We start from the raw sequence: 246,785 nt of genomic DNA, 5'->3' as shown, positions 1-246,785 counted from the left end.
GCTAAGACGTTAGAACTAGCCCACCCAGGAGGAAAGGATAAAATTACTCACGCTCTAAGTGTCCATATGTAACTGAGGAGGCTCTGACTTGCCATGGCCACCCACACCACAGTGGTGATGCCTGAGTGAAAATTTGGCAGATAATGACAACCACAGTGATGATGCCTGAGGCCCAGGGGTCTGACAGGACAATTTGCCTCCTTTAATTTAGCAGTGGGAAACTTGGATGCATATAGCTTCTTAAAGTATTCTTCACAAACAGTCTCTCATGCTAAGAACTGGTTCATGAAGACACTCATAGATAGCTCTGATGGGCTTAGAGGAGCCTGTAAGAAGCAAGCCTTTCCCTGCCTCATGACTCTGCCTTTAAGCATGAGTGTAAAGTAGACAAGAATCTCAAGGAATGAGGACATTAGTTGAGGCACAGAATCCTGTTTTTTTTTGTTTTTTTTGTTGGTTTTTTTTTTTTGTCCCTTGAGGGTCTTCTCTATACATCAGGGCTTAAAATAATGGAGAACAAAACCTGAGAATTCAGGAGGCATAATAGAAGATGCAGTTTAAAGTTTTACTCCTCCTAATTCTGCAACAATGAATTTGTCCCCAAACTCTAGCTATAAAAGCCCACTCCCAGAGTTCCCTTGTTGTCTGTCCAGTGGTTAGAACTCAGCACTTTCACTGCCATGGCCCAGGTTTGATTTCTGATTGGGGAACTAAGATCCCACAAGCTGCATGTGGTGTAGCCAAAAATAAGTAAATAACTAAATTATTTATTTTATTTATTTATTTTTTTAAAAGCCCACCCCAGTTCTATGGTACTAAACATAAAGCATATCACACAGTTTACTGATCTAAAATTTGATGGTATTCTTCCAGAAGGCATATTTTTAAAAATAAGTAAATAAACATAGCCTGAAGGTCAAATTTAGAGAGATCTGGTAATGCTCTTGGGTGGGAAAGATGCTCATTATGCAGTGTAGGGATCTTACATCTCATTAAGGCTGGAAGAGAGAGGTAGATTGTCTATAAATGTCTATAAATGTTCTTTCCTGGAGAGGGAGCTCATAATAATTGATTCTCACTGAAGATCCCAACACTAGTGAAAAATTTGCTGAGAATTTTATAGAAACTTCTGACCACAAGAATAAAGCATATAGCTTACTTCCTGTGGAATAAGAGTGCCCCCTTTAGGAAAATGACACCAGGAGACATGAATACTCATGAGTCAGCATCCTGCCCACCTAAGAGGCAACATGAAGTTTCCTCTCCAGCGCTGAGTCTCTTATCCTGAAGCATGTCATGAAGGCATGTCCTAGAAAGCTCTGAAGGGTTGAGAGACATGGGAGCATTGTCTCTCAGCTTCCGTTTCACCCTTCACTACTTTGTTTTGTGTTATTAGGGCTGGGACTATGCAAACTCCACTGCTACTTGGCCAGTAAACTCTGCCAATAGCCAGTGCCAAAGGGAGAGTGGAAGATCATCATAAGAAGGGACTGGTTCTATCCCATTTGCACCCTGTGTACTTGAGGTTCCTGTGAGCATCATTGCAGCAATCTGGGAGGAGCAGGGAGGACGGGGAGAAAGAAAGAAATGAGGGGAAAGAAGGGAGGAAAAAGAGAACTTACAGAGAAAAACTCAGACATTATGTTTGTTCATCTAAGTACCATGTATATTTTCTAAAAGCAAGAATTATTTCTTTCACAAGGATTCAATTCTCAAAATCAAGAAATTAACAATGATAAATTCTAATCTATATACTTCATTCAAATATTGCTAATTATCTTCTTAATGTCCTTCATGGCAAGTTGCTTTATTTTGTTTTGATTCCCCAGGATCCAATCCAAGATTCCAAAGCATTTAGTAATCATGTTTCTAGTCTTCTCTAATCTAGAAGATTTTCTCAGTCTTTGTCTTTTATTACCTTGACATTTTTGAAGCATGTAAGCCTTATTTTGCAGAAGATCCCTCAATTTGGGTTTATTCACTGTTTCCTCGAGGATTAAAATTGCTATAATCCCATGGACCTAGGAGCCTGGTAGGCTGCAGTCCATGACATCGCTAAGAGTCAGACATGACTGAGTGACTTCACTTTCGCTTTTCACTTTCATGCATTGGAGAAGGAAATGACAACCCACTCCAGTGTGCTTGCCTGGAGAATCCCAGGGATGGGGAGGGTTGCACAGATCTATGGGGTTGCACAGAGTCGGACACAACTGAAGCGACTTAGCAGCAGCAGCAGCATCATGTGTCTGGCAGAGATTTCTTGGAAGGGATGTTGTGATCTTTTCAGTTCATCGTGTTAAGGAGGCACATGAGACCTATTTGTCCTGTTCTCAGTGCTGTAATCACTTGGTTAGAGTTATCTACCAACTTTCATCACTATAAAGTTATTATTTTTGTCTTTGTAATTAAAGAGGGACCTTGTGGTGAAACAGTTTGAGGTTCTTTAAATGTCCTCTTCCTCATCAAACTTTTACTCATTACTTTCAGCATCCATTGATGATTCACGTCTAAAAATATTGCTACGATGTTGACTAAATGACTGTTTGCCAAGTGATAGGTGATTCCTTTTACAGTTATTAACTGGCATCCTACTATAGAAGGGAGCTTTCCCTTCTCCCCTATTTATTCCATTTTATTTATTTGTTTATTCATGATGGCATGGACTCATGGGATTCTAATTTTATTCTGTATATTATATTCTATTACTACAATTATTCATTTTTGTGCTGAAACTTTCCCAGATTTTGCTAGTGGGAGTTCTTTCAAGTTGGCTCCTTTGACTTTCTAAGTATCTCCATCATTCTTTGAATACTTCTTTATTCTCAATTAAGAGTAGAAAGGAGTATTGGGGAGATAAGTATAAGACATGAAGCAAAGCATTCCATGACTGTTCTTTGGCCTGCACTCAGTGCTAACATTCTTGGCCATGATAGAGGTGACTGAAAACAGGAATAGGATAAAAGAGTTAGCATAAAGAGTCCCAGTTGATTCTCCTATAGCAAATTTGTTCACCAAAGTATACATGTGAAAACCAGTCTCAGGCTGTTTAATAACATAAGACATAGGATATACCCATGACTGCCCTACAGTTTAGATGAGGTCCTGCCAAAAGGCATGACTGGAAAGATCTTGATCTTGGTGATTAGACTCAACAACTTCTGGGGATGGTCCTGGGAGGAGTGAGAGTCAGTGTTCTATTGATGAATTTTTAATCAAACCAAGACTGGAGGAAAAGTGAAGTGAGATGTATTCTAAAGGACTTTCATTGGAGAATGAAAGTCCAGTGCTAGTTTCCAATTGTAGCTCCCATGCACAATTACAAAGACTGAGGATTTTGCAGGGACAATCACAGAATCGCTCCTCTACTGAGAGGTGAAGGTAGAGGGGAAATGTCCATACTAAAAGGACACTAGCAATGCTGGGGACATGTCACTCAAATATTTGTTAAAGGAAATGAAACAATATCAGGATTCCTCTTCACGTTTTGGTCTCTCAGACTAGACTCTGAACTAAGAAAAAACCATATCATGTACTTAGAACTGGGCTTTCCTGGTAGCTCAGTGGTAAAGAAACTACCTGCAATGCAGGAGACACAGGAGACCTGGCTTCGAACCCTGGGTTGAGAAGATCCCCTGGAGGAGGGCATAGCAACCCACTCCAATATTCTTACCTGCAGAAGCCCTGGACAGCAAGCCTGGTGGGCTATAGTCCATAGGGTCGCCAAGAGTCAGAAACGACTGAAGCAACTTAGCATGCATGCATGTACTTAGAATTGTTAGTTTCAATCCTCTTCATTTTTTCATCCTCTATTTTATACATGAATGTGTCTGACTTGAAAACAGGGTGCCAAATGGAGGAAAATATGAGGACTGAGGATATTGCTTCATTCAGTTTTGTGGTATACTAGCTAAAGTTCAGAGAAGGCAATGGCACCCCACTCCAGTACTCTTGCCTGGAAAATCCCATGGACGGAGGAGCCTGGTAGGCTGCAGTCCATGGGGTCGCTAAGAGTCAGACACAGCTGAGTGACTTCACTTTCACTTTTCACTTTCCTGCATTGGAGAAGGAAATGGCAACCCACTCCAATGTTCTTGCCTGGAGAATCCCAGGAACGGGGGAGCCTGGTGGGCTGCCGTCTATGGGGTCACACAGAGTCGGACACAACTGAAGCGACTTAGCAGCAGCAGCTAAAGTTTAGACTAAAGAAACCTGGAAATCCCAGGAGATGTTAGTAGCCAAAGTATAAAGCTCCTTTTTCTTTATCTCATACCTTTTTCTTTATCTCATACCGTATAAATAAGATTCTAAAACCCTATTTATAGAGCCTTCCCCACATTGATCTGAGAAACTGAGGCTCAGAGACTAAATTTAGTACCTGTTACAAGCTTTGGTTCAAGAGATAAAAAGGATTGTCATTATCACCTATACGAGACCAGGACTTTGATTTCGTCTGATTTAGGTCACAGAAGCCACTGTAAGGCCTAAGTGTTCTTTCTGGGCTTGATATCTCATACTGAGGTTTGGTACACGAAATAAACCTACTCTTGTTCTGTAATATCTGCATTTACCAGTCTCTATATAATGTCAGACCCAGGACATTTTCCAGAGGAAAATTAGGACATTGCATGATCCAAAGCACTTTGCTCTTCCTCCTTGATATCCTCATGCTGCTGTGTGTTGTCGTTCAGTCACTCAGTTGTGTCCGACTCTTCATGGCACCATGGACTGCAGCACGCCAGGCTCCACTGCCCTCCACTGTCTCCTAGAGATTGCTCAAATTTATGTCCGATGCTATTGTGTTTTAGAGCCAAAATAGAAATGATGGGGAAAATGGAGGAAATATTAGAGACTCCGTCACCTCTGATTCACTGTAGGTTCTTTAATCCTACTAATTTTCTTAAAATCAGGTAGTCAATAGTCACTCCATGTATCAAAAAAAAAAAAAACTTCTCTCAATTATGAAAAAAGATCTTCTCTCAAAAATTCAATTAGTAGGAATTATAAATTCCTACTAATTTTCTTAAAATCAGATAGTCAATAGACATTCCATGTATCAAAAAAAGAAAAAGAAATCTGAAGAATTACAGAGGAAAGTGCGTGAAGCACAATATGCAACTTCTCCTTTTGCATTTGTGTGTAAAAATTGTTCCTGGCTACAGAGGCTGGGAATCTAGGGACATAATCACAAAGCAATGTGACCTACTCCTCCTGTCTGAGTGTCCAGTTATAGAGTGACTAAAGATAAAAAAAAGAAGGCTTGGAAGCTGAGATGTTTGGAGATAGAAAGAATGGACATTTTTTCTCAGTGTTTATTTGCTCCTGATGCAATGACTTGTAAAGCCTCCCCTAGGGCAATGGAGTAGCCTGAAAGTAGAGGTTAAGTTCCATACTCAAGGCATTCTTATGTATCAGACCTTTCAGGAGATAAGAGGATAATCTAGTAAAAGAACAGTCTTGAATTCTACCACTGATACTCTGCTCTCATATTGAAGGCAAAACACCCCAAACTCTGGATAAGTCCCTGGCCCAGTTTCCCTTACTATAATATAAAATCTAAATCTGCCTGGGGTTGGCATGATGTAAGTGACCCCTAAGGAGACCTCTGTGGTGTAAAATTCATTGACTCTCTGCATTGCCCAGAAGCACAGCTATAATAACTCTATAGGGAATTGTGGCTACATGGTGTTAAGCTTTCTAAGAGGAGCTTTCTTTTGAAAGGGATGCTAAAGAAGTAAGGTCCACAGAGTTTATAGTTCTATTGAAAAGCAGAGGCATGAAGTCCTTCCCCCAGGCTGGATTTCTCATACTGACTCCGAGCTAGGAAGGCCTCTGCCAGACATTCTAAATAAATCAAGGGAAAGTAGTGAAACAAAATTTCCTCTCTTCTTGTGCCCTTCAGGAAACTCTCTTTTATGAAGACAAACAGTGAGATTAATGGGAATTTGGGGCATGAAAAAATTACACAAGTCAAAATGTCTGTATTTTCTACTGCTGCCCTACTCTAATGTGGAGACCGTGACGCATGAAAAGCCAGACAGATGATAGGGGTGTAGCATGCTGCTGCACTGCGTTTCTGTAGCTCACTCTCAGTTTACCCAACTGAAAAGGGATGTGAGAGATTGGAGAAGGAACCTAAAAATAACTATTTGTTGCATAACCAAATTATCCTGACCTCTGATTTGCCTGGGTGAGTGAATGAGCCCCAACCTACTCACCCTGAAAGGTCACATTCCTGCCAAAAGCTCTCAAAGAGATTATTATATGAGCTCAAGAATTGGTGCCGCAGCCTCTGGTCTTTGCTTCTCAGGACCAGGTCTTCATCAGAGCCCATGAAGATGGAGACCCTGCTGCTTCCAGATGTCCTGCACACATGGTCTGTTAGGCTTCTTTACCACCCTGCACAGGTCTCTTCTCCTCCACACACAGTGGTTGCCCAAAGATGCCCTGGATCCTTGTCAGGCAGAAATATTTAGCACCTTTCAAGGTAAGGAAAATTCACTCTCACCTCTACCTTTTAGGGAAGGAAAAAGCTCTTTCCTTTTATGCAAAGATTTTTTAGTGAGTTGAGAACAATTCTCTCTGCTTTTCACAAAAGTGTTGTTCAGGCAGGAATACTTGGGCCCCAGTGTGTGAGTGTGAGTAGGAGGGATCTTTCAGTTTCCACACAGAGCACATCACATCTGTGATAGGTCAAGACTGGTTCAAGCACCTGTGCCACATTCTACCTGGAAACATTGCTGTCATCCATTCTTCTTTTTCATTCTTTATTTCAGTTACTTATCTCTCTGCCATAAATAGAGTTGTAAAATGGGAGGATATTGTGAGAGACAAAGACATTGCATGAAGCGAGAACCGCCATATTTAACTCTGGGTGTGTTGTGAGTCAGTGGATGAGGCTAATAAATTATCTGGCAACACCAAGAAATGTTAGGAAGAAAGATATGAAATTCCATTTTTCCAAGTTCAGTTTCAGACCATTGCACCCTTATCCTGTGTGAGGTTTCTCCCATGAACAAGAGATTAATATTCATTCCATCTGTTGATTCAGGTGATACAAGGGTTGGCTATTAAGACAGACAAAAAAACTAACCACTAGCTTAGTTTATTCAAGGTCATAAAGATCACTCCTGTGCATAAAATGAGCATCTCAACGGATGCTTCTGTTGACAGCATAATAAAAACTACTCTTTTCCTTTAATTTGTATATTCCCTATAAATATTTAGCTTCTCAAATGCTCTTTGGGCAAGTTTTAGCATATTACAGGATCTCTGATTTAATAAATAATAAACACATAAAATCACTGATGTGTACATTTTGCATTTGCCTAAGGATCTTGATTTTACCATTATCAAAATTATACTTCAGTAAGAGATAAGAGTTTACAGATTTATTTTAGGGCTTGATTGAGATTTTGTTAATATCTGAGTAATATTTCAGAAAGAGAAATAGATGCTGAGAAAAGAGAAGGAATTTGGACTTAGGGCAAAAGAAAAGAGGTTTTAGTAGAGTTAAATAGAGAAAAGCTGTTTTCTTGAACTTTAACTCCCTCTCTGGGTTTGGTCCTGCCTTAGTTTTACCATCTCCATTCAGAATCAAACCCATTTGGTTCCCAAAAGGAAAGATCCTTCAGCTTGTAGCAGGTGCTAGAGCCAGGGACACATTAAAGAAGAGTACTACGTGGGCAGGGGGGCGGGGGTGCAGGGAGCAGGTGTAAGTGATCTCAATGATTTCCTGCAAAATCTCATCCTTGGTGTGGGGAGGAAAAATCCCATGAAACTCAGATTTCTTCACTGTGCATTTCTCTAGCATGGAAGTGTTAGCAAGCTTCAAGTTTCCAATTTCACACTTCAGATCAGCTATAAGAAACAAATCAAAAAGTAATAAGATGTAAACACAAGGTGTAAATATTTAAAGAAAGTTGGCTCATAAATATGTGAGAGAGCGTGAATGCTGTAAGTTTCACTTTTACAGACTTTTTCTCCTTTTGGTCCCTCCGCCCCCTGCCCTGTCAGTGGAAAATAAATACTTGCCCATTTAAGGGGGATAAGGAATAGTACGGGGGTCATGAGGTGGGAAGCATTAGAGAAATTGTCCAAGAATTTGGGGGCTGGGAGGAAAAGATTGGGGCTTTAATAAGAAAGGTTCAGATGTGGAGGAGGAGATAATATAATAGAACAACTGGGACTTGTAGAGATCTTTCCATCTGTCAGGCACGGGCTAAGGTTTTTACAAACATAATTCATATGACCTTCAGTCAGTAATTCAGTAGGTTCAGTCACTCAGTCACGTCTGACTCTGCAACCCAATGGACTGCAGCACGCCAGGCTTCCCTGTCCATTGCCAATTCCTGGAGCTTAGTCAAACTCATGTCCATTGAGCCAGTAATGCTATCCAACCATTTCATCCTCTTTCATCCCCCTCTCCACCTGCCCTCAATCTTTCCCAGCATCAGGGTCTTTTCCAATGAGTCTATTCTTCCCATCAGGTGGCCCAAATATTGGAGCTTCAGCTTCAGCATCAATCCTTCCAATGAATATTCAGGACTGAGTTCCTTTAGGATTGACTGGTTGGATCTCCTTGCAGTCCAAGGGACTCTCAAGAGTCTTCTCCAACACCACAGTTCAAAAGCATCAATTGGCAGTCAGCTTTCTTTATGGTCCAACTCTTACATCCATACATGACTACTGGAAAAACCATAGCTTTGACTAGATGGACCTTTGTCGGGAAAGTAAGGTCTCTGCTTTTTAATGTGCTATCTGGGTTGGTCATAGTTTTTCTTCCAAGGAGCAAGCATCTTTTAATTTCATGGCTGCAGTCACCACCTGTGGTGATTTTGGAGCTGAAGAAAATATTTGAAATAGCTCAACTGGAATCCCATCACCTTCACTAGCTTTGTTCATACTGATGCTTCCTAAGGACCACTTGACTTTGCATTCCAGGATGTCTGGCTCTAGATGAGTGATCACATCATCATGGTTATCTGGGTCTTTAAGATCTTTTTTGTATAGTTCTTCAGTGTATTCTTGCCACCTCTTCTTAATATCTTCTGCTCCTGTTAGATCCATACCATTTCTGTCCTTTATTGTGCCCATCTTTTCATGAAATGTTCCCTTGGTATCTTTAATTTTCTTGAAGAGATCTCTACTTTTTCCTATTCTGTTGTTTTCTTCTATTTCTTTGCATTCAGTAAGCAAGGGCAGTTTTCACCCTGGCCTTGTATATGAGGCAATGGATCTAAGAGAAGATATGATTTCCAGGTCTCATGATTAGAAGGTATCAGGAAGGAGTCAGCTGTTGTGGAAGAGAATGTAGTTTGGGAGGCTCAGAGTAGAGGAAGGCCATTTCTTATTGGCAATCTGCTTCTCAAGGCTTGAGGATTATCTGAGTTAGAATCGTTGTTTCATCCAGGCGTCATCTATCCCATTCCAGCTAGACTGCTTCCACTACAGTTGCCTAAGCTCAGTGATGATTTACCCAACATACCACCTGGTCGTTAATGCCTAATTCTCAAGGACATCAAGCCTGAGGATGGAGGGAGGAGGAAGCCCTGGCAGTCGGGCAACCAGAACCCCTTCAGGTTTCCCCACACTTTTTCAGAGCCAGAGCCTTGAGGCCTTTCCTCACCACAGGAGGTAAAAACCAAACCTCTTCCAATTCTTCGAAATGCGGACTTTGTTGTCTACTTAGATGCTATTCTTGATATTCACCTCTTCTTCAGCCTCAGCTTCCAGAGCATCTGCAAGTCTTTGCAATGCCACCTCTAAAATGTACTTGTTTGATATGGTCCAATTTTCTCCATATCCACTGTGCTGTGCTTGTGCTTGTGCTGTTCTCAGTTGCTCAGTTGTGTCTGACTCTTTGCGACCCCATGGACTGTAGCCCTCCAGGCTCCTCTACCTGTGGGGATTCTCCAGGCAAGAATACTGGAGTGGGTCGCCATGTCCTCCTTCAGGGCATCTTCCAAACCCAGGGGTTGAACCCAGGTCTCCCGCATTGCAGGCAGATTCTTTACTGTCTGAGCCACCAGGAAAGCCCATGAATACTGGAGTGCGTAGCCTATTTCTTCTCCAGGGGATCTTCCAGACCCAGAAACTGAACCAAGGTTTCCTACATTACAGGTAGATTCTTTACCAGCTGAGCTACCAGGGAAACCCATATCCACTACCACCACCCTAATCTAACTGCTCTCATGTTCAGCCTAGATGACCACAGCATCATAACTACATCCTAACTACACTGTTGCCCAGAAAAATGTCACTTCCCACAGTGCTTCAAACCAAATTTAAAGTCTTCAATGATTCTTCCTTGCATTTAAGAAAAACTCCAATTGCCTGACAGGGGGTTACATGATGCTGCATACTTTGGTTCCTGTCTGCCTTTCCAACTTCCCCTCATGGCACATTCCTTCAAGGTCACCATATCCATCTATGCATATGTGTGAATGCTCAGTCATATCTGACTCTTTGCAACCCCATGGACTGCAGACCACCAGGCTCCTCTGTCCATGGGATTTCCTCAGCAAGAATACTATAGTAGGTTGTCATTTCCTTCTCCAAGGGATCTTCCCGGCCCAGGGATTGAACCTGTGTCTTCTGGGTCACCTGCATTGGCAGACAGATTCTTTACCACTGAGCCACCTGGGAAGCCCATCCAACTATGGTGACCATCAAACATATTTCTCCTCTGTGCTTTTCCTCTCCAAAGAGCTCATCTTTCCATTGGAAACTCTCTTTTCTTAGCTTTTACTGGGCTGGTATAATCCATACTTCATTTCCAAGTTTAAATGTCATCCCATAGTGAGTTATTCCCACTCTCTACTTCTCCATCCTTATCTTCCCCCAAGTTGTTCATTGCTTCATAGCACTTGTGAAATTTCGCTGTTTGTTTAGTGGTTGGTTTTCTTATTCTTTGGCTGCACCACCTATCAGACTCTTAAGTTCTACAGGACAGGAACTAAGACTGTTTTGTTCACAGTGGGGTACAGGTGCTTATTGTACTACTTGGCTAAAGTCCTCTCAGCGCAGTAAGTAATGACATTTTGAGTTCCTAAGCACTGTAGAAATTCTGACAATTATGGTGCCTCCCATAGTAAAAATTAGAGAAAAATTAAAATAAAACTGTACATATACTGAAATGAAACTTGTAAATTTTTTTTTAAATTTTTATTGGGGTACTATGCTAGGTACTCACATAGAACAAAAACTGAGTAACACGCTGTGTTCTTTCACACCTCAGGACCAGCATGCACTTCCTTTTGTCTGAAGCCACCTGCCTCCACCATACTCCACAATTCCTCCAGGAACGTCTTTTCAAGGCTCTCAAACACGTTTATGTTTGGTTATGTTCTCCCTTTATATGCCATCAGAGTTTCTTGTAGTTCTCTTGTTTTAGCCCTCAATATCATTTATTTTTTTAAAAATTTGTAGTCTTTTTTTCTTTTTGGAGCAGAGAAAGGCTTATTACAAGGCCATGCAAGGAGAGAGGTGGCTTAAGCCCTGAAAAGCCTTGATCTCCCTGAAGGGTTTTGGCAAAGCATTTTTAATATGTTGGTTGGGGGCAGGGGTTTCAGGGTACTTGATCACCTTATGCACATTCTTTGAATGACACTACACTTCATGACAAATAGATGGGGAAACAATGGAAACAGTGACAGACTTTATTTTCTTGGGTTCCAAAATCACTGCAAATGGTGACTGCAGCCATGACATTAAAAGATGCTTGCTTCTTAGAAGAAAAGCTATGACCAACCTATACAGCATATTTAAAAGCAGAGACATTACTTTGCCAACAAAGGTCCATCTAGTCAAAGCTATGGCTTTTCCATATAGTCATGTATGGATGTGAGAGTTGGACCATAAAGAAAGCTGAGCGCTGAAAAATTGATGCTTTTGAACTGTGGTGCTGGAGAAGACTCTTGAGAGCCCCTTGGAGAGTAAGGAGATCCAACCAGTCAATCCTAAAGGAAATCAATCCTGAATATTCATTGGAAGGACTGATGCTGAAGCTGAAACTCCAATAACTTTGGCCACCTGATGGGAAGAACTGACTTATTGGAAAAGACCCAGATGCTAGGAAAGATTGAAGGAGGGAGGAAAAGGGGACGACAGAGGGTGAGATGGTTGGATAGCATCACTGACTTGATGGACACGAGTTTGGGTAAGCTCCAGGTATTGGTGATGGACAGGGAAGCCTGGCGTGCTGCAGTCCATGGGGTCGCAAAGAGTCAGACATGACTGAGAGACTGAATTGAACTGAACTGAACCCTGAGGCAGCAGAGTGGCGTCACAGGGGGTTAACGTTATCAGTCCTTAGTCTCCAAGAGGCCTGGGGCTACGTGCTCATGGTCATCAATTAGTTCTTTCATTTGTGTGTGGTTGTGGGGAGGATTCACATCTGCTAAACAACTCCTATGGCCATACTCCTATGGCCAACCACCTTATGGGTGAGTCTACACTGCAGGTGGGTGGCCATAGGAAATTTGCATCCAATACTGTTGTTATTGTCATTGTTCAGTCGTTTGGTCCTGTCCAACTCTTCATGACCCCATGGACTGCAGCATGCCAGGTATCCCTGTCCTTCACCATCTCATGGAATTGGCTCACACTCATGTCCATTGAGTCAGTGATGCCATCCAACCATCTCATCCTCTGTTGTCCCCTTCTCCTCCTTCTTTTAATCTTTCCCAGCATCAGTCTTCAGAGCGGAGCTAAAGCAGAGAATATAAAGTTCTTTGAAAAGCGTGCATAGCTGTGTCCTTGGTACCTAGTACATCATTAATGTATCAATAAATGAATGAATGAGCAGTATTTCTGACCTCAAAATGCTTACAATCAAATAGAAAAGACTAAGAAATATTTATGGTTCAACAGTATTACCTCCCTGTGCACGCTTGCTCAGTTGTGTCGGACTCTGTGACCCTTTGGACTATAGCCTACCAGGCTTCTCTGTCCATGGGATTTTTTCAGTTAAGAAGACTGGAGTGGGTTGCCCTGCCCTCCTTCTGGGGATCTTCCTGACCCAGGGATCAAACTCCTGTCTCCAGTGTTTCCTGCATTGCAGATGGATTCTTTACCCAACATCATTAGCATATTAATAAAGATGTGACAAGGGACTGCAGGAATCTCATTTCTAATGCTAATCTCATGCTAATCCTGGTATCAGTGAAGAGTCCCTGAAGGAGGTGATGGATAAATCTTGAAGGCTGAAGAATTAGGGCAGAGAAGGGACTTACAGAGGATATAGGGTGAGCAAAGGCAGAGTGTAGAGTCATCCACAAGGTGATTGGCCATAGGAGTGAGGAGTTCATGGAGAGTGCTTCTGATATACTTGCTTGCTGGTGGTATTGATAAAGGACATGCAGTGAGATCAGAATGATACCTTAATGACCTCAAGAAGATCCTGGATGCTTCCATTTAATGTTCTCTGTAAACACACAATATGCTAAGAATCTCCTACAGAATAGACAAGGAATAAACAGCAGTCACATCTATGATCCCTAGCTTGTTGCCCCTTCTGCCGGGGCAGGGGGAGGGGGTGGAATCAGGACATTGGCCTATCTCTGAGATAAACATCTCCAGAATGCCTCATAGTCTGCTGGCAGTTGATCTGCAGTTATAACGGCAAGTTCTTAGAATAGCCTGGAGTGATCTGAGTGTTCTGTAAACACCTAGAAAAATGTGCTGTGTATAACCATAGTTATTAAAAATTATATTAATAATAATATTAGATAACATTACTTATTTATTACATGCCAAATACATGTTGGCTCTTGGCACACATGAACTTTGATTTTCAAATGAAACTGAGGCACAGGGAAATTAAGCAAATTGCCCAAGGTCACTCAGAAAAGAATATAGTGAAGTGTGGACTCGGTCCAGGTAGTCTGTCTCCTGAGCTCAAACTTTGCAACTTCCTCCCATAATGATGTGGTTTCTCTTGAAAATTTAATGCTGCTTTTGGAGCCAAGACCCACACACACCATCTACTTTTTCAGACATTCACACCATCTTTTTTCCAGACATAGAATTCAGAGTCAAACTTAGAGAGGTCTAAGGAGAGGTAGACAGTCTGGTCACCTTTAGTACTTCTGGAAAAGATGCTCTTAGAACAAAACAAGTGTTTCCCAAAGACCGCCAGCAATATGCTAGATGACTCTGAATTTGCGTGGACCAACATTTCCATTTTAATAGATATATACTTTAAAAATATGCATTAGATACACATTATGCTGATATGCAGGTATACTAAAAGGATAATTACTGTAATTACTTTTTAATTTTTAGAAATATCAAAAATATTTAACTGGACAAATAATGTTATAATAACTTATTTATCCATAATTCAATGCAGAATTTTGATAGTTCATTTATTTACTTGCTTGTTCATTCAACAAATATTTATTGAGCATATAATATGGGTCAGGTGCTGTTCACAAATAAACTAACAAATATCACTGCAATTTCATAGCTAGCATTCTAGTGGGGAGAAACAGATGAAAATTTTAAAACCCAAACAAATAACATAGTATATTAAAAGATGATAGATACCATGGGAAAATAGAACACAGTAACAGAGGAAATGCCAATAGAGAGAAGGAATGAAATTTAAAATTTTTTTGTTTTAACTAAAAATTCTTACAAATGAAGCTGAAATCTCTGTTTTAAAAAAATATTGTTTTACATTACATGCCTTTCTCTGGGAACATTCTCTTTACTATGCCTAATTTTATTAATGTTCTGCTGAAGCCAGAGACAAATTTTCTTTTAAAGTAAATAAATAACAAATAATTAAAGTTAACAAAAATAAATATCACATAATTAAACATCTAAAGAAAACTATTATTAAATAATGGTAGCAGTACAGCATGGATATGGCAAAAAAAAAGGGAAGAATACTATTTGAGTGGGCTTCCCTGGTGGCTCAGTGGAAAAGAATCCATTTGCCAGTGCAGTACATGTGTGTTCCATCTCTGGTTTGGGAAGATCCCCTGGAAAATGAAATGGCAACTCACTCCAGTATTCTGGCCTGGGAAAAGTATTCTGGCCTGGGAAATCCATGGACAGAGGAGCCTGGCAGGCTACAGTCCAAGGGGTCTCAAAAGAGTTGGACACAGCTAAACAAAAACTGCTTGAGTCGTTAAATTATGGACTTATTTAAATAGGGAACACCAAATGCGTTTCCCCTCCAATTGACTATATGTTGATAGGAAGAGAGAAAACTAGAGTTACTCACCACACCCAAGTCAGCTCTTGATACTCAAGATGAAATGCTTCCTCACAAGGCCTATGGGGAAGATTTCATCACCTAAACACATCTGAGCTTCTACAGTCTGCAGCTGTTTTCTCTGCTTACTTACATGACCATTTCTGTGGAGGCAGCAGATAAAATACAGAGAAGAATAAAAAAGCTAGACTATAACAACCCATTATTTTATGCTATACAACTATACGTACGTGATGCTGATGTCCAAGTGTGTGTAGACTGTGCGACTGTCGAGGCTCTGATGGGAGCAGGATGCCAGCGTTCCCTCGAGGGGAAGGCAATGCCAAGTGTTGAGGATGAGTTGCAAGCCTTTCCTCAACCACCTAATTACCGTCAAGTCAGCTTTGTTAGAATAAGGCCCTGATATTAAGTGTGAACCCAAGCAGGAAAAAGTCCTCTCCTATTTTAACATTAAGTACTTAAGAATGAGCAACAAATCATCATAGCTAACATTTATTGAACATTTACTATGTGCTAGATATGTGCTAATGTTCCACATGCATCACCCTATTGGATTCCCATGATGAGGTTCTATGATGATTTCCATCTCACAGGTGAAGAAACATAGGTTCAGGGAAGTTAATTAACATGTTCCAAATTATATCAAAAGTCAGTCAAGCCCAGATTGTCTGACTGAAATCTGTGCTAATCCTATGTGAATCTGTAAATAACCCTACAGGTTAAGAACAAAGGGTATCTCCAGGGTTTCCCTGGTAGCTCAGTGGTAAAGAACCGTTTGCCAGTGCAGGAGACATGGGTTCGATCCCTGATCCGGGAAGATGCCACATGCCATGGAGCAATTAAGCCTGTGTACCACAACTATTGAATCTGTGCTCTAGAGCCTGGGAGCTGCAACCACTGAACGAAGCCTGTGTACTCTAGAGCCCGTGCTCCACAACAAGAGAAGGCACAGCAGTGAGAAGCCTGTGCTTCCCAACTAGAGAGTAGCCCCCACTCACCACAACTAGAGGAAAGCCTACGCAGCAACGTAGATCCAGTACGGCCAAAAAATAAAAACAATTTTTAAATTTTAAAAAAGAGTATCTCTATTCCATGGAGGAGTGGCAGAAAATGTAATGGTTGAGAGAGCGAATGCTAGTGATAGACGTGTCAGAGTTTTAATTCTGGCTCTGCTGTGCATTAGCCATGTGGATTTGGGAAATTTATTTAACTCTTTTAAGACTTACAACATCCTAACTTGTCACGTTTTAGAGAACTTTTAATGTCTCAGAGCCTTACTGTTTTTGCCACCGTCGTCACCATAACCATCATCATCAACATCACAGCTATCACACATTATTTTCTCGCCTTAATTTTCTCCCATTCTGAGATTGCCATGCTATTCCTTCAATCTCTAGGATCAAGGAGTGGCTACAATGTTCTACCACCACTACTAATAATAGTAATAAGAGTAAACATTTATTGTACGCTTACTACATGCCCAGTGCTTTTAGTGCATTATCTCATTCGATCTTTACAACTACTGCCTGAGATAAATACTAGTGTCATTTATAATTTATAGTTAGAATTCATCTAGAACACAGCACTGCTGCTTTCACGTCCTTTCTACCAACCGACCACCCAGACCACCAGCTGGCGTGGGACCTCCAAAAGGGCATACTTGAAATAGCATGGAATTTCCTGCAGGAAATTGCACACTTCAGGAGTCTGACACTAAAAGGGTTTGGAACTATCCACTGACTGACAGCAGTGGTTGCTCAAGGAATTTCTGTTTCCTCTGTTCTAACTTCCTTTGCCACAGGGGCATGCCAAACACCTCCAGTTCCTCTTAAGAGAGGGAGCTGGAAAAATAGTAAGACCAGTGACTCACTAGAGAAGACCAAGCAGAGAGCAGTGACAAGGAATCAGACTCTTAAACATTGCAAATTCCAGTCACTCGTTTTCCTTGTTAACAACCTTGAGTACCTTTGAGTAAAAGATGCTATAAAAGACAAACGTATTTGGAGTGATAATAATCTCCTATTACATAATATAACTTTCTCCATATTTGCTATTATTTATTCAATGGCAAATTTAATAACATTTATTGGAAAACCATAGAAAATGAAAAAAACAGTTAAGCTGTCTTGTATGATTCAGTCTACATTTCGATTAAATTTAAATTATTCTCTTCCCATGGCTATACACCCTTGCCCCATTTTTAAAAACCTGAAGTCCTGGGTAGGAGAGACCAAAAGCATCCCAGAGGGCAGCAGCACGAATTCACTCCCCTCCAGCCCCCGCAACTCCTTTCGCCCATCTCCCCTCCCCCTTAGCCTGGTCGCTTGCCATTGGTGGTTGCCATGACAACCGGCAGCTGCCAGGGCAGGCAGCCTCTACCGCAGCAGGGGTGGGGTTTCGGAGGAGGGGGCAGGAGAGGAGGAGCCAGAGGAGGTGTCTGCTGCAAGTTCCTGGCTGCTTCTGAGCTCACCCCATCCTCCGAGAGGGAGGAGGCCAAGTGGTGATGCTGCTGCTTCTGCCGCTTCGACTGCTGATACTCCAGTGAGGGCTGGAAGGGTGGTTCCTATTAGCACCGTCGCCAACCAGAGAGGGAGGGGAAGAAATCCCGGCAGCCGCTGCTGATGTTGGGTTCGGAGGCTGCATCCGACTCGGTCACAAGGAAAATGGATTCAGTTTGCATCTCTCCTTCCTTTCAACAGCTTCTCCGGATCTCAGCATGGTAAGTAGCAGGGAGCAAGGTTCGCTTCTTGATTTAGATGGCTATTAAATAACCTGTGTATACATTTGTGGCCTTCATTGAACAATGACTCCCTCAGAGATGGGGAGGAAGATGTGGAGACAGTGATGGGGCTGGGAGAGAGGAAGGTTGCCAGGGAGAGAGAAGTAAGGAGGCATCTGCTTGTGTTTAAAAAAAATGTATATATGGTATTCTGATTTTATCTTGAACTGGCTCAGAATGCAGACTGAGCCACTTGGTTCCTTTCCTTCCAAGCTTAGCAACAGAATCAGGGGGTGGAAAAAGAGCTCCCAAGAAATAGATGTTATTGAAAGGAATCATTTCATTTGCAGCTCTCGCATATAGGGTCGGGCCTTCCTTCAAAAACACATTTGGTGCCTCCTAAGCCTGCAGGCCCAATTATAAGGTGATTTTGTTTATTTCCTTCATTGCTAAGAAAAGGTAGCCCCAGAATTTAGCCTTTTATTTCATATTCTGGTGTGCTCTTGCTGAGAAACAATTTGCCAGATAGAATTTCATTTTTAATGTACAGATTTGATTGTGATCACACAAATGGATACCCTGTGGATATGCATATCATCTATACACATGTTACTTAGCATTTATGAAACATATTTATATGCAGAGTGTGCTTTGCAATGATTTTTATGGGTTTTAAATGCCCTTGCATGCTTGGAGATAATTGCATATTTTTGAGACTATGCTTCTGGTTTGTATTATTATTCATTGACTTCATTTGGATTAATGCAAGATTTATTCTTGTTATTGTCCCTTAGTTTCATTGTGACCACTTAGGACAATCTGTATTATAGGCTGCCTTTTTCCTTTATTTTTAATTGGGGTTTGTGGGGGGTGATTTGAGAGCCCCGAATTTACACTGATGGGAAAGGGAGGTGGCTTGTGGTATTATTTTGTGTCCAGCATCTTGCCAAGTGAATGTTGAAAGACATCAGTTTTCTTGAAATTCTATCCCAACCCTTTCATGTTTATGTGTTGTGTCCCAGGAAGCACAGATGAGCTGGAAGGTGAAATGCATTCATTTTATTTACTAGTGCTGCTATTTGCTGTTCATTCCTTCAGTATCCAGGCACCATTTTACAGTTCCCTCAAGTGTTGTATTATGGATCTACTTCTTTGGGTGGTCAAGTAAGAAAGTGGGATGGTTTTGAACATCTAGGTGTTCCCAAGTAACCTAGCCATTTCCAAATTAGCCTGCTTGTACAACGAAATGAAACAAGCAAATGAGCAAAGCTCAGCTTGAGAGTGTGTGGCAAAATGGGGGGCTATTGTAGTTTACAAATGCTTAGTGGGATCTGCTTGATATTTTACTGTATCACAGCTTTAAGGCAGCTCAGGATACTAAAGATGCCTGAGATGAGTAAAGTACAAAGCTCCATTACCACCCAGGATAATGGATTTTGTTGAATTAAAGCCAGAAAAATCCTTGCAGGTAAAACTGCATTAGTAACATTACATTTAGCATGTGGCCTATTTTTTATCCACCTCCCTCTTCTCTAACAATATCATTGTCAGTGCAAACCTTTTTTACAATGTCAAAAAACACTTGTTTTAACCCTGCATTTTATTTTACACACTGCTCGACTTCATTTACAATTTTTACATGCATTTGAATCAGGTTTATAGTTTAATTTCTCTGAGAATAAATGTCCTGTTTGGTTTATATAGTGGAAGGCTCTTCAGCAACTTAATGGGAAGAATAGATTTAATATGCTCATGGCATGTGATATATAGATTCACACCTCCATCAAGTCATGCTACCGTGGGCCTTATCACAACTACATAAAGTAGAGCAGGGAAAGAGGTGCTGGACTTGTATGTCATAACAAAAATTGTATAACACGCTGCATCCTGAATCTTTAGTGATAACTTTTGACTTGTAAGAAAATTTCAGCAAGCTTTAAAAAAAATTAAGACATGTTGTAGTTGACCCTGTTTCATGCAATGAAAACAGTTATCTTGGGCATTGTTTTATTTCCTTTGTTTTGAATTTTCATTGGGATGTGGTTTTATAGGTGAAGTTGGCACAGTCTGAGCAGAAGCAGATCACTGTAAGTCATGGACACGGAGCTCTCAGCAGTGTTTGAGCTGTGTGATCAGACCTCATGGGAACACATGTGTAGATTTGATCCTACAACCTTGGATGATTATATGACCTTTGCTGAGGGCCACAGAAAAGTGAACTATTTTTAGTTTAGTGGGGTCTAGATACAAAATAATTCAAGAATCAATTTGATGTCAGAAAATACAAAATATATGGAACATATATACATGTTATTATTTAAATGTGCTGTTTATTTAGCAAGCAAAGTTAATTACCTTTTTTTCAAATACTGTCTTGAAAATGCCATTCTTGTAATGTTAAATATCTTGACTGGCATTTAAACTTTCATAAAGCTTGCTTTATTTGGGATAAACACATATTATCTAATTTCTCACTTTGGGATAGGATATTCCTTGTTTCTTCAAGTGACCTCGGAACATATTTCAGTTTTACATGCATGCTTCAAGTTCCATCGGGGTACTTAGAAAATATCTGGAGAGTCAAAACTGTTTTCTACATTTCTCATGCATTCATAGAAAAGTTATTACAATGTTTTTCATAGTGTTGGTACCTAAAATAAAACAAAATTTATCTTGGAAGTTTTAACATGAATCACTCAGTTGGTTGTTACTGGAATAAGTAAACTAGATGTATACTTGGGTGTACTCTGAGAGGTCAGTTATAATTCCCTGTGTTTGCACATCCCAACTAATATCTTACCACGTGAAAATGTTTTTTCAAACATGATGAATTAATCAATTGAAAAACAACTGTTTGTAGAGCTCTTATATGACTAGCACAATTTTCATATTCTAGCAATATAGAATTTCCTTAGTGGGTATATAAGCTGTGCTGCTGCTAAGTCGCTTCAGTCGTGTCCGACTCTGTGCGACCCCATAGACGGCAGCCCACCAGGCTCTGCCGTCCCTGGGATTCTCCAGGCAAGAACACTGGAGTGGGTTGCCATTTCCTTCTCCAATGCATGAAAGTGAAAAGTGAAAGTGAAGTCTCTCAGTTGTGTCCGACTCCCAGCGACCCCATGGACTGCAGCCTACCAGGCTCCCCTGTCCATGGGATTTTCCAGGCAAGAGGACTGGAGTGGGGTGCCATTGCCTTCTCCCATATAAGCTGTACACACATGAAATTAGTTAATGATGAAAACAATAGAGTTATAATTAACACCATCATTACACCTGTTCTTAATATACTCTTTTATAATTCTTAAAGACATTTTACATTCTTTATCTGTCATCTTATATCCCCCCAAATTCTATCATGTGAGTAAAGGTAGTGTATTAATAATTATTTTACATAAGAGGAAAGAGGCTTGGAAAATTAGGCTTGTTCAATTTTGGGTTTGGTAAACAGTCTAATTGGGCCCAAATTTTATTTGAATATTTTGGGGGCCATGATATGTTCTTTGGTCACATTGAATTTCCAGATAGACTAAGTGTATTCTTTAGACCTCAGCAAAAAAAAAAAAAAAAGGGTCGACACAGAAATTATTTTGGAGAAAACCTGGGATTCACAATATTTCATAAAACATAGAAACATTTGTCTGGGAAAAAATTAGAACTTTGTTGGACTGATGTGGACTTATTTTATGGCTGAGTATTGTTTTTATTTTTAATGACATGCAGTTGAGGGGAGTAACAAGTTCATGCTGTGCTGTGTGTGTGCTTAGTCGCTCAGTCATGTCTGACTCTTTGTGACCCCATGGACTGTGGCCCACCAGGTTCCTCTGTCTACAGGATTTTTCAGGCAAGGATACTGGAGTGTGTTGCCATCTTCCTCCTCCAGGGGATCTTCCTGACCCAGTGATTGAACCTATGTCTCCTGTGTCTCTTGCAGTGCAAGTGGAATGCGATGGCTTTCCCCACTGAGCCATCAAGGAAGTCTTTTTCTGTGCTTAGGACCAAATTAATTTCCTATAGAAACTAATCTGAAGAAACTTAGCCGCACCTCCTACCTATATGTCCACGTATCTATGTTAAGCATCTCTCAACCTCCATGTTCTTAAAAATTAAAATGATATTAAATCATAAATAAGTGTACATAAGTTTAACAACCTTATGATGTTTTCTGGACATTCATGTTTATGCTTTTCTGAGCTATCAAAAATTAAATACTTTTCTCCAGAATATTCTAATTATTTGCTATCTCCCTTTCTTTGCTACCATTGTAGGGGCATACTTTGTCTGACTGTTTAGTAATTCAGTGCTGGCCAAATAACAAAATATGCCATCTGAACTGTCATTCTACAATTGCGAAACATCCTTTATAATTAATTAGCTTGCAGTACAAGTGAGATCTATCATATTAAAGGCATTCTGCTTTAAATCAGTATTCACCAATACAGTTAAATGTCCTTTTAAAGACTTTTTTCCTTACATTTTAAACATAATATCCTCATTGTTAGAATAAAAAAAGATAAGGCAGAAATATGTAAGAAAATCACCCATAATCTACCATCAAAAAGTAATTACTGTTAGTACTTTGAAATACTTCCTTCTAGATTTTTTTTCTATATGCCATTTCAGGTGACATATAGATTTTTTTCTATAAACACACTCAGGTATATAATTTCATAAATGGGGCCATACTCTGAGCACTGTTTTATAATTTTTTTTTATTTTAAGTGGCCATCTTTCCATGTTAATGAAATATACCTCTAGTAAATTTTTAATCTCTGTGTGCATTTATCTTGATGACTCAAGTTATTTTCCTCCACTTTGGGGTCTTCATTCTTTGCTTTTAATACAGGCAGCTCCTACTTCATTTACAGCAGCTGTGCTTCAAGCATTGTTTTTCACGAAATATGAGATCTGTTATTCTGACTTGCCATTGCATCTCACAATGGATATTAAATTGACCTTGGTCTTCTTTTGTCTGCTGCTAAAGAATAAGTTTTGGGCCCAAGTCAGAGAAATCCCGGTTTAAATTGCTAAGAATTTCACCAGGTGCATGCATTAGCAATAACTACAGAAACAAATATCTCTTCCAGATTTGTGTTACTTTTCCTCAGTATGGTAGGCGCACCCTATAGTCCTAACCTCTGTGACCAACTTAAATCCTTCATAAAAATCATTTAAACAGCATACATATACAGATATGATACAGATACATATACATATACAGATATATAGCTATCACATGACTTAGACTAAACTCAGATATATTTTTGGCACCTGTATTTTTCTTAAACCTATATATAGTTTTTAAATGAAAGCCCAGTCTTCTGGCTCTTCTCCTTTTAAAATATGAATGGTGGTTGGATTATTCTTATACTTTAAGTTTGAGCTTTAAATGTAACTTTTGGGGACTTCCCTGGTGGTCCAATGGTTACGACTTAGCTTTCAAATTCAGGGTGAGGGTTCAGTCTCTGGTCAGGGAGCTAAGATCTCACATGCCTCACAGCCAAAAAACCAACATAAAACAAAAGCAGTATTGAAACAAATTTGATAAAGACTTAAAAAAATGGTCCACATTAAAACTTTTTCTTAAAAAAAGATTAAAAAAATGTAATTCCTTGGAGAGGTTTCCTTTAGTATATCTTAAATCTCTGCTATTACTCTTGTACCCTCTCTGTTTCCTTTATAGCATTTATCAAAGTTGTAAAGGTAGAGCTACAGTGAAACCTAAGTATGAGGGAAAAGTCTTTGTTCCCTTTCTTTGTTTGGCATCGAAATTAAGATCATTGACTTCAGTGCTTTAATTCTGGAGTCAACTGCAATTAAAACAGAGATGGAACACCAAATGTGACTAGGTTTATTTGACAGTGTCTGTTTAGAAAACTATTCACTTGTATTATTTTCAAGAAGGAAATTTTGCTGAGATCATTATGACTCTGAAAAAGCCTTGTGAGCTTGTGCTTCAGGAAAGAGGGTGATATTGTCATCATGCCTTCTGATCCAAACTGGAAATGTTCCCTTGGAAAATGCTACCCAGCATAACCACAGTGAAAATGTAAACCAAGCAAGTGTTTCTCACCCACATCCCTTATCTGGCTCTTCCTTGTGCAGCATTTCATGGAGAGAGATACCTTCTAAAAATAAACATTTCATGGAGAGGTACTTTCCATGAAAGTACTGACCCATATATTTAAGGCCTGTAAACTATTCACAGGTCAGATATACCTAACTTTAGCATATTTTCCAAAACAAAAACTGTTGTTTTTTTTTTAATGCAATAATACTAATGAAAACAGCTAGATGGAATATTTTAAACGAGTCCCACTCTGTAAAATCTAGAGTATTGTGTCATTCTACCAATAAAAGAATAGCAAGACAATAATTTTATATAAAAGACAATTGTTGTTCAGTCACTCAGTCTGTTGTTAAGTCGCTCAGTCGTGTTCAACTCTTTGCGACCCTATGGACTGCAGCATACCAGCTTTCCCTGTCCTTCATCATCTCCTGGAGCTTGCTCAAACTCATGTCCATTGAGCTGGTAATTTTATATAAAACAGTACCGATCTGGAGAGTTTATATTAAAAACCAACACTCTGAATTCACATGAGAATCCACATGATGGTAATTCTGCTAGAGGAGAAGGAGAGAGGAACTTAGGTGTTTTGAAGATGTTATAGATCCCAGACTTGTTTTCTTATGAATTTCTTAGATAATTCAGTTTGTAAAAATGGGAACTCTGGAATTACTGGAGTTTCTTCTCCATCATCTGCTCCCTCGGGTTACCTAGACCTGGAGGAAGAAATTCCTCCTATTCCACTGGTTAGTCTTTGTCTTCTACATCTCTTAAGTAGGAATTTGAGTGGTTGTTAACTAACAACAAAGTGAGGACAAAATCTTAATTTCAGAGAGCGTATGATTTTTTTGTTGTATTAATGAAGACATTTGAATTATGACTAAGTTTTATTTTAAAAACGCTTCGTTTAATAAAAGTATCTATAAAGTTTAGAATTTACAGTATTTTGAGCCAGATGCCAGAGACATAATTAGCAGTCATTAAAAATAAACCATAGCTTAAAAAAAAATGAAGTAAAAAGGACTCCTTATTTGAACTGTGGTGTTGGAGAAGACTCTTGAGAGTCCCTTGAACTGCAAGGAGATCCAGCCAGTCCATTCTGAAGGAGATCAGCCCTGGGATTTCTTTGGAAGGAATGATGCTGAAGCTGAAACTCCAGTACTTTGGCCACCTCATGTGAAGAGTTGACTCATTGGAAAAGACTCTGATGCTGGGAGGGATTGGGGGCAGGAGGAGAAGGGGACGACAGAGGATGAGATGGCTGGATGGCATCACTGACTCGATGGACGTGAGTCTGAGTGAACTCCGGGAGTTGGTGATGGACAGGGAGGCCTGGTGTGCTGTGATTCATGGGGTTGCAAAGAGTCGGATACGACTGAGTGACTGAACTGAACTGAACTGACCCCTAGTTAATTTTGCATGGAAGGAGCATTTGAGCCAAGGCAATGGCACCCCACTCCAGTACTCTTGCCTGGAAAATCCCATGGATGGAGGAGCCTAGTAGGCTGCAGTCCATGGGGTGGCTAAGAGTCAGACACAACTGAGCGACTTCACTTTCACTTTTCACTTTCATGCATCGAAGAAGGAAATGGCAACCCACTCCAGTGTTCTTGCCTGGAGAATCCCACGGACGGGGGAGCCTGGTGGGCTGCTGTCTATGGGGTCGCACGGAGTCAGACATGACTGAAGTGACTTAGCAGCAGCAGCTCTCTTCTTAGCTAGACTGTCCACATTTGAGGCTCCTCAGGGTGCAGTGCCACACTCTGAAACAAGAGAGGAAAATAGCCTGCTACAAGGGAAATTGATTCTTCCACCACTGTGCAACCTTCAGGTTTTTTTACTCTATGGATTGAAAAGAGCCCAATCTCAAAAAGCATGCTTAAACATGCCTGATTCACATGAATGCTCTTATCTGGAAGGGTGTAGCTACACACATTGTCCAATCTTCTTTTTTTTAAATTTTATTTATTTTTGGTGTGCAGGGTCTTTGCCAGGGGGACATTTTTTCCTAGTTATGAAGAATAGGGGCTACTCTCTAGTTGCAGTGAGCAGGTTTCTCACTGTGGTGGCTTCTCTTGTGGAAGACAGGATCTAGGGATCGTTGCTTAAGTAGTTGTGGCATGTGGGCTCAGTAGCACAGGCTCAACAGTTGTGGTGCACTGGCTTAGCTGTTCCATCGCGCATGGGATCTTACCTGACCAGGGATGGAACTTGTGTCTCCTACATTGACAGGCAGGTTCTTTACCACTGAGCCACCAGAGAAGCCAGTGTCCAATCTTTTTTAAGTATGGTGTATGATTTTATATTTTAACATTTTTCACTCTGTTTACATTTTTTGAAATCAAACCTAAATGACTTAGCCAAGACCACCTGATGGTAGTAAAGAGACAAGATGAATAGTTCTAGCTCAGTTCAGTTCAGTCACTCAGTCATGTCTGACTTTTTGTGACCCCATGGACTGCAGCACACCAGGCTTACCTGTTCATCACCAACTCCTGGAGCTTGCTCAAACTCATGTCCGTGGAGGTGGTGATACCATCCAACCATCTCATTCTCTGTCATCCCTTTCTCCTCCTGCCTTCTATCATTCCCAGCATCAGGGTATTTTCCAATTAGTTGGCTCTTCTCATCAGGTAGCCAAAGTATTGGAGTTTCAGCTTCAGCATCAGTCCTTCCAGTGAATATTCAGGATTGATTTCCTTTAGAACTGACTGGTTTGATCTTCTTGCAGTCCAAGGGCCTCTCAAGAGTCTTCTCCAACATCACAGTTCAAAAGCATCAGTTCTTCAGCACTTAGCTTTCTTTGTGGTTCAACTCTCACATCCATACTAGACTACTGGAAAAACCAAAACTTTGACTATACAGACCTTTGTCAGCAAAGTAATGTCTCTACTTTTTAATATGCTGTCTAGGTTGGTCATAGCTTTTCTTCCAAGGAGCAAGCATCTTTTAATTTCATGGCTGCAGTCACCATCTGCAGTGATTTTGGAGCCCCCCCAAAATAAAGTCTGTCATTGTTTCCATTGTTTCCCCATCTATTTGCCATGAAATGATGGGACCAGATACATTAATCTTCGTTTTATGAATGTTGAGTTTTAACCTGACTTTTTCACTCTCGTCTTTCACTTTCATCAAGAGGCTCTTTACTTCTTTGCATTCTGCCATAAAGGTGGTGTCATCTTCATATCTGAGGTTATTGATATTTCTCCCAGCAATCTTGATTCCAGCTTGTGCTTCATCCAGCCTGGCATTTCGCATAATGCATTCTGCATATAAGTTAAAGAAGCAAGGTGACAATATACAGCCTTGACACACTCCTTTCCCAATTTGGAACCAGTCTGTTGTTACATGTCCAATTCTAACTGTTGCTTTTTGACCCTCATATACATGTCTCAGTAGGCAGGTAGGGTGGCCTGCTAGTCACTAGCCATTTGCTTACTGTACTTCCACGGACATTTGTATGGTTTGAAATCATTAACTGTCCAAATTTATTTTATATCATCCACTTGCTTTGAAACATTGATCTTTGACTGTATAGTCAACTGTAATGTAAGTGGCATTGATCCTTTCTTGGTTCACATAGTGCCATCACTACCCACATTCTTGATGTCCTCAAATGTTGTTTTCCTAACAAGAGGATCTTTATGACAGAGAATAGCTGATGAAATAGTAGAAAAGCATTTTGTTTAGGAGATAGTCATTTTGCAAAAGAGCACTTTCCCTTTGGTCAATCTGAATTTTTTTTCAGACTTGATGTTGACTCAGTTCTGTTCTTTAGAGGAATTGAGGACATCCGTCATTATCGAGTTTCCTTTATAATTCAAGTAAACCAGTTTATTCCAACAACAAATGCAGTAGTCTTGACCTCCTTAAAACAAAAATATCTAAAATGGTCAGGATATAACAAGTATAAAAAGAAAACTTACTTTTACAACTTACTTTTCAAAATTATCCAGAAAAGAACTAAATTCTTTGAGTACCTATTATGTATTTATTATGGACTTCCCTGGTAGCTCAGATGGTAAAGAATCCGCCTGCAATGCAGGAGCCCTGGTTAAATTCCTGAGATTGGAAGATCCCCTGGAGAAGGGATAGGCTACCCACTCCAGTATTTTTGGGCTTTCCTGGTGGCTCAGATGGCAACGAATCTATCTGCAATGCGGGAGACCTGGGCTTGATACCTGGGTTGGGAAGATCCCCTGGAGGAGGGCATGGCAACCCACTCCAGTATTCTGACCTGGAGAATCCCCATGGACAGAGGAGCCTGGCGAGTTATAGCTCCTTTGTACAGGAGATGATGAGGACATTCTATGTTCTTTTTGTTTCAGTTCAGTTCAGTCGCTCAGTCGTGTCTGACTCTTTGGGACCCCATGAACCGCAGCACACCAGGCCTCCCTGTCCATCACCAACTCCTGGAGTTCACCCAAACACATGTCCATAGAGTCGGTGATGCCATCCAACCATCTCATTCTCTGTCGTCCCCTTCTCCTCCTGCCCTCAGTCTTTCCCAGCATCAGGGTCTTTTCCAGTGAGTCAGCTCTTCGCATCAGGTGGCCAAAGTATTGCAATTTCAGCTTCAACATCAGTCCTTCCAATGAACACCCAGGACTGATCTCCTTTAGGATGGACTGGTTGGATCTCCTTGCAGTCCAAGGGACTCTCAAGAGTCTTCTCCAACACCACAATTCAAAAGCATCAATTCTTCTGTGCTCAGCTTTCTTTATAGTCCAACTCTCACATCCATACATGACCACAGGAAAAACCATAGCCTTGACTAGACAGACCTTTGTTGGCAAAGTAATGACTCTGCTTTTTAATATGCTGTCTAGGTTGGTCATAGCTTTCCTTCCAAGGAGTAAGTGTCTTTTTATTTCATGGCTGCAGTCACCATCTGCAGTGATTTTGGAGCCCAGAAAAATAAAGTCTGACACTGTTTCCACTGTTTCCCCATCTATTTCCCATGAAGTGATGGGACCAGATGCCACCATGATCTTAGTTTTCTGAATGTTGGGTTTTAAGCCAACTTTTTCACTCTCCTCTTTCACTTTCATCAAGAAGCTCTTTAGTTCTTCTTCACTTTCTGTAATAAGGGTGGTGTCATCTGCATATCTGAGGTTATTGATATTTCTCCCAGCAATCTTGATTCCAGCTTGTGCTTCCTCCAGCCCAGCGTTTCTCATGATGTACTCTGCATAGAAGTTAAATAAGCAGGGTGACAATATACACCCTTGACGTACTCCTTTTCCTGTTTGAAACCAGTCTGTTGTTCCATGTCCAGTTCTAACTGTTGCTTCCTGACCTGCATACAGGTTTCTCAAGAGGCAGGTCAGGTGGTCTGGTATTCCCATCTCTTTCAGAATTTTCCACAGTTTATTGTGATCCACACAGTCAAAGGGTTTGGCATAGTCAGTAAAGCAGAAATAAATGTTTTTCTGGAACTCTGTTCCTTTTTCCATGATCCAGGGGATGTTGGCAATTTGATCTCTGATTCCTCTGCCTTTTCTACAACCAGCTTGAACATCTGGAAGTTCACAGTTCACGTGTTGCTGAAGCCAGGCTTGGAGAATTTTAAGCATCACTTTACTAGCATGTGAGATGAGTGCAATTGTGCAGTAGTTTGAGCATTCTTTGTCATTGCCTTTCTTTTGGATTGGAATGAAAACTGACCTTTTCCAGTCCTATGGCCACTGCTGAGTTTTCCAAATTTGCTGGTATATTAAGTGCAACACTTTCATAGCATCATCTTTTAGGATTTGAAATAGCTCAACTGGAATTCCATCACCTCCACTAGCTTTGTTCATAGTGATGCTTCCTAAGGCCCACTTGACTTCACATTCCAGGATGTCTGGTTCTATGTGAGAGATCATGGTGAGAGATAATCTAGCTCACCTAGATAATCACCATCATGATTGTATGGGTCATGAAGCTCTTTTTTGTACAGTTCTTCTGTGTATTCTTGCCACTTCTTCTTAATATCTTCTGCTTCTGTTAGGTCCATACCATTTCTGTCCTTTATTGTTCCCATCTTTACATGAAATGTTCCCTTGGTATCTCTATTTTCTTGAAGAGATCTCTAGTCTTTCCCAATTTATTGTTTTCCTCTATTTCTTTGCACTGATCACTGAGGAAGGCTTTCTTATCTCTCCTTGCTATTCTTTGGAACTCTGCATTCAGATGCTTATATCTTTCCTTTTCTCCTTTGCTTTTCACTTCTCTTCTTTTCACAGCTATTTGTAAAGCCTCCTCAGACAGCCATTTTGCTTTTTTGCATATCTTTTTCTTGGGGATCGTCTTGATTCCTGTCTCCTGTACAATGTCACAAACTTCCATCCATAGTTCATCAGGCACTCTATCAGATCGAGTCCCTTAAGTCTATTTCTCACTTCCACTGTATACTTATAAGATATTTGATTTGGTTCATACCTGAATGGTCTAGTGGTTTTCTCCACTTTCTTCAATTTCAGCCTGAATTTGGTAATAAGGAGTTCATGATCCGAGCCACAGTCAGCTCCTTGTCTTGTTTTTGCTGACTGTATAGAGCTTCTCCATCTTTGGCTGCAAAGAATATAATCAATCTGATTTCGGTGTTGACCATCTGGTGATGTCCATGTGTAGAGTCTTCTCTTGTGTTGTTGGAAGAGGGTGTTTACTATGACCAGTGCGTTTTCTTGGCAGAACTCTATTATCCTTTGCCCTGCTTCATTTTGTACTCCAAGGCCAAATTTGCCTCTTACTCCAGATGTTTTTTGACTACTTTTGCATTCCAGTCCACAGTAATGAAAAGGACATCTTTTTTGGGTGTTAGTTCTAGAAGGTCTTGTAGGTCTTCATAGAACTGTTCAACTTCAGCTTCTTCAGTGTTAGTGGTCAGGGCATAGACTTGGATTACCGTGATATTGAATGGTTTGCCTTGGAAACGAACAGAGATCATTCTGTTGTTTTTGAGATTGCATCCACATACTGCATTTGGACTCTTTTGTTGACTGTGATGGCTACTCCATTTCTTCTGAGGGATTCCTGCCCACAGTAGTAGATATAATGGTCATCTGAGTTAAAGGCACCCATTCCAGTCCATCTTAGTTCACTGATTCCTAGAATGTCGATGTTCACTCTTGTCATCTCCTGTTTGACCACTTCCAATTTGTCTTGATCTGTCTTGTAAAATTTGCAATATTACTATGCAATATTGCATAGTAACCTAGAATGTTAGGTCCATGAATCAAGCACAATTACACTCATCTCACACGCTAGTAAAGTAATGCTCAAAATTCTCCAAGCCAGGCTTCAGCAATATGTGAACCGTGAGCTTCCTGATGTTCAAGCTGGTTTTAGAAAAGGCAGAGGAACCAAAGATCAAATTGCCAACATCCGCTGGATCATGGAAAAAGAAAGAGAGTTCCAGAAAAACATCTATTTCTGCTTTATTGACTATGCCAAAGCCTTTGACTGTGTGGATCACAATAAACTGTGGAAAATTCTGAAAGAGATGGGAATACCAGACCACCTGACCTGCCTCTTAAGAAACCTGTATGCAGGTCAGGAAGCAACAGTTAGAACTGGACATGGAACAACAGACTGGTTCCAAATAGGAAAAGGAGTACGTCAAGGCTGTATGTTGTCACCCTGTTTATTTAACTTATATGCAGAATACATCATGAGAAACGCTGGACTGGAAGAAACACAAGCTGGAATCAAGATTGCTGGGAGAAATATCAATAACCTCAGATATGCAGATGACACCACCCTTATGGCAGAAAGTGAAGAGGAACTAAAAAGCCTCTTGATGAAAGTGAAAGTAGAGGGTGAAAAAGTTGGCTTAAAGCTCAACATTCAGAAAACGAAGATCATGGCATCCGGTCCCAACACTTCATGGGAAATAGATGGGGAAACAGTGGAAACAGCGTCAGACTTTATTTTTCTGGGCTCCAAAATCACTGCAGATGTTGACTGCAGCCATGAAATTAAAAGACGCTTACTCCTTGGAAGGAAAGTTATGACCAACCTAGATAGCATACTCAAAAGCAGAGACATTACTTTGCCAACAAAGGTTCGTCTAGTCAAGGCTATGGTTTTTCCTGTGGTCATGTATGGATGTGAGAGTTGGACTGTGAAGAAGGCTGAGCACCGAAGAATTGATGCTTTTGAACTGTGGTGTTGGAGAAGACTCTTGAGAGTCCCTTGGACTACAAGGAGATCCAACCAGTCCATTCTGAAGGAGATCAGCCCTGGGATTTCTTTGGAAGGAATGATGCTGAAGCTGAAACTCCAGTACTTTGGCCACCTCATGCGAAGAGTTGACTCATTGGAAAAGACTCTGATGCTGGGAGGGATTGGGGGCAGGAGGAGAAGGGGACGACAGAGGATGAGATGGCTGGATGGCATCGCTGACTCGATGGACGTGAGTCTGAGTGAGCTCCAGGAGTTGGTGATGGACAGGGAGGCCTGGCGTGCTGTGATTCATGGGGCCGCAAAGAGTTGGACACGACTGAGCGACTGATCTGATCTGATCTGATGTAATATTGCTCTTTCATTCCACTACATGTAGTTGTTTCCCAGTTAAGTTTTGTTTTTGTTCTTTAGAGAAACATTCAGTTTTCATTAATATGGAAGCTGAAATGAGTTTAACCCAGTAGGTGAGCATTTGATAAAAATGAACTATCTATATGAAATCTAATGCTGTTGATCTGGTTTGGGGGCAGTCACAGTGACATTTCAACCAGACAATTTGTAGCTTCAAGTGTTTCCTCCCTGCTCCATCAATTATTTGTTTTATCACTTACATAATTAGTAAGCAAAGGCATTTTTCACAATAACTAATATGTATTTAATACTTTATTTTACAAGTTACAAAGGACTTTTCATACTTTAAATTTTCACAAGCATGTAAGATAGTAAGAGAAGATAGTGCATATTATGTTACATTATTTTATGTTATATCATTTGTAATCATTCTCAGGATAAAGTTCAGATTGTCTGATTTCAGATGTGTCCAGCCTAACCTCACCACTGAGTGAAGCTATGAGATGCAAATCCAGATTTCCTTACTTCAGAATTCTTTTGTTCTATGAGATGTGGCCCCACACAACCAAAGGATATATCAGTAATGTGAATCAGAGCCCAAGAACTATGACATGATCTGACCTGCACTCTAAGTCCTAACTCAGGTGCTAAGGAAATTTAGGCCACTTGGTTATCCTCACTGAGTCCTTCCTTTCATATATAATCAGTGGGTGTGTATCTGTATATGGAAAGAACTTTGGGCAGGGGTTTTAGAGGGATGGGGGATGAAAAGTTTCCACATGTGTATCATTATCATCATCACCAATGCCACAAAAGCCTAATTTAAGGTCCCCAAAATAGAAAGCATTCATAGACTTCCAATTGTTATCCCTGGTCCCTGTCCAAAAGTAAAACTTCTGTTTTTTATAAGGAAAAGGGGCCAAATTTAATAGAATATTCGCACATGTAACACTTGGGTGGAATTCATAAATAGCACTGCTGTTTTCAGCAGAAGTCTTTGTTTTTGTGAAGTAACCACAGTGGCTTCTAGCTAATTGGCCTGAATTGTTAACACACATGTTGATGAGGATGGTTTTGAATCCTCATAGTATTCAATCCTATCTTTCTTCTCTGAAGATAAGTGTTTCATTTGCTAAGCCAAATATAGTGTTTAGCTTAATAAATAGAGGTTATGAGGCACATTAATTTACTTTATGAACAAAATTCAGGTTAAAAAAAAACCACTAAGAAATTTCTTTCCAAACACAGTTGACTTTAATGTTAGTTGTTGTTGCATTGCTGGTTTGTGTTTGTTTTACTGCGCTTCCTAGATGCCAAGCATTGCCCAAAAGTTGTTGCATGCATACAACAACACGCTTTGGAGAAGGTAATAGAATCCCTATTTTATTCATCCCTCAACTAAGGTTTATTGAGGTAAAGTAATTTAATACTTAAGATTAACTAATAACAGATGGAGCTAGATTCTGAACTCAAGTCTTCCTGACTCCAATGTCATATTACCTAATGAGCTAAACCTCTTCCTTCTTGCAGTGGAAACTTGATTGTGCTTCTGAAAACTAAATAAAGAAAGGCCAAATATATTTTAATGTTATTATTATTGTTAAATATTAATCGAGACCCAATTCTTGCAAAGTAAGGATAGTAACACTCTGTTAAAATTGACACTCGAGAACAAAGTCCACATAACCATAGTTTCTTCAGTGAGGAATGAAAACAAAGGGTTGAATGAACTCCAGTCCTAAAACCATTTGGAGTTTTTGTTTTAATAACTCTTAGGAGATAATTTGTGAGTTACGTGTATTTGACAACATAATCTGGGATTCTCTCTTTAAAACAAATACCTAAATAGGTATTAAATATATTTTAATAAAAGAATATTCTCTAGTTTTCCTTTCTACTTTTTTGAAGCAATAAAAACCCCAGAAAACCTTGTATGCTGTGTTTTTCACAATTCTGTAAACTGTGAAATTTTGTTTTTCTCTAAAGGATTCAGAGAGTAGTTTTACAAGAATTTCATTTCTGGAAAAAATCCTCAATTGTAAAAAGGACTGAGCGGTACAAATCCCAGAATTTAATACTATGAAGAGCATATTTCTGTGCTCTTATAGTTTCCATGGTTCTAAATTCATGCAACTTAAAACTTCTTTTGTTTCAGTTTTTAGCTTGTACTGAATAGCTAGAGTTTTGACAAAAAAGTTTGGATGAAAAAAGGTTGAAACCTTGATTTGCCTGTCCCTGTATATAGGTGAGATATATTTGATAAATTATTTGTGGCCTATGCCAACCGTTGAATGTAATGAAACTCTCTAAGCAGTATGTTGTAGGAAAAGGTTCAGTGACAGGAAAACATGTAAGATACCTCTTTTAAATTAGAAGAATAAAAGAGTTCAAAAATCAAAAGATGGAATTTAATATCAGTTTTGTGAAAAGAGAAAAAATTACATAAACATATATATATTTTGTAAGTTCAAATCAAAATAGTAACAGGAATTAGATCTGGGTAGTAACTTTGGGGCTTCCCAGGAGGCACTAGTGGTAAAGAATCTGCCTGTGAATGCAAGAGACATAAAGAGGTGTGGGTTAGATCCCTGGGTTGGGAAGATCCCCTGGAGGTGGGCATGGCAACCCACTCCAGTATTCTTGCCTAGGAAATCTTCTGTGGACAGAGGAGCTTGGCAGGGTACAGCGCATAGGGTTGCAAAAAGTCTGACTACCCAGCTGAATCAACTTAGCACACTAGTAACTGCAGATGGTGATTGCAGCCATGAAATTAAAAGACACTCGCTCCTTGGAAGAAAAGTTATAACCAACTTAGACAGCATATTAAAAAGCAGAGACATTACTTTGTGAACAAAGGTCCGTCTAGTCAAAGCTATGGTCTTTCCAGTAGTCATGTATGGATGTGAGAGTTGGACTATAAAGAAAGCTGAGCGCCGAAGAATTGATGCTTTTGAACTGTGATGTTGAAGACTCTTGAGAGTCCCTTAGAGTGCAAGGAGATCCAACCAGTCAATCCTAAAGGAAATCAGTCCTGAATATTCATTGGAAGGACTGATGGTGAAGCTGAAACACCAATACTTTGGCCACCTGATGTGAAGAACTGACTCATTTGAAAAGACCCTGATGCTGGGAAAGATTGAGGGCAGGAGGAGAAGGGGACAACAGAGAATGAGATGGTTGGATGGCATTACCAACTCGATGGGTATGAGTTTTAGTAAGCTCTGGCAGTTAGTGATGGACAGGGAGGCCTGGTGTGCTGCAGTCCATGTGGTTGCAAAGAGTCAGACACAACTGAGCGACTGAACTGAACTTTATGAGAAATTTCTTTGTTGGTTTTTTTTTTTTTATGATTTCCAAACTTACTAAAATAAAATTTACTTATTTATCTAGTAAAATGTGGTGAATATTTTTAAAAGAAAAATTTGGTCATCCAAACTTCTGAATCATCCACAAATCCAAATAATTAACTGTCCAGAGTGCCTTTGCAGGGCTTCTGAAAGATAGAAGTTCTGCTGTCTCTAGATCAGAGGCTCCAAATTGGCTTTTATGGACAACCACAATGTCTCTGGTGAGCCAGAGACATAAAGGAAAGGCTGGGAGGATGGGGTCGTCCTGGCTTTCTAAGCACACATTCATACACACACAAACACAGATACCCACTGAATGTCATCCTAAAGTTTTGAGAAAAAGATCCTTTCACAAAATTGTTTGAGAACCCAATGATCTAATTAATATTATGTGTGCCCAAATATCTAATTTCTTTAAAAATTAATTTTTTTAAATTTTCACTTGGATATTCATCATCTTACTTTCATCAGCCTCTAGTGGTTTTAGTTCACAGTGTTTATTTGAATTAGACAAAACTCCAAGCTTAACACCATGTGATTCATTTTCACTGAAGAGCTCAAATAAGGTTTATATGATGAGAGAGCATGCTGCTGCTGCTGCTAAGTCACTTCAGTCATGTCCGACTCTATGCGACCCCATAGATGGCAGCCCACCAGGCTCCCCCGTCCCTGGGATTCTCCAGGCAAGAACACTGGAGTGGGTTGCCGTTTCCTTCTCCAATGCATGAAAGTGGAAAGTGAAGTCGCTCAGTCGTGTCTGACTCTTTGAGTTGTGAAGGGGAGCAGTACTGAATGAGCACCTGTTGTGTGCCCTGTGAGGTTCTGAACACTTTGCAAATATAACACCTCAGCTGTGGGTACTATTGTACCCCTTTCCTACTCCTGTAGTTGAGGAAACTAAGACAGAAAAATGTTCAACCAGCTAACAAATGATTTTCTGAATGGTTCCTAAGTATTTGTCTTTATACTAGGTATATGGGATAAAGATCGGGTTCTTATTCTCAAAAGGCTTATAAAGTACTTAAGGAGATAGATCTATAACAAGAGTTATCAGTAAAATAAGAGTTAACAGTTGTAATGGGATGGCTTTCCTCTTCAGCCACCAGAGGACATAGCCTCCAAAAAAAAGAAAGGAATACCTTAACCTTTGTCATCAAGATACAGAGTCTTATTTTAGCTAAACTGTATTTGATCTTTACTAAAGAAATAAAAACGGAATGTGAAAGACTTTTTAGTGACTATTTCCTGTTGCTTTGTGTTACACATAGTAATACTTACCTTTGATCATATATTTTAACACTACCTGACCAAACCCATCTAATTGATACCTTAAGCTAACTTAAGATCTTATTTCTTATGTGAGTTACTAACCAGAGTTAAAGTTTTCTTTTCATGAAATCATCTGGTCAATTTGTGTAAATAGCAAGTAGGGATGTATTAGAACATTTTGAATGAAAACAGAACTTTAATATACTCTTCAAACCAAATGCAAATGAGTATTCTTTGAATTTGCAGCCATAATTTTAATACAAAGGAAAATCATGTTTAAAAATAAATCTGACACCTATGATGTATTCTTCTAATGTATATGTGTGGAGGAGTGAAGAGTGGGGAACATACAAAGATGAGTAAGACTCAATCCCAAAGGTATGCAGTAAGCATTTAGGCACTAAAATTATGCTGAGACACTCAGAGCCTTTATCAGAACATAAGAACATTTGAAACTGGGTATCAAACATGTGAAAATCTATACAAGGAAACTGAGAAACATCCGTCAAGGAACATAAATGAAGGAAATGAGTAAATTCATGATGATTAAAGATTGAACTTATTCATCTGAAAGTGGAGGAGAGGCATTGTAACCTGCCTTTTCAAAAGGAATGTCATAGTGACATGGAATATCACTATATATATGGTGACCCCTTTACATGGAATATCTATTATATAGTGACTCCTTTCCAAAGAATAATGCAGACTATGAATTTTTAAAATAAAGCAAAATAAAATCACATAAACAATCACTTTGCAGCATGAATAATTTGCTGTGTTTTGAATTTTAATATACTAACTTTATCCCTTGTGATGTATTAGAAAACAGTGTAAGACTGAGGTAAGAAAGACTGTTAAATCCTGAAGAGAAAATTATGAATGGCTTCCTACAGTTTTTTTCCCCTTTGAAACTTTCCTGGCGTGTGAATATAATGAGGCCACATACATGCACAGTAAGTATTGGAAAACATGTTAGATACATTGATTTCAGCTACAGTCAAGGAACTCTTTCCTGATTATTCTTTCTGTATTTAATACAGAAAAACATCACTGAGAAAGTGAGGGAAAACATAAATCCAGAGGGGAAAGGTAACTGAGTATTTAATGAGAGTATTGATCCTGATCCACCTGCCTTTGGTGTTTTTCCTTCTTTGAGCTGTGATTATCAGTACTCCAACCTCTATATTAAATAATCTGTGAACTCTCTCTCTCTCTCTCTATGTAGTCAAATGCCACTGAAGCAGAGACCTATAAGAGCCTAGCAAATCTCTTAAACTTTATTTCTTTTTAAGTATAAGGAAAGTCTTGTGCTAGTTTATCTATAAGAGCGACCCTTCCAGTTGTAATATGTTTATGACCCTCTGAGTGTCCATCACATTAGCCATCCATCCTGTGTCATAATAAATGCTTCCCAAGGTAATAAAACAATATTGGCTTTTTGTTGTTTTTCTATTTCACTGTGTATGTGTGTGTATGTGATGTTGCCGTTCATTTTAGCAAAAAGGTCATTAAATACAAGTCATACAAATAAAAAGGCATACAGCATAGTATATGCAGGGCTAATTAGATAGTCCAATGAATAAAAGTATTGACTTTACTTTTTCTTGGCTTCAGCCCAGAGTCTGTATCCTCCATAAGTGCTGATGTTCAAGCACAAGGTGAATAATTGACTGACAGAGGTATTATTAAGAGGTTTCCTAGGTTTTATAAGGGGCTGTATTAGATTATATTCAAGGATTCTTCCCACTCAACATTTTGAACCTATCGAAGTAGACCCTCAGGGCAGGAGCATTCTCTTTCCTACAGAATATTTACTCTTGTGCCTTCAGGAAGTCACTTTCTAGAGTTCCCCTTGGGGAAGCCAGCTTGCCATATGTGTGATGTTTTAATCAAAGTATGAATGTAGCTGGGACTTCCCAGATGGCGCTAGTGGTAAAGAACATGCCTGCCAATGCAGGAGACATAAGAGACATGGGTTTGATCCCTGGGGCGAGAAGATCCCCTAGAAGAGGACATGGCAGCCCACTCCAGTATTTTCACCTGGAGTATCCCATGGACAGAGAAGCCTGGCGGACTGCAGTCCATTGGGTAGAGAAGAGTCAGACACAACGGAAGCAACTGTCACACATGCACACATGAACATAGCTCTGCTTGATCGAAAAACATTAAATGAATGGATGCAGGATTGTCCTTTTCATTCCCTCCCATTTCTCAGGACAGATTTTACTGTTGTATATCAGGTCAGTAGAATTCCTCACAAAATCAGAGAATTGTTTCACTTGAAAAGTACTCTCTTCTTACATTCTTTGTCTTAATACAAAGTTCACATATCCCAGCTATAATTTTTTTTTTTTTTTTTAGGGTAGGGCTGTGTGCCACAGTGTGAAAACACAAAACTGGGATTCAGAAATCCTGGGTTTAATCTTTGTTCAGCTGTATGACATGAGCAGGCATCCTGTCCATTCTTGATTTTTGTTTTTTCAACTGTGAAAAGAGAAAAAAATATTGCCTCTTATTTTCTTGTTGCTCCTCTTGAAAGGAAAATAACTAAGTGTTCAGAAGGGTCTTTGCCTTCAGATGTGTAGGCATATTTGCAAACTGATGAAGAAATTCTCTTTTGAAATCCAGAGTCCTTTTATTTGCCTGTGGTAGTGATTACAGTTATTTATGGACCTGGCTTTTTTTCTCCCTGTAGCCTCCAAGGAGACAAAGGAAGACAAGGGAAGTGAAGTAAGAAGGGGAGAAAAAGAGGGAGAAATAAAATCTAAGAAAAGGAATAGAATTGCAGATGGCTCCAAAATGCATATTAACATAATATTTAAATTTATAACATACAGCTATAAAAAGTAAAGCTGCATAAAATTGCCTTGACTGGTTGGAATATAAAGAAAATACAGGGAAAGAACATTGCAGAAGGCCTGTGCTATAAACATTTTCAACAACATTACAGATAAAAAATTTTAATGATGTGGAAAGATATTTAGAATGTATTTAGTGAAAATCTAGATTTAAAAACACTATGTTGAAAATATATTCACATATGCATAGGAAAAGAGACATGAAGGAAATCTAAAAATGCAAAAAGTATTTAGGTGGTAGAAGTGTAAATGAATTTTATTTTTTATTTTTGAATTTTTGTTGTTAAGGTTTCCTGGGTTTTTTCCAATGAACACGTATTGCTTGGCTAATAAGACAAGAAGCAAACAAAAATAACTTTTTTGTTTTTGTTTTGTGTTCTTTGGTTTTATTTGTTTTGCTTTTCCTAGTTTCCTAATGTGAAAGCTCCAGTGACAGACTCAGGACCTTTCTCTTTTATTGAGATATGGTTGATTTATAATGTTGTGTTAGTTTCAGGTATACAGCCAAGTGATTCAGTTACGTATGTATGTGTGTGTGTGTGTGTGTGTGTGCATGCTCAGTCGCTCAGGGCCTAGCTGTAGTAATGTGTGTGTGCGTGTCAAGTCGCTTCACTCGTCTCCGACTCTTTGAGACCCCGTGGACTGTAACCCGCCAGGCTCCTCTGTCCACGGGATTCTCCAGGCAAGAATACTGGAGTGGGTTGCCATTTCTTATTCCAGGGATCTTCCCCCTCAGGGATCGAATCTGTATCTCTTACATCTCCTGCATTGGCAAGTGATGTTGAGCATCTTTTCATGTGCCTGTCAGTCATCTGTGTCTTCTTTGGAAAAATGTCTATTAAATCTTCTGCATTGGGTTGTTTGTTTTCTGATATTGTGCTGTATGAGTTGCACCCCTTGAGTTGCATCATTTCCAAATATTTATCCCATTACATAGGCTGCTTTTTCATTTTATTTATGATTTCCTTTGCTGTGCAAAAGCTTTTAATTTTAGTTAGGTCTCGTTTGTTTATTTTTGTTCTTATTTCTTTTGCCTTGGTGGACTGTTTTAGGAAAATTTGGCCACCTGATGTGAAGAGCTGACTCATTTGAAAAGACCCTGATGCTGGGAAAGATTGAGGGCAGGAGGAGAAGGGAACGACAGAGGATGAGATGGTTGGATGGCATCACCAACTCAATGGACATGGGTTTGGGTAGACTCTGGGAGTTGGTGATGGACAGGGAGGCCTGGCATGCTGCGGTTCATGGGGTCGCAAACAGTCAGACACGACTGAGTGAGTGAACTGAACTGATGTCAGAGAATGTTTTGCCTGTGTTCTCTTCTAGGAGTTTTAGGGTGTCATGTCTTATATTTAGGTCTTTAAGCCATTTTGAGTTTATTTTTGTATATGATGTGAGAGAGTGTTCTAACTTCATTGATTTACATATAACTATCTAGCTAGATGAAGAAACTGTCTTTTCTTCATTATATATTTATAGATTAATTGACCATAGATGTGTGGATTTATTTCTGGGCTCTCTATTCTGTTCCATTGATCTATATGTCTCTTTTAATGCCAGTCTCACACTGTTTCAATTATTGTAGCTTTATAGTACAATCTGAAGTCTGTAAGGGTTATGCCTGTTGTGCCTCCAGCTATGTCTTCCAGAAAGGACTTTTTAAGTTGCCTCTACCTGAACATTTTAGAAAGTTTCTGATGGGTATTATGGAAGGAAAAACAGATCTCATATTCTTTACCACTAAAATAAATAATTTCATTGTTTTCTTTCTTTAAAAAAATGAATTAAAATAATTATCAGTCATAAGTATAGGTAGGAAATGAAAGCCGTAGAATTTAGACAAGCCAAATGAAGACCAGCAATGCTCTCCTGCCAGTTGTTAGCTGTTGCAATACTGAAGGGAAAGTCGTAAGATCAGGTTAAGCAAACCAGAGTGATTATAATACCATCACCTAATAGTTGTGCAAATTAATAATGGGGGTCATTTCTTTTTTGGAAAATAGGACCAATTGGTTTTTATTCATGGATCTTTTTCTTAATTTGCAAAATGAATTATAACAAACCAGTATTATTAACTATTAGTATTTATTCAGTAGATACTCATTGTATAATCCTTCTTAGTCATTCTAGCTATATTTTAATGTATCTATTATGAGAATGAATTGCTTTTTACATAAACTGTAGGTCAAGTGAAGGGTTTTATTTGTCACTTTTGCTTAAAAGTGAAAGTGTTAGTCTCTTGGTTGTGTCTGACTCTTTGCGGCCTCATGGACTGTAGCCTGCCAGGCTCCTTTGTTCATGGAATTCTCCAGGCAAGAATACTGGAGGGGTTAGCCATTCCATTCTCCAGGGGATCTTCCCAACCCAGGGATCGAACCCAGGTCTCCCACATTGCAAGCAGATTTTTTACTCTCTGAGCCACCAGAGAAGCCCACTTTTGCTTAATTTTATTCTGTGCCCCTACCATTTTATTGTGTCTGCTCGAGCATCCCCTACCCCATCCACCCGCTTTCAACATCTTCTTTCCTCAGTTAGCTTCTCTGTTACTTATCCCAGATACCTAGTATGTAAGACCCAGCAATTTGACGAATCTTTCACTGGCAGAGTAGTCTGGTGTTCTCAGTTCTCCCTTTGTCTGAATTTCTATCAGACTTGTGATTACTACCACACTGTTTAGTGCATAACTGTTCTCTTTGTTTAAATGTTCTCATTTTGTCTCCATATCTATATTGAAAAGCTCTTGAAGAATTTATAGTCCTCCTCCATTTTCTGGAAGTGGAAGGAAGCCTCTGTTTTATGAGTGCATTCTCTATGCTGTGTACTATGCTGAGTATTTTGCTTGTCATCTCACTTAAGGCTGTTAACTCTTCTGTTAACTTGGTATTAATATCCTCATAAGTCCTGGAAGGAGACTAAACTCCTAGAGGTTGCATACTTACCTGAGACCACACAGCTGGTTAGTGTCCCAGCTGTCTTAATCTGGGTCTCTAAAGGTTTTCCATTCCACTTTATTGTCTTACTAGTGGATAATATGTCGCTTTCGCATGATAGCTCATTGATCATGTTATCTAATTTTCTACTTTTCCATATTCCTGCTGTGTGTTTAACTTAATTGAGGTAAAATGTCATGGTAGAAACACTAAATAATATCAACTCTTGGTGATTTGCTTTTAAATGCGCTCCCCCTATTCATGCCAAGTCTTTCTTCCTCTCTTGATGTCTTCCCCATTATGTTGTTTCCACTCACCAAAACTACATTAAAAACTTCAAGGTGCCTGATTCATTGAACTGCTCCTCTAGTCCACAAACAATATTAGAGACATGAATACATGGATTGGCTCTGTTCCCTGCAGGAAGGAAGCCACCTTCTCTCTATTTCAGTTTGAGATCCCTCTCCCCTGTAAATTATTCTCCCAATACTAGAGTCAGCACACTTGAGACAAAAGGCAATGAAGAGGAAGTAGTGATTCTGAACTTAATTCCCTGCAGTGTCTGTAGGATATTCAAAAGCCTGCAGTAACCTGACCTCTGCAGGAGACAGCAGAAGGGAATATTTACAGAGACAGTGCTGAGTAGGAAAAGGCTCCTTTCAAGTGTGTTAACTTACAGCAAGCTAGGAAAGACAGGCTCAGAGCCTTCCCCAAAGTAACCAGTATGCGCCTGCAGTCTTTTTGTCCCACCATTTTTCTGTTTGTCAGAGAGGCCTAGGTTTTATCTTCTCAATGCAACGTGTAGAACTAAAAAGAGTAATTTAAAATAGAGCCAACAGAGATGCTATAGGAAACTCTTTGAATGCATCAACCCAGGCTCTTCTGACTCTTTGTCTTTCTCATGACGTTCTCTCCAGATTTCAGATGGGACTGAAACTGTTGTGATCTGGGGCCACACATCCCATATCATAGACAGTCAAGAGAATATTACACATGTATATTGTTCTTTAAAATGGCTGTGCTTTCATTCTCATTGTCTACTGCCAGAAGTTCAAAAGAAAAGAAGTTGTTTCCAGAAAACAGCTTGGCAGTTCATACCAAAAGCCTTAAAATGACAGACTGTTTGACCTAGCAATTATGCTATTAGGATTATATCCTAGGGGAAGAATGATTGAATAAAAATCACTGTATCATTTGTCATCAATATGATTTGTACTACTAAAAAATTGGAAACAACCTGCGATGGTCTGCATTGTTTCCCCCACAAATTCATATGTTGAAACCCTAATCCCCATTGTGACTATATTTGGAGATAGGGCCTTTAAGGAGGTAATTGAGGTTAAATGAGGTCATAAGAGTGTGTCCCCTAATTCGGTATGACTGGTGTCCTTAGAAGAAGAAGAAAAAGGTTATTCCAGGAATGTGCTGGGTCTTACATACTTGTCTGTAAAGCCTATTTTTTCCAATTAACATAGAAGAGAAAAGGCCTTCTAAGGACAAAATGAGAAGGCAGTTATCTGTAAGCCATGAGGAAAGGTCTCACTGGAAACCAACTTTGCTAGCACCTTGATCTTGGACTGCCAGCCATCAGAACTATGAGAAAATAAAGTTGTGTTGTTTAAGTCACTCAGCCTCTGGTGTTTTGTTATGACACCCCTATCAAAATAATACATAACCTAATCATCCAGTAATAGAAGAAGACTACACATATTAGAGTACAATCCCAACAATAGAATATGACACAATCATAAAAATAATAAATACCTGCGTATTAGGTGGTGCAGTGGTAAAGAATTTGCCTGTCAAGCAGGAGACACAAGAGACATGGGTTTGATCTCTAGGTTGGGAAGATCCCCTGAAGAAGGGAATGACAACCCATTCCAGTATTCTTGCCTGGAAAGTCACATGGACAGAGGAACCTGGTGGGCTATATATAGTCCATGGAGTCACAAAGAGTCAGACACAACTGAGCAACTGAGTATACAGGCATATTGATAAAGACTGTTCTCCCAGTATGGTTTTAGTTAGAAAAAGAGGTAACAGGAAAAAAACCAAAAGACAAAAACATAGTATGATACCATTTATATAAAAATGTATTTATCTGTATATGTGTGTGTCTAGAATTACATGCAACAAACCCTCATATCCTTTCCAGATATGGTTTTCTTCCTCCTTCCCTCTCACCCTCTTTTCCCTCCCTTTTTTCCTCTTTTGCTTGTCTGTAAAGCCTATTTTTTCCAATTAACATGAATAATTTTTAACAATACATATTCCTATATACATTTCTATATATGTAACTTAGATATATGTTTTTTATCCCTGTCCATACCAAGTGTTAAAAATGGCTTTTATATGGAATAAATTGTGTCCAAGTTGTACAGTTCTTGAGCTCAGCAACTGTCTTATAAATCAAGGCATATAATATCATTAAATAATTATCTTCATCATTCAATCTGTTCCATTATCTTGATTAAAAAATTTCCTTTCTATACCGCTTATCATATTTACTCAGCATTTTTGAGTGTTAAGACATGTAAACTTTCTACCTTTTCTGTTTCTAAAACCTATATAGTGTTAAGTGCTGAGAAAGAAAGATCCAGGTACAGCCACTTAAACAATATAATCCTGAGAAAGTTATCTAACTTTCAAAGTCTCACCTTTCTTCTCTGTTCAGTATATAATAATATACTTCTCTTAAAATTTGTTAAGATGAAGTGAGATAGCATTCAAAACACAGCAGAGAGGTTCAGGGCAAGGATTCTGGTATCAGAGTGCTGGAGTTTGAATCTCAGCTCCCCGACTTTTTAGCTCTATGATTCTGGACAAGAATCTCTTTGTACTGCAGACTCCTCCTATGGGAAAAATGATGCTACCTATGTAATAAATATTGAGTATTAGTTGTGTTGATATTTATAAAGTTCTTAAAACAGTATGACACATAGTAAAACTACATGGGCATTTATTAACTCTATGAAGAATTAATATAGGGTTATATATAGTATTTACCATCAAAAGCACTGCATTGTCAAAAATAATAGTCCAGGTGTTTTTAATGTATCAAAATAACTGTATATTTGTCAACTCTTTTCTTGCTGTGTAACTTTGTGAGAACACCTTGAGTAAGGAGCCTTTTTGAGGATTTGTTACTTTTAAAAATTTCTGTTTATTATGAAAACAGATATTAAAGGATATAAGAAGAGGAAAATCCACTTAGTATCCTCATTTAACTCTTCAAACACTCCTATTTCCTTCTAACCTGGCTAATATGTATATGAGGTTGTAGTTATAATTAGAGTGTTTATTTTTGCCCATGGGTCTCATGCATTTCTCAGTGGAAGAGACTCCCTAAACCTGTCAAGGTAAACGAGGAGCGTGTTAGTTCTGGATCTTATCCCCTCTCACCTGGACACCTGGATATTTTCTCCTGCAGTCATACTCTTTCCTGAATCATCCACTTTTCCCTCTCAGTTCTATTTCTTGCATCTTCAGTTCAGTTCAGTTCAGTTGCTCAGTTGTGTCTGACTCTTTGCGACCCCATGAACTCAGAAAACCAAGATCATGGCATCTGGTCCCATCACTTCATGGGAAATAGGTGGGGAAATAGTGGAAACAGTGTCAGACTTTATTTTTTTGGGCTCCAAAATCACTGCAGATGGTGATTGCAGCCATGAAATTAAATGATGCTTACTCCTTGGAAGGAGAGTTATGACCAACCTAGATAGCATATTCAAAAGCAGAGACATTACTTTGCCAGCAAAGGTCCATCTAATCAAGGCTACGGTGTTTCCAGTAGTCATGTATGGATGTGAGAGTTGGACTGTGAAGAAAGCTGAGCGCCGAAGAATTGATGCTTTTGAACTGTGGTGTTGGAGAAGATTCTTGAGAGTCCCTTGGACTGTAAGGAGATCCAACCAGTCCATTCTAAAGGAGATCAGTCCTGGGTGTTCTTTGGAAGGAATGATGCTAAAACTGAAACTCCGGTACTTTGGCCACCTGATGTGAAGAGTTGACTCATTGGAAAAGACTCTGATGCTGGGAGGGATTGGGGGCAGGAGGAGAAGGGGACGACAGAGGATGAGATGGCTGGATGGCATCACTGACTTGATGGACGTGAGTCTGAGTGAACTCCGGGAGTTGGTGATGGACAGGGAGGCCTGGCGTGCTGCGATTCATGGGGTCGCAAAGAGTCGGACACAACTGAGCGACTGAACTGAACTGAACTGAAGAGAGAGTAAGGGCTTCCCAGGTAGCTCAGCTGGTAAAGAATCCACCTGCAATTCAGGAGACCCTGGTTCAATCCATAGGGAAGTTCCCCATGGAGAAGGAATAGGCTACCCACTCCAGTATTTTTGGGCTTCCCCGGTGGCTCAGACAGTAAAGAATTGGCCTGCAATGTGGGATACCTGGGTTTGATCCCTGGGTTGAGAAGATCCCCTGAAGGAGGGCATGACAACCCACTCCAGAATTCTTGCCTAGAGAATCCCCATATACAGAGGAATCTGTATATGGGGCTACAGTCCATGGGGTTGAAATGAGTTGGACACGACTGAGCAACTAAACACACACACACATACAGAGTAAAAAAATGTCTCCCTAATGCCCCATCACAGTCTCTGATCTGTTAACAAAGTAAAACCTCAGGCAGAGACTTCATTTGTGAGGAGTTCTGTGCTAGAGAGAAGATGGTGGATAATTTGTATCCTTTGTCCCAATGGCGACCTCCATCCCTTGTTCTTGGATTCTTCATTTTTGGTAGTAGTGTTATGTGTGAATGGAATGGGTCATACCTGGTGTAATCACTAAGCAGAGCATACAAGCTGACCTTGACCGAGCTCTGCACCAGGCCTTTCCTTCATGCTTCTGCACTGTAATACATAAATTGGCTTGCTTCATGACCAGTAGTTTTAATGCACAGGGATTCTTTTGTTTCCTTTAATCAGATAGCATAAATTATGTGAAAGGCAAGAAGCTAAATATTTATTGAGTGCTTACTGGAAATGTGACAGCATCTAACAGTTTCTTAAACACAAAAAGCACCTGGAATTGTTCATTTTTCTTGACTTCCTTCTTTTATCTCCTACCCCCTGGACTTCTGGTGTTTTGTTTGCTGTTGCTCACCTTGTGTTAACAGATGGCAAACTCTAGAAACAGCAGCTACCAGCTGGGAAGGGTAAAGCACTAACTGTTTAGCTAGACAAGGCCAGTCGGAGGACAAATGTGTGCAACCCTGAACTTGTTTGGTGACTTTAGATGACAGAGGGTGCCTGTCTGCCCTCCTTTTCTCTCAGCCTCTCTTCTCCCCTTACCTGTCCCCAGTCTCCATTGAATGGGGAAGAGTTCCCACAAACAGCTGTCTTAAAGAGATTTATTAGGTCTTATTTGTAAAGCTTTTTCAATTCCTCAAACAAAAAGAAATGTAATACAGCACATCACAGAAGAAAAGGGTTTTTTTTTTTGCTTAGTGTTTTATAACCATGAGAACTTTTCATGAACAAAGCCTTTCTGAATAGCTGGGAAGGTGGAGTATGTAGTAATTCTAAGGCTAAATAGTTAGACTGTTCTAACCTCTGCACGTACCAGGGTAAGGAGAGAGGGCAAGAGACTCCCTGTTGGATTCTGTTGACCTTCTCTCCTATAGAGACAAAATGAATGCAAATTGTCTTTGATAGAATGCTTTGTTCTAATGCTTTCGCCCCTACCTAGAAATATAAGGTGCTTTGAAAAGTAATTCTTTCAAAGCATTGTACTTTCTTTTAGTCCATTACAATTGGAACATTAGTAATCACAGTAACTCTTCCTTCTTAAAAAACATTTAAATATTTATGTTGGACCTTTCTTTTTGCACTGATCTGTTTATGATACTTTTATATGAGTTACATGAATGTAAGTAAGTTGTGTTCCTTTTTATTAAGACCCTATAGGATATACACACCTATGTAGATTAAAGTAAAGTATCTCAATTATCTTTATGGATCCCCAACTGTAATATGTCCAGTTCTCTGATAGCCTGGTACTAGTGAATACTCTGACCCACTAACCATTAAATACTTATATCTGTAAAAAAGAAAGAGAAGTTACTGAACCTTGGTTAATTTTAAACAACTAACTAAAATTGCAGAGGGACTGGAAAGATTTGTGCTTAGTGTCAGGTTAAACCTTGTTGTTAACATTCTTGTGTAACTGTTACTGGTGTTGCTGTTGTGTCTCGGGTCTTCATTTCCTCTCATTTCCACACTTTGCCTGGGTGTAGATGATACCCCCCTTTTTTGTGGTTCCTAAATCTATGTTTTCAAGACAAATTTCCATATTCCCAGTTATTTCTTAGCGTTATCAATTTGAACATCCCTAGACCTTTCTGTTATGCTCTACCTTTCACATCAACACCTACTCAATTATTCAAGCAGAATCCCTAGCATCACCAGTGATACCTCTCCTCATCCCTTCCATAAATTCATTCTGAAATCATGTTGATGTTTCCCTCCACAACATCATTTTACATCCTTATCTTTTCTGTCCTTACCACCAGTCCCTGAGCTTGGACCATCATTGTCTTTTGTCTGCATTATTTCAATAATCTGTTAGCAGGTTTTCTAGCGTTTGATTTCTCCAGAGGTGCTTCAAAGCCCCTGAATTTATCTAATGAGCTCATTCTTGGTCATGAATTTTACAATCATCCAAAGAATCCTTGATGTCTATGAAGTAAAGCTTCAACTCTGCAGGCTTAAAATATGGATCCTGTTTACAAGTCTTACATCAGAATATTCACAGTTGATCCCTACCTGTACCGTCTATTGCAGCACACATCAATGCAAGTTACCTTTATTCATAAGAGACTAATCTCTAATCCTCAAACCAAAGTAGTATATATCTACATCCTTCTTATCCTACCTGGTGATACAGTGTTTAATAGCCCAAGCTTTGGAATAAAATACATATTTTGCTAATGACCAGCTATAAAACCCTGGATAAATTACTTAACCTTTGTGGGCCTCTATTTCTTAATCTGGAAGATGGTCATTTTTAGATATGTTAGTTCACTGGATTGTTATGAAGAATGGAGTATAAGTGCTAAATACAGTATCTTACTCATAGTACGTTTCTTATTCATAGATAATTGCTTGTGTTACTCAGAATGCACCTCATCTTACACCTGAATTCTGAAGCTCCAGCCATCCTTAAAGTTAGAGCTAAGTTGTAACCTTTCCTGTAGAGCATTCCTTGACCTAAACTTCTCCCAGCCCTGCCCACATGAAATCACTATTAATCATCCTTTTATCTAAGTTCCCAGAGCCTTTTGTAATCCTTCTATTACAGCATGGATCTCAATCTATTATTATTTATTGATCTGTTTCCCCCACTGGAACTGGAGTGCAGGACAATGGCTTATTCATTTTGTATCCTGGGACCTAGCACAGATCCTGGGATATAATAGAACTCAGTAATTTTTTACCAAATTCAATTTATTAAATACTTTCAGCATCGTACTTCCCTCCTTATTACACTTTTTAGTGGTAGTTGTTGCTTAAAATGGAAAAGATATGCCAGTGATAGCATTTCTAATCTTTTTTATGAAATTAATTTAAGTTGAAACCACCAATATAATATCCAGTCTCTAAAAAACAGATTTAATAACAAGAAATGAATATTTTTTTAAAAAGGAAGAATTTGAAATCTTTAAATATCTTACAATCCTAAAACTGTAGGAATTGTTGGCACAGTAAGGTCAGCATGTTGCATCATCACATTAGAAGGACTACACGAATTCATTAGCCACTCAGACAGTATGATGGGGAGGTTTCACTCTAGGCATCAGGCAGATGTTCAGACCTCAGAGAATGGTTACAGTGTTCTAGACACAAAAGGCAAGTGCCTAGCGAAACCCTTAGCCATTGTAAGAAGCATCTTTAACAAAAAGTACGTTTGACTGAACACACAGGGACAGTGTGTTATACCAGATTCACCAGTAACATTTACTAAGGATTAGCTTTTCTCCCCACTAGAAAGGCAGTTAGTACACAGAGAAAAGTATGAGAGGTGCCTGCCAGAATTGGAATCTCTACTGATTGCTCTAGGACAATGTCTTTTTTTTTAATTGAGAGTTTTCACATTTATTTAAAAATGGATTTTTAGCTTCGATTGAAAAATCAGACCTGGTAATATTGCTTTTTCATAGCAAGAGCTTCAGTAGCAGCCAAGAAGAAACTGCCCACTTAAGGAAGGCAGTTATCTTACAGTACTTTTGACTGCTACATCCCATTAGTTGATACCTGCCTCCTCTTTACCCATTTCTATCTGACTCAGGTCTGTAGGGCAGGCAGTTGTGCTTTTGATCCCTTGCTCTAAACCTCAGTCTCCAAATCTGTACAATTGGTATAGCAGCAACTAGCTTGCAGGATTTTTCTAAGGACTAAATAATGTAATTTATGTACAATGCCTCACTGAGTTCCTAATGTCATAATAAGTTCACTGTGAATGGTTACTGTTTCTTCAGGTCCCTTTCAAACCTTTATTTATGGAGCTTTTTCTCCATATCAGTGCTGAGCTGGCCGTGGAGATATAATGGGGTGCAGTGCAGGCATGGCCCCCCTGCCTTCAGCATGTTTATGGTTTAGTGTCCAGGGGAGTGTCAAGTACCATTCTACTGGCCACATGGGTTTTGTTGTGTTATGCACCAAAGAGGGAAAAGAAGTCATTGGGTTGCTTTGGGAATCACTGCACTGTGACCAAAAAAAAAAAAAAAAAAAAAAAAGAGAGGCTTTAGAAAAAGGCATTTCAAATTGAACATTTCTAACAGCTCTTCTTTCTTACTGTTTCCACAAAGCTGCTCCTCTTTAAGAATTCCCTGTCTCAGTACAGAACTTTGTTATCTACTCGGTTGCTCAAGGCAAAATGCTAGAAATAGTTTGATTCCTCTTTACCTCTCCTCTCCCCCACCATATTGAAAAACTTCAAGATATTGTGCCAGCTCTTCTTGCAAAGCATGCCCTAGTTCACCTGCTGGCATCTGTACTGCTATCAAGCACTCTAGTCCAAGTCACCCTCACCTTTCCATTGGATGACTGCAGAGACTCATAACTAACCCCGCCCCCGCCGCCCCCACCCACCACTTCCCTTCCAGCAAACTCTTGCTACAAAGGGCCAGTTAGTCAGTATTTTAGGTCTTGTGGGCCATATAGTCTGTCACAAGTGCTCAGTTCTGCCCTTGTAGCACAAAAGGAGCCATAGACAATAAGAAGCTTCCCAGGTGGCTCAGAGGTAAAGAATCCACCTGCCAATGCAGGAGACACAGGAGACATGAGTTCGATCACAGGGTCAGGAAGATCCCCTGGAGGAGGACATGGCAACCCATTCCAGTATTCCTTTGAGAATAATCCAGTGGACAGAGGAGCCTGGCGGGCTACAATCCATGGGGTTGCCAAGTTGGACATGACTAAAGTGACTGAGCACACACCTATGCAGAGACAATAATTACATGACTGGGCTTGACTGTGCCCCAATCAAACTTTATTTACAAAACAGGGTGTAGGCTGGTTTGGCCTGTAGATCACTGCTTGTAGTTAGATTCACTTAGCTTAAATCCCTAACAGTTGGTCAAAGCTCGAAGAATCCCCAGCTCTCCTAATCATGTTCCACGTGGCCCTCTTGGCTTTAGTCTCCCTCTTTGGCCCAGTCATGCCATCCTTAATTCTGATTTTCAGACACCATAAGCTGGTTCCTGCCACAGGGCCTTTACACTAATTGCCCTGATATCTGTCCCCCGCATGTTAGTGTGGTCTGACCATAGTTCAGACTCTATCCAAATTATAATGTAAAGTTATCCATTACTCTCTTTTATGATCTTTTCTGTACTTACTTACTATGATCAGAAAATATTTTCTTTATTAATATGGTTAATTGCATATAGTGGTCTATACTTAACTACTCTTTTGAAGCTGAAGGCAGACACTCAGGCTGTTGCTTCTCTGCTCTAACCACAGAGCCTCAAAAGTGTTAGCTGCTCAGTCGTGTCCGACTCTTTGCAACCCCATGGACTGTAGCCCATCAGGCCCCTCTGTCCATGGAATTCCCCAGGCAACAGAGCAGATCTCAAAAAATACTTTTGGAAGAAAAGTAAGAAAATGACCAGCCTTAATCAGTTTAAACAACAGTACCACTAAGCCTACAGAGCCTTATCAATCAGTGCTGGCCAAGGTTTTATTCTGCCCTCTTGACCAACAATCCATCAAGCATGGCTGGCCAAAAAAAAAGGAATTTTAGCATCCCTTTCAACCAGAAAGAATTTAAATTTCAGAAGGACAACGAGTTAAGTCCATGTAACAAAGAACCCATATCATTGCTTAGTTTATGCTGTTACTGCGGTGTGGCTGATCTTTGTCTTCCCATGGGCCTTTGCCCATGCTTGATGTTGGCAGGGAGGTACTTAGAGTAGACATCCCTAATAAAAAGATACTTTATAAAACAAGTGTTATGTGGGAGGATGTTAATATTTTTTTCTTTTTGTCTGAAGTATGAAAACCAGGAGATCCAAACTCCATTTCCCAATGGACTCCTTGACTTTACATTTTTGGACTCCAAAGTCCTTTATCCAATAAGCCATCCTGATTCTTTGTTGGAAAAATATAATTGGATTGTTATGGAAAGGCAGGAAATAATTTAATACAAATATTAGTCAGTGTATTAGTCAGTTCCAGCTGTCCTATTGGAATACCACCGACTAAGAGGCTTAATAGAATGGGAGAGACTAGAGATCTCTTCAAGAAAATCAGAGATACCAAGGGAACATTTCATGCAAAGATGGGCTCAATAAAGGACAGAAATGGTATGGTCCTAACAGAAGCAGAAGCTATTAATAAGAGGTGGCAAGAATACACAGAAGAATAATACAAAAACGATCTTCATGATGGAGATAACCCCAATGGTGTGATGACCCACCTAGAGCAAGACATCCTGAAAGAAAATATGAAGTCAAGTGGGCCTTAGGAAGCATCACTACGAACAAAGCTAGTGGAGGTGATGGAATTCCAGCTTAGCTATTTCAAATCCAAAAAAGATGATACTGTGAACTGCTGCACTCAATATGCCAGCAAATTTGGAAAACTCAGCTGTGGCCACAGGACTGAAAAAGGTCAGTTTTCATTCCAATCCCAAAGAAAGGCAATGCCAAAGAATGTTTAAACTACCACATAATTGCAGTCATCTCACATGCTAGCAAAGTAATTGCTCAAAATTCTCCAAGCCAGGCTTCAACAGTACGTGAACCATGAACTTCCAGATGTTCAAGCTGGATTTAGAAAAGGCAGAGGAACCAGACATCAAATTGCCAACATCCAATGGATCATCAAAAAAGCAAGAGAGTTCCAGAAAAAACATCTACTTCTGCTGTATTGACTGTGCCAAAGCCTTTGATCATGTGAATCACACAAACTGTGGAAAATTCTTCAAGAGATGGGAATTCCAGACCACCTGACCTGCCTCTTGAGAAATCTGTATGCAGGCCAAAAAGCAACAGTTAGAACTGGACGTGGAACAAAGACTGGTTCCATATCAGGAAAGGAGTATTGTCAAGGCTGCATATTGTCACCCTTTTTACTTTACTTATATGCAGAGTACATCATGCGAAATGCCGGGCTGGATGAAGCACAAGCTGGAATCAAGATTGCCAGGAGAAATATCAATAACCTCAGATATGCAGTGAAGAGGAACTAAGGAGCCTCTTGATAAAAGTGAAAGAGGAAAGTGAAGAAGTTGGCTTAAAGCTCAACATTCAGAAAACAAATATCAAAGCATCTGGTCCCATCACTTCATGGGAAATAGGTAGGGAAACAGTGGAAACAGTGAAAGACTTTACATTTTGAACTCCAAAATCACTGCAGATAGTGACTGCAGTCATGAAATTAAAAGATGCTTGCTCCTTGAAAGAAAAGCTATGACCAACCTAAACAGCATATTAAAAAGCAGAGACATTCCTTTGTCGACAAACGTCCATCTAGTCAAAGCTATGTTTTTTTCAGTAGTCATGTATGGATGTGAGAGTTGGATTATAAAGAAAGCTGAGCGCCAAAGAATTGTTGCTTTTGAACTGTGGTGTGGTGTGGACTCTAGAGAGTCCCTTGGACTGCAAGGAGATCTAGCCATTCAATCCTAGAGGAAATCAGTCCTGAATATTCATTGGAAGGACTGATGCTGAAGCTGAAGCTCCAATACTTTGGCTACCTGACTCATTAGAAAAGACCCTGATGCTGGGAAAGATTGAAGGCAGGAGGAGAAGGGAGTGACAGAGGATGAGACAGTTGGATGGTGTCACTGACTCGATGGACATGAGTTTGAGTAAGCTCCAGGAGTTGCTGAATGGACAGGTAATCCTGGTGTGCTGCAGTCCATGGGATTGCAAAGAGTCGGGCATGGCTGAGTGACTGAATTGAACTGAACTGAAGAGGCTTAAATAACAGAAAAATCACTTTCTCATGGTTCTGGAGGCTGGTAGTCCAAAATCAAGGTGCTGGCAGAGTTGAGAACTTTCTTTCTGGCCTGTAAAAGCGTACCTTCTCACTTTGGTCTCCCATCGTCTTTCCTCTGTGTGTGTGCATCTGATGTGTCCTCTCCAGATAAGGCCATGAGTCCTATCAGACTAAGGCTCCATTTTTACAATCTAACTTATAATTAGCTGCTCAGTTGGTAAAGAATCCACCTGCAATGCAGGAGACCCCGATTCAATTGCTGGGTGGGGAAAATCCACTGGAGAAGGGATAGGCTACCCACTCCAGTATTCTTGGGCTTCCCTTGTGGCTCAGCTGGTAAAGAATCAGCCTGCAATGCAGGAGACCTGGGTTCGATCCCTAGATAGTTAAGATCCCCTGAAGAAGGGAAAGACTGCCCACTCCAGTATTCTGGCCTGGAGAATTCCATGGACTGTATAGTCCATGGGGTCACAAAGAGTCACACTCGATGAGTGGCTTTCACAACTCCTTACAAGCTCTATCTCCAATATAGTCACGCTGGGCTTAGAGCTTCAACATATGAATTGAAGAGCACATAATTCAGTCTGTAACAGTCAGGAACCTTCAAGTGCTGCAATTTCATGGATGTAGATTTCTTTTTTGATTAATTGTGAAATATATATATAAAACAGTATTTGGTGGAAATCTGAGTAATATATTCCTTGGGACATTTATGTGCTCACTCTATTTTATCAACTGTAATATTTTACACCCAGTCTTAATTTTGCAACTCTTAATATATTAGGCATCCGAGTTTCCTAATAAATGAGTTCTACATGTGAAATTCACTCTCTCAGTGAGACAGGAGAACAAAGGAAAACTTCTCTGTAGGGCGTTTATCACACGTAACAGCACAAAGGCACCAGTGGGGATTGTGTCCCTTGGGTTAAGAATGGAGCCGTTTACCACAAAATGGTCCCCTTTCCTGCTAGTTCTCACATTCTTGGCCCTTTCAGGGCAGTTCTCCCTAGAGAGTTATTTATTTTTTGTTCATTCATCTTTGCTCAAATTTATTTCACAATAGTTGGGGTCTTTCTGCAGGAAGATTGTAGATCTGGACAAAAGCAGTTGCTTGAATGATCAAGGAACTATTCTTTAATTTTTTTGACTTTTAAAAATATGGTAAGTTTTTATTTACGAAGCAAACTTTGCTGAGTGCTTACCATGTCTGAGTCACAATGCTAAGCAGCTTTATGAATATTTATATTGAATCCTATAAAAAAAAACTCTAAGAGGCAGTATTATTCTTGTCTTTTATTTGTATCTGAAGAAACTGAGATTTAGAATGGATAAATAAAATTAACAAAAATGTCAGTAAGCTTGGGTCTTGATTCCAGATCAGTCCAATTTCCAGGATGAGCCTCTTAACTAATGTGAAAGTTATTTCTTATTCATTAGCCATTCTTAGAAGAACTGGACTCAAGCCCTTTGTCGTTATAACTCAGTGTCAGTGTATATGCAAAACATTTTCTGTGCAACATTTGATTGTTCATGATCCAGCTTCCAATATGAAATTCAATTCAGTCCAAGATTTATTAGGCATCTACTACTTGGAAGACACTGGTAGGTAAGCAATATGAATGGGACAGAGTTCTGCTTTTCCAGTGATTGACAGGTTGGCAATGATGTCTGACAGAAGCACAGCTAACAAAGTGCCCAGTGATATAGAACTAGCTTTTGTTAAGAGAGCTGGAGGAACAGAAGAATAAGAGAATAAATTTAGCTAAAAGTAAGGCAAGATACCACCATTTCAGATATGAATCTGGGTTTGAGTCTTAGTTCTGTCACTTATAAGTGGTGTGACTGAGTAAGTTTCTCTAAAGTAGTTTCCTCCTGTATAAAATGAGATAACGGTGGTCCTCAGTTATTACATCTGCTGTGCGGATTAATAAGATAATGCATGGTTGGTGTTCAGTACCATGCCTGGCACAGAGTAAGTATTCAACAAATATTAGCATATATGGTTGTTGTTGTTATTATTTACCCTCAGGAAAATCACTAAATTGGAAACAAAGACCACTAGTCTACCCTTATTACAGAAAATGAAATTATAGCTTTTAGTTCAGTTCAGTTCAGTTGCTCAGTCATGTCCGACTCTTTGCGACCCCATGAATCGCAGCACGCCAGGCCTCCCTGTCCATCACCAACTCCCGGAGTTCACTCAGACTCACGTCCATCAAGTCAGTGATGCCATCCAGCCATCTCATCCTCTGTCGTCCCCTTCTCCTCCTGCCCCCAATCCTTCCCAGCATCAGAGTCTTTTCCAATGAGTCAACTCTTCGCATCAGGTGGCCAAAGTACTGGAGTTTCAGCTTTAGCATCAGTCCTTCCAAAGAAATCCCAGGGCTGGTCTCCTTCAGAATGGACTGGTTGGATCTCCTTGCAGTCCTAGGGACTCTCAAGAGTCTTCTCCAACACCACAGTTCAAAAGCATCAATTCTTTGGCGCTCAGCCTTCTTCACAGTCCAACTCTCACATCCATACATGACTAGACGGACCTTTGTTGGCAAAGTAATGTCTCTGCTTTTCAATATGCTATCTAGGTTAGAGTTGATAGATTTATGTGTTTGTTCTAGATCTGGCACATATTTGCCCCATAACTTTGGACGTGTTTTCAACTTTTCTAAGTCTCAGTTTCATCTCTTAAATGGGAATAATGAGGACATAAACCTTGTAGCATATAGGGAAGTATAATAGTAGCAGCAGCTGATACATTTATTGTAATTACAATGTGCCAGGAATTGTTCTAAGGGTTTTATATATATTATTTCACATAATCCCCACAATAACTCTGTTAGGTCTTAGCTGTATTATAACTGTGCCCATTTTACATATGATGGTACTGAACACACAGAAGGTAAATATGCTGCTGCTGCGAAGTCGCTTTAGTCGTGTCCGACTCTGTGTGACCCTATAGACAGCAGCCCACCAGGCTCCTCTGTCCCTGGGATTCTCCAGGCAAGAATACTGGAGTGGGTTCCCATTTCCTTCTCCAACGCATGCATACATGCTAAGTCACTTCAGTCATGTCAAACTCTGTGTGACCCCATGGACTGCAGCCCACCAAGGCTCCTCTGTCCATAGGATTCTCCAGGCAAGAATACTGGAGTGGGTTGCCATGCCCTCCTCCAGGGGATCTGCCCAACTCAGGGATCAAACCCAGGTCTCCCACATTGCAGGCAGATTCTTTACTTTCTGAGCCACCAGGGAAGCCCATGAATACTGGAGTGGGTAGCCTATCCCTTCTCCAGAGGATCTTCCTGACCCAGGAATCAAGCTGGGGTCTCTTGCATTGCAGGCAGATTCTTTACCAGCTGAGCTACCAGGGAATCCCTATACTTGTTCCTATTGTTGTTATTCAGTTGCTCAGTTGTGTCTGACTCTTTGCAACCCCATGGAATGCAGTACACCAGGCTTCTCTGTTCTTCACCATCTCCCAGAGCTTGTTCAAATTTATGTCCATCAAGTTGGTGATGCCATTCAGCCATCTCATCCTCTGTCGTCCCCTTCTCCTCCTGTCTTCAGTCTTTTCCAGCATCAGAGTCTTTTCTAATGAGTCAGCTCTTTGCATCAGGTGGCCAAAGTATTGGAGTTTCAGCTTCAGCATCAGTCCCCCCATGAATATTCAGGATTGACTTCCTTTAGGATTGACTGGCTTGATCTCCTTGCAGTCCAAGGGATTCTCAAGAGTCTTCTCTGGCACCACAGTTCAGAAGCATCAATCTTTTGGTATTCAGCCATCTTTGTGGTCCACATTTCATATCCATACATGACTACTGAAAAAACCATAGCTTTGACTAGATGGACCTTTTTTGACAAAGTAATGTCTCTGCTTTTTAATATGTTGTCTAGGTTGGTCATAGCTTTTCTTCCAAGGAGCAAGCATCTTTTAATTTCATGGCTGCAGTCACCATCTGCAGTGATTTTGGAGCCTAAAAAAAATAAAGTTTTTCACTGTTTCCATGTTTCCCTATCTATTTGCCATGAAGTGATGGATGCCATGATCTTTGTTTTTTGAATGTTGGGTTTTAAGCCAGCTTTTTCACTCTCCTCTTTCATTTTCATCAAGAGGCTCTTTACTTCTTCTTCACTTTCTGCCATAAGGGTGGTGTCATCTGCATATCTGAGATCATTGATATTTCTCCTGGAAATCATGTTCTAAGATCTTGCTAAAACAAACCAATGGACTACCAGGTTACCAATTACTAAGTTAAATATGTGAATAGCAGTAGTGCTTAAAATGTATGTGACTGAGAATTTCTGAATAAGCATCATTTTTAGTAAACCCCAAAGTGTATATTTTTAACTAATGGATGGACAAATCAAGATGTATGTACAAAAATAGAGAAAAATACAGAGTTATATAATTGACTGGTTTTCTGGCAGGTATTTAATGCTGCAGTAATGGAATTAGGTAATTCTTGAGTACTTTACATGTTTTGGACTTCATGATAATACTTTGCATATATATATTAAAATTATATACAGTATAAATTTATAAATGATATGTTTATTTAATACATTTATCATATATGTTTCCTATATTTATTTGACTTATACATATTTAAATATTTATTAATAGTTTATAAGGTATAAGCACACCTAAACTCTTAGGAGAGCAATGGACTCCAGAAAATTGTTCTGACAGATTAGAGGTCTATCTTGTGTTAATTCTACTACTATTTATTTTATCCATGGATACAACTTAGGTCTTCAGGCTTTTTCTAGGGAGAATTAGATGAAGAAATACCTCTATGAAGGACTTGTGAATGGCAGGCTATTAAGCAGTGCTTGGAGCTTGGTGAAACCCTGCATGACTTGGACACTCCAGAGAATCCTGAGAAGGTTATCTCTTCCCTATGGCCGAGTGTGATGCATGCAAAAGTCCATGTCTTTCTAACCCTGTATTTACTTTGGATTTTCTCAGCTTGGACTCTATATTCTCTGAATTTAAAAATTTTATTTTATCTCCCCAGCATTCATCTTTCTATAACCCTCATCTGTCTTTGACACAATAATCAGAAACAATGACTATAAATGCTTGTCTATATTATTATAAGCACATAACATTTTTTATTACACTATAATTTTATGGATGATGAATCTGTGGCTTAGAAAGTCTCCAAACAAGCAAAAGAAGAAAAATAAATTCACAAAAGTTCAGGTACTAAAGTTTATGACTTGTATCTTGCATTCATAATAACATCACCCCAAGGCTGTTTGTGTTTTTATTTTGGTTTTAAACACAGACCACAGAGTTGGTTCTTTAAGCTCTTTGGAAAACAAAAAATATAGGTCAGAGGAGAGTTTATTGTTTGCAGGCTCAGTAGCAGATGACGAATATAATTATTAACAATAAAAAGGCCACAAAAATCAGACCTAAGAGACAAAACCTTGGTCTGGAGTGATGAGGCAAAAGTGTGTATTCTTGTCCTCCTGGGTGGATGCTAAGAGAATAACATGGCCACAGCAAAGACAGTCACTAATCATTGCAGTGATAATGCAAAGACTACAAGCCAAGACTTTGTTAATCTTGGGAGTCTCTGTTAAATAAAGCAAGGGGTGGTTGATCAAGCAGAATCTAACAAAATCCAAAACTTTGGGATTCTAAGAAAGTAGGTCTTGGATTGTCCAAATCACTGCAAAACAGTTTTAGTCTTCATTTTCCGGCAGTAGTAAATATATCGCTGATGAGCAGCCCTCAGGTCACTGGCCAGTTTGTTAGTGTGCATCTATGTTTAACCCTCCAGGTTTGTCTGCCTGTGCTTTCCCATAGGCTAGGTTGTTCAAGAGCACTCAGTGGGTCTATAGTAGGGGCTAAGGGTAGAGCTCATTTCCAAAGGAGCCTCACATTTAAACTTTGATTCTGTGTCCTCTTGAGAATCTGTGTGCACAGAGCTACATTGACAGGTTTCAAAAGTGGCCCATCATAAAATCTAAAATTTTTGTCCAATTGCAAGACCTTACAGCCTTTAGTGAGCTATAATTTATTTTATATAATAAATGCTATGATTATTTTTGTGAGGAACACAGTTATAATACTTTGTATATTTTGCTTTAAAACAGTATTGATAGGTTTAATATATGCAACAACTTTTGAAGAATTGTTTTGGACTTTTTTTTCTTTTAATACAACTGGCCTTTGAGAGTCTTTGGTAATTTATTTGTAATCATAGAATGTTTCTCTAGTACACTTTTTTAAAGAATTTTGAAAGTGAAAGTGTTAGTTGCCCAGATGTGTCTGGCTCTTTGTGACCCCGTGAACTATAGCCTATCAGGCTCCTCTGTCCCTGGAGTTCTCCAGGCATGATACTGGAATGGGTAGTCATTCCCTTCTCCAGGGGTCTTCCTGACCCAGGGGTTGAACCCAGGTCTCTTGCATTGCAGGAAGATTCTTTACTATCTGAGCCACCTTAGGTTCTTAATAATGTCATAGAAAAGGTCAAGTTGGAATCTGATGGCTCCTATTGTAGACATAATGTCATCACAAAATATGACTTGACAAACAAGAGAAGACTTGTTTTCCTTTTCTAAGAGTAATTGGGAAAATTTTCATTAACCATTCTAGGTCCTTGATATCTCCAGCTATCTTTTGGAGACGGGCCAACTGCCTGTATTGGCTTATTTATTTGTCTTGTTTTTTTTTCTTCTAAAAACAAAAGAGGCAACTTGAAGAGAGAAAGAAAGGAAGAAAGGTGAAAGCAAGGAAGGAAAGAAAGGAAGGAAGAAATAAAACAGGAAGGAAGGAAGCAAGGGAAAAGGGCTAGGCAGTAGAGGGAAGGGATATTGAAGTCAGTCTTTGATTAATCTTTGAAAAAGAAGAGTATACACGTTTGTTCTCTTTTGCAAAGCCGAGTCTTTTGGGGAAAAACATCACTGTGAGGTTAAAGACTTCAAGGGCCTTCTGCTAACTCTGGAGAATTCACAAGGAAATTGGAGCCAACTTAGAGGTTGGCTAGACCAAAAACAGGAGAAGGAAAGCACATCCTATAAACAGCCTCTCTACATTCAGTACGATAATAGGTGCTATAGAACATTCTCAGATAAACACTGAGAGTAGCTTTGGACTGTCCAACGAGGTAGCTCATCCAAGAATTATTTTCTCAGATCATGGAACAACATTAAGGATAATCTACTAATTCTGGTTTGTTTTGCCCAGCTTCATCTCATAAGTGAATAGAAGAGACTTTTAAATTATCTGGGATGTAAGTTTCCTTTGAGATAAAGTCTGATGCCTACATTTTATTGTGAGGAATACACAGATTCCAGTTAGAAAGCTTTCCTCCTCCACATACATACCCACTCAAGTAGTAATATTTGATAAGTGATTTTTGTACTTTGATTAACCAACCTTCTACATGAAAGCTATTTTAAAATTAAGTGGATAATATAAGTACATCATGCGAAATGCTGGACTGGATGAAGCACAGGCTAGAATCAAAATTGCCAGGAGAAATATCAATAACCTCAGATATGCAGAAGACACTACCCTTATGACAGAAAGCAGAGAGGAACTAAAGAGCTTCTTGGTGGATATGAAAGAGAGTGAAGAAGCTGACTTAAAAGTCAACACAAAAAAATGAAGATCATGGCATCCAGTCCCATCACCTCCTGGCATATAGATGGGGAAACAATGGAAACAGTGACAGACTATTTTCTTGGGCTCCAAAACCACTGCAGATGGTGACTGCAACAATGAAATTAAAAGACACTCAATGAAAGAAAAACTATGACAAACCTAGACAGCATATTAAACAGTAGAGACATTACTTTGTCGACAAAGGTCCATCTAGTCAAAGCTGTGGTTTTTCCTATAGTCATGTATGGATGTGAGAGCTGAACCATAAAGAAAGCGGAGTACCAAAGAATTGATGCTTTTGAACTGTGGTGTTGGAGAAGACTCTTGAGAGTCCCTTGGACTGCAAGGAGATTAAACCAGGCATTCCTAAATGAAATCAGTTCTGAGTATTCATTGGGGGGACTGATGCTGAAGATGAATCTCCAATATTTTGGTCACCTGATATGAAGAACTGACTCGTTAGAAAAAACCCTGATGCTGGGCAAGATTGAAGGCAGAAGGAGAAGGGGACAACAGGATGAGATGGTTGGATGGCATCACCGACTCAGTGGACATGAGTTTGAGCAAGCTCTCACAGTTGGTGATGGACAGGGAATATTGGTGTACTGCAGTCCATGGGGTTGCAAAGAGTCAAACACAACCGAGCAACTGAACTGAGCTATATTATCTATGTGCATGAGAGTAATGACAAACACTGATCAGCTCAAATCAGATAACCTTGGCTCCAAGCATGTCCTGCCTCCTATAAGCTGTGTGATGCACAGCAGTCATGTAACCTCTCTGAGCATGCTTCCTTTCATTGCAGGAAGGCTTAATGAGTACTTTCCTTTTAGTGTGGGTATAAAGATTTACAAAATGATCATCCAGTCAGTTAACACAGCAACACATTTATTTGTCACAGCAAGCACTCAATAAAGTGGATTATGATTTTGGTTATAAATTGAAAGTTTTCTCACAAAGGGAAAACCAAACACTGAGGACCAGGGTAATGTGTGGAACTCTAAGAGGCTCAAAACTAGTTCTGTTTAAGGTTTTCAGTGCTGTAAGTCAACAAGCTTTGTAATACACCAACTCTGTGCCAAGTATTGTGCTAAACATTTTTCTAAGCCATTAATATCCGTTGTTGTTGTTCAGTTGCTAAGTCTTGGTGACCCCGTGGACTGCAGCACACCAGCCTCCCCTGTGCTTCACTGTCTCCTGGAGTTTGCTCAGGTTCATGTTCATAGAGTCGATGATGCTATCTAACCATCTCATCCTCTGCCACCCCCTTCTCCTTCTGCCTTCAGTCTTTCTCAGCATCAGAATCTTATCCAAGGAGTCAGCTACTTGCATCAGGTTGGCCAAAGTATTGGAGCTTCAGCTTCAGCGTCAGTCCTTCCAGTGAATATTCAGTGTTGGTTTCCTTTAGGATTGACTGGTTGGATCTCCTTGCAGTCTAAGGGACTCTCAAGAGTCTTCTCCAGCACCACAGTTCAAAAGTATCAATTCTTCTGCGCTCAGTTTTCTTTATGGTCCAACTCTGACATCTATACATGACTACTGGAAAAACCATAGCTTTGACTCAAGGGACCTTTGTCTACAAAGTAATGTCTCTGCTTTTTAATATGCTCTCTAGGTTGGTCATAGCTTTTCTTCCAAGGAGCAAGATTCTTTTAATTTCATGGCTGCAGTCACCATCTGCAGTGATTTTGGAGTCCAAGAAAATAAAGTCTGTCACTGTTTCCAATATTTGCCCATCTACTTGCCATGAAATAATGGGTTCGAATGCCATGATCTTAGTTTTCTGAATGTTGAGTTTTAAGCCAACTCTTTCATTCTCCTCCTTCACTTTCATCAAGAGGCTCTTTAGTTCTTCTTCGCTTTCTGCCATAAGGGTGGTGTCTTCTGCGTATCTGAGGTTGTTGGTATTTCTGGCAATCTTGATTCCAGCTTGTGCTTCATCCAGCCCAGCATTTTGCATGATGTACTATGAATATAAGTTAAATAAGCAGGGTGACAGTATACAGCCTTGATGTACTCCTTTCCTGATTTGGAACCAGTCTGTTGTTCCATGTCCAGTTCTAACTGTTTCTTCTTGACCTGCATATAGTTTTCTCAAGAGACAGGTAAGGTTGTCTGGTATTCCCATCTCTAAAAATTTTCCACAGTTTGTTGTGATTCATACAGTCTAAGGCTTTAGCATAGTTAAAAGCAGAAGTAGATGTTTTTCTGAAATTCCCTTGCTTTCTCTATGATCCAACAAATGTCAGCTGATCTTTGGTCTTTTTGCCTTTTCAAAACCCTCCTTGTACATTTGGAAGTACTCAGTTCAAGTAGTGCTGAAGCCTACCTTAAAGAATTTTGAGCATTAGCTTGCTAGTATGTGAAATGAGTGCAATTGTATGGTAGTTTGAACATTCTTTGGCATTGCCCTTCTTTGGGATTGGAATGAAAACTGACATTTTTCCAGTCCTGTGGCCACTGCTGAGTTTTCCAAATTTGCTGACATACTGAGTTCAACACTTTAACAATATCATCTTTTAGGATTTGAAATAGCTCAGTTGGAATTCTGTCACTTCCACTAGCTTTGTTTGTAGTAATGCTTCCTAAGGCCCACTTGACTTCACACTCCAGGATATCTGACTCTAGGTGAGTGACCACACTATCATGGTTACCCAGGCTGTATTTTAATAATTAATTTGCTCCTAACACAAAAATAGGGTAGGGATGATTATCAACTCAATAAATTAAAAAGGAAATGCATGGGGTATGGATGGGTAACAGAGTTAAGTACAGGCCATTATTTCTTGATGACCAGCTAACTGAGCAAATGCAGGGTTGTGCATAGCTGTGTTCCTCACCCGCTGAAAAAGCATTTCCTGAGTGCCACCAATGCACTTTCTTGATAATGCTACGTGAGCAAACCCCATCTCTCCCTCACTTACCCTGCTTTATTTTGTCTTCTTAGTGTTTATCATCACCTGCCATACTGCATACTTGTTTTTGTTTGGTTATTGTCTGTCTTCTGTTTTAAGACTGTAAGTTCCATAAAAGTCAAACTTCAGTGGTTGTTTCCCCTATCCCTGGCACATAGTAAGTTCTCAATCAGTATTTCTTGAATAAATGAAGGAACAAATGAATGAAAACAAACTTGCTGCTCGACACAGAGTAGCTCAAGAATGAGCTGACTTATGAAGACAGCAAGATCTCAAAGGGCATAATCGCAGGAGGCTGGGGTTCACAGGGGGCTTCTTATTGTGTTTGCCAAAAAGTTTGTTCAGGAGAAAAACCTAAATGAAATTTTTGTCGAACTCAATACATACTGCTGAGCTAGTAGTTCAGCACTTACTAGCCGTGCTTTTGAGACAGCTTAGGATGTTTCTAATTACCTTAAGGAACATGTTGCAATCCTACCAGAGTCTTGCAAAAAATCCACTAATATACAATAGTGTAAAAATACGCATGATACACTTGGCTTGTGGGGAACCAAGAAAGACAGTTACAGATAAGGCAATATTAAAGTCACAGGCTACAGTTTGACATTGCAGTTTGATAGTGGAAGAGCTGTAGTCTTTTAATATTCTGTGCCTGTGTATGTGTGCATTCAAATGAAACCTTAATCTGGGCCTTATAATTTGATCATCATTCATGGAATTGTCACCTTGATTGTTATGGTTAGGTGACCTGGAACCACAGCAGAAGTTCATCTTGAGTGTTGTTTCTTTTCAACAGTTCTGCTGATGCCTGTACTCATGTTTCATTCAGGCTCAGGTGTTGATTGTACTGACCATTGATTCTACACCAGTAACGTTAATTCAATACTTAATTACAGCTCACAGGCTTTCCCTGAAGGTAGGAAGAAAACACTTTCATGTGCATTGCTGAAATTATTTTCCTACAGTTAAAATCTAGAGTGAGTACTGCCCATCTCTATCAGTTTTCCATATAAGTATTTTCTTTCATGGAGTAACATGTATTATCAAACTCTACAGATGATTGTCGAGTAAAACAAAGATTTCTTAATCTTCTGGTGAAAGAAGTGAGCAAAAGTCCTTGCTTCTAGAAAAAAGGTATATACGTATATTTATAACTTTTACTTTCTTATGTATTAAATTATATGTGTTCATTTTAGAAAATTTATAAAACTAAATAATAAAATTCAGAGGACTAGACACATAATAAGTGCCACTCGCAGTTATATTTCCTAAGAAATAGCATTTTGGCAGTCACATGCTGAAGCTGGAAAATGTGTATATACATATATATATATATATATATATTTAATTTTGGCTGCACTGGGTCTTCATTGCTTTCTCCAGCTGTGAGTGTGGCTACACTTCCTTGCAGTGCGCGGGCTACTCACTCAATCAATTTACGATTTTATTCCAGTGCTTCTCTTATGAGAAGGAGTCACAGCTCATTCTGGAGACAGTGTTCCTCTTCACCAGCCTTATATGTGACATTTGGTCTTCAGGATGGATTGCAGTCATGCTAACAAGCACTTTCTTTTCCACCTGTCATTTATCAAGCACATCCTGAGTTTCATTCACTGAGCTAAGCTCTGGTTGTGGAGACAAAGCCTACTATCACAGCTTTGACTCTAGCCTGTTCATTATGCCATGTGATTCCTGGAAGATGAGAGAAGACTCTGCAAGACAAGATTTCAAGATTATTGTTACCACCCCATACTGCTTCTGAATTGTCCAAAAGTTTTTGGAAATGCAGTGTGTTGAGCATTGGTGGGGAAAGAGTTGGCATTGAAGGGAGGGGTCATTGGAACAAACCCTGGGTTCTTGCCTGGGAAAGGCTTTCAGTCAACTGAGAGTGGCTTATCCTTTAGGAACAAGACTATGACAAGACCTATTTGTCCCAGCTGCCACGATTAGCTCTGTTAACCCCCAGCAAGGTGCAGTCTGGCTTCAGAGTGCTCTGACTATATGTTTACATATGTCATGGTGATCAGTCTTTAATTTCCTCTCTATATCTGAGTGATTAATATGTGTCTTCCATTCTGATTCTATAATTAGGCATTGGATCTTAGCGATAACTTACATTTTATTTGCCCTTATGTGATCTTGTGTAGGAGTATGTGTAAGAACACCTTCTGCATGGCGGCCTTTGGCCAAAGCCAGTATAGCCAGTTAAGAGTGTGACTAAAGAGAAAGTACCATGTGATTGCATGGATAAGGGTCTAGTGTTCAGGAAATAAGGTTTTCCAGTTGTTTAAAAGAGAGAGAGAGCTATTTATACCCTTGATCAGTTGTACTTTGAACAAGCATGGCTCATGGAACACATTCAAAACACTATATTCTTATTTTCCATTGCGCCCTTTAAAACTTACATTCTAGGCTCTTTCTGTGACTGTGAGTGGAAAATGGGCAGGGCTGTGATTTTTCTGCTCACTGTTATGTAACAGAAAGTCCTGTGATCTCTTTAAATCACACAGTCTTATTTTAGAAATTAGACTGTCTAGTCCCAGAGGGTGATCACAACTCTGAACTTGATATGATGGTAGATTTTCTCTGACCAATATTGGAAGCAAGCGTCTTGCAGTGTGTGTGTGTGTGTGTGTGTGTGTGTGTGTGAGAGAGAGAGAGAGAGAGATGTGTGTTGGGGTATCTGTGTGGTGGGCTGGGTGTGTGTGTATGTGGTGGGGTGTGTGTGGTGGGATTTAGGTGTATGTGGTGGGGTGAACGTGTGTGTGTGTGGTGGGCTGTGTGTATATGTGGTGGGCTGTGTGTGGTGCGGTTTAGGTGTATGTGGTGGGGTGAATGTGTGTGTGTGTGTGGTGGGGTTGTGTGTGCCTGTGTGTGTGGTGGTGTTGGGGGTATGTGTGGAGGGGGGTGTCCTTGTCTTTTTCTCGCTCTCCAGGGTGTTTGGAACATTGAGGAAAGGAAGGGCAAGGGAGCATGTGAAAGCTTCTTAAGTTAGTACTGTTTCAAGATGTTTCTCTTTCGCTGTGGACTTTCTTTTTTCTTTTTCCTCCACAAGAGAAGAGTTCAAAGCTGATTCTTGTAGACATTTTAAAGCGTTCTTCAGAGGCTATTCTGTGGTCCCTGGAGCTGTTACTGTCATGAACCAGGCAGTGTTGCCCCCCTGGCTGGCTACCCGTTCATTGCACTGCCAGTTCTCTGGAGGGACACTCCAAATGGACTCTCATGGATAAAATCCCATTGCCCCTTCCAGGTGGCACTCGTGGGCATAATGAAACACTCCAAGGCCAGCTTCTTCTCTAATGTGGCTTAAATTTGAAGGTAAACTTATATATTCTTTTATCTACTATTAGAAGGAATACAGTTGCAGGAGGAACTCTTTTTTTCTGTTCCAGTAAAGCAACTTACCAGCCTCTCTGCTGCCTTCCAGATTTCCTTGGTGGGCATCAAACTTGACTCCATTGCCTTTGAGAGTCCGGGAGAGCCATATCAGGCCTTCTAGTGGGCACATGAAAGCCCCTCACTAGGTTTCAGTGGTGAGGATGGGTACTCACATCCCTTCCCCTTCGGGAAGGTTAAGGAGCAGATGTGACATACCATCCTCTGAAGCCTCTTTTCCAAAATCAGTAAGCAAAGCCCTCCACTTTCCTACCCGCCAACATTTTATGTCCTACATTTTGTTTTAAGATACTTGGGTGAAGACCCAAGGACCATGGAACTGGTTCTCAGGACATGACACTGAAAGTGTGCTGTATTTTGAACTGTAGCTTTCTTTGGCTCGCAACACCTATTATATCTTCAGCCTTTGTCAACATGTTAACGTTAATGTTCTTCTCCTTATGGTCATCTCGTGATGTTATTAAATCCCAGTAACAGTCATGTGAGGTGGCTGGTATTCTTTTTCTTTTTTTCCATTTTAAAGATTAAAACTTATTAATAGAAAAGTACCTGGCTCAAGGTCACACACCTGGTAAGTGGCAGAACCAGTAATTGATCCGAAGTTTTTCTCACTACAAAGCCAAGCTGTTAATCATCAACTTCATGTTGATTAACACACTTATTATAAATCTAATGGCTCTGTAAAGGAAGTGCTAAAATAGTGTTTTCAGTGCTAAATAATCACCTGACCTATACATTGATTTTCCATACAATGAATTTTCTTATAAAACACTCAGCCTAAAATTCTCATCTTCAAGGCATTGCTATTTAAGCCCATGATATTAACATTTTAAAAATTGAGTATGTGTGTGTATATATGTATATACATTCCATCACTTGTGTTAACTGAGACATTTAAGTCACTCAGCTTAATCAAGGAGAATCTTGACTGCCTTTAATGAGAATGTTATTTTCCAGTGGAAGAATGAGCATATTTCATGAGTGGAATCTTAAAACCAAGCAGCAGCTGTTGGAATCAATTCCTGTATAATCTTTAGAAAGCTAAAATTGGAGATCTATCACAGCTTAAATATATTCTTGGTCAGAATGTTTTCCCTAAAGATGACTTACTTCACTTTTGTAAAAGTAGGAGAATTGTGGAAAGAGCTTGTTCAGAGTGACATTTCCCACCTCCGATGGCTTCACTTCTAAATTTGTATCATTACCATCTCTGTTAAGGGAAATTAAAATCTCAGTGCTGTTTATTATTAATAGTAAGTACTTTCTTCTTTATTTCTCCCTATCTCCAGAAAAGAATACTTGAATGTCTTGATCTAAAAATGAAAAGATAAAATGTTACAACCTTCTTTATTTATAGTCCTGATTTATAACACCAGAAGAGCAAACAGCACAAGGAAAAGACTTGGTGATAATCATATGCCTTCTGCTCTATTATTAATTTTATTAGGAGATGTTTTGACATTAAAGTGGGAAGTATTTTCATTTTGCAAAATCAGACAATACTTAAATCTAAGAAATTAAAGTTAAACACAGCATTCCAAATGTCTGTTATTATAATATGTATTTCTGGAAATATTCTGGCTTTTCCCCTAAATCTGTGTTCTTTAGCAGAGATTACTGGGCCTGCCTTCAGGTAATTGGCAAATCTTACCTAAAAGGGCAAATGCTCATCCCAGTAGTAAGAAAGGCAAATTAACACTTATAAGGTCTTAGAAATCATGTATCTTGTCAATGGGGGAAAAATGCACAACCTGAAAGTTGAAATTATGTTTTATTTAGTACAGCAGACAAAAGTGCGGATTTAAGGCCAGGGCACAGCATCTCAGATAACTCTGAGGAGCTGCTCCAAAGAGACAAGGGAGGAGCCAGGATATACAGGAGTTTTTATAACAAAGGCAAAGTGGTCAAAACATCAAAATATTATTGTTTACTGAAGAAAGCCAGACACCTCAGTTAAGGCATTTAGCGCTTTTCTGTCTATCGGAAGACCCAGGAGTCTGGGCTCACTGAAGTCACTTCTTTGATATGCACCTCAGCTGTCTGGGGCCAGTATACTGTGCTTCTCATCCAGAGTCTCCTCAGGGGGCTTCATTGAGGGGTGACTGCAGAGGCTGATGACAAGGGCAGGCAGCCTTTTTCTATCCTACGTTCCCTCAGGGCTCACTGTTGGGGCAGCCATAATGTGATGGCTTGATGGCTGCAACATCCTTTTTTTACTGATATGGCATGATAGGATGTGATATTTCATTCACAATCTCATGTGATAATAGTAACTATGGACGCCTCAAATCTCCCTCGGGCTCAGTGTCTCTTGTAGTCAACTTCTTTCTTCCCTTGGAACTCAGCTGAGGAATAGTAATTCTCAGCAGATGTATGTGAAGACTTGACCTTGAATTTTTTAAATTGTTGACAGTTACCAGAATCTCTTCAAAATTTTAACACCGAAACAATAGAGGGCTTACATGGATCTCTGTAAAAGATCCATATAAAGACTCAATATCAAAAACCTTTAAAATCTAGGGTTTTGATGAAATGAACTTTAAGATACGCCTTAATAGCTAAATGCTCTTTAAATCAAATGGATTAATCTTCCTAGAATGTTCTTGGTGATAACTGAAACAAAATTTTAATTTTAATTAATCAGGAAATTAAATGAACTAGAAGATCGCATCTGTTAAAAATGGTAGATGAGAAGCAGTTTAATATGTTTCTTTCTTAAATCAAGATAAGGAATAGGAGGTGGAAAAAAGCGTTAATTTATAGGAACTGCCTCATTTAATCTGCCCTGAGGCTCAGAGAGAATGACTTGACCAGAGCAGTAATACGCTGGACTGCAAACTGAGACCAGAACCATCAGACTCTTTACTTCTTAACCAGCGCTCATTCTAGTTCACTGTTGTGACTTTATTTCACACAAGTGGCACCCGAGTTACCAACAACAGTGTTTCCTGAAAAGTATGATAGCTAGAAACATTTAGTACCATGCTTAACAAATGGAATTTTGAGATAGCCAGTTATTATCCAGTGCTTATCATGAACAAATATAAGAATTCAATTTGTGAAAATACTTGGGAGATGATTCCTGTAATAATAACAAGCAACACTTGAAGTGGGCTTTACTGTTTCAAAATTACTCTCATATTCTGTAATCATATGGTATGATTTGAGTTTCTTATTATCCATTTTTTTCAGACAATGGAACTAAGACACTCTTGGTAATTTGACCGTGGTGACATTGTTGGCAGAGCTAGCCTTCAAACTGAGGTCTGGCAGGTGAAAAACACATCGAAATAGATACACCTGAATAGCAAGGATCTCCTGAGAGCCGACACCAGCATATGCAGATCCACGAGAGTCCATTTTCAGAGGACTTTTCAGTGACCCTCTGCACTGAACCTTGAAAAACTTGTAGGAAGTCTGCCTGGGAGAAGGCTGTTTTCTGTTTCTTGTAATAGAGCATTGCCTTCTTGTGCAGACGTCTGCAAGGGCCCTCAGGGTACCCCCCAACACCTCCTCCTCTTACACAGAGGATAAATCAGACTCTGTTCACGCTCATTAGAAACAGAAAGCAGTTTATTAGCAGTTTGTTATGATCTGCATGTAGTTTGTAAATCTTAACCCCAAATCAATTTCTGTTGTTCTTCTTGGAAAGCAATCTGTTTTGTCAATAACCTTACTTACAAAGATGCTGATACAGCAACAGCAAATGGAAGGATGGAAAGCATATCAAGAATAAATAGGAAAACAAAAGGGCATGGAGATCAAAATGGAAAATACCAACACAAAAGGATAGTAATTAGAAAAGGCAAGAATAAGGTTGTACGGTAACAGCATAAACACAGAGACAGACTTTCTCCTTTGTTTCTTCCTCCCCTTGTCAGATGGAGTCCAGCATGGACTGCAACAGGAATTTTAGTTTTTCTATACAGAGATGCTCTTACAGTCACAGTGAGTGATATTATCGTGAGTAAGGTTTTTTCTTTTTAATTCACATTTATTCAATAACCATTACCTGGTAACAACTACCTGTCAAATACTGTGCTCCTCAGTGGGGATGAAATGATTGATAGCATCTCTCCCCTTAAGAACCTCAGAGTTTAATGGATTAAAAAAAATTCTCGCCTCAACCATGGTTTAATTATGAGTAATCTCTTATCAATTTTAAATTCTGTAATCATCATAAAGATTTTAATTTTAGATATTTCCTTGAAGGTGCTGGGAAGACAGAAGAATTCAAATATAATATTGTAAGATCAAATGACAGGATGGTGTTAGGTGTGTCAGAAGTTCATATTATAAAAGCAATATCCTAGCGTGAGATAAAGAGCAAATTCAAAGCTCAGGCAGATCTGAGTTTAAATCCCCAGCTCATGAAAAAGAACCAGCTGTGTGACACTGGCAAGCTACTTAACCTATCTAAGCCTTAGTTTCCTTACTCAATAGGACTAGACTGGTGAACACAGTGGGGGAAGGAGAGGGGGCCAATTGAGGGAGCAGCACTGAAACATGTATTACCATATGTAAAATAGATAGCTAGTGGAAAGTTGTTGTATAACACTGGGAGCTCAACTCTGTACTCTGTGACAACCTAGAGTGGTGGGATGGAGGCGGTAGGAGAGAGGTGCAAGAGAGAGGGGATATAGGTGTACTTACGGCTGATTCATGTTGATGTACAGCAGAAACCAAGACAACATTGTAAAGCAATTATCCTTCAATTAAAAAAAAAACACACAAGACTGATAGTGTTTACCTCTTCAGCTTTTTGTGAGGATCACTGACACGATGCAAGTAAGATCGTTGGCAGCTAGTATATGTTCAATACACAGTTGCAGTAGCAGTAACAGCAGTATCACTCATTATTTTTGAAAGATAACATTAAACCCTATGTTTTCTCCTATATCCACCATGGAGGCAGATAGGGAGAAGCAGCCATATTTAAATTCTAACACACTCTACTCTTTATAAGAAATGGAGCCATCTCTTTTTTCTGTGATGATAATAGCAGCTTAGAATAGAACTCTGGAAGCCCCACAAACACGTGGTAAAAGAAAAGGATGTTAAGAAATACACCAGCAAGATAGGGAAGGACATAAAAATGGCAATGATTCCAAATGAAGCCACTAATCTTTTTTATAGGTCTGTTGGGTGTTATGGGAACTACATGGAGTCACATGACCTATTCTCTTAGCTGCATTTAATCAAGCTTTATACAGAGTCAATTAAATGTGCTGAAAATAACATACTAAATATGGACTAGAAAGCTAAGGTGATTGGAATTTGGAGATGCAAATCAAGAGTCTATGTTAATCACCTTTCTTAGAACAGCTCAGGGACAAGGAAGGAGGTTGTCCATGCAGAATATCATCTAACTTGCAGCTGCGCAGCAGCATTCAGTTTTTAAAACTCACATATTCCAACATGTTCCAAGATTTTCTGTAGTGATGCTTTGTCTGCACGACACACTGATCCTAATTGAAATGCTGAGTAGTTTGTTTCTCCGAGGTTCAAATTCTTGATACATCTTCTGAATATCAAATACCCAGAATGATGCTGCAACACTGGCAGATGTGCAGACAAATGTGTCATGTCAGGTTTCAGCCATGATACCAAGAACGGCTCATTTCAAAACCATCCCAGATGGCTCGAAACAAAGTAGTTTTAAAATTTAGGTGACCTATTTTTCAAAACTATTGTTGTGATGATCTTGAAGCAAAATAATCTAGATAAAAGGATGAGGGAAGCACTGCTGTGTTCTCTGAGGCTTTAACTAGTTAGTTAGTTAACTAGTTAGTTAATTCTAACTCAGAGGCTCTTTTTCCTGGGTAAGCATGAGCATAAATTTAAGAGATGATGCAAAACCTCTAACATACAGCATGCTATTCAAGGATCTGCTGTTTTCACAACTCCTGTGAAAACCTCACCCAGAATCCTTCTAAATAAGCCCCCAGTAATGTCAGGCCTCAGAAGTGTGTCAGGCCTTCAGAAGGGGAAAGCGTGTATAATTCCTTGTCCAGACCTGGATGCTTTTAGAGTGCTGTTAATAGTTATACCAGAGAGCAGCTATGAAGCAGGTCTGTCTCAGGCAAACTGGAATATTATCATTGCTTCACTCAGAAGTTAAAATTATCTCACATACCCAAAGGACTTCTTTTATCTTTAATGATTTCTTTCCCCCTAAAAATTTCAAGCAATACCCTTTGCTGCCAAACTAGATCTTTGTGGCTTTATTGACATCTCTCCCCCAGACCATCAGAATGAAACTGATACAGTTCTTGTTTCTGCATCACATTGCCCTGTGCATCTGGTCTGAAACCTTTACCTTCCTTCCCTGTTCATTCACTTTGTTCCAGTCTAACAAACGCGCCTCTGTTCTTCCCAGCGTCTCTCTCTGCTTGCATTTTCTATTAACTTAAAATGGCCTGAAATCACTCAGGCTTGGCCCACAGTTAGGAAAACAAACACAAGCGTATTGGTAGGAAATCACCCAAGCTACCACTCTGCAGAGACCATTTATTGAGTGTTTTCTATGTGCCAGGCTCACTGCCAAACACAATGCCATATGTTATACATACATTACTTGTATTAATTTTTGCAACCATATTTTCAGGCAGCTGTTATTATGTTATTATGGCTATTTAATTAATTTATTTTAATATTTATTTATGTGTTTGTATGAGGTCTTAGTTGTGGCATGCAGGATGTTTCCTTGTGGCATGTGAGAACTAGTTCCCTGACCAGGGATCAAACCTGGGCCCCCTGCATTGGGAGAACGGAGTCTTAGCCAGTGGTCTACCAGGGAAGCCCTAAAATGGCTATTTTATAGACAAGAAAGTGAGGCTTAGGGAAGGTAAACAACTTTGACAGTCTTGTAGATGATAAAATGGCCAAACCCATTTCAAACCACATATGTGCATGTGTGTTCAGTCAGTAAATCATGTCCAACTCTTTTGTGACCCCATGGACTGTAGCCTACCAGGTTCCTCTGTTCATGGGATTCTCCAGGCAACAATACTGGAGTGGATTGCCGTTTCCTCCTTCAGAAGATCTTCTCTACCCCGGGACCAAACCCGTGTCTCCATTGTCAGGTGGATTCTTTACCACTAAGCCACCTGGGAAGCCCCCAGCCATGTACAGCTGACCCAAATTCCCCTTCCCTAACCCTTGAAATTGCTGCTTCCTCACTAAGGAGCAATTCTTGTGTTTCTGTCTCTGCTGGGAAGGTTTTTCAGGGAATAAACATTCCACAGAACAAAGCTTTTTATTTAACAGCATCCAGCCCTGCCTTAGCCTTTTGAAATTATAACACTTTAGAGGGGTAAACCTTGCTGATTTGGGTGGGGGGTTATTGATGATACTTGAGCATATCCTTTTGGTTTCCAAAGTGCTGTCTCAAAACATTCTCTCACTTTATCTTCCTGAAAGTGAGGAGGTAAGCTAGGCAGGATGCAATTAAGACATTATAGATGAGCAAGCAAATGTAGACCTGCTAAATACCTTGTCAAGGTCATGGATCTGTGAGTAAAACTTTTGTTGACCAACTCTTAATTCAGGGATACCCTTTGTTATCACATAGGAGTGCAATTATCTATCTAGACAGTGATTTAAAAAGAAAAACTGCTGATCCAGCTCTTTTACAAATCAGTTTAAAATGCTTCAGCTTGTGAAAACATCATGAAGATAGAGTGGGCACCAGAAAATCTTCCTTCTTTATCACTATTTCATGTAGCAGAGCTGAGTTTGAGTTTGAGCTGGGCTTATTACCTGGTTAACTCAAGGGATTTAGGAAATCACCCTGAATCTAATTTCTTCTCATTAAATTCAAATGATGAACCTAATAAGAGTTCTTCAGATGGATTTAAAGCAATGATGCCTATACAGCATATACGCAATGCCAGGCACACAGTAAGGACACAGTACATTAGATGATTTTCTTTTTATTGTTGTTATTGTCACTGAAAAGCAAGAAGGACATTAAAAATACTTGTCTGTAACACCTTGTCTCATTATCTTAAGCAGCAGGTGTGGTAACAAATAAGAGGAAGACAACAAAAATAACATTGCTAGAAAATACATATCTGACATGTTTACAGGGGGCCTTCATTTATGAGCATATGGTACATTAGATGGTAAAAGGAAACTGCCTTACACTGTAAGTATTCTAGAATTTGTAAAAAATGCAAATTAAGGTCAAGTGTCTTGTATTCTCAGGACTTAGCTCAATGCTTGACAAATAGTGTTTTTTAAAAATGTAGAATTATGAATAAAGGGATAGTTTGTTTAATTAACTTCTCATTTGTTTTTTAACCCTATTATCTTCCAACAAGCCTGCTACAAAATCAGGTTTTAATTATCGTAAAATGGATTGTTCTTTATAATAAATAACATCTTCTATTATTATATGTCAGATCAAATTTGATTGAAGCCCCTTTGGAAAAATGAAAATACCTTCCCACAGGTAGTGGGAAATTATATGATCATTTTAACACAGCATCTCCCAGATATGTTATGCATCTTCTTTGGGGTTTAGACCATTCATCACATGTTTTAAAGAGTTAATGTGAGACAGCCATAGTTCGTGGATAAGATAGAATGAGTACTTTTTAAGCCATGTGCTCTTCTTTTCTGTAATGTCTAATGATGGTTTATACAGACTGCATAATGAATGAGACACAGGCAGAGCTGTAATTGCTAAAAATAACTACAGCAAAGGGTGTAGAAGAGTAATAGAGAATCATCTTGTGAATATTAAGGAGTATCAACTTTTTACTATATTTGGATTAATAATTACCTATTTTATGAAAATTCTCTATGATTGAATACCGAACATTGAGAGAAAACAAATTTTATTTTGAAAGCAGTGGCCAAACTTCATCCTATGACACTGCCCAAAATTAATATTAATAATCCAAAGGGGTAGTTTGTAAGAGACCATACCACCTAGAATATATAAAGTCATTGTGTTAAATTCTTCCCCTATTTGGTTGAATAATTTTTTTAAAAAAATTACACCCATGTTTCCTACTTTTGGAAGAGCTATTTTACATGGTCTCTATATTCCAGTTAGCATATGTGAGAGTCTGCTAATTTGTTCACTTTAATTGTATTTTATTCCCTAAAATGAGATCTTCTGTCACAAATTAAGTACAGATATGGAACTGTTTTATTTCTTCAAGATTTATGTAAGCTAGAAAGTGGGTATTAAAATCACAGTATTATATGCTGGCTTATAGAATGTTTAGTTAGGATACTCAGTGTCATATAATTCAGTGTATAAAATACACATATTTCTGTATGTGATTATGTAATATGTATATTTTTCTCTATGTATAATATTAAAGTGGCAGTAACATAATGCTGGAGAGGGTTTGGAGAAAAGGGAACCCTTCTACATTGGTGGGAATGTAAATTGGTGCAGCCACTGTGGAAAACAATATGGACATTCTTTAAAAAACTAAAAATAGAGTTGCCATATGATCGAGCAGTCCATTTCTGGGCATGTATCTGGATAAAACTAATTCAAAAAGATACATGTACCCCAGTGTTCATAGCAGCAATACTTAATAATAGCCAAGATGTGGAAGCAACCTAAATGTCCATCAATAGATGAATGGATAAAGAAGTTGTGGTATATACATATATAATGGGATACTACTCAACCATGAAGAACAATGAAATAATGCCATTTGCAGTCACATGGATGGTCCTAGAGATTCCTATACTAAGTGAAATAAGTCAAAACAGAGAAAGGTACTACATGATATCACTTATATGGAGAATCTAAAATATAATACAAATGAACTGATTTACAAAACAGAAACAGACTGATAGACATAGAAAACAAACTTAGGGATACCAAGGGGGAAGGGAGGTCAGGGAGGGACAAATTAGGAGTTTGGGATTAGCAGATACAAACATCTGTATATAAAAATAAACAGGGTCCACTTTATAGCACAGGGAACTATAGTCAGTACTTTGTAATAAACCATAATGGAAAAGAATATATATATGTATTAAATACATCTGAGACACTTTGCTATACAACAGAAACTAACACAACATTATAAATCAACTACTTCAGTCAACCAAAAACAAAACAAAACAAAAAACAAAATGGAAGTAACAAGGCATAAAACCTGAGTAGCTTAGAAAAGTCAACCCTATTGAATTATAAAATTTGTAGAGTGTAAATTCCCACTATTTTCTGTAGATTCAATACTATGCTAGTGATGCATGATTAAATTTTTAAAAATTCAAAATTAGTCACATAATATTCATATTTTTCCTCTCCCAGAAATGCTTTGCTGATGCTGTGTAACTAAGTATACTAGCACTGTAAAAGTAATGCATTCTCTCCTACAATAACAACATGAAATGAGATTGCAGGGGAAAGAAAAGAAGAGTACAAATGGAAATGAACCATAGTTTCTACTTTTAATTTTTCAAAGTAGATAATTCTTTGAGAAAATTAGCTATTGTGGCATTAAAGAACCATAAGTTATAGCTAGATTTGTTTTATCAGACAAAATGACAAACTTGGTATCTTCAGCATCAGATGATTTTGTTTCTTATTTATTTCACTTCTAATCTAGCCTAAATATTGTCACCATTCTCCTATTACTAAGATGTTACCCTTTCATTAGCTATATTTTGCTGGGGCTGGTAACATACTTAAAAACCTCAGGTCAAATTCTCTTTATTCTATGAGATAAAAAAGAAATAAGAAATTTCCTTCTATGATATTCTGGAGCTTACTGGTGTAAATCCTCAAGGATTTAGAAATTTGGGAAATCATAAAAAGGAATGTTCCAGGAGCAGCCTCTCCTTACTCAAAGAACCTGCCATATGCAAAGCACATAATCAAAAACAAAGAAAAAAATAAATGAGGGAGAGGTAGGAGGTAAAGGAAGAGAGAAGAGAAGAAAGAGAAAGAAAAAGGTGAGAGAGACAACTAAAGAGAGCAAGGAGGCAACCCTGAAATATGTGACAGCAAGTTATAACAGCATCCTTGAAAGATTGCACAGATATATTCAGTTCAGTGTGATAACGTCAACAAACAGCAAAATACTAAGATTAGTCATTTGCAGCAAAGTTGGATAGAGAGTAAAAGTAGCAGTTAGCAATAAAATGTTAAGCAATGGAGGACCCTTTAGAAGTCATTTAGTTCATTGGCTTTAAACTATTGCACCTTTACATGATGTTGATTGGGTGGCGCTAGTGATAGGAGAAGGCAGTGGCACCCCACTCCAGTACTCTTGCCTGGAAAAATCCCATGGACAGAGGAGCCTGGTAGGCTGCAGTCCACGGGGTCACTTTCATGCATTGGAGAAGGAAATGGCAACCCACTCCAGTGTTCTTGCCTGGAGAATCCCAGGGACGGGGGAGCCTGGTGGGCTGCCATCTCTGGGGTCGCACAGAGTCAGACACGACTGAAGCGACTTAGCAGTGATAAAGAACTCCCTGCCAATGCAGGAGACGTAAGAGACCTGGATTCTATCCCTGGGTCCGCAAGATCCCCTGGAGGAGGGCATGGTAACCCACTGCAGTATTCTTGCTTGGAGAATCCCATGGACAGAGGAGCCTGGCGGGCTACAGTTCATAGGGTCACAATGAGTCAGACACCACAGAAGTGACTTAGCACAGCACATTCTTCAATTTTAAAAAAGAAAGATCTAAAAAAAGGTAGCTTTGAGAGACTTGGCAATCTATGATCATTCTAAATCTGATTTTGTTGATTTGCATATTCAAATAAATGCAGATACTTTCAACGTTTTTTTTTAAAATGATGCACTCATATATTTTGGTATTGTAAACTATTTATGAATACCTAGGATAAATAGGACCCATTGAAAGTATGGTAAAACATGATGTTACATAATGACAAATACCTATCATTTGTCATAATGCCTCTAGGGGAGGTATTAATCATTTGACAAATACCTCTAGGGGAAATCCTTCCTAGAGGTATGAGCCATGGGGAAAAATAAGCAAAGTGACATCCATTTCCTCCCACACTTTAGTATGGAAGAAATAGGATTTTAAAATTGTATCACTATTATTTTTGCCTTGAAGGGGCTATCTTTTACTTGGAGAGGAATATTTTAAAAAGGGAAAAAAAGACTCCCAAGTGTGATTTGGTATTTTCCATTTCTCTTTATACTTTAGTCAAATTTTGCTTTGTGCTTTTTTGAGGCTATGTAGATACATACACACAAATGTAGGGTTGTTAAATCTTCCTGGTGAATTTGAATTTTATCATTAAAAATGTACCCTACTCATCTCTAGTAAAATGTATTTTTCTAGTGTGAATATAGCCACCACAACTTTTTCTATTTTGTTTTTATCTTACATAAAATAAATTCACATAAATATACAATTTTTAAAGACTATTTTACTTTCTTATAGATAGGAATCTTTAAATTCACATATGATTTTGGATTTTTTTGTTTGTTTGTTTTTCCCAGTGTGCTAATTTTATATTTTAATTGACATATTTTATTCATCCAAATTTAATGTTTACTGATATTTGGATTTATATCTCTTCCTTCATTAAATCTTTTGTGTTTGCCCTAGGAATTCTATATTATTTTTTTCCTTCTCTATTTTTAACTTCTTTTGTATTGATAGGAAGTTTTGTGATCATTGAATTTCTTCTTATTAATTTAGAAGTTACAGATTGTTTATTCTGTTCTTTTAGTTCTAATCCTAGTAATTATAACATATTTGTGACTTACCAAAGTCTAATTTTAATCTGTATATCTTATCCTCCTTCTCATCCTTAAAACTGTACTTACTGTTCTTGAATTATAGAATTATATGCTTTTTTGTGAATTATAATTATATAGATTTATCATAAACATATTCATATTTTAAAGTAATCAGTGTTCATTTAGAATTTGCTTAGGCTTTTATCACTTTTTCTGTTCCTTATTCCTTCTTGTGTCATTTTCATTTTGCCTGTAGAATACTCTTTGAAATTTTCTTTGGTGGTGGTAGTGGTATAGTTGCTAAGTGGTGTCCAACTTTTTTTTGCCACTTTATTTTTTTAATTGAAGGATACTTGCTTTACAGAATTTTGTGGTTTTCTCTCATACATCAACAAGAATTAGCTGTAGGTACACCCATGTCCACTCCCTCTCGAACCTCCCTCCCATCTCCTTCCCCATCCCACCCTTCTAGATGATCACAGAGTCCCTGTTTGAGTTCCCTGACTCATACAACAAATTCCCGTTGGCTATCTATTTTATATATGGTATTATAAATTTCTATGTTACTTTCTCCATCCATCTCACCCTCTCCCTTCTCCTCTTTCCCTGTGTCCTTAGATCTGCTCTCTATGCCTGTTTCTCCGTTGCTGCCCTGAAAATAAATTCATCATTACCATTTTTCTAGATTCCTCACATATGCATCAGTAGATATTTTGGCATCTGGTCCCATCACTTCACAGCAAATAGATGGGGAAACAGTGACAGACTTTATATTTTTGGGCTCCAGAATCACTGCAGATGGTGACTGCAGCCATGAAATTAAAAGACGCTTGCTCCTTGGAAGAAAAGTTATGACCAACCTAGACAGCATATTAAAAAGCAGAGACATTACCTTGCCTACAAAGGTCCATGTAGTCAAAGCTATGGTTTTTCCAGTAATCATGTGTGGATGTACGAGTTGGACTATAAAGAAAGCTGAGCACCAAAGAATTGATGCTTTTGAACTGTGGTTTTGGAGAAGACTCTTGAGAGTCCCTTGGACTGCAAGGAGATCCAACCAATCCATCCTAAAGTCCTGAATATTCATTGAAAGGACTGATGCTGAAGCTGAAACTCCAATACTTTGGCCACCTGATGCGAAGAGCTGACTCATTTGAAAAGACCCTGATGTTGGGAAAAATTGAAGGCAGGAGGAGAAAGGGATGACAGAGGATGAGATGGCTGGATGGCATCACTGACTCAATGGACATGAGTTTGAGTAAACTCCTGGAGTTGGGGTGATAGACATGGAGGCCTGGTATGCTGTAGTTCATGGGATCACAAAGAGTCGGACATGACTGAGCGACTGAACTGAACTGATATGATATTTATATTTCTCTTTCTGACTTGCTTCACTCTGTATAATAGGCTTTAGGTTCATTCATGTCCAACTCTTTGCGACCCCATGGCCTGCAGCCCTCCAGGCTTCTCCGTCCATGGGATTTCCCAGGCAAGAATACTGGAGTGGGTTGCCATTTCTTTTTCCAGGAGATCTTCTGGACCTGGGCATCGAACCCATGTCTCCTACATTGCAGGCAGATTCTTTACCATTGAGCCTCCATGGAAGTCTTGAAATTTTCTTTAGTATGCACCAAAAATGTCTTTATTTTACCTTTATTCTTAAAGGATATTTTCAGTGGATACAGTGTTCTCATTTGGCACTTTGCTTCACCTTATTGAAAATATCATTCTATTGTCTTCTGCTTTCCATGCTACTGTTGAGAAGTTAGCTGTCTGGACCACTGTTCTTCCATTTCTCTTTTTCTCCAACAGCTTTTAAGATTTCCTCTTTATCTTTGATTTTTGTTGGTAATTATTGAGTCTGTGGATTGGAATGTTTTAACAGTTCTGGAAAAAACTTAGCCATCATCTCTTTTAATGTTACCTCTGTCCCATTCTGTCTTTTGGATCTTTCCATGACTCTGTTGAATGTGCCAGACTTTTGCTCAAAATCCTGTGTCTTCTTTTATCTCTTGAGTCATTTTCCATCTTTCGATCTCTCAGTGCTTTTGACCTACCTTTCATTTACTCATTCTTTCTTCTGTTGTACCTAAAATGTTAATGGGCTTATCCACTGGTTTCTTAATTTTGATTGTTTTTTTCAGTTTTAATGCTTTCTAGTTTATTCTTCCCCAGATCTCCTATATCACTTTTTATAAGTTCAGGTTGCCTTTCAAAAATTTTTAAATCGATTTTTATCTCCTTGAATTAAGTATGCATAGTTGTTTTACAGTGCCTTTCTAATAATATCACCATATTTGAAGTCTTCATGTGTTTCTGTTGTCTCTTACATATGCTATTTTGTCTCCTAATATGTTTGGTTACCTATGATCTTATGTTGAGCATGGCATTTCAATAATTGTTAATAGAATTTATTTGAGCTTTTGAAGTCAGTTTCCCTTTGCCTTTCCCAAATTCCTGAGGATAATGGCAATTTGGGTTTACCGAAATCTGTATTTGGGGTTTGAGATTTTCTAGATCATCCAGATGACTCACAGCCAGCCTGGAGTCTTTGTGAGTATTCAATTGCTTGTATTTCATCTTTTCTTTTAGTGTGCAGCACTCTGAGGTCTCAACCCAAAGCACAGACAGTTTACCTGGACTCCACATTTTTCCCTCTAGACTTGTTAGTATATCAAAAACTCAGTTCAGCCTCTTAACCATTCTCTCCTGAATCAGCAAATATAGTCAGACCAAAAGCCCCAGGGTACTGTATGTTCTTTTCTCTGAGTGCTATTTCTCCCCAGATTTCAGACCACTAATTCTTTTAACTCTTACTTGTTTTTTAATGCTTTTTAAAAATTGGGATTTTTCCCCAGCCTTTTAAATTGTGTTTATTGGTTGAGAGTTGGTCAGAATTATCCAGTCTGTCATTAATTAAGTAGAATCTTTAATGTACTTATAAATTTACCATTTTTCCTATGATTAATTTCCTCAGACACTTCCCATTCTCCCTCTTAAGTCAAAGCTTAAGCAGTAACTCCTTTGAGAAAACAAAGGATTGAAATAGTCTTTGTTATGCTGAGTTCATAAATCCAAGTAATTCTAGTTAGGCAGGACTCCTTTAAGGAATGTGGCTAACAATTTAGGTATGTGTACAAGGAGGGGAGAATAGTGAGAGGAAAGGAAACTGTCAAAACTGGCAATCAAAATACAAAAGGAGTTCCCTGCTCCTTTAAAGTGTTTTAAGTGAACTGATGCATGTAATGCCCCCAGAATAATATATGGTACTCAGTGAACATTCAGTAAAATTTAGCTTATATTGTTTTCCCTAACATTATTGCTGTTTGTTAATGAAAACCTGATATTAAGGAAGGCTCACATTTGCAAAAAGACAGAGTCAACTGTCAAAAAATTAAATGAATGTTAAGCAGTTTTTATTAGTATAATAAAGACATACTAATTCTACAATCTACAGTCCTTGAAGTGAAAACAAATCTGAAATATATAGCCAGGGATATAAAATGCAATAAATTAAATTTATACAGTGGATTATTAATCTTTAGGATGTGGTTTATCTTTGGAGATTGCCAGTTTTGACAGTTTCCGTTACTCTAACTCTTCTCCCCTTCTTGTTCACATATCTAAATTGTTATCCACATTCCTGGAAGGAGCCCTGCCTAACTAGAATTACTTGGACTTATGAACTCATCATAGTAAAGACTATTTATTTCAACCCTTCACTTTCTCAAAGGAGTTACTGCTTAAGCTTTGACTTAAGAAGGAGAATGAAAAGTGTCTGTGTTTGAAGCTGAAATGTGTGCCCTTCCATTTTTGCTCTTAAACATTCATAGGCATGGCCACTATTGCCATCAGAGGGGAAGCAGTGGGTGCTAGGTGCTGTGTGGTCATGATGTCTAAATTAAGATGGATGAGGGAGCAACTGAGTGAAACATCCAGTTCCTAGCTTTAGAAAGTCCCATCACCCCCTCCACTAACTGATATTGGCAGAGCAATTTTATAATGTGAGAAAGCCACACAAGAGAGGACGAAAAAGCCCTGTGTAAGCATTATTAGTAGAAAGACACTCCAAAATTTTCCTCCCTGGCTTGTGTGTTCCTACTGTTTCAGTAGATTTCATAGGATTTTACAAAGGACTCTATGCAAAATATGATCATTTTCACAACAAAATTAAAAAAAAAAGAAACAGGAATTTATAAAATGATGGATACAAAGGCATTTTCTAGTCAAATCTTGTCATTTAACAACATGTACAAAATGAGACCTAGGGAGCATAATTTTCTTTATTACAAATAAAATTGGCTAAATACCTTTGTCAGGATGCGGCAAACCAGGTGGGACTCTTGATCTGATGAGTAGGTGGAAAACATGGCTTCTGTAGCTGAGTGTGGATTATGGCCAAGAAGGAAAGCCCAGAATAGGAGGAGCAGTTTCAAACATAGGTCTCAAGGTAGGTGTGACGTTAGAGACCTAAAACAAAGCCAAAGGTCAGAACTCAGAAAATTGGATCAGAAAACTGAGTTGCAAGTGCAACATGGCATACATTTTAGAGATCTGAATTTTAGATAAAACAAGCTTCTTTGTAGGTTCTAACATGGCATAAATAAAGAATGTTCATCTGGTCTACCATGTAGTAAGAATTTACTGTGTATTACACACTATGATTTATCTCCATCGTTCCAATTAATCTTCTAAAATATTCATGACATCAGTGATAGCACTATTCCATTTTTATCCATGAGGATACTGAGACTTACTAAAAACTAATGTTGTTGTTCAGTTGCTAAGTCATGTCTGACTCTGTGACCCCACTGACTTTAGCACACCAGGCTTCCCTGTCCTTCACTATCTCCAGGAGTTTGCTCAAATTCCTGTCTATTGAGTCAGTGATGCCATCCAACCACCTCCTCCTTTGTAGCCCCCTTCTCCTCCTGCCCTCAATCTTTCCAAGCATTAGAGTCTTTTCTGATAAGTTGGCTCTTCACATCAGGTGGCCCAAATACTGCAGTTTCAGCTTCATCATCAGTTCTTCCAATGAATATTTGAGGTTAATTTCCTTTAGATTGACTGGTTGACCGCCATAAGTATCTCTCTCTTTAAGCTGTCTGCCTTCTCACCAACATGCTGCCCTGGTCCATGTTCTTTAAACATTTGTTTACTCTGCCTGATTGAAAAGTCTGGGAAGGAAAGAAACCTATCCTTTTTTATTTACTACTGAGTCTCTACGTCTAAGCTCAGTACTCAGAGCAAAATAAATACTTGTTGAGTGAACTAATAAGTGAGTAAATGATAGAACATATACCATTTTATCATCACTCTAGGAACTACATCAGACTAGGAACTACCTCATTATGATTCTAGGAAACTGCAGCTCTGGGTTTGATGTATGCTTCTCCTTATAATAGGCACAGACATCTGTTTCTTAGCAGTAATAGTCATATTCTCTTTTGCCATGAAGCCCGTGTTCTCAAAGTCTCTCTGTAAATAAAAGTAAAAAAATGATATTTTTAAAGGTAGATCCATATATGTCTCTACTGTCACAGCATGCCATTTAATATGTTGTCTTTTCAACATTAGGGACTAATTTTCAGAAAGACTTAAGAACATGATTAAGAGTTTTTAAGAAAGAGTATAAAGATTTCTATTCCTCTCTGTTCAGATACATTAATTTGTTACTTAGACATTTACTACTTGGAATGTATCCCTCTAACTGATTCAGAAATCTGCATCAAGATGTAAGATAATAATATTACCTTACATTTGCATAATGTAATTAAGCTTTCAGAGCTGCTTCCCATCACATCTATCATTTTATTTTATGTTTCTCTTTAGCAGAGCCTTGGTGCATTTTTGAATTATTGTACCATAATAATATATAGCTGAATACCATTAAAACATTGGTATTGAGGGATGAAACAACAGCGTTAGTTTGTACAGCACTTTATAAACTGCTATCACTTATGTTATCTTAATGGACCTCACAACAACCCTAAGAATGAGATAATGTTGGCATCATAATCTTTATTTTACTAGGAAATGGAGCCTCAGAAGTCAATTGACTTGTTTCTGAACGTCACCCAACTAGTAAATGACAAAACCCAGAGTAGATTCTAGGATTTTTTACTTTTAAATGAAATAAACTATTCACAAAATAACACAAATTGTATTTTCTACTTTCCCTTGACACTTCACTGTATGTATAACGCATACCTATTAGTTTTAGATATTTTCTTTCAATTTTCTTTTGTTGATAGCTAATATATTTAATTGCCGACAAAGGTCTGTCTAGTCAAAGCTATGGTTTTTCCAGTAGTCATGTATGGATGTGAGAGTTGGACTATAAAGAAAGTTGAATGCCAAAGAATTGATTCTTTTGAACTGTGGTGTTGGAGAAGACTCTTGAGAGTCCCTTGGACTGCAAGGAGATCAAACCAGTCAATCCTAAATGAAATCAGTCCTGAATATTCATTGAAAGGACTGATGCTGAAGCTAAAACTCCAATACTTTGGCCACCTGATTGTGAAGAACTGACTCATTTGAAAAGACCCTGATGCTGGGAAAGATTGAAGGCAGAAGGAGAAGGAGATGACAGAGGATGAGATGGTTGGATAGCATCACCGACTCGATGGACATGAGTTTGAGCAAGTTCTGGGAGTTGCTGATGGACAGGGAGGCCTGGTGTGCTGCAGTCAATGGGGTTGCAAAGAGTCAGACATGACTGAGTGACTGAACTGATTTGAAATGAATATATATAATGGAACAAATGATAGTGTGTCACAGCAGAATCTATATATCTCCATAGTGTTTTGGAACACTATTTTTAAAGTAAAGATAAATATTTATTTATATTTTTGAAAACTATAAATATGCCAAACAAAAAATCTCTAAGATCCCTTGGAGGCTAACTAAGCCAATTCTGTAACTTAAGGGTGAATAAACTGGATTCCAAGGAAATTAAATGACTTGCTCAAGATTAAGGAGGTAATTAATAAAAGAGCTCAGAATGGCGCTCGTGTTTCCTGACTCATCTATTCATTTAGTACTTCTTCTGATTTTATTAAGCCTCTGTTATATGCAGTTCACTCTGTTAGCTCCTGGAGTATTCAAAGATTCATAGAATTTAGATTATTTGCAGTCCAGTGGAGAGCTGAGGCAGGCATGTTGATCAAGTGCAAAGCAGAGTATGATTTGTTCTTAAGAAAAAAATGCAAACAGGAGAATAAGAAATGAAAGACTAGAATAATATTTTCACCTCATATTTACTTTTATTGATTTCAGAGTAAGTCATTAATATGTGACTTGCTCATTTAAGATAGACTACAAAAAATATTTAATTGCATTTTTAAAATATCTTATAATGCATACTATATACATCAGTATAGAGAACATATTTATGTAGAGACACTTATATAGATCCATGTGCATATGTATAGAAATATTTATATATGTGTAATTGGGCTTCTCTGGTGGCTCATATGGTAAAGAATCTGCCTGCAATGCAGGAGACCTGGGTTCATTCCCTGGGTTGGGAAGACCCCCTGGGGGAGGAGGGCATGGCAACCCTCTCTAGTATTCTTTCCTCGAGAATCCCTGTGAAATCCCTGTGAACAGAGGAGCCTGGCGGGCTACAGTCCATGGAGTCACAAAGAGTCGGACACGACTGAGCGACTAAGCACAGCACAATTGCAGGCGTGTTAGTATATATAATCAAAGCTGGGTACATAAACATTTGAGGGGTTGTTTACATGTACATTTTCTTCTGTGTACAATTTAAATTTTCCTGTCTTATAGAGATAGAACTGACATGTAACATTGTATAAGTTTAAGGTGAACAACGTGATTTGATATGTGCATGTATTGCAAAATAATTATCACATTAACTTTAGTCAGATTCCATCACCTCACAGAGTTACAAGTTTTTTCCTTGTGATGAGAACTTTTACAATCTATCCTCTTGGCAGCATCCAAATATGCATTACAGTCTTGTTAACTATAGTCAACATGCTGTATATTGTATTTTATATCTGAAAGTCTGTTCCTTTTGGCCACCGTCACCTGTTCTGTCCACCCTCCATCCTCCACGCCCCTCACCACACGCCCCTCATTGTGATCTCTGTTTCTGTGAGTTTGGGTTTTGTAGAGTTCCCAAAAGTAAGGTCATAACAGTATTTGTCTTTCTTTTGTCTCTTGTGTTTTCAGAGACAAATGTATTTTCATACACAAATATATGCATGCAAGTACATATAACAGTTTCATTATGTACGTCCTTAACATTCTCAGTGAAAAGCTAAAATCATCTCAACACTCCTAAGATAATTAAATTTTCATAACACAGTCTTAAAATGTCATTTAAACATTGAACAACTCCATGAGTCTAAACTATTTATATCATTCAGTTGGTAGATCTTATTTGCTGCCACAGTTAAGCTCCTCAATTTTTTCAAAATACCTCTTTTTAGATTCAAATATTATTCTTGGACCTTTCTGCACCCATCACCAATACCAACCATTGGCAGTATTTGGAGGCTGATTTTCATAAGGAAGCAAAATGGGCTATTTTTGGAGTGCTGATGGGCTTCATCGCTTTAGAAGAAGCACTGCGTTGCTAAAGAACGCAGTTGGGATCTTAGGCAGTTGCCTGGGTCACCAATCACCAGTCACCTCGGCTACACTCTGCTTTCAAGATACTCACAGTTCAAATCCAGGAATCCACAACACCGCGGATGGCCTCTGGTGTGGACCTTTGAGGTCACTGCAAATGTTTAATCAGATGTTTCATCGAATGTCCTTTGATTAAGATACAGTTCACTGTATTATGTGACATTGATCTTTTTATGAAAAAAATGTCAGTTGTAAGAAGTATCTTAGTTTCAGCAACATAGTAATGTAAGGGTAGGGGGAGTTCATATTAGAATGGAAGGAACAGGAGTTAAAAGTTTGAATGAAAATAAGTTTTAAGAGCAATTTATTCTGCAGATTGGTTACTAAACTGATGATAATTAATCTGTGTGTTGGTAATCATAATTCTGGCTTGTCCCACCTTGCACGTAACTAGCTCTCGGTTAAGTCAGAGTTTTGGAATGAACTGCATATCTGAACCACCTGAGAACTCACTGAAGGTAAGACTCCCCGATCTCACCAGAGAGCTCCTACTTCAGAATTTATAGTGGTGGAACCTAGCTTCTGAATGTTCAGCCACGCCCCAGAAGACACTAATTCTTTTCAAGTTTTGAGAATCAGTGTCTAAAACCAAGTGTTGAGAGAAATGTGACTCTTTCTTTGGTCCACATTCCTTATTTTATTTTATTTATTTATTTTTGTTTCTTTGTTTTATTGTTTTCAAATTGACAGCATCCTTCCATTGTCACTTGAACCCTCGTTTGTTGCTGGGCTCCACTTGCTATTATAGATACACATTTCACCATGTGTACTTAAATGTGTAAAATATTTTCATATTTTTGACTCAATTTTTGACACTCCCAAAAATGTCTCCTAAAGGAAATATTTCTTGATATGTGTATAATAATATATGGGCTTCCCAGGTGGCGCTAGGTAAAGAACGTGCCTGCCAATGCGGGAGATATAAGAGATGCAGGTTGGATCTCTGTGTCAGGGAGATCTCCTGGAGGAGGTCATGGTAACCCACTCCAGTATTCTTGCTTGGAAAATCCCATGGACAGAGGAGCCTGTTGGGCTACAGTCCATAGGATCACAAAGAGTTCAACACAACTGATGAGACTTAGCACACATTCATAAAATATATATTTAAATCTCCTTCTCTCTGACTTAGTGTCTTAGGAAACCTTACTCAGAAATCATCAATAAAAAGCTTAAGCTTTTTTCTGACTTTCCTCAGACCAGTCAATGTAGCCTACATCAGAACAGTCGAAGTTCTGTTCTGTGGAAGCATTTGGTGCAGATAACAGCTCCTTGCCAGCAACATCTTGATCCAATTCCATTCTTCTAAAGAAGACTCTTACTATTTCTGACCTGATTTTCATATCAAACATTGACTCACCACAAATTCAGTATCACAAACCCACTGTTAAATATCACATCAACAGGCTGAGTTGAACATTTAAAGGAGAGTGCATGATGGAGCATGTAAATGTCTATCTATTTTGGAGTGGAATATGTCACCAGGGAATATGCACCATTGCTAGCCAAACCCTAGTAGCTACATATTGCATTTCTGTGAGCAACAGCATCATAAAATTGAGTGAGAGAATTTCATGGAGCAAAGGAGGGACCCTGTCACTCTGCCTTAATCTAGCATTAATCCAGTCATTCCCAAAGTGTATGGTTAGATGAGACATGCATTGAATTTTTTTTTAAGCAATGTATTTACTGTTGTTATTGCTGTTTAGTTGCTAAGTTGTGTTCCATTCTTTTGTGACCCCATGGACTGTAGGCCGCCAGGCATCTCTGTCCATGGGATTTTCCCTGAAAAAGTACGGGAGTGGGTTGCCATTTCCTTTTCCAAGGGATCTTCCTGACTCAGAGATCAAACACATATCTCCTGCGTTGGTAGGTGGATTCTTTACTACTGAGCCACCTGAGAAAGCCTGTAGTTATTGTTCAGTTCAGCTCAGTTCAGTTGCTCAGTCATGTTGAACTCTTTGCAACCCCATGGACTGCAGCATACCAGGCCTCCATGTCCATCAGCAACTCCCAGAGTTTACCCAAACTCATGTCCATTGAATTGGTGATACCATCCAACCATCTCATCCTCTGTCATCCCCTTCTCCTCCTGCCCTCAATCTTTCCCAGCATCAGGGTCTTTTCAAATGAGTCAGCTCTTCGCATCAGGTGGCCAAAGTATTGGAGTTGCAGCTTCAACATCAGTCCTTCCAATGAACACTCAGGATTGATCTCCTTTAGGATGGACTGATTGGATCTCCTTGCAGTCCAAGGGACTCTCAAGAGTCTTCTCCAACACCACAGTTCAAAAGCATCAATTCTTCGGCGCTCAGTTTTCTTCACAGTCCAACTCTCACATCCATACATGACTACTGGAAAAACCATAGCCTTGACTAGATGGAACATTGTTAACAAAGTAATGTCTTTGCTCTTTAATATGCTGTTTAGGTTGGTCATAACTTTTCTTATAAGGAGTAAGTGTCTTTTATCTCATGGCTGCAATCACCATCTGCAGTGATTTTGGAGCCCAGAAAAATAAAGTCAGCCACTGTTTCTTCATCTATTTGCCATTAAGTGATGGGACCAGATGCCATGATCTTAGTTTTCTGAATGTTGAGCTTTAAGCCAACTTTTTCACTCTCCTCTATCACTTTCATCAATAGGCTCTTTAGTTCTTCTTCACTTTCTGCCATAAGGGTGGTGTCATCTGCACATCTGAGATTATTGATATTTCTCCTGGCAATCTTGATTCCAGCTTGTGCTTCATCCAGTGCAGCGTTTCTTATGATGTACTCTGCATACAAGTTAAATAAGCCCAGTGACAATATACAGCCTTGATGTACTCCTTTTCCTATTTGGAACCAGTCTGTTGCTCCATGTCCAGTTCTAACTATTGCTTCCTGACCTGCATACAGGTTTCTCAAGAGGCAGGTCAGGTGGTCTGGTATTCCCATCTCTTTCAGAATTTTCCACAGTTTATTGTGATCCACACAGTCAAAGGCTTTGGCATAGTCGGTAAAGCAGAAATAGATGTTTTTCTGGAACTCTCTTGCTTTTTTGATGATCCAGGGGATGTTGGCAATTTGATGTCTGGTTCCTCTGCCTTTTCTAAAACCAGCTTGAACATCTAGAAGTTAAGGGTTCACATATTGCTGAAGCCTGGCTTGGAGAATTTTGAGCATTACTTTACCAGCATGTGAGATGAGTGCAATTACGCGGTAGTTTGAGCATTCTTTGGCGTTGCCTTTCTTTGGGATTGGAATGAAAACTGACCTTTTCCAGTCCTGTGGCCACTTGCTGAGTTTTCCAAATTTGCTGGCATATTGAGTGCAGCACTTTCACAGAATCATCTTTCAGGATTTGGAATAGCTCAACTGGAATTCCATCACCTCCAGTAGCTTTGTTCGTAGTGATGCTTTCTAAGGCCCACTTGACTTCACATTCCAGGATGTCTGGCTCTAGATGAGTGATCACACCATCGTGATTATCTGGGTCATGAAGATCTTTTTTGTATAGCTCTTCTGTGTATTCTTGCCACCTCTTCGTTTTCCTCTATTTCTTTGCATTGATTGCTGAGGAAGGCTTTCTTATCTCTCCTTGCTATTCTTTGGAACTCTGCATTCAAATGGGTATATCTTTCCTTTTCTCCTTTGCTTTTCGCTTCTCTTCTTTTCACAGCTATTTGTAAAACCTCCTCAGACAGCCATTTTGCCCTTTTGCATTTCTTTTTCTTGGGGATGGCCTTGATCCCTGTCTCCTGTACAATATCATGAACCTCCATCCATAGTTCATCAGGCAGTCTGTCTATCAGATCTAGTCCCTTAAATCTATTTCTTACTTCCACTGTATAATCATAAGGGATTTGATTTAGATCATACCTGAATGGTCTAGTGGTTTTCCCCACTTTCTTCAGTTTCAGTCTGAATTTGGCAATAAGGAGTTCATGATCTGAGCCACAGTCAGCTCCCGGTCTTGGTTTCGCTGACTGTATATTGTAGCATACACTAAAAAATATTACCGGCATACTACAACTTTGGTTTTACTTGGATTGAGGCTAAAACTGTTAGAATTTAAGCGAAAAAATGAATTTATTTAAAGAAAAAATAATGAAATAATATCATAGTATGTGTGTAGATATAGTGAAGATCATGAGAGAAGAAAATACCTGACATTGGGGAAGTACTGCATTTTTCAATATTAATTGCTTATCTATCAAGGTCAGCCAGCATCATTTAGAGAATGTGTCCCTTTCTGTCGTAAGACTCCACAGCTGGACTGCACTTCCCTGGGACTTAGCACTGTGCATGGGACAGAGGATTAATATAAATTAATCAGAATGCTTTGTATAAGGTCTTCCTAGGTGGCGCTAGTGGTAAAGAACCCGCCTGCCAACGCAGGAGACATAAGAGATGCTGGTTCAATCTCTGGATCAGGAAGATCCCCCAGAGAAGAGCATGGCTACCCAATCCCTCCAGTATTCTTGCCTGGAGAATCTCATGGACGGAGGAGCCAGGCAGGCCACAGTTCATAGGATCACAAAGAGCTGGACATGACTGAAGCAACTTAGCACTCACACAAGCATGCATGCTTTGTATAAACTGTTTCACTTCTTGTATGAAAAACATGCACAGGCCCTCAAAGAAGGCCTAGGGGTACAACATATAGGTGAACACGTACATGTAAGTATTCACAGCAGAACAGATGAAGCACTAATTTCAACCCCTCACTAACTGTCATTCTCTGAGTAAATTATTTAAGTAATTGGAGGCTGACTTTTCTCATATGATAAATGAAGAAAACATTTAGGTAGATTACAGTTGTGTTTTTTTTTTTAGATTACAGTTTTTTGGATAAAAGGCAGGATCTATATAAGTTTCCAGTCATACTGCATGGCACATGGTAGGTACTCAATATTATAATTGTTATTATGTTTTTAAAGAGATTTTATTAAAAGTTTTATAAATTTTTATCATTTATCAGGTGACTAGAATGTGTTAGGAAAAAGTTTGCAGGATAGAAAATATTAACACAGAGACAACACTGGTAGGGGAACAACTGTAAGAAGAGGGGTAAGGTAGGGGGTGACATCATGAATGGATACCTCAGTTAGAGTCCTCAGATTCCATCCTTGACAATGCTGACCAAAGAGTTTATTGCTCATTTCTTCGTTGAAATGTATTAATGCTTGCTGGCCTTAGAATGATTCCTGATACTCAGATTTTAAGGAAAAATTTAAAAGCTAGCATCAATTTTGATCTTTTCTTAAATCAGCCAGCTAAGGTCATTCACTTCTGCAAGTCTTTGCTTATTAACATATTTTAAGATTTTTCTTCCAGAGTTACCTTTTATTTGTAAAAGTTGCATGATATTTCACTGTAGATTTTTTCTCATAGATTCTGGTATTTAGGTTGTTTCTAGCGTTTTGCTTCTACAAACAAAGCTATAATGATTACCTTCATACAAACATAATTTCACATATGTAAGTACATGTATAGCATAAATTCCTAGAAATAGAATGTCTAAATCAAATGGTGTGTATATTTTCAGTTATTAATTATGTTGCCCTATTGCTCTTTAGAAGGTGCTGGTTTACACCCCTAATACAAACTAGGAGTATTTCCCCACATCTGTGCCCAAACAGTACATTTTAAAAATGTCATCTTCTGACAGGTAAAAAGTGGAATTGTCTTTTTAAATTGCAAGTCCTTAATCTTGCGTAAGGTTGAGCTTGTGCTCTCTTCCAATGTATTATATCTATCTAACCTAATGACCAACCTCCCAACCACACACTATCCGGAGGTTAGAGTCACATCATTTCTGCTCTGGAATTGACCATAGGTTTCACTTAGTCCAGCTCCCTCATTCTGCATACCTGAGAGTTGAGGCCCAAAGTGAATAGGAATCTGCCAAGTGTCACACAGTACCTCAAACATGTTCTTACTTACCAAGCGACTACTCATTGTCTCTGAGTCCAATCCTCTCTGAATTCCCTTCTAGATCCAACAATCCATGTTGCAGAAAAGATGTCACATATAGCGAACTCATATAAAACTTGGAGGTTTAAACACAGCTTGAGTAAGACAACCTGAATATTCATTGGAAGGACTAATGTTGAAGCTGAAGCTCCAATACTTTGGCCACCTGATGCGAAGAACTGACTCATTTGAAAAGACCCTGATGCTGGGAAAGATTGAGGGCAGGAGGAGAAGGGGATGACAGAGGATGAGATGGTTGGATGGCATCACCGACTCAATGGACATGAGTTTGAGTAAACTCTGGGAATTGGTGATGGGCAGGGAGGTCTGGCTTGCTGCAGTCCATGGGGTCGCAAAAAGTTGGACATGACTGAGCGACTGAACTGAACTGAACTGAGCAAGATATGTTTTTCTATACATTCACAATGGACTTAGACAGACATTCCAAAGAATCAAGAAATCAGAGGACAATTATCTTTCAGAGCAAAGCATATTTTCTCTTGCAGCACCAATGAGCGGATTTTAAAGAGATTTCACTCTTGCATCTTGGGCATAGCAGATGATGAGATAAAATTATCCCAGCTGAATTTTGTGTATGCAGATGTTTGGTGTTTGCCTGTACCTTGCTTTTCACACTCTGTTATGTTGTTAGTGCTATTTTCTCTCTCTGGTTCTGTCCAATAAATGCTGTGTCTTTTGGAGAAGTGAACAAACACAGTTCCGGTGGGCCTCTGACTGCCTGCACACACTATACAGTGAGATGATGATGTTTCTTCAGGGAAGCTTCCTAACTCCACCCCAGAACCTTTCAAAGTCAGGGTCATCAGCAATATCAAGCACAAATGATTATTGATAGCCAAAGATGTTTAGAAGTTAAGGAAGCTAAACCTCTACCAGGCTTCTTTATTGAGAAATGACCTTGTTAGTTATCATGGAGAATCCAGTTGATTTTCCATGAAGAAGCTAACAGATTATTAACAGATAATTTAGTCCCCAGGGAAGAGTGACTCCTTCCTCCCTGCTTGCCTTTCCTCTTACTTTGTTCCACCGCTGATGTTGGAGACTCTTCCTCTTGTCCTCTCTAGCACCAAAAGCTTGAGTAGGGGGAGACAAGAAGAGAGGGGGAAAGTACAACCCCATCTCTTCTTATCTGTTTATGGATTTTGGGTCCTCAGTGCTGTCCTCGGGGTTTCTCTAGTTGCAGTGATGGGGGGCACCACCCTTCGTTGCAGTGTTGGGGCTTCTCATTGTGGTGGCTTCTCTTGTGGAGCATGGACTCTATAATGAGGGCTTCAGTAGCGGTGGCACACGGGCCCAGTTGACCCCTGGCATGTGGGATCCTCCCAGACAGGGATCAAATCAGTGTTTCTCATTGCTGTGGCTTCTTCTGTGGAGCACAGGCTCTAAGGCACCCAGGCTTAGTTGTCCCACAGTATGTGGGATCTTCCATGACCAGGGATCAAACCATGTCCCCAGCATTGGCAGGTGGATTCTTAACCACTGGACCACCAGGGAAGCCCCCATCTCTTCTTAAAAGAAGACAATATGGGAGACATGGATTTTAGTGGTAGATATACCATGAACTGACTACAGAACTTAGAGCAAGGCAAAACATTTTCCTGGGTATCTTCTTTATCTCTGAGGTTCTATACTAGTTTGAGATTCTAAGATTGGCTTTTTTCATGCCTTGTAAAGCTCCTATTTTATTGCAAATAAGTTCCATCCATTTCAGATTTCGCCAAGTGCGTTTGTCAGGAGTTATGCTTTGACAAGCGCCAGAAACACAGCTCAGACTGATGTAAGCAGTAAAGGTGATTCATTATGTCGTGCAAATGGAGAGTCTGGAGAGAGTTCTACACAGGCATGTTGTCGGTGCTGTTTTCTCTGTGTTCTGTCTTGCTGATTCCCAGTATTCTTCCTCTTAGGTTCTACTGCACTCTGTTAACTCTTGTGTTGGCAAGGTAGCCACTACCTGACCCAGACCAATATTCCATCAATTCAAGCAAAATAATTCCATCAAAAGTCCTGGAACTGAGTTTTTGTGTTTATCCTAGAATCAGTTGCGGTAGTCAGTTCTGGATCATGTACCAATATTTTGCCAGGCAAGTAGAACAGTAGAAGGGAAAAGCAATTGACTCTACTGAAATCACATTAACTGAGGGTGAAAGAGGGATGTTTCCTTCAAGGAGATTCCTGTTATCAGAAGACTGTAGAGATGATGAACAAGCAAAATGAGTGGGAGTAGGTTTTAGAATCACTAAAGTCTAACTTTTGCTAACAAGAGGATTCTCTCACTTTTCCAGTAGACTGCTTTTCATCTTACTTGCACTAATCATGAGGCTAACAATAAGGAACTGGTATTCTCTTGATCTTTAAAATACTCTGCCTTTATTATTCAACAAGAAAACAGTGTCTGATGGCAAAGTGAATTAACTTGTTCCTCTGTCTTTGGATCCAAGCTTTCTTCTTCAATATAATCCCAGGATATACTCTCCTTACACCCAGGATCATATTCCTTCTCTGTTTTGGCTCTATTCTTAGAATTGTTTTCATTCATGATGTTGGTCCTTAACATATTTTGTCCCTATGGTTCTTGTAAAACTGCAGCCTTACTATAGCCTACAAGGTTCTACATATTTTCACTCCCAGCACCAACTTCTTTCTCTATTTCTTTAGCTACAGTGGGTCCTTCATAATGCCCTAACCAGCTGAATATGTGTAAATGTGCAAGAAGCCTCCATAATTCTGCCTTCCTGCTGGAATGAAGTAGTTCATGACAGGTTCATACTCCCACTGAAAATAACTGGGAAAGCTGGATATGTTACAGAAGTCACATTTTAAAGGCTCTAGAGAGCTGCATAAACAAGGAAGACTAGAGGAACTAAAATTCCACAGAGGTGATCTGAAGATCTGCAGCTGCTTTTTTCCCTTAGAAAGTTGCTAATTCTTGTTTTTGGCTATAGGCTAAGAATCTCGGTTTGGTCCTGATTAGAGCTTTTAGTAGTGACTGTGTGGATCACAATAAACTGTGGGAAATTCTGAAAGAGATGGGAATACCAGACCACCTGACTTGCCTCTTGAGAAATCTGTATGCAGGTCAGGAAGCAACAGTTAGAACTGGACATGGAACAACAGACTGGTTCCAAATAGGAAAAGGAGTTCGTCAAGGCTGTATATTGTCACCCTGTTTATTTAACTTATATGCAGAGTACATCATGAGAAACGCTGGACTGGAAGAAACACAAGCTGGAATCAAGATTGCCGGGAGAAATATCAATAACCTCAGATATGCAGATGACACCACCCTTATGGCAGAAAGTGAAGAAGAACTAAAAAGCCTCTTGATGAAAGTGAAAGAGGAGAGTGAAAAAGTTGGCTTAAAGCTCAACATTCAGAAAATGAAGATCATGGCATCGAGTCCCACCACTTCATGGGAAACAGATGGGGAAACAGTGGAAACAGTGTCAGACTTTATTTTTCTGGGCTCCAAAATCACTACAGATGGTGACTGCAGCCATGAAATTAAAAGACGCTTACTCCTTGGAAGGAAAGTTATGACCAACCGAGGTAGCATATTCAAAAGCAGAGACATTACTTTGCCAACAAAGGTCCGTCTAGTCAAGGCTATGGTTTTTCCTGTGTTCAGGTATGGATGTGAGAGTTGGACCGTGAAGAAGGCTGAGCACCGAAGAATTGATGCTTTTGAACTGTGGTTTGGAGAAGACTCTTGAGAGTCCCTTGGACTTCAAGGAGATTCAACCAGTCCATTCTGAAGGAGATCAGCCCTGGGATTTCTTTGGAAGAAATGATGCTAAAGCTGAAACTCCAGTACTTTGGCCACCTCATGCGAAGGGTCGACTCTGATGCTGGGAGGGATTGGGGGCAGGAGGAGAAGGGGACGACAGAGGATGAGATGGCTGGATGGCATCACTGACTCGATGGACGTGAGTCTGAGTGCACTCCGGGAGTTGGTGATGGACAGGGAGGCCTGGCGTGCTGCGATTCATGGGGTCGCAAAGAGTCGGACACGACTGAGCGACTGATCTGATCTGATCTGATCTGAATGAGGAAACACAAGCACACAGCTGAATTCCCTTCACTAGACTCTTGCTAAATTCTCAAACTACCATTGTTTCTTCAAATATTACTTCTCCCCAGATTTGTCTATTTTTTCCTCCTGGAGATATCATGTCTCAAACGGTAAAGCATCTGACTACAATGTGGGGGACCCAGATTCAATCTCTGGGTTGGGAAGATCTCCTGGAGAAGGAAATGGCAACCCACTCTAGTATTCTTGCCTAGAAAATCCCATGGATGGAGAAACCTGGTAGGTTGCAGTCTATGGTGTTGCAAAGAGTCAGACATGACTGAGCGACTTCACTTTGCTTTGGAGATATCATGTAATATATATTAGACTTCCTTACTATAGTTTCCATTTATCTTAACCTCACTTTTTGTTCATACTACTGAAAACTTTCTTCAGTTCTACCTTTCAATTTGCTAAATGTTTCTTCATTTGTATTTAACCTGATATTCACCACCAACTTGGTTTTCAGCTATATTCTTTTCTATGGAAAGGTTTGAGTTATTTTTATTTATAAAAGTTCAATTTTGGAACTTCCCTGGTGGTCCAATGGTTAGGAACCAACCTGCCACTGCAGAGGACATGGGTTTGATCGCTGATCTGGTAAGTTTCCACATGCTACTGGGCAGCGAAGCCCCTGTGCCATAGCTACTGAGCCCACACTCTAGAGCTGCTAGCCACAACTACGGAGCCTATGTGCTACAAGTATTGAAGCCTGTGCACCCTGGAGTCCAACAATGGGAAGCTTGTGAACTGCAACTAGAGAGTATCTCCCACTTACTGCAACTAGAGAAACCCTGTGCACAGCAACAAAGACCCAGCACAGCCAATAAAATATTTTTTTAAAATCATTTTTTTAAGTTAAATTTTGGTTATTTTATAAATCTTATTTATATGGTTATTTTCATTATTTTATAAAAATTTTGTGTTTTTATAACTAGCACTTAGTATTCTTAATCCCTTACCTTATTTTTAAGTATTTTTAACATACATAATTTATGTAATATGCCTGAGAATTTCATCACTTGAATTTTTGTTCTTCTGATTTTGTTGTCTGTGCCTTCTCAGTAAACTTGGAACTTTATTTGGGGTAATTCTTTGAAGTTTATGTTAAAGGTATGTTTCTCCAAAGTGGTTTTGAGTTTGCTTCTCTCTGCTCACTTCTGGTTTTTCACTCAACATGTTTTTATCTAACACAGGTAGTTAAACAGAGATAGTATACATTCAGGCCACACATCCCCATGGAGGATGACATCTGATTCCATCTCAGGTAATTGTTAAGTTTGAAACAGGTGTGTTTGCCTTTGTGTTCTTCTGATAGAGCAGGTTGATTTTTAGTTTTCTTTGGAAATTTTACACAGGCACCTTCATAAAGAGTAAGACCTGACTCGTGGCAAACACTAGGGTTTATTTCTGGTCCCCAATGCCCAACGGTCACCACATTTTGGCAGATGTTCCTAGGATAAAGCCATCTGTGGTATTTATTTACATTTCTGGCATCGCATTTTTATTCTGTTGTTGGCTGCTGCTATGGTTGATCTGTAAATTTTAGGTAATTTTTATGTGGGTAAAACTTCCAAGAAAACTAGCTCACTTGTATGGATGGAAAAGAAATTCTCCTGAATTTCTGTCTATTACCCAAGCCCCTCAGCCCTATTCCCGCCTCATTGTCTTTCTACCTACTCTCTTTAATCATAGGTTTATTCTTAAAAGACTCTTTCTCTAATTGTCTTTTTACCAATGTAGACATCTTTCTAGAATGTGTCTGTCAATTACCTTTCCTTACCCTGGAAATCTCACTACATCTATTGTTCTCCATATCCAGTGTAACTAGATCCTGATTGTGTCTTATTTAACAATTATAATAATTTTCTTAGCAAACCCATTTGTCTTACTAATATACAACTCTGCTCATATCATGCACCTAATCAAACCATTAGCAAATCCTACTAAATAAGGCCTTTGGCTTAAATTACCTTTCCAGCTCTATTCTCTTTTAATTTCTTTTACCAATACCCAAACTTGATGTGCCTTAGTGTTTTTCCTACCATATGTCTTAGTTGGGTACGTATGTATTATCCGCTGTATTAGATGGGCATCACACCACCATGAGCAAAGACAAGAGGGGCAGGCTAGTTATAGCAAAAGATGAGATGAGTAGCAAATAGGTCTTTTACAGCCACATGTTAGATTACACAGATGGTTATAAATGAGGTTTGGGCCAGTTTGCAAAGAGCTTTTAATGCTGAAATGTAGTCATTATTTTGTGGACCACAATGCACCAATGAAAGACCACACTGCATACATTTTTGTATCACCACTTTGCACAGCGCTGTGCAGATGTCACTGGATGTCACACACCAGTGACATCCCCTGAAGCTATGCAGCATGTCAATCTCAATAAACCTCATTTCATGTAGAAACAAGTCTTAAGTATGGCTGGCATTCATTAGCTGCTTACTAAGTTTTGTCCAACTTCCACAGGGATTTGTCTTAACATTGTTTTTGTGATTACCTAACCTTTATTGAGACAAGAATAGTTAAGACAGGTAACAGTCTGTATATTGGGAAGATCGCCATACAATAGTGTTTCACTTTTGTCTCTCCTTTAAAATGGAAGCAAATTAACATAATATTATATTCAGATTTTAGATACTGGATCCATTGTGGCTTTAAACTGTACAGTATAATTATGTATTATTCAGCATAACTTTTCCAGAAAAATACTTTTGCTTTTATATAATTTATGTCTCAAAGTCTAGTAAGTCCTCAATTCCTATAAATCAGTGTGCATTATATGAGTATAAATGAAGAAAAAAATCCCCTGCACTTTCTCTCTCTTTCTTTCCCCTCCCTCTCCCTCTACCCCTACAAAAATAGACCTTCCACTTCTATAACATAGGGGAAGAGAGAAACAAGCCCTGCTTTGCAGGTCAGAAGCTAGGGAGGAGCATACATACCTGGACCCAGGCCACAGGCGAGGGCTGCTGCAGTTGGTAGGTGCTGTTTCCATTAGATAATGCCATAGGAGGGGTTCCAGTGCCTCTAGTACTCTAGTCTGGAGAGGAAATACAGGAACTGCTGTAGCCAAACTGCAGACTATAAGAAACCATCGTAAATTTCACCTACCTTGAATCTAAGGGAAAAAGCCTGCATCCTTGAGAGTCTTCTTCCTTGTGGAGTCTTATCAAGTGGGCATCCTGCTGCTCGCTGCTTACAAAATCAATTATTAATACATACTCAAAATGTCAATAGAAAGGAAAGGCACTTTAATCAGAATGTCGGCAATCTGGAGAGATGGTGGATTCAGCGTACCCTAAAAACGCTGAAGATTCTGCTCAGCCACGAAACTTTTAAAGGGGAACAGGGAAATAGTCTCAGTTAACCATTGAGATAGGGTGTCACAGTCATCAGCACCCCTCCATTGCCTGCAGGCTTGTCGACATCTTGTGATATTCCCCTAGATGTTCTCTTGCTCACACAGGTTGCTCACACAATTTGTTCCGGAGATCACTGAAAGGGAAGCTAAGAAAGACATCTGGTCATCTGTTAATTACTTATTCTTCATACCTACTTCTTTGATCTATGGAAAGAACTGACAAGTCAGGCAGATATTGTGTGATTAAAAGATTTGAAAAGTGTGCTTGGCTGGAGATGAGTAGAGCATGGGAGTGCCTGGTTAAAAGTTAGTTACAATATAGCTTTGCTAAAGTGACAAGCAAAGGAGCTTGTTGCTTAAGGTAGTTTCCTGCAAAGTGCTGTGTAGAAATCCCCACTTGTCAGAACATCAATCCATTTCCATGGAATTAGGGGCAAGGTCTATCATCTGTAATTTCTTTATGCTGACATAGGGCTCTTTATTTTTGGCTGCGCTGGATCTTCAATGCTGTATGCGGGCTTTCTGTAGTTGCAATGAGTGGCAGCTACTTTCAAGTTGAGGTGTTCAGGCCACTAATTGTGATAGCTGCTCTTGTTGCCGGAGAAGGCAATGGCACCCACTCCAGGACTCTTGCCTGGAAAATCCCATGGACAGAGGAGCCTGGTGGGCTGCAGTCCATGGGGTCGCTAAGAGTCGGACACAACTGAGCGACTTCATTCACTTTTCATTTTCATGCATTGGAGAAGGAAATGGCAACCCACTCCAGTGTTCTTGCCTGGAGAATCCCAGGGACGGGGGAGCCTGGTGGGCTGCTGTCTATGGGGTCGCACAGAGTCAGACAGACTGAAGCAACTTAGCAGCAGCAGCAGCAGCTCTTGTTGAGGAGCATGAGTTCTAGGGCCTGCAGACTTCAGTAGTTGCAGCATGCAGGCTTAGTTGCCCTGTGGCATGTGGAGTCTTCCTGGACTGCGGATCGAACTTGTTATCTACATTGACAGGTGGATTCTTAACCACTGGATCACCAGGGAAGTTCAGAGTGGAAGGTGCTGACATGGGTCTGTGACATCTCTTTACTGACCTTTAGTTGCCCACTTACATTATGGGCGGAGCAAGCTGCAATTATTTTGATACCCACAAAGATATAGATTATTGTGAGCAGTGATCTTAATCCTACTCTCTTGAGGCCAGTTCTTAGAATTGTACTAAGGCAATGGCACCCCACTCCAGTACTTTTGCCTGGAAAATCCCATGGGCGGAGGAGACTGGTAGGCTATAGTCCATGGGGCCGCTAAGAGTCAGACACGACTGAGCAACTTCACTTTCATGCATTGGAGAAGAAAATGGCAACCCACTCCAGTGTTCTTGCCTGGAGAATCCCGGGGACGGGGGAGCTTGGTGGGCTGCCGTCTATGGGGTCGCACAGAGTCGGACACAACTGCCGCGACTTAGCAGCAGCAGCAGCAGCAGCCATAGAATCAGTACTGCATAAGATGGAGCAGCTTATGTCATGGCAGCATCTGGTCATCACGCACATAGCTTTTTGTCTGGTAGTAATTATAGTATTTGTAAAACAACTCAAGAGTGTGCACCAGACGCTGAGTGTCTGTCTCTCTTGTCCTAATCATTAACTGCTTGGTGGGGGCCCTACAGTGTTCTGCTCATTCCATAAATATTGAGAAAACTTGGCAATTGGTGCCATTTTGCTTTTCTTTATTATTCTCTAAAGCAATTGTATAGGCTTTTCTTTCTTTGAAAGTGAAAGTGAAGTTGCTCAGTCATGTCCGACTCTTTGCAACCCCATGGACTATAGCCCACCAGGCTCCTCCGTCCATGGGATTCTCCAGGCAAGAATACTGGAGTGGGTTGCCATTTCCTTCTGCACGGGATCTTCCCAACCCAGGGATCGAACCCAGGTCTCCCACATTGCAGGCAGACGCTTTAACCTCTGAGCCACCAGGGAAGCTTTCTTTGTTTAAGCTTGTGTTAGCATTTGATTTAATTGCATTAGTAGCTGTCTATAAACTGGCAAATTTAGTATAAAAATTATTATATGTGAGTCCAGAGTGCTGATGTGGAGAAAAGAGAACCCTCGTACACTGTTGATGGGAATGCAAATTGGTACAGCCACAATGGAGAACAGTATGGAAGTTCATCAGAAAAACTAAATGTAAAGTTACCATATGATCCTGCAATCTTACTCCTGGGCATATACCCAGACAAAACTATAATTTGAAAAAATACATGCACCTCAGTGTTCATAGCAGCATTATTTTTTTAATTTATTTATTTTTAATTGAAGGATAATTGCTTTGCAGTATTGTATTGGTTTCTACCAAACATCAACATGAATCAGCCATAGGTTTGTCCATGTCCCCTCCCACTTGATCATCCCTCCCACCTCCCTCCTTTTTCCCACCCCTCTAGGTTGTCACCGAGCCCCGGTTTGAGTTCCCTGAGTCATACAGCAAATTCCCATTGGCTAACTATTTTACATGTCGTAATGTATGTTTCCATGTTACTCTCTCCATACATCCCACCCTCTCCTTCTTCCCTGCCAAGGCATGTCCATAAGTCTCTTCTCTATGTTTGAGTCTCCATTGCTGCTCTGCAAATAGGTTCATCAGTACTATCTTTCTAGATTCCACATACATGTGTTCGATTCAGTTCAGTTTAGTCAGGCCTGTCCAACTCTTTGTGACCCCATGGACCTCAGCATGCCAGGCCTCCCTGTCCATCACCAACTCCCAGAGTTTACCCAAACTCATGTCTATTGAGTTGGTGATGCCATCCAGCCATCTCATCCTCTGTTGTCTCCTTATGCTCCTGCCCTCAATCTTTCCCAGCATCAGGGTCTTTTCCAGTGAGTCAGCTCTTTGCATCAGGTGGCCAAAGTATTGGAGTTTCAGCTTCAACATCAGTCCTTCCAATGAACACTCAGGACTGATCTCCTTTAGGATGGACTGGTTGGATCTCCTTGCAGTCCAAGGGACTCTCAAGAGTCTTCTCCAACACCACAGTTCAAAAGCATCAATTCTTCAGTGCTCAGCTTTCTCTATAGTCTAACTTTCACATCCATACATGACTACTGGAAAAACCAAGCCTTGACAAGACGGACCTTTGTGGACAAAGTAATGTCTCTGCTTTTTAATATGCTGTCTAGGTTGGTCATAACATAGCATATTTTAATTTCATGGCTGCAGTCACCATCTGCAGTGATTTTGCATCCCCAAAAAACAAAGTCAGCCACTATTTCCACATCTATTTGCCATGAAGTGATGGGACCAGATGCCACCTTCTTAGTTTTCTGAATGTTGAGCTTTAAGCCAACTTTTTCACTCTCCTCTTTCACTTTCATCAAGAGGCTCTTTAGTTCTTCTTCACTTTCTGCCATAAGGGTGGTGTAATCTGCATATCTGAGATTATTGATATTTCTCCTGGCAATCTTGATTCCAGTTTGTGCTTCATCTAGCGCAGCGTATCTCATGATGTACTCTGCATGTAAGTTTACATAAGCAGGGTGACAATATACAGCCTTGGAAGTACTCCTTTTCCTATTTGAAACCAGTCTGTTGTTCCATGTCCAGTTCTAACTGTTGCTTCCTGACCTGCATACAGGTTTCTCAAGAGGCAGGTCAGGTGGTCTGGTATTCCCATCTCTTTCAGAATTTTCCACAATTTATTGTGATCCACGCAGTCAAAGGCTTTGGCATAGTCAATAAAGCAGAAATAGATGTTTTTCTGGAACTCTCTTGCTTTTTCGATGATCCAGGGGATGTTGGCAATTTGATGTCTGGTTCCTCTACCTTTTCTAAAACCAGCTTGAACATCTGGAAGTTCACGGTTCACGTATTGCTGAAGCCTGGCTTGGAGAATTTTGAGTTAGTATACAAATATTTTATTCAAGTTAGCCTCTGTTGTAGAACCTTAAAAAACACAATATTTGTCATAATTCAATAAGCTCTGAATATATACTTTTTCTCCTCTGACTTATTTCACTCTGTATAATAGGCTCTAGGTTCATTTACCTCATTAGCGCTGACTCAAATGCATTCCTTTTTATGGCTGAGTAATATTCCATTGTCTCCTGCATTGTATATATGTACCTCAGCTTCTTTATCCATTCATCTGTCAATGGACATTTAGGTTGCTTTCATGTCCTAGCTATTGTAAATAGAGCTCATGACAGCATTTTTTACAATAGTCAAGATGTGGAAATAATCTATTAACAGATTAATGAATAAAGATGTGATATATATATATGTATATACTGATATATATGTTTCACATATATATATTATATATATATTATACATATATATATATACATACATATATATATATACAGACATGCACACATAATGGAATACTGCTCAACCATAAAATATTAAATAATGCCATTTGCAGTAACATGAGTGGACCTAGAGATTATCATACTAAGTGAAGTAAACCATATACAGACAAATATCATATGATATTACTTACATGTGGAATCTAAAATATAATAGAAATGAATTTATTTATAAAACGGAAACATACTTACAGATAAAGACTAGTGGTTACCAGTGGAGAGAGGGAAGGGGGGCAGCAAGATAGGGTAGGGGATTAAGACATATAAACTACTATGTATAAAATAAATAATATATTGTACAGTACAGGGAAATATAGTCATTATTTTGCAATAACTTGGAGTCTAATCTATAAAAATACTGAATCACTATGTTGTACACCTGAAACTAATATTATTTTGTAATGCAACTATAATTTTAAAGAAGAGTTCTGAGTGTTAATACTGAACATCAGCTTGGTATGATTCTAAACTTGATCATGAATACTCGTCTTTAGTCTGACTTTGAGAATGAGGGGAGAAAATCCTTCTGGTCCTGTATCTAAGAATGGTCACCTACTGAAACAAATTGGCTTGCTTGCATATACTTCTGTTTTATTCTGTTAGGCCTTCAAGTTAGCCTCTGTGGTAGAACCTTAAACAAACACAAGCTTTGTCATAATTGAATAAGCTCTGAGTCACATATTTATGTATTATTCTGGTCAGAAGGCCAAAAGGACATAAAACTTGACTTCTATGCCTGTCAAAAGAGTTTAGTTCTCTATATTTTATTTTCTTTCATGTATCAGTTGTTTCCATCTTTACTATATTTTTTCAAAGTTGAACTCTGACTCTCAGCAACAAAGAAGGATGAATCTGAACAATTTCTAAGATATAAGAAAGGCTTGAGAAAGATGCAGTCTCAAAAGGAGGTGTAACATGAAGGCACATTCAGGGAGGCAGGAGAGACTAAATTACACGTCAGACTGCAAAAGCTGCAGACGGAAGTCGTCAGCCACAAAGAGGGAGGGGGGAGGATGGCAAACAGTGGCTTTGACAAGCGTGGCCTATCCGTTTTCCAGGCAGTGGTGGGATCTGTAGGAATCTTGTTGAGGTGGCTCCTTTTCCTGTGTGGTCTCTCCTTCCCTCAGGAACTTCTGGCCTGAGGTAATGACTACCTGTGATGTAGGCAGCCCACCAAGGAGTCGTTTCTATTTCAGTTGCCCATAATCTGAATGTGATCCCCAAATTAACCACAAAGTCAAGATAGGAAGCACCCTAAAAGAAAGCAAGCTGCTGGCATCCCTCTCAAATGAACTTAATCTTCTCTAGCCAAAATAGAACTTTAAAGGAATTTTTTAAAGCTCAGTATTTTTCCAGTATAGTTTTAGCAACTGCCAGCAGACAACTCAACATTAAATCTGAGATCAAATGAGAGTGATCCTAATTTGACACCAGGAGAAAAGCTAAGTTCTAATGTGGCTATTCTGATTATCAGTTTAAATATATTAATTAATTGGCCATAAAAGTCTTTAATAAACTAGTTATTGAAAATGTTGTTAGAAGTCAGTATTTCTTTGAGAAGGAATGAACACCACAGATATGCTTGGTGGACTTGATTTTCTACTGAAATCTGATTTGTGTGAAATTAATTATAATTCTGAGTCTTTAAACCATTTAAATCATTCTGCTAACCTGAGTTTTTAACAGTCCTTTGAAATTTTGATTTGACAGGCTAAGACTAAAGTGCAAAAATTTGAACTTAAAAATTACTGTCAAAATAAATTTAAATTAATGTCTTTAAAAGAATGTAAATAGGGCATATTAATTTTAGTTCCATTTCTTTGACATTTTATGTCCCCAACCCCCTCGCCAAAATAAAAAGATTAATTAAGCTTTCAGTGCTTCTTATTACAAAGAAATGTGTTTGCAAAATCTCTATGCCATCCCTAACCCCATGCATCATTCACCAGTCTATTTTATTCATTGCTTTTTAATTCTGGAAGATGAACAAGGAAAATGATTTGTAATTTGTAGCTATGACATAAATAGATGAGATTATTTCAGTGACTGCTTTCCATGGTCTCATCAACTGTCAGATGTCTAATAGTAATAATAATGCTAAAATGTATTGAGTTTTACTATGTGCCAATTACTATTTTATGTTTTTGCATATATTAGCTTATTTCATCTATGCAACAGCCCTTTGAGACAGAAATTAAAAGCTGGGAAGTGGAAGAGTTATGTAATGTGTCCTAGGTCACCCACTAAGTGGTTAGAGCTGGTTATCAAGCTTGGAATCTAACTGCAGAGTTCTTGCCCTGAACCATTATGCAGCATCATTTTCCTGTACTATTTAAGAATATGAGTATGTGATGATGTTTATAAATAGCTAACACTAAGGATAGGAAAAAAATATATATGACTTCTATTTTCATTAAACAAAAATCATCTACCATTTTGAATTGTATACAAAGTTGATGGTACAAATAATTGTTATTGTACTGTTTCATAAGACAGTGAAAGAAAAGCATCCACTCTCTCTAACTTAAAAGAAATCATTTGTTTTCATTTTTTCACAGTTTTACTGTATTTATCATCAGTGTTGGTGTTGACAGTTTTTCCTGTTATCGTGAACTATTTTGTCAGTCTTATCAGTTCCCACAGACTTTTAAAAAGACAAATGTTGTGAAGCTAACTTGACAAAAGCAAGAAATCAGACCAAGATTGCGAGAGAGAGCAAAATAAGAGAAAGTTAGAGAGAGCTTCATTTTGTTTTCAGATGGATGCTTTTTCCGTAGTCCCAGGCCAAAAAACTGCAAGTGCCATTCTGTCTTCTAGTCGACCCTCGATCCATTCAGTCTTTCATTTAAAAACTATTCATTGTACACTGTGCTGTTTTTATGCTAGTCACTACTGGCTTTTTTTTTTTTTTTCCTCACTAGTGATCAAAACCCAACACTATCCATTTTCATAGGGCTTCCATTTTAGTGAGGTATAAATATTGATCAACAAACAAACAAATATATAACCACAGGCTGTGATACGATTCTATTTAGAAGAAAATAGCTGATGCTGTGAAAACCTGCACTGGATAAGCCTGGCCTATTCCAGAAAAGCCAAGACTGCTTCTGTTGTAATTTCCTAAGGCAGCCGTGATGACCACAAACTTGGTGGCAAAGATGACAGACATGTGTCCCCCTACAGTTCTAGAGGCCAGCAATCGGAAATCAAGTTATTAGTAGAGCTGGTTCTTTCTGGAGGCTCTGTCTCTTCTAGCTTCGGGAGGGTTGCTGCCAATACTTGGTCTTCCTTAGCTTGTAGAGGACTCACACCAGTCTCAGCTTCCATTGTCCAGGCCTTCTCTCCTTTGCGTGCATGTGTGTGTTTGTGGGTAAATTTTTCTTTTCTTGAAAAGGACATTAGTCCTTGAATTGGGCTCACCCTAATCCAGCATGACCTCATTGATTACATCTACAGTGATGCTATTTCATAAGAAAGGTCACAGTCATAGGTACTGGACATTTGGACTTGACCATATCTTTCTTAGGGAGCACAGTTCAACCTACAGCAGCATCCTTGAGTCAGTTACATTTGACTTGATATCATTAGACTCTAAAGAAGAGAGGACCTTAACAGAGGGAATGGCGGTGTAAAGGCCCTGAGGCAGCAAGGGGCATTCTATTTGGGGAAAAAGAATTCTACTTGAGAGAAGGACACAGAAACAGATACATGTACAGGGGGTTTGAGGGTGACCAGAGCCTCCTTCTGGCCTCTTTTCTCTCCCTCCTTTGTCACCATCTTCCAGGCCACCCGCGGGCCACAGCAATATACTCGGATCCATATCTCACACCATAAACAAAAATTAACTCTAGAGGAGTCATAGGCCTAAATGTCAATCCTCACATTATAAAACTTCGAAAAACAGGAGAAACCTTTTGTGACCTTGACTTAGGCAATAAAAGCTCAGTCCATAAAACAACAAATTGATAAAATGGACTTTACCAAAGTTAAAAATTTCTGCTGCTTAAAAGACAATGTTAGGAAAATGAAAACACAAAGCACAAGCTAGGAGAAAAAAAAAAAAAGAGGCACATGCACACAGGCTCCCACGCGGAGTCCCCTCCCGCAGGTGTGAACAGTACAAGCAGTTCCAGGGCTCCTTCCCCTGCTCCCTCTTGTTCAATCAGTGCTTCTAGTATCCTTGAGCAGAAAGAGGGAAAACACTCCCCTCTTCTGGGAGAGGCTGTAGGAAAGAAAGTCTAGGCTTGGGTTGTGATACATGAAGACAGAGTTTAGAAGAGGACAACTTAGGTTACATCCCAGCTCTGTAGCACCAACTTCATGCTTCCTAGCCTCAGTGTTGTCATCTGTAAAGTGGGGAGCGTAGTATCTATCTCAGAGTCTCATTGTGAAGTTAAATGAAATAAAGCATGTTCAAGCACTTTGTAAGCTTATACACTTGTTTAAAAAATGAAGAAGAAGAAGAAGAGACAGAGAGAGAAAGAATGCTTGGCAGTGCCAGGAACAAGGACGATTAAAAATCCTTGGCCTTTTAAGCCTAGCACAGTTCATGCAAATATCTTCCCAGTGACAGAATGAGCAGGGCTGGAAAAGGGGGGTTTATTAATAGAATTTCCTAATCTGTATACCTTGGAGGAGGTGAGAAGGTTAATAATAACAGTAACATTTAATCTGTGTACAGTGGAGAAAGTGGAGTTTTTTTTTTTTAATTGAAGGATAATTGCTTTACAGAATTTTGTTGTTTTCTGTCAAACCTCAACATGAATCAACCATAGGTATACATATATCCCCTCCCTTGTGAACCTCCTTTCCATCTCCCTCCCCATCCCACCCGTCTAGGTTGATACAGAGCCTCATTTGAGTTTCCTGAGCCATACAGCAAATTCTCATTGGCTATTTTACATATGGTAATACAAGTTTCCATGTTACTCTTTCCATACATCTCACCCTCTCCCCATGTCCATAAGTCTGTTCTCTATGTCTGTTTCTCCATTGCTGCCCTGTCAATAAGTTCTTCAGTACCATTCTTCTCGATTCCATGTATATGTGTTAGAATACGATATTTATCTTTCTCTTTCTGACTCACTTCACTCTGTATTATAGGTCCTAGGTTCGTCCATCTCATCAGAACAGACTCAAGTGCGTTCCTTTTTATGCCTGAGTAATGTTCCATTGTGTGTATGTACCACAACTTCTTTATCTATTCATCTGTCAATGGACATCTAGGTTGCTTCCATGTTCCAGCTACTGTAAATAATGCTGCAATGAATAATGGGATACATGTGTCTTTTTCAGTTTTGGTTTCCTCAGGGTATATACCTAGGAGGGGGATTGCTGGGTCATGCTGCTGCTGCTAAGTCGTTTCAGTCGTGTCTGACTCTGTGCAACCCTATAGACAGCAGCCCACCAGGCTCTGGTGGTTTTATTCCTAGTTTTTTAAGGAATCTCCATACCATCTTCCATAGTGGCTGTATTGATTTGCATTCCCACCAACAGTGCAAGAATGTTCCCTTTTCCCCACATCCTCTCCAGCATTTATTGTTTGTAGACTTCTTGATGATGGCCATTCTGACCAGTGTGAGGTGATATCTCATTATAGTTTTGACTTGCATTTCTCTAATAATGAGCAATATTGAGCATCTTTTCATGTGTTCATTAGCCATCTGTATGTCTTCTTTGGAGAAATGTCTGTTTAGCTCTTTTTCCCACTTTCTGATTGGGTTGTTTGTTTTCCTGGCATTGAGTTGTATGAGCTGCTTGTATCTTTTGGAAATTAATCCTTTGTCAGTTGTTTCATTTGCTATTATTTTCTCCTATTCTGAGGGTTGGCATTTCACCTTGCTTATAGTTTCCTTTGCTGTGCAAAAGCTTTTAAGTTTAATCAGGTCCCACTTGTTTACTTTTGTTTTTATTTCCATTACTCTAGGAGGTGGGTCATAGAGGATCTTACTTTGATTTAAGTCATCGAGTGTTCTGCCTATGTTTTCCTCTAAGAGTTTTATAGTTTCTGGTCTTATATTTAGGTCTTTAATCCATTTTGAATTTATCTTTGTGTATGGTGTTAGGGAGTGTTCTAATTTCATTCTTTTACATGTATCTGTCCAGTTTTCCCAGTACCATTTATTGAAGAGGCTGTCTTTGCCCCTTTGTATATTCTTGCCTCCTTTTTCAAAAATAAAGTACCCATAGGTGCATGGGTTTATTTTTGGGCTTTCTATCTTGTTCTACTGGTCTATATTTCTGTTTTTGTGCCAGTGCCATACTGTCTTGATGACTGTAGCTTTGTAGTATAATCTGAAATCAGGAAGGTTGATTCCTCCAGCTCTTTTCTTCTTTCTCAAGACTACTTTGGCTGTCGGGGTCTTTTGTGTTTCCATATGAATTGTGAAAACTTTTGTTCTAGTACTGTGAAAAATGCCATTGGTGATTTGATAGGGATCACATAGAATCTGCAGATTATGTTTAGTAGTATAGTCATTTTCACAATATTGATTCTTTCTACCCAGGAACACAGAATATCTCTCCATGAGTTTATGTCATCTTTTATTTCTTTCATTACTGTCTTGTAATTTTCTATGTATGGTTCTTTTGTCTCCTTAGGTAGGTTTATTCCTAGATATTTAATTCTTTTTGTTGCAATGGTGAATGGGATTGATTCTTTAATTTCTCTTTCTGATTTTTCATTGTTATTGTATAGAAATGCAAGTGATTTCTGTGTATTGATTTTGTATCCTGCAACTTTGCTAAATTCACTGATTAGTTCTAGTAATTTTCTGATACTATCTTTAGAGTTTTCTATGTACAGTATCATGTCATTTGCAAACAGTCAGAGCTTTACTTCTTTTTTTCCATCTGGATTCCTTTTATTTCTTTTTCTTCTCTGAATGCTGTAGGTAGGACTTCCAGAACTATGTTGACTAATAGTGGTGAAAGTGGACACCCTGTCTTGTTTCTGATCTTAAGGGGGATGCTTTCAGTTTTTCATTATTGAGAATAATGTTTGCTGTAGGCTTATCATATATGGCCTTTACTATGTTGAGGTAGGTTCCTTCTATGCCCGTTTTTTTGAAGAGTTTTAATCATAAATGGCTGCTGAATTTTGTCAAAGGCTTTTTCTGCATCTATTGAGATTATCATATGGTTTTTATCTTTCATTTTGTTAATATGGTGTATCACATTGATTGATTGGCATATATTGAAGAATCCTTGCATCCCTGGAATAAACCCAACTTGATCATGGTGTATGAGCTTTTTTATGTGTTGCTGAATTTTGTTTGCTAAAATTTTGTTGAGGATTTTTGCATCCAGGTTCATCAGTGATATTGGCCTGTAGTTTTCTTTTTGTGTGTTGTCTTTGTCTGGTTTTCGTATCAGGGTGAGGGTAGCTTTATAGAATGAGTTTGGAAATGTTCCTTCCTCTGCAGTTTTTTTAAAGAGTTTTAGAATGATAGTCATTAGCTTTTTTCTAGATGTTTGATAGAATTCTCCTGTGATGCTATTTGGTCCTGGGCTTTTGTTTTTTGGGAGATTCTTGATCACAGCTTCAATTTCAGTACTTGTAATTGGGTTGTTCATAATTTCTATTTCTTCTTGGTTCAGTCTTGAAAGATTAAACTTTTCTAAGAATCTGTCCATTTCTTCCAGGTTATCCATTTTATTGCCATATAGTAGTTCATAATAGTCTCTTATAATCCTTTGTATTTTTGCATTGTCTGTTGTAACATTTTGTTGATTTGATTCTTCTCTCTTTTTTCCTTGATAAGTCTAGGTAAAGGTTTGTCAATTCTGTTTATCTTCTCGAAGAACCAGCTTTTAGTTTTATTAATTTCTACTATTGTTTCTTTCATCTCTTTTTCATTTATTTCATTATGATTTATTTCCTTCTACTAATTTTGGGGGGTTGTTCTTTTTCCAGTTGTTTTAGTTGTAAAGTTAGGTTGTCTATTTGATGCTTTTCTTGTTTCTTGAGGTAGGATTGTATTGCTATAAATTTCCCTCTTAGAACTGCTTTTGCTGCATCCCACAGGTTTCAAGTTGTCATGTTTTCATTGTCATTTGTTTCTAGAAAAGTTTTGATTTCCCTTTTGATTTCTTTAGTAACCTGTTGGTTATTTATAAATGTGTTGTTTAATCTCCATGTGTTTGTGTTTCTTACAGTTTTTTCTTGTAATTGATATCTGGTATCATGGTGTTGTGGTTGAAGAAGATGCTTGATACGATTTCAATTTTCTTAAATTTACTGAGGTTTGATTTGTGGCACAAGACGTGGTCTATCCTGGAGAATGTTCCATGTGCACTTGAGAAGAATGTACCTTCTTCTGCATTTGGATGCAATGTCCTGAAGATATCAATGAGATCCATCTCATCTAGTGTATCATTTAAGACTTGTGTTTCCTTATTAATTTTCTGTTTTGATGATCTGTCCATTGGTGTGAGTGGGGTGTTAAAGTGTCCTACTATTATTGTGTTACTGTCAATTTCTCCTTTTATGTCTGTTAGTGTTTATCTTATGTATTGAGGTGCTCCTCTGTTGGGTGCATAGATATTTACAATTATTATGTCTTCCTCTTGGATTGATCCCTTGGTCATTATATAGTGTCCTTCCTTATCGCTTATGATCTTCTTTATTTAGGATCTATTTTGTCTGATATGAGGATTGCTACTCCAGCTTTCTTTTGCTTCCCATTTGCATGGAATATATTTTTCCGTTCTCTCACTTTTAGCCTATATGTGTTGAGGTCTGAGGTGGGTTTCTTGTAGACAGCATATGTATGGTCTTGTTTTTGTATCTATTCAGCCAGTCTGTGTCTTTTGGTTGGAGCATTTAATCCATTTAAATTTAAAGTAATTATTGATATATATGTTACTATTGCCCTTTTCTTAATTATTTGGGGTTGATTTTGTAGCTCTTTTTCCTTCTCTTGTATTTCTTGACTATATAAGTCCCTTTAACATTTGCTGTAAAGCTGGTTTGGTGGTACTCACTTCTCTTAACTTTTGCTTTTCTGAAAAGCTTTTGATTTCGCCATCAATTTTGAATGAGATGCTTGCCAGGTATAATGATCTTGGTTGTAGATTTTCCCCTTACAGTACTTTAAATATATCCTGCCATTCCCTTCTGGCCTGCAGAGTTTCTGCTGAACGATCAGCTCTTATGCATATGGGGTTTCCCTTGTATGTTACTTGTTGCTTTTCCCTTGCTGCTTTTAATGTTCTTTCTTTGTGTTTAGTCTTTGTTAGTTTGATTAGTATGTGTCTTGGTGTGTTTCTCCTTGGGTATATCCTGTATGTGACTCTTTGTGCCTCTTGGACTTGATTGACTCTTTCCTTTTCCATGTTGGGGAAATTTTCAACTATTATCTCTTCAAAAATTTTTTCATACCCTTTCTTTTTCTCTTCTTCTTTTTCTTCTTCTGCTGCTGCTGCTAAATCGCTTCAGTCGTATCCGACTCTGTGTGACCCCATAGATGGCAGCCCACCAGGCTCCCACGTCCCTGGGATTCTCCAGGCAAGAACAGTGGAGTGGGTTGCCATTTCCTTCCCCAATGCATGAAAGTGAAAAGTGAAAGTGAAGTTGCTCCGTCGTGTCCTTCTCTTAGCGACCCCATGGACTGGGATCCCTATAATTTGAATGTTAGTGCATTTGATATTGTCTCAGAAGTCTCTGAGACTATCCTCAGTTCTTTTCATTCTTTTTACTGTATTCTGCTCTTCAGAATGCCACCATTTTATCTTCCAGCTCACTAATTCGTTCTTCTGCTTCAGATATTCTGCTATTGATTCCTTCTAGAGTATTTTTAATTTCAGGAATCGTGTTGTCTCTTTATGTTTATTCTTTAATTCTTCTAGGTCTTTGTTAATTGATTCTTGCATTTTCTCCATTCTGTTTTCAAGGTTTTTTTTTTTATCATCTTTACTATCATTATTCTGAATTCTTTTTCAGGTAGTTTGCCTATTTCCTCTTCATTTATTTGTACTTCTGTGTTTCTAGTTTGTTCCTTCATTTGTGTAGTATTTCTCTGCCTTTTCATTATTTTTTTTTCACTTATTGTGTTTGAGGTCTCTTTCTCTCAGGCTTCAAGGTTGAATTCTTTCTTTCTTTTGGTTTCTGCCCTCCTAAGGTTGGTCCAGTGGTTTGTGTAAGCATCATATAGGGTGAGATTTGTGCTGAGTTTTTGTTTGTTTTTCCTCTGATGGGCAAGGCTGAATGAGGTGGTAATCCTGTCTGCTGATGATTGAGTTTGTATTTTTGTTTTGTTTGTTATTTATATGAGGCATCCTGCACAGGGTGCTACTGTTGGTTGGGTGATATGGGGTCTTCTATTGAAGTGGTTTCCTTTGTGTGAGTTCTCACTATTTGATACTCCCTAGGGTTAGTTCTCTGGCAGTCTAGGGTCTTGGAGTCAGTGCTCCCACTCCAAAGGTTCAAGGCTTGATCTCTAGTCAGGAATAAAGATTCAACAAGTAGTTTGTTATGGTGTTAAGTGAGATTAAAACAAATATCCAAAAATGAGAAACAAAAGATGAACCCCAAACAAATGGCAGTTACATCAGGCAAATAATAATAAAAATAATAGAATGTACACATATACATATACACCCATAAGCAAAATCAGAACAGTCCAACAAAAATAAAGTATAGTAGATTGACCTGGTGAACAAAGGAAACCAAAAATTATATCTATCAGAACAAAACTAACTAAAGCACAAACTGGAAAACAAAACTAAAGCAAGGTGCCAATTGGGGAATAAAGCAATGAAAATAAAACTAACAAATATGTTAAGGGGAAAGGAAAGAAAGAATAGATATGCAAAGTTAAATAAAGATAGATAAAGACTTATATACATTAAAGATTAACTGCAAGGGGAAAAGAACAGTAGGAAAAGCAAACAAAAGAATAAACAAGAGTTAATATTAATCATTTTGATAACTGAGTTTATGTACAGTGGTTTATGGGTAACACTAGTTTTTTCCTATAAAATCTCCCTCAATGCTTACATTTCCTAAACCCCTTTTCATTATTTTTTAACTTTTTATTTCATATTGGAGTATAGTCTATTAACAATCCTGTGATAAGCTCAGGTGTTCAGCAGAAGGACTCAGCCGTACATATACGTGTATCCATTCTCCCCCAAACTTCCCTCCCATCCAGGTTGCCACATAACATTGAGCAGAGTTCCCTATGCTGTATAGTAGGACCTTGTTGGTTATCCATTTTAAATATAGCAGAGCATCACATTCTTAAAAGTGTGCAAAGAGAGGTGAATGAAGAGTTCAACGTAGGGTCCACAGATCATAAGAAATAATCTGCATGGACATCTGTCTGCCCAGAAACATCCCTTACTTATTCTGGGGATTATTGTTTACACTCTTTAAACGGCTTCCTGAGGGAGCCACCAAGTTCCCCTTTCAAAATAAAACTCATGTATCAGGGGCATGGGAGCATCTGAAAACACAAACTATCTGCTAGCATGTTGGCAGGAGTGGTTTATCATGTTTACGCTTCTTTGGAAGGCTGAGTGGAGTGAAGCACTGGGCCAGAAGATGGTGACAAAGGAGTGTGAGAAAAGAGGCCAGAAGGAGGCGTCAGTCACCCTCAGCCCCCCAGGAAAATCCTAGGAGACAGGAAAGAAGCAGAAGAGATTTTTTTTTCACTCAGGATTGACCTGTCCACTCTGCGGGTCTCAGCTTTCCCAGAGACAGATTAAAGCATGTCACTGTTGGAGCTGTCGTCAGGGTGGGGCTTATCACACAGAGGATGACACAGTGTTTCTTGCAGTGGCCAGGCTGCCACACAGCTCTGGAGAATGGCCTGCAGGCTAACCCACATTTGAGAAGGGAGGGGTTGAGTGATCTTCCCCAGAGGGTTTGGAGTAAATGATAGGAAACATGTAGGACACCTTTTTGTTTTTGTTTGTTGTTTTTGTGGGGGTTGGCCAGACCATGTGGCTTGTGGGATTTTAGTTCCCCAACCAGGGATTAAGCCCAGGCTCTCAGCAGTGAGAGCACACAGTCCTAAACATTGGATTGCCAAGGAATTCCGTAGGAAGCCCTTTTGATTCCTGAACAAGGTGGAACCCTTCACCCATATCTTTCCAAAACGTATTGTGATTTCATATACATACATGTCCACATAAAGTATATGTGTGTGTTTATTAAAAATTACACTTTGTGTTTCATTCATCTTGCTTTTTTGACTCAATGATACATCTTGAAGTGCAACTAGTCTAATTGGTCATTATATCTAGGTATGTGTGTTATAACTATTGCATACAAACTTATAGACTGGATACGTTGTTGTTGTTTAGTCGCTGAGTCATGTCTGTCTCTTGTGACCCCATAGACTGCAGCACGCCAGTCTCCTCTGTCCTTCACTATCTCCCAGAATTTGCTCAAATTCATATCCATTGAGTTGGTGATGCTGTCTAACCATCTCATACTCTGCTGCCTTCCTCTCCTTTTGCCTGCAATCTTTCCCAGCATCAGGGTCTTTTCCAATAAGTCAGCTCTTCCCATCAGGTGGCCAAAGTATTGGAGCTTCAATTTAAGCATTAGTCCTTCCAGTGAACATTCAGGGTTGATTTTCTTTAGGATTGACTGGTTTGATCTACTTGCAGTCCAAGGACTCTCAAGAGTCTTTTCCAGCACCACAATTTGAAAGCATTAATTCTTCGGCACTCAGCCTTCTTTGTGATCCAATCCTTACATCTGTACCTGACTACTGGAAGAACCATAGCTTTGACTATATGGACCTTTGTCAGCCAGGTGATATCTCTGCTTTTTATTATGCTATCTAGGTTTGTCATAACTTCCTTTCCAAAGAGCAAGCATCTTTTAATTTCATGGCTGCAGTCACTGTCCACAGTGATTTTGGAGCTCAAGAAAATAAAATCTGTCCCTGCTTCCACTTTATAGCTGTGGTGTACTGTCCTCTTAGATTTAAGCTTTCCAAGTGGTGGGGATAGCTGCAGTGCCTAACACAGTGCCTTTCTTAGGATGTTTACTCAGTCACTTTAGATTCCTTGCAACCCCATGGACTATAGCTCACCAGGCTCCTCTGTCCATGGCATTTTCCAGGCAAGAATACTGGAGTGAGTTACCATTTCCTTCTCCAGGAGAGCTTCCCAGTCCAGTGGGAGCTTAATAAATTTCACAGACAAATAGTATAGTGCACTCTTTTATACATGAGTCAACCCTGTGTGACTTTGCGTCTCAGCTTAGCAACTGATTGCTTGTAATTTTGACCAAACACCAATTTAGAAAGGATTAACAGCAGTTTATATCTGGTCCCTCTTACTAACTCTACAGCTCCCACCCTGACCTAAATCACCACCATCTTTAAGCTGGATTTTTGCAGAGGCTTCCGAGGCAGTCTCCTTACTATCCACTCTTATGCAAATTCTTCTACTCTAACCACTGGAGTCAGTGAGATGCTAAAACTGAAGCCAGATGAGGGCACCTCTCCTGTCAAATCCTACAGTGGGACCTCACTCTGAGTAAAAGCCCAAGTCGATGTAAAACAGCCTAAAAAGTACAGTGTGGTTTGCACACACTGCCCTCCCATTAATGCCTGCCCTCAGCTTGGCTGCTGTCCTAATTTGCTTATTCCCTCCTGCCTGGCTGGCCTCCTGCAGTTCCTGGAACTTGGATGTCTGTACCCACTGCAGAGCTCCTGTACTTGCCCTGCACTCCTGGAACACTTCTGCCCAGGCGTCTGAGTGGCTCACCCCATCCAGTCTTCAGCCAGATAGCACATGCTTGTCTAGGCTTTCTGTTATCTAAAATCTGAACCCACCTGAACACTTCCCATCACCTTCCGTGCTTTTATTGTTTCCCATAAAACTTTGTCATAATCTAGCAGAGTACTTACTTATTATGCTTATTGTGTGCCTCTCCCAACTAATACATTATCTCCATGAGCTGGAGACATATGTCTGTTTTCATTTATTTACTCAGTGCCAAGACCAGTGTTCAGCAGCTATTACGTGTTCAATAGACATTTGCTGAATAAACCAACGTTTAAAAAAAGCTCTTACTTGATGCATACATTGCTAAACACTTCACCTGCATTATTCTGTGGAATTTTCACTACCACCCTCCAAGGAAGGCCTGAATGACAGAATGAAGACATGGGCTCTACAGTCAAACATCTTGGAATAAATCTTCCCCCGTCAGTACTTGCCAGCTCAGAGCCGAATGAAGGTCAGTCATTCATCTTCACTAAGTCACTGATAGTCCATCTGAATGAATACAAGGGAAATATTACTGATTACTTACCATTGGTTGTATTTTGTCAGACTGTCTGAAGCAATCAGATCAACATTATAAGAAGTTTTTCAACCACAGCCCCAGATTCAGGCTTCCAATACCATCTTATTTAATTATCTATCTCATGTGATCATTTAAGACTTAATAGCTATTTTGTGTGCACTGTTTTGCAGGAGTAAAGCACTCCCTTGTCTTACCCTATTTCACACAGGAAGAACGTTAACTGCTAGGTTATAAGCACCCTGAAAAATGGGATTTATCTGTGAAATGCCCTAAGTGACTACTTCAGTCAGGGCTCAGTGCATTGCTACAATAATGATACACAACCTTGTGTTAAATCTTTTAAATGCTCTGGATAAGAAATGTGTTTGCAACCTTATGCTTTGATTTCTATAGAGCAGGACTTGTTTTTGATTCATCTGAGAATTTTAAAGCTAATAATAGTTATAGAACAGGAAAAAAAAAAAAGATATTCCCTTTCTGATTCTAAAGGAAAGACAAGTGCTGTGTATTAGTTAAAATGAATGTTGCTGAATCAGGCTGACCTGATTTTAAATTCTGTCAGACACATTGTAGGTTCTAGAGAAACAACTGAGTCAATGAATGGCATAGACATACAAACTTTGTACAGTTGTGCAAACTTTCGGTTTTTAATTTCTTCTCTTGTGCAATGGGAAAATTATATCAACATCATGAGTGTGTTTTAGAGAAAGACTATAAGTGCAGTGGTTCATACTGTGCTTGACCTGTAGAAAAATTTCAATAGAATTATTGTTAAACAGGTTTTCAGTCTATAGCTTAGCATGTGGAACCCTTCTCCCCAAAATTTAGTGTTTTAATGAGGTGTAAGAATAGAGACAAGCTCAGTAAAGATACAAAAATGAGCCCTTTCAAAATTCTCTCTTTCTCCTCCATCCTCCCCCTAACTCCAGTTAAGCAATATTCTTGGCATATCTGTAATTCTTACTAAATCTTCTCATATGACATTTATTCAGCTCTTCCTCATTTCTTCAACCACATGACAAATCCTCTGTCATCTTTCCAGGCTCTGCTCAGCCATCCCTTCTGTTAGCCGTGCTGGGCCTCCCCAGGGAATTAGATCTCCTTCTCTGTGCTCTGGTCGTGCGTGGCTTGCTTTCTTCCTACAGCATTCATTACATTTTCAAGCCTGCAGTTCATTATCCACATGGCAGTCCCTCCCAGTGGGGAGAGATGTAAAGAGGATTCATAAGTCACAGATTTGAGGCTGGGCTAGATGACTTGTACACCCACCTCAGAGCATTAAAAATAAAATGCATGTAAATAGCCTAGCACAGTGGCCAGCCTAGTTAAACGGTCAGCAATAATGAGGAGAAAGATGGTTAGTAGTCTTAGTAGTACTCATCTGTCACAGTATGAGGTGAGTAGGTGGATGAACTATAATAATTATCTGTACAAAATCTATGATGACCTAGAATATTATAGGCCAGCACTCCAAGGATTTAAAATATCACAGATTGCTTACCATACAGAGAGGAATACTGTATCTCAGAACCTTCCTTGTGGGTCTGTGTACAGAAAAACAATTTGCACATTTGAGTTTGCTTTTCCTAACAAAGTTGTATATTGAAATACTTTGAAATGTTAAGTGAGAAATTGTAGCTCCTTTCTGTGCCATGGGGTAGGTAGTAAGCCAGAGAAAATACTGGGAAAAAGTGTGTTTCTCAGAAGCAAATTGCTTACACGTGAAATTATCTTGCTTAAATTTCTAAGTACTTAGATACTGTTAATATGTTGCAGAGTTTAATATGGGGTAAAAATAACATTGTTATTAAGTCAATGATAAATTACACTTCCTCCTATAGTAGTTCATATTTTGGAAGAATAACATTAAGACTTTGTGAGTTTAAAGAGTTCTTCACAAGAAGGGGCCCTACATACAGTTTGTTCCCCTTCTATTTGATTACCATTGTCAGGATTTGCGGAGTGGAAAATTGTGCTGTGACTCTCAGTGCCCAATGGCTGGTTCTCTCTTCAGTGGAGAGGAGAGGCGTTTGAGTCTGAAGCATTTCAGATTTAGAAATGAGATCTCTATGCTTGAATTAATTCCAGCTTTTCGTGAAGTGTGTTGAAAGCATGACAATGTATTCCAGCTTCACCCCTAGCTTCAGCTGGTTATTTACCCTTGATTTCTCTTTGCTCCACTTTCCTCACTGAATTATTATTTTTTTTCCTCAGGAATATTATTTCATTTGGATTATATTAAGTATGCAATATTATATTGTGTAATTTAACATACAACTGATTGTATATTAAAGCAATTAATAATAATAAGAAGAAAAGCCATACTTAAGTTTAAATTAAGACCTCTTACCATGTACCACACAAAGAAAACTATTGCTATTTGAACATCAGTCTCTATGTATGTGTACATCATTACTATTTACTTAAACTATTGCCTTTTGACCACCTAGCTTTATGTATGCCTATGCAAGTGGCTCAGATAGTAAAGAATCCGCCTGCAATGCAGGAGACCCTGTTCAATCTCTGGGTCAGGAAGATCCCTTGGAGAAGGGAATGGCCACCCACTCCAGTCTTCTTGCCTAGAGAATCCCATGGACAGAGGAGTCTGGCAGGCTACAGTCCATGGGATCGCAAGAAGTCCGATACCACTAAGTGACTAACACTTTCACACAAGTACTATTCACTTAATTTTAAATGTCTTAAATCTTATTTTGTTGAAGTCTATTATTTCTATAAAGTGCTTAGAAATTGTTTTCAGTGAAGTTGTGTAGTAAATTTTAAAGATAGATAAACCAATCAGTAATGAAAAGACGGTACTGCTGTCCCTCAAGTGTGATTTCTCTAAAAACAAACTGGAGTGTTTCTGCTGCAGAATCATTACTGGATTTATAGACTCTGGGATATGACTGTCTGTGTTATGTCCTAACTTGCTTTTTTACCACCTATATAATATTATACAATTCATAGTTCTTGTCTGAGACTCTTTTTCCTTTTCTGTAATATTTATAATGTTGTGGATTAAACAAGAAAATGAGTATCATTAAGCATAATGCCTGGGTTACACCAAGGACCTGAAAATATTAGCTCTTGTTACATTTAAGCACAGGGCTTCCCAGGTGGCACTAGTGGTAAAGAGCCCACCTGTCAGTGCAGGAAGCTTTAGAGATGCGGGTTCAATCCTTGAGTCAGGAAGATCCCCTGGAAGAGGGCATGGCAATCCACTCCAGTATTCTTGCCTGGAGGATCCCATGGATAGAAGAGATTAGCGGGCTACTGTCCATGGAACTGCGAAGAGTTGGACACAACTGCCACGACATAGCACAGCACACCCGTGTGTCTGGGTGCACATATGATTCCTTTCATTCCAATGAGTTTGTTGATATTGACATTTTTCCAACATCCCATCATGCACAAGGACTGGGTGTCATCTTCAGCCTTCCCTTCTCTCTCTCACTGCTTCTCAACAATCAGCACTTGTGGGGACTCTTCAAACATCACAGATCAGCTGGAGAGAAGTGTAGTGGTTTCAGTCCATAAGAAACTTCAGTCTCAAATACATCTTGACCATGTCACCTACCTAGCTCTGTGACTTTGAGTGAGAAGCTTGACCTCCTATCACCTCAATTCTCTCATCTATAAACAAGGAATAATAAACACGTATATCTCATAGTCTTAAGTCTGAAATGGAAGGATGCATGTAAAATGCTGCATTGTAAAGCACTTTAAAAAGTGAAAGTGTTAGTCACTCGGTTGTGTCTAACTCTTTGCAACCCTATGGACTGTAGCCCTCCAGGCTCCTCTGTCCATGGGATTCTCCAGGCAAGAATATTGGAGTGGGTTGCTGTTCTCTTCTCCAGGGTGTCTACCTGACCCAGGGATTGAACTTGGGTGATGATGATGAAAATGATGATGGGAAAGAATTTTTCCCATCTTTCCTTTCTTTGACTAGGAGAGAAAAAGGCACTTCTATTCTTCCATCCTAATCCAAACTTCTTCTCTTTGTATCTGAACATTGATAATGGATCCATATCTGGACCTCTAACCTCTAGTTTCTTTACTTCATTCTGCCTTACATATAATGACAAGATTAATCTTTTTTTAAAAAAAAATTGCATCATGCCTCTTCTCTTAAAAATATTTCTCAGATTCTCAGTAAGTTTTTAACAAAATGTAAAATCAGTATCTAGGCAGTCAAGACATCATAATTTACCATCCCTTTGCATTCATTTGTTCCCCAGGATAAGCCTTCCTCACCAGATATTGTAGTCAGCAATTTATTCCTTTGCTTATCCTACCTTTCTGCCTTTTCTTAATCCCTCCTAGTCATCCTTCATGTTCCAGCCTTATCATAAAGCCTTTTCTTCTGGTGAAGTCATTTATTTAATTAGAAATATTTATTAAGAGTCTATTTTGTGCCTGGCCCCACTGTACTAGGCACTGAGATTCAACAAGGAGCCAGACAGACATAGTCCTTGCCCTTGTGCTACCATCTCTTTGATTCTCCTGCACGTGTGTGTGTGTGTTTCCTCCTTTGGCACATGGCATATGCAGCCTTGTTTGACAGATACATGTTGTACTATCTTCAATATTAACACACACAAAAAAAATTTTTTTTTTTTTTCCTGCACCACAGAGCATGTGGGATCTTAGTCCCTTGGCCAGGGTTTGAACTCACGCCACCCCCTGTATTGGAAGTGCAGTCTTAACCACTGGACCACCAGGGAAATCCCTTCAATGTTAACACAATAGCTTGCACATGATTATGGTTCAAGAAGTAGTTGCTGATCTGTGTTTAACAGTGATTTACCTATAGCATATGGCTACACATTGGGGCTCGGAGAAGGCGATGGCACCCCACTCCAGTACTCTTGCCTGGAAAACCCCATGGACAGAGGAGCCTGTTGGGCTGCAGTCCATGGGGTCGCGAAGAGTCGGACACGACTGAGCGACTTCACTTTCACTTTTCACTTTCATGCATTGGAGAAGGAAATGGCAAACCACTCCAGTGTTCTTGCCTGGAGAATCCCAGGGACAGGGGAGCCTGGTAGGCTGCCGTTTATGGGGTCGCACAGAGTTGGACATGACTGAAGTGACTTAGCAGCAGCAGCAGCACACATTGGGGCTAGATTGACTAATTTCCATTAGCCAGCCTCACTGTCTTGCTTCCAAGATCTTATCAATTTTAAAAATATAGTTATATATTGACCTCAGGAACAGAACTTAAAATAGGAATCTAAATGATTAAAAAATAATAATAATTTCTATATTCTGTAATTTATTATATGATTGATACATGATACCATATTATAACATAGAGAAGATATTATAATAGAACTGTACTGTATATCCAATCGGAGAAGGCAATGGCATCCCACTCCAGTACTCTTGCCAGGAAAATCCCATGGACGGAGGAGCCTGGAAGGCTGCAGTCCATGGGGTCGCTGAGGGTCGGACACGACTGAGCGACTTCACTTTCACTTTTCATTTTCATGCATTGGAGAAGGAAATGGCAACCCACTCCAGTGTTCTTGCCTGGAGAATCCCAGGGACAGGGGAGCCTGGTGGGCTGCTGTCTATGGGGTCACACAGAGTCGGATACGACTGAAGTGACTTAGCAGCAGCAGCAGTATATCCAATATTTATTATATTCAAACTTTACATGCTTTTACTCAAGTAATATTAGTCTGTATAAATCTTTATACAGAAATTGTCCTCTTTTTAAATAGCAGGTTATTCATTTCTTATCCTATATACAGAAATTTCTGCTCATGTTTGACACTTTGCACAGGTGCTTTTATGATAGTTTTTTAAAAATTCGTGGCCTTTGAGAGCAGTCACCAAGGAAAGGATAGCATAAGGTATATGTGTTTCACATATGCCTAAAATAGAAAGGCTTGCTCTCAGTTATAAATACACTTTCTCTGAAGCTTACTCCCTCTAGTGATCTGGGTATTTTTCTTTAATTTTACATACCAGTTTTTTTTTTTTTTTTTAATACTGTACAGATGAAGCAAATGCCTACGTTAGGCAGAGGTTTCTCTGTCTGACCTTGAAAACTCAGTGATTTCCTGCTGGTTTGATATTTCTCCCCCATGTCCAATGACATTGGTACTCCTCATTCTACAGTAGCTGTAAAATACTTTCAATCCAGAAAGAAAGAACACTGCATTTAAGACTGTATAGCACTGAGTAACTTACTTTGCTGAACTCATCCTTCAAAGTCCTCTAAATCCAGTCATAGTAGTATAATGCAACATAACTTACTCAGTGCTGAATGAAATTAAACTCGATTTTATTTGAATATGATGAATAGCAGCAAGGATCATGAAATCTCAGAACACAGCTTAAATGAAAACTTACTTAACTTTATTGTTTACTTAACTGTTACACCAAACTTTTACTTTTGCCTGAAATCAAAACAGTCATTCAGGTGCTTTCACAAAGCAAAAGAAATTTTCCATAAGAACTCTTACTATAAATCATCTTTGTTGAAATTGTGAAATATGTTCCTCATTCTCAGGTTTTCCTTGGATCTGGGCCAGTGTTAATGAAACTGAACTTCGTGGTGGCCCTTGTGACAGGTACTGCAAGTGCAAAGATGAATGAGACAGTTTTACCCTCACGTGGGCTCAGTCACCTGAAGAATAACTATGCTATAAATGAATCATGGCCATCGCCTGCTGAATGTTCTTGCACTGTCTGTGTTTACCCCTGTAGTCCGTTTCATTCTCAATTGCCAAAGGACTGTTTGTTGCTCAATCGCTCAGTCGTATCTGACTCTTCGCAACCCCCTGGACTGCAAGCAGGCCAGACTTCCGTGTCCTTCACTATCTCTCAGAGTTTTCTCAAACTCATGTCCACTGAGTCGATGATGCCATCCAACCATCTCATCCTCTGTCGCTAAAACCAAAATGTGATAAGTCACTCCCTTGTATGAAACTCTGGTGACTACACATTACTGTGGGGATGAAGTCCAAACCCTTTAACATAATCTATACTGTTTTCTACCAACTGTTCCCTGTCTATCTCTCTAAGTTCATCTTTGAAGTTTTCCCGTATTTTTCACCAAGATCTTGTCTATGTTTTTCTCCAGAGCATCATTTATATTCTTTTTTACCCCTGGACCTTCCTATTCAGTACTCCCTCTACCTAGAACATGGCTTTTTTTTGTACTCTCTTAGCTAGCTGATTCTTTCACATCTTACAGATCTTTGTTACAGATCACTTTTCCTAAGTCTTTCCTGATTCCCATCTCTTATTATGTGTGCAGTTATCAGACTGCATGAAATTGCTGATTCCTCCTCTGGGAAGAACAGGGACCCTGTCTCTGCATCCTCCCTCCAGATGTTTCATAAATACTTGTGAATTGATGAATCATTAAATTAAGGGAAGAGTGATGAATGCTATAAGAAGTGTCTTTAAAGTGCAAATAGAAACCCAAGAGAGGGAGTAATTTATTCCACCCAGGGAATGGTGCAGAGGTGTGAGGGAAAGTGATATGTGATGATCCTGGATCTGACCCCTAAAAGATGGGTAGGATGGAGTTCACCAGAGAGTTGAGGAGGAGAAAGGAAGCCAAACAAGGAACTGTATTAGCGGAGTTTGCAGAGTAGTTTAGTTCTGGAAGGATCCTCCTACCTGCTTTGCCTTAATTTTAGGCGTCACTTCTACCAAGCCTTCCTGACAACCCCTCTGAAAGAGGTTAGGCATCTATTGTATGTGTGCTGAGAATGATTTTACTGCGTTTCAGGGGGTATATTTCTAATATGAAGATTTAAACCTGAGATATAAAAAACAAATGCATCAGGAACAATGGGTTTTTGGTTGTATTCAGTTCCGTCCAGTCACTTAGTTGTGTCCGACTCTTTGCTGCCCCATGAACTGCAGCACTGCAGGCCTCCCTGTCCATCACCAGCTGCCGGAGTCCACCCAAACCATGTCCATTGAGTCGGTGATGCCATCCAACCATCTCATCCTCTGTTGTCCCCTTCTCCTCCTGCCCTCAATCTTTCCCAGCATCAGGGTCTTTTCAAATGAGTCAGCTCTTTGCATCAGGTGGCCAAAGTATTGGTTGTATTACATTCTTTCATATGAAAAATTTATGTGTTAACTAAATAATTTGTAGTAATAAAATAATTGCTATTATTATATGTGATAAAGAGGGTAATTGGTGGAAGAACAGGAGAGAGAAAAAATAACACAAAGAACCATACAAGCCTGACACCTTGCAGTCCTAAAGATGCTTAACTGATACTATGTTGAATGTTAGCATTTTAGATTCATTTTCTTCTAACAGATGTATAAAGGGTTAAAATCTTTTGACCCAATAGCCACACCACCACATTCCCTTTATATAGGAAACTAGAACTCCAGGTTTGGACTAACTTAAATAGCAGTCCCCCTTCTTTTAAAAAAACTGTTTATTTTATATTGGACATAGCCAATAAACAATGTTGTGATAGTTTTCAGGTGGAGAGCAAAGGGACTCAGCCATTCATATACCTCCTCCCATCCAGGCTGCCACATAACAACATTGAGCAGAGTTACCTGTGCGGTACAGTCGGTCCTTGTTGATTACCCATTTTAACTATAGCAGTTCCCCTCCTTTATATTAAATTTCTGTGTTAGGTTCATGAGTGCACAGTTCACAAATGTATTTTCCTACATAAAGAAGGGCTTGGAGAAGGCAGTGGCACCCCACTCCAGTACTCTTGCCTGGAAAATCCCATGGGTGGAGGAACCTGGTAGGCTGCAGTCCATGGGGTCGCTAAGAGTTGGACACGACTGAGTGACTTCACTTTCACTTTTCACTTTCATGCATTGGAGAAGGAAATGGCAACCCACTCCAGTGTTCCTGCCTGGAGAATCCCAAGGACGGGGGAGCCTGGTGGGCTGCAGTCTCTGGGGTCGCACAGAGTCGGACACGACTGAAGCGACTTAGCAGCAGCAGCAGCAACATGTCTCTGCAGGTCACTGGGAATAGAATATGTAAGTTTAATTCATCCGTTTTAAACACTAATAACATCTAATTCTAAAACATCATCTTTGGAAAAGAAGTGGGGGAAGGGCTTAGCCAAACCAGCAAGGCTTTGGTGCAGTGGATGTATCGAAGTGTTAATTATGGAGAAGTGTTGCATACACATGAGCTCTAGTTAATTTTATATTGCAGTTGCTTTTCAAATCATAACTCAGAGGCAACAGCGTTATTGGAAACTCTTAAGATTAATAACAACCTTATTCAGTTTATAGCTTAGGGCAGAACCATCTGCAAAGCCGAGACTCCTGGGAATACTGACCTTGCCAGTGCAGATCTTATTTTGCCAAAAGCATAAGCAAGAATTGCTTTAGTCTTTACAGGGATCTCTGTGCCTTTCCTGGTCTGTCTCTTTTAGCACAAAGGAATGATAAATTGTTTCTTCTTCCCTTGAAATCTAAGCTGGCTTTTCTTAGATAGTTCAGTCCTGGAAAAAATGGTAACGATAATAATTTCTAATCATTTTACACACTTTAGTTCATTTATCCTTGCAAGAGCTCAGTGAGGTAGATATATTTGTTTCCTCATTTTACAGTAACAGAAGTTTAGAGAGTTTAATTTCTCAAGAATAGACATCCAGGAAGTGTGACTCAAAACCAGTTTGTGTGATTTCAGATCCCAAGCTCCTAACCACTACATCCCACAATTCTATTTTGTAAGTGCCCACTGATATGTTCATGCCTTTGCCATCTCTTGAGCCTACTCACGACCAGAGTGGAAGAATCCAGCCCTTTCTTCAAGTATGTATTATAATAGCTAAGAGGCTTTGGAGACTGACAGATGTGTGTTTGACTTGCAGCTTTGCCATTTCATTAGGTGTGTTAATTTTTCTCAAGTTAATTAACTTCTCTGAGCCTCAGTTTTCTTACCTAAAAAACGTAATAAGAATAAATATCTGAAGGGGTTGACTGGGATAAATTCCTGTACCTAAGATGAGTGTACCTTAGCCCAGTGCCTGGCCCAGAGGCAGAACTCAGGAAATTAGGTAGCACATTCAGCATCAGCATCATTCAGGCTCCGCTCACCTCTTCTGTTGTCTTCATGCTTTTGCAGTCTGCTCTAAGCTGCTCCCATAGCATTTGCCAACTGTATCATTCACTGCTTTCTAGAATTTGTTCCTCTTGACAGATGTTTGCCTCCCCTTACCATCCAGAAGCCACTGGCAGGTGGGAATGAATGATGCTTGCAATTGTTTGCATCTATGAAAAACCAAGAACAGTACTCCATAAATAGTGGCCATGCTTTCTTGACCACATTTCTGATAAAGAATTATGTGGTATTTTAGGATGTGAGAGAAAATAGAAAATGTAGTTGGACATCATATTGGGATTTCTAGGATATTTTTACTTTCCTGGACAGACTGTGTAACCAGAATTATAACCAAAGAGCAATAGCACAGATTCAATATATTTAAATATCGATGAACTGATTTAATATCAAGAAATGTTTCCAATTTCTTGATTTTAATCTTGTAATGTGTGTTTTTAAAGTCAATGATGCTCCAAATAGAAATTTTTAAAAATCCATTTTTATTGAAATATAGTTGATTTACAATGTTGTGTTAATTTCTGTTCTACAGCAGAGGGATTCAGTTATACATTATTATTTTCCATTATGGTTTATCACAGGATATTGAATATATTTCTCTGTGCTATAAAGTGGGACCTTGTCATTTATGCATTTTATATACATGCTCAGTTGCTCAGTCATGTCCGACTCTTTGAGACCCCATGGACTGTAGCCCACCAGGCTCCTCTGTCCATGGAATTTTCCAGGCCAGAATACTGGAGTGGGTTGCCATTTCCTCCTCCATCCATTTTATATATAATAGCTTGCATATGCTAATTCAAAACTCTCAATCCATCTCTCCCTACCCCTCCCCTTGGCAATTACAAATCTGTTCTCTATGTCTGTGAGTCTGTTTTTGTCATATTTTAGATCTGATATACAAGTGATATCATAATGGTATTTGCCTTTCTCTTTCTGACTTACTTTACTTGTGATAATCTCTAGGTCCATCCATGTTGCTGTAATGGCATTATTTCATTCTTTTTATGGCTGAGTAGTATTCCATTGTTTATATGTACTACATCTTCCCTATTCAGCTGAATGGACATTTTTAAATCTGGACATCTTGTTATAAAAAATAGATATTGAGGTTCCCTAGTGGAGAGTGCAGTCCATGGGGTCATGAAGAGTCAGACTCGACTGAATGACTTCCACTTTTCACTTTCATGCACTGGAGAAGGAAATGGCAACCCACTCCAGTGTTCTTGCCTGGAGAATCCCACGGACAGGGGAGCCTGGTGGGCTGCCGTCTTTGGGGTCGCACAGAGTCGGACACGACTGAAGCGACTTAGCAGCAGCAGCAGCAGTGGAGAGTGAAAAAGTTGGCTTAAAGCTCAACATTCAGAAAACAAAGATCATGGCATCCGGTCCCACCACTTCATGGGAAATAGATGGGGAAACAGTGGAAACAGTGTCAGACTTTATTTTTTTAGGCTCCAAAATCACTGCAGATGGTGACTGCAGCCATGAAATTAAAAGTCGCTTCCTCCTTGGAAGGAAAGTTATGACCAACCTAGATAGCATAATCAAAAACAGAGACATTACTTTGCCAACAAAGGTCTGTCTAGTCAAGGCTATGGTTTTTCCTGTGGTCATGTATGGATGTGAGAGTTGGACTGTGAAGAAGGCTGAGCACCGAAGAATTGATGCTTTTGAACTGTGGTGTTGGAGAAGACTCTTGAGAGTCCCTTGGACTGCAAGGAGATCCAACCAGTCCATTCTGAAGGAGATCAGCCCTGGGATTTCTTTGGAAGGAATGATGCTAAAGCTGAAACTCCAGTACTTTGGCCACCTCATGCAAAGAGTTGACTCATTGGAAAAAACTCTGATGCTGGGAGGGATTGGGGGCAGGAGGAGAAGGGGACGACAGAGGATGAGATGGCTGGATGGCATCACCCACTCGATGAACGTGAGTTTGAGTGAACTCTGGGAGTTGGTGATGAACAGGGAGGCCTGGTGTGCTGCAATTCATGGGGTCGCAAAGAGTGGGAAAAGACTGAGCGACTAAACTGAACTGAACTGAACTGAAACTCTAAAAGACATAAAAAGGCTAAAGCTGGGAGCAGATGATCCCAAGATTATTTCAAATGCAGCATCCCACTTTTACTCTCCAGAAGTGGTACCTGAGGAAAAGCCATGGTGAGGGAAGAAAAAGTGTCATCTACTCATGTTAATGTCACTCTCCCCCTCTCTGTGGTTTCTGTCTCAGGGGTTTTGTACCAATGCCTAAATAAGTCTGTAGAGGATCAAGAATAAGAATGGCTTTTTAATATTTGAGGCCTTCCGTAAGTGTGGCACTTGAATTATCATTATTTGTAATATCCCCTGTCATTTTAATTCAAATTAAGCATCTTGAGAAAAGCACCTATTGGCTATTTTGTTTCCACCACCTTAGCCAATAGTTGAAATTGAAAACACTCAATAAATGTTACCTCTCCTGCATCATGAGCTGTGTGAGAGCGTCTTTTACATTATTTCATGTAATTGTCAAACAATGCAATGCCATAGTTCTGCATATTCCTGCACCTCTCGCCCCCATTTTGGAGATAAGGGGTATTGAGAACCCGAGAACTAGTGATTTATCCAAGATCCACATCTACTAAACACACAGGTGAAATTTAAAATTAAGTCTGACTCCATAGTCCTTACTCTTACCCAGGAGTTCTCAAAGATGCCTGTGCATCAGAATCCCCCAGCAACTACTCTATCAGAATTTCCAGAGTGGAGCTCCAATCACTAAAGCTCTCTTACAGATTTTAATAAAACCAGACCAAAAATTTGGGAAGCTTTACTCTCAAACACTACACTGTATTTCCTCCTCAATAAATGTCTATGGAGTGAATGAAAGAATGATGGCCAAAACTCTTCCATTGATAATATATTCCTTTCTTAAGATTTGCTCTCAAGCAGTGATCCATATTTTAAAATGCAACTGCTCATAAGAGCCTGTCTCTAAATTTTCTGATATCTTTATCTGAAACTTGGTTGCAGGGAAACTCAGCCTTGGTGGCTGTGGGAGGTACCTGATTAATGACAGGGTAGGACCAGAGGATAAGCTCAAGTTCTCACCTTGTTCATACCTCACAATGATTCCTGGGGCCAGCACTACCATCAGCAGCTGAAAGCTGGAAACCTAGGGCTCATTTAAAATGCCTTCACGTGGTTTGAAGTGAAGAAGCCATCACGCCCTCCTTCCTGATAGATTGGCCCATCGTTGAAAGATAATTCTGTCCCTCCTCCAGATCTTCTGTTGCATCAGGTGTTATCAATGACAGAGGCTCTGAGGGTGGTCCAGAAACATTCCATGCATCTGCAGTGATGTCTTAAAGCTCTCCCTTATGCTCTGGAGCACACTCCTTTGAGGGGCCGTGTCTCTCTGCATGTGGCATCTTCTCCGGAAGGTTGACCTCAAACTGCTTAAGCAAAGGCAGCACAAGTGCCCATCAACTTACAGGGGAATAAATAAAATCTAGTTTTAGTTATGCAATGGAATATTAGTCAGCAATAAGAAGAAATAAAATATTGATACAGGCTCTATTATGGATGACTCTTTTAAAGTAGAAGAAGCCAGTTACTAAAAATAAATCCACATATTTTATGATTCTGCTTACACAAATATCCAGAATAGACAAATCTATAGAGACAAAAAGTAGGTTAATGATCGCCTGGGCTGAGAGAGTTTGGTGGGAATGGGAAATGACTGCTAATAAGTATGGGCTTTCTCTTTGGTATGATGAAAAGTTCTAAAATCAGTTGTAGTATTGGTTGTGCAGCCTTGTGAATATGCTAAAAAACAGATGAATTTTGTGATATGTGAATCATATCTCAATAAAACTGTCCAAAAGGGGGAAGGGGGAGCACAAAGCAACAGAAACATTTTAGTGAAATTACATATGAGAATCACAAGATTTCTAGGCACCCATCACAACTGGAAAAGACTTTGGAAAATTGCCCTTCAGTAGAGGAGTCTGTTGGGCTGCCGTCTATGGGGTCGCCCAGAGTCGGACACGACTGACGCAACTTAGCAGCAGCAGCAGCAGAGGGTTATATGGGCTTCCCTGGTAGCTCAAACGGTAAAGCATCTACCTACAATGCAGGAGACCTGGGTTCGATCCCTGGATCAGGAAGATCCCCTGGAGAAGGAAATGGCAACCCACTCCAGTATTCATGCCTGGAAAAGCCTATGGACCGAGGAGCCTGATGGGCTACAGTCCATGGGGTTGCAAAGAGTCGAACACGACTGAGCAACTTCACTTCACTTCAGAGGGTTATATAGGGCCATACTTATATGAACAGCTGTTTACATTAAGGTAGGTGTCTATAAGTTGATCCCATCCTCAACTTCCTATGATATTTTTTTCTCTCCTGAACATGTCTAATTTATTAATCCTATTCTTTTATCTGGCTGTTATGGGACTTAAGTTCACAATAATTTCCAGACTAAAAATGTGTTAAGTCAGGCACATATGTTATATTTTGGGGAAAGGATTGTAAATTAAAATGTAAAATATGGCTGTTGCTTCTCACATTTTTGCTGCAAGCAGTGACAGAGAGCTGGTCCTCGTTATTTACAACAGGAGAGAAGAATGTAATGTTTAAAGGTAGGATGTGATTCCATCAACATCTCCAGCATCAGAGTTGCCGCTTCCTTTTTCATCCCCATGGCTGGCCCCATTTAGAACTGCATTATCTGTCGCCTGGACCACTGAAGCAGACTCACTGATTTCCTGCTTCCAGTCTCTCCCTCCTTAGTGACTCATCCTCCATCACACTGCCAGAGTTACCTTTCTAAAATGCAAACATGAGGCAGAGTAGCCCAGGGTAGACACCTTGAGTCTCAGTTTCAAACTGCCTGGATTTGAATCTCAGCCCCACTGGCTATCCACTCAGTCATCCTAGGCAAGTTACTTAATCTTTCTGTGAATAGTTTTATTCCCCACTGCATCTTTAGTGCACATTAGATTTGAGCAGTATTTTAAGTGCTGAATTCAATGATGGGCTTATAGCGATTGGTCAGTGTAACTTATTATTATTATTACACTTACATTCACATACTGCCATGTTTCTCTGTTTCTGCATAATGAAATCATTTTAAATTAAATTTAATCATCGATTATGCAAGAGCCTGTGCAATCTAACCCTGGAGTTTTTCCTCCTAGTTTTATAACCTTCTCTACATACATCAATTGTGTGACTCCAGAGTTTCTCTCAAGCTTCTGCCTCTGTCATTTGACTATGTTGTTATTGTTTTTTTAGTCGCTTAGTCATGTCCAACTCTTTGTGGCCCCGTGGGCTGTAGCCTGCCAGGCTCCTCTATCCATGAAGTTTTCCAGGCAAGAATACTGGAGTGAGTTGTCATTTCCCCCTCCAGGGGATCTTCCTGACCCAGGAATTGAACCCACATCTCCTGAGGCTCCTGCGTTGTCAGGTGGATTCTTTACAACTGAGCCACCTGAGTAGCCCCCATTTGAGTATCTCCAATTGGAAAAGCCCATTCTTTGCTCAGGGAATCTGGAGTGGTGATCATCTGGCTTCCGAAAGTTGGGACATCTACTGGGCTAAGGCATAGTTGAAGAGGGCTAGCTTTAAAGAGAAGAGTCCCAAGCCCACACAATATACATGCACTCCAACACATACCATGGAGTCGACCACGGTGGAAAGTATTGGAAGACCCATCTCAGTGATGTCTGCAGGTAGCACAATAGTGAGAGGAAATTAAGGATCATTGAGGTCAGAATTCTCGAGGTTACGTTGAAAAGGTTAACAGTATGGTTTCATTCAGGCACAAGGGAGAGACCCCCTCCAACTGATGATGGTAAACAAACTAACCGATAAATCTCAATCACTTTAAGCTTCAAGACAAGATGTGTTTGTAGGACATACCTGTATTTCACTTACCCTTTTAACCTACATAGAGCCATTTTGAGATGGCTCATTCCTTTTAAAGTTGATATATACCTCCACAGCCCTTATAGGCTTCCTTAGCTTTGCTCACCCTTTGGTAGATAGTCCCATTATTAAATTCTCCGTTGAACAGGACTGTCTTTTTCTGCTGCAACTCTAACTGATGGAGCCAATCAACTGTGAGCTCCTCCAGGGCTATATGATATATCTCTGAGCCCTCAGCACTGTTTACTGTAGCAGGTAAATTGTAGATGCTAATAAAGGTTTGTTTGCATTGGGGAAAAAAGAGAAAATGAAAAGCCTATTCTTCATTCAAGACAACAATATGGCTAGGAAGCTTTTCCCAAATGGCTTTTCCCTGTGTTGACTATAAAGGTCTGATAGAAGTTGACTCTAAAGTGAGTCATATTTTATAGGTAAAACAAACCAGACTTCCTAGTGGACTGGATAGGGTATATAGAGGATAAAAAAAGAAAGGATGACTTCTAAGCTAAGATCTGGAACAACTGGGCATGTGATTGTGCCATTTATTGATACGGGAAAACTTGGGGAAGATAAGGTTTTTGAGGGACTAGTTAAAAAAAGACATCTGTATTTGTTCGGTTAGGTTTGAGACACCAATAGGATATCCAGGTGGATTTGGTAGAAGGAGTTGAATATATAAGTCTGGGGTTTGGGGAATGGTCAGGGCTATGAATATAACACAGGGGGTCATAAAACCTATAGGTAGGACCAGTAGAGATAACCTGGACAAAGCCTGGGGGACCAGCAACACCTAGAGAACAAACTAGAGGAGATACCTGTTAACTGTATATATGGGAGTTTTCTCACCCAAAACCTGCTTGGAGTTAAGTACTGTCTTACTTATCTTTGTGCCTAGTGGTGTTTGTCATACAAATTTTCAATAAATGCTTGTTGAATTCATTTCAATTCTAGAAACAAAGAATTGTAACCACTTAGAAGTCTCTCAGCCATAAACTTTAATGATTTTGCAACATTTGCAAAATAAGCATGAAGGAGCACTCCAACATCTAGCCTAGAGTACAATATGATGGTGGACAGTTCCATGACTGCTGGCAACAGACTGATCTAACTTTCTAACCTTTCCCTATCCCCTCTCCGTAGAGACAGTCTCTAAAAGACATGGCCCCAGTGGTCATGGGTGGATGGCAGAAAGCCCAGGATCCCAGCACGGTCCTCAAGGCTGAATAGCAGGGGTCTCAACAGAGCAGCAGCTACTGGAACATATGGATCATCAGTAGGAATTCCGCTTAGTTCTGGAGATACAAAACTCTCAATTTTCTGAAAGGTTGCATGGGAAACTCTCTATTATCTTCTTTATCTAGTCATGCTTTTTGCACTGACTTTAACAGTTTAGGATTTATATTTTTCTTACCTCCTTGTTCCTATGACACATTTAAAGATTTGTAAATCAAGAGACATCATTTTTTTTTTTTTTTTTTTTTTTGTCTTCTCACTGCTGTTCTGATTGGGTCTACATCATCCTTCACCTTGGAAGTTTAGTGGCCTCCCTTCCTCATTCTCTCCCCACTATGCCACCAGAACAACCACACCAAAGCACTGCTCTGTTTGGGCACCTACCTGCCAAGAGCTTCAATAGCTAGCTTCCTTGTTACCTACTGGGGGAAAAAAATTCCAAAATTCTAAGGATGGCATCCCAGATCATCACATAGGTGACTTCCTTTCACAAAACTGAATTAAATAGCTGATATGTCCAGTCCCTGAGATGCATTCTGAGAAGCAAGTTGTAAATATGAACAACACATTCCTGCCCTCACAAAGCTTACAGACTCATGGAGGTGACCACACTTAAAAAACAGGGACCTGTATTTACCTGGAGTGGGGTGGGTTGGGGTGGGGGCTTCCAGGAGGAACTGACTTGCCAGCTAAGACCTGATGGAGTCATGAGGGTTGGTCAGACTAAACTGTGTGGCAGCATGTGAGGCTGAGGACCGTGTGAGGAGGCAGGGCAGAGATGGGGGGAAATGAAAAGTCCTTATGGGAAGAGAGAAAGAATCAGAAAATTAAAAGACACTCTCTATGCCCAGGATATGTGAGTGATGTGGAGGAAGTAAGGCTAGGAGAATGGGCAGGTTTGGGTGTAAAGAGCACTCTGCGATGTGAAAGATACACTCGTATATGGACTCATAGGTCTTTGAAGGATTTTAAGCAGGGCGCTGACATGACCAGACTAGCCCATTGGGAAGACAGCCCTAAATTCATGTGCCAAGTGGTTGGGAGCCCTTAGGAAGGGGCTCTCGCAGGCAGTTCAGACAGTGCCTGACGGGTACGCGGCCCAGGTCTCCGTTGTGGCAGTAACTGCTGTCTCTGCCTCCCCCAGGGCTTCCAGGGCAGTGGCTGAGGAGACCTTCCCGAGGGGCAACACGCAGTAGCTGCTGAGCCATCGCACCCAGGAGAAGCCGCAGGAACATGGCAGCCCCTGCTTGAGAGGAATTCAACACCAACAGACTCCATTCAGAAAGGAATAATGTCCAAGAAAGGGCGAAATAAGGGCGAGAAGCCCGAGGCGCTCATTGTCGCCCTTCAAGCTGCCAACGAAGACCTCAGGACCAAGCTCACAGACATCCAGATAGAGCTGCATCAGGAGAAGTCCAAGGTGAGTGGGGCTTCCTGAGGCCTGCCTGCCGCCCTGCCTCAGTGGGCTCTTGTCTGCTAGTTGCCAGAGGGGGCAACAACCCCTGCACTTGGGGAGATTCCCTGTGTGTGGCAGAAGGGATTTGAGCACAGGATACACACAAAATGAGAAAACCCTGCTTATGAGCTCTGCCTGCCCAGAAAGCCAGATGTAAAAATTGAGAGCATACTCCCCCCCCACCACCACCACCTCTGGACAAATGAATAAGCCTGTGACCTTGATGGGCCCCACCCTTGCCTTCTGTAGTCATTCCCCCTGAGGCATTTAGAGATATCTTTGTAAAGCATGTCCATCCTGTCACTCCACTGCTCAGAACCCTGCAAGGCTGCCCACCTCTCTCAGTCACAGGACTTCCCCCACCACGTCAGGACCTCCCCCCTCCAGCTGTCCATCATCTGACTCATCTCCCACCACTGCTGTCCCCGGATCACTCTGCTCCAGCCTCTTCACTGAACCAGGGGACACACACCCATCACATTTGGGCCTTTGCCCTTCTTCTTCCCCAGCCAGCGGCATGCTCCTTCCACACTTCCTGTAAGTGTCAGCTCTAGTCAAGCATCTGACTACAATCTCCAAAACAGAGCACTTCCTGGGTCCACACACTCCCCGAGGCCTGCCTTTTCCTGGCTCATCTCAGCACAGTTTTTGTATTTATATATTGACTTGTTTAATGCTTCTCTCCCCGCAGTCAAGTGTAATCTCTGTGACAGCAGTCTCACTTACCTGTCTATCAGTGGAGCTTAAATAAATGTCCAGGACTGAAAAGCTCAACATATATTTGTTGAATGAGTAGATGAATGACTGAAAGGTGATTTCTATCCTTATACCTTACTATTATCCTGTAGAGCTGGAAGGAGGTTTAAATTAGACACGTACATAAAGGAGTGATGAGGAGTATATGAGAAAATTCATGTCAGATGCTCAGAGAGCTGCCTGGCACATAGTAAATTCTGAAAAAAAAAATTCATAGTAATATCCCTTCCATATCTGGTATGCTTGAGTCAGTTGCTAATTAGACTTAGGGAAGTTTCTTTGCTTCTGAGTCTCATCCATTAAATGAATATGCTAATGCTTCTCTTATTAGAGCGGTATGGATATCAAACAGAGTCATAGACAGGAAATCATTTTGAAATATGTGACAGGTGTAAGACATTTTTGCAAAGTAGAGACAATCATGTCAGTGTAAAATTGCCTTAAAGAGATAACTCTGTGTGCAGTAAGGAAATGTTCTTAATCAAGTCACAAACAACATATATCCTTACTCTTTTTTACTGCCTCTTCTTCCTTGACTTTACCATTACATTTTAATTAGTTCTTTTCTCCCAAATGTATTTCTCCTGGTTTGAACAGTAATAAAGCTTGGATTGGCCAAAGCTGCTGGCCCCCTGTCTCAGTTAAGCCTTGACCTTGGATAAGCAGGCCCCCGTGTAAAGTTTATGAAGGGTATTTTTCAGTTTCCATAAAGTTAAAAAGAAGGTGGTGTCATAAAACAAAACAAACAAAATCAAAGTCAAAAATGTTTGTGTAAGAGTCAGAAAACCAGAATATTGCCTTTCTGTCTCCCCAGAGACAAATTTCAATTTCTCAGTGTGTCGATCTGTAATTCAGATGACTGAGTCTGTTTCTCCATATCCTTGTCTCTCAAGCATCACTGGAAATTAGAATAACCGGAGGGAACTTATTAAAAATTGAGATCCCTGGGCCCAGAGTCCAAAGATTCTGATAAAGTAGGAGTGATGAGGCTCAGGACTGCAATTCCAGCACACGGTCCAGACAGTCCCCGTGGAGGTGGTTCTTTGACTTCGTGTTGACAAACACTCCACCCCGCAATTCCTTCCAGGTCGACAAACTATGAACATTTCATTGGTTTTAACTTTCCCTGGGGTAACATAGCGTTTCAAGGGAGGCAGGCTGCTTTAATTGTAGTAACAGCAGGATGACAAACTACCTTCATGGGAAGAAGGCTCTCCGTCTGGGTACTGGGAGCCATAACCTGCCCCTGGTTTACAGGGAGCAAGCTCATGAGATTTTAAAGAGGCGGAGGCCCTGCAGCTCCCAACCCTGCCATTTCCCACATGTGCTAGCCTTTTAAAAGGGGTAACTCTTGACTGTGGACAGAGCTGTTTATCTTGCCTGTTTATCCAGGGCTGGGCACTGGTGTCTAAGCCAGCAGTCAGGGGTCATCTCTCTTTCTGACAAGAGACCACAAGCCAGGCTCTGAAATGAAAGCACTGCCCTTGTTGTCCACCCTCTGCCCCTCCCCCAGACTCCTTCTCCGTGGCAGTTAATTATAATCCTAGCACAGGGGCGACAGCAAAGCCTCACCGCCTGTCAGCAGCATTCCCCAAAGAGCAAAGGGAATTTAGAGGGCAAACAAGTCATAAAGCAGTTTTATTAAAATAAATACGATTGTGTTACCAAAGGCCCAGGCTCTGAGAGAGAGAACATGAACAATGCCGACATGTGAATTCACAGTCTCAGTTTGACTGCAAGGCTAGGATAACAATTTAACCTCAGGGGAATAGACTAAAGAGTGGAAACCTTTGGAGTGATGGGATATTACTCGTTTTTCCAGAAAGACAAATCATCCTATTAACATTTGCAGAGAATATTGCAGATAGAGCAGGGTCACACATGCTGGACTTTATTGAATGTTTACCACCTGTCACACATGGTAAGAACTGCGTTTTCTCCTCACATAATCCCCGCTCTTTTCCTTAGCACCTGAGTGACCCTGCACAGGTTATGAAATACCTGTGTCTTCCTTTGTCGCGTGGGATAATAGTCGTGTTTACTTCCTAAGTTATGTGTGTGTGTTTTTTGAGCAGATATTATCAGACATGTTGTGTTATAATTCAGTTATCACATTTCGCCCTCACTACCATTCTCTGAGGTGGGCACTGTCATTATCCAGATTTTACAAATGCGGAAACCGAGGCTCAGTGAGATAAAGCAGTTCACTCAGAGTCACGTGCTTGTTGGTGACGGGGCTGGGTCTTCAACTCCCCTTCCCTCTCTTCCCACGTCTGTGCTCTTTTTTCAGTTGTTTTCCCCAGTCTTATTGAGATATAATTGATGTACAATATTGTGTTCATTTTATGTGTGCAACATAATGATTTGATATATGTATAAATTGTGAAATGATTATCACAATAAGTTTAGTCAATAGCCATCACCTCACAGAGTTACAAGGTTTTTGTTCTTGTGATGAAAGTGAAAATGAAGTGAAAGTGACAGTCTCTCAGTCGTGTCCAACTCTTTGCGACCCCGTGGGCTACACAATCCATGGAATTCTCCAGGCCAGAATACTGGAGTGGGTAGCCTTTCCCTTCACCAGGGGATCTTCCCAACCCAGGGATTGAACCCAGGTCTCCCGCTTTGCGGGCAGATTCTTTACCAGCTGAGCTATAAGGGAAGCCCTGAAGATGGAGATACTGGGGATTGAACCCAGGGCCTCGTACATGCTAAGCATGTGCTCTGCCACTGAGCTATACCCCCAGCTGCTGTGATGAGAACTGTTAAGATATACTCTTTTTGCAATCTTCAAATATTGTTAAGAGGACTGTTAACTATAATCATCATACTATACATTACATCCTCAGAACTTACCATGTAACTGGAAGTTTGTACCTTTTAACCACCTTAACCATCTTCTAACCATTCTGCCTCTGGTAACCACCAATCCATTCCCTATGTCTATGAGCTCTACTTTTTTTTTTTTTTTTAATTCCACATGTAAGTGTGATCATACAGTGTTTGTCTTTATCTGGCTTATTTCACTTGGCATAATGTTGCAAATGACAGAATTTCCTTCCTTTCTATGGCTGAATGTTTCATTGTGTGTGTATGGGAGGTGGTATATCGCATTCTCTGCATCCATTTATTCATCAGTGGGCATTAGGTTGTTGACATGTTTTGCAGAGCCAGTGCTACACTTAAAACATGTGAATGTCTAGAAAAGACTGAAAACCATAGGCAGAGGAAGACAGTGTCAGAACTTTTCTTTATCCTATTATGCAAATTTCAAATGGAGAAATGAAGTGTGTGTATGTGTGTGTGTTGGGGAAGGGGTGGGGGGGATATGCCCCTCTCCTTCTCCCATAGATGCCTGCATTTCCACTGCAGGGAAATGAAACTAAAATATTAGACACGGCCAACTTCTGGTGAGTAGAAATTATCTGAAAGATCTGTAAAGCACTGATGGAAAAAACATGGAGATATGTAGGTCATTTTGACTGGACTCCAATCATAGGGGCCAAAAGGATGTAACTATGGGGCCTGTGGTGGAGAGAAAAGAACACAGGTGGGGTCTCTGTGCTGGATAACCTTTCTGGGCCTGCATTTGTGCATCTATAAAATGAGCAGATTATGGATAACATAAAAGAGCTAAGGTCCTTTCAAAATAGTCGAGATTAGTCAGGAAAGGAATCTGCTCTAGCTCTTCAGGACCCTTCCCTGATCACCAAGTTACATGACACTGTCCCTTCATTCCATGTACTCTATCTCGCACATCGCCCTGTGGTGCTTTAATCACAGGACTCTGTACTTATGAAGAAAGTGAAAGTCTGAAACTTACGTCTGAAGTTATGTTATTTGTTTGTTTGCTTGTTTCTTGCCTGCTGTCCCTGTTCTAATGAAATCTATGCTTCCATGTCTGCTTCAGGGACCCCTAAGTAAGGGATCTCCAGTGTTCACAGTGCTTCCCGACATGTAGGAGACATGTCCTACTTGTTGAGTGAATTATCATGATTGTTTTTAAAACATTCCCCAAAACCCCATGGCATAAGTACAATATAGTATTGATTGAGGCAGGCCACCCCAGGCTTGGGTGGAGGAAATATTTCCACCAGATCTGTCTTTCTTGGGCCAGCACTGAGCCATTAAGCTATGGTATTTTCCTGTGTGTCTCCTCCGTGGACACTGATCTGCTGCCCGGGGTGTGTAAGCACACCTGGGATTGCTGTGAGATGTGAAATCCACCTACCCAGTTCCCCAGGGTTTCATTCTCTCCCGCAGAGGCAGCCTGCAGCTACAGTGAAGCCCACAGTCACAGGGGGGATGAAGCAGGAGCAGAGGATAGGCCTCTAAGGGTCAAGTCTGCAGGATGGCAGGCCTGGGATGCTTGCTTTGGGCAGAGTCAGCTCCAGAAAGGAGTTTCTACCCTTAGAACAGCCCTTTAGACTGCAAAGCAGTCCTCACTGAGAGCCTGGGACAAAGGCAGCATCTGATTACTATTCTGATTTCACTGAGAAAGAACACAAGTTCTATGTAATTCATTTGCTCCCAGTGACACAGCTAGAGGAGGAGCCAAAATGGGAATTCCCATCTTCTCTAAGGCTGTGATCAAGGTGATGCTTTCTTACTCCACTGCACTCTGTTGCCTCCAGGGTGCTCTCAAAAAACCAACCAACCTTCTCTCTCCTCAGGCTAGTACTCTAGAGTTTGCAGAATCAGGGCCCACACTGGGCATCCAGTAGTACTTCTTGCTTTCTGCAAATTTAGTTTTGTTTTCAGGAAACCTAAGTAACTAAAAGCAACAAATGAAAAGAGAGAAGCTTTTATTACTTCCCCAGGTTGTATAAAATCTCCCTTATGCTGTGTTGTGCTTAGTTGCTCGGTTGTATCCAACTCTTTGGGATCCCATGGATTGCAGCCCACCAGGCTCCTCTGTCCTTCAGGATTCTCCAGGCAAGCATACTGGAATAGGTTGCCATGCACTCCTACAGGGGATCTTCCCAACCCAGGGATCGAACCCAGGTCTTCCCACATTGCATGCGGATCCTACCAACTGAGCCACCATGGAAGCCCAAGGATACTGGTGTGGGTAGCCTATCCCTTCTCCAGGGGATCTTCCCAACCCAGGAATCAAACTGGAAACTCCTGCATTGCAGGAGGATTCTTTACCAGCTGAGCTACCAGAGAAGCCCTTATGAGCCACATTCCTATGGCGGCAGCCTTCCCTCTTCCCATCTCCTTTTTGAGAATTACTTAGTGCCCATGGAAACCCCTGCCAGCTCTGTGCATTTTAGATCTCTGGCTACATCTGATGCAGATAATCCAAGCTGAACCTTTTGCTGGCTTGTCTTGTCTTGATAACCTCTCAACTCTCCTTACCTTTAATAGTCAAGTCCAATAACCTCTCAACTCTCCTTACCTTTAATAGTCAAGTCCAATGTTTAATCCTAGATTTCTAAGATCACATTAAAGCTCAAACATCACCCTCTTAGCAGAATTTACAGTGGCATTTTTCAAAGGCAAAACTAGAATTAGGACAAAAGAAGAAAATATAATGGGAAGCCTGGGAATCTAGTCATGAATTTTCTTCCTTCTATCATAGCGGAAGCAGGATTAAATTCTCCTACTGATTTTTTTTTTTTTTTAAACCTCTGGGGTAAAAGGGATATAGGAAGTCTTTTATTCAAATCTCTGTTCAGTGCTCACCCTCTGGCCCTGTCCCACCCTACCCCCTATAACTTCTTTGTATACATTAAGCAGTGTCTTCCAAGTTAAGATGAGATGTCACCAAGAAACTCAGGACATCTTGAGGAAACCCAATTTTATCTTTGAACATCTCTATTAGGAAAATAGTTACTAAGGTCTTATAATGTAATAATAGCAGCACTCATCTTACCACCATAATATGGGTATTTAGGTTTATGTTGTTTCTGGTATTAGTATACATTGCATGATAAAATATTAATGTGCAATAATGCTCATCAAATTAATATTTAATATCTACCATGTATTCAGTTCAGTTCAGTTCAGTCACTCAGTCATGTCCAACTCTTTGCGACTCCATGAATCGCAGCATGTCTGGCCTCCATGTCCATCACCAACTCCCGGAGTTCACTGAGACTCACGTCCATCGAGTCAGTGATGCCATCCAGCCATCTCATCCTCCGTCATCCCCTTCTCCTCCTGCCCCCAATCCCTCCCAGCATCAGAGTCTTTTCCAATGAGTCAGCTCTTCGCATGAGGTGGCCAAAGTACTGGAGTTTCAGCTTTAGCATCATTCCTTCCAAAGAAATCCCAGGGCTGATCTCCTTCAGGTTGGACTGGTTGGATCTCCTTGCAGTCCAAGGGACTCTCAAGACTCTTCTCCAACACCACAGTTCAAAAGCATCAATTCTTCGGCTCTCAGCTTTCTTCACAGTCCAACTCTCACATCCATACATGACCACTGGAAAAACCATAGCCTTGACTAGATGGACCTTTGTTGGAAAAGTAATGTCTCTGCTTTTGAATATGCTATCTAGGTTGGTCATAACTTTTCTTCCAAGGAGTAAGCATATTAATAATTATTAATTGCCCATGTGTTCTAGCCTATCCAAAGGACTTTGCTGGATTATGGAAGTCAGTCCTTTCAACAATCATATGAGAAAGATATCGCCAATCCTAGTTTACACATGAGTAAACTAAGGCTGAGTCTGGGGCCCCAGCTTGCCAAAGCTTTCAGAGCAAACTAGGAGATCTGAGATCTGCCCTGACCTGGCTCCTGGCCCACCTGGACCCTGATCAGCCTTCTTTATGTTGTGCTTCTGTAGAGTCTGTTCCCCACTTTTCTCATCAGAAATTCAGATGTAATAAATACCACTTACATCATAGAGTTGCCTAGGAAGTTAAGTGTATGATAGGTGTAAAGCCTTTAAAAAAGTGCCTAATTAATACATAGTAAGTTAAGCCCCCGATAAATGCCTACTATTTTTTGTGATGGAGCTGAAATTTTTGTCCATATAACATTTCCACAAGTAAAAATTGATTATCCCTTCAATCAACTAATTAATTTTTACCTTTCAAAGTATTATCTTCACATTTTTTCATATTACTCAGGGGTAGTTCTTCATTTTTTAGTATACTCATTTTCATAATTTACATTAAGATTTTTTTTACATTAAGATATTAAAATCTATTTCTTAGTGGTACAATCTAAGCTATAAATAATTTTCAGAAAATGTTTTTACTACAAAATTTTTATTGGCTCTTTTTTCCTCCCAGATGTCAGTCACATTCTTTATATCTCCTTCATAGTGAAACTCTTTTCAAGTTAAAAAAAAAAAAACACCATACCTAGAAATACTGCCAAAAATGACAGTTTCCATGACAACCAAATAAATAGACATTAAAAAGTGCCAAAAGTAATTCAATATCTTTTCTTTTTTTCGAATTCTGTGCTTTTCTTTAAGTGATGGACGAAAATGCCAGTGTGTGTTCCTATTTGTTTTGTCTTTGTGCTGGAGTATATTTTCCATACACCTGTATTTTCACTTTTTTTTTTTCCTTTTCATTCATCTCTTCTCCAGTCTACACATAAAAGATTAGTGTTTATAACTTGAGAGAAATTACAGAATCACAAACTTGTACAATGTAATACACCTGCAGAGAACTTCACATAAATAATTTCAGATCATGAGTATTTCCTCTTATATCCAATATAATATTACCTTACATTTTACAGTACTTTACAATTTAAGCTACTTTCCCATTCATTATCTAATTTAATCCTAAAAATATCTCTTTTACAGGTATTTTTTAAAGTGTAATCAAAGATCCTCAGGATAAAGCAACTTTCTTAAAGACAGTCGATGGTGAAATCAAAATACAAACCCAGAAATCATTACCCTTTATCCATTTTTACTACAGCTTTTCATTGTTTTAGGAAGAGCTGCTAAAATTCCCCTAGTAACTCATTACCTATCTGCTCTTATGGTCATGATACTGTTCCAAATGCCTAAGGAACGTAAATACATCCTGCTGAAATTGAAGATGATCAATTTCATCTTCAATTGAAGATGATAATTTCCTATCACTTGAGTTAATTTCCCCAAGGTAAATTAGATGGAAGGTAAATTATCAGAGATTCTAACTCAGTGAAAAATAAGGCCCCTATTTTCAAAAATTGCATTATATAAAAGAAGAATCAGCAAACATTTTCTGTGAAGTACAGAATAGTAAATGTTTTAGGTTTTGTGGGCCAGAGAGGTTCTGTGAAACTACTCAGCTTCATTGTAGCATGAAAGCAGCCATAGGCAACATGGAAATGGATGGGCCTGGCTGTGTGCCAATAAAACTTTATTCACAAAGGGGGAGGGGGTGGGAAAGATTTGGCTCATGGGGTACTGTTTGCTCACTCATAGTCTAGAAAGTCCTTCTTCAGTTCATTGTAAAAAAAAATGGAAGTAAGATTTAGGCTGCCATTACTGAAGCATTGGGAGAAATATCAAACAGAACACAGGCAGACATTATATGTTGGGGGTATTTTCCTTTTATTGTTTTATACAGGGAAGGGATGGATGAGGGCTACTCTGGGTAACAGTGCAAGCCCATGTTCTCTAAAATGTGTGACAGGATATATTATTCCTGCCTCTGGTTACAAGGCCAGCCAGGGAAACATACCGGCTTACATTCTTTAATTTCACACATGCTCTTTGTCTTCTGTGTTGTGCTGACAACCACTGGGTAGACAAAGATGAACAAGGCTCACTGGCAGCCTTCTAGGAGTTTCCAGTCGAGGTGGGGTAGGCGAGGAGATGGTGAGGACAGACAAGTGTGCAAAAAAAAAAAAAAAAAAAACAGCATAAAGAAAAATGTGGAAGAGACCGGCAAGGAGGAGTCAGCAAACTGCACTGAGAAGACAAATGCAGGAGAGATGAGCTTGGTCCTGGGTGATCAGAGTGATATGACCAGAGAGGGTAGCATCTAGCTGGGTCAGGAGGAGTGAGAGGATCCCAAAAGGAGCTGAGTGAAGGGCAGATCAGGAAGAAGAAACTTAGGCAGGCACAGAGGTGTAGAGATTCAGGGTGTGTGCAGAAAATAGAATACTGCCCTATGCCTGAGATGGCGAATGAGGAGTTCAAATGGGGGCTGAAAGTCCAACCAAGTCATCTGAGAGCTGAAAGGGGCAGCTGAAGTGTTGGGATTCTATTCCCCAACAGGAAGAAGCCCTGGCACATAGATCATAACAGGATTTTGCTAAGAGAATATCAGCAGCAGTGTGACGAAAGCTCTATTCATTAAATGAACCTCCAAGAACTCTGAAGTAATGCTATCCAAAAGAAATATAATGCAAGCCACAAATCCAAGCCACATATGTGATTTTAAAACTTCTTGTAACTACAATTTTAAAAAGTAAAAATAAGCCAAATTAATTGTAATAGTATACTTTATTTTACCTAATTTATCCAAAATACTATATATAGTTTTGGACTTTCCTGGCAGTCCATTGTTTAAGACTCCACACTTCCAATGCAGGGAGCATGGGTTTGATCTCTGCTTGAGGAAGATCCCACATGCCACAAGGCCAACAAACTTCAAAATATTATAGTTTCAACCAATATAAAAATTATTAATGATATATTATTGTTTACCTCATACTAAGTCTTAGAAATGGGATGAGTATTTTATACCTGGGGCCAGGCTCAGTTTAGACTTTGCAGTATCACAAGCGCTCGCTGTGGCTAGTGGCCACCATGTGGGATAGCGCTGCTCTAGAACGTATGCGCTAACAGACACTTGGGAGGGGACCTGGGCTGGGCTGGAGGCAAGACCCGAGAACAGTCATTTGGGGGTGCCTGGCTATTTATTTCGCCAAATCTCCTTGTGTCCTGAGTCCTTTTAGAATAACCTACATGGGAATAATTGTTGTACCTTTAAAATCAAATGTTCATAGAATGCCACGTGGACTTAGAAAATCGTGTTCTAGCTAAAGGTAGGTAAACCATTAAGGTAAGTAAAATCTCAGACACTTTACGTCATAATTACAATTGTTTCGATAAGGAATTTGGATCTTACAATTTTTCAGCCAGAAAGGCTCAGCAATTATTTTACAAAATGTTCTAATTTTACAAATGGCAAAGACTCAGTGTCACTCACCTAGATATTACTCCTGGGGCTGCCCGATTTTTCCCTTTTTCTAGGTTACTGCCTGTGTATGTATGTGTGCAAAAGACTGAGACAGAGGAACAAAGACAGGCAGCAGCGATGACAGTAGGAGGAGGACACTACAGGAGCCTAGTGAGGCTTTTTTAAGCTACAGATGCCAGGCCACACACTTATCTACCAAATCAGGGACGAACTCACAGCCAAATTAAGGCAGTGCTATTGCTTATCTATAAAGACCTGTATTACCATTGGAAATAGTACAAAACACAGGAGAATTTTTTTTTCTCCTTGCTACTAAAACGATTAGAAGCAATACTTTATTAAATTCCTCAAAGTGTTGACATAGATGGGGGAGAAAGGGAGATAAGTGTGCAGGTAGTGAAGAATTCAGACAGACACCCATGTAGCTGAAATAACAGCCACTGACCTCCTGTAGCAGAGAGGTCCTTGTACTGCAGGGGTTTTTGCTGGTGTGTGTGTATCTGTAAAAATTTGGGTGGGGGGAGGGGGGCAGGGTGGAACCAAGTTGCTATTGTAAGGAAGGTGAAGTTGAGGACATATCAACCATCTTCATTCCTCACTTCCCCCTTAGCAGCAGTTATCTTCTCTTCAAAAAAAGAAGAAGAAGAAAAAGAAAGGGAAATGTTTTATGCTATCACTTTAGGCACCAGTTTTTCAGTCTGATCAAAATATTGAACTATGGACTGTCCTGGGTGTCCTGGGACACGCACAGTTATCAGTTTAGACCTCACTAGGGATGTGTAGTCTAGAATGATCTCCAGATGATCTATTTTGAACTCCTCACCAAGATGAAAAACATTAGAGCACAATTTCCTAATTTTAATGTGTATGTAATTACCTGGGGATGGGTTAAACTGCAGGTTCTCATTCATAGGTCTGGGATGGATCCCCTGCATTTCTGATAAGCCTCTGGGTGATGCCTGTGCTGCTTGCCTGAAGACCACACAAAATAGTAAAGCCCCAGAACATCAAACATTTGTCTGAACAAAGTATTGGAAGCATCCTTGGGTATTTCCTCCTTTCACATAATGTGAAAGTTAAAGTGGCACAGCCTTGTCCGACTCTGTGGCCCCCTGGACTGTACAGTCCATGGAATTCTCCAGGCCAGAATACTGGAGTGGGTAGACTTTCCCTTCTCCAGGGGATCTTCCCGACCCAAGAATCAAACCGGGGTCTCCTGCAGCGCAGGCAGATTCTTTACCAACTGAGCTATCACGGAAGCCCTCACATGCTGTCCTCCCTGCATAAAAAGGCCTGTGGTTTTCTGCGGGCACCCTCTCTCCTTCCGCTGCGGGCTAGAATTTGAAAAGAGATGAGGCATTAGGAGATCCCAGGGATCTGAGCTGCCAGTCATGCCTAGGAGCACATCTTTCTGATGAGGCTCACCTCTCTTCCTCCTTTCGCCTCTCAGGTATCTAAACTCGAACGAGAGAAGACTCAAGAAGCCAAGAGGATCCGCGAACTGGAGCAACGCAAGCACACGGTGCTGGTGACGGAACTCAAAGCCAAGCTCCACGAGGAGAAGATGAAGGAGCTGCAGGCCGTGCGGGAGAATCTCATCAAGCAGCACGAGCAGGAAATGGCCCGGACAGTGAAGGTGCGGGATGGCGAGATCCAGAGGCTCAAATCAGCGCTGTGCGCGCTCCGGGACGGCAGCAGCGACAAAGTAAGGACAGCGCTCACCATCGAGGCCCGTGAGGAGGCCCGGAAACTGTTCGATGCCGAGCGCCTTAAGCTCTTACAGGAGATTGCGGACCTGAAAACGGCCAAGAAGCAGGTGGACGAGGCGCTGAGCAACATGATCCAAGCGGATAAAATCAAGGCTGGGGACCTCAGGAGTGAGCATCAGTCCCACCAGGAAGCCATCTCCAAGATCAAGTGGGAGTCGGAGCGGGATATTCGGAGGCTGGTTAGTAACCCATGGCAGAACCGTTCTCTTTCCAGGCTTCAGACAGCCGTGGGGCTTGCTTTTTCAGGCGTTTTTTTCGTGAGTGGATTGCAAACACTGCCCTCCTGTCTAGTGCTGTTCAAAATATAAGATAAGTCGATAGATAAATAGGTGCTCCCAGGCCAAAATTGGCATTGTAAAAGGTAAAAGATTTTGAAGCCATCTTTCTCATAAAGATTGAATATTTCTAGCCTCACATGTATGGAGAGTTATCTATTTAATGGCTCCTGTTTCCTTGGGTGTATATAAAAATTTTCTGAATGATATACTCTTCCAACATCGGCATGTTTTGTAGGCTTTCCATTTATAAAATGTTTTTACAGGGGCGGGGGGATTTTCTTTGGCTTTCAAGGTGTCTGAAAGTGGCAGCCACTGGGAACATACTGAGGGATTCACGTGTTTTCTCCCCAGGAACCATGTCTGAAAGCAAGAAGCAGAGCTATAAAACCCCTGGTCATTTTACAAATAGATCTTCTTCCCCAGAGTAAATGGAGGCAATTCAAAATAAGGACCATTATAATTCTTAAATTGGTTGCCATTCCTACCTAGCTTACTTGCTACTACCAATTTCTAAGACTTACTTCAACCCCTACTGAGTTGAAGCTTTTTTTTTTTAATATGTATGACCAAAAGCCACATCAGTCTTTTCACTATGCTTAAAAATAAATAGAATTACTGTGTGAAAGCTATAATGTTGCAGATTGACCTTGTCTTAGAAGAAGTGTTTATTTGCATCTGTATTCAGAATGTTTAGCATCAGTTATAGCTGGGTTATATATTATCAAATTATCACCTGTTCAAGTGTACTTTGTGCTTCTTTAAAAATATTTTCTTAGAAAAGAACTTAAAAAACACTTTCCTTCTTGTATCTGTTGATTCTAACCATTTATATTCTGAGAATTCTAATTATGTCCCTTGGACGATATCTCTAGAATTTCAATTTTATGTAAAAAGTGGTTATCAGAGGACATATTAGACAAAATTAAATATGTAATTTTCTTTGTACTGCAATACAGTGTGACTGTAAATGTTGCCTTTGCCAAACTTTGCAATTTTTTTATCCGCAATTCATGCTATTGTATTGGTTGACAATAAAGACCAAACGCAGTGCAGAAATATTGGTCCCTGCCCTGCCTTTGGTTTTTAAAACACCAATGGCTGTTGAAGAAAGAATCAGGATGTGAACTCTGGAGTCGGCAGGTAGGTAAATGAAAAGGAAGCTTTACATTAAATATTTTTGTTTGTCAGTGGTTTCAATGTAAGTCTACAAATATATCCACCCATCCATGGTTATAATTTTTTTCATGACTTCTTTTCACTGGCACATTGCAGATACAGACATGATATCTCTCTGAGTAACAGTGTAAAATCTAGTTTCTCTGATTATTAGTTCAAAAATTCAGTGCAAACAGGAAAACGGGAAACTTTTTCAGTAATACAGATGTACTTGTCTTCATTTTTTCCTTCTAATCTTGTTCTTACCCCAACACCCAGTTCCATTTGTGGAACAGAAAGGAAGAGAAATGGGAGTGATCCTGTGTAGAGAATTTCCCCGGGGAAGTCTGATATGTACCATCTCCCTACTTAAGAACTAGGAATTTAGAAGATTTTCAGTATTCTGAAACCAGAGTCCATGCTTATAACCAATATGCAATTGAGACTCCTTGACACTAGTTACTTGATAGTCTACAGAAAACCACTTTGAGAAAATGCTGGAAGGATAATCTTGGCATAAGTATAGCACAGTGCCTAATAGCACGGGCTCGAGGGTCATAAGTCTGTATTTTAAATCAGGCTTCATCATTTATTAGCCATATGACCATGATCAAGCTCTTTACCCTTTGGGTCCTCAGTCATCACCTGAGAAGCAGTGATAACAGAACTACATAATAGGATTGTTTTAAAATGAGATAAGATATGTAAGACCCTGAATGCATTGAATGTATTAAAAGATCAATAAATTTCAGTTATGATGATGAGAATGATTATATGGGTGTGATGAGGTGATTTCCCAGCAGGTTTATTTATGTAGGGTACATCAAAACCAACTAGGAACATGCAGATCTAGAGCTCTGGTAAACTGTAAATAAACCATTGATAACAGATCTAATAAACGAACATGCTACTTAGATAAGAATAACACTAGACTCATCTCCTACAAGGAGATAAAAATAGACAATGCTTTTACTCCCAAATTAACAGGACAATGTTTGATTACTTGCCAAGTTATCAGATGATATCCCAGGACCATGACCTCCCCAAAACGATCTAAAATTTAATCGTGTGACTTGGAGGCAGTAGCTCACAAATAGTTACATGTGGGGAAATGTGATTGTATAACACAAATTCTGTCCCAAATATGTTCAAAAATGCATTTTGGTCTTAGGAACACAGCAAAGAAATATTTATACAAAGTGATTTGTTATGTGTAAGGAGACATTCTTATAAAGAGGAGAACAGCATAATATTATTTATATTAAATGTGTCTTCTTGCCTACTCTATTTCCATTTTTAATATTCTCATAGAATATAATGAAATGAGAAGAAAGGCTTTACCCAAAGGCTATGCTTTCTTCAAAGATTGTTTATAGACAATAATTTCACTAGCCCTCACCCAGGGATGGCAAAAAGTTTTTAGTCTGGTGGAAATCTGATCAACCAGTACCAAATACTTTTGGCCTTTAGTTGAGAAGTATATCTGAGACCATGCTCAGACTTAACAATAAATATATCCCACAGATACAGGTGGGAAAACAGTGGCTAATATTGCCAGGTATTTTCCATTCCTGTTCTTGTCCCAACCATGATTTTCTGATGGTAGTAATAAAATGGTTGCTAAGAACTAGCTGCTCTGGAAAATGGATAGGAATGAAAGGAGCTATATAATATGAACCATGGAAGGACAAATTCACCACCTGAATGCAAACATACTGGCCTTAGAAAATGATGAGGCTACTAGAAATACTGAAGCTTCTTCAGTTACAAATGAGCTGTTCATTGTTGTTACTGCTTTTTAAAAGGAGTTCAAAGATCGTTCCCCCAAACAGGAAGTAACATCACACATTGTCCTGGGAGACATTGTAGTAGAATATTTAGTATCTGTCTTTAATTAACATTAATAACCTGTCTTTGAGTTAACTTTTGCTTTCTATAACCAACCAACCCAGAATATTTCAAACAATATACTGAATCACAGCATCTACACAGGATATACTAGAGAGAAAAAAATTACCCTCCTTGACACCAGTTTTGCCTTATTCCTGAATTAAATATACTTGTCGTATTCATGATTCTTTTTTCCTGTTTCAATGAGCAGAAAGAAGTTAAACTCATACCATTGTGAAGATGCATTTCTTTGCAGCATTGTTAAGTAAAATGTCCTGGGTGTCATTTAATTCAGATGGATGAGATCAAAGCCAAGGACAGGATCATCTTTTCTCTGGAAAAGGAACTGGAGACCCAAACAGGCTATGTACAGAAGCTCCAGCTCCAGAAGGAGGCTTTGGATGAACAGCTCTTTCTGGTCAAGGAGGCTGAATGTAACATGAGCAGTCCGAAACGAGAAATCCCAGGAAGGGCAGGAGACGGCTCGGAACACTGCAGCAGTCCAGTAAGTCTATTCAAGTTGAAGTTAAAGACTCAGGAGTCATCTTTTATTTAGTACCTAAGTTTTACTTTTCACTTAAGCTCTTTTCCTGTTTACTACGGAGAAATCAATTCTATCTCCTGCTATAAAACCAGGGAGTATCTTGGGAGCAGGGTTTTCTATACTCATAGACAACAAAGTGATCTGAACTGCTATTAGCTGATCACAAGAGAATTACAGATCTTTTAAAATTCTTCATAGAATTTTTCTAGCCAAATGATACCTGTCCAAACATCAGCATATTTTAAGAATCATCAATTAGATGAAAATACTTTGCCTCTTGCCAAGACTGGGAATTTTCCCTTGTATAAACAATTGAGTTGGAAACTGGTGAAAATGGTTATCATGTACAGGGGTCAAAATGTATAACTGTGTAAAAGACTAAACCATTTGTAACCATCATCTGAAAACTTCAAGTCTGGTTGAGTTTGACACTTATTTTCCTGTATTTTCATCATTTTACATGAGAAATATCATATAGATAGAAATCAGCTTGTATATAGTTTACTTTCATATCTTTTATCTCTCAAAGTATTTATCTGCTAAAAAGATAGCAATGTATTATTTAGGAACAAAGATAGATATTTCAAAGTATTGCTAATACTTAGAACTCAGTAATGAATACTTTATGGATATATATATATATATCCTAGTAGGTGGGAGAAAGAATACTGAACTAGATTTTAGCAGATGTAAGTTTTAGTTCTATCACTGACACCAACCTTCAGTGTAGCAAAATTGTCAAGAGAATATGTTCTGAAGGCATACCCTTTAGTTTAAATTCTGGATCTGCCATTTGTTGTGTGATTTTAGCAGATCCTTTGACAGCTCAGAGTTCCCTCATCTGTAAAACAGAGGCAATAGTGGTACTCCACAGAGCTAGTCTGAGGTTAGGAGAAAAGATATGCAAAATATTAAGCATAGTGTCTGGTGCATAGCATCTAATATATGCTAGTTATTGAGCTACTGATAGAGACCTTGAACAACTTAGACCTCCCTAAATCTTCTCAGTTCTGCAAAATCTTCCAGGATACTATGAATCTAGAGATATAATGTGTGTGGAACTGCTTTGTCAACAGTAGAGCACTATCAACATGTAAGATGATAATGGACATGTAAGTGTGTAATGGTCCTGTGGACTCTAGAGCACAGAATTAATCTATGATTGCTATGTGTGAAGTGATTCCATGTCTATCACACCAGTGTGGAAGCCAACTGATCTGGGCAAAATCTACCAGCAATGTCTGTCCATTAATCTACTGTGTCTCATATATGGAGGTAATGCACTAGCCTTCTGAATCTGACCTTTTTCTCCAAAGGTATGCAGGAATTTGCAGATCCCATCCCTACCTCCTATTCTATACTCTCTTTGGCTAAATGTAGTAACAGGACACCTATCTAACCTGTGGGAAGCACTGTGCAGCCATGACATAAGGGATGCTCCTTGAACCTCATGTAATCACAGCATGACCCTGATCTCACAGCTCACAGGTCTCATAAACTGATCCAGCTTTCTACCACTTTCTTTGTCAGGAGTCAGGGTCCCAGGGAGTATCTGCCACATAGAATTCATTTGCAGTTTCAACCAGGCGTGATCTTAAACCCAAGCAGTTAATTTGAGGGTTTGGAATAAGGTAAATATTTACTCTCTTCTGAGTAAGAGAACATTTTACTCTCAACTCATAAGCCAGATGAAAGGAACTAAGCTTATTACTTTTAAGAGCAGTATTCTGAAACTTTGTGAAAAGTTTTATTGAAGATAATTCCCATTTTTATTTTCTCGTGTAGGATTTGCGAAGAAATCAAAAGAGAATAGCTGAGTTGAACGCCACGATAAGAAAATTAGAAGACAGGAATACCTTGCTTGGAGATGAACGAAATGAATTGGTGAGTTCTAAGCAGCTTTTTTACAAATTTTATTATTTTTTAGGCATTTTGTTATAGTAGTATGTCCACGTTCATTCGCTCAGTCGTGTCCAACTCTTTGTGACCCCATAGCCTATAGCCCACCAGGTTGCTCTGTCCATAGAATTTTCCAGGCAAGAAGTCTGGAGTGGGTAGTCATTTCCTACTCCAGGGGATCTCCCTGACCCAGGGATCAAATCTTGTCTCCTGCACTGGCAGGTGGATTCTTTACCACTGAGTCACCTGGAAAGCCCCTATAGTAGTATATATGATGTTGGAGAAGGCAATGGCACCCCACTCCAGTACTGTTGCCTGGAAAATCCCATGGACAGAGGAGCCTGGTGGGCTGCAGTCCATGGGGTCACCAAGAGTCGGACACGACTGAGCGACTTCCCTTTCACTTTTCACTTTCATGCATTGGAGAAAGACATGGCAAGCCACTCCAGTATTCTTGCCTGGAGAATCCCAGGGACGGGGGAGCCTGGTGGGCTGCCATCTATGGGGTCGCACAGGGTCGGACACGACTGAAGTGACTTAGCAGCAGCAGCAGTACAGAATAGTAAAGAAGAGTGCACAAATAATAAAGGTACAATTCAATAAATATGTCCAATGTGTAGTACTCATATAACTACTAGCCAGATGAATAAGTGGAAGACATATCTCCAAACTTCCCCTTCTTGAGACCTCTCTCAATCACCATCCTTCTAAAGTTAACCATGGTACAAATTCTCTTACTATAGATGTCTATCGCCATTTTAAAAATGTGTTGTAGGGAATTCCCTGGAGTTCCAATGCTTAGGACTCAGTGCTTTTACGGCCAGGGGCCAAATTCGATCTCTGATCAGGAAACTAAGATACCGCAAGCTGTGCAGTTGTGTCCAATAACCACCAAAAAAATGTGTTGTAAATGGAATCATACAATAATTATCCTTTTGTGTCTGGCTTTTTGCTCGGTGTTACATTGATGAGAGTCATTCATTGTGTTCCATATAGAATTCATTCATGTTCACAACTCCATCCTATTTGATTATATGATTATTATATATTTATTATAAAAGTATATGGTATATATATATTATTATAAAAATATATGGCACAATATGTATATACAATTATATATGATGAGTACGTGTATATATTTATTCATCTATTGTTAATGGACATATCTGTTGTTCCATGATAGTTTAAAGTTGTTAATGGTTCTATTACATCATGTCCTGGTGAGAAAATATGTTCATGTCTGGGGGGACTATACCAAGGAGCAGAATTACTGGATCATAGAGTATGCATGCAGTCAGTTTCAGCACTTATTACCAAACAGTTTTCCACAGTTGTTATGACAATTAAACTCCATCAAATAATATATGAGTTGCATTTTCTCCTTGTCTTTATAAACATGTAAAGATAATATTATAGATCATTTTAGTCATTTGGTGGGTGTGAGGTATATTCTTATTATAGAGTTTTCATATTTATTTTCCTTCTTACTAATGAGTCAGAGTAACTTTCCAAATATCTAGTGGCCTTTTTGATCTCCTGTGTACTTTGCCCTTTGTCTTTTGCCCATTTTCTTTTGTGCTACTTTCATTTGCTTATTAGTAGTAGGAATTTTTTACATAATTTTTAGATATTTATGTTTAAAATAGCCTGTCATATAGTTTACACTTTTTTTGGTGGCTGTTGCTATAATGCAGTTATTTTCAGACTCTAAACAGAAGGGACACATCGTCTTATGTCTTCCCAGTTAAAGCGTGTGCGGGAAACCGAAAAACAATGTAAACCTCTTCTGGAAAGGAACAAGTGCCTCGCCAAGAGAAATGATGAACTGATGGTGTCTTTGCAGCGCATGGAAGAGAAACTAAAAGCCGTTACCAAGGAAAATTCAGAAATGGTGTGTATCACACACTCTGCAAAAGTGCAGCTTCCTTGTTTTTATTATGCCACTAACCTGACTTCTTGGTCTTTCCCAGTTTATTTTTAAAATATTATACAGTGCTATTTGTGAAGGTTTAGATTTTTCCCTTATGTAAGCAAGGAAGAACTCATAAGGAAGAAATCAAGAGAAAGCTGCTGGCTCTGAATTTTATGGAGTTTCTAAATTTTGCAGAACGATAGGAGTACTTCCAGGAATCTGCACACTCTCCAAAAGCTCCAAAATAGAGAAGCAGAGTTCCAACCTGTCTCCTCAGCCATGAAAGCCTGCTTCCAGGACGAACAACAAGGCCCTACTACAGCACAGGGGCCTGTATTCAATATCCTGTGATATTACAATTATCCTATGATAAACCAGAATGGAAAAGAATATAAAAAAAGAATACATATGTATACATATGTATAACTGAGTGACTTTGCTCTACAGAAGAAATTAACACATCGTAAATCAAATATAATTCACTAAAATTTTTTAAAAAGAGGCCCCCTTCCAAGTGTTTTACTAATGTGTTCTTTATAGAACAGTATAGTAAGTACCCACATCTTCTAAGATCTTGCATAATAACTGGAAATAGATGCCATCATTTGCCTTATATAGAGAGGTGATGTGCTAATGTACTCTTTCACAGACTTCTAGTCCAGCTGTAGAGATCTTCAGACATTCCCAATGATTTCCACCTATTATAGCAGACAAAATATACGTGAAGATGTTAGTTGGTGTGTGTGTCTATGTATTGAAGCTAGGCAGTTTTCATGTTTATCTGGAACCTCATAAAATTTCTACAGACATTTTATATTAACCACTGAAGTTTGGGATTTTTAGTCTCCACCTATACTTTCTTTTTTTTTTTTTTTTTTCAACTCAGAGAGAAAAAATCACATCCCATCCACCCTTGAAGAAATTAAAATCTCTAAATGACCTTGATCAAGCTAATGAAGAACAAGAGACAGAGTTTCTAAAACTTCAGGTCATTGAGCAACAGAACATTATTGATGAGCTCACAAGGGTAGGTCTTGGTTAATCTGTAAACTCTAAGCTGTTCTCAAGGACAAGTAGGCAAGAAATCAACATACACTAGAAAAACTTAATAATTTTGAATTAGCCCCAAAGGTCCAAGTTCATGTGATCAATATGTAAATAGGTTCAAGAGACTATTCCAAAACTCCTTTATATCCTTTAACTGTTTTCTATCTTTTCAGTTATAATCCTTTGTTAACTAATTTGGTAACTCAAATAATAGCTACAGAGCACATTAAAAGAATATCCAAATGTATTATATATGAGTAGGTTGATGGCGTGATGTATCTTATAATTACCTTCTAGTATCAAGATTCTGAGGCTCGGAGATTAAATATTTTGCCTACAATAACGGGACTATAGGCCTCTTATTTCCCAACACCTGATTCAGTGTCTGGTAGTTTAATAAATATTTGTCAAATGAACAGCAATGTCAGAATGACATGACAGCTGAAATTCCAGTCCAGATGTTCTGAGGACTTCAGTACCTGCTGAAGTAGGTCAAAGCAGTTGTTACTCCCATCTGCATCTGGCTGAGACCTATGTTATGTGAAAGTCACTCAATCATGTCCAGCTCTTTGAGACCCCGTGGACTATATAGTCCATGGAATTCTCCAGGCTAGAATAGTGAAGTGGGTAGCCTTTCCCTTCTCCAGGGGGGTCTTCCCAACCTAGGGATTGAACCCAGGTCTGCTGCATTGCAGGCAGATTCTTTACCAGCTGAGCCACAAGGGAAGTCCGTGTTACCAACAGCTTTGGACTAAGACCTGTATCTGCATTTGGGTTTTCCCCTTTGCCTCTCTGTCTTTATTTTGCAAGTGACATCTGTGATCACTCTAACTTCACAACCAAGTCAAGGCTTACAGAGGTGAACTAGTGATGGAGAACTTCAGACAGTATTCTCCAGAATAGGGTGAACAACATGATTTACTGCTATTGAGGACAAAAAGGATTATAAATTCTGCTTATAATTATTTATGGTTCACCCTTTAAATATTTTCTATATTGAGTGTATGTTATAATGCATATGCCACATTAAGGAGAATCATCTAAGTATAAATTTTTAAAGTTTTGAATATATTGAGATTGGATGATCAAATTATTTTTGTATATAAAGGTGGGGAAAAATTAATACCACTGGCTTAATCTAGGTTATTTGTTAAACATGCCCTTCAAATCTCTATGCCCCTCACTTCAGTTCCACATCCTTAATAACTAACTCATAAATCTCACAGATTCACTAGTCTAAGAATTTGCTTGACTTTGAGTATCCTCAGTTTAAGCTAAGTTTCTTACAGAATTTTGAGATGTTGAGGCATTTCTACCAGACTTTCAGACAGATATAAGTGTTACTTATTTCTTCCACTTTTGAATTTGTACAATAACCATATGGAATACTTAGAAGGTGAACACCAAATTCCCAGAGTATCTCCTTTTGCAAAAAGAATGAATTAATAAATCAGTCATTATATCTGGGCTTCCCTGATAGCTCAGTTGGTAAAGAATCCACCTGTAATGCAGGAGACCCCATTCGATTCCTGGTTCAGAAAGATATGCTGGAGAAGGAATAGGCTAACCACTCCAGTATTCTTGGGTTTCCCTTGTGGCTCAGCTGGTAAAGAATCCACCCGCAATGCGAGAGAACTGGGTTCGATCCCTGGGTTGGGAAGATCCTTTAGAGGAAGGCAAGGCTACCCACTCTAGTATTCTAGCCTGGAGGGATCTGAGGAAACTGAAGAATCCTACTTTAGGAGAACAATGAATAGCTATTTTGTACTTCATTTCAAGTATAAAACAAAGGATGCCAATTAGGAGCACAGTGTACTTCCTGACTGTGAGGCTCTCAGATCCACACAGATTATCATGAAAAGTTGTAAAATATTCTTCCTTTGAAAATACTTAAGTATCAAATCCAAAGTTGCCAAATTTTACAAAACATAATCTTATTTTAAATAGAAATATGTCATGCCTCAGGGAAAAAAACAACTCTGTCTTTCAAAACAAACAAACAAAAAAAACCTATAGGGAAATATGTACCAACTCAAGATCTGAAAAGCCTTTCATCTGTTTTCCAGGACCGGGAAAAGCTCATTCGTAGACGAAAGCATAGAAGAAGTTCCAAGCCAATTAAGGTAATGAGGAAACTAGGTTATCAGGCTTTGGCCATACACAAGCACAGCCAGAGGAGTGAAGCTTGCCAAGGCATCTTCCTGCAAAGACATGATAAATCAGATGTTCCTGAACTGCAGCAGAGCATGGGGTTTATTTGCCAGAAGAAAATCTTTCCTCTTGACAGTTCTTAGAAGTCCAAAAATGATTGTGTTGTTGAAAAAAATAATTGTGTTGTGGATTTTAAGCTGAAAGTGTTTGCCTTAATACAGGTTTTCTGAGTGAAAAACCCACTAGATTTGATGTAGAAAGGGTTATCTGTTATCTGACAAGGTGGAGAGTCACGCTTCAAGAACATGCAAGACATATGATTTGGTGTCTCCCATGAATAATATTAGCATCTGATACCCATCCTATAATTGATTAAATTATATTTTCATTATTCACTTGGGAAATATTATTGACAATGCCAATTCTAATATCTGTATAGCCTCTTAAAATCTACAAAATTTTGCTATTTGTCAATTTGTTTGATTTTTTTTTAACAATTGCCTCATTTGATAACGCACATTGAGGTACAAAAAAATGGGGGCTTGAATCTACTACCAGTGAAATGTACAAATGTTTCCTACTTTCTAGAAAGATAGAATGACAAGATGTATCCAAAGCCCAAATACATGTTTATTTTTTTAATCATAAAGTCTTCTAAGAAAATTAATTATAGACTTTGCAAAATATTAGTAGTAGTAAATATTAATCACATTATTTATACTTAAAAAAATAAAAAATAGTAATTAAGTAAAAATTATAAAGCCACTTAAAATGATGCCATTGAATAATGAAGATATGGGAAAATGTTTATAATATTTAAAAACACAAAAAACAGTTGCCTCATTTGATTTGAATGTGGAATTAGATGATAGGATTTGATAATCCCCTTCTCATAGATACCTGAACTTTCAGAATTTCTTGGTTATAGCTTAAATACCCAACAGAAGAAATCACATAAAATCAGCATGATACAAAATGTAACATAAGAGAGGATCCCAGGTTTTTATGAAGAGAGGCAAATATTAATGAATCTTCCTCCAAAGTATCAAAGTGAAATAACATAGAAGAAACATCTATTGGAATTATGGTGTTCATGCTTAATATGTTTATTTTATCAAAGAAGCATTGAAGGAGCTGTGTGTTCTCTGTTCATTGCATGTCTGCGGTTGACAGCGTGTTGGTAATGTGCTGACTTTCCCCACTTAGTTCCTCTGGTAAATGTGTACTGTCCCTCCATTAGAGGCCTGTTTTGGACCCATTTATTGGCTATGATGAGGACTCCATGGATTCAGAAACATCATCCATGGCCTCATTTAGAACAGACCGAACACCAGCTACTCCTGATGATGACTTGGATGAGGTAGGCTTTTTTACTTTTCTCATCTTTTCTGATATTGTCACATTTTCCTTGAAGGGAGGGAAAAAGCATTTCACTTTTTATCTCCTTTATGAAAAGCACATACTCTCATAACAGTGACCAGTTTTGAGATCTTGCCTGGCTTTGTTACCTCTTGGAAAAGGGCTTCACCTATGTTATGTAGCGCTTGTAGAAACTTCTCTGAAGTTCAGCTCTGTAGTTTGAAGATTTTTTTCAAGATATATATACTCTCGCAAATTCTTCATCCAGAGAAAGTGTGAACCAAATGACAAGCTTAGAAGAACAAGCTTTTTTTTTTTCTTATTTGTTTTTATTTATTTTTTACTTAAACTTTTTATTTTATATTGGGATATAGCTCATTAATAATGTTGTAATAGTTTTAGGTGGACAGCAAAGGGACTCAGCCATATATATATATATATATATATATATGTACCTGTTCTCACCCAGACTCCTCTTCCATCCAGGCAAAGTTCTGTGTTATATGGTAGGTCCTTGTTGGTTATCCATTTAAAATAGAGCAGTGTGTACATGAACATCCCAAACTCCCTAATTATTCCTTTCCCTCTCCCTTCCCTCCAACAACCATAAGAAGAACAAACTTTTAAATTTAAGTCTAAGACAGTGTTTAGCAAAGTGTGCTTGCTAGGCCACCTTCATCAGAACTATCTAGGGTGTTCAGTTACTGTGGAAGTTCCTGGACCACACAACTCCTGACTCAGGATCTTGAGGGTAGAATCCCCAAACCTCTCTGATGATTGTGTTACATTCTCAAGTTTGAGACCTAAAGCTGTAAAACTATGTTTTTGTGAATTACCTGGGGAAGAAGTTGTTAGATATGAATATATTGCAAGGAACTGAGACTAAAATTCTGATTATCATCTCCTCAAATTTGCATCCAAAATCTGGGTATAAGTTTTTTATCATTTGAGTCCAAAATTTTCTGTAATCCAATCCCAAATGGGCAATAATCAGAAATATATAAATAAGTAAATGCTTCTTTTATTCATAAATACTTAAATATTTCTGCAATTTGCATCTTAAAAGTGTTATAGTGTTTGTGCCTGTAACATCCTTTAAAATTAAGAATAAAATTACATAGAATCCAAAATCATGCAAACTTTTATTTCTCTTTAAACAATTTACATGGACACAGGACGTGAACATAACATAATTATTTTTTGGCTTTTTTTTTATAACCTCAAGAGTTTGGCAGCTGAAGAATCTGAGCTGAGATTCCGACAATTAACAAAAGAATACCAGGCTCTCCAAAGAGCATATGCCCTCCTGCAGGAGCAGGCTGGAGGCATCATTGATGCTGAAAGAGAAGCCAAGGTTAGTGTACATCTGCGAAAGTGCCCTGAATGGGCTTGCAAGAGCCACAGCATAGAAGTACCACAGACATAAAAGTGTCAGCAGGATAGCTTTCCTTGTACCCTTCTCTGCAACGCAGCTTTTGAACTGCTTTATCTTTTATGTCAACAAACGTTAGACTAGAGACATTAGAGCCAGCTTAGATCAATGCTTTTGTTCCTTTAAAGACAGTTGAGTGCCTAGTTTTCATTTATGCTATTTGAAACCTTATACTTTCAAAGTTAGACAGTGTTGAATTTTTATAATCTTTCTTTTCTTTTTAGTTTCTTGTTTGGAAAAAAAAAAAACAAACCTCATCTTTCAAAAGCAGTGGTTAGCCAGTTCCTTTTCTTAGTTCATAAGTGCCCAGCATCACACTGACAGCTTACTGAGAGTTATCACTGATATCTCACTTAACCCCTGTGCCAGCCTCTAAGTATACCTCTAAGGTACGTATTTTATAAAAGGGAATTTGAGGCTCAGAGAGGTTAACTGAATTGCTCAAGATCACACAGCTAATAAATGGAAAACTGTTGATTCCGAGTCATATTTTACTAGGTCAGTTATTTTTTTCCATTATCTTGCAACTGCCTCACATAAATCTATTTTTTTTTAAAAAACCACACACAGTACTAATACTTGACATTTACTGAGTCCTTGCTGTATTTCAAGCATTGTTCTGAGTATTTTATATACACTGTCTTATATAATCCTAAAACAACTCTATAAGTTAGATGCTATTATTAACTTCTGTCTAGAGGGGAGGAAATAGTAGCTTAGTAGAAGTTAAATGTAGCTTGGTTATGTTAAAGCCAGGATATGTAGCTTATAGGAAAGCTAGGATATGAACCTTAGAGAAGGCAATGGCACCCCACTCCAGTACTCTTGCTTGGAAAATCCCATGGATGGAGGAGCCTGGTAGGCTGCAGTTCATGGGGTCGCTAAGAGTCGGACACGACTGAGTGACTTCACTTTCGCTTTTCTCTTTCATGCATTGGAGAAGGAAATGGCAACCCACTCCAGTGTTCTTGCCTGGAGAATCCCGGGGACAGTAGCCTGGTGGGCTTCTGTCTGTGGGCTTCTGTCTATGGGATCGCACAGAGTCGGACACGACTGAAGCAACTTAGTAGCAGCAGCAGCAGCAGCAGGATACAAACCTAGTCCTCCTGAGTTCGGTCATCACCACCATGCCACAACTGCCTCATATGTTAGTTTACATGGGTCAAAAATGAATGTAACCATCCAGTGATTTTATCTTACTTCCTTATTAGAAGGTCTACAGTGTACTGAGAAGTGTTGTAGGAACTATGTTAAGTTGGTTAGTGGGAAAGGATAGATATTATAACTATATATGTTTAAATGGTAGCATTCATACATACATACATGCACATACACATACCTAAAAGAGCAAACTTTTTTTTTTAACCCATGGTGAACTGAAATAAACAGATCAGCAGTCATTAGGAAAGGGTGTGTGTGTGCTTTCATGTCTATGCCCTAATACTGTAAGAGTTGTGGATTCTTTTATCAGTATTTACTACCCATTCTTATGAGCATAGGACTGGTCAATGAAAATAATAGCACATGCCTTGTTTTTTGGAGAGGTGATGATGTAGAAACCAGTTCTCTCTTTAGTCTCACTCTCCCATCAAAATACAGGTTTAGAAATGTTTATGGCCATTAGAGTAAGAAAACTTACTATTCTGAGCAAAATAGTCTAAAACAAATTAACATATGGGAAAAACAGTAATAAATTCAAAGAAAATAGAAATACAAAAATAGTTAATATAGATGAAAAAGTTATCAGTGAAAACAGAAGACAGTTGTTTCAATACAAGAAATAAATAGGTTAAAGTTAACATAATTATTAGTTAAAATAATTCATTCAAAGTTAAAATAATTCTTAGCAAGCTAAGTTTCAAATTTTTAACCTGATAAAGGTAAATATAATATTTAACAGTTCAAAGAAATATTCTCCTCACAGTGAACAATAAGAAAATAATCCTTACCATTACCGATTTTGTTCAACTTTGTACCAAAGAACCTATCCAGATCATAAGACAACAACCAAAAAAAATATGTGTATGGCCAGAAATAAAAACAGATAATAGGATCATATAGAGAGAGAATAGAAGAGAACCTAAAAAATAACTATACTAAATGAAATAAGGTCATTCCATACAAATCAGTATCCCAAACTGCTGATGTGCATGCGTATGCACACACAAATCACACACACACATCACACACATCACACACACACAAAGCACATGATAGATACATACATAAATAAATACTTACACAGATTTGGATTTAGACTTATATATAAGGCACAAAATTGGCTTTGAAAGGTTTTGGAGAGGCAAACGGGAGAAGACTTTCCAGAAGGGCACTTGTTCAAAGAAAGCAGCACTGTTTATAATAGCCAGGACATGGAAGCAACCTAGATGTCCATCAGCAGATGAATGGATAAGAAAGCTGTGGTACATATACACAATGGAGTATTATTCAGCCATTAAAAAGAATACATTTGAATCAGTTCTAATGAGGTGGATGAAACTGGAGCCTATTATACAGAGTGAAGTAAGCCAGAAAGAAAAACACCAATACAGTATACTAACACATATATATGGAATTTAGAAAGATGGTAACAATAACCCTGTGTACGAGACAGCAAAAGAGACACTGATGTATAGAACAGTCTTATGGACTCTGTGGGAGAGGGAGAGGGTGGGAAGATTTGGGAGAATGGCATTGAAACTTGTAAAATATCATGTATGAAATGAGTTGCCAGTCCAGGTTCGATGCACGATACTGGATGCTTGGGGCTGGTGCACTGGGACGACCCAGAGGGATGGAATGGGGAGGGAGGAGGGAGGAGGGTTCAGGATGGGGAACACATGTATACCTGTGGCGGATTCATTTTGATATTTGGCAAAACTAATACAGTTATGTAAAGTTTAAAAATAAAATAAAATTAAAAAAAAAAAAAGAAAGAAATGGAGAGGTTCAAGGCATATTTAGGAAACAAGGAGATCACTAGGCGGTAAGGAGTGGACCCTGCACTGATGAATGGTGGGGAAAGATTGGAAATAGAAGACCAGTTCTCAAATCCCAAACTAAAGTTTGAATTTTAACCTGATGTAAAGGGAGCCACTGAAAGTTATATGCAGAGAATTTAGAATGTAAAAAGAGATTTTAAAGTTTCTTCAATGGTAGAAAATTATTTTTTCTTCTCTATCACTTGTTGAGTTCTAATCAGGGAACATGACGGGAAGAAAAAATGTAGAACTACCATTTTACTTATTGAGTTCTGGAATTTTGATTTTGCTAGGCTCAAGAACAACTCCAGGCCGAGGTGCTACGGTATAAAGCCAAAATAGAAGATCTGGAAGCGACTCTGGCTCAGAAAGGGCAGGTAGGCATTTGGTTGCTCGCACTTCTGCAGATGCAGATGATTCAGTCTGACCTTCCACTAGATCACCCTGTGCCCGTTCAGGACACGGTTTGGCTCTCCACAGTGATCTTCTCAAACTGTGTCCGAATGTTGAGCTCTCTGTTTCTGTCCCTGGTGTTTTGCTGGCCAGAGCGTGAACCCAGCTACGAGAGCGAATGAGGCTGGGCAAGAGAGAGAATGCCCAAGGAAGAGGAGCACTGCACACTTAGCCTAGAGTGATCATGAACTGCTAAGACCAAGACCCACCCCTCAAGCTGCATTCTTTGCCTCTATGCTACATTGATGGTTCTGCATTTTAATGTTTTCCATCCATATGTATCTAGCCTGTGTGCATTCTGACCCCTTTCACTTTTTGCCTGTGTGGTCACTTCTGAGTCCCCAGAAGGCTGGTCCTGGATTATTCAGACTGAAAAAGATAGGGTTAGCGAGTGACAGTGCAAAGGGGGTTAAATTTTCCTGGCAACTTTGGCCCCAACATCTTAGAATGAGGAGCTGGCTGGGGTGAGTGACATTTACCAGTCGCTGGCAGGCAAACAAACCGGGTGGAGAGAAGACAACTCTGGCAAAGTGGTTTGACGACACATGCTCTTTCGTGCCACTCTGAAATGCTGACTGCGCGATATTCTTTGTCAAACAGGATTCTCACTGGGTAGAAGATAAACAACTTTTCATTAAGAGAAACCAGGAGCTTTTAGAAAAGGTATGTGGGGCGCAACACCCTAATGGGGCAGAGGAGAGACTGATGAGAGATCCAGGAGCAGCAGGGGGTCCTCTCAGGAGTGGCACAGGGGCTAGGGGACGGGGAGGCTTTTCCGGCTGTGCTCCCCTCTGCTGCGTGCCCAACCGCATCTCTGTCCCTGCCATCACCATCAGTTGAGTGGCCCGTGGTGTGCATGGCTCTGTGCTAGGCATTGTGCCGACTTGAAAGATGTGATCCCTGAAACCTATTGATTTGTTGCATATATATATATACTGTATATTTACTGTACATATATATATACCCATATGTACACACATCCTATGTGGTTGTCCATCTACAAGAACACTTATGAATAGGACTGATGATTTTGTATAAGGAAGTGACTCCAAGACATGCTGCAACCTAGCATTTACTGGGTTCTCACTGTTAATTTTTTGCTAATCTTGGCTGCTTATTTATGTATTTATTTTATGAAAGAACATTTCAAAAGATACATCCAAAGCACAAAGGAGCATGTCCCAGAGGTTGTTCAACAAATCAAGTTACAGAGGCATGGTTTTGGCCCAATAGATAGAATTAATTTGGGTTAGCTGAATGTAGGCTTTTGATTTAGGGCAGTGAAATACAACAGAGATCATTTTACATTCAAACATGGCTTTTCCTTTGGTATTAACATTTGCTTTTGATTATGTGAAATGATTACAAAATTATCTTATATTATTCTTGACAAAAAGAGAAAGACCATGTGAGTAAGGGAAGTAATTCTTAAGGGGGACGCAGAGTTATGTAAAAATTATTTTAGAATTGTTTCTACCAATATTCACTGGCCTTGACAAGTAATAAAAATGAACTGCAACACCCTGGTAAGCATGGAAAGGGAAAGAAGATGGTTGTCCTCCCTTCCCACTGGTCGTGTCTCACTTTCTGCATGATGAGAGACAGAGCTGATGTATAGAAGCAGGGTAGGTATTCCAGGATTGAGGACTGGTACTCTCAGAAATGTTAATGATCCCTGTAAAGAAACTTTATGGACACTGGCCCTAGTTTTTGAATTGCAGCCACCTGTGAACCATTAATATGATGACTAGTGCTACACACCAGATCCAGGAATTTCCCCAAATATCCCATCTCTGATCTCAATCCAAGGTTCTAAGAAATAGTCAACTTATAAAAACTTTCGAACGTTTACTAAACCACAAAAATCTAGTGTAAAAACCTTGGTTGACTACATAAATTAATGTCATATAGTATCTCACTTCCCCCTATATTTATTTTTCTATATCAGGAGCCAAAGTGAAAAGAGAATTTTAGTAGTCTCCGAGATGCCCAGTAGTAAGTGTTATCACACTGTTTATCATCTAAAAAAAATAACTCCCATTATGTCTGTCTGATTTCCTTTAGTCTATAAAGGAAATTTTTGAGCCCAGCCTTCTAAGAGTAAAAGAAAACCAAAGCGACAATAAAACCAAACACTGTACTTCAGGTGTTTACACTTGAGAAAGTAAGATTTACTCTAGATTAAAAAGCCCTTGATTTTTTATTTCTAAATTCAAGATTTTAAACAGTTACTGTACAGAAGGCCCACTCACCCAGCTAATACTGAAGGCAGCGCCAAACCGATTGCAGACCATGGCAATGTTCTGATGCCTTGTGGACATGGGTTCTGTGTATATATACAGTATATATACAGGGCAAGGCAGCTTTGTACACAACAAACTGAATGGCATACTTCATCAGGTTATACTAGACACCCTACAGGAAAACCCTAGGGGAAAACAGAACGGAGAGGTGTCATTTTGGATTGAGGAGCCAGGGGAAGCCTCTTATGGTAGGAGATGTCATGGAAGTGTAGGATTTCCTCACATAGAAAAGGAAATGGGAGAGCCCTTCTCAGGCCGAGATGAGCCGACAGAGCTCCTGGAGTAATCAGAATATAGGGTAGATCTGGGTTTCTAGATCCAAGTGCATGTAATCGCATGTGAGTGAGTGTGTGTATGTATGTAGACACGACAGTGATAACACCTAAATATGATGAGCATATTATTAAAGATTTTTATTTCCTATTGAGACTTTGGCTTTATTCTGAAGGTAACTAGAATTCAACAAAGTTTTGTGTAGGATCAGAGCTGTCTTATAAAAAATATTTCTTCAGCAACTTGTAACTCCAGAAATGAGAGTTGTCAGTCACCATTGTTTGCACCATATAATCTAGTTCTTGGACACTGTCCCTGACCACATGGGACAGATTCATTTTTCACAGGGTCCCTAGACTTGATCTCAATGAATGGAGTATCCTCCAGCATTTTCCTCTATGACCCAAACAATTCAACCAAAGGATAACTAGAAGGAAAGCCAAAGATTTATTTTATTCACATGTACTTGGGATTTTTTCTTCATGATCTAGATGATTTATTCACTGAGTAAATGAATGCTGTCCATGCTTGCTTTGCAAAGTTGTAGATGCTTTTTTGCAATGTCCACCTAACTTGAGGATTTACTTTATTAGATAGAAAAACAAGAGGCAGAAAATCACCGGCTCCAACAGGAACTACAGGATGCCAGAGACCAGAATGAGCTGCTGGAGTTTCGAAACCTAGAACTAGAAGTAAGGAAATGATGATGATGCTAAAAATAATCATAACAATTAACATACACTGATCCCACTCTATGTGTGAGGTGCCAAATTAAGCATTTCAGATACATACACTCACTGGACCTCACAGCCACAACCAAGATTTGACTGAGGAGGCAACTGAGGTTAAATAATTTGTCCAACTCCTGTGACTAGTCAGTGGTGAAACATTGATGCAACTCAGAATTGTCTGCCCAGATACTGTACTTTACAACATGGTTGCCTTTATTAATAAGACTAATGAATAATTTTTAAGTAGTCTAAGTAGATTTCAAACTTCATAAATATTTCATTTCTTTTACATAATCATTTCCATCCTCCATTGAATTCTGACTCATAAAATTTTCTTTTATATATTTCAAATTAAATTTCAAAATGTACTATATATAAAAGTATTTTATTGTTAGACCCTTGAATTTGTAAGTAAACTTTTTATTCTGTAATGCATTATTCAAAAGGCTAAGAAGCAAAGTAATTTGTTTTAGGAAATACTCTGGTTAACCTAAGTTTCAGAGTCTATATTTTTAAAGTAAAACATAATCAAATCAGATTCTGATTGTATCATGCAGAATCTGGCTTAGGGTCTGGTTGAAGTATGCTGATATGTAAAGGATAAGAAAATTTCCCATTTGATTTCTCTGTTACTTTGCCAGCAATTTCTTCTTGAAGATATTTCACATTAGGTTTGAATAATACCAAACATTAGGTTTGAATAGAGTTTGCAGTTGGTATGCTTCAGTGAAGAAGTCATTTTGGTAGCCCACTTATCTTACTCATCAACCTTAAGTGAACTGAATATGCAAAAGGGCCCTGAGCTGCAATAAAGCTTCATGGTCAGAAGAAGATTCTTTGTGACACCTGAAAGCTCTAAATATTCATACAATTTAAATTGGAACTCTACTTCCCACATTTCCCTGATCAAAAATTTTGCAAACCTGGATGACACGGTGATAAATTCTTCTCCTATAACTCTCCGTTGACTAATCAGTTCTTTTCCATTACATTTAAGCATGAACATCTTGAGTTCAATTTCCTTTTTTTTTATTTTTTTTGCCAAATGGCATATTGATAAACTGCTGAAATAGCATAGAGAACACAGACAACTGGTTTAGTGATTAATCAGTTGTTGCTTTTTTTTTTTTTTTTTCAATTCCTATATATTCTTCACTGTATTTCAAGGAAAGAGAGAGACGATCCCCTCCATTTAATCTGCAAATTCACCCATTCTCAGATGGTGTGAGTGCTCTCCAGATCTACTGTATGAAGGAAGGTGTCAAGGTAGGCAGATGTTTCCTTGTGTGTGTTGTAGACAGTAGACAATCTGGGAATTGGAAAAGGGGAGATTGCTGGTCACCGTTTGGTCTTTCAGTCACTGGGTGTCATTTTGATACAAACCATGTAGGAACTGAAAATAGTCACATCTATGGGAGAATTAACAGAATGTACACAAATAAATGTGTGACAGATATATGAACAGTAACAGCAAAAAAAAAATAGGAAGCAATGATTATTTTAAAAAGAGTGATATAGAATCAAAATATGTGTAAAGATAATTACCCTTGATCATCTAGAGGAAATATTAAATAAATTCAGTGCTTGAAGAAACATATTTCAAGGATGCCAGATAAAAAGGTATTTGTTGTGCTGTTCTGATGGCTGTGGAATTCATTATCTTGGAATTTCAGTATTAGAAGAAATCTAGAAATCATCTCACCACCGTCTCTTTTGTTGTGAGTGTTTTAGGTAGGATTTCCCTTTTGGGTTTCCCTGGTGGTTCAGACAGTAAAGAATGTGCCTGCAATGCAAGAAACCCAGGTTTGATCCCTGGGTGGGAAGATCCCTCACAGAAGGGAATGACTACCCACTCCAGTATTCTTGCCTGGGAAATCCCACTGACAGAGGAGCCTGGCAGGCTACAATCCATGGGGGGTCACGAAGAGTCAGACACAACTGAGCAACTGACACACTCCCTTTTGGAAGGCTTTAGGGATTATAACATGCTGTTCACTTAGACATAGTATATAATTTTATTTTTAGTGATATTGGAATACATTTTAAATGCTATAAGGTCTAGTGGAAGCGGCTCCGTCTCCTGGAAAATATATTGTCCTTGCATGTGACAAAATCACATAGCAGCTGTCTGTTCCAGATGTAAGGCTAGGAATCCTCCTGCTCGTGCCTTCTGCATGGCCCCTCCTGCTCCCACTCTGACTGCCAAATATACCTGCTTTAGTTGCCTTCTCTTTACCTCTGAGACTGAGCTAGACTTTTGTATTTCTGCCGATAGAGATCTGCTATACTGTTATCTATGGGCTTCCCAGGTGGTGCTAGTAGTAAAGAACCCACCTGCCAATGCAGGAGACTTAAAGAGACTTGGATTTGATCCCTAGGTTGGGAAGATCCCCTGGAGGAGGGCATGGCAACCCACTCCAGTACTCTTGCCTGGAGAATCCATGCACAGAGGAGCCTGGAAGCCTTCGGTCTAAGGGTCGCAAAGAGTCGGACACAACTGAAGTGACTTAGCACACACACACACATACTGTTATCTGAACATAAGTGAGAGGAGAAAGTGGTACTAATGGAGAAATCGGGTAGAAAATTGTGCTTCCTTGACTTCCATCATAAACCATTCTCATGTTGTTTAAACTTCTGGCCTTCCTGGGCTACATGAAGATTTGTAAACCAAAGCAGTTTTTTGATTCAACTCTAAATGAGAAGCACTGCACCTGTCTTTTCCTTAGATGTTTTGTTTTTAAATAAATCACAGACAACCTAATCTACCGTATGTAATTTATACCCAACAGCACTTGAAATGGTGCAGTTGCTTCAAACTGAGGTGAAGCGATATAATAAAAATAAGCTGTTTCCCATAAATGGAATTAATACTAAATACCCAAAAATGAAACTGCACTATAGTTTTCTATGCAGCTGTCAAAATCTCAACCAGGTCAAATCCCATGAATTAGAGTGAAATTGGCTGGTTATTTAAATTTATTACTGTTACTTTTCTTTATACTTGAAATCTATCACAGTCGGAACAAATTTTCAATAATCATGAGAAAAAAATTTACTGAGAAAATTTTGAGTTCTTATACATCCTAGACCCTTTTATATACAGTCTCTTTATCCTCAAATCAGCCTGTGAAGGAGGAATTTATTATCTCCATTTTGCAATGGGCGGAATTGAAAATGCATTGTTAAGTTTTGCCAGGTTCACACAGCTCATAAGAAGCAGAGTGGAAATGTAAAACCAGTTGTGACTGATTGAAAACAGCTCAAGGAGGTACAGGTCTTAAAATGTCCTCTCTCCTTTAAGGTTAGGGCACTGATAGAATGGTTAAGCCACTGTTGCACCTTGGACTTGAATGCAACTCCTTGATTTTGCAGGATGTGAATATCCCTGATCTCATAAAGCAGCTTGATATCTTGGGTGATAATGGGGTAAGTAATGAATAAAGTGCAGTAGAAATATGAATTTGTCTAAAGAGAAGCAAGAAATACTTGCCAATGCATCATGTGTAAAATAAGAGCAAGTGAAGAGAACTCTACTCAGTAATTTGTAATAACCTAAAAGGGAAAAGAATCTGAAAAAGAATATATATGTGTATAACTAAATCACTGTGCTGTGGACCTGAAACTAACACAACATTGTAAATCAACTATACTTGAAACACATACATACTTACATACATACCTAAATTGAAACAAACTTAAAAAAAAAAAAAGACAAATGAGACTCCAGGTTCGCTTAAGCTTACACATTCCGGAAGAGAATCAACAATTTATCAGATCACTCAGTTTAAGGATTATAAGGGTCTCTGCAAGGTAGTGGCAGGAGTGGGAACGCAGAAGGTGCTTTTCTTGGGCAGGTTTCAGGTTGGCATGCCGGCAGCATCAGTGGTGATTAAAGCTAATTACCTTCTAACTGTTGCTGGGGGGCATCCGGCATAAAATTAATCAGTCATGCAGTTGCAAATACTGCTAAATAGTAGGGTTGGTGGCAGCCCCATAAAAATGGACCAGGAAACTATAATCCTTTCTCTTTCTGAAACACCTTCCTGACAGGGTCAAGGCATATTAATTCGGTGGGAGGACCATTCATTGAGATACTCAATGAATGACACATGTAGGTTGAAAGAGTCATGCTATTTTTTCCCCTGGAAAAATTATCAAAGCAGAGAACAAAATCAATTAAATCATATCAAACTGCTATGAAGAGATTACTTTTTATTTCATTTTGATTTCTGCTTTTCTTATGACTGTTAATGAAGTATGTTTACAGTGAAACATAAAATCAAGTCAGGACTAGAGAGAGATAAAAACATCACATTTAATGTACTTTTTACAGGTTTTGAATGAACTCTTTGTTAGGAATTATTACTAAATAGAATAGACTGTTTGTGAATGTTCCATGCATGTATATGTGGCAAGTAACTTAAGTAGTATTTTCTAACAGTGTAAATGTCAAAAGTGTCTTCAGCTTATTTTCTTTCTCTCCCCCTCACCCCGCACAGAATTTAAGAAATGAAGAGCAAGTGGCTATAATTCAGGCCAGCACTGTGCTGTCCCTGGCAGAAAAGGTAATAAATTGTACTAACATTCAAATCATCTCAGTGTCTGACTTAACACCTGGGGTTGAAGGACATTCTCTTTGCACCTGATTTTGCATTATTGAATACCTAACAAATATTTTATTCTTAACCCAGCTAGAATGAGAATATACAAAATAAGAGTCTACACACTGATTTGGGGTGGGTACTTTGAAGCCTCTTAAAAATATACTTATGTAAAAATGCAAAACCTGAATTACATTACTGAAGCCATTGTTTTACCAAGCTGGGAAACCAATAAGGAAGAAGTTTTCATTAAGACGAGGAAAATTGGAGCAGCACGGCTCTTTCTACGGGTTTTTCCTTGGATGTGTACATAACCAGTTGTTCCAACTGATTTTGTAACTTGGTGGTGGCTCCCTGCAGCCTCATTCAGAAAACGTTAACTTGGGGACGGTCAGAAGGGCAACTCTGAGCGTTCTCTCGCCCCCTTGTGTTTAAATCTGGTAAATGCAAGGGAGAGAAAAAGGAAAGAGCCAAGTGAAGAAGCCTGGTAACTGGCTGTATTCGGGGTGTCTTGAAAATCGGCACATAGTTAACTGGTGCACACAGTTGGATAAAGTGAGAACTGTCGTATAAGTTCCTTGAGTTTTTTTTTTTAATTTCATAAATGCATAAAAATCATGTTGTAAATTAAATGAAACCATGAGCAAGCATTCACCTTGCTCCAATCTAGTTTAGTTACTCAAACAAAATAATGACATCAAGAAAAAAATGGCAGAGGTAAAAAGATTTCTATAACATAAAAAGGTTCTTAAGAAATATTGAAACGATCCTTTTTTACATCTTGATTCAAGCAAACCAAGTGTGAAAAAAACAACATTTTGCTGAAAACTAGGGAAGTTTTAATATGAACCAGGTATCAGATGATAAAAGGAATTAATGTTAAATTTGCAGTGTGGAAATGGCCTTGTAGTTGTATTCTTTTTTAAGACCTGGAGTGTTAGGGATACATCCTGAAGTATTTCATGGGAAATATCTGGAATTTGTTCTTTAACTCTGTCTACCTATACATATTTCTACCCCTTGGTCCTTACACGATTGGTTTTGTCAAGCTTTCCCTTCTTCCCTTTTTTACCTTTGTCTGGCTAAATATTAATCATCAGACCCTCCCATACATGGGGAAGCCTTCCTACTCACCCAAGTCTAGTTAGGTCTTCTTTCTCTGTGTTCCTACAGTGACCTGTGCTTCTGTTACCCTAGATTTTAACAACTATAACACAAACACCTTTTTTCTTTTTATTTTAATTTATGCTGTTGTTCACTAGATTATGAGTTCCATGAGGGCAACTCTGGATTCTGTTTTTCACTCTTTGTTTTCCTAGTTTTCCAGCCCAGCATATTTAGTAAGAGATCAATCAGCATTTACTGAATGAGTTAATTCATGAAGACACTGTTCCAGTGATACAATAATAAAGAAAACACAGTCTTACCACCAGTTCTGCTACATTTATTTGGCAGTGATAGCCAGAGCATCTCATCCAGTTGGGGTTGTAAAGGGCTTTTCTTTATTGAAAGAAAAGTCACTTTAGGACTGCAAAGAAAACTTGGGAAAGTTTCTATGAAAGGCAGAGACTACTTCATTTGACAGTTCTCTTAAAAACATGATGTACAAGAGAATTTGTTTCTCAATGGTAAGTGGGCAGCAAGCCAGAGGAAGCATTTTAATAAAACTGGGTGGTACACAATTGCAATATGAGGCTGTGTACAAGAAATCCATGACTTTGGACTGAAATTTGTTTCATGAGGGAAGTTCTGTGTATGTTCAAGAGCTGAGAGACTAGCATCTCTCCAGTCTCCATGTCTTTTTGTATTTCCCCATGTTCCTTACAGCCAAACAGCTGTTAGTGGCAGCCCTTGTGAATATCAAGGCTTTAATATATAGAAAAATGTTCAGTACACTGCATAATTTATCACAAATAAACCAAGAAAAATAGCGAGTAGTGACGCAAATTTCTAACAGTGCAGAAGTACAAAAATGAATGTTAACAAAAAAAAAACTAGAATCCTGTTGAGTACCTAGTAGATGCAATACACTGTGAATAGGGCCTTAGGCTAATTGCCTTCTTTACTCTTCACATTATTATTAATCCCATTTCACAGATAAGAAAGTTGAGACTAAGAGTAACCAGGTAATGTTTCAAGCCCACACAGCTGTGAAAAGCTAAGATTGGGATTAGACCCAAGGTAGCTGGGAAAGATTTGAAGGCAGGAGAAGGGGATGACAGAGAATGAGATGGTTAGATGGCATCACCAACTCAATGGACATGAGTTTGAGCAAACTCCCAGGAGATGGTGAAGGACAGGGAGGCCGACAAGGAGGCCCAGCAGTTCATGGGGTTGCAAAGAGTCTGTCATGACTTAGCAACTGAGAAACAACGAAGTTGATCTCTAGGACCCACACTTAATTATTTTGCCCGGTTGCCTCCCTGGGGGATAAGTTGTTGGTTGACTTCGTAAAAACCCATTATAATAATTTATTCTCTGAAACCATATATGTGGTAGGCTCACACTATATTATTCGAAGTCTGAATTTATTCAGGGTATTGATCAGTGCTAATATTAATACCATCTAATGTTTATGTTCTAATACTTAGAACAATATATTCTAAGTATTAAAAAAGTAAATTCTCTGTGTGATTTAAAATGTGTCTCTACTCAACAAAATGATTCTTCAACCTGTAGCTGTGATCAGTTTAATATACTGAAAAACTGCCATTTCTCCATCTCACCGGTTGTTCTTTCTTTCCTTGTGCTCCCTCCAGTCATGGAGAATTAGACATACCTTCAGCTTGGAACTTGCCCCTCACTTTTGCCTGGTCATCTCTGACTCATTTTTTACACTTCAGTGCAATGTCACTTCCAAGAAAGCCTCTCATGGCAATCTCCAATGAGGGCAAATTATGTGTTTCTTATTCACCCTCACATCCCTGGTACCTAGCACATTGCCTGGCACATGGTGGATAACAATGAAGGCATTTGTTGAATGAATAGTGAATTAATGAATGAGGGGGAAATTATAAACTTGCTTCTGAGCTGAGAGAGAAAATGCACCAAGATAAAGTGCACTTAGTAGATAGACTAAGAACTAAAGTTCTTAGTCTACTTTCTGAGATAGCAGAAAAAACAGCAGCTCAGGAGATAGTACCATCTAGACCACATCAAGCAGTCATGTCAAACCCTGTGTCTGCTTCACTCCATAGTGGATCCAGCAAATTGAAGGAGCAGAGGCTGCCCTGCACCAGAAAATGATGGAATTGGAAAGTGACATGGTAAGTAAAGATGAGGTATCATAAAAACAAAGTATAATTGAAATAGCCCTCAATTTCAAGCTATGTTCTCTAAAAATGTCACATTGTAATTTTGTAGTATTTCCAAAACTAATGATGAAGAAAATCCAGTTAGATGTTTTTTTCCTTAGGCTAAATAATTTTTATACCATATATAATTATAATAAACATTACAGAAATGATGGGTATGACTTTGGTATTGAAAATCTACAAGCCTTCTCGCTCCCGTTAAGATGGCTGCTACTAAAAACAAAATAGTAACATGCAATGATGAAGATGTGGAGAAACCGAACCCTGTGCAATATTGCTGGGAGTATAAAATGGTACAGCTGCTATGAAAAGCAGTATGCTTAGTGATTGCTCAAAAAATTCAAAATGGAGTTACCATGTGACACAGCAACACCACTTCTGGGTATATACCCATAATAATTGAAAGTGGGCTTTTGAAGAGATTTTTGTGTTCAAAAGCAGCGTTATTCACTATAACTTAAGCATGGAAGCGACCCAAGTGTCTGTATCAGTGGATGAATGGATAAGCAAAATGTGGTATATACATCCATGGAATATTATTCAGCCTTTAAAAAGGAAGGACATTCTCCTACATGCTACAGCATGACTGAACTTTGAGGACATATGTTAAGTGAAATAAGTCAATCACACAAAGACAGATGCTGTGTGAGTCTACTTACATAAGGTACCTGAGTAGTCTAATTCATAGAAACAGAAGACACAATAATGGTTGTCAGGAGCTAAGAGGGAGAAATGGGCACTTGTTTAATAGGTACAGAGTTTCAATGTTGCAGATAAAACGAATCCTGGAGATTGGTCTCATAACCTTGTGAATATACGTAACACTACTGAACTGCGCACTTAGAATGGTTATGATTATAGAGTTTATATTCTATGTATTTTGCCACAGTTAACTTTTGTTTAAATCCCCCAGCCTGGGAATTGGTCCTTATTAACAGAGAGCAATGCATAGAATTTTATAATAGTACCCTCATTACTGCTGTCACTATTACTAAAAAACAGGCAGCGATTCCTGTTAGGTTGGAAGATCTTATAGTAAAAACAACTTGAATTTCTATAGCATGTGACAGCTTGCAAATTTGTAAAATTTGCTGATATTTTACACAGAACTTACATTTTACCAACCGGTTAGGCTCTAAAGTCAAAAGATTTAACAAGCACTGTCTATATTCAAAATACCCTCGAACACTTTAAATACAAAAATTTTAATTAGGCAATCAGATTGTTACAGGCACTGTTCTAGGCACTGGAGCTCAGATGTAATCAGCTGGAAGTCAACAGCAAAACTGCATGCAGACATATGCTCTCTCGAAATCAATACAGAACTTCTGTGGTGGTGCAGTGGATAAGAATCCCTGCCAATGCAGAGGACCCGGGTTTGATCCCTGGTCCAGGAACACTACACATACTGCTGAGCAAGTAAGCCCATGTGCCACAACTACTGAGCCTGTGCTCTGGAGTCCAAGAGCCGCAGCTGCTGAAGCCCGTGTGCCCTAGAGCCTATGCTCCGCAACAAGAGAAGCCACCTCAATGAGAAGCCCATGTACCACAACGAAGAGTAGCCCACGCTCACCGCAACTAGAGAAAGTTGAGGTGACCCAGCACACCCAAAAATAAAAAATAAAAACAGGAAAAAAAAAGTTGGTGCAGTCAAGTTTACCTTCAGCATTGGAAGAGACCCTTGTTCCTTGCTAAGCATACAAAGAAAGCATTAACTTGTGCTTAGGGCTATGTTCTGTACAAAGATATATTTTTTAATGCAAATGACAGGATGCTTGAAATATAAGAACCACACAGAAACTGAGGACAAGCAAGGTAATATCAGCTTTACATCTCCTGGATCACCCTGGCTTTATAGCAAGAGCAGACACTCACTCATTAAGTAGCAGTGTGGGTGGAATCGCTCCCACTCTCTGAATTACTATCTAGCTTTGCGTTTGCTAATGATACACAGTTGAGTTTGAATAAATTAAGTTTCTTATTATACAACTCTGCTCTATTACATTTCATAACATTCTTATAAAAATATACTATCATAGTATATTTACATGCTGCTGCTGCTGCTACTGCTAAGTCGCATCAGTCGTGTCCGACTCTCTGCGACCCCATAGACGGCAGCCCACCAGGCTCCCCTGTCCCTCGGATTCTTCAGGCAAGAACACTGGAGTGGGTTGCCATTTCCTTCTCCAATGCATGAAAGTGAAAAAATAAAGTGAAGTCTCTCAGGCGTGTCCGACTCCTAGTGACCCCATGGACTGCGGCCCACCAGGCCCCTCCGTCCATGGGATTTTCCAGGCAAGAGTACTGGAGTGGGGTGCCATCGCCTTCTCCGAGTATATTTACATAGATATGCTTATTAGTTACCATCTATAGCATTTATCTCGGAGAAGGCAATGGCACCCCACTCCAGTACTCTTGCCTGGAAAATCCCATGGGTGGAGGAGCCTGGTGGGCCGCAGTCCATGGGGTTGCAAAGAGTTGGAGACGACTGAGCAACCTCCCTTTCACTTTTCACTCTCATGCATTGGAGAAGGAAATGGCAAGCCACTCCAGTGTTCTTGCCTGGAGAATCCCAGGGACAGGGGAGCCTGGTGGGCTACCGTCTACAGGGTCGCACAGAGTCAGACATGACTGAAGCGACTTAGCAGCAGCAGCATAGCATTTATCTTGTCAAAAATCTGTCCTTAGGGACTTCCCTGGCAGTCCATTGGTTAAGACTCTACTTCCACTGCAGGGGTCTCCTGTTTGATCCCTGGTCAGGGAAACAAGATCCTACATGTCATGCAGTGAAGCCATAACAAACCAAAAAAATCCATCCTTAGTGGCATACTCTTAATTTGATATGAAAATTCTTTGAGACATTCCATGTGGATTGTTTGTCATTTTATGCTTCTTCCCACTGATTTTTACATCCCTTGTGTGAAATTGTAAAAGTTGAACTATTTCCCTGAAAGACAAGATCTCTGACCCTACAAAGACTAGTGATTTGTCTTACAGTGGAATTAGAGAAAACGTTAATCAATACAATTTAGATATCACTTTCTTGTTAACTAAGCTGACTCTATCTACTAATGTGGACATTTTTTCTAGGAACAATTCTGCAAAATCAAAGGCTATCTGGAGGAGGAGCTAGACTACAGGAAACAAGCCCTCGACCAAGCATATATGGTAGGTACAAGAGACATTCCAGACACTCTGAGTGTGGATGGTTATATGCTCTGTAGTAAAGCATCCTGTGTAATTTGTCATGTCATGTATGTGAATAGACCGCAACATGCAGCTCGCTTATCCAGTGGTTTCCAGTTCTCATTTTAGACCAAATGTACATCTCTAGCTGTTTGCTGTTATAATACTATTATAATAGTTAATAAATATTTCATTGTAACTCATTTTTCAAACAGTTTAATTACGTTGTTAAATAATATTTAAATGAAAGACAGACTGGACAACAGTGTTGATTACAGAGAAATTTTATTAAATCAAATCTGATTGTTGGGGATCCTAATCTAGGGGTAGAATAATAATGTGTGTAACATGATACATATTTTCAATTCATTTATTTCTTACAACAACCCTATGAGGTATAGGGAATATTATTATTTCTATATTGCATATGAGAAAATGAAGGCTTAGAGAGAGGAATACGTTGGCCCAGCTTGGAAAGTGAGTAGGTAATGCTTAGGTTTGACTCCAGACATTGTGGCCATAACTACCATAATCCAGCCCCAGTGAGTAAGGCTGTATGGGGGAAATGGGCTGTACCTTTCTCTCTCCTCCAGATTATGCTGACTCAGGAGCACATTTGATCCACTCCCCTGTACCAAATTCATAAAGCATCATTCTTAATGTTGGACTGCAGCTTCGATTTCTTCTCTCTGAGTGGGTACCACCCCACCCCACACCGTAACACAGTGTAATGACTCAAGACAAAAAGAGGAAACTTAAAAGTTTTTATAATGCTTTCCTGGAAGCAACCTGAATTGCTCTTGGGAAAAGAGTGAAGCACTTAGCCCCTGATGATAACAAAGATGAATTGGTACTCCCCCTCCAAGTTGAGTAAAAGATTCTGAGCACTGCGTGATGGGAAAGGGGAGTTGCCCTCTGCTTAGAGAATAAGGAAGGAGGTGATTTTTCCCTCCCTTCCTACCCTTTCAACCTTGCCTCCTCTACCTACACATGATAACCTTAGACCATGTGGGTATGTCCCAGGACTGAAGACTTTAACTTTTAAAAGGTAAGGCAACCTACTTAGTCCAGGACAGGAGCTTGGAGGACATCCCTTTCCAGGCAATGTCCTTTCACCTCTGTCAGAGTCATGGGGAGAAGATTATAGATTGTGGTAACTGTATCTGAAGCATGTGAAAGAAAAGAAAACTGGGCTGTACAAAGCTGTAGACTCTTCATCTAAAAAAGAAAAGCCTCGAGGAGGCATTTTACAGCTAGCTGCTGCTGCTGCTAAGTCGCTTCAGTCGTGTCCGACTCTGTGCGACCACATAGACAGCAGCCCACCAGGCTCTTCCGTCCCTGGGATTCTCCAAGCAAGAACACTGGAGTGGCTTGCCATTTCCTTCTCCAATGAATGAAGGTGAAAAGTGAAAGTGAAGTCTCTCAGTCATGTCCGACTCTTAGTGACCCCATGGACTGCAGCCCACCAGGCTCCTCCATCCATGGATTTTCCAGGCAAGAGTACTGGGGTGGGTCGCCAGCGCCTTCTCCAGCTAGAGCAACTACAAATCTCAGAGTATTAAAAAACAGACCAATTCCAAAGGGTCTTAGGCTCTATTTCCCAATTTTTAAGGAAAAAAATGGAGGCTCTAAAGCCATCTTCAGAGGTGTGTCATTTGGAGAGAGGTGGCACTGTCTATGTGTGTGTGAAATACTTCCAATTTCAAGTATTCTAACATGGACCACTTTGCAGTGTTTATTTCTAAATAATATACTGCCACAATAGATATCTTTAAATATCTGTCAAATGAAAGAGAGAACATATTTATTCTCAGCTACCTTTGAGAATAGAAGGACATACAGTTATAACAAGGTAAGGACTTCCTGAAAAGGAAAAGTATGTGAAATAGACAGGATCCAGAAAAAAGAACAAATTCCCCTCCATCAGGGAAGTTTACATATTGGCTGCTGCTGCTGCTGCTAAGTGACTTCAGTCGTGTCCGACTCTGTGTGACCCCATAGACGGCAGCCCACCAGGCTCCCCCGTCCCTGGGATTCTCCAGGCAAGAACACTGGAGTGGCTTGCCATTTCCTTCTCCAATGCATGAAAGTGAAAAGTGAAAGTGAAGTCTCTCAGTCGTGTCCAACTTGTAGCGACCCCATGGACTGCAGCCCACCAGGTTCCTCCGTCCACGGGAATTTCCAGGCAAGAGTACTGGAGTGGTGTGCCATTGCCTTCTCCGTACATATTGGCTAGCTGACCCTTATTGCATCTTATAAAGGGACTCAACAAAAGGATATTTAAGCTGGATAAGCTTTGACATTCATTTTGTTGTCATGTGACAGTAAAATAATATATCCCTCCCCATATACACACATGTATGTTTATACACCACATGTAAGATACTAAACTCCAAAGTTTTCTATTTGCCAGAGAATCCAGGAACTAGAAGCAACTTTGTACAATGCTCTGCAGCAAGAAACTGTTATTAAATTTGGTGAATTATTAAGTGAAAAGCAGCAGGAGGAGCTGAGGACAGCAGTGGAAAAGTTACGGCGGCAGATGCTGAGGAAGAGCAGAGAGTACGACTGTCAGATTCTTCAGGAGAGAATGGAGCTCTTACAGCAGGCCCATCAGGTGAGGATGGAGTTACTACATCTGTGTTGGGTGGTGCTAAGCACATGAGACCTAGTTCTTAGTACAGAGTGTTGATGTGGGTATGAAGAATCCTGAGAGCTAGAAGCTGTTTTCAGAGAGTAAAATAAATAGCTGCTGTTTTACACCTACACTCAGAAACAGGGTGATGCTTTCTTAATGAATTAATCTGAAGAAAATTGACAGTTCAGAAGCACTGTGTCATGCTACTGTTTTTGTAAAAACTTTGCCATGAAATAATAACCTTTGAATTTCATGGAACCTGATCATGTCCCTTTTCCTGGTAAGGGACTCTTTGGGATTTTTTCCAGGACAGAGATCATGCTGTTTTTCACCCCAGTCCATAACCAAACCTGATGGAATCATCAGAAGAGGGTGAAAGGGAACAAGGGCCTTTCTCTTTATTCCCAGAATAAACAGCAGCAGCAACAATAAAGCCTGGAAGCCACCTCTGATTTACTGGCATTTGCTGTAGGTCAGAAATTAAATTAAGGGCTCTCCTTCCATCATTTTATTTAATCCTCACAACAGCCCACAGCTGTAAGTATTCTTATTATTGCAACGTAAAGAGATCATGGTACTGAAGAAAAAAGTGCTTAAGTCATTGCCCAAGATGACAGATAGCAAGCCGCAGAGCAAGAATTACAACCCAGATCAACCCAACAGCAAGGCTAGTGCACATAAATGTTGCACTATACTGTCCACAGCTTGAGTCATATCATCTATATGACTTTTCTAGACCAGCAAGGCTCAAAATAAACACCCAGTATTAACTTATAGCCAGCATTCTTAATTTCAACTATTTGTTCATATCATACCTTGGCAGGCAAAGACTAGGGTCCTGGTCAAAAAACAGATTCTGTAATAATTCCGGAATAGAAAGTTCCAGGCTAGTGTACTTCGTACTCATAAGCTGTAATAAGCAAGCCCAGATGGGCTATACAAGAGGTGAGAATCATGTGGTCATTAGAGATCAAGGTGAGTAGAAAAGGAACAGGGGTTATTTTATGACACCAGTAAGAACAGTTTATGGGGAACATGACATTTATCACACTTCAGTTGTAGCCAAGAATTTTGTGGATCTTTATAGGCTAATAAATTACCCAGGTTAACAGGAAACTCTGAAGCCATTTTGTTCCAAAGATAATAAACACGTGCATTTCTTGAGATTCCATCATAAAGTTTTGGATCTCAACTCTGAAGAGAGTTTTTAAAGCATTTAATAATAGACTCAATAGAATCATTGCTTCTCTAAGGGAATGAACTTGTCCTCTAGATAAATATTTCTTTGAATGCAATAGCATTTAATTAATTTCAGCAAAGTGGCAGGTGTGTCATAGAACTGTAGAAGTGTTTATTTTTAAGATGGACAAATAGTTATCTAAATTTATTTATGATTAAAACTTTGTCAATGCTTTTAAGTGTTCTTAAAAGTGTCTCTTCAATCAGCTAAGGTACTTTACTCCCAAAAGAGAAGGTTCCATTTAAGTTAATCTGGTCAGAGCTGTTCAGATCAGATCAGATCAGATCAGTTGCTCAGTTGTGTCTGACTCTTTGGGACCCCATGAATCGCAGCACGCCAGGCCTCCCTGTCCATCACCAACTCCCGGAGTTCACTCAGACTCATGTCCATCGAGTCAGTGATGCCATCCAGCCATCTCATCCTCTGTCATCCCCTTCTCCTCCTGCCCCCAATCCCTCCCAGCATCAGAGTCTTTTCCAATGAGTCAACTCTTCACATGAGGTGGCCAAAGTACTGGAGTTTCAGCTTTAGCATCATTCCTTCCAAAGAAATCCCAGGGCTGATCTCCTTCAGAATGGACTGGTTGGATCTCCTTGCAGTCCAAGGGACCCTCAAGAGTCTTCTTCAACACCACAGTTCAAAAGCATCAATTCTTTGGCACTCAGCCTTCTTCACAGTCCAACTCTCACATCCATACATGACCACAGGAAAAACCATAGCCTTGACTAGACGAACCTTTGTTGGCAAAGTAATGTCTCTGCTTTTGAATATGCTATCTAGGTTGGTCATAACTTTCCTTCCAAAGAGTAAGCATCTTTTAATTTCATGGCTGCAGTCACCATCTGTAGTGATTTTGGAGCCCAGAAAAATAAAGTCTGACACTGTTTCCACTGTTTCCCCATCTATTTCCCATGAAGTGGTGGGACCGGATGCCATGATCTTCGTTTTCTGAATGTTGAGCTTTAAGCCAACTTTTTCACTCTCCACTTTCACTTTCATCAAGAGGCTTTTGAGTTCCTCTTCACTTTCTGCCATAAGAGTGGTGTCATCTGCATATCTGAGGTTATTGATATTTCTCCCGGCAATCTTGATTCCAGTTTGTGCTTCTTCCAGTCCAGCGTTTCTCATGATGTACTCTGCATATAAGTTAAATAAGCAGGGTGACAATATACAGCCTTAACGGATCCCTTTTCCTATTTGGAACCAGTCTGTTGTTCCATGTCCAGTTCTAACTGTTGCTTCCTGACCTGCATACAGGTTTCTCAAGAGGCAGGTCAGGTGGTCTGGTATTCCCATCTCTTTCAGAATTGTCCACAGTTTATTGTGATCCACACAGTCAAAGGCTTTGGCATAGTCAATAAAGCAGAAATAGATGTTTTTCTGGAACTCTCTTTCTTTTTCCATGATCCAGCGGATGTTGGCAATTTGATCTCTGGTTCCTCTGCCTTTTCTAAAACCAGCTTGAACATCAGGAAGTTCATGGTCCACATATTGCTGAAGCCTGGCTTGGAGAATTTTGAGCATTACTTTTCTAGCGTGTGAGATGAGTACAATTGTGCGGTAGTTTGAGCATTCTTTGGCGTTGCCTTTCTTTGGGATTGGAATGAAAACTGACCTTTTCCAGTCCTGTGACCACTGTTGAGTTTTCCAAGTTTGCTGGCATATTGAGTGCAGCACTTTCACAGCATCATCTTTTAGGATTTGGAATAGCTCAACTGGAATTCCATCACCTCCACTAGCTTTGTTCATAGTGATGTTTTCTAAGGCCCACTTGACTTCACATTCCAGAATGTCTGGCTCTAGGTGAGTGATCACACCATTGTGATTTTCTGGGTCGTGAAGATCTTCTTTGTACAGTTCTTCTGTGTATTCTTGCCATCTCTTCTTAATATCTTCTGCTTCTGTTAGGTCCATGCCATTTCTGTCCTTTATCGAGCTCATCTTTGTATGAAATGTTCCTTTGGTATCTCTGATTTTCTTGAAGAGATCCCTAGTCTTTCCCATTCTGTTGTTTTCCTCTATTTCTTTGCATTGATCACTGAAGAAGGCTTTCTTATCTCTTCTTGCTATTCTTTGGAACTCTGCATTCAGATTTTTATATCTTTCCTTTCCTCCTTTGCTTTTCGCTTCTCTTCTTTTCACAGCTATTTGTAAGGCCTCCCCAGACAGCCATTTTGCTTTTTTGCATTTCTTTTCCATGGGAATGGTCTTGATCCCTGTCTCCTATACAATGTCATGAACCTCATTCCATAGTTCATCAGGCAGTCTATCTATCAGATCTAGGCCCTTAAATCTATTTCTCACTTCCACTGTATAATCATAAGAGATTTGATTTAGGTCATACCTGAATGGTCTAGTGGTTTTCCCTACTTTCTTCAATTTAAGTCTGTGCATTATATTGTTAAGTTTTGGTTGCCTTTCACCAAGGAGAAAAGGAAAGATATATCCATCTGAATGCAGAGTTCTAAAGAATAGCAAGGAGAGATAAGAATGCCTTCCTAAGTGAACAGTGCAAAGAAATAGAGGAAAACAATAGAATGGGAAAGACTAGAGCTCTCTTCAGGAAAATTAGAGATACCAAGGGAACATTTCATGCAAAGATGGGCCCAATAAAGGACAGAAATGGTCTGGACCTAAAGAGGCAGAAGATACCAAGAAGAGGTGGTAAGAATACACAGAAGAACTATACAAAAAAGATCTTGATGACCCAGATAACCACAATGGTGTGATCACTCACCTAGAGCCAGACATCTTGAAGTGTGAAGTCAAATGGACCTTAGAAAGCATCATCACAAACAAAGCTAGTAGAGGTGATAGAATTCCAGCTGAGCTATTTCAAATCCTAAAATATGATGCTGTTAAAGTGCTGCACACAGTATGCCAACAAATTTGCGAAACTCATCAGTGGCCACAGGACTGGAAAAGCTCAGTTTTCATTCCAGTCCCAAAGAAGTGTATATTGCCAAAGAATGTTCAAACTACTGCACAATGTACTCATTTCACATGCTAGCAAAGTAATGCTCAAAGTCCTCCAAGCTAGGCTTCAGTAGTACATGAACCAAGAACTTCCATATGTACAAGCTGGATTTAGAAAAGGCAGAAGAAACAGATCAAATTGCCAACATCCATTGGACCATAGGGCCTCTCTGGTGGCTCAGATGGTAAAGACTCTGCCTGCAATGCAGGTGACCCAGGTTCTATCCCTGGGTCGGAAAGATCCTCTGGAGAAGGAAATGGCAACCCACTCCAATATCCTTGCCTGGAAAATCTCATGGACAGAGGAGCAGTCATGCAGTCTCAAAGAGTTGGACATGACTGAGCAACTTTCACTTTCATTGGATCATAGAAAAGCCAAGAGAATTCCAGATAAACATCTACTTCTGCTTCATTGACTACACTAAAGCCTTTGACTATGTAGATCACCTCAAACTGTGGAAAATTCTTAAAGAAATGGAAATACCAAACTACCTTACCTGCCTCCTGAGAAACTTGTATGCGGATAAAGAAGCAACAGTTAGAACTAAACATGGAAAAACAGACTGGTTCAAAATTGGGAAGGGAGTGAGTCAAGGTTGTATATTGTCACCCTGCTTATTTAACTTTTATACATCATGTGAAATGCCAGGCTGGATGAATCATAAGCTAGAATCAAGATTGCCAGGAGAAATATCAATAACCTCAGATACACAGATGACACCACCCTTATGGCAGAAAGTGAAGAGGAACAAAAGAGCCTCTTGAGGAAGGTGAAAGAGGAGAGTGAAAAAGCTAGCTTATAACTCAACATTCAAAAAACAAAGATCATGGCATCTGGTCCCATCACTTCATGGCATATAGATGGGGAAACAATGGAAACAGTGACAGACTTTATTTTCTTGGGCTACAGTATCAGATGGTGTTCAAAGATGGTTATCAAAGTCAGATAACTTCAGCCGTGGAATTGAAAGATGCTTGCTTCTTGGAAGAAAAGCTGTTACAAACTTAGGGTATTAAAAAGCAGAGACATTACTTTGCTGACAAAGATCTGTATATTCAAAGCAGTGGTTTTTCCAGTAGTCATGTATGGACCATAGAGAAGGCTGAGCACCGAAGAATTGATGCCTTTGAACTGTGTTGTTGGAGAAGACTCTTAAGAGACCCCTGGACTGCAAGGAGAGCTAACCAGCCAATCCTAAAGGAAACAAGTCCTGAATATTCATTGGAAAGACTGATGCTGAAGCTGAAGCTCCAATACTTTGGCCACCTGATGCAAAGAACTGACTCATTTGAAAAGACTGATACTGGGAAAGATAGAAGGCAGGAGAAGGGGACAACAGCAGGCAAGATGTTTGGAAGGCATCACCAACTCAATGAACTTGAGTTTGAGCAAACTCCAGGAGATGGTGAAGCGCAGGGAAACCTGGCATGCTGCAGTCCATGGGGTCACAAAGAGTCAGACACATCTGAGCAACTGAACAACAGCAACAAATTTTTAAGTTTCATAATTTCATTGACATTTTCTGTCTCCCCAACAGATATTCATTAGAATATACCTTTCCAGTTATTTATTACTCTTTTTTTTCCTTTCAATCAGTAGCTTTGATTTGAGAGAGTTATTCCAGGAGACATTGGACAGGATTTGTCATACGTAAATTTACAAGACAGTCTAAATTATAGAACCTATCACTAACCACTTACTAGACATTTCTGTTTGAATGTTTCAAAGTGAACTCATGCGAAACATACCTGAACACGCGTTCTTATCTTTGCTTCTCTCTTCTCTCCCCATCTGCCTATCTTGTTTAGTGGAACTACCATATCTCAAAGCACTCAGGCTGAAAACGCTGGAGTTTTCCCTGTCCTTCTCACCTTTTCTGATGGTACCTTCTTTCTCAAAAGCTTCCATGATCCCACTTTCCAGTTGAGTCTAGTCACGCAGAAATCTCTAGGTCCTTCAGTAGTTGGCTGCTGCTGCTGCTGCTAAGTCACTTCAGTTGTGTCCGACTCTATGCGACCCCATAGACGGCAGCCCACCAGGCTCCCAGTCCCTGGGATTCTCCAGGCAAGAACACTGGAGTGGGTTGCCATTTCCTTCTCCAATGCATGAGAGTGAAAAGTGAAAGTGAAGTCGCTCAGTCGTGTCCGACTCTTAGCGACCCCATGGACTGCAGCCTACCAGGCTCCTCTGTCCATGAAATTTTCCAGGCAAGAATACTGGAGTGGGTTGTCATTGCCTTCTCTGAGGGGGTAGTCAGTAGCTGGCTACCCCTCCCCTAAAAACTGGATTTAAGACGATCTCCAGAGCTTACATTCCTCTATTTGTGCAGAACTCTTCCTTTACCCTTGAGGCTATGATTTTCCACTTCTAAGCCTTCGTTTGCCTGACTACTGACCCCCAAATGCCCTTCAAAGTCGGCCGCATTTATCCAAATGTTCTCATTTTTCTAATCCCAGTGTAAGCTTTATCTCCTACAGGATGCTCTCCCAGATGAAAACAATGGATCACTTATTACTGGAGAAGTATATATATATATCCCATACCCTTTTATACACTCGTTCAAGACCAGTTACTGAGGGCCTGCCTGTGCTGGGTGCTGGGAATGTGATGTCAGACAAAGACATAAAGGTCACTTCACTCATGTGTCCTGCAGGTGAAGAGAGACAGAGTGACAAGCCAAACAAGCAACAGCCAAGGCAGTTTCAGAGAGTGCTCTGAAGACACATGCATGCGTCTCTGTGTGTTTGTTGTGTGTGAGAGAGCAAGCTTGGGAGTAGGATTGACCACTCTAAACTGGCTGGTCTGAAGATGTTGAAATCCCAAAGAATCAGCCACACAGAGATCGTGGCAAGGTGGCCAGAAGTTAGGATCAGCAAGGGCTAAGTCTCTATTGTGGGAATGTTTGGGATATTCAAGGAGCAGAGAGAACGCCAATATGGCAGGAGGTCGTGGAGCTGAGGAAAGGTGACTGTGAGGTGAATCTGTAGAGGTAAGACAGGGCTAGATCAAGCTGGGCCTGACAAAGTTCGGGTTTTATTCTAAGAGCAACTTGGCTGACTCTCCCTTCTTCCTCTCCCTTGCCCCTTAAAGCTCAAGGACTGCTGTGATCATTTCCCATTCTTTGTTTTGTGTGTGTGTGATATTTTATTGGCTGTGGCACGTGGCATGTGGGATCTTAGTTCTTGACCAGGGATCGAACCCACACCCCTTGCATTGGAAGCGCAGAATCTTAACCACTGGACTGCCAAGGAAGCCTACCATTTCACATTCTAAGAGTTTATACTGGCTGCTGTAGGTGGGTGTAGGATGCAGAAGATCAGAAGCAGGAAGAGCAGGCAGTAACCTCTCACAGTTCTGATGGGGGGCTTGGTACACTTGAGAACAGTAGAAAGTTTCCTACTTGGTAGAAAAGAGATCTGTTTTGGACTCTACAGGGTTTGCTCTTAGATCAGATGGCAGTCTGGGAAAAGTTGGGAAGGAAAAAGAAGTAAAGCCCACAGCACACAATGGAGCAAACCTAACTCACTTAATAAATATGTATAGGCAGCTCCTTTGTACAACTAAGCACTGTACGAGGTATTAGAGATTGGTGATGCAATTATGCTTAGTTTTGCCCTGTTTTCCCTTTCTACATAATCTATTTTTTCCTGTGTTTTCCATTTTTATCTCCCCATCTGGATGTGATGGTTCTTTGAGATCAGGAACTACGTGGCACCTTGCTTGTGTTCTCCATTACGTCCAACACAATCCTGAACATTTAAGCAGGTGCCCAGCAAGCACAGACTTGAAGGCTGAGTAGACACTACACTAATCTCTCATGCCCATGATTTAATTGATGTAAGGCTTGCCTCCACATCCAATAGACTATATCAAGGAAATACTTGCAAACTCAAGGTAGAAATATCTAACATTTATTCTTTCACTGTGTAGCTTTGGAGCATAAGCAGCACTGTGGAAATACATACAAACACACACATCACACACATTTATTTATCATTCATTGTCACACACATCAGCATTCATTGTCACATAATTTCACAGTCCTTCTAAAAAAACACACCCTCCTCTCCTGCAGAAACCTCACCCCCTTTCATTTAAAGCAGGATTTCTCAATCTCTGCCTGACTGACATTTTGGGTCTGATGATTCTTCTTGGTGGAAGTTGGCGGGGAGTGATCTGTGTACTGCAGGATATTTAGAGCATTCCTGGCCTCTGCCCCTTAGATGCTAGTTGTCACTGGTGATCACATGTGATTTGAAACTGTCTGAATAATTATTGGTGATGGTTGCACAACTTTGTGAATATACTAAAATCACTTTAACTAACTTAAAAATGTCCAGATATTGCCAAATGTCATCTGGGGTGCAAAATCACCCCTAGTTGAGAACCACTGTTCAGAGAGAGGGGAAATAGTTTCCAAGTTCAACTGTTCTTTGTTCCAGCTTACGTTTTTGTCTCCCCACATTGCGCTGTAAAAACTGGTCTTTCTATGTTATCACATCATTTAGCTTCCGTTGTTTTCTTCTTGGACTCCAGTTCTCCATTTTCTAATTTTTCCCAAAAGAGGCACTAAATTACAAGCCTACACTGTGTAACCCTATGCTATGAATGTATTCAGTTCAGTTCAGTCGCTCAGTCGTGTCCGACTCCTTGCAACCCCATGAATCACAACACGAAGGCCTTTAATTTGCCAGAAGGAAATTTGAAGACTTTTATTCACTTACAAATTCAGTTCAGTTCAGTTCAGTTCAGTCGCTCAGTTGTGTCCTACTCTTTGCGACCCCAGGGACTGCAGCACGCCAGGCCTCCCTGTCCATCACCAATTCCCAGAGTTTACTCAAACTCACGTCTGTTGAGTCGGTGATGCCATCCCACCATCTTATCCTCTGTCATCCCCTTCTCCTCTTGCCCTCAATATTTCCCAGCATCAGGGTCTTTTCCAGTGAGTCAGCTCTTCGCATCATGTGGCCAAAGTATTGGAGTTTGAGCTTCAACATCAGTCCTTCCAATGAACATTCAGGACTGATCTCCTTTAGGATGAACTGGTTGGATCTCCTTGCAGTCCAAGGGACTCTCAGGAGTCTTCTCCAGCACCACAGTTCAAAAGCATCAATTCTTCGGCACTCAGCTTTTTTATAGCCCAACTCTCACATCCATACATGACTACTGGAAAAACCATAGCCTTGATTAGACAGACCTTTGTTGGCAACGTAAAGTCTCTGCTTTTTAATATGCTGTCTAGGTTGGTCATAACTTTTCTTCCAAGGAGTAAGCGTCTTTTTATTTCATGGCTGCAGTTACCATCTGCAGTGATTTTGGAGCCCAAAAATATTAAGTCTGTCACTGTCTCCACTGTTTCCCCATCAATTTGCCACGAAGTGATGGGACCGGATGCCACAATCTTTGTTTTCTGAATGTTGAGCTTTAAGCCAACATTTTCATTCTCCTCTGTCACTTTCAAATTAGTGTCTATGTAATGTTGATTTCAAATCTGTGCTATTCAAATTACTGAAATTTTGTTATAGTTTACTGTAATTTCAAAGACATTTCTGAGCATTTTTTATCTTCAGGATTACTTGTGCTATTCTTGTAATGTTTGTTTTTTCCCCTAAGTTATCAGTTCCTTCTTTGGATTCTTTTTTGAAGTGTAGTCTCTAATTTTGTTTTATGAAAATTGATCAGTTTGGTTTTATGAGAAGATAGTACCCTGAAACAAATTTGAAATCAGGTTGAAAAAAAAGTAGAACAGCAACTAATAGCATTTGTGTGAGCCACTTTTAGCCATTTTTAAATAAGGCAATAAATAATCAAAAACCTTAATCCAAATGGTTTACAACAAAGTGTGTTTCTTTCTCTGTAGCTCTGGGACACACAGCTGTCTCCACAAAGAGGTGACTTTCCCACATCTTACGCCCAACTCATGTTCCACTGGCCAAAACAGGTCTACTGACCAAGCTCAAGGACAGTGGGGTGAGAACCATACCTCTGTCACAGGGAAGAGGTCTGCAGAGACAGATTGACCCAGAAGAAAAAGGATGGCAAATATTTTTAAAATACAGTCAATGACAATCATTTTGAATATGAGTACAGGCAATTTTTGAAATATGCAATAACCCACTGGGTATAGAAAAATGCATACATGACATTTCCAGATGCTAATGTTTTTATGGGAAGTTCTGTGTTTTAGGTTGATGAATGGTCTTGTTTAACTTAACACCTTGTAAAGCATTCGGGTTTTTTTCCCCTTTTTGCAGAGAATTCGTGACTTAGAAGATAAAACAGACATCCAGAAAAGACAGATAAAGGACCTAGAAGAAAAGGTATGTGTGAACTTCAGTGTGTATTTCAATCTTTATTTTTTAGATCAGACAGTAGTCTTGGTTTCACTCACTGTGTTTTCCTTCTTCTCAGCTATTGTGTGTTGTGTGTATGCAGGTATAGTTAAGCTCTGCCTGTAGTCAGGCACCAGGGTTCTGGCAAAACATCGGCTTTCAGTTATACATTTTTGTCTTTTGTTTTGATTCCTGTTCTTTTCTGTAAGTGTTTTCTTTCCTCAGTTTTCCCTTTCCCATCTTCACATCTTTTCCAGAAGTTTCTTCTAGTTTTATTACTCTGCTTTCCTCTTCCTTTTTGAAATAATGTGTTCAGAAATTTAGATTGACACATGAAAATTTTGCCCTCATGTCATTTCCCCAATGGTCCTAAAGAAGAACTGCTTCTTCCTAGTCAGCCAACACTCCTGGGGAGTAAAGATGGCATTTGGAAATGTGTGTGCTCTGGAAGAAGGGAGAGGACTAGCACAGGGGTGCTGCTTGGCTGCAGTGAGTTTGCCAGTCTTTCATAATTACCACAAAATTGTCCTGCCTCAGATGCCAGGAGCCCCCTGGGCCTGAGGAGGGACACAGCAGAGATGGCAAGAGGAATTCTCTGGAGTTCTGATCTCATTGACTGGAAGTAGCTGCCTGAACCCCTGTGTTGCAAAAAATCATGGTTGTTTTGCAGTATCTTCCATGGGCACCCAAGGAGCAAATAGTAAACCACCCGCCATTTCCAAGATAATGATTAGAATTTGGTTCACCCCAAATTGCTTTTATAGTTGTCCTTCTCAGAGGAAGTTGGTAAGGTCCAGTAGCCAAACAATCAGACCCCGATTCTTATGTAGGCTGAGTCTTCATGTATTTATTTAAGCTTGGGTAAGTGACTTTACCCACCATGTCTAAGCTGTATCTACAATATAGGGGTGGTAACACTCTCCCTCATCTCCTCTCATCTGTTCCATGAGGGAAAAAATGAAGTCACTTACATGAAACTTAGGAAACACTAAGAAAGTATAAGTCAAATTAAAGTATGATTTTTAAAATTTCTAAATGTGGAGTGCATATCTTATGTAAGCTTGTAAGTTTGAATTTTCCTCATTTCTGAACTGTGCTATTTAGTTCTGTGGGATTAAATGAGGCAAAGGTAAAGTGTAATAAGCTAAAAGCTGAGTCTAGTTTCCTACTGTTTGGCAGAAAGACCCAAAGAAGGCAGAGATTATCCACAGTTTCCATGGCAGTCAAAGAACACCACTGATGCCTTCCATTTCCCATGTGTTTGAATGGCTACCCTTGTCCTAGTCACTCAGTCCTGGAGTGGCTCTGGGAGGAAATTGCAGAGAAGACAGCTCTGCCCCAGTAACTTCACTCAGTTCAGTCCCATATAACTTACGGAAAACAGAAAAAGGAATTATTTTTATATCTAGTTATGTCACCACCCTAGCTGATGATGTAGGTGAACTTTTCATTCTACAGGTCTGAACTTCCTAAATATTTATAATAGGTTAATGTACTTAACAGAAAATGAGGATTATTTAGCTATTAAATCAGCAAATTCCATATGTAGTAAGTACTAAACTAAGCCATTTCAAAGGCAATCCAGTTGGTTTCTGATTAGAGGTTTGAATGAGAGATGAGGTTTATAAAGCAACTTCTATTCACTTGACTTCAATTCTGCTTATCCACAAGCATAGTAAAAAGGCTAACAATCACTTATGTCAGAGATAGTCTTCATTCTTTCCTATGGGGTATGTGACCACCCACTCAGGACACATACAATATTCCTTCTTTGTCCTCAATTCGCATGCACACAGCTAAATTGCTTCCTACATGCTGCTCTTCACTTTATCCAAGGCACTGCCAAATTCATCATCTTATTTGATTCTCCTGATTATTGAGACAGACACATCAGATATTATGTTCCCTTTTTATACAGATAATGAAAAAATGGCTTGGAGACATTAAACAACTTTCACAAAATCATATAATCCGTCCATGGCAAATCAAAAGCAGAGGTCAGGTGTCTGACCCTGAGGCCCACAGCCTGCCCACCATGTGGCATGGAATTTAGACTCTCATCATAAATCAAGTGATAAGCATCCCTTATGCCCAGAAAGGTAGCCCTGATACCTGACCATCTCATGGGAATTGTGGAAGCCTTCCATTCCCCTCCTTCATCCACTCTCACTACAGGTGACATCCTGTCACTACACATGTTCAAGGAATGGGAAAAAGAAAAGAGAGTTTCTGCTCCTCATTCTATTAGACTGGTCACTAATACATAGCTCTTCACACCATGTTTATAACTTGTTCATGCAATTTTGCCACCATGAAGCAAGAGCCTTGTGAGTAGTGCCATTAAAAGAAGCAGGCAAATAATATGCCCAATATGAGACTGCCATACAGGACCTATTCAAAACTATCATGTCCAACAGAATGCTCCTGAAGGGTTATAACAAGCCGAAAGACTTCATGACTCTGTAAGAGTAAATCCCCAAGGAAATCAGTATTTGAGAAAACTGATCTGACCTATAAGATTTTATTATACAGTTGGTTTTCTACCAGTGCTACACAAAGCATCCAAGTTTTTGCTTCTCTGGTGAAGGCTTTTGGTGAAGAGAGACAGCTTGGACTCCGTTTAACTTCTATGAGTCAAATAAGGAGACGTCTATCTCACAAGCTGGAGCAGCAGCTTACGTTCACTGTCTGAAGCTATCTCTGATGTAGAAGCGTAGTTCATACCAGTAGGAGGACCACGTACCCTCACTCACCCAGGACAGACCCAGGTTATGCCTGGTACCCCAATGTAATTACTAATACTGTTCCATTTTCCTCTCAGGAGTGCCCACCGTGGATAAGCAATCATATGTTTACCCTGCAAAGTAATATTCTTCCTGCTCTGCCATAGTAACCAAATAATGATAGCATTGAGTGATAAAGCATACACTTTGATCATTTTTAATTACACTCTCACACATTAAAAATAGAGATAATAACACATAGCAGAGTAGGACTCGGGAGGTCTAAGCTCTAGGCTTCACTGTACCATCAAATTGTATGCAATTAGTCTGCTGATTAACTGCTCTGTGTTTATTTTACTCACTTATAAAATTTGGAGCTTAGACCAATGCCCTGTAAGACCCTCTCAGAATTCTAAAATGTATCAGTCGATGTTAGCGGAACACCAGTTATTCATTGTATTGCTTTACCAGTGAAGAAATAAAAGGTATGGTTTTTGTAAATAAAAGGTACTTTGTGTCTATGTGAGAAATGATCAGATTTGAGCAATATGGAAAAGCTGAGGTTTTATACAACCTGAATGGCACTACAAAAATTCAGATTTACATAATCCTCTTCTTTTTCTTCTGCAGTTTCTGTTTCTATTCTTGTTCTTCTCTCTTGCCTTTATTCTATGGCCTTGATGTCAAGGTGCCTCTTACAGGTAAGATTCCATTTAATTCTCAAAATGTGCTTCTAAGACTTATTTGATAAGAAGAACGCTAGCATGTTACTATGCTCATGTTAAAAAAAAAATACATTTGGTATTTAAATGCCAATCTTAAATGCCATAAAATGAGAAATCAATCCAGTCCATTTGGGTGATTATTAAAGAAATGAAGCATTATGAAAGTCAAGAATCTTTTCCTAGCTAAGTGTCTCGCTTTGGAAAGTCATGATGTCTGTGGATCTCTGAATTCTCATTGTAGCCTCTCATTACACTCAGAGAGTCACTTCTGTATCTACAAAGTGAAAAAACAGGAGTATGTTTTCAGTGTCTCCTCCAGCTTGAAAATTGTGCTCCTATAAATCTAACAAGTTAAAATGACTGATTTTTTTAACCCTTTCTCCTAGTTCATTTTCATCAGAATTCAGGAAAACAGGATATTTAGGAAAATTGGATCTTGTTTTCAAATAAGATCGTTTTCAATGTCAATTTAGAAAAAAAATGAAGACTCACTATTATTATATTATCAAATCCATTTCTTGTAAGTGGATGTAAGTTAAAAGTATCTTAGACAGTGATTCCCAATTCTTGTAAAAATACAGAATTCAAAGCCTTACTAATTTAATTAGTAAGTTAGTAAATTGGAGCCTTACTCCAATTTAATGAAACAGATTACTGGACATGGAGATGAAACAGAGGATGAGAGAAATGGAGAATAAGATTGATCTATATTTTTAAGAAGCTAACCAGGTGATTCTAATGTCTACCCAGGTACAGAAAGCACAAACCTTAACACCATTACTTAAAAATAAAGAAGGGCTACCTGCTGTTCTAAGTCCATTTACCATGGTCTGTGTCTACTTTGGTTATCTTATTAAGTTATATTATGCAAGGATCTTTTCCCACCGCATGTTACTTAACATTTTCTATAACAAGTTGAAAAATGGAAGAGAGATGCTTTCTGTCTCTGTGGGTATCAACTTTGTTACCTGGATGTGGAACAGGAAAGCATGACCTGACCCAAGAAAGAAGTAAAGCAGAAATGCCCATCAATTGGTATCCTTGTAGAACCAATTCCCTGGCTTTATTCCTTACTCCAAAAGATTTTCTTTTAAGACTGAAAATTATCCTTTATCTGACAAGAAGAGTCGTAGCCTTGCAGCACATAAAGAAGAGCACTTAGTCTCTCAAACTGAATGAGAATATCTAAAGAAAAATGGGCAAGGTTCTCTAGAAAAGGATCAAAATGGCCAGAGCATCAGAAAACAAGCAATTCTCACCCCCAAATAACAATCAATCAAAGAGGCAAATAAAGTTCAGTGAGGCAAAAGTACTACATGGGGGTGTAGGGAAGAAAAATCAAACCTTGTAAACTCGTAAATACGAGCTAGAAAAGGAGTAAGTTTGAACATTAATATCAATAATGACTAACAGCTACATGCTAGATGCTGTTCTAAGTAATAGATACATTAATCCTCACAAACCCCTCTAGCAAGTAGGTATTGCTTTTATTTCTTTTTTTTTTTTTTGCAATTGGAGAAACTACAGCATGTGACTTTCCTAGGACCACATAGCTACAGTGGACAGGTGTAGGATTTGTACCCAGGCAGCCACATGCCAGAGTCCACTTTTAACCCCATTGTGCCTCACACATGGAAGAGGGCTTTCTCTCACATTCTGAGCATCACTTATGTGTATATTTATATCAGTAATCAGAGGCGTCTTCTATGATCTGTATACTACTACATAGCTCTTGGGATTTAAAATTGCTGTATTCTCATCCCCCATACCTTTTCCCGATTTTTTTGAGGGATATACAAAATTTGATTTGCTTTTCCTGTAGAGTAGCACATAATTGACACTTAGGAATGGTCAAATGAAAAAAATATAATTATAATTAATAGTAATTATATAACAAATTCCTGGTACCATGAATCTGGATAATATAAAATGCATACAGGAAAAAGTCTGAGTAGTTTAACATGTATGGCTTTGAAGTTAAATATACTGTTAAGTTTTAATCCTGCCATATACTAGCATGTCATGGTAGGTTTAGACCAAAATTAGGTTTCCTGTTCCGTAAAATGATTGTGACTATATTAACTACATCATGGTATTGTGTTGAAAGAATTAAATAGGATTATGCTTATAAAGAATTTGCCGCATTGACTGGCACATGGTTGAGTAGTCAGCAACTCTTAGCTGTTATTATGAAAAAAAGTTGGCTATCACTGTACTGAGTTTGCAAATATACAAATTTGAAAATAAAACCTCTAGTACTGCCAAGTACAATAGTTTAGGAACTAAACCAAAGTGAGTAGTTACCTTTTCATCCCTTCTCTTCAGGTAATAATCTGGATTTAAATAATACAAGTGAATAAGGCATTACTGGCAACTGATTATTTCTACTTATATGCCCAAAGCAGGTGAGACAGAGGAAGGAGGAAGTAAGGAAGAAAAGGGCTTCACTTATTAGCAGGTAGCAAAAGCATACTGTAAATAACCATACAAATATTTGTCCTATTAATGATTTATATTCTATTCTATTCTTAAACCAAAGACTAACTTAAATTATATATAAAGATAGCTACCTTAAAATGAAATGACTTATGCTTCTTTCCTTTTAGCGATTACCTAAGTCATTTTTGTCAAGGACGATCTAGAAGCTGTTGCAGGCTCCCAAGAAGGTACTTCACTGAAGGTGCTTTCAGTGGTTGCTGACTAAATAGCTCAGTCCCATGCATTAGACTGGGACTTTTACCTTAAGGGCTTCCCTGGTAGCTCAGGTGGTAAAGAATCCACCTGCAGTGCAGAAGACCCCAGTTCGATTTCTGGATCAGGAAGTTCCCCTGGAGAAGGGATAGGCTACCCACTCCAGTATTCTTGGGCTTCCCTGGTGGCTCAGTTGGTAAAGAATTTGCCTGCAATGAGGGAGACCTGGGTTCAATCCCTGGGTTAGGAAGATCCCCTGGAGGAGGGCATGGCAACTCACTGCAGTATTCTTGCCTGGAGAACTCCTATGGACAGAGGAGCCTGGTGGGCTACAGTCCATGAGGTTGCAAAGAGTCGGACGTGACTGAGTGACTAAGCAGAGCAAAGGGGAACCCCACATGGTTTCAGGAGACACCATGTGCTTCATGCATTCATTTTTTCCTTTCAGTTTTATTGTGATATAATTGACATACAGCACTGTATAAGTTTAAGGTGTATGGCGTAATGATTTGATTTACATACATTGTGAAATAACTACCACAGTAAATTTAGTGACCATCTACAAAATTAAAGAAATAGAAAGTGTTTTTATTGCAATGAGAATTCTTTGGATTTGCTCTCTTAACAACTTTTATATATAACATATAATGACATTAATTATATTTATCATGTTGTTCATAATATCCCTAGTACTTATTTATCTTTTGACTGGTAGTCTGTATAACAGCTTTTGACTACTCATCCAGTATCCCTTCCCTCTACTCCTCACCTCGGGTAACCACAAATCCAATCTCTTTCTCTATGAGTTTGTTTGTTTGATCTTGACACATAATGCTGAGCGTCTTCTGTGAAACAGACAAGGCGGCAGGTACTTGGCTACTAGAGTCCTAAGTCAGCAGTGACATAACTGTATTTGCTGACTTAGCATGTCATAAACTCTCAAAGCTCAGCTCTACAGGGCAACACATTCAAAAGAATCTCTGAGGCTCTGTGATATCCAGAAGTGGCTTCTAAATCAAAGGTGAATTTGTATTCTCTACAGTTTTAGTTATAGAATACTGACCCTTAACTCACTGAAAACTGCTCATCTATACTGACCTATTAGATAATACTTCAGTTATTCATAATGCCAGTTTGAATAAACATGGCTTTGCTGTAGAATTCAAAGTTCCTTTTACAGATACTCAATTTACAGAAATGTAACATTCTGGGAGATTGCCTATAAGTCCATTTGCTTTTTAAAGCCAACATGATTTTCCTCAAATGATGGGCTTTACTTTAGTTGTGATGGGGAGAAATGGTGCATATGTGCTTTGAAACAGAATTTAAGATTTATTTCTGAGGTTGACTTAGATAATTGCTAAAAGGAAAGAAGCATAAGTCATTTCATTTTAAGGTTCAGTTCAGTTCAGTTCAGTCGCTTAGTCGTGTCCGACTCTTTGCGACCCCATGAATCGCAGCACGCCAGGCCTCCCTGTCCCTCACCAACTCCCGGAGTCCACATTTTAAGGTAGCTATCTTTATATATAATTTAAGTTAGTCTTTGGTTTAAGAACAGAATATAAATCACATAGGAAAAATATTTGTATGGTTATTTGCAGTATGCTTTTGTGTTACATACTTATTTTATATAAAATACACTATATGTGTGTATACATATACAGAGAAGAGAGAGATGCACACACCTAATGCATCTTTATACACACTCAGATTAGTTCTCTTCTTTACTGAGGATCATGGGAATACTATAGGGCTGAACTGGTGGCTCAGGCAGTAAGGAATCTGCCTGCAGTTTAGGAGATCTGGGTTCAATCCCTGGTAGGAAAGATCCCCTGGAGCAGGAAATGGAAGCCCACTCCAGGATTCTTGCCTGGGAAATCCCATGGAGAGAGGAACTTGGGGGCTACCAGTCCGTGGGGTTGCAAAGAATCGGCCATGACTGAAGCGACTGAGCATGCACTCCTTTGTGCCAGCACCACCAATCTCTATGCCTTTTTGGCACCTACACCTCCCTCCCACAGTATACTCTTATCCTGATCTCTATACCTCCTTCCTACTCACTCTCCTGTGACTTGGTCACTCTTTCTTCTCAGTCTGATCTGGCCTTTGGGAATGAACCAAATGATTCTGCAAATATGAGTTCCAAATACTTGTGACTTGCACCTGTGGCAGAAATTTCTTTGAATCTCTGATTTGCCTCTGTATGTGAACTGGAAGCATCCTTAAGATACTGCATGCCTCCTTTTCCACCACTTTGGATCTTTGTCACCATTTCTGGAGTACCATTAAATTCTGCTACAGAATTAGTATCTTTACTTTATAGATGGGGAAATTAAGCCTTGGAGAAGTTAAATGGCTTTTTCATGGAGATTCTATTTTCTCCATCCATGCCATTCAGACTCTAAAGTTCACGTCCTTATGCAGTAAATGATAAAATGTCCTATTCCATTTTCTGGCTTTTATTAGAGGAGTGGATTATGTCCTAAGCTTCTACCCAAGCGAAAACCCAGATACATGGAATTAAAGAGGGACGGGGCTAGAAGTATTGACTGGCACAGTCCAAGAAAGTGTCTTTTCAGAGATACTCTGGGACCAAACAGGAAACCTGTGTAGCAAAATTCCCAGGGACTCCTCAGATCGGGACTTTGGGATAGAGACCATCTGCCATTAAACAATGTTGTTGGAGAGAAAATTTGACATACAAGTAAGTCAGTGAAAGGTGTAAACAGACCTGCTTATAAAGTAATATTTCATGTGAGCAACAAGGGCTTCAGTTCAGTTCAGTCGCTCAGTCGTGTCCGACTCTTTGCGACCCCATGGGCTGCAACATGCCAGGCTTCCCTGTCCATCACCAACTCCTGGAGCTTGCTCAAATTCGTGTCCATTGAGTCGGTGATGCCATCCAACCATCTCATCCTCTGTCATCCCCTTCTCCTCCTGCCTTCAGTCTTTCCCAACAAGGGCTTAATTTCCAAAATATACAGAGCTCATACAACTTAACAGCAATAGCCCCCCAAAAAAGAAATTGAAAATGGGCGGAAGATCATTTCTGCAAAGAAAATGAATTGCAAATAGGCACTTGAAAAGATGCTTAACATCTTTTCAATTCAACAATTTCAACTTTTCAATTTCAATATCTAACTAATTATTAGAGAAATGCAAATCAGAACTACAATGGGGTGCCACCTCATACCTATGAGAATGTCCATCATTAAGAAGTCTACAAATAACAAATTTTGGAAAGGATGTGACAAAGAAGGAACCCTCTTATACTTTTCCTGGAGGAGGAAATGGCAACCCACTCCAATATTCCTTCCAGTAAAGTCCTATGGACAGAGGAGCCTGGCGGGCTACAGTCCATGGGTTCGCAAAGAGTTGGACACGACTTAGCAACTGAGTATACATGCATGCCTACACTATTAGTGGGGATTTAAATTGGTACAACCACTATGGAAAACAGTAAAAATATTCCTCTAAAAATAGAGTTGTCATATGATCCAACAATCCCACTCCTGGGCATATATCCAGACAAAATTATAAGTCAAAAAGATATATGAACCCCAGTGTTGAGAGCAGCACTATTTATGATAGCCAAGATATGGAAGCAATGTAAATGTCCATCAACAGATGAATGAATAAAGAAGATGTGGTATATATACACAATGGAATATTACTCAACCATCAAAAAGAATGAAATAATGCCATTTGCAGCAACATGGATGGACGTAGAGATTCTCATACTAAGCAAAGTAAGTCAGAAAGAAAAAGACAAATACCATATAATGTCACTTATATGTGGATTCTAAAATACAATGCAAATTAACAAAGCTACAGAACAAAAACAGACTCAGAGAGAGAACAGACTTATGGTTGCCCAAGGCGGTTGGTAATTAGGGGAGGGAAGGAATGGGAGTTTGGGATTAGCAGAGGCAAACTATTATGTATAAGATGGGTAAACAACAAGGTCCTACTATATAGCATAGGAAACAATATTTAATATCCTGTAACAAAACATAATGGGAAAGAACATAAAATATGTATGTATATATATTATAGATACACAGACACATACATCTGAGTCACTTTGCTGTACAGAATAAATTCATACAACATTGTAAATCAACTATACTTCAAAAAATTTTTTTAAACTTAAAGTAATATCTTAGTTGAACTTCTGAAGGTGTTGGCTTAGAAAGTCCCAGAGAAAAAGACAATATTGATAATAGCTAATATTTCAGGCCACTTAATATGAGACAAGAATTGTTCATTGCTTTACATGCATTACATTGCAGCAACCCTTGAAATGGATACTTCTATTCTCTCCTTTTAAAGAAAAGTAATTAAGCTTAGAGACTTTCTTTACATAACACATACAAGATTATACTGTTTCAAGAGGTGGTAAAGAATAAAAAATGGGTTTTTTTTTAATTAAAAAAAAAAGAATTTGTGCTTTTTTTTTCCTATTTCAGCTATTGACTGAAATGATGATTAAAGAATTTCTCCCTCTGTTTTACAGAGAAACCGAAAACATGGATAAGACCGCAGAAAAGCAAATACTTCTAAACCTTCAAAGATGGCAGAAATGTTCACAGCAGTGAAAGGGAGATCAAAAGCTAAGACCCATCCTGTAGCCAGGACTACACCTGTGTATTTTAAAGCCATTATTCAAGGTTTCTTACTTGACAGTTCCTACATGACCCTGTTGAAAATCTACAATATATGCTGCATTAACGAAACCTGTATATGTCAAACCAGAAGGAAAGAACTATAGACATATATTGTGTGAAAGAAACAATTCAGCAAGGGAAACAGTTTCAGCAGATCAAGCAAAGACGTGTCTTGGGCATGGAACCAAAGTTACAAAGAAACATTCTACCCCTGCTGTGCAGGGGGGGTCATTTTAATGTAACACCACACCCCATGGAAATACTAGTCCTGAAATAAACATCATTGAAAACAAAAATCAAAACAAAAAGATAAGGGGGGTGGGGATCGAAGCACGAGGAATACCTATGAGGAGCTGTTTACAATAAAATGTTTGATTTGAAAAGTCTGGTTTCTTACTACAGGGATTTGCTTTTCTGTCTTTATTATTGTTTAAACCTCAGGAACAGAGGCATCTGCAATGTGAGTGAGAAGAAAAACAGTGTCCGGTTTTTCTGCAAACAGTGGAGCTTGTGGAATGCATTCCACACATGACAGATGAGAAGCGGATCACAGTGACCCCGACTAAACTGGCAACCAGTGTGAAGGATCCAGGCGAATGCAACATAAGATGCATAAAAGCAGATGCTTCCTTGGCCTTCTGTGGTCCTCCAAGAACAACAAACTGATCTCATTCTTATTGAAAATTAAGAAGATGATGCTCTAGATCACAAGCTCCCTGACTTAGTTCTGTCTAAGAATGCCACCGACTATAGGGCCAGAGGCATCCCTGAATCTTTCCATTTCCAAAATACTGGTCTTCAAATGGCTGCTTAAAATTGCCTGCAAATAACATGTGATTTGATACAAATAAAGGCGATAAGTAAACTTCTATCAACAAATGAGTTTTCCACAGAGATGTGACTATTAAGTGAAAATATGATTATTTTTAGAAGTATCCTGATATGCTTAGAGCATTCTGACCTCTTGTCATTTAGACTGACAATTTTTTTTTCCCAGAGATATGACAGCAACAAGGTAGCTCTACTTTTTTATATAAAAGTAACATTGTGTTACTGATAAGGTCATTTTCTACCATAGACAATTAGAAGACTGGTACTTTTCCTAAGTTATGTAATCCTGAGTCTTGGATTCAGCTCTGAGAGCAAATAAAAGTTCCTGAAAAGCTAATTTTAGCCTCATTTACTGTAGATAACAAAACAGCCTCAATTTTTCAAATTGTCAAGATTTTATTTACAGGGCTAGCATTCCCATGCATTAAGAATGTGTGTAGGGAGCCAGAAACTCTTTCTATGAAATGCTACACAAGTCTTTCCATACGTGGATTCAGTACCTTACTCTTCAGTTTTGGCACTGGCATTTTTAAAGCTAGAACACTAACTGAAGAAAGTACAATTAGCTACAACGCAGGGGTCCCACTTTTTGTTCTTATATTTACTGCTGACCCAGGTATCTTTGGCCCAGTCACTTAACCTCTCTGTGCCTCAGTTTCCTCATCTGCAAAATGAGGTTAAAATGCTTTTTCATAAGGTTTTTCTTTCTTTTTTGCAATTCTGGAACAAGAGGTGCTTAAAGTAGCACAAAGTGCTTTGTAATTATGATGACTGCTATATCTGACTTTCTTGTGTTGTTGAGAAAAAGAGTCCCCTGTGTAATAAAATAGTGCTTCAGTTTCATTCAATCTAAGCACCATGGTACTGAAGCTTTCCCATCAGTTACTAGCAATAAAGATTGAGCGATCCAGAACCAGGAGCTCTAATCACCTGTAGTAAATAGATCATTTTCATGCTATTTAACAAGAGAGAAGAATGTGTCATTTCAACAATAAGCATCTTCTAGTTCTCCTTACTGCATATGCATGCCATAATACAGAAGTCCTCCCTTATCATAAGAGAGTCAGATGTGAAATTAAGGTTTGGAGTGAAATGAGAGTATCACATAATTAGTCTGATGGATATCCCTTTCATTTGGGGGAGGTCTTGTAGATGTCCTACTGGGGATGTACAATATAACCATCCTTCTGCTGGATTCTCTGTTCAACAGGTAGTTTCCATATTAAGTATGATGAGTATGTTCGCTGTGCAAGCAATGTACAAAAGAGTGCTACCACAGTTTGTGACCCAACACTTTCAAATCTCAGAATGTATGGAAGAGGATAAATTACCCGCCCATATTTTAGATGACTTTTCTCTTCCATTGGCCATCCCAGGGTGCATCTGAGAAAATTCATACTCCATCTGCTCCACCAAGCCTACTTCCTTCCTCTTCATCTTGCTTTCCCCACCAAGAAACTTGTAGGTTAAGTTTTATATTCAGGCACTGACTATGGTTCGGGTGATGAGAAATATTTATTCAAATAATGTAGCTTAATCAGGTACCTTATCTGCTATAAATTGGATTGTGTCACATACACAAAATCATACAAGAGCAAACCCCGTGAGTATGACCATCTAAGCAGCTTTAGATATGTTTAGGGAAAATGCAAGGGAAAAAAAAAAGGAATTTTTTCTTTTTGCTTAAGATCAAGGAGGTTAGTAAGTTTCTCTAAGATTTTAAGCTAAAAGATGGTATTTTTACCATACGTTACTCATGATCTTCAAAATTAAATCTTTGAGTAAAGCTAAGCATTTTGTTATGCATTTCCACGATTATAAAAATCATCAGCAAAATTGTACTTGTATTTTCCAGTCACTTGTGAATCCAAGGAAATGGACCATATCCAGATGAATGCTTCCCTTGCATGTCATGATCAGCAAGAGTAAAAAGAGTGTCTCAGCAGTTGAGAGGTTGACTGTGGCTCTACTTCTTACAGTGATCGGATGATCCCCACTCCGATCTTTAATACCTAATTTCTTCATCTTAGCTATCCTGACAAGTTTGGCCAATGAATGAGGAACAATCAGAACAGCATTTTTCAGGGTTCATTTTACTTAGCTTTTCCTAAAGTCTTCATCTCTTGGAAAATAAACATAACTGAAAACATTAAAAAATAGTTTGAGATAAAATGAAAGCCCCAATTTAGCATAACTATTCAGAATAGGAAAAGTTTCACAAGAAAAGGAAAAGAAATTAAAGATTATATTTGACCATAAAACCAGAAAGCATCAACAGATGCTGAATTTGCTAATTTTTTTTAACACCACCCAAGTTTTGTTTTAGGTAACACTAGAATTTGCTAAAAATAGCTACAAAATCCCTTTTAACTTATGTCATATAAATGAAATTTTTGCCAATAGTGAAGTTTTAGTGGTAGAAGAATAAATCTTGCTTTGTATTTTTAAAAAAGAAAAAAACAACACTGCTCACATAGGTGGCATGGATCTTCAGGAGGACAGAGATGATGTGGGGCTCATGGGTCATCACTGAAGTAGAACAAGTATATTCTCCACTAGTAATAGAACAAATAAAGTTTTGCCAAATGATTTTTGCTACAGTATTTTATTTCAACTTACTCTGGTGATTTTCAGTTTAAAGCTCTGGCCAACTTGTTCTTTTTTGCCTGTTGATTGTCAACATTTTTTGTAAGCCCATTGTGTAATTCATGTATTCAGTGTCTTCAACTTAATTCATAGGTTAATTGTTTTAAAATGAAGCGTGTCTTTTTAACCTTCCTAGGTTTTCATGGAAATTATAAAAATAATATTCATCAGTTCTGTGCTGATGCAAAATAACTGGATCTTATGTGTTATATTACATCAAAATAGATGCACAGCATAGACATTTTTAAGAAATATTTAATTGCATTTTTTGATCTGTCAAAATGGGCAGCATAGACATTTTGTTTTTTAAATACTTAATTGTATTTCTTGATCTGTCAAAGAATGGCACAGCATATATATATATAGTCATATATATATGAATGTGTATATATATACTTATCTACTATACTGAAATGGCTCAGTATAACTTGAGAGATCAGTTATCAGAGCAAGTCTTGGATGACTGTTTGCCGTGAGTTGATGCTTCCAGGATGGCCCAATCCTCCCCTTAAGTGGACTCCCACTTTCTAAAAGGAAGAAAGTAGGGCACAAGGTCTTGAGCGCCAAACACTTCTATCCTGTTCAGCTGCCTTGTCATTTCTATATAATATACTGTCTTAAGACTGAGCCTCAGGCATTGTGGCAGGAGGATTCAGACATAATACAAGCTGGAATTCATCCTCTATGATCCCATTTCAGTACTGGGCAGAGCAGATTCACATTCCTTTACTGCCTTTAGTTTGGCAGTTTAGTTCTTTCTAAGTAAGTCTTTTATTATTGAGAGTTTAAGTCCAATAAACTTCAAGGGGCAATGTGGCAAAAATAGAAGGATTATAATTTTCTATATTCAACCTAGTATATCAAGCTCAAAAGTACAGGTAGTTGGTTGGGTGAAGTTCCCTATTTCTGTCTTTGTAGTTTTGCATTGAGGTCTTTCTTCCCATGCTTATATTTCCATCCTTGTGATATCAAAGTTCTGTAGGGTGAGAGTGCTGTAGATGAACAACTTGGAGTCTAAATTTGCCTACAGTCAAGCCTCCATGAACTCACTATAGTGTGGATGAAGCAGTTTTCCAAAACAAGGTCCCCAGCATCCAGTGATAATAGCAGTCACTTGTATTTGATTGATAAGTCACAAAATGTGCCTATTTCCCCCCGTTAACCATAACTTCCCACAATGAGGCAGATCACAATCCAAACACTTTTATAAATATATGATGTAGATATATACACATATATATTCTGTATATAGTATGATGGTGTGAGTGCTTACAGAATGTGTACTTCTGTCCTAGGATTGAGGAGTTGGAAAGGGGTTTTCTGAGGCTGCTGGGTAACATGTTTTTGTTCAGCGTCTGATATCTGTGTTCTTTCCCTCCTTGCTTGTCTCTCCTCCCTTTTCTCCACCTTCTGTCCATTTCTACAATTCTCTGTTTCTGACTGAAGCAAAGAACTACTCATTGGTTTTCCAATTACTCAGACCTGCCAACTAGCCTTCTAATAATGCCAGTGGTCTTCTGGAAAGAACAACAGAATCCAGCACAATCTACAGTATTAACATTAGTCTAAAGTCCCATATTTGTATCAGCTAACAATCTCATTCCAAAAACGGTTCATGCCCATCTGAACCTTCAAGATCCAATTTTGCAGGGACTCAGTAGGACTTAGGTAATAGAGTATGGTAGAGCCAGTGCACAGGAATACATAATTCCCCAGGCATCTACTGTGTTAGTACAGCCAGGGGAGTCAATTTCTCAGAGCTTTCACTCAATCATCTACTTCAGTTGGGATTCTTTCTCTCCATCTCATTAGCATGACTCCATTGATTGTTTCAGTGATTGTTTATTAATGGAAGAAAAATATAAATTGAGTTTCGCCAGAACGATCCTTTGAAGTACACTGAACATGTACATGTACTGTATGTATTACCGTAGAGACTGGAACCAACTTATTGTATGTAAAGTTTTATGAATGGTTATTTTATAATTTATGTATTTAATATAGGAATCAATAAGCTCTGGTGTTTTAGTTTCTATAAAAATAAAAAAACTGCATTTTTAAAAACTTTACCTTCATTGTCCATACGTTTCATTTTATGTGTGTGTGTGTGTGCGCGTGCGCACGTGCTCAGTCATGTCTTACTCTGCGACTCCATGGACTGTGGCCCACCAGACTGCTCTGTCCATGGAATTTCCCAGGCAAGAATACTGAAGTGAATTGCCATTTCTTTGTCTGGGGGATCTTCCCAACCCAGGGATCCAACTTGCCTCTCTTGCTTCTCCCGCATTAGCATGTGGGTTCTTAAACTAGTTTTTAAAAATGAGGTGACGGAAATCAGGGTTATCCCTATAATGTCAGAGAACAAACTCTATATCAAAGATGGTAAATAGATTTCTTCTCATCTATCCACTCTGAGCTTTTTATTGTACCTGCCAAGGGGCACCGTGGTGAGGAGTAAAAGGCAGAATAGGCTCCAGTCCATGGGGTCGCTGAGTCAGACACGACTGAGCGACTTCACTTTCACTTTTTACTTTCACGCACTGGAGAAGGAAATGGCAACCCACTCCAGTGTTCTTGCCTGGAGAATCCCAGGGACAGGGGAGCCTGGTGGGCTGCCGTCTATGGGGTCGCACAGAGTCGGACACGACTGAAGCGACTTAGCAGCAGCAGTAGCAGCAGGAGAGGTTTATGGTCATTAGCATACCTGCTCTGAATACGGTTGGGGGAAGAATCCTGCCAGCTATTTGTCATTCTTATCTAGCTATTACTTCTTTTCCTTTATCAACCTTTTTCTCTATCTTGTAGACCCACTAGATATAACAAGTTAACTGGAGTCTGTTATATGAGCATCCCTCATGTTTCCATCCCTGTGCTCTGGTATGAATGGTTGACACTCAAAGAGATTCAGTTTGCGTGAGAAACAACCCATGCGTACATGAAACAAACAATAGTGTACAACAGTTACAGTTCAGTCGCGCAGTCGTGTCTGACTCTTTGCGACCCCATGAACCACAGCACGCCAGGCCTCCCTGTCCATCCCAACTCCGGGAGTTTACTCAAACTCACGTCCATTGAGTCGGTGATGCCATCCAACTATCTCACCCTCTGTCCTCCCCTTCTCCTCCTGCCCTCAATCTTTGCCAGCATCAGGGTCTTTTCAAATGAGTCAGCTCTTCGCATCAGGTGGCCAAAGTATTGGAGTTTCAGCTTCAACATTAGTCCTTCTAATGAACACTCAGGACTGATCTCCTTTAGGATGAACTGGTTGGATCTCCTTGCAGTCCAAGGAACTCTCAAGAGTCTTCTCCAACACCACATTTCAAAAGCATCAATTCTTTGGCACTCAGCTTTCTTTATAGTCCAACTCTCACATCCATACATGACCACTGGGAAAACCAAAGTAAAGTCTCTGCTTTTTAATATGCTGTCTAGATTGGTCATAACTTTCCTTCCAAGGAGCAAGTGTCTTTTAATTTCATGGCTGCAATCACCATCTGCAGTGATTTTGGAGCCCAGAAAAATAAAGTCAGCCACTCTTTCCCCATCTATTTCCCATGAAGTGATGGGACCGGATGCCATGATCTTAGTTTTCTGAATGTTGAGCTTTAAGCCAACTTTGTCACTCTCCTCTTTCACTTTCATCAGGAGAATGAAAAGTTCTTCTTCACTTTCTGCCATAAGTGCGGTGTCATCTGCATATCTGAGGTTATTGATATTTCTCCTGGAAATCTTGATTCTAGCTTGTGCTTCTGCCAGCCCAGCATTTCTCATTATGTACTCTGCATATAAGTTAAATAAGCAGGGTGACAATATACAGCCTTGACGTACTCCCTTTCCTATTTGGAACCAGCCTGTTGTGTCATGTCCAGTTCTAACTGTTGCTTCCTGACCTGCATCAGATTTCTCAAGAGGCAGGTCAGGTTGTCTGGTATTCCCAGAAGACCAGAAAAGAATTCTGAAAATTCTTTCAGAATTTTCCACAGTTTATTGTGATCCACACAGTCAAAGACTTTGGCATAGTCAGTAAAGTAGAAATAGATGTTTTTTCTGGAACTCGCTCGCTTTTTTGATGATCCAGCAGATATTGGTAATTTGATCTCTGGTTCCTCTGCCTTTTCTAAGACCAGCTTGAACATCTGGAAGTTCACGGTTCACGTATTGCTGAAGCCTGGCTTGGAGAATTTTGAGCATTACTTTCTCGTGTGTGAGATGAGTGCTATTGTGCGGTAGTTTGAGCATTCTTGGCATTGCCTTTCTTTGGGATTAGAATGAAAACTGACCTTTTCCAGTCCTGTGGCCACTTGCTGAGTTTTCCAAATTTCCTGACATATTGAGTGCAGCACTTTCACAGCATCCTCTTTTAGGATTTGAAATAGCTCAATTGGAATTCCATCACAAAGTAAAGTATAATTTTATAGGTCACTATTGAGAACAATTAAGATTAGTTTTTAGGGTTTGGCTTGAAAAATCCTTGCTAAGAATGGTTCTCCTTTCAGTTGCAACTTCTTATCTTTAACTGGCAAAAATTGTCACTCATCGGTTCATTACCAAGTCCTGTTATCTGTCCATAGGACAGTGGAAACAGTGTCAGGCTTTATTTTTCTGGGCTCCAAAATCACTGCAGATGGTGACTGCAGCCATGAAATTAAAAGACACTTACTCCTTGGAAGGAAAGTTATGACCAACCTAGATAACATATTCAAAAGCAGAGACATTACTTTGCCAACAAAAGTTCGCCTAGTGAAGGCTATGGTTTTTCCAGTGGTCATGTATGGATGTGAGAGTTGGACTGTGAAGAAGGCTGAGCACCAAAGAACTGATGCTTTTGAACTGTGGTGTTGGAGAAGACTCTTGAGAGTCCCTTGGACTGCAAGGAGATCCAACCAGTCCATTCTGAAGGAGATCAGCCCTGGGATTTCTTTGGAAGGAATGATGCTAAAGCTGAAACTCCAGTACTTTGGCCACCTCATGCGAAGAGTTGACTCATTGGAAAAGACTCTGATGCTGGGAGGGATTGTGGGCAGGAGGAGAAGGGGACGACAGAGGATGAGATGGCTGGATGGCATCACTGACTTGATGGACGTGAGTCTGAGTGAACTCCGGGAGTTGGTGATGGACAGGGAGGCCTGGCGTGCTGCGATTCATGGGGTTGCAAAGAGTTGGACACGACTGAGTGACTGATCTGATCTGATCTGATACATATAAATAGGACATCATTGGCTTTGATCAATAGGTTCTATAACAAAGAAGTATTGGGAATCTCCTGTAATTACTGTAAAAATATTGAGAACAAGGGCCACTGCATCTTTATCATCTTCATAAAGCTCCACATGACACTCTTTTTTTAGAATTTAGAAGTAGAAGGAGGAAACATAAACAACAGCCACTTCAGGAACTGGATTCTTCTTCCTTTAAATAATTTACTATGTAAATTACTTTGCTCTGACTGACTAGAAATGAATGAACAAATCTAATATTCAATTAGGAATCATCAATTATTTCTATTTTCTTTTTACTTTATTGATTTTTATTCTTTTGCCTTTAATTTACATTACCTCACATGTATTTTTGTACAGACACAGGATATAAATTCAATATTTCTTAAATGCACATTAAATATTCTTAGAGCCACTATAGGTAAATGTGTAGAAAATATTCAAAACTTGGAAATAAAACAAAATGATGAGTATTTGTCTTTATAATTTCATTTCAGGATGGTTTCTAATATGTCAGTTGAGAGAAAGTCTTCTGACTCTGGGGAAATGCATCAGTTAATGGTAGTCCAGATGTTTTACAGCCATGTAAAGTTAGAAGCTAACTTGCAGAAAACTGATAAGGTAAGACTTATTTTTTCTTTTCTCTTGATTAAAAAACTCAAAGATTAGGGATCTGCCTTACATGCAAATTGACCACTTTGGTCTCTAGCATCCTATCTTCATTTCTCCATACTTTGCCCCATTCTTCAAATCTTTTTGAATCAGATCATTCTACTGGTTTCTTTATATAATGAAGTCCATAAAACTTGGATGTGCTCATTAATTTTTATGAGAATGACATTTTTAACAATTTGAAAGGAGTGTTTTTCAAAAGCCATCCTAAGGAATATGAGACAAGATGTTTTAGTTGTTCTCAGTGGCCTTCTGATAAAATAAAACAGTTAAGTCCAGAAATAATGAAATAGCAACCAACATAGGAGGGTTAAAAGCCTTAGGGGTACCACCATCCACTAAGTATCCTGAATTAATCTTTCATTCCAGATCTGCTCCTTCTCCTAGTTCTCCCAGTCAGGGAGAGATGTTAGATGGAGTTATGATAGATTCGTGGGCTTAACTCTCTCCTGCTTTTCCCTCACCCTCCATATCCAATCCTTCGCAGGTTCTATTGATTTTAGCTCTCCCACCTATCTTCTATTCCCCATCACTTCTTTTAAGAGCTTCTCATCTGAATGAACCCTTGCAGCAACTTCTTAGCTACATTAACCGCTTCTAGTTGTATCCTCTTTGTGTACACACACCCAGCTTGCTTCCAGCTTGATTTTATGTGGCAATCATAGCTGCTTGTTCTCATCTTTGAAATTATTCCTTGCTTTCCCTTGCCTAACCTGGGTTAACTCTCAAATGCCTACGGAACTACACTCATAACATAAACATGGGATTTGGGACTTGGATAAGACCCTGCAGCCAATACAAGGCTCTTATTTTGCTAACCCAGCTGTAGGAAATAAGACTCAAACTCTCAGCATGGCCACTTATGTCCTGGATATTTTTTCTTCTAACCCTTGAAGTTTCAGCTTAGCTATTATTCTCCTCATTAGTTGGACACAATATCCTTTGTTTTCCCAAAGCATTCTGCATGTACTCATCTTATCATTTTACCAGGTAATTATAATTATTTGTTCTGTTCATTCCCACTTATACACCCAATGAAATCTGAGTTATTTGAGAGAGAATATGCACTTCCCAGTTTTCAATCTTCAGCATCTAATACATTTCCTAATACCTAACAGAATCTCACTAAATTATCTTAATTCTATTGCTTATATATTAGGTGGTGGAGGGAGTTCTTTTTCCATTTTCTTTATTGAAGTGGAGTTGATTTACATTATGTTTCAGGTATGCTGCTGCTGCTGCTAAGTCGCTTCAGTCGTGTCCGACTCTGTGCGACCCCAGAGACAGCAGCCCACCAGGCTCCCCGGTCCCTGGGATTCTCAGGGCAAGAACACTGGAATGGGTTGCCATGTCCTTCTCCAATGCATAAGAGTGAAAAGTGAAAGTGAAGTCGCTCAGTCGTGTCCGACTCTCAGCGACCCCATGGACTGTAGCCCACCAGGCTCCACCACCCATGGGATTTTCCAGGCAAGAATACTGGAGTGGGGTGCCATTGCCTTCTCCTTCAGGCATATAAGAGACTTAATACTTCATAGATTATAGTCCACTTAAAGTTACTAGGAAATATTTGCTATATTCCCTGTGCTGTACATTACATCCCTGTGTCTTATTTATTTTATACCAGTAGTTTGTACCTCGAATCCTCTTCCTCTATGTTGCCCCTCCCCCATCTCTTTCCCCACTTGCAACCACTAACTTGTTCTCTGGGAGCCTGTTTCTGTTTTGTTATATTCATTTGTTTTATTTTTTAGAAGAGTATCACTTCCCATTTGGACAGTAAAAGAGGTATCCATGAGCATGAAAATAGGTAAACTGGGCCATTTTTTGGAAAGTTTTTTATTGTCGCTGCTGGGTTTTTGTTGGTTGGTTTTGTAATTTCTTCCTTTTGTTACCTTATTTTTTGAACAATAATTCTGGCCCATAAACCAAACACTCTTCAAAAACAGGCAAAAAGACAAAAACATTCCCTACTCGCTTCCCTTATCCTCCTGCTGAAGTTCTCTATTCCTCTGTATTCTACCCTCTGCCCACAGGAGGGAAGCATTTGTCTAGAAGTCCAGGGGAAAAGTGTCAGCGCAAAGAAAATCTGAAGTTGATTTTATGGGGCATTTTAACCCTTGGTTGTGTGTTTCTCTTCCACATGTCCATATGAAAGCAATAATCTAAATATAAATACTGTCTTGTCTGCTCTTCTGACGTGATTTTTTACTATCTTGGCTTTTTTTCAGTCTTTACTTCAGAGAAGCTGAGTTGTCTTTCCCTGAGGCAGCAAATTCATTTGCAAACACAAAGGCTCAGGGAAATTTGCGCCCTATTACACAGTCTCCAAATATTCCAGACTTGCTAAGACTCCAGATGAAAAGGGTCAAGGCAGTTCATCAGATTCCCTTCCTAATTCTCAACTTCCAAAGCAAGTTCTTCCCAGAGCACAGACAAAGGAAGGTATGTTATTGTGTCTAGAGTTGCTGTATGTGAACACACTTGAATTTTTTTAAATAACAGTGTTATATTTAAATGTCTTTGCTAAAACATGTCTCCTAAAGGAATTTTTAAAGAAAAAATAGGGATTTATCCTTCAAAAACATTTACCACCCAAGAAGCACAAGAATGGAAAAAAGCAATAATTTCTGATTGTTTGTACAAAACATTGGCTAGATAAGCTTTTATTCCTTTGGTCTGCCATTCTTAACTATATGTGGCATTTTATACGTCACTCTGCAATTGACAAAAGATCCCTGCTTAGTGCTGGCATCTCCCCAGTTCTGCCCGGGCTGCTGTTGGAAAGGATAGTTCGAAACAAGCCAGGTACTTCCATTTTATTTACCAAGGGAAGTAAAGCAGAATCCCAGTTATGTTGGTCTTTTCTCTTTCTGGCCTACTTTTCTTTCTACTCTGTTATGAGAGATAATATGTGTTTAGAAGACAATGGGCTTCCCTAATGGCTCAGTGGGTAAAGAATCTGCCTGCAATCCAGGAGACATAGGAGATGCAGGTTCCATGTCTGAGTTGAGAAGATCCCCTGGGGGAGGAAACGGCTACCCACTCCAGTGTTCTTGCCTGGAGAATTCCATGGACAGAGGAGTCTGGCGGGTTACAGTCGATGGGGGTCACAGAGTCAGACATGACTGAGCCGCTAAGCATACACGCCTGTGTTTAGAAGGCGGCCCGAGTCCCAGTCCCAGCTCTGCTAGTCAGTGTGTGTCACTGAGTTACTGAAACATTTGAAGCCTTCCTTTCCTTTTTGTAAAATGGGATAAATAAGATAATTTCTCTTGTTGGGCTGTTGTGAGAACTAAATGATATATGTAGCAGGATTAGTACCGAAAGTTTCAACGTGTGGCTTGAGATAAAAGGACTGGATCAACAGCAGGCTTCATACGTGACATTTTAATTATTTGTAATGTTTTCAGTTCATTTATAAAAGGATATAGTTCAAAAGGTCAATATAAGACCATAAACTGTGAAAGAACCGTATATGCATCTTACCTTCAGACATCCCTGCCTTCAAAATCTTTCCTGACTCCTGGTACTCTCTAACAAAGCCAAGCAAAATGTATTCTGCCAGAGCACTGCAATATTATGTGGGTAAGCAGGCATTCAGGTAGAGGACTATGCCAAAATCTTACTCCTCAGTTCAGTTCAGTTCAGTCGCTCAGTCGTGTCCGACTATTTGCGACCCCATGAATCGCAGCACGCCAGGCCTCCCTGTCCATCACCAACTCCCGGAGTTCACTCAGACTCACATCCATCAAGTCGGTGATGCCATCCAGCCATCTCATCCTCTGTCCTCCCCTTCTCCTCCTGCCCCCAATCCCTCCCAGCATCAGAGTCTTTTCCAGTGAGTCAACTCTTCGCATCAGGTGGCCAAAGTACTGGAGTTTCAGCTTTAGCATCATTCCTTCCAAAGAAATCCCAGGGCTGATCTCCTTCGGAATGTACTGGTTGGATCTCCTTGCAGTCCAAGGGACTCTCAAGAGTCTTCTCCAACACCACAGTTCAAAAGCATCAATTCTTCGGCACTCAGCCTTCTTCACAGTCCAACTCTTACATCCATACATGACCACTGGAAAAACCATAGCCTTGACTAGACGGACCTTTGTTGGCAAAGTAATGTCTCTGCTTTTGAATGTGCTATCTAGGTTGGTCATAACTTTCCTTCCAAGGAGTAAGCGTCTTTTAATTTCATGGCTGCAGTCACCATCTGCAGTGATTTTGGAGCCCCAAAAAATAAAGTCTGACACTGTTTCCACTGTTTCCCCATCTATTTCCTATGAAATGATGGAACCAGATGCCATGATCTTCATTTTCTGAATGTTGAGTTTTAAGCCAACTTTTTCACTCTCCTCTTTCACCTTCATCAAGAGGCTTTTGAGTTCCTCTTCACTTTCTGCCATAAGTCTAGGGTTAATAGGCTGCAGAGGAGGAGCAAAGACCGGGCAAGGCAAATCCTGGACATTACTCGGAAGCCTGTGCAGTAACCCTTGCAGTATCCACTAATCACCACAATGGGTCTCTATAAGGAACCGCTGTGTTCTGGGATGCCTCTGACTCGGACTACTGACCATGAAGTTTTCATTTGAGCATTAACTAATTCTTCACCACAATGAGAGTCATTTTTTAAGGCCCAGAAGAGATAAACATTTACTCTTTCATTTGTTTATTCATTCATTTATTTCTTCATTTTTCAACAAATATTTATTGAACAGTTACTATGTCTCACTCATGCCTGTGTAGGAGAATTGTATGTGAGTGACTTGCCTTTGCCAGAACTAATAAGGAGCAGAGCAAACTGTGGGCCAGATTATCCAGCTCCAAGTTTAGTCAACCTTCCACTTAAAATATGTATTATTAATTTGTGTAATTAGTGCATTCTATAATGTATTATGGGAGAAGGCAATGGCACCCCACTCCAGTACTGTTGCCCGGAAAATCCAATGGATGGAAGAGCCTGGTAGGCTGCAGTCCATGGGGTCGCTAAGAGTCAGACACGACTGAGCGACTTCACTTTCACTTTTCACTTTCATGCATTGGAGAAGGAAGTGGCAACCCACTCCAGTGTTCTTGCCTGGAGAATCCCATGGACAGAGAAGCCTGGTAGGCTGCAGTCCATGGGGTCGCACAGAGTCGGGCACAACTGAAGCAACTTAGCAGCAGCAGCAGCAGCATAATGTATTATATAACCCTATATATTATAATACATAATTATATTAACAATTACCAATATAGCTAACCTGTAATTAATTATATATTAAGTAAATAACAACATAACAATGACTGAGCTCCTACCAAGTGTCTGAATTTTTTAATACATCTTTTCATAGGCTATATGGACTCCAGAGTGGTCTTTGGAATCCCAGTTCTATTCCCCATTCTCTCTATGACCTTCATCAAGTTCATGAATGTCTCTGAGGCTCAATTTTCCCATCCATAACATGGAAATGATACAACCTGCCTGGCAGGGTTATGGTAAGGATTAAATTTAAATAAAGTAAAATGTAAGTATAAAAATAGACACAAAATGCATGGTACAGGATAGGGGCCCAGTTCTTATGGTTTGTGCTCTTAACAACTTTGTAGTTACTAATGAGTGAACCGACGCATAAAAATTTGGTAACTTGCCCAAGTTTATTCAGCTAGTAAGTCATCAGGCTAGGATTTGAACTCAGATCTCACTTGAAAGTATGTACTCTTTTCACTGTTCTGTGTTGCCAATGTGCTCTTTGTCTCTAGTCAGTGGGTCCTTGAGGTGAGAGAACATTTAATACTTCCCCATGGGACCCCACTCCAGTACTCTTGCCTGGAAAATCCCATGGATGGAGGAGCGTGCTAGGCTGCAGTCCTTGGGGTCGCTCATGCACTGGAGAAGGAAATGGCAACCCACTCCAGTGTTCTTGCCTGGAGAATCCCAGGGACGGGGGAGCCTGGTGGGCTGCCGTCTATGGGGTCGCACAGAGTCGGACACGACTGAAGTGACTTAGCAGCAGCACGGTGCCTGCGTTAGGCTATACATGTTAACAGTCCACACAAGTCTGCTAGGTGAGCAACATACTTAGACAAGGGAAGAGGACAGATTAGCAAAGTTTCGTTTTTGATTCTGCTCTTTTTCTGTCTACAAGCAAATATACTAAGGGTACCAGGAAACATAGCCCACTTGTTGACTAATGATGAAAGGATATGGCCCTTCATTATATACATAAAAGCTTATGAAGCCACTGTGAAATCTGCAAAGAATTGTTTTGCCTTTTGACCCATTTTCAAGTGGAAAGCAAAGTTCTCTTCCCAGTTCGCATCATCTGCCTCAAGAGAAAGAATTACTGACCTCCCATTGCCTATAGAGAAAAAATGGGTCCGGGGGAATCAAGGCAGTGCTGACCCCAAGTGTGGGGGACTCCACACTGCCTGCTGGGTGAGAATGGACAGGGCACTCCAGACCCTTTTTCTATCTCCACTACCCCTTCCACTGCCTGTCTCTCTCACTCCCCTAAATGCTCTCTTGGAGTTAAAAATAAATACATATTCCAGAAAGCCCCTGGGCAAAATGAAAGTGAGTTACCGAGAATGTTCATAATTAAGGTATTAGAATCCATTAACAGAAAATTCTTTTTTTTTTTTTTAAGACTATCTGGCTGTCTAGTCTACAGCCCTGAGGACAAAAGCATCATCAGTGACAAGGAGAAGTCCTGCTGGGGAGTAAGATTTTACCGAGACCCAGTTGAGGAGACATATGTGGGGAACTTGGATCATCTGAGACAAGCTGTCAATGCCAGGCAAGCAGCGATATGCGGTAAGCAGGCTCAAGGAAGAGAGAGTGAGCCTTGGCTTACACTCTTTGCAGATGTCGCTGAGGCAAATGCTTCCACCGTGGCTAATTTCAAGCTACCAATGATGAAATGCCTGAATATTTAACAGTTGGCCTTCAGGGGTGGTAACGAGCCAGCTCAAGCACATCCTACCCAGTCATTTTGGAAAGATGAGGTCACTTCCTGTCAATTTGTTACCATATGAGTGATGATGTGCCTTTCCAAAGTAGGTACGTGGTCATCCCTATGAAGTGCAGTATGCCCTGTACCCTAACTCCACCCCTATAATAGCAGTGCTCACTGAAGACTAAACAGAATTAATATGGGGAGTCACCACAAATCAGTGCATGTCAAAACTGGTGAAACTGGAATCGAGTGTGTAGTTTGTATCTTACCGAAGTCAATTTCCTGGCTTTGCTATTATACTATAGTCATGAGTTGTTGCCATAGGGAAGTTATATGGGGTTCCTATTTTCCCAACTTTGTGTTTATAATTATTTTATTTTAAACTATTTATATTTATTTATTGGCTATGATAGATTTTACTTGCAGCACATGGAATTTTCAATCTTCATTGCAGCATGCTGCATCTTTAGCTGGGGTTACAAACTCTTAGTTGTAGCATGTGGGATCTAGTTCCATGACCAGGAATCACACCCAAGCCCCCTGCATTGGAAGCATGGAATCTTAGTCACTGGGCCACCAGGGAAGTCTCTATAATTATTTTAAAATAAAAAGTTTGAGGGGAATCCTCAAAAATATGGGAAAACATATAGATGAGAGTAAAATTTCCCCCAAAGTTATACCACACAGAATTATCATCTCATTAGGTGACCATCATCTTAGACACTTTTCTTTGTAAATATTTAGGTGGAAGGAGAAGCGTCGAGGCTATTTTTAAGAAAATAGAGTCCTTTGTGTGTGTCAGTCACTCAGTCATGTCCGACTCTTTGCAACCCCAAAGTACCTACTCCAGTATTTTTGCCTGGGGAATTCCATGGACAGAGGAACCTGGCGGACTACAGTAGGCAGCCATTCACTTCTCCAGGGGATCTTCCCAACCCAGGGATCAAATTCATGTCTCCTATGTCTCCTGGATTGCAGACGATTCTTTACCCTCTGAGCCACCGGGGAAGTCCAAAAGCGTCCTATGATAGATCCTATTTTTAAACACATTTGAATAATTCAATTGTATTTGAATGTAGCAAAAGAACCTGATGTTAAACTGTAAGGATTAGTGAGTTTCAAGTACATTTGCTGTGATTATGCACATATGCATGACACACACACACACAACGGAGTATCAGACTTCTTAAATGACCAGGCCGAAGCCTGTGGGACCATTTCTTTGGCCCTAAAATTAAGGCCCTTAAAATTATGAGTTCATCTATTTCCTGTTACTGAAGATCAAGCAACTAAGAAAGAAAGCCAACGGTTGACAGAGCCAGCCCACTAAGATTTTAGAACAGAATATAAAACCACTGAGCATTAACCTTTCAAAACATCTTAAAGCCTTGAACCACAGCTGTGCATTCTGAATTTGACTCCCTGCTTCGTTTCACACCTAGAGCTTGTGACCTTCAGTTCAGTCACTCAGTCGTGTCTGACTCCTTGTGACCCCATGGACTGCAGCACGCCAGGCTTCCCTGTCCATTACCAACTCCCGGAGTTTGCTCAGACTCATGACCATCAAGTTGGTGATGCCATTCACAGTGATGTGACCTTACTGTCCTCTTTATATCCCTTAAGAGTAGTACAGTATAAATGAAAAATAACCAAAAAAATGATATTTTGTCAGAGTTCACTGTGAACTCTAAAACAATACAGGTCATCTCATATATAGCAAACTTCACAGTTAAGTTCTGCACAGTTTTTACCTCCTTCCAATGTCATAGCAACTCTGTACAACAGTCTGGGCTGATATATTACTCCCATTTTACAAGTGGTGATAGCGAAGCTCACAGAGGTGAGCAGCTTGCCTAAGGTCATAGGGAGTAGGTGGAAGGGCCACAGGGCTTCACAGATTCCTGGACTTTCTCCCTTTCTCTCATTTGGTAATAGAAGCTTAGTATTACTTTAGAACCTTAAAACCCCCAAATAGTAAATGTAACTTAATACAGTTTATAATACACACAGAAAATTAAGGCATACCAGAAAACTGAAATATTCATTACTCCCTCAAAGAAAAATATGTCAAACCTATGAAGAGGTGAGTGGGATTTTTTTTTCAATCATATTAGCAGATTATCCCATCTTACAGAGCAGAATTCAAGGTAATACAACACAGGACAGATAAGGTTTTATTTTGGATAGAGAAAATAATAATGGATAATATTTTAACATACCATGGCAGTGCTATGTATTATTTGTATTACCTAATACTCAAACAATCCACTGGGGTAGACAAAATTTTCATTCTGATTTTGCAAAAGAAGAAACTGAAGATTGAAGAGATCAAACAGGTAGAAAGCAACAAAAGATTTGGGATTGGATCCCCTGTTTATCTCATGCAAAACCCTGCATTTTTAGCCAGAGTGAGGCCATATTATACCCTGGAGAATAGAGGGAGGCCAGAAGAACAAACAAAACCCAAGACCAATTAAAGATACAACTGAAAAACTAATGTTGATCTTTGGGATTGCCATGTATATATTTTTGGCCTGTTTCTCCTATTCGCTTTTCCCCATAGTTCTCCAAAGAAACCACTGCGTATTTCCTCTCCAGATCTAAAGTTACTCTCTAAAAAGTGCCTGGGTCTCATTTAATATAAAGGACAAATGACTCTTCACGGTTTAAAAAGTCCTTGCTCCTGAAGCGTTAGATCAAGCTTCAGTTAATCCTTTGGAAGCTTAAATTGCTTAATTTTTAGGATCTGGAGTTTGGGGATAGGAAAAAAAACAACACCCACAATTCTAAAATATATGGCATGCAATCAGCTGATTTGATAAGAATGCCAAGACAGAATTCCCTGGCACTCCAGTGGTTAGGACTTTGCACTTTCACTGCCAAGGGACTGGGTTCGATACCTGGTTTAAGGGAACTAAGATCCCACAATCAGCACAGCAAAAAGAAAGAAAGAAAGAATGCCAAGACAATTAAACAGAGGGGAAATAGCCTTTTTAAAATATGGTGTGGGGACAACTGGATATCTACATGTAAAAGAATGAATTTGGATTCCTATCTCGCACCATATACAAAAATCAACTCAAAATCTTTCATAGACTTAAGTGTAAGAGCTAAAAGTGTCAGCTCTTAAAAGAAAGGTGTAAATCTTCATGTTCTTGGATTAGACAATATTTTCTTAGATACGATACCAAAAGCATAAGCAACAAAAGAAAAAAAGAGTGAAACTGGACACAATCAGAATTAAAAACCGTGCTTCCAAAAACAGTCTCAAGTGAAAAAATGATCCACAGAATAAGAGAAACTCATAAAATCATGTATCTGATAAAGAACATGTATCTGAAATATATAAACATGTCTTCAAACCCAGTAGTAAACAACATATAGCCTATTAACAAGTGACCAAAGTATCAAAGTCACTCACTGAAGGACCTGTGTTGCTGTTGCTTAGTCTCTAAATCGTGTCCGGCTCTTTTTTGACCCCATGAACTGTAGCCTGCCAGGCTCTTCCATCCATGGGATTTTCCAGGCAAGAACACTGGAGTAGGTTGCCATTTCCTTCTCCAGGGGATCCTCCTGACCCAAGGAGATATGTAAATGGCCAATGAAGCTATGAAAAGATGCTCACCATCATTAGAAATCAAGGAAATGCAAATCACAATGAGATACCAAGTAGAATGACACTCATCAAAAAGAAAGATAATAATAACTTTAGGCAAGGATGTGAGAGCAACTGGAATCATTATAAGCTGCTAGTGAGAACATAAAATAGTGCAGCCATTTAATGTCAAATGGTTAAACATACAGTTACCATGTGACCTAGTGATTCTTGCCTTTGGTGTATACCCAAGAGAATTTATAACATATCCACACAGAAACCTGCACACAAATGTTCTTAGTAGCATTGTTAATAGTATCCCCAAAGTGGAAAATCCCAAACACCTATCAACTGATAAATGGATAAACAAAACATAACAAAACAAAACAATGTATAACCATACATTGGAGCATTGTTTGGCAATAATGAAGTGATAATGCATGCTACAACTTGGATGGAGCTTGAAAACACTGTGCTAAGTGAAAGATGCAAGTCACAAAGGACCACGTATTATATTATATTATATTATAATACATTATATTATTCCATTTATATAAAAAGTCCAAAATAGATAAATCTATTGAGGTGATAAATAAATTAGTGTCCTAGGACTGGGAAGAGGTAGAACATCTGAAGGTAATGGCTAAGGAATAAGGAGTCTCTCTTGAGGGTAATAAAAACATTCTAAAATATTCAGTACTGTACTGGATATAGTACTCTGTGAGTAAACTAAGAGCCTCTGAATTGTACACTTTAAAAGTGTGAATTACATGGTATGTGAATTATATTCCAATAAGAGTGTTTAAATATAGCAATGCAACTGTAGGAATACAAATCAAGACTATGATGTCACTGCTAACCTATTGGAATTGATAGAATAAAAAATAGTGACAATACCAAATACTGGCAAGGATGTAGAGAAACTGCATCTCTCAGCTCTTGCTGGTAGAAGTGTAAAGTAGTATAGTCAATCTGGAAAATAATTTGGTGCTTTCTTAAAACTATACATGCACTTACCATACAACCTATGCAACAGTGCTTCTCTGTTAACCCCAGAGCAATGAAAACTTATATCCAAATGAATCCCATACATGATTGTTCATAGCAGTTCTGTTTGTAATTTCAAAAAACTGAAATAATCAAAATGTCCTTTCAAAAGGACAATTTACTTTAAAAGATTATGGTACAACCATATCATAGAATATTACTCAGAATAAAAAGTAATGGACTATTGATACGTGCAACTTGGGTGGATCTCAAGGGCATTGCACCGAATAAAAAGAGCCAGTCTCATGAGGTTACCTATGTGATTCCATTTATACAACATTCTCAAAATGTCAAAATTATAGAGGACAGATTACTGGGTTCCCAGGGGTTAGAAATGGTGGAGGGAAGGGAATGGATGTGGCTGTAAAGGGATAGCATGGGGAAAATCTTTGTGGTGATAGAATAGTTCTGTATCTTGAGTCAGGGAGTGGTTATAAATGTAACAAAATGACATAGAATTATGCATACCATGTACCAATATTAGCTTCCTGGTTTTGATATCACATTATCATTAGGGAAGATATAATCATTGGAGAAAATTGGGTGAAGTATACACAGAAACCTCCCTATACTATCTTTGACATGTCTTCAGTTCAGTCTCTCAGTCGTGTCCAATTCTTTGCAACCCCATGGACTGCAGTATGCCAGGCTTCCCTGTCCATCACCAACTCCCAGAGCTTACTCAAACTCATGTCCATTGAGTCGGTGATGCCATCCAACCATCTCATTCTCTGTCATCCCCTTCTCCTCCCACCTCCAATCATTCCCAGCATCAGAGTCTTTTCAAATGAGTCAGTTCTTCGCATCAGGTGGCCAAAGTATTGGAGTTTCAGCTTCAGCATCAGTCCTTCCAATGAATATTCAGGACTGATTTACTTCAGGACTGGTTGGATCTCCTTGCAGTCCAAGGGACTCTGTTGGTCTTCTCCAACACCACAGTTCAGAAGCATCAATTCTTCAGCGCTCAGCTTTTTTATAGTCCAACTCTCACATCCATACCTGACCACTGGAAAAACCATAGCCTTGACTAGACGAACCTTTATTGACAAAGTAATGTCTCTGCTTTTGAATATGCTATCTAGGTTGGTCATAATTTTCCTTCCAAGGAGTAAGCGTCTTTTAATTTCATGGCTGCAATCACCATCTGCAGTGATTTTGAAGCCCAAAAAAATAAAGTATGTCACTGTTTCCATTGTTTCCCCATCTATTTGCCATGAAGTGATGGGACCAGATGCCATGATCTTCGTTTTCTGAATGTTGAGTTTTAAGCCAACTTTTTCACTCTCCTCTTTCACTTTCATTAAGAGATTCTTTAGTTCCTCTTCACTTTCTGCCATAAGGGTGGTGTCATCTGCATATCTGAGGTTATTGATATTTCTCCCAACAATCTTGATTCCAACTTGTCCTTCTTCCAGCCCAGCATTTCTCATGATGTACTCTGCATATAAATTAAATAAGCAGGGTGACAATATACAGCCTTGACATACTTCTTTCCCAATTTGGAACCAGTCTGTTGTTCCATGTCCAGTTTTAACTGTTTCTTCTTGACCTGCATACAGTCCTGTAGATCTGTAATTATTTCAAAATAAGTTAAATACATGTATGTATGTTTCTACCTACCTATCACAATATACATATATACATTGCCATAAATATATATATATATATATTTATCTATTACAATGCAGTTGGCAGACAGTAACTATTAACTAAGCTATTTCTTGAGGAGATGTGTATAAGTATACAGGAAATGGAAGAAAATTTATTAAAATTAAGCACAGTATTCCTCATTTCAGACAATGCCCAAGATAAAAAACAGGAGAAATGAGTCATCCTCTGGAGAACTTATAATACCTTACGTTCCTTGTCTACATTGAAAATGTGTGCAAATAAATGACCAACATGCCACATTCCCTAAATTTTGCCAGCTTCTAAATATACATTATAATAGTAAAGCTGTCTAAGTCATGGCTCTGTTCCCCCAATCTGGAGGAAATGCTATGCTTATAAGAGCTATGACTTCATTTCCTTCCAGAGCAAGTTCCCTGCTTTTAGATTTTGAGACATGTGAAATTCCCTCATCTTTCACTCCATGGGGCAGCTGGTTTCCAGGCTTGGAGTAAGTTCAAATATTGTGGTTCAGAACATGCCAGCAGCTGCCAGAAGGATCCTAATTTTTTAGTTCCTCGGCCATTGTGAGAAAGGCTTGTTGGCCAAGGTAATCAGAGACTGACTCCACTTCTCAACACAAACCAGACAGCCAGGGTGGAGGGCTTCCCCTTGGGAGCCAGGCTCAGCTTCTCATCCATACAGACTTCTTTCCCAAGGTCTCAGCTGCATGAACCTCATCTCTCACTGGTCACATCCCTCCCCAGCAGGAGTGGAACAAAGCTCTGTGAACTTGGTGGCCACACACAAACATATGCTCCATCTCTGAGGCTGCCAGGGCCCACCAGGCCAGAATGGACCCAACAAGGATGCTGTCAATACACATGAAGCCATCTCCAATTATCTTTTTATCTCTAATTACAATCCCTCAAGCCTTCTACCCAATTCTCAAACTTCCTGCTATACTTCGTGTTGTTATATATGTTTTCTCATCTACTACAAAGTCTCATACCACTCACATCACAGTTCAATTATATTCTATTGTTAACATTATTACTGACAGTCACTGTTTCAAAAAGCTTATTATGCTCTAGGACCTTATATACACTATTTAATTTAGTTATAACAACAACCATCCATGGTAGACAATTATTTTCTCAATTTTCTGAACAAACTCAAAACAACATCAGCAACAATTGAGGTCTGCATATTTCCAAAGTCTTTGCTGATTTATCATGTTGCCACCATAGGTCTCCTTGTGATATGGAAGAACCTGTCTTTCCATGGTCCATGCTATGAAGCTTGGAAAATGAGACAGTTGACCCTGAATGCTGTTAGGTGACTCTTGATCAGCGGCTGTCATACAGCACACAGGCTTCTGGGCCCATTTCCTCATTCATGAAAATTGAAGATGAAAATAATGCCTGCCTCACTAGACTGTTGTGTGAATTAAAATGAGATAATAGTGTTCATAAGCTACTCGGTGTGATACCTGACAAAATATGGACCCCGTGACTGTCTCTCAGGTGAATTAAGGAATGAGCCTATAGTAATTAGCATGAATAGGGGAAAACAGAGACGCAAAGTGCCAATGACTAACAGGACTCAAAGTCATATTTGCGTTGTGACACTGGTCAGACACATTTAACTAAGGAAGCCCCATGGCTCTCTCTCAATTCTATTGTCTGTTGCTTTCTGTGGACAGTTAGTGCTATTCAGGCTGTACCAAGCCCTTGGGAGCAATTTACTTTGATTCTGTAAGCACCACTGACATCTCTAAGGCAGCTGTTCAAAAGCACTGTTTCTTTTTAAGTGAATTATATAATGACTTATAATGTTGTCACAATGGTGTGATCATTCACCTAGAGCCAGACATCCTGGGATGTGAAGTCAAGTGGGCCTTAGGAAGCATCACTATGAACAAAGCTAGTGGAGGTGATGGAATACCAGTTGAGCTATTTCAAATCCTGAAAGATGACGCTGTGAAACTGCTGCACTCAATATGCCAGCAAATTTGGAAACCTCAGCAGTGGCCACAGGACTGGAAAAGGGAAGTTTTCATTCCAATCCCAAAGAAAGGCAATGCCAAAGAAAGCTCAAACAACCGCACAACTGCACTCATCTCACACGCTAGTAAAGTAATGCTCAAAATTCTCCAAGCCAGGCTTCAGCAATACGTGAACTTCCAGATGTTCAAGCTGGCTTTAGAAAAGGCAGAGGAACCAGAAATCAAATTGCCAACATCCGCTGGATCATGGAAAAAGAAAGAGAGTTCCAGAAAAACATCTATTTCTGCTTTATTGACTATGCCAAAGCCTTTGACTGTGTGGATCACAATAAACTGTGGAAAATTCTGAAAGAGATGGGAATACCAGACCACCTGACCTGCCTCTTGAGAAACCTGTATGCAGGTCAGGAAGCAACAGTTAGAACTGGACATGGAACAACAGACTGGTTCCAAATAGGAAAAGGAGTACATCAAGGTTGTATATTATCACCCTGCTTTTTTAACTTATATGCAGAGTGCATCATGAAAAATGCTGGGCTGGAAGAAGCACAAGCTGGAATCAAGATTGTTGGGAGAAATATCAATAACCTCAGATATGCAGATGATACCACCCTTATGGCAGAAAGTGAAGAACTAAAGAGCCTCTTGATGAAAGTGAAAGAGGAGAGTGAAAAGGTTGGCTTAAAGCTCAACATTCAGAAAACGAAGATCATGGCATCTGGTCCCATCCCTTCATGGGAAATAGATGGGGAAACAGTGTCAGACTTTATTTTTCTGGGCTCCAAAATCACTGCAGATGGTGACTGCAGCCATGAAATTAAAAGACACTTATTCCTTGGAAGGAAAGGTATAACCAACCTAGACAGCATATTCAAAAGCAGAGACATTACTTTGCCAACAAAGGTCCATCTAGTCAAGGCTATGGTTTTTCCAGTGGTCATGTATGGATGTGAGAGTTGGACTATAAAGAAAGCTGAGCACCGAAGAATTGATGCTTTTAAACTGTGGTGTTGGAGAAGACTCTTGGGAGTCCCCTGAACTGCAAGGAGATCCAACCAGTTCATCCTAAAGGAGATCCGTCCTGGGTGTTCATTGGAAGGACTGATGTTGAAGCTGAAACTCCAGTAATTTGGCCACCTGATGTGAAGAGTTGACTCACTGGAAAAGACTCTGGTGCTGGGAGGGATTGGGGACAGGAGGAAAAGGGGACGGCAGAGGATAAGATGGCTGGATGGCATCACTGACTTGATGGACGTGAGTCTGAGTGAACTCCGGGAGTTGGTGATGGACAGGGAGGCCTGGCGTGCTGCGGTTCATGGGGTTGCAAAGAGTCGGACACGACTGAGCGACTGAACTGAATGTTGTATTAGTTTCTGGTATACAGCAAAATGATTCAGCTATCTAGATATAGATATTCTTTTTCTTTTCTATTATGATTATCACAGCATATTTAATATAGTTCCCTGTTCTATACAGTAGGACCTTGTTGTTTATTCATTCTATTTAAAATCATTTTCATCTACTAATCCCCAATTCCAATCCATCTCTCTCCCCACCCTCTTTGGCAACCACTAGTCTGTTTTCTATGTCTGTGAGGAGTCTGTTTTGTGGGTAAGTTCACTTGTGTCATATTTTAGACTCCATATATAAGTGGTTTTTCTTTCTCTTTCTAATTTATTTCACTTAATATAATAATCTCTAGGTACATCCATGTTGCTATAAATGGCATTATTTGATTTTTTTTATGGATGCGGAGCCTGGTGGACTACAGTCCATAGGGTCGCTAAGAGTCAGACACGACTGAGCGACTTCACTTTCACTTTTCACTTTCCTGCATTGGAGAAGGAAATGGCAACCCACTCCAGTGTTCTTGCCTGGAGAATCCCAGGGACCGGGGAGCCTGGTGGGCGGCCGTCTATGGGGTTGCAGAGAGTCGGACACGACTGAAGCGACTAAGCAGCAGCAGCAGCAGCAGCAGTATTTCATTATATGTGCACCACATCTTTTTTATCTATTCTTCTGTCAATGGACGTTTAGGTTGTTTTCATGTCTTGTCTATTGTGAATAGTGCTGCTATGAACATGCGAGTTCATGTATCTTTTAGAATTACAGTTTTGCCCAGGAGTGGGATTGTGGGATCATATGAAAACTCTATTTTTAGTTTTCTGAGGAGCTTCCATACTCTTTTCCATAGTGTCTACACCAACTTACATTCCCACCAACAGTGTAGGAGGGTTCCCTTTTCTCCACACTCTCTCCAGCATTTTTTTATTTGTATACTTTTTTTTTTTTAAATATGTATTTATTTGGCTGCACCAGGTTGTATTTGCAGCATGTGGGATCAAGTTCCCTGACGAGGGATGGAACCTGAACCCCCTCCATTGGGAGTGCAGAGTCCTAGCCACTGGACCACCAGGGAAGTCCCATATTTGTATACTTTTTATCACTGGACATTCTGACTAGTATGAGGTGGTCAGTCAGTCAGTCAGTTCAGTCACTCAGTCGTGTCCAACTCTTTGCAACCCCATGAATCACAGCATGCCAGGCCTCAATGTCCATCACCAGCTCCCGGAGTTCACTCAGACTCACATCCATCGAGTCAGTGATGCCATCCAGCCATCTCATCCTCTGTCGTCCCCTTCTCCTCCTGCCCCCAATCCCTCCCAGCATCACAGTCTTTTCCAATGAGTCAGCTCTTCGCATGAGGTGGCCAAAGTACTGGAGTTTCAGCTTTAGCATCATTCCTTCCAAAGAAATCCCAGGGCTGATCTCCTTCAGAGTGGACTGGTTGGATCTCCTTGCAGTCCAAGGGACTCTCAAGAGTCTTCTCCAACACCACAGTTCAAAAGCATCAATTCTTTGGCACTCAGCCTTCTTCACAGTCCAACTCTCACATCCATACATGACCACAGGAAAAACCATAGCCTTGACTAGACAGACCTTTGTTGGCAAAGTAATGTCTCTGCTTTTGAATGTGCTATCTAGGTTGGTCATAACTTTCCTTCCAAGGAGTAAGCGTCTTTTAATTTCACGGCTGCAGTCACCATCTGCAGTGATTTTGGAAGCCAGAAAAATAAAGTCTGACACTGTTTCCACTGTTTCTCCATCTATTTCCCATGAAGTGATGGGACCGGATGCCATGATCTCATTGTAATTCTGATTTGCACTTCTTTAATGCTAGTGGTACAGAACCCACCTACCAATCAATGCAGGAGATATGAGATTCAGGTTTGATCCCTGGGTGGGGAAGTTTCCCTGGAGGAGGGCATGGCAACCCATTTCAGTATTCTTGCCTGGAGAATCCCATGGACAGAGGAGCCTGGTGGGCTACAGTCCATAGGGTCACAAAGAGTTGGACATGACTGAAGTGATTTAGCATGCAGTGACAATTAGCAATGTTGAGCATCTCTTTTTATGCCTGTTGGCCTGCTCTATGTCTTCTTTGGAGAAACATCTACTTAGATCTTCTGCCCATTTTTTGATTGGTTTGTTTCTTTGTTGTTGAGTTATATGAGTTGTTTGATTATTTTGGAAATAAAGCTCTTGTCGGTTGCATCATTTGCAAATATTTTCTCCCAGTCCGTAGGTTCTCTTTTTGTTTTGTTTATGGTTTCCTTTGCTATGCAAAAACTTGTTTTGATTAGGTCCCATTTGTTTATTTTTGCTTTTCTTTCTATTGCCTTAGGAGATGACCTAAGAAAACATTGGTACAGTTTACGTCAGAGAATGTTTTGCCTATATTCTCTTTTAGGAGTTTCATGATGTCTTGTCTTATATTTAAGTCTTTAAGCCATTTTGAACTTATTTCTGTGTATGGCGAGAGGGTGTATTCTAACTTCCTTGATTTATATGTGGCTATCCAGCTTTTACAGTACCTCTTGCTGAAGAGACTGTCCTTTCTCTATTGTATAGTCTTCCCTTCTTTGTTGAAGATTTATTGACTCTAAGTGTGTAGGTTTATTTCTGGGCTCTCTATTCTGTTCAGTTGATCTATGTATCTGTTTTTGTGCCAATATGATACTGTTTTGATTACTGCAGCTTGAAGTATTGTCTGTTCTTTTTCCTCAGGGTTGCTTTGGCAATTCTGGTCACTTATGCTTCCATATAAATTTTATGATTCTTTGTTCTAGTTCTGTGGACAGTGTCATGGGTAATTTGATAATGACTGCATCAAATCTGTAGATTGCTTTGGGTAGTATGGCAATTTTAACAATATTAATTCTTCAGTCCAAGAGCACCAGATATTTTTCCATCTATTTGAATCACCTTCAGTTTCCTTTATCAATATTTAATAGTTTTCAGCTTATAAGTCTTTCACCTCTTTGGTCAAATTTATTCCTTAGTATTTTTTATGTGATTTTAAAACTTACTTTAAAATTGCTTTTTAAACTTCCCTTTTCTGATATTTCATTGTCAGCGTAAAGAAATAAAACCGACTTCTGTATGTTAATCTTGTATCCTGCTACCTTGCTGAATTTATCAGCTCTGGTAGATTTTTAATTAAAACATTGATTATTTATTTACTTGGCCGCACCAGGTCTCAGTCTCGGTACATGAATCTTTGATCTTCATTGCAGCACACAGGAGCTTTAGTTGCAGCATGCTAACTCTTAGTTCTCGCATGTGGAAGTCTAGTTCCCTGACCAGAGATCAAACCCAGGCCCCCTGTTTTGGGAGCGTGGAGTCTTAACCACTGAACCACCAGGGAAGTCCCTCACATAATTTTTGTGTGGAGTCTCTAAAGTTTTCTATATATAGTATCATGTCATCTGCATATACAGAAAATTTTAACTCTTCTCTTCCAAATTAGATACCTTTTATTTCTTTTACTTGTTTGATTGCTGTGGCTAGGACTTTTAATATTATGTTGAATGAAAGTGGTAAGAGTGGGCATCCTTGTCTTATTACAGATTTTAGTGGGAAGGCTTTCAGCTTTTTCCCATTGACAAAAACACTGTGTTTCAGAAGGACTCACCCAAAAACGTTGTATCTGAAGATCTCTCTTTCTCTCCACTGCTAGGCATAGGGATAACTTCATACAACAGCACAATTCATTTGTACACTGACTCATAGGTATCCGTTGTAACCAGCGTTTCTATATCGTCAGCTCACCAATCCTGGAACTTTGAGATTTTACCTATTAGTGAAATGGTGTTGGGGAGGGGGGCGAGCAGGGGACTGGGGAAACCTCAAAAAGGTATTCTGTAAAATAAAGAAAATTTTAAATGAAAAGTATAGAAAGAATTTATCTCCATTTTTAAAAAAAATATACAAAATTTTAATAGCACTCACCACAGTGATCTTTTTTTCTTATTCTACTGTATACCCATGAAAATATTGTTGTTGAACCAATGTCAATATATGGAGAGGTTTTTAGGGATGACTTCAGTATATTATTAAAAATATACTTCATAAACATCCAGAAGCACTGTTACTATTTTCAGTTTACATAAGAAGAAACTAAAGACTACTTAGGGTAAAGAGATTTTCCAGAGACACAGTGTATTAGACTCAGTGGGTGGACTCAGAACCAAAAAGCTCAGAATTAGGACGTTCTCATGATGTAGTGCCAGCAACCTATGAAATGCTAAGTAATTCACAAAATTTTAGTCACAGCAAATTTTAGGCTACAGTTATGTAGCTGTAAATACATAAAAGAAAACTGAAATTTTCATCAGTTATATTTAGTTTTTATACTCCCCCCAAAAACAAATCATATATCTAGATAATCTAAAAATATGGTTACCAATTCATTGTAAAATAATATTAATCTCTATATTGCATACATATATGCAAGTTGAGAGAACATAGCTTCGTCATGCTTTCTTTATGTCTTCCTCCCCTGCCTCTAGTCTTTTCCAGCATCTAACACATACTCCCCTACATTCTCAGTGCTACCTAATGCCTTGACCTTTCATATACTCTGCATACTACAGTAGGAAAGTGTTGGGGTAAGTAAAGTTTTTATAAGTTTGTAAATGGTTTTAGAAACAATTTGATGATAAAACATCTTGGAAATTCAGCTAATTAAGAGCCACTCAAAGGTGGCTCAGAGGTTAAAGTGTCTGCCTGGAATGCTGGAGACCTGGGTTCGATCCCTGGGTTGGGAAGATCCCCTGGAGAAGGAAATGGTAACCCACTCTAGTACTCTTGCCTGGAGAATCCCATAGAGGGAGGAGCCTGGTAGGCTACCCTGGAGAAGGAAATGGCAACCCACTCCAGTACTCTTGTCTGGAGAATCCCATGGAGGGAGGGAGGAGCCTAGTAGGCTATAGTCCATGGGGTTGCAAAGAGTCGGAGAGGACTGAGCGACTTCACTTCACTTCACAAACTTTGCTACCAGGTCCCAACATCATGATAAGGTATTTCCTCCTGAGATAAGATTGCCTGGTTCAACCTGCTAAGACTTCCCAGCTCATGGCTTCAGATTTACTGCCCTAAAGGGGCAGTGGTTACAGAACCACTATTTTATTTTACTTTTCATTTCGATATATATTTCATTGATTTGACTTTTACCAATTTAGTAAAGAGCAAAATACTTAGGTTTTTAAATTATGCAGCCTTCCTACCATAGCTTTATCATATTGCTCCCTGCTGCTGCTGCAGCTTAGTCCCTTCAGTCGTGTCCAACTCTGTGTGACCTCATAGACGGCAGCCCACCAGGCTCCCCCGTCCCTGGGATTCTCCAGGCAAGAACACTGGAGTGGCTTGCCATTTCCTTCTCCAGTGCATGAAAGTGAAAAGTGAAAGTGAAGTCGCTCAGTCGTGTCCGACTCTTAGCGACCCCATGGACTGCAGCCTACCAGGCTCCTCCATCCATGGGATTTTCCAGGCAAGAGTACTGGAGTGGAGTGCCATTGCCTTCTCCGATATTGTTCCCTAAAATTGCACAATTTAGTTCTCAATGCACTCAGCCTGTCTTGGCATTCTTTCTCTAAACCAGCATGCAAGCCTGTGGTTTATCTCCTAAATTATCAAATTTATAGTAAAATGCATATAAAGTCTCATCATAGTTTGTAGAGCCTTGGCTTTCTTACATGTAACAATCCATTTTTAAATTTGCTCAAAAATCTATTTAGAAGATATACACTTGCTCAGTATCTAAAATAATACTTCAGCTTGATCAATTGCTGCTTCAGTGGGGAAAACATAGGAAAGGAATAGGTTCAAAAGTCGGTAGGTGGGTTTCAAAAAAATTTTTTTAACTTTTTACTTTTATATTGGAGTTTAGCTGATTATGGGCTTCCCTGGTGGCTCAGTGGTAAAGAATTCACCTGCCAATGCAGGAAATATGGATTCAATCCCTCAGTCAAGGCAATCCCCTGGAAAAAGAAAGGGCAACCCACTCTGGTATTCTAGCCTGGGAAATTCCATGGACCGAGTAGCCTGGAGGGCTATATAGTCCATGGGGTTGCAAAAGAGTCGAAGATGACTGAGTGACTAAACAACAACAATAACCAGTTAAGAATGCTGTGATAGTTTCAGGTTGACAGCAAAGGGACTCAGCCATATGTATACATGTATCCATTCTCCCCTAAACTCCCCTCCCCTCCGGGCTGTGACATAACAGTAAGCAGAGTTCCCTGTGCTATACAGTAGGACCTTGTTGATTATCCATTTTAAATGTAATAGTGTGTACATCGGAGAAGGAACTGGCAACCCACTCCAGTGTTCTTGCCTGGAGAATCCCAGGGACGGTGGAGCCTGGGGGGCTGCCGTCTATGGGGTCGCACAGAGTTGGATATGACTGAAGCGACTTAGCAGCAGTAGCAGCAGCAGTGTGTACATGTCCACCCCAAACTCCCTAACTCTGCCTTCCCCTCATTCTCCCCTTCTAAGAGCCACTATTATTGAACAACGCCTAGTGTTACTATCATTGTTGCAAAGAACATTTTTTGATGGACTAGACACTCTGCATGCAAACACTTGAACTGACAGCACACATTTGAGTGAGACAGCTTAACATCAGATCCACTCTTGGGAATAATCTGGAGAGCTTCCAAACCAAGTCCCATGGACCGCCACTCTCCAAGGTGTGGTTATATGCACCCTTCTGCTCCCTCACTCCCAAGAACAGCAGCAGCAGTAGAGACAGCAGTGCTTCATATTCAAATTAATTTGGCCAATGCTGAATTATGTTATTTTCATACAGGCCTGGTCAGAGACTGTATCCTAACATTCATTATGAATTTTCAAATACACTGATTTTTTTCAAATATTCAGGAGTTGGTGATGGACTCCACTGGCGTGCTGCGATTCATGGGGTCGCAAAAAGTCGGACACGACTGAGCAACTGAACTGAACTGACCCATTTTTATAGGATTCAAAGAGGTAACAAAGAAAAAAAATTCTTGGACTATTATTTATGGGAAATGTGGTATGGGAAATAAGTTCAAGCATCAATGTGTTAAACTAGTGTAGTTTACTTGAAACTTTTCAGATTTGTAAAATATTTCACTAACTGTATACCCTAGAGTGAAAAGATAAATTGCAGATGCCTCTATTCTCCAAATGTCATGACTCCCTGGACTTGGGCCTGAAACATTGTATAATTTTTCCCCTTTCCAGGACCCAAGGCCACCTCCCTCCATAAATCTATCCTTAGCTATAGTTATAAAAGTGAGAGTATAAGAAAAGCACAAAATGTTCCAATAAACATGCTGCATGCAGTATTTCACTTAATTCTCTGGTTAATGCTGTGAAATACCTGTAATAATTGTTCCCATTTACATATGAGGGATCTAAGTCTCGCTAGGTGAAAGCATTTTCGAGATCACTTTTATAATTATTGGAACGGAGGCATACTCTCTGCAGAGCTAGCATCTTCCAACACCTTTCTGTGCTGTGTACCTCCTAGTGCCTAAATTGATTCTTGTAAAAAACCTGCACATGACTCTCCACTTCTGCCGCCCCTAGTGCCTTAACAGCATATGTAAGTGCCTTAAGTAAAAAAGTGCTGTTTTATCAAAAGGATCAAGACATCTGCGGAGGGGCAGAGGGGACTGACTGGCTGTCCCTTCTCAGACAAAGGCTGTGTCCATTTTAGTTCCTTTGTGAGCTTCTCCACACTTGAGGACCCTCGGGGAACACAAAAGACTTGGGAAAAGCAAAGAGCAGTCCAGCTGACTGATAAAAAGCCTTCTCTGTGTCCTGTCTTCTGACTTGGACCCCAGTGAATACCATTTGTTTAAATAATGATGAGAACACAATAGAAGCGATGAGGTTGCCAAGAGCCCATCCATTCAGCCTCTATTTGGCTAAGGGAAAAACAAAAGAAAAAGAAAGAAGAAAACCTGATGTGGTTATGACATGGTTCATTGGGCTCAGAGTTCTCCAAACTGAAGTTTGAACTGGAATCCCAGGATCCGTCAGTTCTAAGGAATAAAGAAGTTGGCAGATGAACAGGACCTGCCTCCTCCAAAACGAAAGTTGGAGGAGACAGCTGGTGACTACTTAGGAATAACTGTCGGAGCAGCAGACCTCAGTGATGCTCCCTTCCTGTTACTGCCTCAGTTGGGGGTGGGTTGGATAATAGGTGAAGGGTTTTGGATGGCAGAACAAGGGTAAGATACTGACCTATGGTGTCTCTGGATAGAGGTTGGAGGCCTAGCTCTTTCTTGCTCAGATTATGTGCTCTCTCTTTTTTTTCCCCTTTTTGGTTGTGCTGGGTCTTTGTTGCTGCACGTGGGCTTTCTCTCGTTGTGGTGAGCAGGAGTGGGGGCTTATTGTGATGGCTGCTCTTGCTGTGGAGGACAGACAGGCTCTAGGCGTGCAGGCTTCAGTTGCAGCACGCCGGCTCCGTACTTGCGGCTCACAGGCTACACAGCGTGGGCTCAGTAGCTGGGGTGCACCGGCTTAGCTGCTCTGCGGCATGTGGGATCTTCCCAGACCAGGGATCAAACCTGAGTCCCCTGCACCGGTGGGTGGATTCCCATCCACTGCACCACTAGGGAAGTCCAGATTATGTGCTCTTGATCAGGTTAATAGCACTTCTTTAAGACTTCATTTCCATCACTGGAAGAAGTAGAGAAAAAATAGCCAACAAGTTTTATGAAAATTCAGTAATTAGTATACCTAGAGTGGAAATGGAAAACGTTTGCTCCTCATGGAAAGCAGAATGCCCACCATTGAAACTATGCATGATGCATTAATCTCTTCCCATTTCTCCTTTCACCCAAGAGCCCTAAACTCTCCTCCCTATTTTAGCCACATGCCACATAAAATTTTAAAAAGGAGCATGTAGTGCTTAAAATCCAGAACGGCAGATTATGAAAGAAATAGAGATGCTGGTGAAGCCATTATGTTTCGAGCTATCCATGAGGATTAGTCATCCAGGGAAGAAAGGGGGATATGGTTACAACTCATCATGCACCGAAGCTCACAGCTATCCCCATTGTACCCTGAAGCCTGACACCCTAACGTACAGAGGCATCAGCTCACCTCCCTGGCCTCCAGCACAGGGACTCAGAACTGCGCACTGAGGAATGGCCACTGAATACTGTTCTTGCAGGTGGAGACTGTTGTGACCCAGACTTCTCTGGGCAGGAATGCTGCAGCCCAGCTAGCAAAACTTCTATCTCATAGTGTTGCCAATTTCATTTCCCTTCAGCCAATTCTCTGTGTAACCAACAGGAGGCACCAGATGGTGGTATTAAATTTTCCCATTGATTGGAATCCTACACACCTCAAAAACTACACTCACTATCTACGTGGTGAGTGTTACCAAACCTCCGGCTACTGGAAAATCAATACCCAGGAAGCAGTTGGCAGAAAGCAATGTTGCTTTTAATCAGAATGCCACTAATCTGGGGAGATGGACTCTATGTCTCCCAAAAACTGTTTCCTAAGATTCTGCTTGGCCATGAAAGTTTTTAAGGGAAAAGGAGAAGTAATCCTAATTAATCATTGAGATGGGGGTCAGAATTCTCACTCTCTCCCACTGGGTGCAGGCTTGTTGACTTCTTGTGATCTTTATTTTTTTCCACTTTTATTTTTTTTCCTGTTTTTGACTGCACTGTGCAGCATGCAGGACCTTAGTTCCCTGACCAGGGATCGAACTCACACTCCTCTCAGTGGAAGCATGTTATCTTAGCTGCTGAACTGCCAGGTAAGTCCCTTGTGATCTTTCTTTAGATGCCATCTTTTTCACACAGTTTGTTTGCAAGATCACTGAAGAGGAAGCTAGAGAAGAGATCTGGCCATCTGTTAATCACTCATTCTTAATTTCTACTTCTTTGATCTATTGAAAGAACCAATAAGTGGGGCAAAATATTGTATGGTCAAAAAATTTGAAAGGTATGCTAGGGTCAGGAATGAGTAGAATATTGCAGCCCCTGATTTAAAAGTTAGCTCCAATGTAGCTTTGCTTAAATTGACAAGAAAAGGGTTTTCCTGCTGAGAGTGATTTCCTGCAAAGACTTGCTTACAAATGTACTCAATAAATGGAACCACCTTTATAAGGTAAGACAACACCAGTGGGGTGAGAAACTTCTTTCCAAAATAGGAAAAATTTATAACCATGTATAGATTATCATCAAGGCAAGGCCAGGATACTATCCTAACAATGCTCAGAAATATCATCTAATCTCTGTCAGCTTTGTCCAGACTTTAATTTTCTTTAAACTCAATCTCCTTAAGCTGATTCCTAATTAACTTGTTACTTTTCAAAATATCTTCTTTGTCAATTTCTTCCTCATTGTTCCCCTAGGGGAGGAAAAGTAATTTTCCCTCTACTCTTTTAGGTTCTTGGCTGAGAATTCCTGTAATTGAAGCAAATTGGCAGCAGAAAAATGAAAAAAGTTTGATAGTATGTACAGTTTCCCAGGTAGCTCAGTGGTAAAGAATCTACCTGCGAATGCAGGAAACACAGGAGATGCAGGTTTGATCCCTGGGTTGGGAAGATTCCCTGGAGAAGGAAATGGTAACCTGCTCCCGTATCCTTGGCTAGAGAATCCCATGGACAGAAGAGCCTGGCAGGCTCTAGTCCTCGGGATCACAGAGTCAGACACGACTGATTGCACACATATACACAACCACGAAAGAAAGATGTTGTGTTGGGTGGGAGGAGAGCACTTATGGAAGGTTTACAGGCAAAGCACAGTAAACAAGGCTATGGTTGTTATGCAGATATAAGTTGATGTCTTCTCCACTGATAAGAATTTCTGTAGATTTGACCATCCTCCTCTTCTGGTACAGAGACATCTTACAAATAGAGATTTCCCTTGTTAATATAAAGGATAACCTCTGCTTGATTTGCAGAGATTCTCCTGTGTCTTCAACTTTTCAAATATAATCAACCCCAAATAATCTATATGCCAAAGAGGAGTATTTTTGTTACCAAGGAGTATTTTTGTTACCAAGCTCACTCTGCTCACCACAATCTATATGCCAAAGAGGAGTATTTTTGTTACCAAGGAGTATTTTTGTTACCAAGGAGTATTTTTGTTACCAAGCTCACTCTGCTCACCACACAATAGACTGATGAATCTGAGCGATGAGGTGTTGAGGCAAGGAAGAAACTTTAATTGGGGAGCTGGCAGACTGAGAAGATGGCATACTAGCACCTCAAAATAACCATCTTATTGGGGTCTGGATGCCAGGGTCTTTTACAGATTAGAGAGAAAGAAGCAATGAGAAACAAAAGTCAAAAGACAGAATCGAGAGGGAGATGCAGTGAGGAAGTAAAGTGAAAGGGTCT

General features: G+C 39.6%; 1 protein-coding gene, 2 long non-coding RNA genes and 1 other non-coding gene across 6 annotated transcripts; 1 reads left to right on the top strand and 3 right to left on the bottom strand.

Moving 5' to 3' along the window:
* Positions 1–7,295: 7,295 nt before the first annotated feature.
* Positions 7,296–15,583, bottom strand: LOC129642236 (uncharacterized). Its single transcript, XR_008709568.1, has 4 exons — positions 15,454–15,583; positions 15,233–15,366; positions 13,233–13,423; positions 7,296–7,857 (listed from the first exon to the last, which is right to left on the bottom strand). It is a non-coding gene; the product is annotated as an uncharacterized LOC129642236 (long non-coding RNA).
* Positions 15,584–17,631: 2,048 nt separating this feature from the next.
* Positions 17,632–210,605, top strand: JAKMIP2 (janus kinase and microtubule interacting protein 2). 2 transcript variants are annotated; one of them, XM_055557633.1, is made up of 22 exons: positions 17,632–17,942; positions 141,088–141,363; positions 153,713–154,210; positions 157,650–157,859; positions 159,684–159,782; positions 161,545–161,691; positions 162,599–162,739; positions 164,826–164,882; positions 166,151–166,270; positions 167,495–167,623; positions 170,976–171,059; positions 171,736–171,798; positions 174,305–174,403; positions 175,610–175,708; positions 177,818–177,871; positions 178,945–179,010; positions 182,244–182,312; positions 185,451–185,528; positions 187,960–188,163; positions 198,656–198,721; positions 202,087–202,157; positions 209,389–210,605. In XM_055557633.1, the coding sequence occupies exons 2-21, from the start codon at positions 141,235–141,237 to the stop codon at positions 202,135–202,137; spliced, it is 2,463 nt and encodes an 820-aa protein (XP_055413608.1). In that variant the 5' UTR covers positions 17,632–17,942; positions 141,088–141,234; the 3' UTR covers positions 202,138–202,157; positions 209,389–210,605. The 2 variants fall into 2 exon arrangements, with proteins under 2 accessions (XP_055413608.1, XP_055413619.1); XM_055557644.1 differs by lacking the exon at positions 202,087–202,157.
* LOC129635046 (uncharacterized) lies at positions 131,181–135,996 on the bottom strand. 2 transcript variants are annotated; one of them, XR_008706089.1, is made up of 4 exons: positions 135,891–135,996; positions 132,779–132,952; positions 132,016–132,180; positions 131,181–131,692 (listed from the first exon to the last, which is right to left on the bottom strand). It is a non-coding gene; the product is annotated as an uncharacterized LOC129635046 (long non-coding RNA). The 2 variants fall into 2 exon arrangements; XR_008706088.1 differs by lacking the exon at positions 132,016–132,180.
* On the bottom strand, positions 144,829–144,900 carry TRNAA-AGC (transfer RNA alanine (anticodon AGC)). The gene has a single exon. It is a non-coding gene; the product is annotated as a tRNA-Ala (tRNA).
* Positions 210,606–246,785: the final 36,180 nt, after the last annotated feature.

Source organism: Bubalus kerabau, chromosome 1 (genome assembly GCF_029407905.1).
Source record: "Bubalus kerabau isolate K-KA32 ecotype Philippines breed swamp buffalo chromosome 1, PCC_UOA_SB_1v2, whole genome shotgun sequence".
In the NCBI taxonomy this organism is placed as follows: domain Eukaryota; kingdom Metazoa; phylum Chordata; class Mammalia; order Artiodactyla; family Bovidae; genus Bubalus; species Bubalus kerabau.
Note: the sequence above shows the minus strand (reverse complement) of the source record. Positions and strands in the feature narration are given on the sequence as shown.

Excerpts from the sequence above, each read along its gene's own strand:
- JAKMIP2 (XM_055557633.1), top strand. The coding sequence starts at position 141,235 with ATGTCCAAGAAAGGGCGAAATAAGGGCGAGAAGCCCGAGGCGCTCATT. Across the intron at positions 141,364-153,712 it reads TGCATCAGGAGAAGTCCAAG|GTATCTAAACTCGAACGAGA; the intron begins GTGAGTGGGGCT and ends TTCGCCTCTCAG. Across the intron at positions 174,404-175,609 it reads TTCGAAACCTAGAACTAGAA|GAAAGAGAGAGACGATCCCC; the intron begins GTAAGGAAATGA and ends CTGTATTTCAAG.